Genomic DNA, 259,876 nt, shown 5'->3' with positions numbered 1-259,876 from the left:
AGTTTGCAGAAACATTAATTGCTGAAATTTTACTCTGGTGTCAATAGTCTGATCATTCTTGTAGACTAATGATTCCCTGTTGGTATCGTTTGAACACATTATTCATGCCACATTTTTTCATTTAATGTTCGAAGAATTATGCCCTGGGGAGTATGCCTAATTTAAGGGACCAAAAAGGTACTATTATGTAGTTATGATGCTCCTGCAAAAAGTATAACCATATATTATTATCACTAATGTTTAAATTTCAGGGATTCTTGCTCTCAGGGTTGTGAATCATATTATGTTCTATGTCTGCAAACTGGCCAGAGAAAACAACAGGGGCCAATCATTTATTTTTAGGCTGCAATTTCGCAACACTGATGATTCAAACACCATGAAAACAGCAGCAGCCGACAGTATTAAGACAACTGTTTGATTTGTGCCCCCGCGTTTGTTGATCTTTCCACTTGAGCGTGTGTGAAAAAGCAAACACGGCGGCCACACTTTTATCACATGTAAATATTGCACATCGTAAAATAGTCGAGATGTTTGACGGCTGAAGCCGTGACATAAGAAGCAGATTTGATTCTCTGTGTGCACAGGAGGAGGGGCTCATGCACTAACACCATTTCCACACGCTCAGGAATGTGATTCCCAGGTACAGGTAAGCACTGCTCTCTTTCCAAGTCCACCGGCGAGCCTCCTGAGTTTCACCTATTAGCATAGCCTATATAGGATATCCTGGCCTACAGCAGGCAATATGGTAATCTACCCATGACTCATTCTAAAGGAGATTATCACAAATCCCCAACGGAGGCAGAAGAAACTCCTCATAATACCTATCCGTCACCATTGCTGCATGCTCAGACCTGGAGGGCAGGGCTCTCTCCATTTCCTCCTGAATCTGGCTCCAATATAAAAATGATCCTTTTTACCTCTTCAGTCTTAAAGCTGGAGCTTGAATATGTATTTACTGAAACAGATATGAATGAGTCAAGAATCACCATGCATTTTATAATCCTGAGCTCACATACAGAGGCAGGCAGGTATGTGTTTTCCGAGAGTCTGGTGAAATTACAGCTCATGCTGTGCAGTCAGTGAGCCATTATTTTTGTTATTCAGTGAACTCTGGCTTTTTACTCATCAAACTGGATCAGGTCCGCCCTGCAGCCGGCACAGGGACAGATGGGAATAGTTCAATGCTGTAGGGGAGATGGGGGCCAGTTGCCGGTTGGTTATTACAGAGGAGCCACATTAGAGGGTGCTGTGCAGTATTGTTTGTGCCAAACATACCATCTGGTATGCAGGGGTCATTTCTTTGATAAACAGCAAATCAGTGAGGTGAAGGTCTTTTTATTATTAAGACAGCAAGGCTTTCATGATTCTCTTTGAAGGTAAACAAGGTGCATGCCGGTAGTTTTACTGATTCTGAGGTTGGATTGTGTGTGCGCGCACACACACACACACACACACACACACACGCACACACACACACAGAGGCACAGAACATGATGCTGTGATTACTGTTTTACTTCTAAAAGCTGGATTTTCAAAGCAATTCATTTATTCACTGGTGTAAAGTAATGAGATGATAATGGAATTTTAAAATGAAATGTGATAATTGAATCATTCAGCAGAAATCTGTTTAAAATCTGTACTCAAGTATTGATGCACAGGGGATGCGCAGGTGTAAAAAGCCCATCTCAGTAGGTGAAGTTGCATGCAAACGTGTGTATTAGGAAGAGAGAGACGCAGATTTGGTATGACTGTGTATTGGAATCAATGGCGTTCTTTGGATTGGATTGTTACAGACAAAAAGGGGGATCAAATAAATTGAATTGCAACAAGCCCCACTCTACTTCTCCACTCTGTCAGTGTATCTGGTGATGAATAAATGTTTAAACAGATTTCTTCTTTCTGGTTAAACAGAGATGTCCATTTTCTTTAAACTTGGAGTTTATTTTGTTAAATGCAGAGACTGAGTATATGACCTGACCTGAGCTCAAAACCAGTGAAGCCACTAACCTTGATTGCCTACATGCCATTAAGTTTAACATTAAAATGATGAACAAAGCACTAAAATTTCTCAGTTACAGTACCAACGATGAAGAGCGGACACCCGGGTGTCTGCCTGTTTTGTCACATTAGTGCCAGATGAAGTTATAGTCATATCTCACTCCTCTTCTGCCCTTTTCTGTATTGCTTACACAGCTGTGACGTTTATCGAGCTCTGATGTTGCTCCAACTCTCGATAGTCCATTAATCCTGCTGACAAGTGATGGTATTTTAGCAGCTTTGGCCGTTCCTGATCGATGCTAAATTCATCCAAGCTTCCCCGTCGGCCATAACATGATTAACCACACTTAAGTCCAATTCATAAACATTCTGCAAATTCTCTTCAGGGCACCCACAGGCCCACTAATTTCAGTGGTGATCAATTTGGCTCCCACCTCTTTCAGTTTTGCCCTGCAGCTCAGCTACCTGTTAAGATTACACTTAACCCAGCTTCTTCACATTTCAGCACATCACTGCGTGCTAATGAGATTTCCTCTGGAGTGCGGTGGAGTCAAACTCATGATCGGAGAGATAACAGGAGAAGCCTACAGAGAGTAACTTTGTGAATCCCTGCATGACCCGGTGCAAGCATCCAAAAGAGAGACACCCTGAGAAGTGAGAAATGGCCAGCGAACACATCATGAGCTTGACTTTATTTTTTAGCGGAACAAACTATTTGCAGCAAGAACGCGTCTTATTCAAGTAAGTCTCATGCAAGCCTTTCATCGTGATATGTACTGTTTTGCCATCAGTTGCATTTATGCTTGCTTAAGTTGTATCATCAAATGCCATTTTTATGAAATGTGAGTTATCAGTCAGTAGTCTCTCAGTCTGCTGCCAGTCCCTCAGCTTTCATTTGCACAGCACCACATTTTTACATCATAAAAAGCGACGCAGCAGAGACGTGATAATGAATATTGTCGTTCCTTAGAAATGGGCTGGCATTTGCATCCAGACACATTAGTCATTGTTACATAAACCAGAGCCTAGCTGTCATTTTAGCAGCTTTTTACTCTGTGATGCATCCGAGAGAGGAATATTAACTAGTATAGAGATTTATGTAAAACTATACCTGGCATTCATTTGCAAATTCCGTACCAGAGTGAAACCAGATAAAAAGGTAAGACTTTGGAAAATATCCTCTGTTGTGTGCCCTGAGTGCTGTGAAACCATTCAGCTCGTTCATGATGGATTGTTGGCCTCATGTGAACACAGATGTTGGACACACATGGCCACAAGATGGCGCCTGAAACTCACAGCTGCGGCTTGATGCAAATTGTTTATGAAGAGGTGGTGCTGATGGAGTCAAATTAAAGATACTGTATTTGACTTTCACTCTGTTGGGACATTAGAGGACCTGCAGCATGGCTGCCTGTTTATCATGTGTGGGTTTATTAACCCACTGAGTGTGTTAATGTTGCACATGGTGGTGCTGATAACTCTTATTTGACAAAAAAAAGATGATGAAAATACTAATAAGGAAAGTAGTTATGGATCAAATTAGGTGATTTTTTCAGGAGATTTTTATGAACTCACTTTTTCTCTTTCTTTTTCATTATGTTGATATGCATTTTTTTACTCAAATTATTATGAAATCAAGTGAGTTTTTATGCTTTTTCTCACTATAAATATGGCCATAATGAAGCTGTTTACTTCCATGACTTGTTGCTGCTCCAGCCTGTCTAATTACCTCACATTTCTTTCAATCTGATTATTTTCTTCTTACTTTTTGGCAAGCACGGGACAACAGATCACTCCTATTTTCAGAGAGCGGTGCTTAAGGCAGAGGGTAGATTCAAGTCCATCATCATCTCCTCATTTCCTGCAGCTATTTAGGACTGTGCCTCTCCAAAATAGGCACCCGATGACCGCAGCTGGAGCTATCTGGGGACCTGCTTTCAAACTAATTTGAGGATATTAGGATGTCTCCGAATGTTTTGTTTTGACATTTCTATACCTTCCGTCGACCGACGTGTGTGCAAAGCGTGTGCTGTCTGACTTAATGCCATTTTAGAAGTCATCTTAGATGTTTTTGGGTTTCCATAACTATATATTGTACATCTTGAGTGCTTTATAATTTCTATGCTGCACATTGTTATTTTGGAAATGTACTCAAAACCCAAAGTAAGGTTTAACTGACAGACAGGTCACACACACACACACACACACACAAACACACACAGAGTGAGCCCAGGCCTAGGACATCCCGCCCAAAGGTTATATTCTATCCGAAATGTTGGGTGTGTAGTAAAATACATGCTCCACACTGTCTGGCTCTCCTAATGAAGGGGTATATGACTGGTAGTCCTGTGTTTGTACCATGTATCATGCGCCGCTCTATCGCTGGATACAAGGTCAGATCATATCTCATCCTATATCTGCCAACAGTGCAATTCTGATTATCAACAGAATGTGAAGATATAGCAGTTTTGATGTTATTTTAAAGTCGTCTGAGTGTTTACGTGATATTTTTGCAGAGGCATCTACCGAAGTTAGCATGCTAACCAGCTAGCCCCAGCCCCAGCCCCCCCGTTTCATATTTCCACTTTTAACTCAAGGGGTGAGAGTTTAATAGAATAGCTAAGGCCTTCCTCTTGCTCCTCTCCTGTCCCGAGCTATACCGCCATGTCCTGATTTCTTCGGTAGTGTATTCCCTGTCATTGCCCGGCAATGCTGTTGCCACTCCACTGCCCTGCAGGATCCTTCCCATCCCATGCCTGAAACCCACTGCCTTCTGGCAGTCCACTAGTGTTGCAAACAGCACCAACAGCACTGCTCCGAGCTCCCAGTCCGGGCAGAGTCCTTCTCTGGTCGTCAAATTGCTTTTCTGTTCAAACTACACAGCTTTGTGTGTTGTTATCGGGTGTTGTTGCGGTCATTGTGGTTTGCACACGTCATGATCAGTGACATGGGATTGCACAGTACGTGTTCACAGTTGTTGGATAAAGTGATGTGGGAATGACATTGCCCAATAAGTTGTTTGTACGGTCAATTGCAGCAAAATACAAGGAAGAACATAGGAAGAAAATGGGTGAAGGAGAAGGATGCGTGGACAGCAAGGATGTTTTTTCAAGGATATTTTTGCGCTTAAAACTGCCTGCTCGTATTGTGGTACAGCAAGACGACAGCGTTGGAAACACTGAACAGCTTGTTTGTATGTTTTCTGAACTTTTGGCAATGACTTGCCTGCACCATACAAATACAGGCATGATAAGGCTTTAGCAGGCTGTGGAACCGACTCAGTGAGCTCTCGACTAAATGCCAACGACCCTTCAACGATTTCCAATTAGCAGACGCCCCCCATAGTCTTTCTGACGTAACTCACTGTGTGTACGTGTGGTACTGGAGTCATGGGTCGTGTCTTTGACGAGTTCGCACATGGCGATTGTTGCACACAGGAGCGAGCACCGATTCGCCTCTCGTCTGGGGCTTTTATAGGCGAAGCGTCTGCGATTGGAAAATCTGGGCAAAAATCCCGTGGTTTGAGCTTCGTTTGATAGGACTTTGAACTACACAAATATCTCAGATAACTAGCTGTTAAAGTTAGCAGTTACTCTGGCGATATGCTGCCCCCCTCCGTTTGGAGTATGAATTTGACAGGTGGCCACATATAGCACCTTTAAAATAAAGAAAAACCTCTTTATAGCTCTCAAGGCATGAAAATACAATTTACTGCCCTTTTGGAGACTTTTTCTGCTGTCATTATTTGTGATTTCATATACAGAACATGATGTAGTTGTATCACAAAAGCACCTCTCTCGTGTTGATCTGAGTCAGACGCAGCTGTGCGAGGCCAGACTTGTCAGCCTGCGAGCTTTCAGCACCCACAGTGTTAATGTATAATGTCAACGCAGTAGGGAGCCTTGTTAAAAAGCAATTAAGCCAAAATGATTTAAACAGTGTGCGGTTTGGCCATTGGCGAGGCTCGAGGTACACACTGTGTTGTTGTCTTAAAATGAGAATTTCACTGTCTGCTCACACTGAAAACCGCTATTTGTGTGAGTGTAGCTCTAACCACACTTTCCCACACCCGCCAAACCATACCAAACCACAGACTTCAGATGAGTATGCGCACCACACACACACACACACACTTACACAAGGAGAGAGAGAGAGAGAGAGAGACACACACACACAGAGAATTCACGATTCATGAAGAGTAATTGAGGGGTTTGACTAGTTTTTGGTGCATTAAAACAGTAGCTGTTTTAAATAACAGGGGCTGAGAAATACTTGCATTGATGTCTGTGAGGCTGGTAAAGATGGCTGATTACTCAAAGAGGACGTGGCATTCAGTAACTCTTATTATATTCCTCTTTATTCGTTGGAGTTTGTCTGAATCACACCTTTTAAGCTGTTCCTGACTGTAATGCATTCCTAATCTGTGGCTTTGTCTCGCAGCAGCTTCAATTCTTGAGTGATTTTAGACACAAGCCTCTCTGCAAACACTGTTATACTTGGACTTATTTTTGACGATCAAAACATTAACGCTGGCAGCTGCGAGTTGTAAACAAGCAACCTGGAGCTATTAAGTTGTTTGCCTTGTTTCCAGAGCAACAGCTCATCCCATATTCCATGTGATAATTTGCCATTATGTGTGTGTCTCCCAGTAAGTCTGCTAGAATTACGTAAGCAGTATCAATTTTAGTTCCAGTGGCCCTTGTCTTAGACAAAGATTAGTGCTAGGCCATAGTCAGACACTTTTTAGCTGTTGGCAGATTGTTAGCTTACACTCTTGTGTGCAAATGTGCTCATCACAGCCAGACTGCTTGGATGTGGTTTGGAACATCTGTGTGGTCCACACTCCAGAAGAAGACAGACAGGGGGAGAGACGTAGAGTGAGGAGCGGGGAGAGGGGGAGGGAGGGGAGGGGAGGGAAGGGGAGGGGAGGGGCGGTGGGACCCCAGGGCTGCTCAGAAAGAAGCCCTCAGTTTTTCCATCACTGCTGTCGCCCCTGCAGCTGTGGCGGTGTTGCGTCTGAGCAGAGCCAGGGGACAGTGCGAGGCAGACGCAAATTGTGTGTGTGTGTGTGTTTGTGTGTGTGTGTGTGTGTGTGTGTGCGTGAGAGAGAAACATGCAGGAGAGAAAGCAAGACGGGGACAAAGCGACTGTGTGGGGAGCCGTCAGTCTGGTCGATGACTGATGGAGCTGAAGGTTAGTTCTGGCAATCCACGGAGCTGCTGGCGGGGGCAGGGAGAGGGGCGCTGAGTGGTCCAAACCTGTGGTCAGCTCCCCCACCACCACCAGCAGCAGCAGCAGCAGCAGCAGCACAGCCCAGCTCCCCGCCTGTATGCGTGTGGTGTTTATTTACGAGCCTGTTTAACCACGGCGCGGGCCCTGTGGTGGACTGACACAAGATGACAGCAGCCTAAATGTCTTGCCCTTTAAATCCAGCCTAATGGTCGCTTAGTGCTGTGGAGACAGGCACTGGGATAGGCGCCTGGGGTCTTTTCATAGGGGCCCTCTGAGTAACACATCAGCTAACACATCCATGGGCCACCATCCAGAGCCTTATTACTACCTGCTTCTGTGCCTGTGGCGCCACTGATTTATCCATGGCTGTATGTGGAGGGACGATACGAGCATGGGAATAGACACTATCCACCTATTAAAGTCGCTCTAACAATGATTTTAGATGTGAATGTCTTTTTAATATCTGTGTCTGTGGCGTCTGGGAGAGTTTGAATAGCCACTGGGAGGCTGCTTATATGTCGAGTTTAAAAAGCAGCAATTTAACATCATGCGTGGGACGTCTGCGCTCCACTCGAGCTGAATTCTTAATTCCAAATCCGCAATTTAATTTCTGGAGCAGAAAAGGTGCGGTCTGCTTTCTGTTTTTTCGTTGTTTTTCATATTTCATTGCTGTCCAGACGACAGCACAAAGAGTTAATCCCTTGTGTTTTTGCCTGAAGTAACTCTGTAGTAAGTTAATAGCAGCTGTGAGTGTTATTGGGCAAATTATATGCAATATGAGCGCAAACATACACTTCACATAAAAACGACCTGCGTAAACACACCATTCATAAGTGCATACCATTCTGTGTGGGCTTGCCAGCCAATGCAATTAGACGCTTTCTGAGAGGAAGGAAAGATTATCATCCAAAACTGTGTGCCTTGCTCAATTCGTGTGAAAAAAAGAGATGTTTATTGTGAGTCAGATTCTGCCTGTCAATAATCCACAACAAATCTCAGCTAAAGTCATTCTGATCACACCTCTGGGATCTATGAGAGGAAACAGGCAAGGGGAAAAAAGTTGGCCACAAATCCCATGGGAATCCATCTCTGCAGAGGAGCCTTCTCCTGAATCACCTGTTGGCCTCGCTCGCTGTTGTTGCCCCAACCTCAACTTGTTGCTCAATGCAGTGCATGCACACACACACACACACACACACACACACGCGCGCGCGCGCACACGCACACAAAGGCTTTGAGCTTCAATCTGCATGCTTCGGTCCTGTGCAAACACAGATCAGACCATACTCATTGGGCCGTGTCTCTGGCACTCATCAGGCTGTTTGTACTGCAATTTCCTCCCCGCTCTTATCCATGTTTTGTCCACTGTCATTCCAGCGGGATTATGGGATGCTTTCATCATGCAGAGAACATCAACTGAGGCAGTGGGGGAAATGCAAAGGAGGCATGTTGTTTTTCTCCTCTCATCACACATAGTGTTATCATCACATGCCATAATGAACGCTGCAGTCTGCTGTTATCCTTGGAGTTAATTATTATTTTGTAGCTGCTCTCCTGTCCATCTTAACAAATATATAATTTAAAGCAAATGGTATTCATTCGTCCTCGTCCGACCACTGGCAAATGCTTTATACAATGGACATATCACACGAATCCAAGGGCAACTTGTGTCTTTCAAATCAAAAACTATTGTAGCATGAGTAAGTGATACTGTGCTAATGTTTTCGCGAGGCAAAGTTTGATATTTGCTGTACCATTTACATGCATTTTAGTCGCATTTACTTCAACATATTGAACCTTATTCGTGAAAAGTTCATACATACAAAAATGACATTTGCTTTCAAACAAATTTCTACTTTTGAGGGATTAGATTGTAACTCAAAAGTTGCAGAGAAGACTACAAGCCCACAAACTGTGTAGATACCTCTGACCTTACCCAGCAGTGGTAATCTCTAGATAAAGCAGCAAACTGGAGGATCCTGCTCTCTGTGCATCCACGAGGAGACAGGACCGCCTCTTTTTGGAGTTCTCTGTCCTGATTGGATAAGATGGGCAGGGATACCAGAACATGTATTTTCTCTTCTACTGCACGAGTGGAGGGAGGAGAGAACATGGGTTGCTGCCCAAACACTCTATAACACTGCTTAATGTTTGAATAAAGAGATATTTAACACGTATTTTAATACAAAAAATGTGTAATGCACAGCAGCTTTAACACTGGATAGTTTAACCAGCAGACATTTAGTTTAACAACTACAGCCCTGAGTGTAGCCAACAAGCCAACTTGTATATTACAGGCGCCACCATGTGGTATTTAGAGGATGATGCACTAAAGGACTACATTGAGTGTCATAAATAAGACTCTTTTTTAAATTTCTTTCATTTAGTTTATTTCAAATGCTGAGGGCTGATGCCAGTGGCACCCACAACAGTTTCAGCAGAGCTACTGGAGTAGATTCCTGGGTATCCGTATATCAGTATTTAATCGTCACCCTGCAGCCAATCAGAGTCTAGTTTTCCAGACTATGGTATAAAGGGAATATAATGATCAACTGAACTAAGTTGAATTAATGATCAAAACTCAAGTAGATAATTGTTCCAATTTAAAACCAGCTGACTTGCATATCAAGTCACCTTGCGGGCAGCTCAGTTTAGAACTGATACTGATCACCTCTGAGGCTGAAATGGTTCTGAGACTAAACTACATTGCAGAGCTTTTTGGCCCTGAAGCACTTCTTTAATAGCCACTCCATAGTCTGAATTAAAACAAGAAACAATCTCTTTGCGCTGCAAGTCTTTGAAATTAGGTGCCTTGGGGCATTTAAAAGCCTTTGTGTGTCACTGTTACACTCATCTTCTTTGTGCAACCACCTATAAACCTTCATTTTATGGTGCACATTTGTTTTTACTGTCAGTATAACGTAGATGCAGTACACACGCATTCTTAAAGGAGTTTTTGTGCACGCATATGTACATTTAACTTGTGCGCCTCTATGTGTAATCCTTCTCCTTAACTACACCAGTGATGTCAATACCCATCTGCAAGTTCTTAGAATAAGTCATCAGGGTAGATTAAGGCATCGTCTAGACACAATCTGTGGTAAGTTTAGTGTTTTCTCTTCATATTAGTTAAGGCTTTGGTGAGGTTAAGATTATCCTAAGTCATTGCTTCGAGGCTTCGGCCACTCGTGGCTCTAATCTGTGGGGGGACAGTTTAGTTGATTTAGTCTTTGATGAGCTGCCCTCCGTCTCCAATACTGATGAGCTGTTAGTCGTCACCACTGCCCTTTCTTGCTGCTGTGGTCTAGTCCTGCCGCCTCCCTTCTATCCAAGAGCCTCATTCAGCCCAAGACAAACAGACACAGTCATTACAATTAAGCAGTGCTATTAAAGGGACAGGCTACTGGCAGATTAAGAGGAGGAGAAATGAAGCGGTTCTTTGTGTTACTGCGAGCAGTCAGCTCATTAAAAGTTGAGTTAGTGAGGATTTGTTTGTTGTCCACGAGTCTAAATATACTTATTAGCGTGCACAAAGTCACGCTCATGGAAAAACAGCTTGGCGACTGGCGTTTTTATACGTTAAAATCGCGCTTTTGCTTTCGCCGCTTTGTTTTCTGAAGAGCCAAATGAAAACAGGCTAGAGGAGACACCGAGGGCTCAGACTCCGCTCTTAAGCGGCCTTGAGACTTGAAGGATTAAGATTATGGGGGAGGTTCTTTTAAATGACTGATAGCACAAAGTGAGAGAGGGAGCAAGGCAGGGCAGGGCAGGAGTCTGTGTGGCGGACCAGCAGCAGCTTTACTCTTCAATCAGTGAGATGAAAATTGCCACTCCTGTCAAAGTAGAGGTGTTTACTGAAAGGAGGACAAGGGAGAAAAAAGAAATAAAGAGAGACCTCTTGAGAGGGAGAGTTATGCAACCTGTACGGTCCAGAGTTCCCATGGAGCAGGGCTGCTAAATTTGGCCAATCAGGGCTGGAGTTGGTACCTCTAAAAGTCTGCGAGCAGAAATAGCAGAGATGTTGAGAGGTAGGACTGGATATGATCCTGCCATGATGTATATTGACACAAAACCAAATTGCACATCTCTGAATGCGGCTGCAAAATGACAGTTTTCCGGGAATGAAAGTTGGGCATTAGAGTGTTGGACAGCTGCGACACTCACTCTAGATCTCATAGAGAAAGATATCAGGGAAAGTAAACAGAAATGTAGCATCTGAAACTCCAAAAAGCAAGGTTCAAGGCTGAGAGAGGCTGTCCACATGTAAAATGTCACTCATGACTTCAGCTCTTAATCATTTACAGGGGTTTGGGCATAAGTGATTCCCATTAGGAGTGGCCTAAATCTAAGGCTGGTGCGGTTGGGTAGCATGGTGGTCTCATGGTGATTTATGATACAGTAGGGCCTTGTGGCCATGCTAGCCGCAGTGTATTTTGTGTCTGTCTAGATTTCATTGATCGGTGATGTGATGGAGAGCTGCAGTCGGGGCTCTTTGTCAGGGCGGGATGTCACTGTCAGGGCAATGTAGCGGTGATGAGAATTACTCAAGTTTTATGCCCTCTGTGGTCTTAGTGATTTGTTGTTTGTGAAATGTATTTTTAAAAAGTGAGCTTCTTTTAAATGCGAGCTCTCTCACAGACTAAGGAGCACCGTGGCCCTCCATAATTCAGAGCAATTTGATGTCACCAAGAAAGGCTGCCAGATTAAATGCTCATCCATTTAGCTTTTTTAGGGAAAGCGGATCATATTTTGGTAGAGTGCATTTTGACATCTTCATAAATCAGCCTAATCATAGGGTTGTGGTACACCCCTGCCTTGTTTGTGTCTGTGTTAATGCCATGCACATGTGACCAATGACACGCTTGCATAGATGAGTGAGCGCCAGCACGCTCTCTCAGCTGTAGGGGTGGTTGGATGTGTGCTAACATTACGTACATGTTGCGGGAGGGAACGTGCCAGACGTTGTTTGGATGTCTGGCAAAAAGTAGACCACGACATCTTTGAATTGGACCCCTGGAATTTCACCTCTTAATTTTAAATGTTTGTGCTTAAAGTTTAGCCTCAACATACCTTTGATTGCCTGACATACTGGCTTACCTCTTTGATATTCATGATCTATTATATAGATTTCTCCCTGCAGAGTATATGAGTTTATCCTAGTCGCAAACACTCTAGGAACACCTTTATTGCAACGATATATTTCTCCTGGAAAAGACTTGCTTCAGGCTGCATGCAGCTGGGCACCATATGCCTCATATCCTTTGTAAGTTCCATGAACCGTTCATAGACAAGATACTGCTCCCATCTTTGTCTCGCTTCACTGGCTCCTCGTCTATTTGTTTCTCTTTCTCTTATCCGAAGATTTATATCTCTCACTGTATTTGCAGGCAGCACACGTTATCAGCCATTGACTCATTTAAGTCCAAGTTCTCTTTAAATACATCCATGCCGTCTAAAGTGGAGGCAGGCCTCACTCTGACAGCAGCTGACGAACGCTGGAATGCTTTTGGTTTTATCACGCTGTCGTCACGATGCAGCCACAGCACACCCAAGCCTGCAACGCTCCAGAGAGATGCAATGTCATCTTAAAGTCAAAGGTTTGCACTACGTACGAGTCAGGCTTCAAATCAACACTATCCCCCTGATGCTTTGACGGCTTAAAGTGGCACCATGTTGTTTTGGAGGAGATATTCTATTCATAATACTTACAATATTATTAAGGTAAAAGATCAGGAATAATAATCCGAAATTATTATTTTTTCCATACTTGAATAAACAAGCTGCTCTCAGAGGAAGGTAAGAGCCCCGAAAAAGGTTTAATGTTAGAAAGGTGTCAGGGTCCGCCACATACAAACAAGTGAAAACAGTATGAGTGTGTGATGTCAGTTTGTTTATTCGGTTTATTCAGTCATAAAAACAAAGAGACTCGTAAAAAGTCGGTCAATAAATTGATTAAAACGTCTTCAACAAAACAAATTAGTGCACTCTTAAAATCACACACAAGCAACTCCTGCGAGAAACCAGGACGTCACTTTTCATATTTAGACGTAGAAATCCTGCCGGAGAGTTTAATGGATGTGTCTTTGTGTTGATATAAATAGCTCTTTGTTTAGCTCTCATTAAACTGCTGAATATGTGCTGCTTGCTGTATTTTTCATGTGTGATCAAATCAGAATATTTCTGCTTATCTTATCGGGCTTATTAGCGAGCAGTTTGTCGTACAAAGTGCTCCTCGGCATCCCCTGCCCCATTAATTTAAATGTTCCAGCGTGCTTGTTACATACCTCAGGGTTTTCCATAAGTCTTTCAGTTAAAGTATCCATTTACTTATTTTATGATTATTTCTGTGCTGTATTTTATAAGGAATGTTACTATAATCAGTAATTCTCATTGACCACATGATAAAAACAACATATTAAATCCAATGGTACATTGTGGTCACCATTAGCCCCAGTCAGTAAAACATGTCTAACGTTTCTTTCATACCCAGAGCGCTGGTGACACAGGCGACAACAGTATGTCTGGCTGTCTGTCAAAGTTTCCAGCAGTCTACGGTGAGCACAGATCTGGTTGTGATTACTATAACGGAGACAGTAAATCATGACGCAGCATGAGATTAATTTGTGGTGGGGAGGGAAAAAAAGACCTGCCCTTTCTTTATGGAGTCGCAGTTAACTACAAAAGACACTCGAAATAACGTCTAATGGCAGAAAATCGTAGAAGAGGAGCAGCCAAGAAAATGGGGAGAAATCTGCTTTTTGTGATGTGCTCATGGAATAATGTACAAATTAGTAACAAATTAAGAGAATGCCGGCATTGAGTGTTTTCGTAAAGACGCCATGAACCGCGAGAACAACTTCAAAGCTCCTTGGCAGACATCCTGCAAGCCTCTGAACTCTACTGGATGAACACTCTAGATGAATACACTGGTAACACATACCACTATATTAGGGTACACAAATGAACCATCCACTAGTTGCTAATGAGCATGGATATAATAGCATACTGGCTCTTTATTAGTCATCATTAATCACTTATTTTGCCCTATTCTGCATGAACTACCAGGCCATTAACGAAGGGTTTTGTTAGCATCTTAATTGCTGCTGATTGATTGTGGATAAGGAAGGAAGTTGAACATTACTTATGGCTGTGGGGGGGCTGTGGCTCTGGGGTAGAGCCAGCGTCGAAGTGACCTTGGGCAAGATACTGAACCCCAAACTGCTCCTCATGTGCTGGTCGGCACCTTGCATGGCAGCCACCGCCAACAGTGTATGAAGGTATGTGTGAATTACTGTAAGTCGCTTTGGACAAAAAACATCTGCTAAATGCCCTGAATGTGATGTAATGTAACTGATCCATTAATAACACTTTATGAATCTGGTCTACTTTTCTGTGGCAACACACCAAACTACAAGTTGTAAAAGTGTCTTTCTAACTCAAAATTGAGGTCCTTATAACGTATTCACCAGTAGAACCTGTGTTGTTGTGTCAAAGTACAAGTGAATGAGTTAGTAAGTAATTCAGGCATTGTCCACTCACCCCCAGGCTGATGGAAAGTCCGGTGAAGTTTTGCATTCCTCAAAATATTTCTGAAGTTTCAAACCAAAGAACGTTGCAGAATTTATTGAACAGCTGGAGTAGATGGGGAGAACAACTGAAAAAAAAAAAAAAAAACATAAATTGGCTCCAAAGAGCGTATCCAGTAAAATCCAAGTCTCAAAAAGATTTACACCCCTAACATTTACACCCCTAACGTTTACACCGACACGTGGTGTGCGCTAACACTTTTAGCTTAGCAGCTACGTTGAAGACTTCAGCTTCAGAAAAGGATGTCAAATAACTTCTTTTCAAATCAATCTGGGATCTCTGAGCTTCCAGTGACTTGGAATATGGCGGACGAGGGCCATTTATTGTTTTTGCTTCTGTTGTTTGTTTAGTCTTAAAACAAGTCCCCATCTACTCAAGTTATTTAGGAGAATGCTGCAACGCTGTTTTGCTGTGAAACTCCAGTTTCACCGAAAGTTTTGTGGACTCAAACTTCGGTCACATGAAGTGTCCATTGGGGTGAGAACATCATTTTCATGTTTGGTTGAACCAATCATTCAACTGAGTTAGCTGGACGCTGTTAAAACATGTAGTTTTGTATTTTGTTACATAAAAATAAGCAAGTTCTATCGTACAAAGGTAACGCTCGCCCAGGGTTTTAATGAGATGCTGATCCCTGACAGCAGACTAGACAGTGAAAAAAGGGTAGCTCCCCTACTGTAATGCAGTTATCTTGAATCAAATTACATTTCAGCCCTCAGAGTACCTTATGAACTCCATATAAAGATACTAATTTATTTATAACTTTTTCACTTACCATCAATAGGCAGTAATTAGTAAGTTATTATAATGGGAAAACTCTTAGTTATTGGCCTTGTAGTTTTAAAATATGGTCATGCAGAATAAATTATGAATAAGTGCCAATATGCCTCTAATGTGCATGCTAATAAGCAACCAGTCAATGGTCCATATTTGTACCCTAATATAAAGTGATATTCTCTGATGTTTTGAAGGTGGCAGTGAAGAGCACTGTCTAAACCTGGACCAATAGGTGTGCCTTAAGGGGCACAATGTCCAGGCTATGGTGGCTGCGGAAATAAAATAAGAAAATAAGAAATTGAATAAGAAAAAAAATAAGAAGGTAATAGAGGTCTAACAAAGACCCTTGTGCAGCCATTTGGAAGCATTTGTATTTGTTGTTTCTCCACTCGTTTATGCAGGTTTTTCCTCTTCCTGTGTGTGTGTGTGTGGGTGTGTGTGTGTGTGTGGGTGTCACTGCAAAAAGCCCTGAATCACTGCTTGACTCAATCCTCTTAATCGCATTACAACCGACGGGAAAAATGTGTTTGTTAGCTCACCTGTGTGGATGTTGTGTGTTTAAAACAAGAGTCCTTCTGTCTCAGAGGCAGATCCAACAGCATTCAAGTCAGAATTTTTCCACTCTGGTTGGAGGCCTAGTGAGTCAGCATCAATAAAAGTTTTTAAGGGCCATCATGCCCTCTGTGAGCCAAGATCAAGCGCTACACAGCAGGCAGATAAAGTGGGATTGCCTCGCATGTCATCTTTCTAGGACAGCCTGAATGGCTTATTAGGACACTCAATCCCTGTGTGTCCTAAATCCCTTTTTTTGACCCAAAAAAAACTCAAAATGTTCGACATGTGGGGCTCAAAAGTGCATCCCCACTGAGGCTGGAGGGGTACGGGATAACTAATAGGCATTGTAAGCCTCCTTAATTTTTCAAGTCTCCCGTACAACACAAACAATATTTAGAGAAGTTTTCAGTCTGCCCCTTAATCTTTGGCTGTTGAGATGTTTTTTGTCTCCTCTGCTCTGCTTTTCAGTTTTAACTCCTTTGAATCTACCTCTCCGGGTCAAATGATTCCCTGGCTTCACAAGCAGTTCTGTGGTGGCTCCACTAATGGCGCTGTAATTTTGCATCCCTTTGAAGTTCTCCCCGACCGTTGTGTTACCTGAAGTCTGCGCTTCTCTGAGGTTTTGGGATGGGGCAGGCTAGCTACCCTCTGCAGCCTAATTAAATGTAATTGCTCCATTTTGTAGTGGTGCCCGTGTGGAGAGGGGAAGCCTTGTAATAAGGGAGATTGCGTGAAGGGTCCGAGGATCACAGACGCCAAAGAGGAGCCACGAGGAGACGATCGGAGACGCTTCCCCCTTCTGTCGCCTCCTCTGTCCTGAGCAGACCTAGTCATTACCCCCTCCACTCTTCTCACTCTGGCTCTGTCTCTCCTCTCCCTTGCTCCTTCATCCCCTCAGTCATCATCACTCTCTCATGCATGTGCACAGCATGAGTGTTTTTGCACAATATTCTGCCCATGCTTCGTGTGCACTTAACTTGTTTTTCACCCTGATCTTAAAGTGTTCTTATCCGGACATGAAACAGGGATTCATGCCCCTGCTGGATAAAAGGTGGATCCAGGAAGTGTCTGGTTTGATCTACACAGCATTCCCTCAGGTGGCGTCACAGTCGCGGGTGCACAAGCTGGAATTCTTGGAATCCTTCAGGCACCTCTGGGACTCCGTGACTGAGTCAGACACCAAACATGGGCTGTTTAGCCCCTTGACACTGACTGGTAGAGCGACAGGAGACACATTCTTTCGGGGAAAGAGGAGCGGAGAAAAAAAGGAAATTACAGAGCAGGAGAGAGACAACATGACACACAGAGAGAGGGAGCGCCAGCTTGACCATGACCCTTCGGGATGACAGGCTGACAGGGGATGTGTGATGATGTGTGGGCTGCGGGTACAAAGGTGACTTAGATCGAGGGATAAGCATCATTCCCCCTCTCTGTTGTCTCTTTTTTGGGGGTGAGGAGGTGCCAGAAAACCTTCCAATTGGGATGATGACATTCCTTCCTTCTGCCTCCGCTCCACATACTTTTCCTGCGTCAGGGTGTCCGGTGATTTGCCTCCTTCGTCTTCCTCCTCCTCCTCCTCCACCACCCGTCTTCTCCGCCCTGTGGTGCCAGTGGGTCTGCCACACTGCCGTTAAGGCTAATGCGACACAGGCTCCGGATCACATTTCAGCCTCACATGAGCGCCCCCTCATCCTACACCCACCCCACCCTCCCCTCCCACCCCCATTTCCTCTCTTCCAAGCTGACCAGGCCTGGCCCAGGAAGTATACATTTGATGCAGATCAATAAAAGCACAGGATCCCAAAGCCATCATTTGGTGTTTTATGATCCAGGAAAGTGTCCGCTAAATGATTTCTCTGCTTGTTAAAATAGCTTTGTGAAGCTGGAAATGGGTGGCAGTAGCCAAGCTTCTGCTCAGATGGAGAAGTGTGTGTGTCCATGTCTGTGTGTGCGTGTCTGCTTTCCTGACAGCGAGAGTAGGGGTCTCTCGAGGAGAAATGATAAAAGTTGTGGGGGGAAACATCAAAAAGTGTGGTGTGGAACGAGTGTGGTGAGATCGCACACAGTGCCGGGCCTGCTGTCTCTCTTATGACCTCCCTGTCATGTGGCTTCCATGAGAACCAAACATCCAGCCACAGTTGTTTCCATACAAAACCAAGCTGCTTTGGGGATCCATCCGAATGCTCTTTTTCTTTTTTTTCTTTTCTTTCCTTACTACCACAAAGCTAATCGTTCGGCTGTTTTTTTTTTTGCATGGCTGCTTTTTTTCATCTCATCACGTGTGAAAACTTGAGCATCACGTAAACATCGCGACCGCCGGTGTCATTTCTCGGACGCGATCCAAATTGTAAGTGCTATGTGGTCCGTCCCTCTGTCACATTTTTCTCATACCTATTCTGGTAAACACAGTTGAGAGATACCAAAAAAAAAAAAAAAAAAAAATGCGCCTCTGAGTGTTGTGTACGTGTGCTACTGCTCCATAAATCTGCCAGCCTCATCACGCTCCCGTTCTAAACTGGGGGCACAACCAATTAACAAAGCCTACACAGTAATTCGCTGTCTGCGTGTTGAATAACTCCTCACTCCCAGTTCCCATTAGTGGCTTATGACTGCAGAGGTTCATAATTATACCATGAATTGTATATGTGCTTGATTCATAATTATACCATCTATATAATTATAGATTCATGCTTCCTCTGCAACCTGTTTTGACACATATCTCTTGAACTCTTGTGATCAAAGCTATCGGTGTGTAAATGTTATTGAGTCGGGGATTGCTGCAGATCATGTGGCAAATGTTCCTGTTGTCTCCAAACATTGGCTAAAAACTGTTTTGGTGGAAAAAAAAACCGATTGAATCCCTTTTTTTCACAGGTTGAGCATCCGTCCCTGCGATCGAGCCGAATGGAAAGAGGATGATTTATTCTATATTCTCTGCAAACGCGCATGTTATGAAGCGCTATGAAGCAGTCCCGAAACGCGAAACTGCATATTTCCTAACCACGTGTCTACTCTCTGATTAGTGCCTTTTTCACCCCACAGTCATAGTAAAGTAGGGGCCTTGGTGTTGGTGCTGGAATAAATGTCATTGTTTGAAGTGTAAAGTGTAAAATCAGCATCAGATGGCATTCATTTATGAGCTTATCAAATCCAGATGGATCTATTTTTTACTCAGCCTGATTCAAATATCCATCTCTTTGAGTCTGCCTGCAATTAAACCATTCAGTGAGCGTTCAACAGCCTGAGAAAAATCTGCTCTTTTATGAATCGGTGGGACACAAACAGGGTGAGCTGTTAACACCAGGAGAGACCACCCCTGATTTTGACTGTAAATTATATTATACGTCCATCAGGGCTCAGAGTCCTACTTCAAAGCAAAGGAGACAATACAATTGTGACGGCTTTTTTGCCCTGTGTGAGAAAATCAGGAGTGTTTTGAGAGCTGTAGCGCTAATCTCTCCTTTGGATACACAACAGTGACGGCATTCCTCTTGAGGTACAGCGTATGAAACACAGCAAATCAGGTGAGAAATGGGGAAGGAGCCAGAGGACCAATAAAAAGCACATCATGGGAAACTCCAGATGTTCCACGCGATCAAGAAAACCAAGAAGAATCCCTGTCAGACGTGGCCCTCGGGCAACACGGGGTTGTAATTTCAACTCCATTAAGATGTATTAGTGTTCATTTGTTTAAAGACAAGGAGCTGTTGTGTTGTGAGAAGAAGGCCCATTGTGTTGAGAGCGGGGCGTGGACAGCGGCAATTAGATTTATCTGCAAATGTTGGCAAATATAAATGTCAATTCTTAATGAATGGAAAATATTTGTGTGCGCCTGATTAAAAAAAAAAAAAAAAAAGAACGCTATGACTAAAACCCACAGATACAATTAATAAAAAATGTTGTGTGTGTTTTGCGGCTGAGGAGAAGAAAGGCAAAGAGAGGTGTAAACAATTTGATAATAAAGTGTTACCAAATGACAGAATGGGGATACAAATACAAATCGTGTTCTAACCACATAATGAGCTGGTATAAACATGTTCCTTTCAGATGACACAGCTAATCCCCAGGACAGCAAATCTGTTGTGTATCTTTCTCATGAAGTTCAAAAGGTAAGACTTCTGATCGGGTGACAGGTAGCTCAAGGGGTTGAAACCTGCATTAAAGTCTCTCTTTTATTTCCTTTCACTTTCAAATATTTACTATCCCCAAAGTGGTAAATAATAGAAGCTTAACCAGAAAAGGAGCAATATTTGCAAACCAATTGCCAGAATAAATGTTGGACACTTCTGTTAATCTTTTGCATGTTGCAATTCTGCAGCAGTTTATATTGAATTTTGGACTTTATGCTGCGCAAACATTGTGCTTAAGGTCTGGTCAGGGTTTATGAAAAGAACATTGTCCTATCAAAAATATCAAAAATAGTCATAGGTTTTTGCCCTTCCACTATCTTGACCACAGGTCTCTCACCCAGCAGCTGTCACATTACTTCTCCTGGCCATGAAAGTCACGGACTGGGCCAATGTTTGGTAATAAGGCAGAGGCTGTGCTTAAGGTCTGGTTGGGTTTCGGCAAACAAAAACAAACACTTGGTTAGAGTTGGTCTCACTAGTTCTGTTGCCACAAACATGGCTAGAAATGTTCCCATTGTCTCAAACAGTGGTGTCTTGGCAGGCAGGGGGTGGCTCATCGAACTTTCCCTCCGGGATTCATGTCCGTGTTGTGACGAAGCACTAAGAGTGCCGAAAACAAGTAAGTTAGAGCAGTGGTACCCAACCTTTTTTTGCACCACGGACCGGTTTCATGTATGACAAAATTTGACGGAACGCGCGTGTGTGATTCCGCGATAATAAAATGATAGCAGTTGTCCACTCACCGTCCCCGCAGCTGCAGTTCAGCCACTTTAACGGCCAACTTCAATACAGTTGTCCATCTCCCTCTCCTTCCGTCTCATCTTTGGGCCGTTTCCTTTTTTCTTTTGCAAAGTAGCTCTCCGAAGACGTTTGTTTTCCACTAATCTCAGCTAGCTTGATTTTTTAGGGTATACCGGTCCGTGACTGAAACAGGTACGTGTCAAGTGCGCCAAGAGGAAGAGACGGATGTTGTTAAAAGAGAATCCATTTTTCAAAATAAAACAATTTTCTGCGGATGATCGTCAATATAACGGAAATAAAATATCAGATAACGTATTTATTCTGTCTCTGCAGCCCGGTACCAAATGACCCACGGACCGGTACCGGTCCACGGCCCGGTGGTTGGGGACCGCTGAGTAAGAGCACAAGCCTGAATGTAGTTGTTTATAACCCAAAGTATGACGCTTGTCTAAACCTAACCAAGTATTTTTATGCCTGAACCTAACCAAACCGCAACCATTAGACAACATTAAAAACTCTCCATGATTCATAATATTGCATAGTATGTGAATTGTTAGCCAGCCAGCTTCATTTTCAGGGTCTAACCAGATGTTGTAACATGTTGTTATTCACATGATTATTGAGCTTTTATCTTGAAAGTGTAGTCAGACTGGATTGACGCTGGAGGTAGGTCATCATAGTTTGAAGTTTTAGGGCACTGACTAAGTTGGGAGAGGGAAATACAGATTACAAACGATGCCAAACCTTTATCCTGGCAACTGAGCCAATGTGTGGCAATACGGCAGAGGACGCTTGCAATTAAGTATTTTCTTCTTATTCTTTGATCAGATCGAAAAAGAATAAAAGATATGAAAAAAGGGACTATTTGGGAGTATTTGGACGTATCCAGCTCCCCACAGGAACATCTGAGCACTGCTTAAGCTTCATAGGGGTCAAAAGGGCAACATCTAAACAAAAGACAACAAAATAAAATATCCATTGGCCTCTCTCATTAGAGTGCAGCGCACTGTGGGGACTTCCTGGGTTAATAACTGGGATGGGGTCCGCGTGACTTTGTGTCTCAGCAGCAGGAGAGGAACACAGCCCTTTAATACAGCAGCTTCAATTACACCACATCAGGAAACCCATGTCCTCCTACGTCCCATTAACAAAAATAATACTCAGAAATGGTGCAGTGTGTATGTGCGTGTGTGTGTGTGTGCAAGAATCCTTTGGTGAGTTATATTTGGTTCCTTGACTCTTAAATGTGGCTCCTCTTCTCATTGGACTGCTCCAGATTTCAGATATTTGTCAGTATTGTCAGCTCTGGCAAAGCTCTGGAAAGACTGCTACGTTTACAGCTTGAAAAGTGCACCAACATCTGTTAAATTGCTGCCATTGATAATCATCACAACTACCGGCAAATTGCTGCATCTTATCGTGGGCAATTAACAAAATACGGAACTTCTAAAACAACCTCCGGCTGTCTTCTCTCTTCCTGAAATGCTCTCTCTCTCTCTCTCTCTCTTAGCCGCTCAGACATATGTGGCCTCATGTCAGGGGATGCCTCTTGTAGTGAATGCCCATTGAAGGAGGCTATTTTGCCAAATGCCAAAGCCATTGAGTTGCTTCATATCCTGTCAGATAAGCAGCCACAAAGAGCTCTCTTTTTTTTCCCTTCTTCCCAGCTCCCTAACATCTTAACATCCTCCTCTCTTCCTCCCCGTTCCCCTCCTACTCCTCTTGTTAGTTGATAAAGAGCGTTGTAATGTCAGGAAGGACACACATTCCTCACGATGTGCGCACAGATCTCTGAGGAGCAGGGGTGAGCTTCCTCGCAATGTGTGCCACAGATCAGAGGGAAGAAAAAAAAGAGCGGAAGAGATGAGAGCAGCAGTGATACACAACATTTGAGGGGAAACGAGGGAGTGAATTGAAACATGCATGTGGTGGAGAGACACTTGGAACACAAGCATGAGAACGGCAATAATAATAATTCTACACTTTATGGCACCTGCCAGGTAAGCTCTCAAAGCAGCTCAGAGTGCTTAAGACTAAAAAGAAAACAACTTCACCAGCTTTATCATAAATGATCCACTAATTAATTGTTTTTTTTGTTTTTTTTTAATGAATCAGCTATTCTCCTCTGTGGAAAAACATCGGCTCTGAGAGCCAACCTTGGCACTGTCTCACAGCTCCTGCACAGCATCCAACGTGCACCAAGTTAAAAAATGTTTTTGTAATTGCGCCACGGGAGTCAACAGAAGGAAGTTTTACTGTGTCAATCAGTTTGATGGTAAATTACACGCACAACACAAGAGAAAAAGCCTCTGTGTGAGCCTCCAGTGAGCCGGTGTTTGAAAACCTCCCCTGTGGCAACATTTGGACGTCGGGCAAGTGGAATGCTCAATAAAAAGCAGGCTTGGTACTCGGCCCTGAACCATTAGTAGTGAGTCGAGGCACTCGACGTGGTACACAGGCGTTAATTGCCTCGCTCCTTCATAACTTTTCTTGGAATCCTTTTTTTAACACTTTTTGTAAACAAGGTTATTTGGAAGGGATTGTAAACACCTGTGTGCTGGGAAATATTCTATGCGATCAGGACGCTCGGAGAGCGCAGATAAGTGAGTTGGTTCACAGACCGGTGATCTGTGTTATCTCACAGACGTTTGTGATTCTTGTTGTCCAATCAAAGAGCTTTCAGCCCTTTATTCTCTCTAATCTTTAAGCCATGCTTTGGTTCTTTACTCATCTTCTATTCCCAAACTTGATACTTATCTGAGAAACTGTCTCCAGATGCTCCCTTAAAGCCACTGACTCCATCCATTTAAGCCAGAGAACAAGAAGTAACTGCCCAATAACCATGTCAAAGGGCAATATAATTATGTGGTACACTATTTGTATAAACACTGTTGAGATCATGATAATATCATGTTATTAGATATTAAAGAGTAACTCCACCAATATTACACAATAAAGTGATTTCACAGGTCCCTGGGAGTGCTACTAGTGTCACTCTGTTTCTATGTTTCATACTGGTCAGTGTAGGCCCCAGGCTGTGAACAGCAAAACTAATCAAACAAATGAGTGATCAAAATCGATACAACAGAACCAGATATATAGCTTTCTTCCTTCTTTTCAAAACTTTTTTTTTTTTTTTTTTTTTTTACAAATGCAGTAGCACTCCCCAAGACCTGTAAGCACACTTTCACTTATAAAACTGGGGGAATTACCCTGTAATATTCCAATTTCAAGTGGATTTAAATTCATCAAGCCATTTTCTTTCTTTCCATTCCTGCACAAGTAAATCTCAGCTCTTGCTCATTAGATTTACAACCCGTAACATTTTACGGTCCATAACGGCCTCCAGTTTACTTTCATTTTAATTGCGCATTTTCAATTTGTCAACATGAACTATTTCAATTCAGTCGCTCCCCGCTGACTCTGCAGAAAAGTCTGCTTTATGTAGCACCAGCGAAAAACAGTGTTACATATGAAGCCTTCCCAGTTTGGCTCCTATCAAAATGGCTGAGATGCTTGTGGCTTTGTGATTAAGCTGCTGAAAAACCACACAGCCCAGGGAGAGTAAACCCAACATTTAAACCAAAACCCAGATACAGACAGCCTGGGCAACAACAGTGGCATATTAGTACTTACCCCAAGACAAAATGTCCGTCATTTGTGTGTAACCCACATTCAGGCAATTTGGCTTCTCAGCACATGGAATTAAGTCTGGGAGACTTGAGGGGGATTGGGGTAGTATAATGCAGCCATTTGACAGCCCTGAATTGTCTGGAGGAATTAAGATGACTTGTTGTAAAAGTGGCTCATGAGATTTTCAGTTTCACTTCATAATTGTCACGACTTTTTTCACACTGTGCATTTTTCATCTAGCTTTCTGTCTCACCTCTGGATCACCTGGCAGATGGACACCAAAGCGTGCAACAATTGGATGTCTACAGCATCAAGTCCCTGTGAATCCCTTACTGACCAGTGGGACATTTACTAGAGGAGAAAATAGCCCATCTGTCCAGCAAATGCTTCCATATGGACACAAAGAGTTGGGGTACATTCTTGTGGAAATGAAAGCAGCTCCTTTAATCTAAGAGACATAATCAATAAATGATAAGGCCTGTAGCCACAGGGTAAAGCAGTAGTTTGAAGATAACTTAAGACAAGATTATGTGACAACATGGGGGTGACAGGGGGTGATGTTGAATTAAAACATTATGCATGGCGGACTGGAGTAAGTTCCTTGGTAATTACGGGTTCCTATCAGCTCTTTAGATCACTTCCTGCAAGCTTAGCTCAGTCCTATTCAAGTGATCATTGTTTTATCTGGAAGGAATGCTAATGAGAGTTGCAGAGAAGCCAACCCTTGCCGACATCACCAAAATACACTTTGTGGCCAGTTTAAATGAGACAATAGATGCCTTTACTACAACTATTATGCAAAGGAGACATTGGAGCACCGATTCGGAATGCAATCTCTGTCTAGCAAATATTTACTAACGGCCAAAGAAAGGAAGGGGAAAAAAAAGCCTAGGAGACAACTAGCGTGGTTAATGACCGAGTATAGAAGGGCTGAAATGTACATTTCAGTAACAGGGGGTTAGACTGAGGCTTCTGAGCGCAATTCAAGGCCCTCGGGAATGTGCTGAGTTGAACATTTGATGTGCAAGATAACCAAAGAAAGTGGGCATTTTCGATCAACGTGTCAGACCAAATTTCAGTACAGATTCAAAAATAACACCAAGAATGGAGAGAGGTTTTAGGCTTGGCTTTGACTTCATGGAACTATATATAGATTTAAAGACCACAATTATATTTGAGCACCATGAGAATTTGTTCATCTCTGGAGCTGTTTCTAATGATATGGAGTGACCCACACGGGTGCTACTGCTCTTAAAGTCTAAAAATAGAGATGCTTATTTGCAATCCCACATTTGGGCCATGCACACTGAGAACGGCAAACTGTGACACCAGGCGAGGAGCTTAATTTTCCTTCTTTTATGATTATTGCCGAGAATTCAGTCTAAGAGGCAGCCAAAGCAGCCTTTGAAATAATGAATATGGAAATATGTTCTTTGACTTCAGCGTTACTGGTGAGGAGCAGCAGCGACACTGCAGGTTGAGAGTTCCTGGCATTCACGTTATGATTACATCTTGAATCACTCAAACATTTGAATTTGCCCTTCGATCCAAACCATACCCACCTATCCTTTTCTACTTCTCTCTAATGTGAGACCTGCGGCTTCAGGATGATGTCAAATGCAACAGCGGTTCCCTCGGTGTGTAGTTTGTGGTTTGTACCAGCAGGGGTGTTTGAGAATGGATCCTTTCAATGTCTACAGTTTATCAAATTAGGGGAAAAGATGTCATGCACGATAAACTTAAGTCTTTGTCAGTGGGCGCTCGAGTGTGTGCGATTCATGATTCATACCTTTCTCTGAATGTCAGCTGTGAGAGTGACAGTAATATGATGTTTCCCACCCACAATGGAGGAAGAGTCTCTAACCTCAACACTGGTGTTTGCTGAGACCATAGGGTGTTCCCAATCATTTCCCTTCCCACAACATAGACAATGAGCAAGGTTCGGCCCAGTGAGTGGAAGAACCGGGCAGTAGGTGAGGAGAAAAAAAAGCAGATTTCAGGCAGTAATTTGTAGAATTTTTGGAAATCGAGACTTTTTAACTTGTCGACTGGGGGCAGGTTTAAATGCTGGTAGTAAGGAGGAGCTGTGGAAAGAAGTGAACTTGACCACCAACTACATTTGCATTCACTGGGTGTTTCCTTTTGTCAGCTCATTTAGGGCTCCTCAGATGTTGGTGCGAACAAATCAACATTTAGATAGCGTACTAATGTGCCGCTGAGACGACCCTCTGAAGGTAACTACCTTTGATATGACCCCCTGGCTCTCACACTGTCCCCAGCTTAGCCCCACCAACAGGGGGCAAAGACAATCCAATCCATTTGCCCCCCAGAGAGATCAAAGCCCCGGCCTCCTCCTTTTCATTCTATTACCAAAGACTCCACCTTTGCAAATTCCCTACACAAATAAAAATGTGCCATTTTCAGCCATTTTCTTTGGTGGGGTTAAAGGCAGTGCTTTTGAAAGGACAGAAAACAAGTAGGGACATTAAAGAGTTTGGGGGCATGAAAAAGAAAAAAAAAAAAGGCTGATTAAGGCCTGATGACTGTTAATGAGACAATGGTTGAACCACTAGGGCCATTACTGTGCCATTGTCTGATGGGATGCTTCCCTGTTGAGTAAAGGTATGCCATTACACAACAGCCAGGGCTTTTGATGCCCCTCTTAAGCACAGGGATAATCACCCAGGTCTCAGACAGACAGACTCATCTCCTGTTGAGGATGTTTTATGAAATGAACAGAGGGCTCAGAGACACCTATTTCCTGCCCCTCGTAAAAAGTAGTCTGCTATGAGCGTGCTGGATTAAGCATGGTAACCAGAGTTGCCTACTGATGGCATGCGCTCTTACTTGGGTTTGTCAGTCACTGCCTAAACCCCTCAGCACAAAAAAAGTTTTTCAGAGTATTAAGTTTCTGTGGTCACCTCTGTTCAATCAGCTGTGCTAATTGACTGTGACTCCATAAGCCTGCCGTCTTTCGCTCTTATATAACTGTTTATAACTTTATTTTCTACTGAATAACGATCCAGTCAGTGTTAGTTTTCCACCAACTCTCTTACTCTGCAATATATGTTTTCTGACTTCTTCGAGAACTTCATGAATAATGAGTAAATTATATGTGTGAAGCAGCTTTGCGCAATGTGGTTGTGGCTGAGGCAGACTTAACACAGCAGCCAGGAGCTGAGCCAGCTCTGGCCCTGGCCCTCGTCCTAGTCCCAGCCCTAGGATGCCAGCAGCAAACTTCTGGACCAACCATAATGAAGAGTAGGCATTTTTATACCCAGCTGTAACTCTGCCCCCACCTCCTGGTGCATCTGTTCACTCTCTTCTCATCTGGCACAGCGGGTAGACATTGCATATTGGGATATTATTTGTATAAATAATGGGTAGATTGTTTGTTTGCGCTGAATTGGTCACAGCTGTGTAAGCACTGGGATGTGCTGCACATGGAGAGACCGAGGTAATCCACCTGAAGGATACAGGTGGCGGAGGATGAACTGAAGTGCCGACATGTCCCTCCAGTCATGGCTTTGCCGAAAAAGCCAGGAGCCAAAGGAAAACAAACCACCAGAGCATATCAAAACACAGGGTATTGTGGTCAGGTATCTCTTTACTGGGCTTTCATGCGGTGTTACTGTAACAGGCAGCTTATGCAACATCACATAACCACTTGTTTCTGTTCCAGCCCAACAGATTCACCCACCTTGGACCTTTACAGCTGAAGTCCTAGCAGCCGGGTTTCCTTCATGTGGTAAACTGGGACACAAACATGGTATGACATCATCAGAGAGGGACTTGAGACCACAGAGGAGGTGTCAGCAGCAGATGGAAGGAACACCAGGATGGATCAAACCAGTCATTCATGAGCATCCCCTGGTGAGCGAACCCAGTGTAACGCCTCTGTGCCTGGGATGGCAGTGAGAGACAGGCTGGGCCTCATGGTTGCCACATGGAAAGTCCGACCCAGTGTTTGAAAATGTGGAAATATTTCACAAGCATCATGTTGGTATTTCAATAGTTCAACATTATAGGGAGAGGGCTTTTTTCAAATCTTTGGAAAGAGGTGCATTACCGTAAATGTGCCTCTTTGTGAGCCAACGTAGGCTACAGACAGAAGCTGGTTAGCTTAGCTTTGCACAATAAAGGAAAAAAAGGAGAAACAAACAAACAAATTCACCACCAAATGTCTGCAAAACACTAAATAACAAGTTTTGCCATGTTTGTTGAGAAACAAGTGTGTTGTCATCTTGTTTTTCCTAGGATGAAATCGTCCAACACATAACCCTGCATATATTAACACAACTGGCCAACCGGCCAGTCATTACTAAGGGAGCTTTAGAGATGACAGAAGGATTTTGTCACCCAAAAAAAGAACCCGGCTAGCTCATTTCAGTCCCCATGCTCAGCTATGCTAGCATGCTGCTAGCCATATGTAGCATTAAGCCTCCAGCTAATTTGCCACAACAAAACTAAATACACTTTTTAAGCAATTTCACATTCTCCAAAATATGCTATAACATTCTTTAGTACACAACTGGAGCCATGACATGTTTACAGCTTAGCTATGCATCAGAATTGAAGGCAGATCTGACTCTCTGCAAAGTAAAAAATACCAACACATTCCGATGAATTTTAGTTACATTTTTTTCTTATGTTTTCTCTTTGGGTGCCAAAAAGTTCAGACATGACAGGTGACAGATATTAATCTTTAATAAGTGACTTTTAAAGCAGAGGAGGATTTTAAAAGGATTGTTATACCCTCAAACAGAACCTGGCTGTTTGAGGGTATGCTGACATGCTGCTAGCTGTATATTGCATTTATTGGCCCAACTTAACTTTTTGAGCAATGTCAATTCCCCAAAATGTCAAATTGCTTAAGGTACAGACCAAGGACATGTTAAGCCTAGCTAAGCATCAAATTGAAGGCAGGGTGTAATGCTGGTTCTCTCCAAAGTGAAAAATATGTGACTACCAACACACGCTAACCAATTAAAAATGTTGTAATGATAGATTGCAGATAATTGTTCCTCAGAAAGCTTTACAGACGATAGTGGGATTTTGTTACCCTCAAACTGAACCAAGTTAGCTCTTTTCACTGCACACAAGTGCTGGGCAAATAGATATTTATAACAGTCATCTTTATTTAGAGCCACATTAGCTCTGTGTCCGGCCTTCACGCTAAGCTAGGTCAAGCTTAGCTAAACACATTCCTCCTCCGGCTCCATAACACGGTCATGAGTGATCTGGGAAAGGAAGCTAATGCTTTGAGATGGGCTCATATCAACACAAGGATGACCAGAGATGGGCAAAGAGATGTGAAATCCAATATGCAAATAATTTGGGGGCTGGTTTCAAGAACATTTGTGACCTGGAATGCAATTAAATTCTTTTCATTTTACGTCATCACCCTGCTGTGTGAACACTCTTGTTTCCCCTGTAGTGTTGACATCACCCAGAAAATCAAATAAGTGCAGCAAACCTGTTCTCCACCTGTTTTTACACACTCAACGCATTGTGCCGAATGAGTTGTCCTTTGTTTAATTATCATTTCACAAGGACAGAGAGATTTCCCCTTATTGCTCAACTAGGCAGATTGTCATCCCACAAAGATGAATAGTGAGCATTGTGTCTCCGCTGTATGGAGCGATCAGTGCCAGCACCCAAAAGTTTGACACCTCCCTGTGAAATTGTGTTTACATAAGAATTTGGTTTTGATCCGAATGCTCATTCCAGAAGTATGCCATCTCTTTCATCTGGCAAAATAACATGCATTGCCTCTGTGTACACTGCCTCGTTTCTTCGCCCTTTCATCTCTGATGGTTCACTCATGGGTTTGTTAACTCAGGGATGTCTGTCAAGGGTGTTTTGGCAGCGATGTTAGAATAACAATGGCACATATGCCAGGTACTCAGGCAGAGAAAAGCTTTATTGTAACTCTTAGATTGTGAAGGGAGATAACAGATTCTGAGACAGCGTTATAAACAAATGAGCTCTGGGTTCTATTGTCCATTAAGTGTTATCATAACACGCTGCACTTAATGAATTTCAATCCAACTAGATCAGATTCTGGTTTGTTTTTCTGTTTGTTAAGTGTATTTTTGCATGTGAAATAGACAGAAAATGCCCAGTTGACCAAAGGCCAGTTGAACACACGTGTGCTAATCAGTATTTTTATTAGTAAGTGTTGCTATACGTACATGTTTCCAGTTCATAAGTGTACAGTAGCATGAAAATGCATGTCAGTGGAAATGCTGATTCATTCTTGTGGTATGACAACATCAAATGTTGTTGGTTCGGATGCCATTGTGTGGGCGAGTACGCTTCTCCAGTCCTCTCACACCCCAAGATTATGCCCTATAAGGGTGTGTGAGTGTGTGTGTGTGTGTGTGTGTGTGTGGACATGTGTGGACATGCGGACATGTGTTTGTATATGTGTAGTTACGGCGAGGTGGCGTGCAGGGACATGACTGTGTGTGTCTGTTGTTGTGGGTGCTGCTGCTGTTGTTGCTGTTGTTTCTCTGTAGTCCACTAAATGTTCCGTAGCCGACACACATACACACACACACACACACTCACCCTGGCCTTCCTGGAGTTAGGGCACATGCCTGTGGCCTGCGTTGGTCTGTGGTTGGAGTAATGATGACAAGCTCACACACATACACACGCACAAATTCCAGGACCCCCACAAACATGACTTGGCTGAGCCTGCATGGTATATTGCGCTGCTGACAATGCTCTCATTACTCTTAATTACAGTGAAGAATGGACACTAAATTGTTTAAATGGAGTGTGTCTCTCTGTATGTCTGCCTGCCTCCTCGTCAATGCATCTATCCTCAACAGCGGTGGAAGTATTCAGATTCTTTACTGAAGCAAAGGTAGAAGTACCATTAGTGTTGTAAAAAGTACACTATTAAGCAAACTGACTACCTCAGAATTACCATTTAAAGTAGAAAAATTAAATGTTAGTTGTACAATTTGCCGACTTGGTTATTTTGAGGTCACTGGTATCCTCAATGTTTTTTTTTTTTTTGAATGAGGTCACGTTGTCAGATTTTATACTGCACCAAAAGGTCATAATTCAAGTAAAAATTGAGATACTGAGTAAAGACATAACTTTTATAGTCATCCCCTCGATTAGTACACGAGTAAACGTCCTGAAGCAGCTCATATCAAATGTACTCAAACATCAAATGTAATTTCCTGGCAAAAAATGTGTGAATACCATTGTTTGACCAGTTATATGACTTATACTCAGCTTTTATTCTGATTAACAGGTTTTTGTCTTCTGATTTATAAGAAAATACATTATTGGTTAACCAGCAAAGTAACTTTTGGTGACGTAAAAGTCCACCTTTGGCCTCCAAACTGTAGTAGTAAAAGGACCTCAAAATTGGTCTTAAGTCCCTTACTGAGTAGACACTCTTGGTTGCATTCCATTACTGAATACCTCAAAGAAGTGAAAGTCCTGCATTCAAAATGTCAGTTAGTTCAGTGATAATCAGTTAAGTATGACCAAAATATCTGATTAAGTATTATACTGTTATTATAAATATCATACTCATTCTGGGTGGCCACCTTTAATGGTCTCCTAAACTTTAAATTAAGATTACACTGTACTAGATCTCAAGACTATTTTGGTCCCTAAGGATCATATTGTCAATACTGAACTTGGGAAAACAGCTCGAGAATATAAGACACCATAAAAATGGAACAGAAACTCTCAAAACCAGAAGTCTTATTTAAGCCATATTGAGCAATGTGAATGTTTAATGTTTGATACATTTTAATCACTTTAACTCTCATTTAATTGATAATGAGTGATACACATGTAGGTGTTTTAGTTGAAAAGAAGTTACCTCTATTGCTTTTTTTTAAGTGTTTTAAATGTTCCATAACATTCATATGCATTGTTTTTGTATATGTTATTATCTGGGCTACATTGTGAAAGAGTGGTTGCTCTCAATTACCTTCCCTGTTTAAAGGACGGTGTGATGTATGCAGGCAGAATGGCACCTGGCAGTTTTATATTTTCATAGTCTATGCTGTGCTTTTATGACTGATGCATCACTGTGTAACTGAACTTGTTAGCGTCGTAGTTTTGTAGGTAGGGAAGGCTTATCTGTAGAAAGATCGTTAGTCGTCGAGTCTCATTCCCAGGTCGCCAAACACCAACGCTTTGGGTCGGTATTCAGCCCAAAATTCAATCCTAAAGCTTACAGAATTGCCTTCCCTAATGAAATTTTTTTCTGTCTTTATATAGCTTTTTCAAAATCTTTAACTATAAGGTAACTAAAAAAAGAATCACAGTGTAATAAAGCGCAGTGTTCCCCTCCTAAATGTAGTGAAGTTAAGGTATTGAGTAGCATAAAATAGATATGCTCCAGAGTATAACTACCACAGAATTATATACAAGTATAACACTTGACTAAATTACCTTCTGAACTGATCTTCCGTGTCAAACCTTGCGAGTAAACCTCGCCTTGTCTTCCCGCAAATTAACGTCTCTGGACGTGAACAGATGAGGAGGTTATCTGGCTCGGTCAGACATCAAGAGTGTCTTGCACTCCTTTTGATCTGACGCCAGAATCAAGCAGAAAGTACACTAATTTCCTCGCCATCTTTTAATCTAAACAGGTGTAATTACAGGAACCCAGGTGTATTTGGGTGGATTCATACCCTACACATTAGAGCACAACACCATTGCACAACAGCAAGGAAACGGGGTGTTTGCTAATGCTATTGGAGAGAATTGTGATTCTTTTTTTTTTTTTTTAATTGCATCACACACACACACACACACTCTGAGTGCTGCGGTGCACCTCATTTCATGAATCCTTGTGCAGATTGAGTAAGATGAAGTAATTAGAGGCTTTAGTTTGGATAGCTAGCTATCTGCTCTGTTGCACATGAAGGCAGGGAAGTTGTAATTAGAAACTAGCCAGCAACACCAAAGGGTTAGGTGGCTAACAGTCGGCCAGGACACACACACTTTGTTATTACCTCTTTGCAGTTATCATTTGATATAGCAGCATCCTGTCCTGTTTTCATGTTCGTTTGATGACATAGTGCCGAAGGACCATCCTCTGGCAGGATGTGGCCTGTCGAGGCTCCAGTAATGACTCATTAAAGTTGTATGTTTGCTGTAAGTATGCTTTCTCTGAGTGTGTGTATGTATGTGTGTGCGTGTGTGTGTGTGTGTGTGTGCCTGTGCTTATTTTTTGTGTGTGTAATGAGTTTGAGAGGCTTATCTGGGCCAAACATTTAAACCATCCACTCAGTCTCAGCCACTGATTTGTGAGAACGAGGCTACGAGTTGATTGTTCAAATGACTCTTGCTTTCCAGAAGAGGATGGCTGACACTTATCCAGAAATGTTTCCCACCCATAACAACTGTTAAGTGAATATTTTTGGCTAAATGATTTAGACCTGCCGAACTGCTGCTGGTCATGAAAAAAACCTCACTGAAATCATTTGGCAGAAGACATTTCTCCTGGGTTTCTTTACACAGTGGGTCAGAATTACCAAAAATGCAGCAGAAAGAAGGAGTGAGTTATCACATGACTTTAATAAAACAAATATATTCAGATTTTCTATATATAACATTTTCTTATAAAACTATATATATATATGTGTGTGTACATATATGTATATATGTATATATATATATATATATATATATATATATGAAAAACACATTTACAATGCATGCAGCACCATGTCTTTATAATACTGGTGTTGACAGAATTCAATAGCTCAATTAAGTGCCACCTCCAGGATAATATTTACAATACAGTAATTTACTGCAATAACCGAGGCTTGAAGTTCCATAAAAAGAGAAACAAAACAGCTCTGCCATTACCGACGACATGAATCGATCTTCCCAAGACGTCTGAAATGTCACTTCCTTACTTCCGACTCCTCATCTGCTGATGGGGAATGGGATCAGTCCATCTTGCACTGTTGCATCCCTCTGGGCGGATCACTTTTCCAGGAATCATGTCGATCCTTCCGGGTGCTGTTTGTGTCAGCATCTTTGGCAGGAAAGAATGACTTGGGTGTTGGGTGTCTGATGTGTATGTGTCAGCATCTCAGGTGTATGCAAGGCTGGTGTTTGTCAGTGTATGTGACTGGTTTGTTGGTTTGCTGGGTGTGTGTCTTGTGTTAATAGTGTGTGAGGGTGTATATCTGTCTCTGTGTGTGCGTCCACGCATTTGTGTCAGCGTCTCTGACAGGTGTGTAGGTTCCGGGCTGCTGTCCTGCTGACACTGTGGTCCCGCTCTCCTTTCTCTGGTCGGCAGGCCATGCCTTCGCCACAGTCGCAGCGCTGGAACAGCTCCAAGCCATGTGTGCCTTTCCTGCGGTGGCGCGTACACACCTGGCCCTCCGTCAGCACGGGCTTACAGATGCGAGACCAGAAGTGTCTGGCGCAGCAAAGACCCTCAGAGCAGTCTGCAGATCTCAGGCACGTGTCCCCTTCCTGGCCTGTAGATAGAGGCGAGAGAGGGGTGAGAATGTGGCACATGACACAGACTCATCTGAACGAATCTTGAACCTAATCAAGACTGATGACTCTCCACAGGACACTCACCTTTTGCAGCAGTAGTCTGATGGCTGTTGGGAGGCTTCTTGGCAGGATGCTCACTGGTGTTGTTGTGTTTATGCACACCAGGGAGGATAGATGCATCTGTACTATCTATGTCATTGGCCTGGCACACACCTGGAAATGTGAAAAGAAAGAAATCATTTAGGGTTTTGTTGTCACCAAAGCAGGTATCAAATGCATCTCTTACACATTCTGGAGGTGATGATTAAGTGTTCAGACGTGCAAGACAGAACGGCAAGGAGTTATCAAAACATGATCCAAGAGCTGGTGAATCATAAATGCTCACCATTGCTGCAGCGGTTCCCTGCACAACACATGGAGTCCCGTGCACACCGCTTCCGGCTCTTACGGCAGGGCATGCAGGCGCCTCGGGCATCGTTGCAGAACTCATCAGCTATACAGTCTTCATCTTCCGTGCACACACCTGACTGCTATAGTTTGAAAACAAAAGAAGCGTGTCACACAAGTATCGAGATACAAAATGTCAAACTTACTTGGGCGCAACTTCTTCCATGGCGCACGGAGCGACTTTTACGCACGGGATTTACCTGCAAGGTATCCACGGGTATTTTGTGTCCCATTCCTCCGGAGGGAGAGGTGCGCGGACTCGGACTGACAGTGTCGGAGCCTTTGCTCCCCGAAGCACCGGGCAAGTTCTTGATGGCGTTGGAGTTCATGAGGACGGTCCCCGCGTAAACGTCCCCGAGGTATCTTAACAGCGTGAGATACACAGCCAAGAAGCGACGCACTGACGGAATCTGCATGATTCTCCTGTTTTATCTGCTGCGCTGCAAACACACGGAGAGAAAAAAGAAAAAATCCCTGCAGAAAATGACTGAAATGAAGTCCAATAGCGGGCCTTGAATCCTGAAATCCCCAAAAGTTTTCCAGAGAAGTTTCGGCACGATGCTCTCGAAGCTTCTTGCCTCGCAGTCCCGGGATGATCTCTTTATACATGTGGACCTGTTTGTCTTCCCGCCCCTCGCCGTGCACAACAAAGGCGGAGGGGTGGAATTTCAAAGAGAGCCCCACTGTACGGAAATGGCCATCTATTCTCCGCGCGCAGGATTGCGTTTCACAATGTTTGTGTAATGATAATGACCCGCGAGGTCTGAAAGCGCATCGCTCAAGTGACGCACCAGGGAAATAATGTTTATCCTCAGCGCTTAATGAATGACGTTTATACAAAACACGTTGTCTTTTTTTCATGAAAAACATAGAGCCGGTGCTTTATTTACATTCCTCTGATGCAGCCCGGTTATGTCAAGGTCTGCAAGCTGCGCGCTTTGTTTCAACAATTTGAGGGAAAACTCTTATAATAAAGAAATGAGATGACAAAACAAGCATTTTCCCATTAAACAGACACGGATATCCTTCCCACAAATACTGAATCTGACTGTTTCTCATTTGTTCATAGACTTTATTTAAATGAATATCAGAGTGTCACAAAACACTGCCGCACGTTTCCTCTGGTGAACGATTCACTTTATAACCTCACTAGTGTCACTAGTGCTCCTCACAGTGTAGGGTTTCGTGCGCCCCGTTGAAAGCTGCTTGGTTATTCCAGCTCCTCTTGACATTCGAGGAGCCCAGCTGCCCTTTGGCTGTGTGTGTGAAGACGTGATTGAAGTCACTTGCGTCGATTAACCACTTCATTTGATCCTTCTGATTGCAAAGGGGGTGCAATTATCCTCCAAAGTGTGCTTGATTACACCAGCGGCGGACATCAATGTGTGGGATATGCGGGACCATTAAGGGGTGTGAAAAGTTTACAGAATTAATGGACTTCCGTGGCGAGGCCTTTCAGGGCTGACTGGCACTTTGAGATTAAAGGCGGCTCTGATCTGCGCGCTGCTCTCTGACCTCTCTGGGCTTCTCCAAACAAAAGTGTCCCGAAACCCCTCCGACGGACTTTTCTCGTCATGTTCTGTTTCTGAATGTCCGCTCCGCTGACAGAAGCTCGCAGGTGCACAAGATGTAAACGAGCGCGTGTGTTCAGACGTTCTGGCACTTGGACGTCATCTGCTGGTCACGCCGCCGGTGGGAGCGTGTGTGTGTGTGTGTGTGAGAGAGAGAGAGAGACGCGCCGCGGACACCTGACGAACACACCGCGGCACTTGTGCGCGTTTCAATTGCAGCGTATCTTTTGAAGTGCAGCTTTTATCTCCACTTTAGTAAATGTCAGTGCTGCTGAGGTGAGCGCCTTTGATGCACTTTGATCCCCTTTGATCTCGCTGAAGTGTCACCCTGTTGTTACGGCTGAGGCCGGTCCCCCTGTCCCCCCAAACAGATCTGTTGTGCGAATAACACCGAGACCAGAGAAGCTGAATCATCTGCACTTAAAACTAAGTGGCTGACACTAACTCTCAGGCCTGATTATTAGATCTCAGGCAACCTTAAAAAACAGTTCACATCAGACTTGGGCCAGCTGGCTCGTGAGAGAGATTCAGTCTTACCTGCAGCTCCCTCCTGTGGCAGCAAAGTGTAAAGAAATAAAAATATCTCTTCACCTCAAGTCACGCTGAACTGTTTTTGCAAATAACTAAGAGACAAACACCACTCAAAAGTATTGTTTTTACTCTATAATTTTAAAAATCGTACATGTGGCACTCTGCAAAATCAATGTACAGCAGAAGAAACAACATAACACAAGGCAAACATTGGGTAACATCGCAGAAGGCAAGATCAATATATGACTCAAAGAACAGTGGTTCGTAAAGTGATGGCATACATAAGGCTCTGTGATGAACATAACCTGCCTTTAATACAGCAAAATACTTATGGTATGCCTACGGGAGTAAGATTTCTTCTAAGTCTTAGCTCTCCATCAATGATTTATGTGATATAAATGTAAGCGCGTCAGCCTGTTTGGCTTCCTGGGAAAAATTAGATTTTAAATGATGATCAGTGCTATCATACCATCAAAGATTGTCAACAAGAGTATTGTTTTTATGTTTGTGAAACGCTCAAAACTGCAAATCATTCGCGCCATCTCCAAATGCTCAGACTTCCAGCGACAGATGGTCCCACTGAGCACTGATTTATTGGCCAGTTATGGTGGACTTCACGAGACCATAACAGATATGTGGAGAAAAGCATGTCATTGCAGTCGTATCAGGGATGATAGATTGTATCTTAAATGTTCCTGCGAGATAAATCAAAGGGGGAAAACAGGAAATTCATTTCACATACAGCTTTGTCAGCCACCAAATGACTAGAAATTCTCTTTCCACAGTGATTAATGTGTTTTATTAGATATAACAAAGGATGAGAAGCAGCCATCTAAGAGGACACATACGTTTTTTGAGGTGTATATGTGTTCATGCAGCATTGAAAAGGACTTGTTATGTTGATGTTAATTTTGTATGCCATTCATTTAAGGCACTTACATTTCTTCTGATTTTATGCTCTGACTTTTGGACATGAGAGAGTGATGAGCCGGGTGAAAGATCGTGGTGCTAAGTTGTGAGTTTCTCGAAATGGAATCTCGTTTTTTTTTTAACGTTCACCGTGAGGAGACATTTAAAAGTTCAATGATAAGATTATGTTAGAGGTCCAATTTGTAAGAATTCACGTCTCATCAAATTCTGATGCTTCAGGGTGGCGGTCGACCTGACCCGACTTCGTCAAATATCGATGCTTTGAAACCCCAAGCGTCAATATTGGACGAGTTGTGAAAATCAAAGCATCATAATTTGACGGGTTTGGAATGAGACTCAAAAGTCAACATTCTTACGAACTGTATCTTAAAGTCAAGACAGTTTTGAGCTCTGTGAACATGGTACATGTTGCCTCCAAATAAGAGGATTGGATGATCTTAACATGGTTAAACCCGTTTAAAAACCACAAGAATACCACATTGTAACATGTGCTAAGTGTGCTAACACTTAGCACATTGTAACATGTTACAAATGATACCAAACAAATTTTCACTCAAGTTTACAAATTGACACAATGTTCCAATTATCTAAAGAAGGAAGTCAAGTACGTTACAAAGAAATCAAGCACAAAAAAATCACTATACAAAAACAATAACCAGTACTGTCATCTCACCGACGCTTATCATAATTTATCAATAACAGCACCAAAGACATTGAAACCATGTTCACAGTTGTGTCAGAAGAGCTATACAGGAGCGAACAGAGGACGAGGCATTTGGGCGATTTGAAAATGAAGAGTATGTAGGTAGAGAAGCATTCATATGCGTGATTAAAAGCATTTTAAAGAACAAAAAACGAGTGTGACTTCATTTTACTGAAGACTAAAATGAGCTTTAACTGCGGATTTTCTCAGTTAATGGTCTTAAGTGCATAATGACACATTGCTTCATGGAAATACTAGCTGACATTTCATGTGTGTCGGTGTGTGATCCGTAAGAGTTTAAGCAGGGCACTTACTGTAAAAGAGTCACGTCTCTTTCCACTGAATGCACAGTGTTTGTGCTTTTCAAGGTCACCGTGTATAAAGTGTACTAAGTATTTGAATTAGCCCAGTTGTGTTCGTTAGTGAGCGTGTGACTTGTAAATTCAAATACTCATGTACTGTACATGCTGTATGCCATATGAACGTTGAACGAGAAGAAAAATCAGTGACATTCAGGTTAGTCTTGAGCACTTGATACCAGTTTAACTTGCAAACTGTAGTATGGAGATCTCTGGAGAGTATCAGAGATTGCAGCAAGCAGCCGCATGTCAAAACTCGGGGAGCAACTGCGGTGACATCTCTCAAAGTCCATCAAATATTGCAGAGAAACAAACAAGGATAATCAATCATCAGCCTCCTCTCTTTGAGTGGTCCATCACCACATTTCTCTTATTTACCCTATCAAACATTCATCTACCCACCAAACATCTCTCCCTGTTACATGGGCAAACCTGGCTCCATTATCAGCCTCTGTTTGTGTGTGTATATGTGTGTATCCCTGCACTTTCTTTCCCTTGCCTTTAGAGCCAAGTGTAAGACAACACTGACGAAGTGCTACAGCAGTCCCATTATAAATGCTTGATCCAGAGCCACAGTGAAATAAAGGCATATCGGTGACCCAGAGGGTTTGCCATCTATCCGTTTATCTTCTTTTCCATATGCTCGCTTTCCTTTTTTTTTTTAGCAGGTTTTTTTTGTTTTGTTTTGTTTTGTTTTTTTTACAACACAGCCATGTCCTCCTGATGGCCTCTAAGCCAGCAAAAGAAGAGTTTCTTTTGGTTTTAAGGGGGAGAGGAGGACTTCAAAAATCAACGTCCCAGCCGGAGTTGTCATCGGGAGGCGGGTCCTCATTGTCTTCTGGGAAGCTGTCGAAGTTACTTGTGTCGACTGCTGATGTGACCTGGTAGAGAGATGGAAAAATTGTTCACAGTGAATGGGTTTTGAGCATGAGATTGACACAAAATAAAATAAGAGTGTAAGGAGTAGAGCTTTCAGCAGGGTGCACTTACATTAGGGATAATAGGAGGCGTCAATGTTCCCTTCTTCAAGCCCTCCCAGTTAAAGCCCTCAAACCATCTAATAGAGAAAACAGCATCAGTTGGTCAATGCAAAATGACATTTTACAGTGGAAAAATGAACAAATAAGCATTATATTAATTCAAGACATGCTTACTTGTGCTTTTGGATGTCTTTGACACCATTTTTCAAGTTTCCCAGTCGTTCAGAAGGATTATCCCTGCAATTGACACACAAACACACACACAAAAAAAAAACCCCATGATGAATCAGCATTCAGACCGCCTCAATGTGCTTAAACATCTGACAGCACCAACACTCACCTGCATAGCTTTTTGATTAGATTGGCAGCATTTTTGGTAATTTTCTTTGGAAATTCGATCATGTCGATGCCTCTCAGGATGATGTTGTAGGTTTTCATTGGATCAGGCCCAGAAAATGGAGGGCTGCATGATAGAGGCAAAGATATTAGCGTGGAAGAACTAAAACAAGTGACCTATTAAACTGCATAAAAACAGACTAAGAGAACAATCTTTGTTGTGTATGGTAGCATATATTCCATGAAAACTTAAAGGGGAATTTCAGTATTTTTAAACCTGGGCCACATATTTACATGATTGGGTGTATAAATGATTAATTCTAAAAAAAAGTTTTGTAGTCATTGTTGCAGATTGCTTCAGCTGGTAGTCGCGACACAGCTGCAATGGCGGCAACATAATCCCTTTGAGGAAACTCTGACCGTCAAAGTTATGTCCATTAAAAGTCTTGTTATAATGTTACGGTTAAATAATAAGATATATTTTGTTATCAGAATACACAAGTCTTGTTCATGGAGAAGTCCAAGTTAAATTGTCAGCCAAGACATTGGAAATGCATTCCTGCCGGCAGTTCCTCGAGGTAAACTCCAAAGTCCCTCTCTCTTTCACCATCATCTTCTTGAAATAAGTCACAACTCGCAAGATTTCCACATGCTTCCCATTGAACAAGACTTGTGTTTTTGGCAACAAATCTTGTTATTCAACAAAAATGTCTCTCCCTGAAGGAATCTTTTCTGTAATACTTTCAGACTCTTAGAATAACAACCTCAGCCTTTCAGTTGCAAAAACAAGCACTTTTAGTGGACATAACATTGACAGTCAGAGTTGCCCTTAAGGATAACGTTGCAGCCGTTGCAGCCGTTGCAGCCATTACAGCCGAGGCAGTCTGCTGGTCTAATTCCAAAACTTTTGACAAGTATAACTCATTGACACACCCACACATGTAAATTTAACGCCCTCATTTAAAAATACCGCAATTCACCTTTAGGATATTAGTTCTATGGACATGCCCAGGCTTGTGTGTACCTGCCAGTTAAGAGCTCAAACATAAGGATTCCTAGAGACCAGTAGTCAGCTGAGATGTCGTGACCCTTGTTCAGAATGATCTCTGGTGCTACATACTCCGGCGTCCCACAGAAGGTCCACGTCTTCTTGCCAAACCCGATCTTCTTGGCAAAGCCAAAGTCAACCTAAAGAAATACCAATATTTTTTTCTTCAGTCAGATAAAATTAGAATTGTGATTAATCTTTATTGGGGGTACATATCAATTGTTATAGTGAAATCATCTAAATATTTTCAATATCACAGCTCTTCGCTTGATGCTTTGGCTTAGTGGATAGAGAGAGCTGAGCAGCTAGTTGTTGCTCTGCCAAGAGCTATAAACTGGTTTGTTTTTGAGGAAGGAAGGGAACAGCAGCACCCCAAGACACACAGAACCTGACTTAACCTCAATCGTACTTTTTATATGATTAAATAATACTTGAAAGTACAGATGACATGGGGCATATGTTCACATTTAATTTGATTTCATCATTGTAACACCCCAGAAAGAAGAGATTTGACATTTTTCCAGTATGTCTAATCTTCAGCAAAGACACAGATACTGTTTTTGAGTTTTTTTGGGTGGTAAGCCCTTCCTGGTATCTTACCAGTTTGGCATAGCCCCTGTGGTCCAGTATAAGGTTCTCTGGTTTGAGGTCTCTATAGATGATTCCTTTGGAATGCAAGTAGGCGAAGGCTTCCACCACACAAGCTGTGTAGAACCTGGTGGTTGAGTCCTCAAATGAGCCCCTGGAAACACAGCAGGACGCAGATCTGTGAACTGTGAACTGTGCAGTATCTAACTGTATTCATCTGGCAGAAACCAACCACCAGGTTTGCTCTGCGTAGGCTTCCAATGAAAAATGTGCCTGAAGTGTTAAATAAAGAAAACAAACTCTTTCCCAACAATCATCTCAGAAAAACACCAGATTTGAAGGGCTGTTATACATAATATAACAACAAAGTTGACATTGTACTACACTTCACTATATTCACATGATATAAACTTGTAACTGATGTCAAATAGCTTAACGTGAACCACATATTTTATCGTGAGAAATCAGAAAACCCTGACAGAAACATAATTGGAAATCTTGCAAAATGTACTTACTCTTAAGCGAATACAGTTCAGTTTCTAACCTGGTGAAATAAAACTTACCTGTCTCGAAGAATGGTCCACAGCTCTCCTCCTAAACAAGCTTCCATCAACATGTAGAGGTACTTGCTGTCCTTGAATGTTCTATAGAGTCTGAAAACACAATAGTGGATTTTATCTCAAACAGCTTTTAATAAATGCAAATATATCTGATGAAAATCTGGCTGGAGAAGTGCAAAGTGCAAAAGCACTTAATTATTAATACAAACACAGCAGTTGCGGCAAGCAACTGTAGATGATCTATTTCTAAACAGAGTGGGCTGTATAGTCAGAAACACAGTCATAGTCTTGTTGAGATTTCTGTTGATACTACTAAAAAGTTAGGACACTGTATAAAATGTAAATTCAAAGAGAACGCAATGATACAATCCAAAGACAAGATAATCAAATGCACAATATGTCATTTCTAATTCTCAATTCCCTCAAAGAAAACAATAAATACAAAAGAAGTAGCATAACAATGTTGCAAACTGGTGTGGGATCATGGGTCTTTATTGGTCAACCATCACCTCTGCTGATGAATATCTGACATGAGTTCTTCATAGGTGAGGTAATGTATTCATTTAATTCACATTGCGTCTAGTCAGATTCACCGACTTCCTTTTCTAATTTTCTGACGCATAAGAAACGCAACATTAGCGTGAATAAAACGACAGATCTCTTGAACATTTTTGGAAACATTTAGGGTAACCTAATCACACAACTCAACGAAATATATAAGATGTGGTAGGGTGTCATCATTTTTGAACAGTTTAATGTGGAAATGTTACATGTTATACGTTTAATATTCAAACTGATAAATGTTATGACTGTGATGTCTGCAACACACAAAGTAAGAAGAACCACAGCATTCAAAGGTTCTTTTGGAATCGGGGTTGTACCTACCACATCCGAATGATTGAGAGAAAAGTTTATTTGTGGCTTGAGGCAACAACATCTACAGCATTTGAGAGGGTGTGTGGACCTCCACATATTTAGACATTATAGAATTAATTATCTGACATGACAAAAAAAGGCATACACAGTATTTGTACTGCGTTTCAGTGAAGCTCTTTAGAAGATGTACCTAACAATGAAGTCAGAGTGGGCCTCCTGCATGATGAGTTTCTCTGAACGAATGTGCTCCTGCTGTCTTGTGTCCACAATGTGCCTCTTCTTCAGTATTTTCATGGCGAAGGTTTTGTTCTCATCGCTCTTGAGCTGAACCTGCAATGCAGAGGAATCAAGGTCAGCCTGCGCAATAACCTGCACTCTCCGGGAACCAATTGTAAAGATGTCAAAAAGAAATCATTCGTGTTACTGTCACAGTAGAGTTCTCCCTTACCAACTCGACACGCCCGAAGCCACCGACACCCAGAGTGTCGATGATGTTGAAGTCAGCCAGGTTGAGATTGAAGAAAAATGCGTTCTCTGCTTCATACCTGTGGTGCCGGGAAAAAGGGGGAAAAAAAGACAGAATGGGAACAGGATTAGAGATGAGATGAAGGATGAAAGACGAGATAATCCACTTCCAACAACCTGAGACAAAATTTCCGTCTCTCCTTCAGCTCATTTGTTTGCAAATCTTAGAGGATTTGACTCATAGTAATCTATTGAGGATGTTATTGAGGATGTGGAGTGTATAAATGTGAACCTGTGAACAGGATGTGTTTGAGTTTCGTCCTCTGGTAAACCACTTTGACCTCTCTTTGAATGCAGACTGTTCTGTCCCCGTTCTTGATGGGAAAGAACAAAGACGGGACATCCGACACATGAGCTGCTGGCTGCTCAGCTGGCTCTGAAGACATGCTTTGGCTCTGCCACCGAACACCCTGAAATGCCATTGCAGACCAGCACACACTGGCGGCTGAGATTGTTTCCACGTGTCCATGCCTTATCCCCAGATGGCCCGTGTCTTCTCTGGATATTGTTTGATCCAGACAGAGTTTCATCAGCTCAGTCTTTGGATCACTGGGCTTAGGACAGACCTGAGACTGAGGCAGCCCTATCTGGGTCACTAAGAACAGACCACCACCTCAACGTCAGGCCTTTTCTCGCACAAAAATAGTACTGCTGTGTGCCAATAACAGACATTTAACAATATTTCTTTTAGGATAGATGACGTGTTTACATAAGTCATGAATCTCCTTTCATGGAGCAGCAGGGATTAAGTGTATTTACCTAGAGTTCTAGGTTCAAATACAATAAATAAAAAGAAAGAGACTCTTATTTTTACTTCATCTTAAGCTTGGTGCCATTTGACATGTGGAAATCCATCAGATTGAGACAGCTCAGCTACACTGCAATAAAACAATAAAACCTTTTCCGTGAGCTGCATACCAGTGGGCACAGTGTTGGCACATGTTGGCACGTTACTGAGTACAGTGTTTCTCAGAAACACATGAGGTTACCAGGACAGTTAATGTTTATGTTGATGTTCCTGTGTATAGTCACTGCTATTTGCATAGAAGATTCACAGGTGATCCTCTGATCTGAGTCTCCCCGCCCTTCTTCTGGATGCCGGCCCAGGGAACACACCAAATCCCAAAATGCTCTCCGCTTAACAAAAGGACGGGGACTTGTAACCGAGAGCACATGAATTACTGTGGGAGGATTAATGATAATGTCAGGGTGACCCACACGTGCATTGACTTACAACCCCCACTCCAAAAAAGTTGGGACATTCTAACACGCATGACTAAAACAGAGTGTGATAAGTTGCTAATCCTTTCTGACACACAGTATACACACTTGGAAACAATACAAAGACAATATATTTAATATTTTTTTCTCACTGTCAATTATTTCTGAAAATATGCGCTTATACTGAATTTGATGCCAGCAACAAAAAACACCTTTTTGGAACATTCCACCAGTAAACAAGTTAATTGGTAACATGTGACTGTATCATGATTGGGTATAATGGCAAGGTTCACCACTTTGTGAAAGAGGGGATTGTATAAAGAATATAAGTACATGTCAGGAACACTTTAAAAACTTTTGTCAGTAAACACAATTCTTTGCAAATGACGGACTGAATGTTGCCAATATATGTTCCCTGAAAACCGTGTTAACTTTACACTTCTATAGGTTCGATTTTCAATCGTATCATAATGTTCTGGTTAGGTTTAGGCCCAAAAGTCACTTGGTTAGGGTTGGAACAAGATTATGTTTTGGCTTGGCTGTTTTTGTCACCACATAACACAACTGGAAATTGTCCCAAGATCTCCTACTCAATATTCAATTGTGTCACACTTACAAATTCTGTAACAAGGTGTTCCCTTGCCGAAATATCCAGTGGTTTCTCACTGACAATTGTGGAAATTCATGTCACTTATTGCTCCCGTAGCAGTGCTGTAGTACTTCAGTCTTGTCTAGGTCTCACAAGGTGTTGAATAATTATTTGCAACAAATCTTTCTTAGTGTCCATGGGGAGACAAGAGTCACCGAGAAAACCTGATTTGTTGAGGTTTTATGTGAACATAGATCTTTCAGATCAATTTAATGCCTATGATTTGCATGTTACACATTTTATTGTAAAGCACTGTGGGATTTGTAATGGTCTTAGTCTTGAATTGATCTTGTCTTGACTTGGTCTCAACACCTCAATGTCTTGGTCTTGTCTCAGTCTCAATACACACAATACTGACTTGTTCTTGGTTTCAGTTTTGTTGACTACAACACTGGAACATAGACTATGACATATCCAAATGTGAATCTATCACTGGTTTGAAGAAGTGTTAACTGTCAACATTTTCTTTTTTCATTTATTTTTTGTTTAGGCTCTACAGTAAGGAGTCCAAAGTTTTTTGGAATATAGGTGGTCTGAGTGCACACACACATGGAAACCTGCACACTGAGTTGTGCACATGAGTTGTTATGGTCCTGTTAATGAAGGAGTTCTGAAAATGAATCTAGGGATGGAGAAGATGATTTTACACCATGCAGGTCTAAAAGTTTCATAGTAATAGTACAATTTTGCCAGCAGATGGCAGCATTGCACCATTAGAAGTCTAAGGAGTCTAAGAAGTCTAGAATGTAAGGCGTGAGACTCTTACTGATAGAAAAACTCTCAGACTTTCAAGGCTGAGCCAAGAAACTAACTTATTGTATTGAGGACACAATGGAAGAATAAACCATGATATTCTACTCTGTGCATATTATGAATTCTTCCTCAAGCCATGAAACCAGCTGGTGGAGCTCTTCAAGGAATTGTAATCAAAAGATTTGTTTCAGATATAAACACTTCCTGTCGCTCTATGCCTGAACCAAGGACACATAGGCTCTCTGGCAGTGGATAAATAGTGGATACAGAGGACAACACTTGTGTATGTCAATGGCACCAGATGGAATATGATACTGGCGAGCAACCCCACTGGGACTCAAACCATACATTTACCTTAAATAGAAGCCCTAACCACGATATTGAATGAAAACTAACACAGAGCTCAGCTGCATTCGACGCTGTAATGTAACACTCATTAGTTTCCCAGTACAGTGTACTTTGAGGCCCCTTATATGATGCTGAGACGACATGTTACTTCTTCCTGTCCAATCCATTACTATCGCTCCAAGACAAAGTGTTCCAATGCGGGTCAAGCAGCCCCCCAGTGGGTGATAATCTGTATCACTGAACGGATGAGATCATAAAAAATGATGCAATCCCCATGTGTCTGTGTTTGTGAGAGTGTAAATGTGAGTGTGTGTGTGTGTGTGTGTGTGTGTGTGTGTGCCATTATCGTAATTTCCTCTGCTCTGCTTCCCCTGGTCGAGCCTGACTCGAGGGAGAGGACAGCATCTCTGACCCTAAAGCTGACTCTCATTAAATTGCACTTTCATTTATCAGTAATTCCTGCTGATTGATCTCCGACACCTGCTCAACAGACAGGGGACATGCTGAGTCATACTGGGCCATATATTCACATCATTCTTCCATCATAGAGCGTTTACTTGCAGGATGAACAGCAGCAAGTGGAAAGTCATACTTAACACAACGCATCTCAAGTTTAATAAATGTAGATTGAGACATTTTTAATACAATTTGAATGAAAAATCTATTTTCCCTGAAATCTACATCGTACATGGGCATTAACAGGGACTTCATGCTGCATTCAAGTGCAGAAATCGTTATAAACTCGGAGATCTATACGCAGCTGGTCATGAAGGTTGTTGAAAATTCGAAAGTTTTCTTATTCTGTTATTTCCCTCCAGACATTTTAATGACACAATGAGTGAGAAATGATTTCTTAGGGTTTTTTATGCCTTTACATGAGAGTGAACTGTACAGATCAGGTCCCTGATGTGAGAGAAAGCGCCCCACTCAGCACCAAATGTGGGCAGATTTTCTGTTTGGCAAATAAGTCTCAGAAGGCTAATTTCTGTACCAAAATAGTCATATATTAAATCCTAAGCAGAGAGTCTCTACCCTGTCATAATGTCAGTTACGGGTGTGGTGCTTCTGTCTTATGTCTGTGTTTGACACACACACACAAAGACAGGGTCTTCATGGTGCACTCAAATGTACCTCATAAACTCTACATCACTTTGCAAGTTATTGTACGTGGGCGGCAACAGGAACTTCATGGTGCATTCAAGAGCAGAACTCTCTATTTGAAACGGGAACGTTTCTATTGTTTTCTTATATTTCTTTGTTGAAATACGTAGGCCTACATCTGTCATTACTTTTGGCTCTTTAACTACAGTGTTTTTATAATTAGATGCTAAAATAGCAAAAGCGATATCTCATTAAATTTTTACATAGGCAGATAAAAAAAAAAAAAAAACACCTTCAACTTGTTTAGTTAACCCTCATAGCCATATTGAACAATATTAATGCACAAGACAGATTTTCCGCTTATCGTGCAGGGCTGGTTGAAGGTCTCCAAAAACAGAACTGCATTTAAGACACCTAAGTATGCTCCTGTTGACAGATTCTCACTTCCCATTCCACAAGAAAAAAAAAAAATATTCTAATCTAGTTGTATGCATGCATAACACGCATATTCACTCTACTTTGCGTAGTGTGAAGCTCCTCCTGTAAAGAAACAAGAAACAGCTTGGTAAAATAAAAATAAAAAGGTACACATATAGCTCACAGCAGGGAGCAAGTTTTTGAAGAAGAGACCTGTCAGCCTCACACAGAGCAGCTGTAGTGTGCTGTACAGTTACAGTAGCGCTGTTAGCAGCTCATCCGCTGTGACCAATTAGAGATAGTTTCCATCACCGTGGGATTCCGACTCAGGCTATCCTCACTAAGAAACAAATGTGCTCTGCTGGGCAGGGAGCACCGGCAACAGACAACACACACACACACACACACACACACACAGCATGCTATCTTAATCAGGGTGAAAAGGGCTTTGATGTGACAGATTTCAGGGCCCAGAGGGAGAGTGGCTTTATTTAAAGTTCTGTTGAGAAGAGGGTTAGTGATGACGTGACAAATTATGGCCATGCAAGAGTTTGATTTCTTGCTCATTTGCATTAAAATAGTTGCCTGGGGATGGGAAGAATGGGGCTGTGAATGAATACTGCAGGTCTCTTTCTATCACACACACATCTGCTGGCAGAGCAATCATCACTGGTGGTGAGCTCTTAGAGGCAGCTAGCCAGGTCGGAATGCCAGAGGCAAGCCATCGCGCTCCCACCATAACACCCATCTTCCAGTACAGTAACTGGTGTTATGTTCTGCTCTCTGCTGACACCGACTTGCCAAAGATGACTGGCGCTCGTGGCAGTCAGCCAAAGCATCAGGCAGAAGTCTAGTCCACTTTGTCTCCCCCTGTCTCTTCTTGTTCCATCCATCCATCCACATGGCTCTTTAACTTTAAGAGGCATTAAACTGGCCCTCTTTTTCTCTCTTTCTCTCTCTCTCTCTCTCTTTCTCTATAATCTGTCATTACCAGCGTCTTGTTTCTCCTCACCTTGACTCACAACATAGCACTGAATGAGCAAGGTATCAGATTACGTCAGTGCGCGGCTGCCTGAACCCCAAGATGCCCAACTCGGTGCCGTAAGTCTTCTATAGTGCTATTCTCTTGTTTCCATAGCGACGAAAACGAGTACATATTAATTCCTCCGGAAATAGAGGCGGAGGTCATAGCCTCTGCCTTCTGGCCGGCCACACGGGTATTGTCTTGTGATGTAACAGACCTGAAGTTAAGGCACAATGCATTAACAGCTGGGCAAGAGCATTTACATTTCTTAATGAAATGTCACAGCTGGTGGGCAGTCACGGTATGGTTTAAGGTCAAGGAGACGGAAAAATGTATTTGCAGAATTAATTGATGCATTCTAATAAATAAATGCATACTAATACACTTTAAATGTCTTACTTGGCTTTGGCATCAGCATCCTCGTGGCCTTTACTGGACACGTCCTCCAGACCTCCAATCAGGTGCTTGAATGAACTGCGAAACAAAGAGAAATGTTAAAACGGCACGTGAGTAAACTTTTCTGAGGCTTACCTTGTTTATGATTTCTGTAAGCAAAGTCGTACAGATGAGAGAATAGTTAGAGGAGATAAAAAGCCGTCTGTACTGTACACTGCAGGTGATCCGCAGAAGAAGCTGGTACAATATATGGCCAGAATGCCATAAAAAATGCTGCCAGTTACTATTAAATATTCATCAGTATGCTTTTAGAGCAAAAAAAACCAAAACACTGAAAACAGACGAGGAGACGGGGGCTGAGTGGGAATGTTCGAGACAAAGGTGAAGGCTGCGCATAAATCTTCTGAAGAATGAATTATAGAATCCAAAGCACACCGTGAATACACTCAGTGCACAAAGATATAATCAAAAACCTAAAATCCAAATGAAAATGTTTTCTGCTCTTTTAGTACTTAATAGTATGAGTATGTTAATAGTATGTTATTAGTGTGAGTATGGAGGTGATTAAAGATTATGATGAGATGTTAACTGGATAATAACAAGCTACATAATACATCTTCTTATTTATTTTGCATCATCATTTGCTTTTTGTACTGTTTTGTTGTTATGTGTGGTGTCCTTGAGTGCTTTGAAAGGTTTTTCCAAAGGATTTTAAATAAAATGCATCATTATCATTATTGTTATTGTTATTATTATTAGTATTAGTATTATTATTATTATCAACTCGCTGAAATAGAATCCTCACAACACTCGTGGGGAGGTCTGGCACATGAGAAATATAACGATGCTTCGGCTCATTTCTCTGTGAAGTATGGCTGCAAACAACAGCAAACATCCTGGAAGAACAGCTAAGCGACAGTTTTCATACAAAGCTCATCAAGCTGTCAGCTGGAAGAGGTAATAATCCATCTGCGGTTCTCTCCTGTTGAGACTGTAATGCCTGTGAGCTGGGTCTCTTTCCAAGCGGAGCTTTTCTTTAAATGTTTGGCTGCCTACAGTGTCTATTGTACTGAGTCGGTGACTCCCTGCTGCTTGTTTTTATTCCCTGTCTCTTTCCCACTGTCTCTATGTGCTCCTTTTCTCCTCCTTTCCAGCTCTGTGTGGTTCTGTTTAAATGCATCACACAGTTATGGACACACAAAATAACAAGTGTAACAAGTGAATATCAGCAACCTGGAATCTGCACTAGAACTGGTCTGACACACGATGAGTTAGTTCCGTGGGCTGTGACAGCATTAGCTGTATGACGAGCAGAGTGAAAGGCAGTGGTAATCACCTGTGATGAACCACTCACTCACTATCCCCTCTACTAGCTCTGACGTTGGCCCATTTGTGCCTTGCAATAGCTAGGCCCCGGGTAAGCTGATACTAGCGTCTACCATCCTCCTCCCCACGCCCTTATCCATCTGTCTTTCTATTCTTACCACATGACTTCATGCCATAGACGAAGATGGAATCAATTCCTTCTGTACAATCTTACCGGAAAAAACGTGATAATGAAGCGTAGTAATGAAATGTCAACCATGTTCTTGCAATGAAAGCAAAGCAGCACATATTTGAGACAATGCTGGTTTAAAGAGAAAAATGGAGCTGAAAGATGTATGGTTTTGCTCTTAATCTCAGCGCAAAAAACTGCCATTCCTGCACAAATCTGGCATGTGGTAAAGCATGCACCGAGTATATGGAGGTTAAGTCCTAATGGGGGGGTCCTGGGGTCTCGATCCTCCATCTCCCCTTATCTTCTCTGAATCCCCAAGCTATTCTACCCAAATAAAGGCTAAAAATCGACCAAACAATAATCTTCAGGAAAAAATGTGTGCCGTGTTCATCAAGTTCAGCAGTGGATTCATATGGATGTATGAGTTAAGGAAGCAGTTTAGCCCAGAAATTCTTCTTTGCTCATTATGGTGTGACGAGGACAGTTTTCCTTGGCTGCCCATGACAGACATTCATTCATTCATTGAGTGGATTTCATGTTTAATTCTAAAGAGGGAAAGAGGATAATTATGTTGTGTGGGAATTATTTTCGTTGATACTCACTCTCTATCGATGACTAGGCAGGTGACCGCCTCTGCTGCAATGACATTGGCCGTCCTGATGTCCTCCCTGGATAAAAATATCACACAACACAATCAGGAACGACAGCAGAACGAGCACATTTGATCCAATAATCCAATAATCACAAAGTATTATTCATTTAAAACGCTTCATGGGAGCTGTGATGATGGAAACAGTCATAACCTGCACACCAGTTATGTCTTATTCAACTCCATTCACTCCATAAACGGCACTGACGCACAGTGAAATCATCATCCTCAACGGGCACCACACATCACCGCATGAGTGGCATTACTCTTTATTATATCTGACATCACGTTCATCTTCCTCCGACGATGGTGCCTCTTCAGAGGAGTCGCCCCAGTCGCACGAATCCTCAGAGTCTGTATCCCAGGAATCCATCCTTCACTGTGAATAATTTTTTTTGTGCACAGAGTCCCACAGCGATAAGCTCCAGCTCTGAACCAGCAGGCTGCCCAGGGCAACCCCTCAACAAAAGACACTCCTGAAGTACTTGGATATAAATCTCCAAACCAGATGTCGTGTAATCCACTTTGACACAGACTTAAAATATTACAAAAAGACAGAAAAGTCTTCTGGGGTTGTCCCATAAGAAGATTATTTCATGTCCAATATTTTAAAAAAAAGGAAAAAGGATCTGATAATCTGGATGGATGTCATACCCTGATGTGTAGCAAATAAAAAGCGAAACCGGCCTTTGTTCTAGTGAGTCGATTCAATTCAGCTCAAGTGCAAACAGTAACTGACAATCACCCTCTGTGTCTGATCTGAACTCACACATACGGCAACCTATTTCAATGAGCTGAGGTGATAATTCCCCCCTCATGCTATGTCAACTCCCTCTGCCTTCCCTCTTCCAGACACACAAATGCAACCCTCCCTCCTCATGCGCACACACACACACACACACACACACACACACACACACTGTGCTCCACTCTTTTCTGCTGACCCGTTTAATAAAGGTCACAGCTGGTGGGGGAACAACAAAGTTTGAAAGGTGAGGACTGGAGAGGAGAGGAGAGCAGAGGAGAGGAAGGCGGCGTTTATCACGAGCATGGGATTTATCAACAGATGACTATTGGGGCCCTCTAGCTAGCATAGCACATACAGCATTTCATTCACCTCTGATAAACTGCTTTGACCTGCATCCATGCTCTTCACACAATACTCTGGCTAACACTGCTCCACCTGTTCCTCTGCTCAGCCACAAAAGCATCCAGTACCATTTACATAAGCACATTGATATTAATATATCGTAGTTTAGCATTAGTAACAAGGTTAACGGATGAAAGAACAAACCAATGAACACACCAACTGTTACACCTTGTTAATTCCAATTCCCTGATGGTACAATAAAGGAGAAAAAGAAGACGTTTTCTGGATTTGTGTGATTCATAAAATCAAGCATAAGAGACCCTCACAATATCGGTTTAATGTGATCATTATTCAGATATTCAGAAGATGAATAGGGAGACAAGTTGCACTGTCGAAGGATGCAGTGCCAGCTGTGAATTTGCCACAATCCACCAGCTGCAGAGTCACATTTCAAAAGCTTTCCCTCCGACTTCTATCAATTTACCTGCCTCTGTTGAGATCTTCAAGTCATGCATACAAGGAATCAAATTGTAGATATTCACTCAAAATGTCGAGTCGTCATTAGTCAGTAATTCAAGAATGCAAAAGACTTAACCTAGCAATCTCAATGAACTCATTCTAGGTTACTTTGGTGCCACCTGTAGCTACTGGTGGTAATATCGAGTGCAGTTTAATGCTACAGGTCGTAGAATTCTGGGGGCAGCAAATCAAACTTTTGTTGTTTTAATAAAGGAGGAAAAACTGTCTTTTTCCATCATTCTATGAGCAATTGTGATCTGGCAAGGCACAATGAAAGGAGTTGGCTATGTCTCTAAGAAAGTTGGAGGTGTGCAGCCTGTAGCCTGCAGCTCTTCAATTAAAAAGCTACGCTCGCACTACAAGATTTCAGCACCGAATCTTCCAATCGCCAACAATTTTTTTGGAGCTCAACGACTACAAAGTCCCAAAGATCAGTGGCCGATCGGAATGTGTGAACTGTTCAAAGATGCTATCCAGGAGCTAGCATACTGCTGCAGACGTGTTGTTTATGGCGTCACAAAATGAGTCACAAATCAGCCCACAAAAAACTTGGACTGCCTGGACCGTGTTTTTCCCGTTTCATGTTTGGCGACATGACTCCCGATTATAGGGCAAAAACTGGTATAGTGTGTGTGTGACCAAGGTGTCGCAGCTCACTGTGGCTGCTCCTCCTCGTTCATCATGCAGTCGTATTTTTGATTAAGAAAACGGTCACTGCTGATCTCACCGACTACTTCATAACCACTTTATCATTTATTCATTAGCTTGTTAAGTTTTGGGTTTTTGTGTGTGTGTAGCATAGAGATCTACAACTGGAGTTTCATTACACCATCGTGTGTTCAGTGTGTACAGTGACAATTAACTTAATCAGGAATCATGAATAATAACACTAATGTCTCATCAGCGTGCCTTAAATACGATGCCGCAGAAGTTGGAAATGTTCGGTTTGACTCCACATGAGACATAAAACAGTATTTTTGTCTAGGAATGTCACATTGACACCTAACATGCTTTACTGCAAACATAAAGAATACGCTGCAATAAATCAATCAACAAGCCATGATCTCAATCCCATTTTGTTACCTAATTTGCTAATATAGTGCTTTCACAGAAATTAAAATTAAAAATAATAATGACGATTGCCCCAACCTTTATTCTAATGTTATTCTAATTTAAGTAGATTTTTAGACAAGCGAATCAGGCAGACACACACATCATTGATAATGAGCTTAAACTACAATGACAACCACAATCTGTTACATGAGTCGACTTGTCTAACAAGAGAAGGCATACAGTGTCATTTACTAACCATGGTGATACACAAAAAAACAACACAACAGTTTGGGCTTTAATGAAATAGTGTTTACATAAGTATGAATCATCCTTGAGAGACCTGAAGGGTTTCATATTAGAAAGCGGCTTGTTACACCTGTCCCCTGCTGCTCGGCTCTAGCTGAGGAAAACAACTTAGGGTGTCACTGTGTTGATGCATATGTGAAACACCATTGCTAATATCTGTCAGAATGATTCATGTGCACACCGCTGAGCCCAAGTCATCCACGAAGCCAAAGATGGTTCTGCACTTGTTAATTGCAGCGCAACAAGAAATGCATTGGAAAATAGACACACACACACACATATGCTCAAGCACAGACGCACTAAAAGCAGCTGCATGCTGTGTCTGGAATGTCCTTTGAATTTATGCAGGAGGGAGCCTGTGGTGTTGATTTCCACTAGATAGTTGAAATGAACCTGGTAATTGGACAGTGATCTGCTGTCCTGGGAAGGGGGTTAAGAAAATAACGTACCAGCTTGGCAGCTGAGAGCGGGTCAACAGCCATGGACTGCAGTGAGGGGAGTAAAGCCAAAGCCGGGATCAGGACTGGGGCAAGAACAAGAGGTGGTCATGGAATACACAGCCCATCATTTTTGTGGCTGATGTACATCTACACCAATGTGTTCTTGATTTACAATGATTACAAACCCTTAAAAACTTTTGCAAAGGCTGCTGATCTCATTTTGCTTCAAAAATAAGTATTCAGGTGGGTCTGGACAGCTGTAAATGTTGAAGCTTCAACTAGAAATTGTCCATTTTCCACATAACTGCAGGGTACAGCCACTTTCCAGAGCATACCATACATTTTTGCATTTCTGAATACCCTCATCCTCTCTCGTCAGCCACACACTTCGTTAAAAATGCTTCCTTACAGTAAATGCGCTTTAAAGTTACTGTTTTTTGGAAAGCATAATTTTAATGTCAGGTATGTTGTTAGAATAACCAGACATGGACAGTATGAATATTATAACGTGAAAGGTATACGCTCAGGTCTCAGATGTCTCAGCTTTCCACAAACACATTAGCAAACACACTGGGAAGCAGTTTTACTCATGTAAAGAGTTTATTTTAGTGGCCTGCCCAAAAATAAGCTTTCTTTGATAGTTATAGTTTTCATTTCTCACTATCAATTTTCTGCTTGGACATGCAGTTAACAGATGAATGGTACCAACTGAGCTCTAGCTGCAGTGATTCATACTGTTTTCTTTGACAAAGTGCTTCTTAAAAATTCTCTAAAAAGCTTCAAATCTTTCAGGGGGTCATGCTGTGATGGTATCAACTGGGTGCAGTATCTGTAAAATAAGTAATGTCTTCAGTGTGAAAACCTACGGTATGATTCAGAGGAATGTAAAACATACAGAGGATACAGACAAGCACATACAACAGCAGGTTGACATATATAGATTGGAGTTAATGCTTTTACTCATGGGTATGAGCTATTACAAGACTGAGGGTGTGGCTGTGAGTGAAAGAAGAGGCGTTATTCTACAAAGCATGGATGCTGTATTGGTTCAGTGTCAATGCTTAGCATGCTTAGGGGGGAAAACGGGTCACTCTGCAAAAATGTTTAATCTAGCTCAACTTTTGCAGCAGTGCAGTGCAGCAACATCCAGCAGCACTATGTTTCTTAAACACACAGTTTGTATCGTCCTCCACAAGGGTTCTCTCACTCAAAACAATGAAGACAAAAGATTTGGCTGATGACATCATAATGTAGCATAGAATCATGGGAGGTGCTATTTCCATTGTTAGACAACCACCGTTACTGATGGAACTCTATGCAACGTGACTCGGCAAGAGGTAATGTTTTACAGTTTTATGTTACGTTTAGTCACGTTTGACATTTACCAACATTTGACGTTTACCATGTTCATCTTCTTAGCTTAGCATGTTGTGTTAGCATGCTAATTAGCACAAAACACAAAGTTCAGCTGAGGCTAATGTGACTGTAACTGTTGCAAGCATTCACTCTCTAACCCAAGTATTATACAAATTAGACCTTGTAGGGCAGTATATGAAGAGTGTAGAGATTACCAATGTGATAAAACATTATCCTGAGGAGGAAATGAATGTGTGTATCCAATGTCATTGCAATCCAACCTAAATCTGTGGTGAAATTTCACGTAAAACCACAAATATAGTCTACCTCTAGTGCCAGGGAAAACTCAGGAGGACGTTGAACCATCAATGTCCGCCCATATGTTAATGGCCCTCTATCCAAAAGGGACAGGCTTGGGCTTTTGTGTTACATCTCCAGTTTTGTAAACCTCTGCCACAAATAAGTAAAAATGACTCTGCAGTGGTCATACCTGTTGAACATTAGAAGTGGATTTCCTAGACTAACACACCGACCTTAACACAGCCTCTCACAGTTATTTACCAGGCGGCTATTTTTGAACTGAGAGTCGTCAGTCTGACACTGTCGCCAATCACATTTCTGTCAGTGACATCTTACTTTTTTCACACAATCTCTCATCTTCTACTCGTGAAACACCCCCCCCCCGCATACACCCACACAAAGTCAGCTTAGGAGCAGAGTTCAGGGCGCACATTGTCTGTGCTATTGATGGAACTGCACCTCAACTGAGAGTTCACACTTCACTGTGACAGGAAGAATGTGACAGGAGATAGTCTATTCAAACCGGAAGACTATACCTGGAAGATGCACCTATTGGGACGATATATATATACTGCATCTATATATACTATAGCATTCATTAAGGGCTTCACAACCCTTTGGAGAAAACATGTAACGCAATATTTCTTCAATAGATACACACATCACACACCAGCACTTGCGCAAGCTTGAACAGAACCATTATGGCTGGCAGGAAAACAGAAAACAGACTTTGATTTTATAAATATGTCTTTTGCACTGATCAAAGGCAATGTCCTCAGAAAAACTGAGTAGCCTCTGAGTAGGGGCTATTGAGTTTCATGAGCACGGACACACACAGTTAACTTCTAATTAGAAAAGATGGCCCCACTGAAGAGCCCTCTGATCAAAAGACTGCCTCGAAGATACCCAGCATCTCAATCATTTAAATTTGCGTGCCATGCTTGACCATCAAAGGTGTAGTTGAATAGGCTTGGACACGGCGAGACAAAAGGCGATCGTGACAACATATGATAATAACAGCGAGCAGATGCCGCTTTGTTCTGGTGGGATATAGAAAAGATAGGGTCTTCTTGATTAATCAAGGCAGGAGATGCTCTTGAAAGCGCTTTGAAGAGCATCTCACAACAGCGCACTACTTCTGGGCAACACTACAGACACATGGATGAGAATATATGGATGCATTATATGTGGGGACAATTAAGTCACTGAATTCCCTGAAAAATGAAAAACACTCCAACACCAAAGTAGCACAGCTGCTCAATCCATTATAAATTAGAATTTTGCACCCTGCTCTCATTCTTGAAACAGCACGTTTCTTCGTCTCATTATTGTATAAGGATCACATTTCTATTTGGAATAGTCTCTCCTCTATTTCTATGTGGAGATCCAACTTCCTTCATATTTCATATCCTATAGTCATTATCTTAACATATGGGGAAAGCCCAGCCATCTGTGTTATTCCAGCTGTTGCCTGCACATCACATCGAGAATCTAGTGTTCCTTTTGAGTATTACAAAACAATCATTTACAGTGTTTTGACAACACATACGACAGCATCCATTTTCCACAGAACACTGCTTTGATTCAACAAGACTCTCTTTGCATTATAAAGTGCTAACGATATGCTCTTAAGGAGCGTCTGTTAGAGATTGCTTTCATAGTCAATGTCCACAAGATGGCGACGTCTCCACTTTTTTCATGTTAACAGTGCGGGCAATGTACATGCATGCACTCAAACACATGTGCATGAGTGCTTTTTTGATGTCTAACTGACTAGATTCTATCCCTGCCCTCCGTCTGCTTAAATACTACATTATCCATGAGGGTATAGTACAGTCATGACAGTCAGAACAAACAGCAGGGTAGAAACATCACTTGCCAGAAGCCATATAAAATATTTGTATTACACCAAAGTGTTTCTTTCATCATAGTTGAGCGCTTAGATGGCAATGAAGGTTAGCAGTGGCAGCAGTGGTTAGTACAGTATAATCACCCTGTTTACTTTGAACTTGCGTCAGTACATCTTCACAGCTATAACACATGTTCCAGAGACAGACTTACAATGTTTACACATCTGTTAATGATGGAAACTGTACAAGCTTGGCTTATATCTACTAATTACATGTTTTATATGTATATAACAGCAACAGGGCTGTACCAAATGTCATATTATTTAAATTTGAAGTTTATATTAAGGTTTTTGAATTAAGCTCTGAATTTCTGTCAGCATATTTTATAGTGCCTGCCCGATACATCGGCTAGCTGATATCATCAGCCAATATTGGCCCATCACATATATACTGGCAGCAGCCCTTATCTGCTGATATGAAACATCATTTTTGTGGGGGTAACAATGCAGAGAAAGATGCTTGGGGTAATTTATAAAGATCAAATTCCCAGTGAAGTTTGTTGTTATACTAAACCATTTATTGCTTTTAATTCCTGGATCACAACGGTCCAAAAAATTAAGCTTAGCGAAAGGTCAGTCAGTAATATTATGTTTTTACACTTGCCATCTAAGTCATGAATGCAGTCCCCTGCTTTTTCCTAACTTCCTCCTGCTCATTCTCCTCTCCATCCAATTATAACGTGTGACATCATCCGCTGGCGATTCATTAGTATCTGTCAAATTTAAAAGTGCCTTTTCCTCTCTGCTATGTCATTTCAGCATTGCAAAGACATCATAAGCCACCTCCTCCCCTTCACCACCTCAACCATGGATCCCTGGCCATCCCCAGTCAACCGTCCAATCATTGAAATTGTTCCACATCAAAATTCATTCCTCATTACCACCACCAGTGTCTAAGTCTCCTTTAAACTGAAAACACCTAATCCCATGGTGACCTACCAAAGTCTATTCCTTCGGTTCACAATGAAATGTATCTTCCTCATATCATCTCACTTGTTTTGTTTCTATCAAATGTCTCTTCTGATTAACATCAAGTGATTCATCTGATTAAAAGAGGGGCCTTTTGTTTAGTATATCTCGAAGGTTTCATAAACTTAACTACATCTACGTTTTTGTTTTTTGAAGGCTAAATGATCACAATCATGGATTGAAGCAGAATATTTAGTTACATTTTGTTTTAATCAATTTTGACACTTGGACATCATAAAGATCTGGAGGTATTAGAATTGTTCAGATCACACAAGTTGGAAACAATCCTACGCTATATTAATGAGTTTTCACCCTCCTTCGTAAACATATAACATTTTCTTCTTTTGATTCAGGCAAAGAGCTTGCCACAGTAATTGTATGTGCTCTCATTTCTGCAAAAGGGTCGAGATAAAATGGCTGCATCTCCACATATTCACAGTGTTTATGTTGTATCAGCTAGGAATACAATTCTATCATCAAAGCTTTAAATGCTAACACACCAATGTTTTCACATTTTTTCAGTTTCAGACTGTGTCCTTCTGACAGAGTTTTTGTGTCACATCTCGGAGATGGAGATGATTTGTCAGAAGAAGTAGTTATGTCATGCCTTTCAAGGAGAGTGAGTGGTGAGAAAAATTGGTGCAGAGAAAAGTTGGGCCTGATAAAGAGCAAATTAGAAGGGATAGATGCCTGGCAAGCGTAAGAAGAAAGACAATAAAGAGAGGTCACAAGTGAAAATTAGTAGGAGGGTGAAGGAGATAGATGCAGCAGGAGGAAACTAGATTTAAAGTGGAAGAGGCAGTGTTATCAGGGACAATCTTACCCTTGAAGTGCTTTCTCTCCAAACCAGTCTCCCTTCCCAAGGCTGCGCAGGTAGACAGGCTCTCCATTGGGCAGGTCTTCCCTGGTAACATTAACCTGGGCAAAGAACAGAAAGACAGGGAGAGGAGGGTTGATCAGAGGAATAGTGTGACAGCGAGGAAGGTGGAACAAGAGTGAAGAAATAAGGGCTCACAGTGCAAAGACATGTGGGGAGTACGAGTGGAATAACATTTCATTTACACATCATTCCAAAAAGAAACTGACAAGCTAATCATCACCCAAGATGGCAGGTTAATCACAGTATTACAAAACAGGGGAGAAGTGCCTGCGTGACAGCCATCTGTGATCTGGGAGGTGCAGTGCTGACCACTTCATTAGCTAGATGACATGTGAGTGATGGCACTGTGCTGTGCTGGTAGACTTAACAAATCAAAATGAGTTGATGTTTGAGGAAGTGAATGGAGACGGCCGTTTCGCCTAATGAAGGATCTTGTCTCCATCCATTAGCTGGTTCGGCACAGGTGAAGCAGCGTATCCTGCACACGGCAACACACCGGAATGCTTTCTCCAACTGAGTGACAGCGGAATTACTCAGTGATCTAATGCGATCACGTGGGAGCAGAAGCAAAAGCAAAAAGAAACAGAGGGGCTTGTAGGGGATAAAAAGTGCGGACCAAAGGGCAGATTGTGTGTTTGCAGTGACCTCTCGACAAAGTGCACTGTATGCGGTCTAGATAGGGACAAAGTGAGCGATGTGGAAACAACCAATGAGAAAGCAGTGATAAGGTCAGCAGTTTATGTGCATGCGCATGTGCCTGTGTTCATGTCTGTGTGCATGAGTTTTGAAGGTTTGTGATGTAGGTGTGCCAACCTCGTGAGGTTGGTCGCATCTGTTTGGGGTCAGAGGAGAGTAAAAAAAAAAGACAGGAAACATAATGTATCTTAATCTGTGACAGTGACTGCTACATCCCAAACATATGAATCTGTCTCTCTCACTGAGACTTGAGGGGGTAGTTTTTGTTATTATACGGTTTCCCACTTCAAATACCTTCAGCTTGAATCAGAGTTATTTCAATTAGAGCTACAATAATTCATTGATTATTTGTAAACTATCAGGTTAATCATCAGTTTTTCTGACAATCCATTAATAGTTTTAAGTCATTTTGGAAAGACAATAAGTAAGGGATGTACGTTAAGGTTTTTTTCAGCCAATATTAATAACCAAAGTCCATATAGTAAAAGACCCAACGAAAAAAAGCTACACAAAGTACAACCCATGAATGACACCAAGAATCAGGAAGCGAAAACTGGAAACACACAACAGGAAGATAGGACAGGGCAATACAACAACACTAGGATGAAACAGAACAGACAAACCGTCAGAGACAGAGGAAAAGACAAGGACTTAAACAAGGGTAAAGGAGTGATTACCTGATAAAACACATGTGAGGAGCAAAACGGTTAAGAGAACAGACAAAGGGAGGAAATGACAAGCAAAACATCAAACATTAGGACAGAATATTGTTTCGTTTCTGTGCTCTTCTTTGACAATAAACTGAATTTCTTTTGGATATGACCAAGATGTTGGAGGTTCTGATCTTGGGCTTTGATTTTTTTTAGACCAACATATAAATAATGGATTAAAATAATAATAAAAATAATAATAATTGCGGAATTATTTTAAATCTTAACTTTTATGGATTTAAGAGCCTGCTTCAACTGAGAATTATGTTCTTATGTGCAGGTCAAATCAACTGTCTTTATATATCTCAGGATCGCAGCTCACTGTTGTTCCTCAAGAGACTTAAACACCTGGAAAAAACGGAATCTTGAGTTAGTGAAGCAGCTGCCTGGGCTGTGACCCCTACAGCAATTTCCGTAGTGAGAAGTACGCCGACCTCAACAAACACACCTGCTTCCATCAGCAGACAGTCCATTTTCTGTTGATGCTTCTTGGTGGTATCGTCAACTCGTCTCAATCATTGGTTAAAACAAAACATGAGTAACATGAACAAGTGAAGTTTAGAGAAGAAATGGAAGAACAGGTGGGAGGTATAGCAGTTGGCAGTGGGAATGGGAAAAGGATGAAGAAGATGATGAGGACAGGCAGTGGGCATCTACACATCAAAACATGTTAACAATAGGAGCGTATGAAAGCCCTCCAACAGGGCTCAAACCAGACGAGACTGCATGTCATACGTGCTCCGTGCGAAAGTCTGTGTTGATGCTAAAAAAGGTGAAATAAAATGCCTCCATTCACTTTTCTGGATGCTCCCAATGCTGCCGCAAAGGATGATGAAAGAGGCGGCGCTTCTGTCTCTCCTTTCCCCTTAGCCCCAGATGATGAATGACAGCCAACCTCCAGACAAAAATACTACCACTTTGCTACAAAGATAGTTGTCTTTTTCCGCGTATGTACCCCAATGCCCTACGTTCATGACTATTTTGGGTGGTAGGCCAGAGGCACTGTGCTCACCTTTCCTTTACTGATGATGAAGAAGGTGTCTCCTCTGGCCCCCTGTCTGATGATGTACTCTCCATCTTCATAATGTGTCTGTCAGAAGAGAAGCAAAGAGGAAAGAAGACAGGAAAAGTGTTATTCAGGAACATATCATTCTTTTCTCTCCTTTCTCACATCAGGTCGTAAGGCTGTATTTCAGTGTGCTAAATCCCAATTAGATGTTTTTCTCTTGATAATACCACAGACTGGCAAGCTGCAGGGTGTTTCTCCGCCTTCCACACACCACTTGTTCAGATATGCCCTGCGACCTTGAATATGTGTGAGCAGGTAAGGAAAATTTGTGAATAAATTAATGTAGCTGCATCAAATCTGAAGGCATGCCACACTCCTTACTACAGGTTATCCATCAATTCATTTTCTAGCTATGCCCAGTTATCCTGTTCAGTGGTGACATTGAGGTCGTCAGTGTAACACAAAGCCAGCCTCAGATACAAAAGAAAATACTAAGCCTAACACATACAAGGCATGAATGTCTTAGGCTTAGTATTTTCTTTTGTATCTTTTGTTGAAAACGACCTTCAACACTAGACAAAGAATGTCTTTGATTGAAGGACACTGTCGGTATATGTGTAAGATGTGACATACCTTTATATGATTTTAAAAAAAACTGTTTTACCACAGCACAAGCAGCACAAGTCTGGATATGATAAGGACAATGAACTAGAATCACCTTTGGTTTGTCATATTACTAGTAGTGGTGGGATTTTCCATGTCCTGGTAAAACACACATGATGCTGCACCTCAGCCCACAAGTCTAAACAGAAGACAGAGCTCCGTATTTCCTGTTGGGTCCTTAAGATTCCACACTGCATTCCCCAGGTTTTTATTCCGACACCATTTCACAGACGAAAGATACCTTACGTCTTCCTTCAGACTGAGCAGCGAGCGAGTGACTGTCTGCTGTGTGTCACTCAAAAGCAGAGCTTTTTGTTTATAGTAGGTTGCAGTTGATGATGTTTATTTCAGGTTTATTCATTCATCCAATGGAGTCCCTTTTTCTAAAGCATGTTCTCAAGTAGAACCAAACAGGAGAAACTAGCTTAATCTATCTAATCAAAAATCAATCACAGACTTAAATGATCTATCATAGCAGAGGACGAGACATAGGACAGCATGATGGATTATTTGACCCAACACCTCTGCCCACAGAGAAAACGTTTATAAAAAAAACCTTGGACACAGATTGGTTGTTTAAGGGGGTAATGGCAAAGTAAAACATAAAACAGTTATTTTAGTACTACTTTAAAGTTTGCCACTTGCCTTGTCCATGAAGCTGATAGATATAAATTCAATTAACTTGCCATCTTTCTCAGCCAACAGTGCAAACAAAGTTATCAGAGTACATTTACAAGCACGTCTAGAACATTTAATTTTCACCAGTTTAACATTATTAGTGTATTCTGTTAGCTCACTCACATGTCATCCTTACACCAAGCCAAATGATTATCTACTTTAACTGAATTCCTGGCAACACACTGTTTCTTAAATATCCTGGGTTAAAGAGGATTTGTTTGAGGGAATGTGAAGGCCACTAAACATGCACCAAATACTATCACACAGGCATGTTTTACATCCTGACAAAGTATTTAAGGTTAGTTATACCAGAGCTGGTCCTCACCAACCTGAAATTCCTACATTTGTGCCCCATTTAACACTGTCAGTGACAGACCCTGTTTTACTGTGGGTTGCATGGCCAACTGGCTCCTTCTGTCAATGTGCTTTCCCGTGACTTCTCTTTTCTGTGATGGAGTTTTTGTGTCAGCCCATAGATTTTCTTTGTCTAGTGCTGCTGTCCTTCAGCATTCATGCTGGCTCTGGCTGCTAAACTGAACTACCTCTCTTCAGTTACATTGTTTCCTTGCTGACCCTTTTCAATGTTAGGTCTTTGACTCTCATCGACCTACAGAAAAGCTCCACACAGGGGTGATGTTTTGAGTTAGACATTGGTGCATTGCATACTGCAAATAATCCACTTCTCATTGATTATGCATTAATAATGCTTTATGATATTGGCCACTCTACTAGCTAGGGATGGGAATTTCGAGCAAAAATGCTGTTTGTCATACTGTCAAATCAGTACTAGTCACACAGGCTCTCAAAAACAACATAACACAATGATCCAAGACTCACCAAGCAGTTACATTACTCCACAAAATATGTACTTTAGGCAAATCTGGATGTGGAGAAATGTGACCAAGACAAACTCAAATATTTTGCTAACCAACCTCCAGCAAAGCAAATTCTAATTCAGCTAACAATAATGCTAGTAACAATAACTATGGCCTTGTTAACACCAATAATGTTTGTAAGAATGTTGCTGCTGGTACATGTAAAATCTTATTATTAAGGTGAGTTTGTGTTAGGTTGAAAACTACCAGTAACATAATCATAGAATATACAGCATTAAGTCAACTTGCATTCCATTCGCCTTACACTAATGTTAGCCATAAGCTAATATAGTAAAAAAAAATGTTAGCTAAAATTAGTCGCTAGCAAACAGATGATATTTATTTTGTCTTTCTGTTTAGACAGAGCAGCAAATATTGAATTTGATGCTGACAATATTAGGCAGAGACATTTGTTATGCTTACAAAGGTCTATCAAGCAATGTAAATTGAAGGCGAGGTTCAGCATTATCAGTGCTGTATAAATCACCCAAATTCATACTTGCATAAAAGTAACAATATTGAGTTAAAATATAACCTTTCACTAAAAGTGAAAGTCAGTCATACAAATAGCACTCAGTGAAAATTTTAAGTATCAAAGGTAGTTTTCTAGCAAAAAATAAATGTAAGTATGAGAAGAAAAAGTAAGAGTTATTGTATTGTAGTTATTTTATACATATTGACATATATGCATATATTGTTTGTCATGGGTCAATCAGTTATTGGCCTGGCCAATTATCAGATCTGATATTCAGCCTTTTCTGATCATTGGAATCATTGTACTTTTAATCTGATTTCAGATGTTATTGTAAATATGCACTCATTTGCCCCTGCATGTAATTTGAATGTTATGACCTATTTGACTTTTATAGCACAAACTCCTCCCCAACCAAGGGGACAGTAGAAATGACTAGACTACAATGACTGAAAATCCACACAAATACTGGTTATTTTAGGTGATAGCAGCATTCAGTGTGGAGTCTTTGTCTGGAAAGTAGGTTCACTAATTGTTGGTTTAAAGTGCATCAGTGTGCATACTCTTATTTGTAACAATGGTCATCAAATTGCATGGGTGCTTGTTTGGCAATTTGTTCACTTTCACATTAAAGAACTAATGTATGATATTGATTATACCAAATCTTTCATTTGCTGTTATTGCAAGCAACACAACCCAAAACTCCTACTAAAAAACAGCATGGTCAATCTATTCTTTAGGGCAAGTTTTACAATTAGAACAGTCTGCAACAAGTTTGCATAATCAATGGCCTGCTTTATCTTTTCTTTAAAGCAAAGGGATCTGGCACTAATTTCTCTTAGCTACAAAAATGCTAACACATACAAAGGTAGGGAAAAACTGTGTTGGAGTGCAATTCAACATATTGAAAGCCTCAATGTTTTTGCGGCACATATCAAAAGTGTAAATGAGAACATGTTTGCATAACTAAATTATGCTGGAGAAAACATCAAACGAAGTGATGTGCAGATGGCTGGAAAATGTGATACTGACGAATCTCAAAAAGCACACTACCACCAGCAGCAGCGTGACATTGTGCTAACCAGTATTAAAAAGAACCAAAGATGTAACATGTTTAGTCCATTTAGAACAAATTGCATGTCACAACTGCTCACTGCCCATTTGCAAAACATACTGTGGTGTTTCAGGTTTTGTGTATATATTTATGCCTTTTAGACAGCCATTGGATTACATTTGTTTACATATGCAGACTAAAGAACCTTGCCTGAGTTTGGTAATCTATCACAGTAAAGATTGGCTCAAAGTATCATTAATGTAAGGAGGTAAACTGCATAACAACATTACAACAATGGAACTTACCAAAAATATTTGGTTTGCTTTGCTGGATTACCCAACTCAATCAAATAGTTGCAGTAATTTGCATTTGTCAATATCTAAGTCTGAATCATGCAAAGAAAAAATGTTAGAAAACAAATTTACAAAAATTAAAAGACTAAGTTTCTAAGGCGAGAAAGTACTGAAAGTAGGTCATTATGCTGATATTTGACTCAAAATGGATTCCATCATTCAACATTAGCTAATAGAAATAAAAAACGTGCTTCAGCTGTTTAGATAGTTTGAGCACATATCCAAAAAAAAAAAATAAATAAAGCTCCATTATCATTATTCATCATCTAGAATATTCCTTAATTTCCCTTCTGGCTCCCCTCTCTCACTGCGTTAAAAGAACGTTCATGTATGGTGGTGTTTGTGGAGCAGGGCTTTGTGCTGCAGATGCTGCAGGCTGTGAAACAAGGCAGTTACCTCCTCAAGGACATCTGCGAGCTTGCTCAGAATATCTTCTTGCAGCCCATGGAATGTGGGGACGCTGCAAGGAAAGAAAAGTGGCTTTCAGATAGTAAAATAGACAGATTCATACATGTTAAATATATTACTGATGAAGTGTTTTTGATAAAAGCAGATGTAAAATGCATTGTAGCTGTCACCTTAGTATTGACTTTGAATCAGTTGACCAGAATCAACGCAGACCTTTAATCTCCAGTTAACAACAAAAAGCAGGCAACATAACACATAAAAGTCAAAACTTTACTAAGGGAGTTAGTATAATACTACGCTTGTATTACAATATGTGTACATAAATATTTCAGCATAAATCGGGCAGTGTGTCCAGATACAAAGCTGGCATCAGATCATATGGTTGAATACACCAGCATGAGGCTTTCATGTTTGTTCCGTTCGCTTCCCGGCAGCACCAATGAATGCTATCTGCCTGTTATCAAGCTTACTAAATTAAACTGGCCCAATGTTTATCAAGGAGGAGAGAAAATAACCCGTATTGGTGAACAAAGGACTTATCTCCCCATATCATCTCTCCCTCTGTTTCTCCATCTCCTTCTACCCCCTCATTTTCCATGCTTTATTACAGTAATCTGAACCATCTAGTCTCGGCCCCCAACCCAGGCCCAGCCACTGTACTGGTCCTTGTGTTGTTGCTTCCTCAACAGAGACTCAGGCTAATCAGCTCAGCAGTGAACGGATGGCCTCACTCTACACGAAACACATGGAGTTTCAGTCCCTCAAGCTGCTGAGCTGTTTTTTACACAGCCTCTGTTGTTGTAAATCTCCGAACCAACGCTTAATTCTGTTACAGCAAATGTATTAATTCCACAAAGCCATTGGAGATGTGAAAATGTGCTAATGTGGTATTTTTGACCATTTCAACTTTCTAACACGACAAAACTTGATTTTGAGTAAAATGAAAGATGATCTTTAACAATTTCTGTGGTGATCTTGCAAACGGATAGAGAAATGTGCACTTGTCTGGTCTAAGGGGGCAGAGTTTTGAGTAATACCCCATTAGTATAGTACAATTCACAGCATCAATTGACAAACACCGCCTTGGTTCACAAATGCGTATTTGTGAACCAAGGCGGTGTTTGTCAATTCATTAACACCACCCTTGCTGTCACTCTTCCTGGAGTTGGACTGATTTAGAATAATACTAGAGAGAGGGAGGTTTTCATCTGTGTTCCTCCTCCACAACTTGCGAGAGCAAATATATATTTTCACAGCAGTTAAAGAGTGGGTAGAAGGCTCCTTGGGACCAGCAACTACAGCTCTTTTATTAGAATTACTTGAGGAAACAAAGCATCAATATCATTACCTACAGACTGTGTGTTTAGTTTCTAAAGTGGGAATCACATTTATAGCAACATTTGTTAATCCACAGAGTGAGCCCAAACCAAGCAACACATACATCTATTAAATATTTACTTCTGTTGGTACGCTATGCAAGAGCAGCTGCAAGAGCTGCCATACAGTACATGCTTGCACTCAGTGAAGAGACGTTTCTTGTTTCCAAAATAGCTTCAGCCTTAGACATGAAAGTAAGACTAATAGGGTTTTTTTTTTATATCTGGTTGGAAGACATACTGTACAGGATGTCTCAAAGTCTTTCTTTGTGCTGAGTACTGTAGACAGAGCAACAGTTGAAATGGTTTTATTGTGGCTAACCTGACTATTGTGCCATCCAGGGAGATTGTCCACACTTAAAAAAGTATTTGTCATTATGGTCTATGGTTTATGTTTCCCTAACGTGCCATTACATGCATGATTGTTCACTTTCAGTTGCAAAGGCAAAAGTGGAATGATGTTGTTGTACTGCTGCACATGTCTTAGGTGCCAGTCGACCCCATTACACGATCCTGTTGAATGGTCAAATAGCTGCAGAAACCCCCGACAAAATCACATTCCCACCCACCACTTATAGTGATTAGCCGGCTGTGCAGAGGTGATAAAGGAGTCAGGTTTTGAACTTCTCTCGTTTTTATTGGTTACACAACTATTTGATGTGAATACCTGAGTGTTTTACTCGGGATTCCTTCAAGAAGACATTGTCTGAAAATGTGCACCCTTCTGCCCTTATGGGGCGGTATAGTTGGCTGGGTGCTAGAGTGCAGCTTAGGGTGCTTTCTTGTGTCCGAACCTGACCAACCCCAAGAGAGTAGTAACCGAGCCCAACCCCAACTTGACATTCTGTTTTTTTTAGGTCACACATGACTCAGTTAGGCATCGCATTGTTCTATTCATAGAGATATAAATTAAATAAAAATGTATATACTTCATATCTATGACATGACTAAAACCCGACCCAACCTGGACATCATTTCTAAATGTTCCCTTCCAACATAGCCTGGAAGACATATCAAATATCGCAATATTTTGGTCCAGATACCTCGATGCTGATGCGGTGACATAGAGTTCTCAACGGGCCTGAAAATTACGACCCGACCCGACCCGGCCCGGCCCGCGGGTTTTTAAGCCCGAACCCGACGCAGCCCGACACACCAGCATGAATTGTCTGCCCGAACCCGGCCCGAACCCGACCCCCCCCCGCGCGACTGCATTGTTTTCCTCATACACTACGCAGCCAGACTTACTCTTCACCACACATGAACAGCGATGATTCACAACAAACAATATATAATTTACAACCTGCAAGAAATGTGTTTTATGAAATGTGTTTCATAAAAAAGGAAGCCGAGGCCCAGCCCGGCCCGACCCGACCTGGCATATTTGTGTGTTTTTTCGGCCCGAACCCGGCCCGAACCTGCGGGTCCGGTCGGGTTTGTCGGGCTGGGCCGACCCGTTGAGAACTCTACTGCAACAACATTGTAGGGATGACTATTGGATTGCATTCTGTTTTCTCCTGAACAGTATACATTGATTAACCATGTTGTGATCTTTCCCTAGCCTTGACCAAGTAGTTTAACTTCACAAACATAACTATACCTTGACGTAAAAGGGTGCACATCAGGACACCTGCATGGGAGTCTATTTTAGAGTTTAGGTATGATTATTTGCTGGAAATATCTCCTGAAGAGTCGGTTTCCTATGTGTCTATACAGCAACCTGAAATCTGTCAAACAGTGTCGGAAGTTTTGTTAAATCAGAATGAACCTAGACACAGCACGAAATATACGTTATGATACGGTTAATGAGGAAGTGAGACGACATCGTAGAAACCTCTAGAATCATTCCTGAAATGATGTGAACATGGAGTAGGCACATGTAATAGTGGTGAGATGTTATATCATTTTCATAATTGGCTTGATTTGGACCAAAGTGGGCAAACAAAAAACAGGAAAGTCGAATAGAGATAGGGAGTGACAGAGATAGTGTGAATGCATCTCATGCATCTTGATTACGACACAGTGCTCTACCTCTGTCTTTTCATGGGTCTTTCTTTTATCCTGTACTGCATGCAGGCTCAAAAAAGACTGCAGTCTGCAAGCCTTTTAAATGATAATAGGCTTTTCTATAGAAGTGGTTAGGGCATGGGGCTCTGTGATACAGATATGGCCATAAAAGAAAGATGACACAGGTTATTCTCCAGTAGGATGAATGACACCTTCAGTGACACACTAGACATTAAGTCTGTGATAAATAATCTGCTGGAAAGATTATGGAATCTTGTGAAAAAGCTCACACATTTTCCCCTGAAATTCATTCTGTTAATCAATTCATTGCATTTCAGATCAAAGCCCCATTGGGGCCATTTGTCGGTCATTGTGGAACAAATTACCCCGGATCCTCACCTTTTCAGAAACTCCATGTACTCTGTGTGCTTGATGAGACCTGTCCTCATCATGATTGTCTGAAAACATTGCCGGTCGATGGCCCACAGCTTCACATTTGTTAGAGCTGGAAAGAAGGAGACACATAAGCCATGTCAGCTAATATCCTCACGCAATCTGAATAATATAACATCACAATTACGCAAAAAACATGCCCTGCAACAGCTTTATACTTTATGCATGCACAATATGAATATAGTAAATATCATATGCACTTTAAAGTATTTGATATTGAACTTGAAATGTGAGAAGAATAACAGGGGAGTCATGGCATGTGTTTTTTGTGAGTACATTTGAATTTAAAAACTATTAAAGGATAAGCTAAGTAAAAAACTAAAATTCAGTCTTCATCTACTAACCCTCATGCAGATGGAAAGTTGCGGGGAGTTTTGTAGTACACAAAACATTTCAGGAGCTTCCCAGCAAAACTGCATTGTAGCATTCTCCAAAACAACTAAAGTAGATGGCGACTTGACTTGTTAATGCAGCTCTTACAGCGTAATCAAGTCCCTGGAAGCCCTTAGATTCCAAACTGATTAGAAGATATGTTATTTACACCCTCAAAGCATAGTCGAGCTTGTTCACTCAGCTCAACACTTTTAGCTTAGCAGCTACAGAGAAGATTTTGGCTTTAAAAAGGGTGTAAATTACATCACATTTTTAATCAATTTACGATCCTAGGCCTTCTGGAGAAGGGGAAGACTTAGGAGAATGCTGACAGGCAGTGAAGCTCCAGAAATGTTTTTTGGACTATGAAACACCCAACTTTCCATCAGCATGAGCGGTGAGTAGATACTGAGCAAATTTCCATTTTTGGGTGAACTTCATAATCACTTCTCAGAGAAGGGGTAGAGAAATCTGCTAACCTCCAGGTTTATTTGCTCTTTTAGTGGCAATAATTCCATGTTTTCTTTTGCTGCTGGCATTCTGGACAAATACTATCTACTCAGCAGCTGCAGTTAAATGGTATTTTTGAATACCTTGCATGGATGGCTTGCCTTAAGTCATGCTACAAGATGTTAATTGGTTTATGGTCAGGAAACTGACTTGACTATGCCAATGTTTTTTTTTTAAATAAAGCCCCTGAGTCACTGATTGCTCTTTGTGTTGAGGGAATTATCAAACTGTGTGACAAGTGATGTTGCGTTTCAAATCACAAACAGCTACCCTGATGTTATTCTGCACAACTTCCTGGGACAATTTGGAATTAATTGTTGCTTCAATGATTGCAATCTGCGCTGGCCCCCAGGCACCAACTCCAAACTATTATCTTCTCTACACATGGAGTAGATGGAGGTTAAAGTGTCGGCATGCAGAATTTTCTTTAAATACTATTTAAATATAGCATTCTTGCAATCTTCATACCCAGCCTTTAAAGAGGAGAAAATCAAGCTAAATCTTTCTCATTTTTATGCCTGTCTGTGAATTGATGTTGGCCTGGCTCTTTCCAAATTCCTCCTCTTGCCATTGTGAGTGTTTGGAGCCTCAGCAGCTCTCTCTCTCTGGGGCCTTGCACAGTCACTTTTGATGAGAATAAGTTTTCACCTCCACAGATGTCCGTTGTGAAAAGCAGACTCTGTTAGATACAGGATATGTGGGTTTCAATCACAGCAATGGACCTCTCACCCACACCTGGATGTTATTAAATTCCCCCATTCGACCCCAATTCATAGAAGAAATGGGGTTGTTGGGTCAAAATCCCATTTTACATCTAACTGAGCCACTATGTGGAATGCAGTGCTTCATGTTGGCAACAGTTCAGCATAATTATTTCAAAGCGGCATCTCACAATTGCCAGTATCATTATCTTCTGCTGTTATTTCTACTTTCTTTCGTGGAGTCGTGCTGTAGACTATGATGAGACTGTGAGTCTCACTAAGAAAGATGATAGAGAGAATCAGCAGTCTGACCCCAAAATAAATCTGGAGACCCCCAGGGAGCCTTGTGGCCACAGGGACATGTAAAAAAAAAAAAGTCATCAGATAACAGTCAGCCTACTTAATGATTTGTCTCAGTGCGAATGTCTGTCACAATCATTATGTAACTTCAGGAGGATGACTGCTGGGCTTCTTTTTATCAGGAACTCCCTAATAGTATCTAATCATCTACACGAGTACAGTAGTTTCAGTTATTAGAGACCAGCTGCTCAAGGTACCGTGTAGACATTTTTGGAATGACTTAGAGGTAGAAATGATGGCTCATTTGACAGGCATTGTTCGGATTTATATGTCCGTAACAAATAGATAATAAATATTCCATATCTAATTTGATAATTGGCTTCATTAGCACATAAATCAACATAACACACATAAATGCACATGCAAAAAAATATATATACTCCTGGTATTTATGTACACACACCAGTGAGTGAATGCACTCTTACAGACAGCACAACTCTTTTACTCGAGACCAGCAGATTGGCGGCACTTGAAAATAGTGCCAAACCACAAGAGAAATGGCCTCATTACACACACTGACACTGTCTTCAGTTAGAGTTAGAGTTAGACTTTCTTGGAGTAGGAGGCCCCCAAACACACAGCATGACATACAAATGTACAGACATGGATGTGTGGATACACTGATATCCAAAACATCCTGTTCCAGCATACACAGATGTCAGATTCACACGAGTCTAAGAGATAAACACACATGTGCTGCTGTGTGCACATACACATAAACCTTAGTTAAAATAAATAATTAGAGAATCATCTGACACAGTAGTAAACATACAAAATGATATATTAGGTTTGCAGCAGTGTGAGATTTTGACGGTACAATCACCATCGCAGGAAATGTCAAAGTTTCAAAGTATCAAGGTCACAACTGTTTATAATATTATCAGTTAAAATGACCCTTCCAGTCCACATATATACAAGCATTTTTGGAGACAGGGTTCAAACAAAAAAAAAAAGGAAAATCCCTGTCGAGCTGAGCTTTTAAGAACCATTTCAGAAGTAATCTGTCCATACCAGATGGGGACTCAAGTTTATGACTTGAACTCTCACCGCGCTGAACTCGCACACTCAGTGCTCTCCCGTTTGTCATAAGCTTTGCCTACAGGAACTAAACTAAGAATCGGTAAATGCAACGTTTTCTGAATGAATATGAAGGATGCTGGATCGACCACATCAAACTTTATCAGGCACCTGACAACACACCTGGTTAGGTCAGTTACTTGGAAATGTGATAGTTACTGTAACCTCAGCGCCTGTTACACACGTTTAGTACAGAGTGCTTCTAAAGCTGGAACTGATGGCAAGAGAAAAATCTTAGAGAAGAGCATGGTTATGATGGGTTTCATTCCAAAAGACAGACAGTTTTCCAGGAATAAAAGCCAGCTGAGGTCTACTGTTAACAACACAGGGAACTGAATCCACAAAAATGTCCTGTTCTGTAAGAAAAGGACTTTAGATAAGAGCCAATAACTCCTATGATATTTCATCACTAGTTTCATACTCATGCATGGAAACATTTTTGTCGCACAAAGAAATGTTTTCACAAAAGGTAGATTTTTTTGAACAAAACTGCTAATGTTTTAATACCGCCAGTTTATGGAATTGTAGTATATATTTCAGATAAGTTGCATTGCAGTAGTGTGTTTAAAGTGATCATATACCAAACAACTAATCAGTGCTGATAATACAGTATGCTAATAGATAAAGGAGTGATGATAAGACAGTGCACGCTTTGAATTCCTTGGATATAACTATTAAGTATTTTAATCAGGCCAGATGGCATGCAGCAGATGATTGAACGCTCATTACAACCACATGAGACTCGAGACTTGCAAAAAAAGATTTGTGAGCATCTCTGGTCTGTACCAACACCTGGTTGGTTGCTTAGTTACAGTAAATACTACTGTATGAGTGAGGCAGGGGAATGTGACTGCGCTTTAAAGAATCCACTTGTAAAACGTTTTTTTTCTAAATAAAACGTCAAACAATATAACATCCATTACGTCACCGTACAAATTCAAGTTCCCATTTTGCTAGAAACACTGACGAATGTGTGTCATTGTTTCCAAAAATCTCAGTTCATCAAATCCAAAATCTCAGTTCTTGCCCCTCCAGATGTAAACGCTTCAAACTGAGTGTCTGAATATCTTTAAGCTGGAGGGAGTTTTCCAAAAGATCCATTTTCAGTGATGTAAAAAGCTGCTCATATGTATACATAAGGTTAAAAATAAGTTTCTTTAGAGGGATGAATAAGTGCTTCATAATAATTCTTAGAAGATTATGTGCTGACAGACAGGACACTGGACATATACGTGAAATATCGAGATTAAAATGAAAATGAAATACTGCAGCTAAAAATGTACGATCCACAGAGTCAAGCACAGTGAATTGCCAAGCACGCATGTTCCGCAGTATGTTGTTTCTCCTCCTCGTTTTTAAAGAAAGAATTACACTCATATCTGGGTCGGGTTACGTCTTATCTCATCAAAAATGGTTGTTTCCATAGTGGGGTTAAGACACACCTGCCTGTAACCTGAACAAACCTGGTATGTGGAGATGGATCTAGAGATAAATGATTAGCCTTCTAAATATGACCCAAAGCAACAAAAGTGGGAGGTTAGACGTCATTGCCCTCAATGCAGTGAGCAATGTAGTGTTTACTGGGAGTGCCTGGAAGGGGCAGTGTGGGCCGCTGGGAAATAAGATATGTAGGGAGCCTGCAGGACACCACAGCAGGAAAGCATATTATACAGAGGCTCGACTAAATTGCGATGAAACTCAGGGAGCTAGTTATCGTGTAGTGAGGGCGCAGATGAATGTCTTAATGCACGTGGGCTGTAGACCATTAGCTCCGCAGCTTTATGGATACTCATCACGACTGCTGGGTAGATGCAGGGATGTTGTCTGTAAAAGGTTTTGAGGGAGTGGTTAATGTGTTGTCCAGTGGGATGATAACTGGTCACGCAGTGGAGGACTGCTAATTCAACATGAAACCCACAAGTGTATTCTGTTGACAGGATAAAACAGGAACACCTGTGAAATTGAATGAAAGCACTACCTGGGGGCCAGTTGCTCCAGATTGCGTTTTATTGTCATTTTGCAACAAGCTGCCTACTTTACATAACATCATCTGCTGTACATGTCAAGTGCATCAGATTAGATCAGCGATTCTTCTAGTCTCGGCCTGTGAACACGAATTAAATGCATTAATATAGTGGTGAGAAGTTTCAAATGCATGTATTCCTTCACTTTTAAAAATGTAGAAGGAAAAAATTGGGCGCAGAACATCAGACACGGCCAATGCTGCAGAGTATCGGGGTTCTTGATGTGCACTGATTGACACTTGTAGCACATATGCAAATAGGGGTAATTAAGTTACAGAGCCAGGATAAAATTGCTGCTTTTTCCAAAAATTGGCTCTTGTGTATGCCGCGAAAATGCCCTCTTCATGTGAACCAGTCCATCGTTGTGTGGGCTTGCTTGGAAAATACTGGCTGCAGATGTTTTGGCGCTTGTAAATGTGAAATGTGCCAATGTTTATTGCACTTTATTGTTCATTACTTCGCAATTATCATGTTCCTTTATATTCGACAAAGGCCGGTTTGCATGTAGTGTGTGCTAATTTGTGTTGTTCCTTAATTTAACATCAGGATTATGTCAATATCACTGCTGATCAATGTTTAACACCTACTGCATTTACGGTCCATGCTTTCAGGTTATCCATCCCGTTCTTTGAACACAATATCTATGTAATGGCTCAAGTAAACTGCCTCAAATTTTGCACATACGCCCACTAGGACTCAGGAATGAACTCATTAGAATATGGTGGTCAAAGGTCAGTATGATGTCCTGTTTGTGCTGTCCTCGTGAAGGCAGTCTGAGGAACACCTGGAGGGAATTTCATTACATCTGGCCCTGCATTTCCATCTCTGTGATTTGACGTTGCCATTGTGTCGCACTGCTATGGATGCAAAAGACTCTTTGAATCCAATATGAGCAGCCATAGCACCAGACGAAGACGCATGTGTAGAAATCCAATTGGAATCGTACCTCCAAATATGATTCAGAGATGTTTTGCAAAAAAAGCATTTCATGTGTTTGGTTTTTTTTTGCTGTCCAGATAGATAGATCCTCTGTGCTATCAGGCAGACTCTTTAAAACGTTATCAGCCAGGATGTCCCAGAAGCACAGTTGGTAGAGCATCGTCCCATGTACAGAGAGAGACAGACAGAGTCCGACCTGTGGCCCTTTGTTAAACATCACCCCCTCTCTCTCATCCCATTTCCTGTCATCTCTCAAGTCCTCCTGTTCATAAAGCCATGAAAAAGGGCCGAAAAATAACATATTTTATTTACTTTACAAACTTTATCGGCCAAACATGTTGACGCCTGTTTTTCTTACATGACCTTCAGCACTAATAGACACAGTGCAAACAACAGTACACCATGAGATCACTGGTTTTTGTTGATTTTGAGCTCGAGGTGATTGTGATCAATCCATGTGATGAAGCGCTTTATCAGTCCTCTGTGCTCCTCTGTAAAAATAGTCTCTAAGTGAAGACAGCGTGTTTCTCACTGGAAATTACTCACTTGAATCAAACGTATCAAGCCACAACTTTGTGTGGACACCACAGATAAGGATGTAAGCTGCAACTTGACTTGCAGTTGGAGGCATACAACTACAAGAAGGTAATTCTAGTTACTCTTTGCCCCTGAAAGCTCCTCTAAATGAATTGTAATCCCTCCTCCGAGTAAAGGATGGCTATCATAACCATTTGCTCGTGCTCCTGTCTTTCCTACTCATTGATGCAGTGATCATGGTCCCTCATCCATTGTTTTCTCCCATTTGTTTGCAACGATAGATCAATAGTGTTGATTGTGAACTCAGCAATAAGTGGAAAACTAGCTCTGCTGGTCCCAAGAAGGAGGAAGAAGGTTTAAGCCTGCGAAAAACACGGAGAGATGACATGCACATGGTTGTTGCCAACAAGATTGAGTACAGGACGAGGCCTGTTAGCAGTGGAAGGAGTCACTCATTCATTTGATTCAGTCATATATCATTGTAACTGAATTGCAGCCTCAGGCATTATGCAAATGTTCCGTGTGTGTTTGTTCTTGTAATCTAATTTCTGCTCATTAAATTATATAAGAATGGATGCGATTTCTTCCCTGCACTCTGGTCATGACAGTCTTTATCCAGAGAGCATGGGGTTTGGACGAATCAAAACCTTGTGCCTCACTGTGACCATGACCTTGATTTCTGTTTTGAGTGCCATAAGTTTTAATGGGGTTTTAAAACGACTCCAAATGGTGTGCATCCAGCCCGTGGTGATTCATCTGAAGTATAACGCACAAATGCTCCAATGAGGTCACATGACAGTGGAACTTAAATAAAGATTAGGCCAGGGCCGCAAGCAGTGAGGTGTGCAGGAAAACATGTACACCCCTATGAGAAGGAATATATCTATAAGTAAAAAAGTATAATTCACGGCTCTATATATGTAACATAAACAGACAGAAAAGCTTACGCTCTCACTTGACATTTTTTTTGTTGAGTAGACTGTGCAAAGTAAACAAACTTATTATATTAGTTTACTTTGTGATATCTTTCCTAACAAACGTTTTGAGCTGGGTGATAAAGTTGAAAAGTCCTTAAAGCATAAATACACTTTGCACTGTACAGCAGTGTTATATGTTACTGTGTGGACTACACCTCCCTCCACTTTCCACGGACAGACGTATAAATACCAAAGTGCTCAGAAACGCTTCCGTGGCACTTCGTGCTAAAATGGGTGTCTCCAAGAACACATTTTCCTGTGATGACACACACAGTCTCACAAGGCGAAAACATAACCAGCCGACACCGTTGCAGCTGGTAAATATTGTTGAATTCTTGTCCAACAACATGGCCAGCTGCCTAGACATGGCTGGCTGGTCACAGGCATGGCAGCCTCAGGTTGCCTGGAATAAGAGAGTGCCACGAGAATGAGTCCTAAAACCCAGAAATAAGTTGCCATTTTTCAATGTCCTGAGCGAGTTTTGTGGTTAACACAAACTTGGAAGAATTGTTCTATGATATAAAATATATGAGCGAACACCCGACTTTTGGAATTAAAGCATGTATATGTGTTTAAGGCTACATGAGAGCACAAACGTTGCTGGGAACAATAAAGGTCATTATGGCAGACTATAGATTGCTCACCTTACACTCAAGTGTGTACAGTATATTATAGCGTAGGAGGAATCTAAGTGTTGGGGACATTGAAGTGGCGTTCATTTACAGCGTTTATCATTATTATTATTATTATTATTATTATTATTAACATTTAAACTACCACAGTTGTAAAAGTGGTGTTCAAATATCAAGATTATCTTGTTGAACAAAACGTGTCAGTACCATGAACTTTACAACGGAGCTTATTTTCTGCAATATCCAATTTAAAAAAAGCCATACACATTTTGTCGAGAGAACCAGGGCCATGCTGACTTCTGGGTTAGCCTACAAATATATTCCCTCCCTGCAGCGCTGAACGAGCATTGATTTGATTGCAGACAAGAGGCAGTGCAAATTCAAATAAGAGAATCACACTCAAAATCTGAATGCAGATGTAGCTTAGAGACAGTAACCTATCCTACCCTTGATGGTGTTGCACTCAAGAGGTTTCACAACAGCTTTGCTTAACCATGCTGTCCAGTAATTAGTGAGAACAACCCCCATAAAAATATTCACTCTAGACCACTGTTGTGATGCTGAAGTTTTAGAGCATTTCAATTGGGTTTTCAGCATCATCCCCTAAAACTTTTACTGCTGAAAAATCTGTAACTTGCCTGCTTCTTCAACTGAATTTCTCTCTAAATTTCCCTTTTTCCTTCCCTGAAATGTGTGAGAAAATGAGAAAATAAACTATTCACTTCTCACTGACTCTGGGGCACACACACACACAGTCACATACACACTTAAAACCACACAGCCACATGAACTCGACTCCTTCGAGGCCTCCTACATGTCTTGTTTTGGAAAAGCGTTAAGAGAGCGATGCAGTCAGTGCTGCACGGTGGTAGAGTGTAATCTGCTTTCCCTCTAAGTCATTAATAACATCAGCCAAGTCTGATTACATCTGGATGAGCTCTTCAGAGCGTGAGAAACCAAGACAGGTCATTTACATCCGACAGTGTGACAGAAAAGGAAAACATTAGAGGAATTCCCTTCACAATTTTGGATCTAATCATTATTATTGTTGAGGCTTAAAGGAAGAGAAGACAGCGTTTCTAAAATTCTAATTCTGAAGAACGACAAGCGTTGATTCACATGATTTATTGTGAGCTGGAGCATTGCATGTCTGTAGTTAGGGTTGTAGCATGTGCTCTTATGACAGCCGTCATATTTCAGTGAATCCCAACAGAGAAAACTAGCTGGCTTCATCAGATGCACTCTCCAGCTGCCAGTCCTGCCAATGCTCGCCTCATGTGGGAGACCATAGACTTGAAGCAGCAGCTGCTTGAGAAATATTGAGCTGAACAACCAGCGATCCACCCACCATTCTCTCCTGCGCTTTGTTGTGTAGAGAACAGAGGATAACCCAACTTTCATATTAGAAAATCACAGAGATTCAATCGATGTTGTATTGGGTGTTTCTATTCAGGCAGAAAAGAGTTTGATTTCAAAACCATCTAAGTCCAACAATGACCATGCTTGATAAATGAAAAACACACTGAGACATGTGGGAGTCATCATACTTAAATGCACGAGTCTAACCCTGAGCACGGAAAGGATACTTAGTTGAAAACTTCCTGTCTGAGGCTGATTGACTAAAAGTGCTCTTTTAGCTCACTGTGTCTTAGAGTTCCAAGATATAAAGAACAGTCACCCTTCATCTCTAACATCAACAAACCTCACTCCTTACCCTAATCCATCAATTCTAGCTGATCTCGTTTGAAAGTTTATCATAAACACACACACACATGAGTGTCTGGTCAGTTTAGATAGGTGGTCATTATCCTGAAAGGAGAGTTGTTCATCTGTTAGCTCTGAGTTTGCCCGTCTGTTAATGTTATTCATAACTTAAGCAAAGCAGTCAATATTGGACCTCATCATACTCGATACCCAACAGCATCAACTGAAGTCATTCAAGGTGTAGATTCTGTAGATGGGATGTGCTGTCTTTTCATAATGGGTGACCACATGGCCACAACATAGATTATTTGCATTTTTCCATTACCTGAAGCTGTTTTAAAAAACTGTTGTGACATGAGAGGGTACACAGTGTAGGAGGAAATATGTTATCAGGAAGTCTGTGCTTGCTAGGGCTGCATGATACTGTAAAAATAATGACATTGCATTTCTTTTCTCTGATATGAAATAATAAAGACATTTTCATCAGATGACTTGAAAAGCTCCGCTTTGCCTTTGAGCATGCGTATTCCTGTTATCAGCAGCACCTCATCCTGGTGCTGGTTAAACAGAGAAAATGATGTCATAGTATTATAAAAAGTTAAAGCTTTTAAGTTAAGTTCAGTGGTACATAACACATGAAGGTGTTTGGAGTTCATCTGCAGACAATTCAAGATGAGATCATGCCTTTTGGTGGATGTCAGTTATTGAGCCATGACGATGTACACAAAATGTAGCCTGCAACAGGCAAGTTAAGCCTAAAATATTGTATATTGTGCAGCCCTAATTTAAACGAATCCACTGCGGCAGTGGGGTGTGGTTAAGGCGCCGGCTGCTGGAGGGAGAGGGGGGAGTGGCTCAGCCGGTGATCAGACAGCTGGGCAGAATCAGGTAATCAGCTATATAAGCATGTTGGTAACCTGGTTCTTGTCTCTTGCAGTAGGCTGGGTCCTGTGAGAGGACCGGAGCGGAGACGGCAGCAGAGGCAGCGCAAGCACCCAACCACCCAACCACCCAACCCTCAGCCACAGAGTGACGGCTGTTCATTTGTGTTTGGTTTTGTTTTCCTTTGTGCCACCTTTCTCTGTTTGTGCCCGGATAAATGCACAATTAACCCAAAAGAGACGCCGGCCTTCCTTTCTTCCTTCCTCCAGTCCTTTCTCCAGAACGAGCGTGAGCGGTGAGGCTCACATCCACCTTTGCAGATGAATATATACAGAAAAATATGACATTTGGAGAGTGCTCTACAGCACTATTAATACATTTTAGAATACAATGGGGTAAGAGGAATCCAATTTGATGAGTCATAATTAATTAGCACTGACATGCATCAGGTTTAAGGCCAAGAAGAAAAATTGCATTTCTCTTTGAGGAGGAGTTCATAATTGGTACGATAAAGAGAGAAATGAAGGAATGAAAGAGCGATGCGTTACATCAAAGAAAAACAGAGCAAACTCTGATGAAACGTTATTCTTTTTAAAAAGCCTTTTGTTAATCCCTTGAACAGGCTCTTGTCTTCAGTTCAAACATTTTTCATTAAAAAGCATGTCTCTTCTGTTCTCTATAGGTTTCATCTCTGTCAGTGATGTAAATACTGCCACCTGAGTGGGTGACATCAGTGATACAAACAACTGCTACTATATAGGGTATAACAAGGAAAACATCTCACTCGGCTACTTCCTGCAGCATGACAAATTACCTTTTTAGCATAAATAGCTTTTGCATTGGTTTGTGGGATAAATCTTAATTGTTTGTTCTTGTCATTATAGACAATGAACCAGAAACTATTTGCCCCAGAGGAAATCAGTTTGAGTAACCTGATAAATTTCAAATGGTCCAGCTGTAGAAAGTCAAATGGAGGAAATTAAGTGTGTTTGCAATTAATCAGCCAGTAGGTTATATTTAGGCTGTGTTCCAGGCTGTATCATGGGGACACATTTCTCTTTATAGCTGGTACTGTGGACTAATCTGTCAAATTATTGATTTGCCAGGCAGTCAAACATCCTGAGAACAATGTAAAAGTATGCATTGCACATTCTCAGCCAGATCTATTCATAATATCTCAATATAATATCCTCCTGAATGAGTCAACCATAGTGTCTATGCTAAAATGCCTATAAAGAAGAAATAACTTGTTGTGTCATGGTGGCATTTCTGTCAGCCAAAAACATTTAACTGATCGTTTCAGTTCTAGTTTGCCAGATTGCAATTAGAATATATGTTTCTGTGTGTGAGGGACTCATTACCTGCCTGCATGTGTGTGCACATTCATCATTGTGTATATCTGCATGTCATCTTTTGAAGAAACTGCAATTATTCTGGAACGAGGCCTCTTCACTATGCAGGGGTCTTACATTCAGCTCTGTGCCCATGAAATCCATGGAGAAACTGTTCATTATATATGAAGAAATATGCAGAATGTGTGTATACCCATGCACACATCAATCAAACCAATGACTGTTCAGGGAAAAATATTATATTATCTCATCTATATATCAAAACGTATGTGGAGGTGAGTGTGGTGGAGGTGCGGCTGCGAGAGAGAGAGAGGTGGAGAGGGCTCAGGAGAGCAGCACCAGGTGAGTGATTGGCAGAGCTGGCACCCGTTTAGTAATCACTGTCTTCCTTTATATGCAGTGGTGTGCTGGAACTCAGATGGGAGATGCAGGGGAGATGCAGATGGAGAAGAACAGACGCACGAGACGCGTGCGGTCCCCTGAGGCACATTATTGTGTTAAGTAATTTGAGTTTGTCAGGAAACCAGAACTGTGCGTGGGGCCTGTTGATTTACACATGGTAGCACTAGGAAGGCTACAACTTGGTAACAACCACAGTACATATCTGTGCTGGGCTATCTCCAACCTGCTGATCACCACATCAAATACAGGAAAACGCAGCGTCTTTTCAAATCAATTTAGGATCACAACAGACAAGCTATATGGCTCCATTTGTATAATTTTCTTCCAGTTCTTTTAACACGCTTTAAAACAAGTGCCCATCTACCTCAGTTGTTTATGAGACTGTTGAAGCGCTGTTTAGCTGTGAAGCTCCAGAAATGTTTTGTGGACTACAAAACTTCCCCTGACTTTTAATATGCACGGACGCTCACCTTCCGATTCTCACCTATGGTCACGAGCAGTGGGTGGTGACAGAAAGAATGAGATTGTGAATATAAGAAGTCAAGATGAGTTTGCTCAATAGGGTGTCTGCACTCAGCCTTTGAGATAGAGCGAGGAGCTCAGACTTCCAAGGGCGGCTTAAAGTAGGGCTGCTGCTCCTATGCATCGATATGAGCAGGCTGAGGTGGTTCAGCCATGGATGGATGGATGGATGGATGGATGGATGGATGGATAGGGGGTGAGTAGATGATGACTACATTTTCATTTCATCAGTATTTGGGGGCAAAGCTGCTATTTATACATATTTATTCGTAGGCAACAGGACTTGTTTCAGTTTCTTGAACATGTTTCAGAGGTGTCTTCAGCTCTAACTAACTGTAGGAAAGTTGTATGCTTTTAAACTGTTTGGGAATGTCCTGACATAATCGTTAAGTACATGTGTGAGCTCTGAGTTTTACAGTCATTAGGTCCACTTTTGGGCTGTTGATCTGACCGGCCTTCATGTGGGTTGCTAAGGCTAGGTGAGCCCAGATGTGAATGGGGAGGGAAGTCAGTACAGTGCATTGCAGGTGGGTGATAAGTAATGTCGTTGGGCACCTTCTTTGTTCAAAGACGGTCATTCCAGTCAACATAGATGGATTCCTTTACTCTTTCAAACCATCTGTCTTCTCTGGCCAAGATGTTTACATGTTGTCCTCAAAGAAAGGATCTTTCTCCTTCACATGTAAGTGGACAGCAGAGTCTTGACCTGAGGAGTTGGCCCTCCTGTGTTGTGCCATTTGTTTATGGAGACGTTGTTTTGTCTCCCAATGTAAAAAAAAAACGGGCAGTCCTGGCTGCACTGAACAGCATAAACTACATTACTGCTTATGCCTGGGTGTTTCATTCTAACCCTAACTCTATGGACAAGTTTCTGCCTCCAGTGTGTTGGTAGGTTTAAAGTAAACCAGGACATGATGTTTATTAAAGCTCCTCCTGAGTTTCTCAGATGTTCCTGCGACATAAGGAATTACGATGATGTTACGTTTTCCCGTCTCCTCCTCTCTGTCTGCTCTGGCTCTTTTAGCGATTTTGACAAAGGTCCAGTTTGGGTAGCCGCATGTTTCAAGTGCTCCCCTGATGTGCTTCTGTTCCTTCTCATTGCCCTCTGACTTGGTGGGCACAGTCTCAGTCCGATGGTTTAGGGTTCTAATGACCCCCAGCTTGGGCTCCAGTGTGTGATGTGAGTTGCATGTGTGTCTGTAGAAACCTTCACTGTACTGGAAGTAGGTGGTCATCAGACAGAGGTCAAGTAAGGCGTGAAGGTGCTCTGGGGTGAAGTTGGTTCTGCTGGACAAAGTGCTTTAATGTAGCAGGCGTTTCTTCACCATCTTAACAGCTTCTTGAGTGGGAATGCATGTAAATTGTGATAAGAAACCATTGTTACATCTGGGTCCAGTGTTATTTCTCTCATCTTGTTGGCGAAATCCTATTAGTTTTTGATGTGGTGTTGAGTGTTGCCAACCAAAAGGAGCTATGATACTGGCTAAGTGCTTGGATATGTTATGACTAACTGAGTTAATGCTGCTGTTGATGGGTCTGAGTGGTACAGTCTGTAATATAATGGCCTGTCAATGGCTTTGACCTTATCCAGTTTTTGCAGATATTGTATATCTTCTACGAGCTTCTTTTGTAGCTACTGGTAGGATCTCGCCTAAGAGTCTCATAGGTGTTAGTGTTACTAAGCAGATCAGTGACTTTGGTGTGGTGGCCCACTGTGTTCAGCACTACTGTGCATCTACCTTTGTCTGCTGGCAAGGTGGTGATGTTCCAGTCTTTTTTGAGTGATACCAGGGCCTTCCTTTTGTCAGTGGTGAGGTTGGAGGGGGTGCTTTTGCATTAGCAAGAGCGGCTGATAACTATACGTTATAATATATTTCTCTTAGGTGACCTCCCCCGAGGATCCCCCCATAATTTGACCATGCCTAGAGTGCTTTTAATGCTTGTGCAGCCATTTAAAACAATAGTTGGGCTTCAAAACGTGAGTTTCGGACACTTTCTGTGTGTTCGGCCCTATTACCTATGTTGACTTATAATTGTTTCAAATGCAACATTATATAAGCAGCTTTGTCTGATTGCCTAGTACTAGATTACTAGTACTTGGTCACTCATACCTGATCAGCTCACCTATGATTTGCAATTTTTGTTACCAGTTTGTTTCAGAAATCATGCTGATTATTTTTTAAATTATTAAATAATTTCACATTGATTATTAATACATTTAATTTGATCAATTACTGTTTTCATCGTTGCCAGTCTATACATCCCCCGTCTTCATCATTTATTGCAGGTGTGTTGTGCTTGCACCTTCACATATAATGAGGGCACAAGAATTATATGAATTAATATATAAAATGTATAAATGATAGGAAATATAGTTTATGCACTATCATTCACGTCTCCTGGGGCATGAAATTAAGCCTGGTTTGGGAGGGTGAAGGCCACAAGATATAAATTCCATTGCTTATCAGTCAGTTACATTAATGGTATTTCTATGGTTCAAACATCAAGGTCTCTTCACTGCCTTAGCAGAATTGGCAAGAAAACATTCATTTGGAGGCTGTGATGATAGCAGGTGGGAAAGGATAGATTTTCGGGCAAGATTGCGAGCAGAACCTTGTATTTACATTTCACAAATTAAAATTGATCTATTTACTTTTTATAAAGCACCATCTTCTTACCAGCCTTTCGGCATCAATCTCAGAACCCATCAGGTTTGACTGTGAGAATGTTTCGGGGCTTGCAGTGTCACCAGCGTATATCCGGGCCAAGTCCTGCTCATCCACGTGCCGACTATTTTTTTACAGTCCAATTAGAAGTTTTAGATGTGTGAAAGGACTTGGAGTTGAGAGACTCTCTCATTTTATCTGCAAATTAATGCGAATACATTTTTAAAAAGCTAATAAAAGGCTAAGTCGTTCCAAGATTGCATTTCGGCCGATGCGTTCCTCCTCTTGCGCCTTCTAAACATTTGGCTAGTTTGCGTCTCTGTACTCTCTTTGGTCCAATGTGACAAAACGTGTGATGAAAGACCTGACATTTTCCAAGCCATGTTCTCTTACTGATACCAGCACATTTTGCTCCCAAAACAGTTTTTTTTAAATAAAGACAAGCAATATTACTGCCCCCTGGGTAATGCAAACACAGAAAGCTCTTCTCAGTTTCCTCACATTTTCTCCTCGCATTCCCCCGGAGTAAAGTCCATGTTCATATTATTAGTCTGTCTATGTCACATGAGACTATTTGCATACATCCTGTCAGTGAATGACAGCTATTTAAAGCAACACCCGCAGGGCTGTTTTTTTACTGACTGGCTGACTGTATATTGTTGCGGTCTGAGGTTGCCTCTCTCTGGGGTGCTTTAACCTTTTCAAGCTTCCTAGAGCCCCAGAAGAGCCTCCTGCTCCGGGCTCACACCTGCGCTCATAACTGAGTATCAGGACAACAACAGCAACAGGGGGCCTCAGTTCAAACACACACAAACACACACACACTAAGGCACATCACAACTCAGATGCCTTCATCCAACTAAAATAAGCCACACTGTCAAGTCATAAGCACAGACATCAGACAGAAATGCACACAGTGAGCAGCACAGAGCAGTGACTCGAACAGCTGGGTGAGGACATCCCTGCCACCATAACCATTTTACCACCACATTTCTTGCCGCACTCTGGTAACCATGGCAGCCATGGAAACGGAGAAGATTTTCCCCACTCTGTCCTATCGGAATTGTATCTACCAAATCTACCTTTTTTTTTGTTTCCTCTCTGTCCCTGCATTTCTGCATTTTCACGGCAGTGTAATACTATGTAGTTTACAATAACACAGCAATAATACATCAAATAAAAGGCCAATTTCTGAGCTTTGTTTTGTTAGTAATTAATTCAATCATTGGTAATTCCTGCTGCTGCTGTTATTCCTTCTGTTTTTCTAAGTGCCTGTTGGAAGTGGAATTGGAATGTTGGAGCTGCATACACAAACTGTACAGTCCATTCCCCATATCTTTGCTTTTTTGCATTTGCATGTTTATAGTTTGATGCATTTGTGTGGCCACCTCGTCAGTCTGGCATTGTCCTGCCCTTGGTTGCACCTCTCATTATGTTGAGTAACCTAAGGTTGGAAAAGACACAGTGGATGGTGCCTCTGTGTTCCTTGTTAAGAGAGCACTTCACACTCACACTGATTCTAAAAGCCCTTATCTCTGCACTCTATTCACAACATGAATATAATGTGTTGGTTCTCCTTAGAGCTGCAGTAGATTTAAATCTCCAAGGTCCATTTACAGTACTCAAAGAGAACAATGTGTGCTTCCCAGATCCAAATACTTGATTGTGGAAATACGTGCCACCAGATATTAAGACAACCTGCTGGTACAACATTTAGAATTCCATACATTTTTATACATATCTTTATGAATGACTGTGACAAAGCCCTATCGTTGTCAGACATCAGTCAAAGGGGACATGCATAGCTTCATGTTGCCTGAGCAAAAACTACATCTGATGGCCAACTAGCTTGTACATCCCGCGCATGCGTGAGAGAAAATACCTCTCTGCTGATACACAAACGGTTGTCGAGATAGAGCTATGTTTGACACCACTCTTGCAATGAGGCAGAGGTGAAAAATAAGGAGATACAGCACGAGAGGAAATCATGGATATTACAGTGACTAGCTCACAGGGCTTTCCATTCAGTGTTATCTCAGCCCCATGACGATTCTACATGCTCGATCAGCCAAAAACCTGCCAACAAGGGCTGACTAGTGCCATTTGTGTGGGACACACAGCTACAGAAGCTCACAGATGGCCCCAACATTGGTGGTGTGTCAGGGCCCGAATGGCTTCTAAATTTAAAGGAATATTCCACTGGTGTTCAACCTTATTTCCAAGATTCATAGTTCAAGTTTGCAGAATGTAGGGGCACAAATCGAACAAAGTATTCATTATTATGTTTTCATGCATACCCCCTGAAACTAAGAATTGTTGGTTTCAGTACCTCAGGACGAGCCTTTTATATCTACACAAGGAGTGGGAGCTCTTCCAGGGAGCTCGCCATGTTTCTACAGTAACCTAGAATGGACAAACCAAACACTGTTCTAGATCATTTGTGTTTATCACGATTTAATAGGCCACAGTACGGGAGGGTGAGGTGAAGATTGTTCAGCTGGCTGCAATGGTAAGGCACAAGCAAAATACAGATATCTGCAAACATTAAATTAGATAAAATTACAACAATATAAATGAATTAACCTGATACAATGCTCTAAGTATACTATGGTTCTTCAAAAAATTAGATTTATTTTGAGGCAGGCTTATGGCTGGAATAACATGTTAAGGTGCAGAAATACTTTTTTATTTTATTTCTATGTGTGAGCTGGCACCGCCACAACACAAGATGTATTTACAGAACAAGGATGCACTCCATGTGTAAGAGACCATATACCTCAAAGAAAGGCTGTATTTTTCTGCTATAAAACTGTCCAGCAGACTGAAGAGAATTGAGCAGCGTGAATCCAGCACACACATGTAATACATGCTCCAAGAGAGGAGCTAACCGCTACTTAGGTATCTGCAACTAAAGCTTATGCTTATATTAAATCATCAGTAAGATGATGCTGTTTGCTTTGATGCTAAATGTGGCTAATGCTAACGGCTGTTAGTAATTAGATTTAATAGAGGACAAGCGCTAATGCTCACTCCAGCATATTTCCTATGGTACATTCAGCTGAATTTATAGGAAATGTCTTATTTGGAGTGCAAATTGAAAGTATTCACTCTGGTTTTCAAAAAGCACAGAAGTAATGGCTTTTGTTACGAGAGTGCTTTCAAATCCCGCGCTCACTTGATTTTAATCACACTGAAAACTGATTGTATGAAATGCTGTTGTTTTTCTCTTCTCGCAAAGCAAATAGCTGGTGCTTGGTATTCTGCACAAGGTCGAACATTAGAGGAATGCCCAGGAGTTAGAGGGGGCCAAGACAAGGCACTGATGTTAGAGGACTTGTGCTGCTCGGTCAAAGAGAGGCTGCTGGAGGGGATCTCAAAAGGTCATTATCAAGCCATGTGTGGAAAATGTTTAAATGTAGGAGGAAGTCTGCAAGGTAGACTGCATTTCTTTGGGACCCATGAATAACAATCAGGAAAATAATTATGGAGGAGACAAGAGACGTTTGCACACTAAAAGTGGAACCGAGAGTAAGAGAGGAGGAGACTTGGAGAGCACACTAACAATCTCACAAGCAACTTGTTTTATCATCTATCATATACAACAAGCTCTGCCTTCTGCATTGGTCATAATTTTTCACTTGGTGCCTGGTTCTCCAAGGAGTCCAACCTGTAACTTATCTCATTCTGCCAAAACAAGAGTCACTCGCTGCGGACGGGGTGATCCCTGAGACTGAGCAGACGCAGTGTACTACACACACACTTGCGCATTCACACAAGCTCAAATGGACATTTTCCTCCCTCAGACAGATTAGAGAGACAAGTGTTTGCACACTCCAAGCGGAAGGAAGGGTTTTCATACAGCCGAGCTATCACTCTGTTCACAAAGGCCATCCTCAGAAGTCTCCAGAACAATGCCACTGCTGTGGCTTAATTTTCTTTCTGTGATACGATGATATGAAGTGCTGTTTTTAGTCATTTCTGTGTGTTTGTGTGTGTGTGTGTGTGTGTGTGTGTGTGTGTGTGTGTGTGTGTGTGTGTGTATGTTCGTGTGTGTGAATACTGATGCCCTCTGCTAGCTGTCATGTACTGAACATGAAGCTGCACCTGTCAAAGCTAGTGTGCATACATCACAGAGCATATAGTTATGCAGGTTTGGTTTGAGGGTGAATTCAACTCCATGCTGTGGAAAAATTTCAGGCACAAAGACGAGTTAACCTTCAACTCCTGGCTGTAAGGCTGGCTATGTATTTATGAGTCAATGGTGCATGGTGCCCTCAGCCTGCTGCTCGACATGCATCCTCATGGAAATAGAGCTCTTAATCTTAAAGGAAAGATTCAGCCATGGCTCGGATCGCTGCCATCCATAGGAAATGAAAATCTTCCATCATATCAATTAAGGCTTGTGTTTTCATTTTGCTATCGAGGTCACATTATCTTGGAGAGGATGAATGCCAAATAATGGGAATCATTAACGGAGAGGAAATGTCAATTTGAGATGAATATCTGGTGCACAGCTCATGTATCCATACAGACTGGCTGGCATCAATATGCAGCTTATACATTCATGCATTAGATATTCACCTCCAGTCATCAGTCGTGCTCTTTTAAGTTTATTTTAAAACTTCATTTAAAACTATCAATTCTATGAAAGTGGGTTTTGTGTCAACATTGTTTGTGTAAAAGACAAAGTGATGCTGGAATTGTTTAGGCCAGGTCTCCTTCTCAGCATGTTTGATTAGATTTGATTTGACTGTTTGAATATTTGCTACTACCACTTGGAGTGGCAGAAGCTGGATATCTTAACCATTTAATCATCTATCTATATAATGGGCATTAACTTAATTCAAGTCATTAACCTTTTTAATGTAATGTTTTTTGTGTTGGTGGATATGTGTCTCAAATGTAACCTTGATACGAAAAGGACTTGGGCAATGAAATGAAAAACTGCGATGGACGATGATATCATTGTTGGAGTGGGGTTACTTTGTATTTCTGAACTTAGTGATAATGTGATAACCCTTGAGAGTTGCTGTAAGGCAGGATTTGCTTGTTAGCACACCACCAACTATAGTGACCGCTGAAAGGAGTCATATCAACTCTTACATACCTACCTGTTAAGGCAATGACATACATCCTGTATGTCGAGTTTAAAAGGGTGATAGTCAGCCCCACATAACCAGCGCTGCCGCTCCCACCACGCGCATCATGCGCTGTGCGTAGGGCACCAAGTGCTGAGGGGGCACCAAGAATAGCCTAATAAAAAATCATCACAGTCATAACAATTATACTGCTGATATTATTTCACTATACACAAACACAACCTCAACTTCCCAAGCTCCCTGTGGGTGCCCCTCCCCATCACAGTGGTCTGTTGGATTGCACCTGACGAAGTTTGACAGCAGGCTGTCAACTTTTTTGGAAATGGCCCAGAAAACACAGCAGGAGTCAGGAGCAGAGAAAAGAAAGAAGAAGCTGCGAGATGATGCCTGTGCTGGTGATGGTTAGCCCAGCATACACCTCGAACTAGCAGACGTAATTGCTAATGTTAGCAAACTCAAATAACGTTATGTGATAACCTAGGTGCAAGCTAAATTGAGATTTTACTGTTAAACATTATCTTTGCATTTTGCAAGTAACTGACACCAGCTAGCTGTTACTTTACTTTAGTAACTGACTACATTTTATCAACCGTAGAACCTCCGTATCCCTACACATTAGCACAACTGGGCAACAGGTGATCTGTGAGCGGCGAAATACAGTGCGATTCCCAGTTGCTGGACAAGAGGTTTACTTTCGATAAAAACAAAACTTTACAGACCGTAGAACCTCTGTATCCCTACGCATTAGCGCAACTGTGTAGGGATACGGAGGTTCTACGGTTGAGAAAATGTAGTGCCAAAAGAAAGGCCGGTCTGACGGTGATGTAAAGCGGTGTGAATTTTCTCTATATAACGTACACTTGAACTGTTATAGATTTTTTTAGGTGAGCCTTGTTTTAGGTGGTTAAATTTCGCTTTTTCTCTGGACCCCGTTCACTGCAGCACAAAGCTGAGCGTCTGGGCTGGAGCGGCTCTCTCCTCTGCTTCTCCAAACTGAGGCTGCGCTGATCGGTGATTACGGTAGGGAACAGCTCGACTATAGATATGTACTTTATATGACCCCACTTCAAAAAACACGAACTATCCCTTTAAGTGCTACTCTCTGCAATAATTCCTGTGACAGATTGCTCAAAACTGCTTCATATTGTTTAATACAAATAATAGTTATTAAGTATTAATCATACTACAATCCACAAATCAAGCTTTTCAACTAAGCAAAATCCAGCCTGATCATCTCCTCTTCGACTTGTTTGGTGGCCAAAACCCCACGTTTGCTATGCAGCAGCTTTAAACCCCCCGCCTGCTGGGCAATTTAATGCTTGTTTTTCCGATTAACCTGCAGATCCACGCTCCTTTGAACACCTGAAACCTAACTCTCCAAAATGCAAGAGGGCATGGCATGCCAGTGTAGAAAATGGCCAACCCCTGTTGGACAGAAATCGTCATGAAAATAAATGCTTGTCACTTCTCCGAGTGTGTGAGCGAGTGAGTGACAGGAAGTGAGAAATGTGCGTGTGCTTGTAAATGCCTGTCTGCCTGTTGCTGGAAAATACCCAGCGGTATACTTGATGGCTAGATATAAATGGGATTTCCTGTCAAAGGCATGCTATGCCCTGCTTCCTATAAGGCCCAGTACTTTCCGAAATAAGTTGTGGTATCATTTTTTGAAAAGTGTTACAAGACAGTCATATGTGCCTTAGATAGTATCAATAGTGAGAGCACAGCTGAGTTTCTGCAATGACGTCTGAGGCTGCTGCTTTTTCCAGCACTATCACAAAGATGGAGCACACAGACAATCAGTCTCACTGATTATGTTAGCAGTGACTGGCAGTGACATCACTCTCTCAGAGAGGAGTGCTCTCAAACAACTTTAGGATTCCCGATGCTCGTTTACAGCCACAAAGACGGCATAATATGATTTGTGTATGTTTCGGCTAATTGTCCTGTGTTTAGTTGCTAAGAATAAAATGGCTCAAAATTGCACTTTTTCAATTTTTTTTCAAAGGTATTTTTGTCTATTGTAGAATATTCCATAAGGACCACAAACAGATTTCCTCGAGATTGGTCCCATTTCCAGTTTCAACCGCTATCCCTCATTTTCCCCCTCATTTTCTCAATTCCCCCATGCCCCTCAGAACAGACTTAGACAGGAGAAGTGGTTAAAATCTCCTCCTATGAAATGGGAAAACCCTTAAAGACCCTAACACATCATTAGATGCTGTTGATGTTGTTTATGTAAACAGACGCAACTGGACATTTCCAATATCCTGCCTTCAGCTGTGGTCATTTCTCTTGTGTTACTGTGGAAATTCTGGTGTTATCACAAAACCAATTGCCATTTATCTGATGGAGAAAAACAGCGACAGTCGCAGCTCTTCACTACTTCACGCTGTCAATCAAATAAAATTTGAAAAATTAAAAAACACTGCTTCATCACCTGACCAATAGCAGTATAGGCTAACATAAGCAACACATGCTCTTCCCCTGCTAGTCTGCACTGACAGTAGAGGAGTGCCAAGTGCAGAATCTTCACTGCTGAACTTTAGTTAAATTTTGGCATCATATACCATCAAAGAGGGGAACTATTGAAATAGGTCAAAATGCAGGACTTTAATACGCAAATCAGCAATAACAATGTAAAGCTTTGCAGCTAACTTGTAATGAAGAAAAGGGCCATTTATACACTGAAATGAAAGTACAGTTTGAAGTGTGCCTCTGATAAATCTCTGTTCCACTGACATTTCATCCTACCCCTCTATCCCAAAAAGAATCAGAACACCCTACCCCAAAGTGTGAATCTGCAAAACACTGTCCAAAATTATGAGCAAGTTTACTGAGATTGGGCCCTAATGTCTGTTTGTTGGTTAGTTATGATGAACATATGGATCTACGTAGTAGTACAGCAGTCGTAATAGTGTTTTTTTCATGTAGCGCTAAAATTGTCAATGAATTAAAATGAATCACAACCATAACCCTGAATCAACAGACACTGAATCTGAAGTCAATATGCAAATATATCATAATTGATTAAATAATTCCAAGAAAGTACCAATTTCCAATGTCTCCAATGAGGTCTGTTCCATCTCTCTGTTTTTATATCGTTGTAATATAATGTCTGACTAGAAAATTGTAACAGCTATTTTTCATCATTTCCTGACAATTTATATATCACAAGTAAGTGACATTGATTATTTAAATAGTTAGTTGCAGCTGCACAATCAAGTAACCCTTTTAACGTGATTTAGAGGTTTGCATACTACATGCGTGGACTCCATAGCCTCGTAAGCATTTTCAAAAAACAAGCAGAGCCACCAGTCAGTGATGTTTGAAATGATTTCCTTCCTGCTGTTGTCATGTGGCAGCGCTGTCAATTGCTGCACAGCTTCGTGTCACACAATGCTGAATTGAATCCTGTTATGCTGCCCAAGTCTTCATAAACCAGTGACATTTTGATGCTAGAAAATAATATTTTGTAGTAGAAGGCCACTCTCCCTCTCTCTCCTCTGTCGGCAGACAAAAAAATAGCAATTTTGTCTTGCTTTCCCTGAGGTGGCTGCCTCATTTTGTCGTCCCTGCCGTTGGGCATTTATCACCTATCTCTTTTGTCTCTCACTCCTACTCTTTTCTTCTTCTTCTTCTTATCTTCAGCTAACATCTTCCTCATTGTTGTCATATGAAAATGATGTGATATGTATTTCAGGTCTCTTAGGTTTTTTTCTCCAAGGCTGTTTTTCTACTTCCATCTTATTTGCCAAGACTGGCAGGGCCAAACCCCAAATGTGATCATAACTCTAGTCTTAAGTTTCTGTATTCTGAAACCTAACACAACATATTGATTTCTTGAGCTCGTTGAGAGCGCTACACAGCCTGGGAGTAAGTGCTACTTGAAATGGTCAAGTTGGGGCAGACATACTGTACAGGATCAATTTCTCTTGGGAGACTGCAAGCAAGAGCTCACACATGAAACCACCTAAAGGCTGAAAAAGGAGGGCGATCAATGGAAACGAATATCCTTACCAGCCCATTCGAGGAATTTGCAATCATGGGAAAGAGAGATTAATACAAATTCAACCAATTCTCTCATTTTTTTGAGAGAGGTTCATTGTGTCTCATCCCTGCAATACATAAACTACATTAAATTGTGTTACTGGATAGATGCTTGCACATTCTGACAGTGAAAGCACTTCGGGATAAAACGGTCCAATACAAAGCTAACAAATGTAGTGTTTCACTGAGCCTCTTGTTTGTATATTATTATAATTTAACAGACTACAGCAGTGATTAAGCATATTTTAGACATTTTACTTCAAATCACAGTCACTGTTCAGTCCATTACTGTAGCCATTATCCCCATTTTTCTGTCTTTCCAGGCAATTCCCTATTCATACCAGTCTGGTTTGACAAACAACTTGCAGAGAATTGAAAATAAAGTGTGTGAAAGGCCCAAGATTCCTCTTAGTGAACACAACGTCAGCTTTCATTGTTGTCAGAGTCATGTTACCCCTTTGTTCTAAGACGGCTGTAAGTGTAGGTTGATCGGGAAAGCCAGCAAACGTAATGCTCGCTGTGATGAATCACCAAAATAAAGCCAGTTTTAAGCATTTGATTTTCATAATGTTCAGAAATGAATAAAAACCAGTTGATGCCTGGAGGTAAAGACACAATTAACAATCTAAATCACTTTTTTTAAGTAAATGCATTTTTAAGTAAACTGGATTGAATATGGTACATCACTGTTGCATAAAGCAGTAAGGTTCGAGATCATTTTCCTCACACTGAAACTGAAGTCTCTCTCAAAATTCCAGTCAATTTTGAACATTAGAGCCTGTTTAATTGCGAAAGTAACACAACATGTCGAGCACTGCATGAGGGCTGCAACTAGCAATTACTTTCATTGCTGATAAATTGAGATTTTAGCTCATAAAATGCCAAAAAACTGAGTAAAAACAAGCTAATAACATTTTCCCAGATCCCAACGTGACGTCTTAAATTGCCTCTTTTCTCTGACCAAAAGTCTGAGAGCAGAGGCCCTTCATTACTATCATAAATGACAGAAAGCAGCAGCACATTAAATCTAAAAAGCAAATGTTTGAAATTTCTGCTTTGATAATGACCAAAATTTATTTTCTTTTGGTCAATGTACCAATTAATAGTCGCAACTCTACACTACACTGACTACAGCTCTTGAAACACAGAAATGCTGGAAATGTAATCATTCTGGCAACTCCCTCAAGACTTTGTGGTTTGAATTCTGAATTGGTCTGACTGTCTTCAAATCGTTGCACTTAATGGCTCTTAATTGTCTCCGTGAGCTTTCTCAGTGGGTGACAAACTCGATTAATCCTTCCATTATCACAGTAAGCAATAATGTCATTAAAATGTGAGTTACCTTTACAGTTAAAGGATGGAGGGTTCAACATCGACATTATTCCAACATGTAATTACTGATGAATGTGACTAGAATGCCATCCAATCCACTAAAACATAATGTTTGAAAGGGTTCCACATACAGACACACAGATTAAATTCAATTGGCAGATTGGTATCTGAACCCCCATCCACGCATGTAGTTGGATGATTTCCAGCCACTGCCATCACCAGAATCTAATGTTATAGCTGAATTCCTCTGCACATCCTTGTGTAGAGGCATTCATTAAACCAAGACATCCACCCTCAGAGACAGTGCCAGTGACCCTGTTAAGCTGTAAACACACTTCTGCCAGTGTAGACAATTACATCACTTGTTCCATGCAGAGTTTTTATTAAGCGCCAAAGCAATGACGTACACTTGAATAGATCGTGACACGAAGTACAGGCAGTCGGGCCGGTGGCAGACGATGAATACACAAAAGAAGAAGACAGACACTCTGTCGCCTGTGGGAAGGGGAATATCTTATCCCATAGGAGTTGGCCTGTCTCCCTGTGGGCACCTGTTGCCATAGCAACCTGCACTGGGAGTTCAGTTTGGTCTGGTCAGTGGTAGGGGATCATGGGATGTGAAAGGGGCCAGTGAGAGGGCGTGCCACCATCATCAACCCTCTTTCCTCCATACTTCAAATCAGGCCTCCTTGCTCTTGTGTGTGGGGCCCAAGGGACCCTCTGCCCTTCATGCATTCATTCATAACTGGAACACATATAGATCTTCATCGGGAACGGCAAAAAAATCTACCAGCTCACAGTGAGTGGAACTATTTACCTGGTCAACAGTGATTACACCGAATTGTATGTTCTTTGGTGTCAAGTGGAGCGCTCACTCAGACACTGGCCTACATTAATTTATTGTAATTTGAACTGCATTGATGTGCTAAAAAAAAACACTCTCACCCACCAGACCTTATCTCATCTCACCTTTTGCATATTTATTATTCCACCAGAAGACAGATCCCAAGCTATTTCCTATTTCCTTCCTCACATAAACACAGATTTTTCATCCTGACACACTCTCTTCTAACACACTAGGTCTCAAATGTGCATGGTACACCATCTGTCCTGTCCTTTCTCAGCTTCCTATTCTTACTCCATTAGGCTGCCTATTCAAATCGCCAGTCTGATAGACCACCTACTCACCCACTGTGCATCCTTCATAGCCGGAGCTTTTTGACACATGAAGGAGTCGAGGCAGCGGACCCTGACACTCATCTCACCGGTGGTCTCGCAAGACACTTAACTGGAGTGTTGTGAAAACACGGAGCGGTGATGTGTAGTGTTTCATCATGACCGCTCATACAGTGGCGATGTGATCCCTCTCTCTGTGTCGACGTAGCCCGGATATCTTACAGGCAGAAAGACCCCTAATCCTCCACAGCAAGGGAGCAGATTTGAGAGTGTGTGTGTGTGTGTGTGTGTGTGTGTGCATTCAACACAGAGCACTTGTGGATGTTTTTCCAGGTGTCTGTGGAGACTCACTCTTGACAGTGGCAGTCCTGGTGCAGTTGTAGAGAATAGCCAACTCTCCAAACACCTTCCCTGGCCCCATGGTGCAGAGCTTCAGGCTCTCCTTCGTCACTTCCACCTTGCCGTCTGTAACGTGCACAGAAATACAGGTACACCATTAAGCATAATGTTATTCACATCGCACATTTACTTTCCTGCCTGATTAACCAAGTGTGCGAGTCCTTTGCCGCATTGAACATGTGCAGCAAACAAAGTTTCAGTGAAGAAATGAAGTGGATGATAGGCGTCTGAGTGCTTTTGCTTCATTTTTGGGGGTACCCAGCCAAGAGTGCTCTTGACTCACTGAGCTGGGAAAAAAATAAGATTATTTTGCAATTTGAAGTTTCCAAGGGCTGCTGACGAGGCATGTACATGGCCTGTCAAATGCTGCAGCAGAAACGTGAGAAGAATCTACCTAAAGCGTAGCACTCTCCATACAGATGCAGTATAGTATACCTGAAAATGAAAACTGTAAAAGCAACACACTGTATGAGAGAATATGTGTTTGTCATCGGGAATGATGGAATGGATCCCAAAGTCATCGTCCAGATCTTTTTCTAAAGTCCAAACATACATTTGCATTGAAAAAGTATTGCGTACCACCTCTGGCAGTAACTAAGGAGTAGCTCATTGTTTTTGACCCCATGAACCTGGTATATTCCAAAATGAAATGTATCTTTACTTGTTTTTTAATGTAACCTTAATTTAACCAGGAAGTCACCAGGACTTGAAACCTCATATAAAAATGCTACTTTTTTCCGATAGGCACTGCCAACAAAACCCCAGGCTAAAAAGGCACTGATGCTGAAATAATACATATGCAGAGATAAGCCGGTGAACCTAGGACTGCTTGTTACGGGTACCTGTATGTAGCAGAGTAGCTGACACCCACAGCTCCCAAACCTCATCAATGTGTAGTACGACGTCTGAGAAAAACGTTTACCACAGTTCTGCCGAAAGTGATATTCTACCCAAGTAAAGGAATCTAAATTCCTTTCCAGCTCACTTACAGTGCATTTATTTGGTCTTCTCTGAAAAGTCAGTTCCCGACTGGCCAACTTGGTGGATTAAAGTATATTGCATTTTCGAAGGTTAAAAACTTTTAATAACTTCACTATTGCATATCAAATTGTTGCTCACATATTGTTTATAATGTGGCAGTAGCTGTTAACAATTGCTGTCTACGTAGAGTGACCAAGATCAGTTCGAAAGATGTATAACCATTATCCCCGATGGCAAGACGGGTTAAGCAACATTTTAGTGGCTTTAGGGGATCTACTGGTGAAGCAACAAATCCGGATTAAATCACTTCCATAAAAAAAACTTCAACCTTCAAACACACATCCACATGTTCTTTAAACACACTGAAAGCACATCTTCTTTGTAGCATCCACTTTGTGTCCGTATCATGGCGTCAAAGCTCATGAACACATCACGTTGGAACAGCATACATTTTTCCCCTTTATGTTGATCAATCCAAATTCCTTCATGTTTGTTTCACGTGTATAGTACAAACATTACTTTATGCTTTGCCTTCAACCCGTAAAGGCATAAAAGAAACACAGCTGAACGTGTCTGAACAACACCTCTGTACGTTTGCTTAAACGCACAGCTCTGAGAAGCAACTTTATGGTTATCAAATCTAGGTTTTTCTTCTTTACCAGTATAAGAGGCTCTTTGGAGGGATGGCTACCACCACTGTGTTTAGACAAAACTTATCAAGCATGTATGTTTTCCTGGAAACTTTCAGCAGGGTGGTACCTCTGATTCACAGAGACCCAAAAAAACTGCAAAAAAAAAAAATACAATTTAAAGTCAGCTCCAGGCTACTGATGGAATATGGAAAGATGATAAGAGCAGGCGAGCCATCCACAGAGGAAACAGTGTGACACGTTATCGTGTTGGAGAGGGCAGTGAACCCCTCTGACAAAATGCCTCTGACAAACGGACCATGTTCAGGGGCTAATTCTTTTCTCCACTTTTACACCAGGGTGAACAATACGTTATCCATTAACACCCAGCATGAAATTGTACTTGCAGAGAAAACCTTCGACTCTTAAAGTGTGTCACCATCATCGACTTGCAGACTTTCCTTTCCACTGCGCCTGTTAAACAGCCTTTCTTTTTTGTCTGAGCTAACAATCTTCCCTTTCCTCCACTCAAATGAAGAAAAAACTAAGACGTCATTAAATAGTTGCCTTCTGCATCTTGGATCATTATCAGTATTCGTGAGAGCGTTCTCAGAACGAAAAAAAAAAACTCAATATAAAATCACATGATAAATATTTCTGATATTTCTTTCAACTTAGTAACACGGGTACATTATCGACAGACTGCTCACTTTCAACTCTATTCAAGCAAATAAATATGCTTTGGAAATGTGATTCTCAAAGTACAAAGTGAAACCACAAAACATGTTGTTTTTTATATTCCTATATTTCTCTCAGGAAAGAGGGAACCCCCGATGCTTGTTTGTAAAATGTTTCTTGGACTGAGTATGGCTGAATTAACATTTAAAGCGTCAGTCTGGCCTTGCAGTGTCTAAAAAGACTATAATTAGTGAGCTCAATTTGAGTCTGAAGAACAGCCATTGAGAATCGACTGATCCCAAAAAATATGTGTCAGACTAATCCATGAACTGTGAGGGGTTTTCAAACGATCTTTCAAATCTCCTGAGACCTTGTTATTAGCTATAAAGCTCGCCTGTCACGGGTAGAAAATGACTGATGGATAGTTTAGACGAGATATTGCTGATGCTTTTGCAACAGCCAAATACCAAGGACAACCCGGTGTGTTTGTCGCCTTTATCTAATCCGGAGCTGCATCAGTAGTGCACCCTATTTGAAGAGCCTATTGAGCCTTGCTTCATCACCTCACTGTTGCTGGGAAGCTTTGATCCATCATCAAAGAAGCAGACTGCAAGGAAAGAAAGCCTCCTCAGCGATGTTTGGACAGAAATTGAAGCACTATATGTCTTATTTCTATTCCAAAGGACACATGAGACAGAATTTAATTAAGTGCAAATGCTATGTCTGTGGTTTAGTTATTGCAGTGTCACGTGGATGGGTTCGTGTATGGGCAGGGACCTGAAGGACAACCTTTACACCTGACTATGGACAGAGCTCATTATTTTCCGCCGTTAGCAACGTAATTCATTCCTGACACGGGTGAGTAGTCTGAGCTCTGTGCTTGTTTGGGACAACTTGCTCACTACAGGCTGTGAGGGAATTGCAAGGGAATTAAGTAATCCAATTATGCAGTCAATTGAATTCCACGACTGGCCTTCAATACTTGTTATTCAGAAGTTCACATGAATCCATTTACACATGCCCACACCTGTCCATTTCTCTTTTCTTTCTCTAAGTAAGACCTAACTTTATCACAGCAGCTCCGAATTCGTTAGAAATTCACCTCTCATATGCGAGGGCTATTCAAATCGTATTCAAATAACATCTTGTCTTGTCTAAGGGCAAATTAGAAACCTGATGAGAGGAAGAACAGAAAAATTCAAATTGCATAAAATACAGCATGCATGATGTGAACTGCGTTTTCACTGTAGACGGATCACAGCATGTCATTTGAATGCACATGGTGGCACGCTCATTACAGGCCAAGCATTGTTTTCCTGTAGGCCATGGGGTTCATTTATGATTCCAGCAGGATGGGAGTCGATGAGTTCACATTCAGTGTGAATGAGCAGGAAGGGAATTGTAGTAACAACAGGTTGGTATTCATATATACAGTAAATATGCAGTTCTGATATGATGTATCACTATTTTCTTCATTTTGAAAAAAATCATTCAGTTGTCCCTTTTCAGTTCTGTTTACCCCTTATTGTCTACTCAAAATCATTGCAAGGACTGTCTAAAGTCAGTCTATATAATAACGTCATCATATTGTGTGTGAAAAACGTTATGCAACATCCTTTATGTTTTTTGCACTAATTTAACAACAAGTTACAACCATTTGAAAAGGTTTTGCTCTACAGCAGACAGAAAACTTGAACACCAACGTTCTCGAAGTCAAAGCAGCAGTACCAACCACAGAGTCGACAACAGCACCAAACACTGCCCTGTCAAATTTAACACAAATAAATCAATCAGTTACCAACAAAGGCTACTTCTTTGACTTCTAAAAGTGACATTCTTATTTATCCGAGCCTTCTCGTAAATTTAACATTGAAGGCAAAATATCAAACAAAAATATCAATTTCCGTCCTTGTGTCAGTTTGTCGCTGCACCACTGTACCAGCCTCTCTGCTTCTGTGTTATAAATGCGGCTTATATCCCGACGGCTATTGGAACATACTGTTTTAACTTATTTAATCAATTTACATTTAATACACAAAAGAAGACTACACGAATAAAGTAAACACTAACCAATAAAGGCTACTCAGTCCACAGACACTTACAAAATCACTCAGTTTTCTGAGTTGTGAAGTTAGAAGAAACTTTCTAAACTGGTCTATGACAGAGTCAGTCACTGCTGGTGAAGGAGTCCCAGCCCCTGCAGGTCACTATCACAGCACTGGACAGCTCCGTCAGCGATAGACTGATACACCCCAAGTGTGTGAAGGAGAGGTATCACAGGTCCAAGTGTGTGAAGGAGAGGTATCACAGGTCCAGGTGTGTGAAGGAGAGGTATCACAGGTCCAAGTGTGTGAAGGAGAGGTATCACAGGTCCAGGTGTGTGAAGGGGAGGTGTCACAGATTCTGATTATTGATTCTGATTCTTATTTATTTGGGCCTTCATGTAAAATGTGATACAATAAGTTCTTTTTTTATTCCTTATTCATTGTGTCCTTTTTTCCCCAGTGATGTATGTGGGTATTAGTATACAGAGCAGGGAAGACAGATCAGATCACAAGCTGTCACAAACAGATGTTTTACAGAGAAGAGCAACATACAGTTTAGAACCCAGATCTGCCTTAACGCAGACTCCAGTCAGCCATATGTTTACTCTCACTTTCGCTCTGTTTCTTTTTCTTTGCTGCAAATCTGCATCACATCTTTTTTTTATCAATTGAAGTTTTTTACAAAGCCTCCTTTGCGGGGGTGCCGCAGCCCCTCCAGCACCTCTACCTTACCATAAATTGGATGGGACAGGAATGAAAATCCACTCCCGTGTCACTCTCCCCACATAGCAGGGCATCTGGACAGACCTCGGAGCAGACTTGCCTCTGGCTCAAGATCAGATGTGATTCTGGCTGCAGTCCTAATTAGAAACCAGTCTATCTGGCTGGAGCAACACACATTGTTGCTGAAGACTTCACACGCAAAAAGAAATGCAATTTTTTTTTTTTTCCAGACGATAAATGTTCTCCAACAAACCCTCTAACCAGAGTGAATTCTGATACAATTAGAAAATATTTTTAATTAAGCCATCTGTATTTTAGACAAACCCTGATGGCAACGATTAACACGACTAGATTAATGATAGAGAAGTTTTTGTCATGAGTCTACTAAGCAGCCTGTAATACAAGGCTCTCTTTAACCCCCAGCATTCATATGTGGAGACAGGACATCTGTTAACCTCCACATGGAGACTTTCACACTGAGGCCATTAAACTGAGCCTATAAATAAAGCTGTGTTTCAGGGGTCAAGAGCAGGAAGCAGTTTTAATTCATCTTTGATTAGCTTTTTTTTGTTTTTAAGCAGCACAAACGGACATCAAGAAACAGGATGTGGGGGAGTTGAAACCCCCTTGAGGATGATATACAACCACCATCCCACCCTGAGAGGCCTTGTACTTCCGCCACTGCTCATGGGCCAATCCCATACCCATCTGTCAGAGCAATGGAGGAACACTGATATTAGATCAAGCAGAACATTGTTTCATGCCGCTGCCTCCCTTTTTCTTAGCGCTGAAAGTTTTAGGTTTTACAGCGCCCAAACTGGCACTTCTGACTTCAGGTCAGCAAATGATTGTCGTGACTATTGTCCTTGTCTGTGATTACAACTGTCTCATCCTGTCTGACAGTTTGAATGCTGTGTGGAGGAAAAGCCATGAGAGAAAAACATGACTGAGCATGGGATCTTTTCAACTGGGAGTGAAATGGGTTCACAACAATCCAGAGTTTAGAATTTACCATCTGCTCTTTACTTGCTAACAAAAAGAGGCAGTTTGAATGATCCTGTAACTAGCACTTCATTCAAAAGTTCCGCTTTGGTAGGCTTGAAATGACAGCCTTTGATCGCTCCGAGCAGTAATTTCTGTTTTCACCTTGTTTTTCAAAGAGCACAGTGTGACTGAGAAAAATGCAACACATGAATCAACACAGCGAGCGGAAAATGAAAAAATGAAATGAATAGATCTTAAGGTGAACGCGGCGCTCTACACATTCATTGAAAAGGTATTCAAATTGCAAGATGTTTGAGGTCAATCTATTGCAGCGGTGATGCCACAACAGATTGACAGAGACATTTGCCAAATGTTGTGTGGAAGGGGCAGGCAGAGCAAGGCGACAGTTGCTCAATGCATGATAAACACCCAGAGTCACATCCGACTCATTGATGGAACGAGAGCTCACAGTTACTTTTTAACTGTTGGGACTAAAAATTGGATTTATCCTCACTCCCGTTTAGGAACCTGACTGCAGCAGCGATCGGCAAAGGGGACCTCCGTTATCGGGTGTTTATGATCTGTGATGTTGACTGTCTGACTAGAGCTGGAGAGGAAATGTTCATTTGCTCCACAAACGTAACATTGCAGAGAGGAGAGGGGAGAAGAAGAGAGAGAACCTGAGTCTCAGGTGAGGGCTGAATCGTTGTGCGCCAACGTTAGCTTGCGTCTAATGCACAGAGAAGTGATCTGGCTGATAAACAACTGCATGAGTAACCAAATAATCATGGCATTGTTTGTGGCGAACACACCATTAAACAGCCGCCGCTGATGATGATGAAAATCTATCTGATGTAGACCCTTTACTTTGTCGTGAACACAAATGTTCACGACAGAGTGATGTTTTAAATTTTTAGTCATCTCTCGCTAAAACAAATAAGACTAAACTCGACAGACGTGTACTTAATGCTTTTATAATCAATTAAAAGAAACTCCTCCACCTTTTATTAAAGCAGAATAAGTATCACACATGCTAATAAATTACTTATAATCTAACCATTGATGGGCTTGTTATGCTATTATCAACCCTCACATTATCAACATTTGCTAATAAGCATCTGGTAAGGACATAACAGGGCCTTATCACAAGGACTTATATAAAGCTTTACCAGTTCCTCTTGATGACAGAACTGTGACAACGTTATGAGGACGATTCGTTCTGGAACAGCTCAAACACAAGTCATGCATTATTTTTTCTCTCCAGTTACAATCAGAACAACATGAATGCCGGAGTTTAAGAAAATAAGGATGTGGGTTGAAGCCAACAGCAAGGACGAAGAGAAAGTCAGAGAGGAAGAGAGGAAGAGAGGAAGATCTCTGCTGTGTTATTAAGCAGGGAGGAAGGCTCGGAAAGGCGATGAGAGGTGTATTAAGTTCAGAGCAAACAAACGGTAGAAGTGACAAACGCTGAGTGTTGTTGTTGTTGTCTGTATCACTGCAGGCTGGAAGAATACAAGCAGCGGGATAATAAGCAGGGTCCACAATGGAGCCCACAATAGAGTCTAATTGAAATATGTGTTGGTTTTGACTCGTGAAATGCAAATATGACAACATTTCAGACAGTCGGTAGTTACTCTCTGCACCTGCCACCCGGTGATGTTGGTGTTCTGTATCTTGAACGGACAGCAGCAGGGTGAAACCGCTGTCACGGCTTACAGCTACACCCAGCCCTCCTAACACCATCCTGCACCATGAGCTATAGGCTGCTATCCACCTCCTTTAATCACGTCATCATGTTAAAAGCTAAATAGAGCATGTTGTAGCCTCACATATAGAGGATGGTTAGCAGTGTAACACAATTAAGTGAGCAATTTTAGCTCACTAATAACAACGTTTATCGGCCCTGACCACTTAATCAACCTTTTAAGTAGTGTTACTCTAACGTATTGATATAAATGGGGTGGACAAAATAATAGAAACCCTGTCAGTCAGCAGTACCACAAACTGCAGCCTCCAAAATGAACATAAAGTTGAACTCACACCTCTCGAAACCAGTTTCAACAAAAACGGAACATTCAAATCTTCATGAAGGCAGGATTTATTGCAGGACTGTTTTTGTAATCTGCATTAGGTAGTGTATACCCATTAACAAAAACATTTTTAAGCAACATCAGCTTCAATGTCATATTGTCCAGGGACAATTAGTACAGAGATCCTTCTCAGTGGTTCACGCAATCTGACTTCCAGAGTCAGCAACAGAAACAAAGAAAGAGAACACATTACTCCAGTTTTAATGACCTTATACACTGGCTGTCTTTTTGTTTTATGACTGTTTTTAAGATTATAACTATACATTTTAAAGCTCTTCATGGTCTGGCCACAGATTTTACCATACATTGGAACTGCCGTCCCCTTACCAACCAGCATACAGCTCAAGATCCTCAGACTTGGACTTGCTGCAACTAGCTGTTGTTTCACAGCAAGAAGGTCGTGGGTTCAAACCCCACTGGGGAAGGCCCTTTCTGTGTGGAAGTCGCATGTTCTCCCTGTGCTTGCATAGGATTGCTCTGGGTACTCCTATTTCCCTACCATAAAAACAGGTAGGCTAAATGTTTTAGTAAATTCAAGTGCCCTTGACCAAACAAGTGTTGGTCCCTGGGTGCCATATTTTGGCAACCCACTGCTCCCTCAGGAGGCTGAATGCAGTGACCAAAGGGAGTATGATTGTATGTGATTAAATAAAGATTCTTCTTCTGTTCCCAGCTCATGTTTGATGACTCAAAGTGTTTGCTGTCTGGGTTCCTCAGCTGTGTAACAACCTGCCTGTGTGTAACTCCAGCTGGCTACATCAGTATCTTCTTTAAAATCTAGTTCAAATTCTATTCATTCATATTTATCAAAAGGCCTTCCAATAAATGTCTACATTTTTAGGTTTATCCTTTGAGTTACACTGTACTCCAGACTTGCAGTGCTCTTTTTTACCGTAGCCATTGTTTTCATGGTTTTAATTTAATTCATTTCTGTAAGATTTCTTGTGCTAGTTTGTTTATACATACATTACTGTGTATTTGTTATGGTTTGAGTTTTCGGTTTTGTCATTTCCTGTTTTATTTTGAAGTTATGCCCTCATGTGTTGCTGGGCGTAAAGTGGCACACAGCAGCGACGCAAGTGTCGTTGCAAGTTGCAGACGGACACAGCTGACTTTTTCATGCCTAGTTCCCACGTAGTGCAAATATCAGATGTACTTGCACCCACCTGTGCATCCCTGGGCGTGTTGGTCTTAAAGTGAGGTGTGGTCAGGTGCACTGATGGTAGATCTTGAGACAGCAGAGAGTGACAGCACCATGGACCAGCAAAAAGCTGGTCTAAAGTGGAGTGCGCAGTCTGTTTCCTGCTATATAATGGATGCATTACATATGCCCACACCGGCAAGTTTATACTGTTCATACACTGTGTATTTATGATTAGAGAGCCTGCTTTCAGTTATTTTAAACAAAGTCCATGAACACAGTCATGTTACTGTAACAAATGTCGTGGCACATAGCAAAACTAAAAGTTGTAGTTATAAACTCTCCAAAGGAAACACGTCAGGAGTCAGGCGTTTTAAATAGACAATCAAGTTTATCAGCTGTCCCTTTTTTCGCAGATGTGCATGTTTATGTAGAGACACACATACTGTTTGTGCTGCAGGAGGATCGCTGCAGCTGATGTCATTAACATTTACCCCATGAGGCACGTATCTCTCACCTCTCATCCCACTGTGATTGATCAGGAGGAGGATGGCGCACTTGTATTTCCTGAATGTGCTGATGTTATTATCCCTTTTGTATCTTGCATGTTAGATTTTTGTATTATATAGTGTTTTAGCTTGGACTTTGGATTTTGAATCAGCTCATTATTAAAGCTCACTTTTTGATCCTACTTACCCGCCTTTTCATGTCTTGTGTTGTCTATAACAGCATTTTATTGTTGTAAACCGCTTTGTAAAGCTGGTTTTGATAAGTGCTATACAAATAAACCTTCTAATTTCTATATCAAATGTGTTCTCTATTCTCCAAAGGTACCATTCTCCATACTGCAGTTCTCTATACAGCTATATGATGACATGACAGCAGCAGCCTGTGAGCAGAAAGACAGTTTGATGTTTGCGCTGAGACCTCCAGCCTTCTTGTTCCCAACGTCATGTTTGCGTCATCTCCCCCAAACAATATGCTTGTTAACTGTTATCAACTTTCCTGTAAACTAACATGTGGAGCAGTCTTCATCTCCCTCTGTGATTTCAGGAGTCTTACCAACTGAAGGTGGACGCTGGGAGTTTACTTTCTCTGGGGTCTTTTCCACAAACACCAGAGCCAACACTCCTTTTAAATAGACAAGAGCGAGCAATGTTGCACGTCTGCAGTGCTCTGCCGGCTGGTTGTGAGTGAAAACCAGCTGACAGCAAACGGCCTTCTTAAACATGTGCCATTTTTTATTGCTGGACCAACAAAAAAGGTTAAAAAAAAAAATAAAGGCTGAGAGAAGGCAAGCGAAGTGGCGCTGAGAAATGTAAGAAGTCAGCGATGAAAAGAGGATAAGAGCTGAAAAGGGACAGCGGGGGAGAGAGACGAGGAAGGCCACCTGATGCTGTAGGTGACTGCATCATTTGAGATGAGAGCCCTTCAGATGTTTCTCAGTTGCACCGACGCACCCTCAGAGAGGGCATCCTGCCATCTGCATGGTGTGATATTACACGGCAGTTTTGTACTTCATCCGACTTAAGGATACTAAATAATGTGCTGTGAATGGGATACGATGGGCAGCTGGTTTCCTCCCTTTTACATCATTTCGCCTTGGAGACAAGAATCCGGCAAGAACATGCTGTAGTACCATATGTCCGCTTTTAGAGCCTCTCAGCTGCACACTGAAGGTTACTTTCATTCGGCGGGGGTAACAGGACGTGTGAGGTGAGACACAGCGGTTAAACTCCCTGTCTGGCGGCTCTCCTGTCCGTGTTTTCATTAAAACAATATAATAGGCCTGCTTCCATCCCTGCTACTCTCCCGGTCATCAAACAAAGATTACGGCCCCTGCGCTGACAACGTGATTGATAGCCTGAGCGGGGGGCAGTGACAATGATCATTTTGTATTCACAGACCAAATCACTGCATCGTAATTAGCAGTTAGCGTCCGTGTCATGTGCACGTACTGTAGCTTTTCTTTCATACAGACCAGACTTAATTAGACAGCTTCAAAATCAGAATACAGATTAATATGGCATCTGAAGTGCTACAGTAATGGGCCTGTCTTATTTACACAGCCTGCTCTCATTTCAATAGCCAGCTGTTTCACAACAAGCATGAGACGGCATCTACAAGGAGATTTAGATCAGAGACACGTACACAACAATACTGCAGTAATGTTAGTGGCTCTGTGAGGCTGTACGCACCACTATGAGAGAAATGTTAATATGCTGATAATGTTTTTGGAGGTATGTGGATATTTAATTGGCCCGAATGGATCAAATTATTATAGTGAAACAAGTCATTTCACGGGGGTTGTGATCACCATTACAACTGATTTCCTGGTTTTAGGACTACAAACTACACCACTCTATAAGTCATCAGATATGCTGTTTTACCCGGCCTGGTGTCGCTGCAGAATTTCACTATCCATGTCTTTTCAGTTGCTGATCAATCTGAAGCAGTGACATAATAACGATTTTTCAGATTCCCGATGTTTTATACAGCTTGCCATCTGGAACACAGCAGTACAATGGTGTGATGTCAGAGGAAACTGGCCGCTGTGTAAATGTGGTCAATAGCTGCTCAGACATTTCAGTATCAACCAAAGTGGTGCACCATAGATTCATGTTCTGTTGTGTTCTGCTCTAAAAAACCTTGTATATCTGACTCTACTTTGCAGCAAGCATACAACATAGCATAGTTTATACCTACCTAAAAGGTAAAAGCTATTTATTCGGCTGGTTTGTCTTTGCTTTCTTTCCTCATCCTCCGTTCCTCATATGTCACACACACACACACACACACACACACACACAAGCGCGCGTGCGCGCACACACACCTCTTTCATTGTCTTTCCACATGAGAAACTCTCAGAAGCAAGGTTAACCACAAAGGGGACAAAGGCTCAGGGATCACTCACAAATGAATGATTAATTTCTGCTCAGAGGTGTATTCATCTGCCTCTGTGGAGGGAAAATGAGGATCAATTCTTGTTCCAGGGTTCATGGGGAAAAAACAAAGCCTCTCTCGCGCTAATCAAAGAAGAGACAGTGAACGGGAGGAGGGGAACAGGAAAGAAAAGACAGCTGATATTAAGAAAAAGGAGCAGAACAAAATGGACTGATGGGTGGAGAGCAGAGGAAAAAAGAAGTGATGAGCAAGTGGAGAAAAGAAGGTGACAAAAGGACAGACTGAGTCTGTAAAACTTGAAGTGGAGTGAACGTGCATGCCTCTGGTCTTGCATTTGAGCATTCTGCATTGATAACTTGTAGATGTGCGTCTGAAGAGAGAGAAATTGACAAAGGGAGCACGTTAAAGGCAACAAGGGCAAATGAGAGAAAACATTTGCAAGAAAGAGTGTTTTTTAAAACCTGCATCTTTTAGATTATCAGTCTGCAATACAAGTGTACACACTATTTGCACATAAATGACTGGAGTAAAATTCATCTTGATAGAATCATCTTAGATGATATTTCTATGTTAGCAAATGAGAGGTGGCTGTTTACCCAACGTACTGAGAATCAATAAGCCACCTGAAATGTGTCTAGAAAATTCCTGCTTCTTTGCCCCCCATTCTTCTCTTTCTCTTTTCACTGCTGTTCATGAATAACATTTCTGGTATAGCACTGATCTATAAGACAGGGCTCCACAGTGCGAGCATTTCATTCACATTTGAGACTAAGAATAGATGTGTGTGAACTGTAAAATGGAATTAGGAGCTTGTGTGCAAACCAAAAATTTGGTACAGGCAGCCACTCTCCAGGCTGACAGCCTCCTGTCGTTTGTGGGTAACAGAACTGAACTGAATACTTCTGTCTGAGCTTATAACATACAGCTGATGGAGCTAACAGCTTTACAGCAGAGATAAGAAAAACAGCAGAACAGACAGTTTCTGATTAGAGGAAATCAAATGTTTAACAGTGAACTGACAACTGACAGCACAACACAAGTTTACAGTCAGATTTTATATAGTATAAACATAATTATTGAATATGGTTTGAAACCGAAATTTGTTTTCAAAAGTATTGAAATAAATTCAATAGGTTTGTTTGTAAATATCTCATCCTATTACTTTATCACAGAAAAAAGCTCTGAATTAAAAATCAAATCACCACATGCCAGAAAGATTAAATATATGTGTGTATATATATATATACATATATATATATAAATATATATATAAATATATATATATATATATATATATATATACATATATATATATATATTAGGGGTGTGCCAAAATATCGATACTATGATATATCGCGATATTTCATCTTGAGGTAAAAATTTATTTATTTTTTTTTTTGGCCCACCATCACCACCACCCCTCTTCAGAGGACAGCTTTATCAATGTTTTGTCATTCCTGTGAAATGGATTCAGTGCAGTCAATAAATTCTGAATTTCTTCAGTGACACAGATATCGTGATGTATCGTGGATGAAATTTCTTGCAATATATCGATTATCGCAGAATCGCTGTATCGTGATAGTATCGTATCGCGAGTTTCCTAGTGATACCCAGCCCTAATATATATATATATATATATATATATCCAGATTTGTCATGCCTGCTGCATCAACAATGCTACCAGTAACGTGAATAAAAAGAGTTGTTACACACACATATACATACACCTACTGTAGGTGTATACACTCTGAAAGGTGTAAGTGAAATAATATGTTGATATATCCCTCTGTGACATTTGAGGTAGCACACATATTTAATTCAATAGCTTGCAGCTTGGTCAATGTAGTGTCTCTGCTTCTTCATTATTATAGAGAAGGAAGATCTCAGGGTGACCACATTTAACACCTGATCATGACTTACTTTTGATGTGTGTATGTGTGTGAAGTAACTGGAGAGTGTTTAAATGTCAATCCAATTACAGACCCCTCACCTTTTCCCCAGATGACACCTTAATAAACCTCCTCCAGGAACCTCGGTAGAATTATCACGAGAGCCGATGGCCTTGAAGTGAGCCAGCTATATGCGACACAATCTCGAGGTAGTAATTGTATTGCATGTCATGTTACATAAGAGAGAACACAAAGACACATATAGAGCCGAGGTTACATTCGATTTCAGTCCCTGTATTTGAAATTGAGTTCCCTGAGATGCCTTTTCTGTTGCAGTGCTGAGTCTGAGCCTCAGCGGGAGGTGAGGGTTCATTATTAACGTAAAAATGGCGGCAGTACAGTGTTGTCAAGATACAATAAGCAACATTTGTTGTCTCGAATGTTGGCTACATGCTGTATTCTCTGGGGCCAATCAAACCAAAATCTGTGAGCCTCAACATGTTACTTTGCTGTGCCACATTAGTTAAGTTGCCAGGCAACAATGCAGTGCAGTGGGTTTGTGCACTCACGTTTCTATAACCTGATGCATTTTCTGTTTTCATATCAGCTTATTAATATGCAAACATATCAATATAATGACAAAGATCAGCTTTAATTTATTAACAACGGTTGCTGTGATAGTTCCAGTAGGAGCAGCAATAATAGGAGCAGTAGTTAAGACTAATTTGTTTTATGCATCGTGACTTTTTACACCTCTCACACTGAGTCACACTCAGGTGCCCCAGTTGATTACATCTCTGTGCTCTGCTCAAAATGAGAGAGGAGCCCATCTCCTGCCTCATTGGTCAGTGAGCACAGAGGGACTCCAGCCTAAAGCACAGCAGAGACATGAGTCCTTTAAACCGTAACTGTTGTCAAAATTCCAGATAGAGACATTCATTCAAATTGGGTCTTATAGATTCTTTAGGAAACTGGCTCGATACTCAGTCAGCCAGTAGACTAGTTGGTTTCTTTTGGACCAGTAGTACTGAGTAATGAGTATTGATTAATCTGAGATTATCAAGAATTTCACGATTAATCGATTCATTTACTGTAGTTTATAAAATGTCAAAGAAATCGGGAAAAATACCCATCAAAATTTCATAGAACTACACGTCATCAAATTGCTCGTTCTGTCATCATAAATGTCAAATAAAAGCAGAAAATTATTAGGTTGAAGAAGCTGGTACCAGCAAATGTTTCGACACCTTTGTTTGAAAGATGATTGAAATGGTCAATCGATAATCAAAAAATCAATTCAGATCAAGAGATTTCAGCATAGAGGGTTTCAACTGGCTTGTGCAATCTACTCACTGATTCTGTTTTTTATGCGGTTAGTTTCTTAAACAAGCAGCCAGCAGCAGTGGTGATTCAGCAGATTGTGAGCTCCGAAAATTGTTTTTAATTTTCTTTTTTACTCTTTCGACAGTGATTTGTTGTGGTTTCTTTCTTGTGACAAATGTACCTATTGTAAGTCGCCTTGGACAAAAGCATCTGCTAAATGCCCTAAATGTAAATGTTGATGTAAATGGTAAACACACCTATCTATTTGGCTCGCAGATGCGTCTCTGGGCAAAGCAGACACAGTGGATGTGCTGGAGAGCGCAGGCTGGGCTCTCTACACACACCGCTCCAGACACTCAGCCCGTCCACTCCTCGAGTACAGGAACACCCGAAGAGTGGCTCCAAGGATGAACATTACCCGAGAAGAGCAGGCCAGTCAGGAGGGAGTGCGACAGCCAAAGTGGTGTGTTTACCAGGGAAACTACAGGTGTTAGCACTGCTGCTGGCTACTTGTTATACACATGCAAGAAAAGCTAAAAATAAGCTACATACAACTCAGCTTCTATGCCTGATTCAAACTGTTAACTCATCAGCCTACACATTCCTCAACCTAACGTGAGGACAGATCCACTATCGACCATGAGCTAATCATTGCTTCTACAGCTGTCAGCATATGAGATTTTCAATGCACAATTATCGCGGCATAAAGAGTTCACAATAACGATATCATCACAATATCAAACAAACTCATTGTTAACTTCAGTGTTTTGTTCCTATTTTGACAAATGAATTACAGTCACAAGACGAGTGAAACAGGGGAGAGGGACTTTAATCAAGGCTGTTGAAAACTGAAATATCATATTTAAATGACATTACTAATATTGGCTGGAGCCCAGTTAATGAAGGCAATTGGGGTTGAAGAGCTGTTAGACACCACGGGCTCCCTAATAAGTATAAACACAAATAAAATAGTGAAATCTGAAGCACTGTGGAGATCAGTTTTCAGGTCAGGTTTTAATAAGTCCACCTGTCAGGTAGAGAACAAGCTGAGAGAGAGGTGATAAGCTGCTAGTAGACGCTAAAGGGGATTATCACAGGATAAATCATGCCATGAAATTATATGCAAACAGACACCTGTGCCTCCGTTTCCCAGTATTGTTTTATATTTAATTAGACATATACACAAACAAAACAGCATCCGAGGCTTCCACACACAAATATCTTGAGTGTCATATCAAAAGAGTCAAGAAAACATCAGATGCTCTGCTTAAGAGAGAAATGTTGAGCCACTATAGGCAAAAATTGTTCTTCATTGTTATTCTGTCTCAGTAAAGGAAAATAAATGAAGGAGCCTCCAAACAGCACATTGTTGCTTTCTGTCATTCATACATTAAAGGATGCTATTTAAACCTCACTTCAGACATCTAGTCCTCTTGGAGAAATCTCTCAGAATATTATATTTGCCTTACCAAACAGCAGGTCAGATAAATAATTGGGACTCAAACCAATTTGTATTGAGAAAACACCAAATCCTTCGCGTACTCTTGAATCCCCTGAACACCTCCATGTGGATGAAATGGTCCACAGTGCAAAATGGTTGCATTTAAGAGTGTAACCTGTCAAAGAAACTGTCAATGTAGTGTGAGCGCTGGGGGCTTGGTGCTCACTCACACTGTAACATCACCGCTCTTTCACCTCACTTTTCAGTCTGCACAGCCTGTGCATTAAGCAAAACTAATAACATATACAGGGAGGCCAGAAGGGTAGTTCTCCCTAAAAGACAACAAATGGAGGACAGTATAAATAATTCAGAGTCAGCCTCACGTATGCCCGCATCCTCCTGGCGGGGTATATTTTTTTCTTTTAATGCACCTGTTTCTCATACAGGACAGCAGGTGCGAGACAAAGCAGGAATATTAAGTAAATATTCAAATATAAACAGAAAGTTATCAACAGGGAACCTAGACAGGAGATCCTCCAAATCCATCCTGTTATTGCAATAAAGTTGTCAAACAGTAGAAGCCTGTTTGCTTAAGCTTTCTCATCCAACAGCAGATACAGAAATACAGCCCAGATGTTTACTCTTACATTAGCAACACCAAACAATTATACCTCACAGTCGCAAGGGCAATATTTAAACAGAACCAGAGGAGAAATACATTGTCAAACAATCAATTAATCAATCAACACATAATTACTTAAGCATTTGAGCAATGTAACCCAAATGCCCGGATTCTCTAGTACTCAGTCTTCTATTTATGTAAATTGAATGTTATTTATGATGTTTTAATTTTCAGCAGAGGCTTTAATGATGATCACACAGAACTCCAAACCATAGGTATGTTAACTCTGTTTCTCTTTGTTTTGTTTTTTACATACAATCAGGAGCCATCCTCTCATTTTCAACAGGGGAGGGTGGCAGGTGATTATGAACTGGGAAGAATCTCTCTTCGTATCTCTTCTGTGTGTATCTGCTCGCTCAAATCATTGGAATAAATTGGTCTGTGAGCTTCCTGGATCACTCATGCTTTAAAGGTTAGACAAGCTGCATGTGTTCACATAGAAACGTTCTCTCAAAATGTAATAATTCTCAATAATGTGTTAGTTATAGGTCTGGATCCAGATAGGACAGTGTCCGGGTTCATTCCCAGAAAGAGGCAACGTAGTCTCTGGGTTTTGGCCTACTGGTGGGAGAAAACATTCAACTTAAATACCTCTGCTTAGGCAGTGGGAAACTGTGATGGAAAGGTTTAACTTTATTATTATTTATTTTTCGTACATTTTGTAGATTGAACTGTATTATTGAACTACGGACAACTTACTTGCAGCCCTAAAGATAAACATTTTTGAGCTTACTTTCAGATTTGATAGGTTAGTCACTTCCCAAGATTCATGTCCAGTCTTTAAACATGAGCTTATTCTGGTTGACAACACAAACGTTTTAAGATTCCGAAGCTGACAGGCACAATAATCACCTTATCTAATAAAAAATCCGACTAAACTGATGGTATGTTCCACATAGATTTGTATTTTGGTCTAGGCCCAGGATCAAGTGTGTTAATGCCATCCAAACCAATTCTCTATTCTCTGTTCACATCTATCATCAAAGCTGAGGATTAGGCTCTGTTACACCTTTAACAGGCTTACTCATGAGTGTCACCAACACAGGCAACACAGCACTCCTGCGATGTTCCTAGAGGACAGTTAGCACCAAAGCCACATAGCTGTATTAGCAGACATTGCTTCATAAGGTTAAGATGAAGAATGACTATGCAAGAAATCATGAGGGTTTCGCTGGCAAGGAAGTAACTGATTGTAATTGGATGTGATTAAACTACTCCTCACTCATCTCCATGGAAACGTGAGCTTTTTGGCTCAGTTGCAAAATACTTTGAGGAGGGCCGGTGTCAGTTACAGCCCAGTGGATGCGACGATAATACAGCAAACATTCATTAAGGCGGCGACGGCCAAGCAGGCAGCCTCATCAGAGCAGCACGCCAGTGCCAGGATCCATTCTGTTTTGTGAGATTTTTAATTATCAGGTGCATCTGCATCAGCTGCTTACTACATTTAAGTTGTTTCTTAACAGTAATATCAACCTAATCTCTCTGTAGGAGAGAATAAGTAAGGACTATTATCATATTTTGTGTACTATTGTGGTTTAATTATGCCTCATATGGTTACAATATCCATGATAAACACTGCCAGCCCCATGGCAAAACGTTAATGATTAGCCTGCCAAGCCTCAATAAAAATGGCTGTATTGCCCGAGCAGTGAACATTTCATTTGCTTAGAAAATGATGTACAGTGTGTGTTTGATGCGGCAGGGCACAGCCAGACGTACTGGCAGTGTGGATTAAAAAGACACAGTCTGTGATGGGCTCTCACAGACCTTGGCACAAAGTCGTCACCCCTCAGGCTAACGCTTTTAACATTTGTTTTTTATGCAAAACGTGTCAAGGCCATGGACGGTTAGGGTAAAAAGGGACAAGGGACACACAGGGACACGAGAGAGAAGCTAAGGAAAGGGAGGCGAACAGAAAGTGAAGCCAAAGATGTTCACTGGAGATAAATATGTAAAGCCTTCACTCATTTGAAAATGTGAAATAATAAACCACACATTTGATAATAGTGGCATATGACCACTGTTGAATTAAAGCCACATTTCCAATTACGCTACAGCTCTTTTCCTCTATCACTGCCAGAAAGGAAATCACAGAGCCCCTCAACAATTATTTCTCTTACAGATTCCTATCATTCGATCCTCTCTTTCTGTTACGCTCAAGAGGAACCTATTCATCATGTCAGTGACACTTGCTCAATTGTGACCTCACATGACGAGTCACCTCTGCTATCCAACCCACTTCTCACAGCCTTCTTCACAGGGAGGGATTCAGATCAACATAATACCTACAAAATGAATAGGCCATCAGTCAACATCTGCTTGTTCATGTCCGGGCTTTCTGTGAAACCTGCACCTGTTTCTTTTTACAGAACAGAAAACAACGAAGTTATAACTAAGGACGTGGTTTATAATTTCTTTCCTTGGCTATCAGTGAAATAAAAATACAATCTCTCATTTTGTTACAGCCTCCAATACAGCCACAAATTCCAAAAGTCACTGTTGTACAGGCCACAGTTGTAATTTGCATTTAATTTGCATAATGCCAGTTACATGTTAGACTTTTTACATATCTGTCTGCTCGCTGCAGTCTACAGATAAGGGCAACAAATGACATCATTCTTGCAACAGGGATGTAAAGGATGGTGGACAAGGTGCACAGATCCTGTGCTTAAGTGAAGGTATCCAACAATACTCAATACAAGTAAAGGTCCTGCTTTTAAAACCTACTTAACTGGCATTGGATAGCGTTTTTGCTTTGACTTATCATTCTGAAGTAAATACTGATTGGCTGTGTAATGGTTAAAGAAAAATGACACCTGTAAGGTTTTCCCTATGCTGTTCAGTCTGCCACCTGGCTGGATTTTTCAAAGAATATGAGGGTTGAATTATGCCACAAAGAAAGTAAGTGTAAGTGCCCATTGTGCAACCAAAATAGGGAGAAGCATTGTTTTGCCCGGTCACTATCCCACAGGTAACGTTGGGAGAACTGGAAGAACTGTGGAAACGCTATACTGCTTAAGAAAAAAAAACCTTGCAGATGAAGGAGAAGAGGGAACGCGGAGGCCAGACATTCACTCTGTTTCTCCTTGCCACCGCAACTTGAGACAGTTCAAAACTGGCATTCTTTAGAATAGAATAGAATAGAATAGAATAGAATAGAATAGATGTTTATTGACATCATTTCAAAAACAATGAAACATAGATGGCAGCTTTTAGTTTGACAAATAAATATCTAATATAAACAAGTAGTTAAAAAATAGTAAAAAATAGTAATTAAAGCAGCAAGCAGTTATGAACGGGCCCTCGCTCGATTGTGTCGCCGTTGGAGGGCGCCGTTTCTTGCATGTCATGTTATACTGAATGATGTGGAGAAACGTGTCATGTAAATGAGTTGATGTTTGTGTGACTTCCTGTGTCCAGTGGGTGGCGCTATGTATATAACAGTATTGATGCGTAGACGTATTCAGGGCCAAACTCTCTACATGTGTGAACAATTTGGTGTAGATGGGAAATTGTATGTTTAAGTTATAAGGACTTCCTGCTTTATGGCGGAGCATCGAAATGTACCGCACCACCACGCCCTCCAGGTATGACGGAGGCAAAAGCTTTTGATAACTTTTCATCTTCAAGTTCTCATGATGATACTGACTGAATGTGAAGTCTGTGGTGTTAAATGTGTAGGAGGAGTTCGTTAAAGCACAAGGCATGGAAATGGGTCAAAAGGGTGTCGAAAATCAAACTGGCCGACTTCCTGGTGGACTGAGGGTTTTTTGATGTGCATGTAGTAGGCAGCAGGGGGCACTTTAGAGTCCCCTGGCCACACCCAAGTGTGTTTTTTAAGGCACTAAGATATGGGATTGTAGGACAAATTGGGTTTCCCTATGTTTTTGGGGTTTTTTTTGCTTCGGTTAGTAGCCAGACGGCTAGCGGTAGCCATGTTGCTGATGCTGTCCCAGCAACAAAGGTTCATACCGTGATTACACAGTTAAATGTTAGAAGGGCGAAATTGGGAGCAAAATGTAACTAAAAGTGCAGAACAATGGGGACTTTTATTACACTAACTAGCTTTTTAGTGTTGCACCGCATGAACACACACGGGTACTGGGACTGAATGCAAGCGTCTACAGCCATCCTAGCAGCTCTGTCAGATGCTACGTATTTGTTTATTATCATGAAATGCAACATGCAGCTGTGGCTAATGGGAATGTCACGATTTTAGTTTGTATTTGGTCATGAGGCTAGGACAGGATTCATGATGTTTTTCCTCCATGTCATACTTGGTGCAGGCTGTGAGCACGAACATGATGCTAATGTTTTCTCTCCCACCACTCATTCAATTGAAGCAACTTGGAGGTGGAGGTTAAAGTTGCTCACTAAGCTATGCCTGAGTTGATCTGAATGCACCATTATGTTCACTAAGTTTATTAATTAGCTTTTGGCCTTAATTGTTTGCATCCAGAATATGAACAAGCTTCAAATTGTGCTGTCTTGTAATTACATTTTGTTATAGTGTAAAGGATGTCAGACTGATGGACCTTTGGACAGCTCTTTCCGCGCAACAGAACTACATCAGCTTGCTTTAAAAAAATAAAACCCAATGTAGGTAGATAAGTTATAGCATTAAATATTTGTTTGAATATTGTTTAAATTGTTTCTTTCCCTAAAATGTGATTATTCAAAGCTTCTAGGACAGTTGTCTGGCAGTCTGGTGCACCATGGCTCTTCATAACTTTCTGAGTAAACTGTCAAATACTTTTATTGATCCAAACAAACAACTAAACTAAACATTTATTCATATTATACTTTATATAAGTTTGCCTTCTCTAAGACGGCGGTATTCATTTCAATCATAGTAAAATGATGGTAAAAGACCATAGCTATTGTAGTGATCAATATGACTGAGTCATCTCCCTAACACGATAACCTTTAAAGTCACACTAAAGACCGGATGAAGACATAAAGCATCCATAATACTTCTCTGGGCATCCAAATAGAGATGCTGCCTCTCTGGACTCCTTTCAGAAGTGAAATATCTGGCCTTCCCTCTGCCTGAAGAGTATATTCTCATAGAGTTATGGATTTGTGGTAGAAATAAACAAAACACAAAAAAGTATTGCTTTGTTTAGTAAAATTGCACAGATCTATTGTTAACAATGTTTAGCCAAATGGGGCCTCCAGGAAATGTCTTGCCCACCCCATAATCAAATAGCGGAAATGAAACAACAGGAGGATTAATCAATATCAGCGGTCATCTTCCCAGAAAAATATTAACCTTTAAATGCCACCAACAAAATATATACCAACAAATGATTCCAGCTTTTTTCATCACACTTTCTTTGTTCTCTTTCTCTCTCACTTTGTTCTGCCATGTGTTTGATTTTGAGGATTTATACATTCAATATTTCTATATTTCAATCTATGTTTTCTTTCTCTGAATGTCAAAGTTCACCTCTACATAATGCTCAACTATAATGTGCAGGCATTGACTGAGTCTATTTTCCCTGAGGTCAGATCCATTGTCAGGGACAATAGATCTCCGAACATTTTATGGCATTGTCCCTTGTCACAAATCATGGAGCAAGAATGCCCTTTCCACAAATCCCATCAGCTCCAGGGAGATAGGACGTTGTGCTGCTGTTCCTATCATCAGAGCTCCCGCACTCTGTATCATCTATGCTCTTGTAAAAAAAATCTAAAAAAAAATCAAACAAAAAGGAATCCAAAAACCACACGCTGAAACAATTCAGCTAAAACATAAAGGGCACAGCAGGCCCACAGCATCACTCAAAATAAAATCAATGGGATGTGGGTGAATCATACTGCATCACACAGCTGTAGTTTTGAGTTTAAGCTCATAGCCCTTCAGAAACTCATCAATAATGCTCTTTCATTTAGTTTCCTTCATTGTCACGACAGTCCTCTTGAATGTCTCCAGACACTCTAGTTTGTTTCCTTTGCTGAAGTGTTTGGTATGTGTTCTTGTGCATGGAAAATATCTTGAAGTTACAGCACCAACAGAAACTCCACCCTCCCACAGGAAACAAAGCTCCCGAAATGCCTCGTCAGTAGCCCCACCTGTAATTCTGTGACTTTGTGACATCACACTACGTCACAGAGTCATACATTAGCATAATTTATGCCTCATGGCTAGCAAGAGTTGATTAAGCAAAGCTGTTCTGTTGTTGTTAGTGGTGCTGGCTCAGGCATGTGTGAGCTGACCAATTAGAGGAGAGTGAGTATTTGAGAGGGTGGACCTTAAAGAGACAGGAGCTAAAACAGAGCGCTTCAGACGAAGGGAGTTGCAGCACTGGACAGTATGAGAAAACTGATGTGTGTTTTTGTTTAGCCTTGAAGCAAGTAAACCTATTCTAGTATTACCCCAAATTAAATTTTCAACCTGAAAATGAGCCTTATAAGTCTCCTTTAGAGCAAAAGACCTATCTATTGCCAGTTTAATATACTATATTAACACATACTGTATTTTATGTTCTTTAATGTAATGAAATGCTTCTTCTTTATGGGTTATCTACTGTTTCTACTGTGTGCTTTTACCTTCCATGACATAGACCAGTGAGCCCACATCGCCCTCCTTAATGATACAGCTGTCCTTTCCATACTCCACAGGGTACATGCAGTCCACGATCTCTTGGATCTGAGACAGCTCCAAGTTCTTCATGAAGTCATTGTCCAAGATGGCCTCCTTGATCAGATCCTTAGACCTGGAGACAAGGTAAAACAAATATGGTGTGACATATAATGCCTGGCAGAGATAAAAACATAGTCCCTGCTGACTAGTTCAACAGGTTGGCATGTTGCTAATTTCAAAGCCATCAAGGTCTCACTCAAACTGCACAGTAGCTGTTCAAAAACATATCTCCATTTCAAAGATGTCAAGGTGAAGGTCCCTGCAAATGCACAAACAAGTCAATAGATTGCAAAAATCCATGCCTAATGGAAGCAGATTCTTTCCTCTCACAGGTGCTTTCCTGAAAGCAAAATTGGCCTTCAGACTGCAGGATCATTAGGGCATTGCTCGGGTAAGTATTTTTTGCAATGCCAATGCAAGGGAAGGAGAAATCATGATTAACTGGAGAGCTAATGTGCCATTGTCAAGGCGCAGCTCTGTGTGCAGGTGAAAGAGCACTTTGTCAGGCGGGCGGAATAGAAAAGCAAGGGCAAATGAAAGCAGGCAACATTATGAAAGGTAAAATTATCATTTTAATCAGTGGCGGACAATCATCCATTAGAAAGTGTCCATGTGTTCACAGCAACAGGTGAATGAAGGCCAGACGCAGTGAGGGTTGAAAAATGTCAAAGCGAGAGTCAGTCCGAATCTATTTGGACACAGGAGAAGTGTCAAGAGATGGGAGAGAAATCTGCCCGGACTCTATGTCAAGTGAGTCGAGATCACTCATACACTGAACGCATGTCATCAGCAGATTTAGAGCCGCCCCGCTGAGTGCTGCGTGGTTTGTCTTGACAGAGTGTCAGCTGGATGAATGAGGTTAATTATATGTATCAAGGTTAATCCCACAAGGAGTCCCCTCCTACTGAGTAATAGTGGAGTTTTTATACACTAACTCATATAAAAAAAAAAAAAACATCTCCATCCCCTGATAGTAGCTACTGGTGAACTGCCTCTTTCTTTTTTTAGTGCGCAGTGCCCTTTTCAGAAACTGATCACCTGAGGAGCTTATGGCTAAAAGAGCAAATAGCCTGGAGGGCATATATGTTGCAGGGTTCCCACCACACACAGGCCTCTCTGCCCTGCTCTCCGCCTGCAGCAGCATCCTACACAATCGGCACAAACACAACCACACAAACAAAACTTCCATGTCTGCCCTGATACGATATCAGCCGTGCCCAGGGTTTTTTGAATTCATTTTCTGAGTTCTATGGGCATATGTGGGTATTAAAACTTTTAAGGACACTTGCATGCTTCTGTATTAAATTCAAAGACAATGTTCTGTTATATTTTGTAGTTATATTCTCATGTGTCTTGCTGTCACTTTCCACTTCCTGTCTTGGTCTTTTTCCTTCCATTTCTGTACACATCTGTTACTTATTCCTGCATTCCTATGCCTGTCCCCCAGTTCTCATGCGCCCTCAGTGCTTCTGGTTCGTTCTCTTTAGGTTTTTCTCAGACTTTCCTTTGCCTGCCTTTTGTTGCTCGCTCTTTTGATCTGGGATTTTGGACCTGTAGATTTATCATTAATTCTCACCTTTACTTCTTTGACCTGCCTGCCTTGCCTGTGTCCACATTTGGGTCTTCACTGCTTTGCTCATCTTTACACTACGGATCATTCAAGTGCATCATTGTTTCACCATTAGCTGAAACTGTTCTGGTGTGGGTCTCAGATAGCATGCTGAAATATCACTGACACTATGGACTTCATCATGTTTGTGTTTAGCATTCAACAGCGTGATGAATTCTCAATCAGGGTTTCGAGGATTGTGGATCCCGAAACAGCTCTGCTGTTACTGGCAGCAGTGATGTTTTTTGGATCAAAGTGATGAACTAAATGACTACAGACCAGCATTAGCTAACTGTCAGTCTATTGGATAACAAAAAAACTAATTGCTTACTAAAGTACAAACAAGTAGGACATTGTAACTTCCTGCTTGATTCCTCAGGTACTTTTCACATAATATTTCTGGATTGACTTATCAATCTCGCGACTATAGTTAGACCATTACCATGATTTTTTTTTTTTTTTGCGAACAAAACAGCAATTAAATAAAGCAAAACCGAAATGTTCTCCTAATCCTAACCAAGTGATATTTGTACCTGAGCTTAAGCACAGCACAAGCACAGCATTGCGATAAGTGATGAATACCAAACATAAACATAAGCATTACTTTTGAACTTATATGTAGTTTTGCAGAACCATATTTAGCCAACATCATTCTGGCAATGGGGCTGCTTCATGTTGCCGCGTCAATTTTGAATTTCTCCTCTGTTAGACATTTTACAGATATGAGAAACATGAAAGGGTTACAAAGTTTCTGAATTTGAACTGATTTATACCTCCCGCAGCACAGAGAAGCTGCTTCTCCAACAGAGCAACCCTGGCAATCTTAAGGTGCCTCACTAGATATGTTATATTCTGCCCATGAGAGACAGAACAAGCTACTCCTGGGGATAAAAAAGAAATGACTGAGGTGCTGAACCTATTTTTAAATTCCCACCCCTCAATCTATATTAAGATGTGCACTGTGCTTCCCAAACCCCCTTCCCTTTCTTCAGCAGACACCGCTCAAGGAGGAGGTTCAGATTTAATGTCGACAGCTCTCCCTAGGTATTTGGGAGTAAACTTTAATGAAGGTGTGAAGTGATGTCGTTTTTTTTTGTTTTTTTTACTGTAATGATTCTAACTGAGTTAGTGATGCTTTGAAGTAGTCTTAATTGTATTCAGAGACAGCAGGGTTCTGTGTTTTTAATTGAGTAAACTAACAGGAACAAATTGTGATTAGTTTCCACAGTGGAAATCTGCCTCCTTGACCCTGTTTCTGTTATATTTACACCCAGGAGATTTCAGGATCACCCCGACTCGAGCCTCATTGAGTGAGCAATACGCTCCAACCAGACCCTTACAAAAACATCTGCCGGCCTCTTCTTTGTGAGGATGATATATTTGCCTTCATCCTCTAGTGAAGTCTGGGGCTGAGCAAGGTCAGCCTTCCTTAAAAGGAGAAAATATGCTCTTTTAGGAGGAAAAGAGAAGAGGGGTAGGAGAGAAGTGGGAGAGGCCAACAGAAATAGGAAGCAGAAAGAGGGAGAGCTTATGTATAATGAACGCTCTATGGGCCTTGTAAAGAAGACCAAGTGGGTGGGAATGAAAGAAAAATATAAACATTTGGCCAAATCCAACAGCCAGTCCTGCTACGCTTCAGTAACCCAAACAAAATGAAAATGTAATGGAGCTATTTTTCATCTCAGCAGGGCACTTGCATTTTTTTTTTTTTTGCATTTTTTTTTTAAGAAATACTCTCTATGCTCAGTTGAGAAATAACTAGAATTGGAAAAGTCCCAAAAAACTACAAAATAACTCGGGGTACATCAAGAGAAAAACAAGAAGTTTTGCGAGCGGCTGAAGCACACATGTCCAAACAAATTGGAGAACTGCGCCTGACCTCGAGTCATTTGCATTCAGCAGTCTGTCTGCTTTCAGTCATAATTCTTTGCTTATTAGAGGAGAGATATTGTGCACAATTATCATCCTATGTCAGACCAAGTGTGTGCTCAGCAGGAGGTTTAAGCTGTTGTTGAGAGGCTTTTATGGGAGTTCAGACAGCCTCTTGGTTAGTTTTCAGTGCCATCGTGTAATTTCCTTTCAGATTCCCTGCGAGGATTATCATCAGGAATCATGCAATCATTCAAAACCGCTGCCACTCATTACTTTCACTGCCGTGTCTCAGATGACCCTTTCACCACTGACAGATGATTAAAGCCAGGGCATCAAATCATTCACGGGGTTTTAGAAAACGAAAAACATCAACATGCAGGACAAATGAATCCTGCTGCGATCTTGTTTTGTCTTGTTTTGTTCTCTAAAGCCCTCTTTGGGAATTCTCTTAATGGAAACAGGAACATGGAGTTGAAAGCTTTTGGATGAAAACTCTCGTGTCAACCTCACACACCAATCCAAACGCGTCAGGGGGTCTCGTGTTTATACAGACACGCGAGAAAAGCTTTCGGGGGTTTTTTCTAACACACTTCCAGCTGACCGATACAACAGGGACTAAGGGTCTTTTCTGCTCGGATGAATAATCCCTTTTTATTTCTGGATCGTTGTTGATGAAATCCGCTGAGCTTTGTTTGTGTCGACAATTCTAATCTTGCTGCAAAGGTCTGAGAATAGAGACATTTCAGGTGATGCTACAATGGATTTAAAGTCAGTAATTTGCCAATGATTTAAATTTGAACACTCCAATCTGCTGTTGCCGAGTGACTTGAGTATACAGTGTGAACTTTACAAGTGTACTCATTTTACTAAATGTTGCTTTTGGCGAGTATTCTTCCTGTCCGCCGAGGGGGAAGATAAGCGTCCCGATTCGGACTAACACAACCTTAAAGTTCAAACTCAACAGGCGGCTGCTTCATTTCACAACACAGGGCTATTTTGGTGCCAGTTTGAGGAGCAGACCGAGTCGAGCAGGAAAGGTGGAAGTGTGTTTGCTCGAGTTTGAAAAGAAGACAGACAGAGAGAGAGGCAGGCGATCTCAAGACAGATGATAAGGTAAACATGCACAGAGAGCCTGTCACACAGGCACATCTTGTATAAAATACACACTGGTACATTATGCAGAGCTGCTCGAGGGCCTATTATTCCCTGTCACTGGACGGCATTTAATCTCTCTCTCTCTCATGTTGGGCTATAATCAGGATTATTGATATTCAGCCTTTTATCAGTGGGCTGCTGATAATCTCATTGATGGCTGTCACTGATGACAGTCTCCTGATAATATTTCTCTCTCTCATCTTCATAATTGACGGCATCCTACTATCACATTATCTTAATCTCAGCGTGTGTGTGTGTGTGTGTGTGTGTGTGTGTGTGTGTGTGTGTGTGTGTGTGTGTGCGTTAGAGAATACCCCCTCATCTATATGTCCATATGTGCTACAGGTGCCGTACCTGCTGGGCCGTACGTCAAATTACGCACAGGCATCAGAAAGGGTGACAATGGGTGAATGAGCCCGCACCGGAGCGCAGCGGCCAACGTAAATTATGACAAAAAATCGTGAATAAACTGCGTTTTGCATTCTAACACCTACTGTGGGCTTTTGGGGTAGAAAGGTAGAGTGACATGGCTCAGATCCTGGATGTCGAAGGCGGTGGGTTCGGCCGATATCGCCTGCCTCTTGGTCCGCTGCTGCTCGTGCAGCTCGCTCTGCTTGTGGACCTGCTGGGTTGCCGGTTTGATAACGGAGCGATATTTGTCCAGCTCGTTCTGTAGTCTCTGGATGAGCTCGTCCTTCTGGTCGAGCTCCAGCTCCAGCTCGTCGATGAGCGCGTCCCTCTGGCGCAGCTCCTCGATCTTCTCCTGGAGCGCGTACTGGAGGTCGCGCAAGGTGCCCATTTCCAATCGACTTCCCAATAAGTTTACCGAAGGGAGCGCAGTTGAGTCTTTATCCTCTCTCCTCTACCACGCTGCGCGTAAACTTTATCCGGCATGAACGGCTTCAGAGGATGCAGCCCCTGTCTCTCCGGAGGGGAGGATTCCTCACTCCTCTTCCTCCTCTCTGGATCCAGCGGATGTTCTGGATTTAAGCGAAGGTATGCTCGGTGAAAGCCAAGGTGAAAGCGTCTCAACCAAAATCACGCAAAGTTTCACCTCTCTCTCTCTCTCTCTCTCTCTCTCTCTCTCTCTCGCTCTCTCTCCCCCTCGGCTGTGTGACAGCGGATGGTCTTCCTCCCCGAGTGCGTCAGGCTGCGACCCGGAGAGAGCGCGCATGGCGAGAAGGGCGCCTACAGGAATCTGTGGCACGGTGCAGTCTGACTGCCACTCCAGAGGGAGCCGCGCTTGTCTCACATGAATAATGGACTCAGTGAGAGAGCCACTGCTCGGGGAACCATGTCATCATACCTCCGCAACTCGCCCTGAGGCTGCTGAGTTACAAATAGACGAGCAGAGGAGCCTTAATGGACGCCGATGGTGATGGAAACTTAATGAACCCCAATGTAAAAATAAACAAGATCTACTGAGAGAGGAGGCTCTCTTGCCTTTTTAAATTAAAAATATGAACCCATGTTGGTACGCTCAATACTTCGATTAAAGGTACAGTATGTAGTTTTGGGGAAGACAACATTTTCATCAGAGGTGAAAGATCTTTTGTGCCTACACAAAATAAATAAACAAATGATCTGTTTTCCGGACAAACTGACCTTAAAGGACAACATAATGTCATACTCATTTACTTTGTAAAGTATGATATTATCATACTGGGCAGACCCTGCATATTTCAGTGTTCTGTCGACCCCTATTTTCCTCTGAGAAGAGCTTGTTTAATCAGTTATGCAAAAGATACATATTTGCCAAATTAATAATGTAAATACTGACATTCTGACTTCTGAATTCATTCTCTTAAAACCACACAGCGCCCCTTTAAACTTTGGTCGGCAAATAATGTGTCAAAAAACGGAGAGCAATAATTCAGTCCCTGCCCAGTCATCCACTGTTGTGCCAGATTCCGAAGGGAAGCAAGTAAAGGTGCTGGAGGCAGAAGGAAAAAATAAGACAAAATCATCATACAGACCGTGGAACCAAAGCTGCTGAGGCTCACAGGTCTCCACAGCAGCTCCGCCACATTCCTCATCTAATCTCGTGGACTCTGCTGGTGTCTGTCCATATTATCCCAGTGAGTCATCTGAAGCTCGGCGAGCGGCATTTGGCCTCATGCGCTTTGGACAAATTCAGGAGGATAAACTGCCAAGGACAATCTGATAGGGTGAGGAGCTACTGAGGCTACAGCAGCAATTACTGGGCTGAGAGGATGGGGAGTCAGAGGGCCGACAGCAACCACAAAAGGCAGATTACCTTAGCTGTAAAGATAGGTGTGTTTGGTGTGAGTGCATAAAAAAAGCATATTTTTGCTGACAGGAAGCATGTAAACAAGCCTGGACAGAGACAGCTGGTCCAATAGAAGATCACAGCTGCCCTCTTGTGGCGGGTGAGTGCATCGACACAGGAGAACAACAACAAGGTGGCAAAAATGCCCAGCTCTTAATAATCCAGAAGTGTTGTAGGATGTGTGGTTGCCAGTACTGACATGTACAGTGGTCATGTGTGCAATAAGAGAAAACAAATGCACATCAGTGGCCTTAGCAAACCAATGCAAAACCTGTGTTCAGACGTCACAGAGGTTTAAAAAGGTGTCAATTTCAGTTTGTTCTGAGAATTTAGCAGATAAAGCGACCATGGGAACTGACACTTAACAGACACTGCAGTTACGTGTCTGATAAAACGATTGAAAATAAGCAGTTTTACATGTATTTTATAACTGCAAACACTCTTCTAATAAAGCCAAAGCGTCTCCTTTGTCCCCCAGTTCATTAACTGTATTTTCTTTTATCTCCGTCAAGAGGAGTGCGCAGGGCATACAGCTAGAGTAGCAGCAAACTCTCCATCAGATCCTTTATATAGGACATAGCAGAATATGATGGTTAGAGGCGGGGGGTTCAGGCTCTTCCCCCCCACCGGTCCAGTGTTGCATCCTCACATCCACCCATCATCAAAAGGCCCACCCACTGTCCTTCAAAGCACCTCTGCGCTTTAAATTTCACCTCTCTAACCATCCAGCTCAGCCCTTTTCCTATGCAGATCGATAGAAACAGGATCCGTTGCTCCATGCTGAGGTAATCCGATGAGCCGGGCAGGCCGGCGGCTGGTGCCACGTCCTGACTCTGATGGGGGTCACACGTTCTCCGACCCCTCGGCAGCCCAGCGGTGCAGGTGGAGGCCCTCCTCTTCCTCCAGACACAAACAGATTCACTTCTCTCTCGCTTCACATGTAACTTGTCCATTTAAGGGTTTTGTCTCATCAGCTGACACTCAATTTGACCATTTTCTGAATGAATCCTGTACCTACAGCGAGGCTGACAACAGACGATCAGTGATCATTTCTCTTGAATGTTTTTTTTCTCATTATTTATCAATGAACGTGGCTCATTCATGACCACCATACTCCATTGAAGTCATTTCGCCTCAGGACTCCTTGTGTGGACTTTTTACGGGCACTGAACAGCGGTTAACGAGTGCACATGTGGACCCTCCCTGTCTGCAGCTCACTAAAGCAAGTGAAGAGTGGAAACTGTCTAGCCATCTTAACACAATTAACCCCAATTGTCTCTTGAATAAATTGAGTCAGCAATTGTGTTTGTGTGCCATGACAGGTCATCCATCCTGATGGGACTGTGATAACAGAGACTGAGAAATGAAAATACGAAGACGGAGAGTGTTCAACCTTTTCCTGGGAGTAATTACAGCAACATTCAGCTGAAAAGACCAAAACTAAGTGAGCTGATTCAGGTAGAGGCATCTTAATAAACGCTCAAAGATCATCAAGACTTGATAAAAAAAATAAATGAACAAATGAACATGAGCTATTGGGACAAGAGGCTCTCTTGCTTTTAAAAAAAAAAGTATGAAAGTATGAACTCATTACGGTACACTCAGTGCTTGGATTAAAGGTGCATTATTCGACTTGGGGAAAGAAGTTCAAATCAGAGGAGAAAGAGAAAAGAGAGATATCTGTTTTCATGACAAACTGACCTTAAAGGACAACACAGTTTCAGACTGTTTTACTTTGTTTACATGTGGCGGACCCTGCCACCTTTCTAGCTTCAAACAGGGTTGTGGGACCTTATTTTCCTCTGAGAACAGCTTGTTTATTCACTTATGGGGGGGAACGAATGTATAACCTCATAACTATTGTAAATATTAAATTCAGACTTGGAATTTCTTCTCCAAAAATGACACAGTGCCACAGAAATCATCTGTGTTCAAGTGTAGCCACTGAAACAAATGAAACCCTCAAAAATCCAGAGAAAACATACTGTGAAGCTAAAAACGGGCACCTGGAGGTGATGAAGGAAGCATATGGTCAAACAAAGTGTTTTCTAATGGAGTATTAAATATCCTCAGACATGCACTTCGGGTCCTCAGCGTCCAGCTACTAAAAGCCAATAATGCATCGCACTTCCTCCTGCCTGTGTCCCGGGGGACTGCCATGATGGATCTGATCAATTAGGAGCTCTTTCTGAAGCTCGTCTCGGAGCTGCGTCATTGGCCCCAAGAATGAAAGTGCTGGTCCATTCATGGCAAAACGTCTCCATCTCCCATTTAGAGAGGAAAGGTGGGAAAAAAAAAAAACACAAGCTTTGTGGAGACAGGACACTGCAGTGCACTGTAGTGTGTGTGTGTGTGTGTGTGTGTGTGTGTGTTAGTGTGTTAGTGTGTTTGAGTGTAAATGCATGGTTTAAATCACAGCTGTGCTGAAATGACCAGCTTTGACTCTGGGTGGGAAAGAAACGGTATTTTTTTAAGTCGGGCCACACAATGAAGTATCCGGCTGAAAGAGTCTTACCAGTCGGACTTGGCATATTTCCGAAACGCCTGCCTGGACAGGTCCTGGTGCGTCTGCGGCTCCGCGGAGATGCCCTGCGCCCGGCGGGTCCTCGGTCCGATAAGTTCCGCGCTGGGCAGAACGGACTGACATTTGTGTAATTTCCTCTTCAGTTCTTGAATCTCGTCCTCCCTGTCCGCCAGACGCCTCTCCAAGTCCCGTATCCTCTCCTCTTTCAGCAGCAGGATCTTGGCAAAGTCGTCCTCCAGCTCACTCATGTTGAAAAATCTGCGTTCAACTTTTCTCCGCGATCACGGACGCAGGCGGTGTTAACTCCCAGCCAGCCACTCGCTCGGGTCGTGAAAAACACACAAATATCCCTCTCCCCCCCCCCCACCCCCACCCCCTCTAAAGTACGCGCAGGGTGATGATGATGATGCTCCGAGGGTCCCCTCCACAGCCCACTTGTTAGTTTGAGCAGAAGCGAGCAGGGAGCGGTGTGGAGCGGCGGGCAGCGGACGGTGGAGAGAGCAGCGCCACGCTACAGTCCGCCGAGCCTCCGGGGAGCTGCTGATGATCCTTCATTGAGAAACCAATTACAGCAGCTCTTCCCCTCCAAGGACGCAGGCAGGCCGTCAGACTGGCCACTGAAGAGTCAGGAGAGACAACTCCTGCGCTCCACACTGCGAGCACCGCCGAGGAGGCTCAGGGCTGCTGCCGGCAAATATTTATATTCTATCCGTCTGCACAGTCCCCATCACCTCCACGACCCAGCTATTGTAAGAACACCAAACTATGAATCAATATGACCGTGGAGCCTGTTTCAAGAGCCCAAACAAGATTGGATTTAATTCCTATAATAATCACATTGGGAGAAAAAGGTCTTCATCCCCTTAAAAAAATTTATGTAAAATACATATATCCTCATAATCACACTGAGGTGCAGCCGAGGAAGCACCATTAGCCTGACAGGTGATCACTTTCAATTGATGAGGGCTTACATGTATGACATGTGAAGGTTGTGGTAGTTTTATATTACATGTGCAATGTGTAATAAATGTAGTTGAAAACATACACAAAATTACTGAAATTATCAACAGAATGTGAAGAAATAACAGTGTTCATGTTATTGTGTCCATGTAAGCCTAGAGACCATTTTCATGGAAAACACAGGTAAAGTTAGAACCTTTATGATGGCTGCTCTCCATGTAGGTGAGCTGGGTCCAGACCTGTGTTATCGTGCATGCTGGCTCACTGGCAGGACCGACAGGGACATTTAATAGAGTGGTGCCATTGTTAATGTTATCAGTCACACCTGTGCCTTCCTTGCTTTGACATGTCAAACTGTCCGCTGTGATAAAGGTCCATTTAAGGCTATAACCACTGAAGCTAGCGTGCTAACCAGCTAGCCCCATCCCGGTCCAAAGCTCCTGTGCTAGCAGTGTAGCCTCGACACTAACACTCCCCTGGTGCACAGAGTCTCAATGACTCTTTCTATTAGGAATTTTGGATCCATGGAGATCCATTTAGATGCATTTGTAAAATTTCTCATAAGCTGAAAAAAAAGGCTATTTAAAAATCGGTGATGTCATCACAACGTTAAGTCTCTCTATGGTACTGGTCTATGGCAGAATCTGCGCATATTCAATGTGCCACATAAACAGGAAGTAAACTTTGAAGCCAGAAGAGTCATATAGCCCATGCACCAAGGACTTTAATTATCCCTGGACACAGCCATGGAGACGGTGCCCATGTCACACATGAGGCCAAAATAGCTTGATAAAAAAACCTTGTTTCTTCTCGTAGAGCGTGCACACTGACTTCTGTCAACCAAGTCAGCTAACTTCCAGTGTAGCAGCTGGCTAAGTGGGCTTACTTGAATGGGGTTTTAAAAAAAAGAATCGTACATTATGTGACGCTCCAAAAAATTTATTTAGACACAAATTTAACAGACGCATCTTTCACCATGTTAGCTTATGGGAAAAAGTATTTTTGGCCCTTGTGCATCACCTGAAGATGTAATTACATGGTTTAGCTACTATGAAAACTAGCTTCAAAGCTTGGCGCTTGTTCTCATTGGTTTGATTAGGAGCCATCTTGTATGAAGTTCATCTAGCTCTAAATCTATGGTTTCTGTCAACAGTTGTAGTCTATGCTAGGCAACGTTAGCCTCAATGGATAGAATATTTTGTGTTGACTGGCAGCTCTGCCAGCTGCTCCAGGATGCCTCTCCGTAAGCTGCATGGCTTACTGAGCTAACTAGCAAACGGCAGCTATAGTTAGCAGCAGTTAGCAGTTATTTTTATTTTTTTATCCATTGTTTTTTCTGATGTCCCTCTGTAAAGTGTCCTTGAGTGTCCTGAAAGGCGCTTTATAAATAAAATGTATTATTATTATTACTCTGGTGATATGCAGCACCCTATGAATTTGAGAGGTGGCCAGTTAATTTACATTTCACCTTTTATGTAAAGCATAGCAGAATTTAAAAAACAAAAAAACAACTTTGGTAACAAAAAACAACATGATAATCAGAGTATGACTCATCATCATCACTTTGAATATTAAATTGCTTGTAAAATAAATCGTTTGATAAACAAAGTTAATCAAATCAAATTAGAATTCTAGATTTTACTCACAAGCAAGAAAAAATGCAATTTTTGAACGCTTCCAACATAAAGTTAAGTTAATTGCCCAACACGTTCAGAGTGTGTTATCTTACTGATCGGGCTAATCGGTAATTGTACACTCTGGCATCAACAGTGCTGCTCATCATTTAAACCTCAGCAAGCTGTGCGGTCGGTCTGAGGAGAGTTCAGTCATACATCGTCTCCTCTCTCTGTAATATTTATGTTCAAACCCAGCCCGTCATTTCTATGCACCATATTTCATTCTACTGCCTAAATCTGTTTTCTACTCAATGAATTCATTGAGGGGGGAAAAAAGCGAGCTCATGGCGCTAGGGGGATGTTTCATTAAGATTCAGAGTTAAAAATAGAGTGAACAGATCTTCCCTTTGCTGGTTTAGTTCAACATATTTTCACCCTTGTCTACTGCTTGCCATCTTATTTCTCTAATTGCCTCTTATTGGGTTAGAGATGAATACGTGGTGCTGAAAAGCATAGCTATAAAGGTGTTTTTGCAGAGTTTTAACACACATTTTTTTCTTCCTTTTACCTTAAGGAGAATATTACCGTGATAACTGGTTGTAGGACTTGTGATAACCTAATTAACGCTCATCTGGCTTCGGTTGTCAACTGGAGATTGCATCATGAAATACATATGATCCAGCGGCATATGTGTGTTTCTCTGTGAGTGTGTTTCACAGTTTCACAGTGAGCGGCACGGTGAATGCAATCACCATGTAACGATGAGGTAAGGACTGGGTCGTGCTGTTATCAACGTGGAAAACAGCGATGGATTAATTATGCATGCAGCAGAGACTGTGCCCATTATGACAGTGGTAAATTAAGTGTCACCTTCTGTGGCCCCAGAGGAGGATATGGTTGCACTGAAAAAGCACCACTGACATCATGTTCAAGTGAAGGGCATTCATGCATTTGGACAAAAAGATGCACAAAATCATCAATTAGTTTGGCATTAGAAGTGTCGGTGTGTATCTCTCCCAGGCTCCAGTGTCGGCAGTTTACGTTTTTGTCGAACCCAACCCATCCTCGCCAGAAAAAAACGACCAGCCAAGCATTGTTGGATATGTCTGATTCAGTGCCGTTCACATGTACTTAAATGCCACCTGCCTCCCCAACAGGACCGCAAGGCCGAATTTCAAGAAAGAAACAAAATATCTTGTGTTTTTTACCCCTATTATGTCCACTTGTGTCATTTTCGGCGAGTGTTTTGCTGGCATTTACAGTGCTGCTTTCTGACAGATTGTACTTCTTTGCTCTGCTGCCTGTGTATTTCACAGTGGGAGCGGAGTCCACACACACACACACACACAGAAGAGCAGAGACAGGGACATTACTGGAGTTGACGACAGGATGTGTTGTGATCTGTTGCACCTGTTTTATTTAGGAAAGGTAAAGCATTGTATGCGAGGGTTATATGTTGCACATTTATTTTGATGATAAGGATTTGTTGTCTGAACCAGGAATAAACTTTTTCCTTCTGCCTACATGCCAAACAGACTCTGTTTTTACCTTTCACAATACGAGTCCATTAAAACAGCATACAACATGTTATTATTATTATTCTTATTGTAAAGTTTAGAAGTTATGTTAATTTATCTTTAATTCCTTTTTGAGTTAATTTATTTTTTAATATGTGTTAATGTTTACACAGGTAACTATTTATCTATTCATGTTTATAGTTATAATTGACATATTTTCATGTTTAATTCGTTTCAGTAGCACAGATAAGACAGCTACAGTAATTTGCTGAATGTACCTTTTGGGTTAGCGTATACTCATCTCAGTCCTTCTAGCTTCTGATTGATTAGTTTACTCACATGTGAGTCAGAACAAGGAAGTGCTGTTGTTCTTGTGAAGCTGAAGTGCAGGAAAAAGTGCCGTTTCAGGAAATGATCCGTCTCCATCCTGCTCTTCTTTATCCTTAAGAGTGCTCAAACCACCATACCAAACCCTCATGTTACATTATATAAACTTTTTTTTTTATTTTCTATTTAAAAAATGTTACAAAAATGTCTGTGCATGATGGTAAATGTAGTTCTTAAAGCTTTCCTGGAATTTAAGTGTCAGAGCATTCAGACTTGAAGATCAGTATCAGCTGAGAAAACTGCAACTGGTACGTCTTTACCATAGAGCGAAAAGTCTGCATAGGAAGCAGGATGGGAATGGACGGCTGGGTCGAACAAGCACATTAATTTGACCCAGAAGGCCGCTGTTGGTCCCTGCTGAAAAAAACAGCATAGACCCGCATGATTTATGCGGGTCTATGCTGGTTAGTGCTGGTTTGGTGCTGGTTTAGCTGGTGGACCAGCATAATGAAGCTGGTCCACCAGCAAGGTCCCATTAATTATGCTGGCCTACTAGCATAGTCTTGCTGGTGATGTTGCTGATGAAGCTGGTCACCAGCATCCAATCACCAGCATGGAAACTTCACACCTGTGCCTGAATCCTGTTCAATCAGCATCTTGATCTGCCACACCTGTCAGGTGGATGGCTTATCTTACTGGATTTTAACAAAGGTGTGCTCAACATCTGAAAGAAGTAATTATTTTGTGTACATACAAAAGAAAAATTTTATAAAATTGTTTACTTCAACTTGTGAGAGAAACAGGAGCAACAAACAAAGTGTTGCATTTATATTTCTGTAGATTTAGTGCAGTATTCACAGTTTGTTTCAGCTGCCCTCAAATGACCCCAAAATCTTGCAGGTTTGAAGCTTGTGTTCAATAAACTTGGTGTACTGTGACAACCTCACTAAATCTGTGTCTTGTATTGGACGTTCACAGCCAACTTCACTCCTCCTCATACTCTGCAATATGAAATAAGTTATAGACACATCCCATGCTGGTGACCAGCATCCCAGCACCAAAACACAACATATGCTGGTATATGCTGGTTTTTCCAATAGGGGTGTTCAGTGTGAAAGCAAAAGTTATTTTAACTTTCTAATTTAGCTAAGTTACTTCGCATACATCATGTATCTGAAGTTGTGTATGTAACATAGGTACGTCAGGATGTTGTCCTAAACTTAACATAGTAGTTTTCTTTCCAAAACCTGACAAACTGTAAGCATCTGGCAACGGTCCAATACACCAGTCACTGGTATGCTGCAATGTTGTCTTGGGAATAGACTGGCAATCAACCTGTTCAGTAGATTAGGTTTGACAATGTGTTGTGCAAACCACTGATATGTCCGCATTTGTACGTGTCATAGGCTACAACAATACTTTGTATGACCAGCCTTTGAAATGGGGAAGCGGAGGGGATAGTGGTGGAGTTAGAGGTGGGGAGGATGGCAGAACCAGACAACGTTTGCAGGTGTGACACCACTAGATATTTTTAATGAGACCTTGCGACGTCTCCAGCTGTGTCTCTGATGACCAAAAAAGAGATTTGAAGCTAAGCCATGATTTGTTGGTTTGCAGAAAACGTACATTTCCAACCTTTATTCTGGTGATTGGGTAGACCTATACACACTTATAACGTCATTGCTATACAGCATCGTCGGCCTGAAAGGTGTATCTGTGTTGCCCCCACGCACAACTATCCCCATGTTTACATAGACTGAGTAATGCTGCACTACCAGTTTCAGCTTGTGTTGTCTGAGCTCTACATGGGTCATCTCCCTTGGATGTTATGGGTGAGGTAATGGACAAGTTAACCTCGCGGCACCCAAGAGGTAGATGCTGTGAGCGTGGCTGCTCATGGGTGCCATTGACTTCATGATTGCTGAGTCCGTCTGTGCCGTAATAAAGGTTTCATGTGCTGTCTTTGCAGTGTTTCAAAAGCGTCTCCGGGCAGGAGAGAAGCCGGTGCCCTCTATTTCGCCTCAGGGACAGATCAGCTTACGGAAGAGAAGAGGGCAGACATTAGTCACTGTTTTCCTGTAATATACTCACACACACACACACACATACACACACACATATAGAGAAGAAATAGAGAGAGGTATCTAGGGTATACCCAGACATATGCTTGCACATCATTATCACCCACGCACACGCTTGCATATAAAGATTTATGTAACCATTCACAAAGCTATAATCCCAGCAGACACACAAACACAGTCATGCCAGAAACCATGAAAAACCTTAGAGGGGATTAAAGTAAGTGCACTGGTAGGAGAGGTATGTTGCTGTGTCTCTGGAGAAGCTTTCCCCCTTGAGCCGTTGTTGTCTTTCATACAACATCTGACAGTGCTCTCCGTGTCTGTGCTGCCGTCCCAGTGAGGCACCACCAGCTGGCCGCCTGCCATCCCCGGAGAGGTGAGATGAGCGTCGGGAGGTGGAAGGTGGAAGCAAAAGAGAAAGAGAGAGAGAGAGACATCAACAGGACAGGAGAGAGGCTTCAGCCCAGGGCAATCTATTTCTGAGCCTCTCTGGTCCCATAAAAAAAACTGCAGCAAATCCTGCACTTTAGCATCAATATCAATACGCCGACTTCACATCGCATCGATGCAGTCTCACATCGTAACGTGATATCATATCCAGAGCTGTAGACTGATCACTCAGCTCACACTGGAGATGGATAGAAGCAGAGCTCAGGAAATTGACTTAGCAAACATACTTCCTACATCGCTACTGTCAAAATTTATGGTGAAGATTTTTTTCTACTTTGTCGCACCAATGCTAGGGCTGCAGCAACGATTGTTTTCATTATTCATAACCCTGTCAGTGAGTCTGTCCATGAGGATTCTCCAACAAAGGCGACTGGACCTGTGGTAGATTCTGTTCTAATCAAAAGGGATCCATCCCTCAGCTCTAAGAAGCATTTTAGCATCTTTTAACATATTGTTTTGGTTTTACGGTTTTAACCTCCCTGTTTAGGTTCCCTCTCACTGCAGTCATTAGTGTTGTTTCCAGATACAGCTGGCAGCTTTTTACGTTAAAAAAACAGCATAAAAAATAGCTTCCAGCTATCAGTGAATCTCTCATCTGACTCACTGGATGTATTGTGCTGTTGGTATAAAGTCTGTTACCGGGTGTCGTTTTCAGGTAGATTCCCCCCTTCTTTAAGCTATCTGTGCTATCACCTCCACACATGCCAAACAAGCTCCCCCAAATGCCATGTTGCATGCAGGAGCACCATCACTGCATCCTGGCCTCAGTGTCACCCAAGACAAATGTGATTGGTTAAAACAAACCCAAACATGCCAGAGGCAGGGGAGGTTCTAGGGGGGGCCAACAGGGGCCAGTGCCCCCGTAACTCTGAGTCTGGACCCCCCTGTGGCACCCCCCACAGGGAATCTGCGTCAATAATACAATGACAGATTTCTTGCACTGATTTTGTACTGAAGGGAAAGGTGGAAATAAAGTGTCTCAGCGGTTTACTACCCAATCAAAATTGTTGAAATTGTAAACATTGTTTGAAGTCCCATTTATCCCTTGTCTGCATGAGGGATTTGTCTTTTTGTCCTGGGTTGTATGTGCCCCCTAACAAAAAAGCCAGCCCCAACCTGTCCCCCCTATTAAAACTGGTCTAGAACCGCCACTGGCCAGAGGATTTTTCACCTCTACCAGAATGAGATTTGGCACAGCTAGGCATTTCTTCAGCGCTGACTGGGTTGTGTGGAGGTAGTTTGGGCTATGTGAGACTAATTCATCATTGATTCATAAAATCTATAATATATATATATATATATATAATATATAGTGAAAAATGGCCATCGCAATTTTCCAGGGCTTAACCAAGCAATTCGAAATTGATTGTTTTGTCTGAAATCCAATTATGTTCCATTCAGAAATAATAAAAACAAAAGAAAAGAAAAAGAAAACTCATATCTTCACATTCGAGAAGCTGGAACCTGTGATGGTTTGTCATTTATAGTTTAAACGCTATGTTCACCCAAGATGGCTGAATGTATGGAGCCATTTTTTTCTGTTGCTTTTTTGAGAATGCTTCAGCTATGTTTTGCTGTAAAGCTCCAGAAATGTTTCGTGGACTTTGAAACTTCACATGACTTTCCATCGACATGGGGTCGAGTAGAAAATGACTGAATCTATATTTTGGGTATATATTTTAGTTTTCTATCAATTAACTTTTTTTTCTTGTCTGCGTTAGACCCAATCCAAATAGGAAGGTGTAATTACAAAAAAAAACAAAAAAAAAACTGTACTGTGATCCAAACATGACATGACAGTAGGTGTGAGAACAGATCCTGGGTCTGGTGTTACAGAGGAGAAATGTGTCTGTGAGGTGAACAGGAGGTCAGGGGTCACTGGCTGGAATGCTGCATTCCTGTCATCTTCCAGGTGTGCTGGGTGACGAACATTGTTAATGACTTCAGTCACATAAATGACCGGCCACAAGATTCTGAAACACAGAAAAGGAAAATTGAGAAGACAAAATTCCCAGTTTGACAACACGTGATGACAGAGTTATATACAGAGAAGAGATACTGAAGTTGCTAGCTCTAGCACGAGCCTCCAAACTGACAAAATAACTTAGTTTTGCAGGATTTCTCTCTATTTGATTGTTTTCTGGATTTGTATTGGTTTTATTATGCTGTATTGATGTTGTCCACCATTCACTGATTTGACTCAGAATGGCATCTGTTTTCAACAAAATCACAATTCATTCAGAGACAGGGGTGAAAAAAGACCTGGGATGCCCTTTGCTGATGTAAAGTGAAGTGGCCTGCAATCTTGGCCTAGGGACCCTGTCATGAGCTCTGATCCCTCTGCCCGTCGCTCCACCGAATCTACTCAACATCGTTCCTGTTTCATGTTATTTCGTGGAGAAAATGGAGGCTGTGCCGCTCTGCGCCCGCTCGCTCGAAACAGGATTATTATCTGCTCCTCCATTAATTCGTAGGTGTAATCGAGGTGTCTCTTTTCACGCTTGTCCCACGCCGTCTGACACTCTGACACTCAAGGAGCAGTAAGGAGCGGCTGTGATGTTGTCATTGCAGAAACATTCAAAAATTGTTAACCCGATAAGTATGGTACCCAGTCCACACACAAAACTGCTCCTAATTTGTGGGATAAAGATAAGAGATCAGAGCCTCTTTACCTTGCTCTCAAGTTTTGTTAAATCTGGTGCCACATCTGTTAAAAAAAAAACAAAAAAACAAAACAACCTGAAGTATTGAAATCCCAACACTCATCACCTGATTGATACCCACCTAGAGCAATAGACACAGCCCCTAGCTTTAATGAAAAAGAGACGCGTTACATAAGCTGTGGAGAAACCCTCTCATCTCTCCGGCTGTAAGACAACAAACGGCCATCTTCCCTCCCCAGCTGCTGCACTAAAGCAACAAACTAATATCACGGTGGAGGTGGGATGTAATTGATGGTTCTGTGTAAAAATGAAATGACCCCGTTGATGTCTGGAGCTCACCTCGAGCCTCTCGGCCTCACACGTACATGAACACCGTCTCGCTCGCTCACTCTCTCCATCCCTCCCAGCATTTGTGTTAGCGTGAGCACAAAAGGTCATCCCCCTGCCACACATTTGCGCTGAATAAACTGCCCGAGAGGATGGGTTGCTTTGACTTTTTCTTGGATGTGCTACAAAGCGTGGTTAGTGCTATCCAGAGAAGCCTCTTTTTCTTGCGTAATAAGCTGTAAACACACCTGAGTGATGAGTCACACCATTTCAGAGCCGGGGCCTGCTAGCATGCCTTTATCGGGCTGTTAACAAGGAATGCGTTTAATGGAAGCTGGTTTGAGAGAGCACGTTCCTCCCCCGGTGTAAAGCACACCATATGGAGGCCGTGTGCCAGGTTCTGTCCTGTGAAGGTCAGGGGATAACATAGTGTTCACAGAGCTTTCACATAGTAGATTCTACCCGTGGAAGTTTTCTTGGTCCTCTCTCAAGTGTTTGACAGAGCACACTTTGATACCTGGTTGAAAAATGATTGTACGTCCTGACCGATCCTCTCTCACACTCAGCTCAAGCTTGAAGTATGTTTGGCCCAAAAGAAAAGCACTGCATTAAAAAAAGAAAAAGAAAGAGGAAAAAAAAACGTATTTTTAGGCTGCTTCGTTTCGGGAAGTTTGCAGCAGAAGAACCCCTCTCTGCTGCGGCATGTTTGCAGAAACTGTTTATATTCTTATAGTTTAGTTTAGTTTGGTTTAAGATGGGTTTCTGAAAGGGATCCTGCAACTTCGCAACAACAAACGTCTAATGAGTTTGAAATAACTTGTGTTTTACTCACCACCCAAGTAAAAATCCAAGTTTATCTTGTGTATGAAGGCACTTTAAACGCAAACAGGTTTTTGCACCAAAGTGCTTCACAAAGACAGACATGTGATCAGCGCAATCGCCAGAATAATTGTGAGCCAAGTAAGTTTCTGTGCAAAAAGGAAACATTAAAATTGGGTTGGATTTTCTATTTCTCTTTTGTGTTAAAGCTGTATTTATACCTAGGCACAATAACCACTTGGTTAGGGTTAGGATAGCATCATGGTTTGGTTTGAAATACCTGTTTTGGTCGCTACAAAGTCAACTGGAAATGGTTTTGACGCCTCTTGCCCATTTGGCAGCCTTATTGAATGCAATAAGCCAGCACCTTCCCGACAGGTGCGACAGGGGGCTAATAAGCACACATAAGCACAGTGTGAATGAATGCGGTATGCTAGATTGGCTACAGATGTAAACCTTGGACATATCAGTGGTTTGCAGAAACATTCATTGCTAACATTATATCCTGGGGACTTGTCTGCATTTGTGAATACATACAGGCATAGGGATACATATGTGCATAGTACGGCATGATTCAAATAGAAGCAGGTTTTACCAGGCAAGCATAAAGAAATGGAAGTGCAAAGCAAATGTAAAAGAAATACAGAAAGAAACAAACAATATAAACCACAAATGTAATGAAATGAAGCCAGATTAAGTACAGTTAAAAGCCAGAATAAAGTGGTTGTTGAGGTGCATCTTGTCAGTATCATGTTGTTTCAACGTATATTTGTTTAAGTTATTCTGTCAGTTTGTTTTTAGAGGCATTCTTTTCAGCAGTTTTCAATGAAACTAACCAGGTAAATACAGGGTGATACTGATGATAATGCTGATTATCATTTAACAGAGCTAAATCTATGCACATTGACCGCGGACAAATGGTGTCCAACCCAAACCGCCAACCCAACGCGTCAGTATTTGATGAGACTCAACAATCAACTTTTTTTGGTTCCTTGCACAAAAGGTGGATGTAGATTGAAGTGTCCAGGAAACACTCGACCTAATCGCACATCACTTGTTCGAGTCTCATTAAAAACAGTTCGTTGTGAGGATAAGATTTCTGTTGTTAATTCCCCAAAGGTAATGAGAAGGTCCTCTTACAAAAGAGACCCTTGTAAAGCTTTTACAAGGCACCTTTGGTTAATCTATTCCGCTTCGGCTGAATGAGTCTTATGAGAGGGGGGGAGATGTTTCATGTAGCTCAAATGATTGTTTGTTGTAATTTAGGTTTATTAAGGAGACAAGAGAGGAAAAAGATACAGGCAGCTGGGGAAAGACAAATGTTCTGTTTTCCCTCTCGACAGAATGAATGGCAGCCAGAGTAAACATTAAAATGTAAAACTTACAATAGAAGTAAAACAATTAGAATAACAGACAGATAACATGAATATGGAACAATCATGAGCTCAAACCAAAAACAGGACAGCAGAATGGTAAGAGCAGATGTTAAAACCAACTGAAACATTGAATAATGTTAATAAATAGGGTTTTACCACTTTTTAAAACCTTTTAATCAGCTGGTTTGAGATACTTCAAAGGGAATTCATTACGACACGTTCAACAGCTGTGTTCAAAAAGGACTGCCAAAATAAACACCGATGCTAAACGGTCAAAGTTACCACTCTGATTAATAACGATGACGCCAGCATCCGTGCAGTTAGGAGCAAAACAAATGGAGCTTATGAAAACAAGAAGAAGAGGACGCGTGCTGAGAACCTGACCAATGGCGGCGTCTGAACTGGACCTGTCACACCTCTTCAGTGAGACAAAGGGTTGTGTCTGCTCCTATAGCTCCTCGCTGCCCCGGACATGTTCCTCAATCACTTCAAAGCTCTCTGAGTGTTTTCTCAGAATATGTATTAATCCAGCCCTGACCTGAGCTTTAAAAGCAACATCTCCACTTAATACAAGAGGTCAGCATCATTAGTACTGTTACTGTTAATAGCTCCCTGCATTATGTGTTCATTTGCATGTAAAGACGATAAAGGTATACATGAGGGAGGAGAGATACCCAGTGACACTCAATGATAACCATCATTAATAAATGGTACACTCGCAGTTAATAAACTTTAGTTTATTGTTATTACACTGTAGATAAACTATAAAATGCTCTGTTAAGCATTTATTAAGCAATGTTAAGGTTTACAAACTCTAACCCCATAAACAGCAACCATATATGTAGCTGCCAAATATATGTAGAGGAGGGAAAATAGCATTATTTGCCTCTGATTTGTAGAGCAACATCAAGTGTGAAGAATTAAAAATGATTACGTGAGTGCAGCATTGGAGTAACTGCACTGAAATTCCTCCTCTGACTATCTAGAAGACAGTAGCAGTTGTGAGCTAGAGAAGCCTGAACGTACAGCTACTGGACCCCGTGAATTCTTCAGGCACATGCCTGTCTCTGCAGGGTTCCCAGTAAAGTAAGCAAGCTTTGCACAACCTATAGAGGAACAAGTCACGGCGAAAGATTGGTTGGAGAGTCTTGAGCGAGCCCCGAGAACAGAGCCACAGCACGCCTTCACTTCAACAGGCTTGTAAAAGTCTGCAAAGCTAAAGATAGACACAGGCAGTTCGAGGGACAGCAATAAATCAGTAGGAGACCCCCAGGGCCTTACGAGAAAGGGTCCTCAGATGATCCTCAGCCTGTCACTCAAGTAAGCCCTCTCATGATGTCTAATGTGACCTCAAGACTGGGGCGTGTACCGTCTTTGATTTGTAGCTGAATACTGTGAAGCCCTTTAAGTTGTTTTAATGTTCTAAGCAAATTACTTAAAGATAAAGATATAGATAAAGAGCTCTTTAAAGGGACAGTTCTCCCCAAAATCACACACTGATTTTCATTTGGCATTCTGCTCTGAGAGCACCAAACCAATATCAAAGAACCTTGCCTCAAGTCGCCTGCGTCTCATCCAAAAAGCTGCACTTGAACACACCACAGCCAGCATGCTCAAAGAGAGGAAATGACTCTCCACACCACCAGGTGACAGTAGTCTGTGTTAGTCGTTCAAAAAAAGGATTGTTCTGGACTGCGGATATAAAAACCGTTGTTATGATGAAGATGCATTTCTTTGACAGCAACTTCTAATCAAAGATATGTCTGATTAAAAGTTGCAAACGGCACTGGCGAAGAGTCAGAGGCACAACCCAAGGAGGAACTGCACTAAATAGGTGACATAGTGGATACCAAAGGGACAGGCTCAAGGGGCTCTCCCTTTCTTTTATGCTGTTTCTCTTCTCACGCACATTTGCTCAGCTGAACACAGACAGGCTAAGCAGCTGACTCCACTTGCTCAAATGTCCCAAAAAGTCGCCGACAAGGGCAGACTAGTGCCAACACTGCAGGACACAGAGCAACAACTTGAGCGCCGGACGCTGAACAACAGCCCCAACACTGACCGACGGTCAAGCTGTTATGTTAGCTAGCTTAGTAAACTGGACTCTCATTGATGAGTAAATGCATGCTTCCTTCTGCATGCCGATATGGTTTCCTAGTGTAGTTTGGTCAAAAAGAAAGCAGTTCCTACATAAAACTTCTCACAACAACATGGATTATGTGGAGAAACAGAGTCATGATTTCTATAGAGAGGCACTGCACTACAGGCAGAGTGCAATCTATATGCATTTCAGATTTTGAGATCTTTTGATATAGTAATTTCACCAGGAGAGCCATGATCTGTCTGCATGGTTGATCCCGCCTACTTTGCACCCAAAGGGCCTCCACATTCCTGTCTCAGCTGGACATGCAGCAGGCCACCACCTGCAGCATGTCAACACACTACACAGGGTTAACGACCCCCGCCGTCACTATAAAACTATTTACAGTCACCCTAACTGGAAGGTGCTGTAAAAATAGTGTTTGAAAGCACCCATTTGAGCTGTTAGTGAACACTGTCGGGTGATAAATGGAAGGATCGAACCATGAGAGGCAAAGAGAGGAGTAATGGAAAATGTAAACAAGAAAAAATTAGGAGGAAAAAAACAACAACACAAAGAGAAGAAATTAGACTGTGTTCAGGATCAAGAGCTGCAGCGGATACAGATAGCACAGTAAACGCTCAAAACAAAAGGCTGACGTCTCTGACTGGCATTTGCCCATAGCAGTGCGCGCTAACAGTTGGGGGAGGAGAGACATGTTTTCTTGTCTCAGCTGTCACTCCGGAGCTCATGGTGGGAGAACATGAGAAACAATGCCCACACTCTGCCTCTCAGCCACATCCACGTGCTGAGATGCCCCATCCACCACCACACTGGAACATCTTTTGTTTTCCTCCTTCGCTTCTTTGTCTCGTTCAGATTGATGTTGAGTCAGCGCGGCCCGAATAACTTTGAGTGTTTTCCCAAGTCGTTCTCGGGAAGAAAAAAGAAAAAAGCATCGTTAATTTTCTCTGGCAGCCGAATGCGCTCCGATCTGCTTTGATGTCTGAATCCAGAAACCGTCCTTCAGCAAGAAGGAGCTGCTGGCTCACTGTGGATCACACAAATGTACTTAATGTATTTGCATCACAAAGACAAGAGTGATTTTTACTGAGAGAGAATGAGACAGTATCTCTATTGCTAATTTGCGCTGCGTGGCAGTTGCCTAGTAGCCAGCGACGCCCTCTTCGCTTTCAGTCCACATCACATGGCACCAGAGGAGCCCAACCGAAATAACTGGACCAGCCTCCAGAGGCAACCGCTCACCAGTGTGATATATACGAGCTGAGTGGCCATCTCTTCTCGTGGATCATTGCAGAGCATTAGTGTGAGGGATATTCACCGAAACATTCCTCATAGAAATTTGGATTAATCTTTGCCCTTTTACGTAACACAGACTCTTGTTTTCCACACGAGAGCATCAATGTTCGAAGAAAAGAAAAAAAAAAAAAACTGGTAGATGACTCAGCCCGAAGGAGCGCCTGAAGATGTCTGCTCCACGCTCGGGCCCGGCTGCCGGGAAACACACACCAAGTCTTCATGTTGCATGCGTGATCACTCCTCATGTGCGTGTGCTGCAGTAAATCAGCCATGCAGGTCTCCATTATGGAAACCCTTTGACCTTGTGCATGCTCATGAAGACAAACAGCATCACTCAGTGGGCACGCTCCCCCTGCAGTATAGATTTTCAACTGCAGAGTTTCTCTTACGTCCTGTCAAACACACATTTCATATTTAGAACACAGTCTTCCACTTTTTAAATAGAGGAGCAAAAGGTAAGCGCATGATTACTTAACAAAGGGGACTTTAGAGGATCCCTGCATAAATCAGCTTTTATAGGATCCAATAAAGATGAGACGGCGACTGAAGCTGCTCTACTTTTGAGTGTTTTAGAAGCCCTGAATCGAGCAGCTACAGAGCATCGGAACAAAGTGTTGTCTTCGACCTCAGAGATTCTAAATAACTGTTATCTTGAAGATTGTTTGATGGGTTGAGATCTCTGCAGAGGAGCGTTCTCTGAAGCAGGCAGCGCTCCAGTATTTTGCTCAGGGACACTTCATGCAGGGGTTTTTTTTTGCAGCCCAGCTCTCTATATATGGTCATCATTTTCTCCCCGTTAATGCTGTAATTTACGGAACTAATATGACACCGCTCACAGAGTTAAATAAGACTAAGGAGTAAGGAGTCAGTAATTAACGCTGACATTTCCCTGTTTCCCCATCGGCTGACCAGAACTTTGTTCATGTGTCATAGCATCCAAATGCCACGCCAAAGCTAAAAAGTCATTATGACATCTCGGATTAAAGGCAGCTCTGCGTCTGTGTCTTTCTGAGGCTGTTTGAAAATGATTCACATGTAACTGTCAGACAGACAGACAAAGCATGAGAATACGGCAATTTCTAAGAATCATCATCAGCGCTGCTCACAAACCCATTGAGAGTCATCAAAGGCTTGCTCTCATATTCGCTGCCATATTTCAAAATCTGTCAGATTTGCTTATGGGCCTTTCAAAGCCTGATCAGGTCTGGATTCTGAGTCAGTGTACGCTGATTGGAAAAGGAATATTTTCTGGATTCAGAAACATTAACTTTTCATTATGGGCTCTGACAGGAAGGTTTGATGAGGCTGTGATGCACATGCATAGGTGTTACCCTCACCTGTCGTCTCTCCCAACCTGAGGCCCTACATTAAGGGTGTTTTCACACTTGGTCCCTTTCAGCCCTTCAAACGAACTCAGACTGATGACTCAGCATTTTTTTGCGCATATGTGAACACAACAACCGTACCCAGACCCCTTTGAAACTAACCGTAGTACGGTTCGCTAAAAGTCAGTGGTACGGTTCGCCTAATCTGCGCATTGTGAACACAAAGCTCACCGGGTTCTCTTCGCCTTTTTCACTGTATTGTACTGGGACTGAGGCCCCATCAAAGCTGAACATGACCAGAAAGAGAACCCGGTCCTCTTTGTAATAAACTCACAATGTGAACACAAAAAGAACTGAGTTCTTTTTCTGTTGGTCCACTTTTTGGTCCACTTACAGAGGACTGAGTTCGGTTCGCTTTAAGGGGACTATATGTGAAAACACCCTATAAAGAGACATGGTCCTCTGCCTGTGTCTGTTCTAGTAACGAAACAGAGGGATTCACCGGCCAACTTTGCATTTTCCCTCAGCTCTACACAGCATTTTAGCTCATTGTTTTGGTTTTACGCAATTGATTTCAGCAATAACGTATAAACTTTATTAGGCGATAACATGATGATAATAGGCTTGTTGCACTGCCCTCATGTGGTCCAAAGGTTTAAAGGAATGACTTGACATCTCTTTGTCTTCTCTGCCCTCCAGCTTTTTTTTATTTGCTGCACTGATGTACAGATCTACTCCAGGACCCTATGACATCACCGTTGGATGCCCACTGTGATTTCACCCATCAGTTTGTGGACTAGAATCTCCTAGTTGGATCTGACAGAAAACCTGCAGCCACTTTGGTATTGACTATTTTACTCTAAACGGGATCATAATTACAACATGAACATCATGCTGTGTTGAAGAGCACTTGACGATAGCAATTGAGGCCAAATACTTCATAAGGAGCTCTTTACTGGGGTTGTAAATCAAGTGAAAAGTAGATTCATTTGCTCATCAGCTTACATACAATTCGACATCAAATTTAAACCAGTGCAGTCACGCCCTGCTAACCGCTCAGTGAAGAATGCAGGTTTAAGGCACTTCCAGATTGGCTTCACTTTCTGAAGAATCTGACAGGAATCAGTCTGCCATCTGCTCAACCTAACGTGCAGGCAATGTGGTCTATTTCCAAAACCCCTCAAAGAAAAGAAACTACCCCGCAGCCAGACATCAGAGTGTTTGTTCAAGGATGATGATGCATTAAAAATCACCCTCCCAGGTACAGTGGCAGGATGACCAACGACATCTTGTTCCGTCTGCTGTGCCAGCAATAGTGGCAAAGGACGGTGGACAGATGGCACAGAAACTGTTTCCATCAGTCATGAGAGTGTCCCCTCAGTTGGTGCGAGTTGACTTTTGACTTTGTTATATCACACAGTATGTCGTTTTCCTGAAGTAATCCCTGAGCAAGTAACGCTCAGACAGGGATACAGTCTAAAGCTTCTTTCATTTCAGAAGGTAGTCTGAGCTGCACTTGACCTCCTGCCTCAAACCTTCTTAGAGCGCCACGGGGCCCGGGGCTGACCTCCCCCGCTGAAAATCACCACCTTGTCAGATTGGCTGTTATGACTGCAAGTTACTGAGTCACCTCTCCAGTGGTACATGGACTGAAACTGCAGCGCAGTGTTGGTCCGACTGACAGAGCGTGGCGAGATGAGCAAGCTCTGAAGCAAGGATAAACTCCAGTGGTTAGCAGGGTGACATGATCACCTCCTCAAGCTCTGGTCATTTCATCGCCTCTTGAGATTTGTAGAGCCCTGATGGTGGAGTGGGCGGCGTTAGATCTCACCAGCCCTGATAGTGTGATGAAAATAACTGTCATCATTACAACCGTCACCGTGCTCAGCAGCAGCAGCCACGTTTGTACTCAGCCTGGAGTGCTTCGATCATATCAAGCCTCTTGAGAGGGAACTTGAAATGAAAAGAGACCTCCAAACTGTGCAGTGTTGTTTCTCTATAGACCTTGATTTTTTTTTTAAAAGATAAAAAAACCTCCTCTTGATGATTTTGAAAGCTGCTATTTTAGCATTTTTGCTGTCTTTCAAATCCCTGCTTGCAGCAAATGGGACCACAGAGAATATCAAGCTGCTGTACACTGAAAAGTGGCTATAAACAAGATTTTTATGTTTATTCTTACTGTATGTGATTGACCATTTGAAACAGGTCACCCGCCGTCATGATTTTACAGGTATTTTTCACCTGAATTGGCAGCTTCACCTGACTTTCAGCTCATTGTTCAGCTGTCCTTGCCACAGATTTACAGTACTGGTTCACTCTCGCAACTCTCATAGCATCATTTTCAGCCGCAGCATGTAGCTGTTCCTTGGTGTGAAAACTCTAAAATCTCACCGTAGATTACCTGCTCAGTATCAAACAGCAGACAGACACAGCCAAAGGGCCAATTTGCAAGAAATTCTCAGAATTGTAAGTTAAATGATTTTCATTTTTAAAATGAACTTATATAATCAGAGGGTAAAGAAACAACAGGGTCAGTGTTATGTCAGAGACATTGATGTCTTGAGCTGTAGTCTGAGGTTAGCATGCTAACCAACCAGCCACGACCAGTAGCTTCAGCTGGGAAATGTAAAAGCGACTATTTGTTACTTAATAAAGTAACAAAATAAACTCACAAAATGTCAAGAAAGGAAATATTGTTATACATGTATAATTTAATTTCATTACTAAACAGAAAAATACAACTGTACACCATCTGAATCCAAGTTTCTCCCTTTTACCAAACTAAGAAGAGCTTAACTCACTGAAAAAAACACACTTCATTCAAACGCCACATAAGAGAAACAAAACTCACTGAAGCAGTCTTGGTTTGTCTCTCTACAATCAACTCTGGTTTGGTTGAAATAAATCCTCAATTCACTACATACTACATCACTAACATGAGAAAATATTCCAACTCTAGACACCATTTTCCCCTGCAGTTGGTGTCTGACTCTTTCTCGCTCCTTTGCCACTTCATGCCTCCGCTGTCTTCTTGAACTGGAATCATAGTCTTGGTCAGAGCGGCTGTAAATCGCCTCTGTCCCCTGTCTTTGTATCTCTGAGGCTGTGTCCAGTCCCTGTCTGGTGTTTTTACTGGGAGGCCAGTTGATGAGCCCTGATTCCTGTGGTCTGAGGTTGCTGATTGGGCCACTAAGCCCCACGGCTAACTGAGCTAGCTTACTTGCTAATGGCAGCTTGTTGCTACAGCCAAAGATAACAGCTACAGCAGAGAGGGGCAAGTCCAGTATAGTGAGCAGTGGAGCTACCTTAGAATCCTTGCCATTTCTTACAAATAACACATTTAACTGGTAGCTAACTGGTTAACAAAGTGAAACAGTTAGAGAGCCAGATATTTCCCCCAGGAGTTTGCAGACCACAAACAGAGCAAAAAGACAGCAATGGATTACTAATTGCCAGGTAGTCAGAAACACAACACTGAGTGTATTCTAATTCATATGTGCTGCAGAAAGCTGGAATTCTATGTTCAAACTGATAACTGATATAAAAATAAATGGACTTTATATGTGTGTAAACGTGTCTGTATTTCCATTTAGGATCACCAGTACAAGCACAGGACAGGCTGAAGTATACAGTCCAGAACATGACTGTGTACACCATGGCAGTTTTATTACCCAGATCCGTCTTTCTCATACCACCCACTTTCCAAGCCATCCATTAATAGACGAAACTCGATTTGCACTCCGACAACATTATCTTCACGGACTAAGTATGGTATTATGGATAAAGACCACAGCACTGCTGAGAATAGAAGAGAATTTGTTTGCGAACCGATGAATCAGACTTGTTTCTCTTGGCTTTACAGGCTTGAGGGAGAGTCAGCTGCTTAATAGCAGAAGACCGTGCATTGTGTTGTAAAAATTAAGTTATTATGTATTTTCACAGATGGAGTAAAACATTTCTTCCGTGGGAGAATAATTGACAGACAACAGAGCAAAAAGAGTGACCAGATTGGAAAACAGGCTGCATAGGCACGTAGTAACACATTAGTCACGTTGTAAAATCATTAACACAGTATGACTTGAATTATATCTTACGACTATAACTACCTGAGTCAGAAGAAAGTGCAGAACACAAAGTATTCTACCACCTCAACCTCTCAAATCCAATGACAGGTGGCGGTTATTAAGAACACCGTCTGTTTTCTGTCCACAGTACAGTCTGCACACCTGCATAATTAAAATATTTTCAGCCACATTAAGCTGAGAACTATCTTGAGACCATCACTCTGGCCTATTTAATGAAGTCAGCTGAAACGGGAAGATGTTTAAAGCACAGACTCACCCCCACCTCTCCCTCCTCCCTCTCCTTACTGTGTACAGTAGTAGCGTGTGGGAGTTCGTCTTGGCTGGCTGTCCGACGCTCTCCAGAGTGCCAGAGAATTCTCCAGCTGGCCGAGGAACCAAGTCGAGGTAAATATATGCCCCTTTTCATCCAAGGGAGGATGAGGGCCTTCTTTCTCCTTCAGCAGGCAACTGCAGGAAATGCCAGAGGTGACTCAAACCCCTCAGCAACAATTTATCAGCAGCTGGGGTCATGATCTAATTAGTTTTATTTGGATCTCCCGGATCTCTAGAGGCTGCCATGGTAAGACCAGACAATAATCAGTGCCGGATCACTCCTCTAATAATTTGCAAGCAACTTTTCTGACAAAGTTTGAACTGTTCTGGAAGTTTCACACAAGAGATGTTCTGTGTTTGTTCTTGGATTTATCAGGGAGCTGCAACCAACAATTCTTCTCATTGGCAGTTATTTTCTTCATTGATCAATTAGTTGTTTGGTCAATAAAATGTTAGATAATTGTGAAAAATGTTCAGCAGGAAGTTCACTAAAACGATGCCAGCTGCTTTATCGCGTTTTCAAAATAGTTGCCGATTAATGTTACAACTGACAACTAATTTGATTGATCGTTGCAGTTTTCACAGCAGTAATTATATCAATAAAAGTATCATAATGATAATAATAATGATAACTGTGATAATACGAACAATCTCCTTGAGGCAAGTAACAAATATGGTAACAGCACAGCAGCAGAGACTTCATGTTCTCTGCAATTAGGTGGAAGATAAAATGTGCATACATCAGCATCAGCAATCGGCAAAAATGAGTCGGAAAATATCTGCAAAAATCCATATGGTGCATCCCTCGTCTGTATTCTCTCCAGTGGTTGAGAATCTGTTGGAGAAAAGGTGGTGCCCCACGCATCACTGAACCAAACAACACTTGAATCAAAATGTAATGAGAGACTGTGATGAAGATATGCTGAGTTTTTGAATGTGAAATGAGTAATAAATCACACCCAGCAATGCCTTTCTCTACGCTTCAACATAGTGATGAATATTCAATGTGACGGGCAGAGTTCAGCCACTTTTAGTCATTACTATGATGTATGTGTCAGAGAGCAGAACTGTGAATAAGTCCCCGTGTGTGTAGGCAGTGTGTGTTTATTTGAAAAGCTTATGCTTGGCTGACTGTTAACACCCGAGTGGATCTAAAGAGACCAAAGTTTGACTTGTTTGCATTAAAACTAAATACATGCTGGAAGGAAAACACTCTTTAGAGGAAGAGGCCACCGCTCACTTTAACTCACTGTGTCCATCTGCTGGCTGTTAGTGGGTCTGCCATGATGTCATCTTTAGGCACAAAGACAATGAAAAATGAAAGGGACTCGCAGTAAATCAAGTACATTATTGTAAAATGTTTTATTCAAAAGCATCCCAAGTGGAATGCTTTATCATATCTTACAAACGTCTGGTATACGCACAAAAAAAAGGGACAAAGAAGAAGAAGTTTACAGAGAAACAGACAACTTTCATTTCTTAAAGACAAAAAATATACGAAAACAAGAACTTGATTGGCAAACTAGAAGATGAACATTAACTACAATGAAAGCCCTCGAGCGTCATTAGAGAGCCACATCTGGACCATTTCCTCGAACATAATCTCGAATCAAAATATGGCCGCATGTGAGGAACCTGCTGTGCTCTTAAAGAGCGACTAACCACTCTCTGTAGGGGTGAAATGATTGGAACAGGAAGGAGGTAAAGCCTGTGCTGTAATTTGCCCCACACATGTAGACTCTTCATCATTGAAAATAATGTCACATCCTCACTTCCTCCTTGGTTTAAAGAATTAGTCACATCATCAATACTATTAATTATCTGGATGTCTTATAATCTAAAGCTTAGTGCAGTTTGCCTTCAAAGGTAATCCGTTTTATTTGAAAATTCACATGATGAGTTAATCTTTTGCTATAGATGAACTTGTGCAATACGTTTGTCTTTTTTACAGTTCAGTCATAGTTATACAAAGAAAAAGCAATTAAAAATAACAAAACAAGTCGACATCTATATGATTAAGATCATCAATAAGGACGCATTTTTCACATTCATGGAAATCAAAGTCCTGTTTGCACACGTATGTCCAGATATATCAGGAGCTCTGTGCATCATGCTTCAGCTCGTTCCCCACACACATGTGCCATGTTGAGCTACCGAGGTGGTGGCGTAGCCGATACACTGACCTTTAATCGTAAGGTAGCAGCTGGATTTAGCACAAGACAAACTAAACAAAGGAAGATTCATCACAGACATGCTCAGAAACTTTGCCTGAAGCCTCGTTTTCGCAACTCATGTCATATTTTACTCTAGATCTCGTCAAAACAAAAGGTTAGGAGACGGGACAGCCACGAGGAAAATTCCAATTTCAAAATCGGACCCGATGCGGGGAGCAAAATAGAGGGGCTCGTTATCTCCTGAGCAAACAGATGCAACAATGATGCAAAAGAGCGTGAGGTCCAGAATAACTTGACTCTGCACCTCGGAGAAATTTCTTATCCAGTCTCCAATCAGGCAGTGATGTTTAGCAGATATTGTTGAAAAGAAAAAGCTAGCTGATGACTGAGCATCAATGACCGGGCTTTGGACATGGCTGGTGTTGGTTAAAGACTGATTGGTAAAAAAAATTAAATGTTACGGACATAAAAACACAATTAACAGTCATTTTCTTCCTGTTAGAACAGCATTATCCAATGAAACACAAACTGACATCATAACGCATCAATAAATAAAAAGGGACATATCACTCACTGCACTTAATTTTGAGGAAACCAATTTTCTGGTAAGGCTGGCGTAGTTGCTTTTACATTCATGGGAACGAGACTGTTAACTAAGTACCACCTCGTACTGTGGTGAGGTCACAGCCGCGGCAGGGGGACACAAGACACATAGTACTTGAACTGTTTTACAATCAAGCTAAGAAAGGCACTGGAATAATGTTAAACCACATTAGTTTCTTATGCTCTCAGTTATCCATCTTGAAAAAGGTAAAAATCTAAAAATCTTTTCTTGGACATCATTTGTTTTTGAAAAATAAAGTTTGTCATACTTAAAAAAAAGTATTTTTTGCACCTTTGACTCATTTTAGCAAGGACTGTTTACAAAAAGTAATCTATTAAAAAAAAAGAAGAAGAAGAAGAAGGAAAAAGCTTATGGCAATTTGGTCATCAAATACGCCTTTGATTGACACCATTTGCACTAATAAGCTTGTAGGAACATGAAGACGTTAACTATGGTTTGTGCAGAGGGGGGGAAAAAAAAGTTATTGAGTCCTTATGGCCAAAAACAAGTTGAGATTTAGAAGTTTGTCGAAATGGTTCAAGACCTGCTACAAAAGGAGAAACTGTCACGTCACATGTCACTGTCACATGAAGAGGAAAAGACACAAAACAAATATAAATTAGTGCTCTGTGTTGACAACTATAACGGAGGAGAAAGAGGACGAGAGAGAACAAAAATATTATATGTTTACACACAGAGAAAAAAAAAAATACTAGGTGGGTCACAGTGCTACCCATTTGGACAGGGATGTGTCTGTTACTAGAGGTGAAAGGACAGCGCGCTACACTGAACAGTGCCGTCTTCCAAGGGAAAAAACAGCACTTTTGGAAGTCAAAGTCCTTTGCCGCTTCCACACAATAAGGGTCACTGATTGTCCAGTTTGCTGTACTTCACACCTCGGTTCCACGGCAACGCCCGCAACGACGACGGCACCTGATAGTTGCGAGGGACCATGCCGTTGACGTTCTCCTCAAAGTATAGGAAAAGTCTGTACCACCACACCCGTGAGAACGGATTACTCTGTGACGTCTCTTTCAGTGACTGAAACGGAACAGAGAAGAGATACTAGTTAGTGGGATTGTTAAATATCTGATGCACATTTAATTGACAGTTATTGCTACGAAACAATTCCATACAAATTATTCAGGGTCTACTTCCACGAGGACCCCTTTAAGTGCAGGAGTGGACAGGTGGAAATCAGATACAACGTTGTACTTGGTAGATCATTTACAGGTCAAATAACAAGATGGAAATGTATTCATTCTGGTAATCCAGCAAATGAAATATCTGAAAGCTAAAGATACTTCATCACGCTGCAGTTCCACAGGTTTTTACAGAAGATACATTTAAACATATGCGCTTATTTTCTTTATTGCCACGAGTTACAGAAGATTCGTGGCCTTTTTTTTGCCTACAAGCTCACTTACTTGACACGTCATACAAAAGCAAGAGGTCAGGTCATCCAGATGTGCCAAACTATTTCCAGTCATTAACTAAGCTAAGCTAATCAGTTGAATCATCTTCAGTTGCCAGCTGCAGCTTCTTATTAAAGCGTACAGATACCAAGCCCCCAGGAAGAGCACCACACTGTGAAGCCAGCTTTCGTGGTGACCTAAACCGTTTCATTTCAACGTCACATGATACACTGGAGCCCAAAAAAGACTTTCAAGTATGAGATAGTCACAGTATATTTTTATCGTGCCGTTTATACGAGTAGCATTTCATTTTTTTTACTGCCGACTACAAGCACAGAATTTTAAAACATGATAATTCCAGAAAAGCTGAAATACATGTTGCTTATTTACAGCACTGACAAAAAAACTTGTGGAGATGGTTCAACAATCGATATCATCTGCAACTGGGTGAGAACGCAGGAAGACATGTGCCACGTTTTCCCACCTAGACCATCCTCTGTGTTCACAGTCTTTGTCAGCGATTCTCCAACTTATCCAGCCTTGACCTCATTGAGTAATCAGGTTGGACCCCCGGCCCTGACCCCTATAGCACTTGGACTTTTAATTCACTTTTTACATTCTGACAAAAAGAAGGTTAAAAAAAAAAGGGGGGGGGGGGGTTTAAAATAAAAAGACATTTCAGGCAAATATCCCCGGTACAGGCAAATCCTATTCCCCAGTCTAAAGATTTGAATTCTATCTCATTTTCTATAAAACATCTGGTTAGCGCTGGACATCAACGCAAAATCAATGCTCTGTGCAACATAAGTAGACAAAACTCACCTGCTGGTTGGCCATGGTGTGGTACCACCAAAAGAGGCGTGTAGTGATAAAGTATGCAACCAGCACATCCACAGTGTAGTGGTCATGTGCCAGAAGGATGCAGAAAATCCCCACAGCACTCAAGGTCCAGCAAAACCAGTGGTACCACCAGAACCGCTTGGGGGAATCTGCCAATCAGAGACAGCGATGACAGATTAAACCCAACGGCATCAACTCTAAATAAGCAGTTAACACTCTTTAAATGGGTCAATAGGCGTCCACTGCTCTGTTTTCACCACTAGATGTCACTGCTATATCAATCAGGTCTGTCAGCATGAACCTGGTGGAAAATAATGTCAAAACCATGTGAAGTCACAGACGGAAAGAACTGTTGACTCAAACAGTTAAAAGTTCTTTAACTTACGACCTATATGGTTGTCGATGAACCGAGTGGGTGTGCCAGATAATGGAAATGAGGAACGGGGGGGTTATGTAACAGAACAATGTCTTCACATGGCTAAACTGACACTCATTTCCTTTGTGTCTTAATTTCCTGACACTATTTAGAGAAGCGTTGAGAAAGCCAGCAGTACCACACTTTAAATACCTAAACCAAAACTAATACAATTAGAGAACAACCATGGTTAAACATCCCAATCACCATTTCTGATTTGGATCCCTCTCGTGACACCTGACCTGCATTTGACTAAAAACAAACCACGTAAACTGAGCGTCATTTGTGGTGTAGAGGTAAAACCTTCCTGTATGTTCTTGCTTATACTGTCGTATAAACACAGTGGAACTTACACTCCTTGATGAAGAGGTACGTTAGCGTTAGCATGACAGTGTGGCCACTGTACAGATAGTCTCCACACATGGTGTGAGAACCTGTGATCGATAGGCCCCCACCGGCAATCATCTTCATTACTCTCCTCATCTGCGCCTCCCAGTTCCCGAGAAGCTGAAATAAGAAATAAAAAAAATAATAAAAAAAACAGACATTGATGAGATCATCTTTAGATTATTAAATGAAAGTATCAAATCTGACCATGGAGGATAAACAAATATATGATGTGTGTGGAAGAGAGAAGGACAAAGGCAGCACAATTTGAGTTAATCCAGACAGCTGTGTTCATTTCTTCACGGCAGAGATGAGGACAGCTGCTATCAAGTTTTCCATCGAGTCTGCATTCGACTCATCTCTTAAATCATTTTTCCACCTTTTTTAGCACTACTTAACTGTGGAATGCTGCAGGAGTAAACTACGTTTTATAAATAAAATCCTCATCTGTCGAATAACCATTAACTCATAAAATGCATGCAGATTATCCCCTAATATTTCATTTAGATTAGCAGTATTGTTGAATTAAAAACAAACTGAAAATCCAAATCCTCATGTGAATGAATGAATTGTTAGCCTGAACAACCTGTATTATTAATCCTGTTTGCTTCCAAAGGGTTGCAGCAGAGCATTACAAGAAAGAGATTGACCGATATGTTTTTGATTATTTTTTTTTTCAGGCCAATACTCATAACTATTATTAGTACTCAATGACACCCACAGCCAGTATTTAAAGCAGATATACTGTGCACACCAGTGATGGTATGCAATACAACAATTTACTCATTACTGTACATTGATACATTTGCAGGATTCACAGTTTCTCTCATTTTTAGTCCAGTACATTTATGTGGTAACTTTGGTTACTAGTTACTTTGCTAATTCAGATTATCAACACTTCAGTATCCCTTTTACAGTCCACTGATTGCTACCTACTTATCCAGTTAATCATAGTATATTATTAGATGTAAAAAAGTGGACACAAACAAGGTTTCCCTTTTGCAGTCCAGTTTTAGCTTAGAAAGAAATGGGAGTAGCCATGAACAATATCTATTTGAGACAGTCATTTATTGAATAGTACTTTATTTTTTTCTTGTAAGAACATACTTAAACTTGGGCTGATGCCAACATAACACTTGGATGACTATAACCGATACTTAATATTGATGGGTAACTGGTGCCTACGACTTGCCTATGTAACGATATCAGATTAATTAAATGAATACATGGTGGATACTAGTGGAGATGTATCTCTGTTGTTAGCTGTTCTGTAGTTACCTACTTATTACCAGTGATAATTACTGAATAATACATCATAATTTATGGGATAAAGACTAAGGAATTAGGAAGCATTAGTAATACTTTATTATTATTTAGCATCAAAGCCAAAGTAACACATTTTTAAATAAATGTATTTTATCGGATATCTGACACAGAACAAAATAACATCAACAAAACACAGCCGCAGAGAGTCGGCAAAAAGCTGAATACCAAAAGCGGTAATCAGCCAGGCCTATAATTGAGGCCACACAGACTGCATTTATTTTATTATCCATTTTCACCGGAATTGTCTTAATTTTTCTTTGAGCAAAACACCATTAACTCAACAGGAAATGCTGTGCACTGGCTTTTAATAAATGAATATGAAGCTGCTCTCCTGATAGAACAATTGCAGCATTATCTAATAGGAACGACAAAAAAAGTGAAGCCAACACACACGCACACACAAAAAAAAATTGGACACACATCTCACAATCAGTGGTCAGTGTAGAGCACTCATAGGCTTTCAGCTTGCAAAAGAGATGTTTTGTTTTTTTTTCCTGAAGTTGCCCATTCAGCAGCACGATGATACCGAAAGCAGGTGAGTAAGAAAAAGACCTGGCATGCCTATGATGACGAGAAATTAAAGCGTCTGTGTATTGTACCTTTGGAGAGCATTTGAAGTGCATCCCGGGAACAGGCAGAGTGGTGATGTACATGGTAATGCACCGGTACAGATAAAGTGTGCCCACAATGAAAAAGAAGCGCCTGCCTATAATTGACCTGTAAAGGAAGGACAAAAATGAATGAAATGATAATGTTCCTGCAGTTCAACTAAAAAGATTGGAGTGATTAAACTAGACTGTACCTGTATTTGAGCAGAGTCCACTGTATGAGCCAAAGTCCCACCAGCAGCATGCCATTAATCTCACAGATGGAGAAGGCCCACTCCACCCTGTTAAACATGTCGAAGAACTTGTCAGGCAGTGGTGGGGTATGCTCTTTTGGCGGTACCCTCTCATGGACCACTGAAATGACGACAGTGGTGGTGACAAAGCAAATCACTGCGTAGACAAACGCTATGCCCGTCTTCCCCCACTCAGCAGGGAAGGAGGAGCGTGTCATTTCCATTGTAGGGATGGGGATGTGGACCATCTCTTTTCTGAAGTCCTTCAATGTGCCATTCCTCTGAGGCTTGCTAGTTCCATTAGGTAGACCACCAGCGTGCCCGTTGGCATGGCCGTTTTTGTGAGCCTCAATATGAGTCTCTATCTGAAGCGTCTCCAGTCTCTCCAACATCTGCTGCCCACCATCAGAAGACACCAGCGAGAGGGGAGGCATCTTGAAATCAGCCTCGGTGAGCCTGAGCAGAGAGGGGCCATCCGTTTGACGGAGGGCATCTATGTACTCCGGCATCCCCTCTTTGCTCAGCCAATCAGAGACGTCCTCTGCTGACCATCCTGCCACCTTCTTCATCTTGGCTGCGGCGATGTAGAGGATAAAAAGGGTCCTCAGACTAGACGGGAAGGTTAACAAGAGGCTCGGCTGTCTATGGGGCAGTGCTCTGTCCTCTCCAGTTTTGGCACATGGTGTTTTTTTGCACCCAGAGGGAGCCCAGCCTCCTCTTGAATGGACGGGGAGCAGGAAGTAAGCAGCAAGGTCAGTCAGGGTTCGGGCTGATAGATAGCATATGAACCACAGTGGCGTCCTTGGACTTTCTTCACCTCATAAGGTCTTCCCCACACACTGGACCCCTGTTAGAGTGAAAATAAAAGGATGTGAGTCAGAATGCAGCGACCATTATCACATAACTCCACCAGGTGTGGTCATTGGCCAGATGCCTGGTCAGACCTGGAAACAAGTAAGGGTGGGAATCTCAGCACACCTAATGATCCAGAGGCTATGATGGTCTGACCAACCACTGAAAGTGTTTTACAACACAAGTCTTCACAAGCATTTATCCATTCACACACACATTCATTGACATACACTTGTAGCTGAGGCTACCATGCAAAGTACCACTTGCTCATCTGGAGGAATAACCACTCATAAACAATCACACAGCGATGGAAGCACAACCAGGAACAATTTGGGGTTCAGTATCTTGCCCAAATCATGTAGAATGCAGGATGCCCCCCCCTCTGGTCGGTGGACGACTGCTCAACCTCATGAGCCACAGCCCAGTATGGAGGCTCTATTGTAATTTATGGTGATGGACTGACTGATTGTGTATGCTGTCAATAATAGTTCTTGTAAAGAAGATTGGAGCCTAGACGAGGCTAGAACAATGTAAGTAAATAAAACACAGTTGTAAATCAGAATCAGCCCAGAAAGTTCGAATTGTGCATCCCTAGTGATTTACATTTAACACGTGTCTTCAACCGATTCTCAATTCAACCGATTCTCGATTCAAAAATTGATACAATGCATAGTGTGTTAAGGCAAATTATGGCATCAGAACAATACAGTTTGTATAAGATAATTAGATTTTTAAATAAACTGATTCCAATGATGTAATCACACAAAGGCAAACTTAAGACAAAAGGTAACACTTATTCATGCTAAACAAATAAAAACTTACTCACTGCACAAGAACTAACTTGCATAAATAAAACTGCCTAAATAAAAGCTTAGGCCAGCTGCCCCTTTCTTCCAGGAGTAAGTCTCAACTCTCAGTGACTACAAGAATAATACAAAAAAAAAAAAAAAACTTTTGCTCATAAATAAAATCATTTTGTGCACTTCTGTTTGACATTGTGCCTGCAGTGCATGGCTGCCCTTGTTTGCATAGTTAATAGCCGCTTTTCTACTGGGCAGCAAGCCGCCAATCTGACCATCCTTTTTGCGGCTCGGTCCGCGGATTTAGACAGAAGCCGGTAAATTTGGGGGCTGTCCTGGTCCGCCAATTTGCCACCTCGGAGGGTAGACTTTTATCCAACTCCATTGCGATCTAAATCCGAGACGTCGATATACAGGAAATTGCGTGAGATGGGTGGAGGTGTGGATGACCTGCACTGTTGTGCACCCCACAGCCGGGGAGTTTTAAAACCAGGAAACAGCTGATCACAGCAGTCAGTCCATCACTTCATCCGCGGACGTCAAGATGAGCAACTGGACAGCCGCTGAGATCCAGGAGATGCTAGCGCCTCCTCGGTCTCTGAAGCTGTCTTCGCTGTTCGCTTGTTGTTGTAGCGGCAAGCTAGGAACAGTCACTACTTTCAAATTAAAAGCCCCCCGCTAAGAACCCAGTTCTAAACTTCAATGGGGTGCAATGTAAAGCTCTTATTTTGAAGATAAATTCGTTGTCTTTCTTTCCCCAAGCTTGCTGCAACGCTGTGTACGGAAGCCCGTGGGGGCGCACAGAGAGACGGGGGAACGTTAATAAAAATTGGATTTTTGAAGTTTATGAATCGATTCAGAATTGTGGATGATTAGAATCACGATTCTTATGTGAGTCGATTTTTTCCCCCACCCCTCACCATCCAATTGTTCAGCAGTAAGGAACGTAAGGCCTGGCAGTCTTTGCAATATTGATCAAGGTGATATGATTGACTTTCCTGCATCGAGACACAATCTTTCAATAGAGAATCCTGATAAATCCAAAAGGCAAATCGATTTTTTCCCCTCAGTCCCGACTGAATAATAGATAAAAATCACCCATGAAACTAATCAAGCTCCATATCGCAGATATGAAACATTAAATATTTCATTTGCATCGTCATAAAGCTTTTACAAGAATAACAGCAACAGTGTAAGGACCAACTGATTGACATGTTTTCCCTCCTTTATCCTCACAGCAGAGAATGCTTTTCATTCATCAGCAGCATTATTTAGAGTTGATTAGCTCTTTTATACATACATAGATACACACACACACACACACACACACACAGACACAGAATAGGTTTCTAGTTTAAAACCACTATTATCAGTCTATTATTAGACAACGGTGTGTAAACAGATCCGAGGTGAACTGACGGCAAGAGAAAGTGATGTGTGGGAGGAGAAGGAAACATGTACAGCGAGGCAGCGATTAATCATTAGGTTGATAAGCAGAATAGACACGACTTAACAAACATAAATCCTGATTTCTACAGTTTAATGGATTACAGGGTCAATTGATCATGGAATTTAGGTTACTCGACCTATTCATCACTCAAGCCAAAGAACAAAAAAAAAAAATCTATGAAACTGTGTAGAACATAGTAGCAGATAACAATCCCTGTTCTTTCACATGGCGCCCTCACACAGTGTTTCTAATCCAGGGCTAGGCTTCAGCATTAAAAAGGAGGTGAACTCACATATCTGCTTCATATCATGCTTTTGTTTACACACCACGATGTCAGTGGTAGACACAGGGTGGCCCTGCTCAAATACCGAGGAGTGCGGGGGGGGGGAGACAAACTGCGATACGGAAATCATAAATCAGAGTGAAGGTCAGCACTGAGCACTGAGAGAGCCCCACCCCAGTAAACAGGCAAGCAGCCAGCAGTCAGGCCCCAGCTCAGCTAAGGGCCAATAGCAGCTAAATACACTGGCAGGCTGGCTGGTTGGCAGGACAACAAACTGCGCATCAGTAGCTCACCTCCACTCAGCTGAGCTCAAATGGTTATTCCAGAAAAAGGCTTACAGCCCACTTATTTGGCCAGAAAAACAGGGCCAAATAAGTGGGCTATAAGCTGGGACAACGCCTGGCATCACACGTACTCCCGCTGAGGTCTGGAGAACAGTTTGACCTGATAACTCCACAACTGTACACACAAACAACAGAGTGTGAGTGAAAAGAAACATATGCTAGCAAACAGCACAACAAGAGAGTCCCCAGTGCGGCATCTTAGCCACGTGATGACCTAGCTGTGTACCTTAGCAAAGAGTGCAACTGTGAACAGCATTCAGCGGAAATCAAGAGAAATACAGGCGTATTGAGCGGTTGCATCAACATGCTGCTAGCAGTGTGGAGTTCAAACAGATGAGAGATTAGCTGTCACTGAGTCAGCTGTGCGCAACCTTTGGCCTATGAATCAGTTTACAGCATGTTCGGTGAAGAAATAATCTGACTAAACTGAAGTGGGAAAAACAAACTAATCCGCACACTAATAAACTGACCTGTATTTGCTCAGTCTCAGAAATCCCACAGACCTTGGATATAAGGATTTTTGGGACTTGCTATAGCTATAACCATTTTGTAAGTGAGACAATGGAAAAAGTACAATGCTTCTGTGCCACTGTTCTCTATATACATACTACAAAATACCGCACATTTTTAGCATTCACCCATATTTTCTAACCTTTTGCCACAGTTATGTGTGGAGTGGAGAATAAAAAAAAAATCTAATAGTCTCTCTTAATCTACATTGAAAAACACGACATTAAATTTGAGTCTGTCACACATGTGTGGCCGCTTCATATCTCACGTTAATGTACAGCAGTTACCAAAGTGTGTGTCAATTTTGTTTACTTTAGATTATCAGGAGTCAATCACACACAGTTGTGCTTGCATTTAACTCTATAGCTGATAGAGTAAAAATAGAGACAACATGCTTTCAGCAGAGTAACATTAGCAGTTAATCAGTCCGCAGTCTAAGACATAATCATTTCATCCAAACGATAACCAAAAAGTTAATTGGTTTATGCAAAATGGCGACGTACTCCCCTGCGTAGTCAGTGGAGGTTTTGCAGCAGTCTGGAACTATCAAAGCCAAGCTCAGCCGATAACGGTGGCTTGTAAAAGTTTAACATTTCAAATAAAAACTAAAACCATAAGCCCCAGTGCATAGGAAAGGCCCTTTGATCATGATCACATGACTAAATACAAACAGTTACGTTGCAATCACTTAAAGCACTACAATCAAAACCAAGATGAGAAGGGATGGACGTGAAACAAATACCAGAATTCATCCCCTGCCACCACTGCTACAAAACAGGAAACACTGCCAGATGCAAATTCCCAGTGACGCTTACATTTTCAGTGCGCTGATGTCATTTAAAACACATCACACAACACATAGTATCTTGTCAAACTGCCTCTGTTGTTTGTCACAATATATGAGGCATGATTTGAGGGATCAGTGTAAAAAAAAAAATTGTGTGTTCATCAGCTGATCAATATCAGAATGTTTTTTTACAGTATTGACATATATATGGTCTTTATTTAACACCAGGGCTAAATGTATCAAGGATGTGTATGCACAGAAATGCCTTTTAACACACATTAACTGGTAGCTATAATGGAAGAAGGTGGGGTGAGAATTTACATACCTCCAAACACACATTTTACCAGAGAAAGCTACGGGTGAAACGATGAGGTGGACATGAAATATCAGCTGAGGGAAGGTCGTTTGCCAATTTCACTGCTTGTATTATTTTTCAGTCTACACATCCTTCCTTGATCCTGGATTACAAAGCACTTTGTAAAGTCTATTTTAATATGAGGTCTACATGTTAATCATCCTTCTGACTTACAATAAAGATGACAGGCAGATACAGGTACAGAGATGATGATTTCCAGGTACATGTGTAGGTGCAGTGCTGTAAAAAGATACAGCCTGGTGAAGTAGTCGTGAACAATGCCACCTGTTCTGGTGATGTTTAACAGTCAGTTAAACTGTGTTGTGCTTCATACTTCCCATTTTTCAAGGTGAAGCAGACACGAGTATCAATATGCAATATGTGTTCTAGGGTGTTTTCAACGTCCATTAATGGATATTGTGGGAGTGGAAACTAAGCTTGTGCATTTGGACACCAAAAGTATTTACAGTATGTACGCACTGAATTAGTTTCGACTGGCTGTAACCTGACCCTGCCATAACATATTTCAGAAAAGTACATATTTCATCCTCTGATGAGCAAGTGGAAGGGCTTTGATAAAAATGTTTCTGACGCAAGTAAAACAGATAAAAATCTGATCATGAGTGGCTTCTGAACAATACTGATTGTGGGCAGAGAACTACAGAAACAGGAAAGTCTGGAAAGGCCTCAACCTTATGATATTGTGAATTCTGGTACAAGATAAAAGATCACGTCGAAGCTGCTCCCTAAACAAAGGAGTTTGACGATGAAAGCGTTTTGATACCTGTCAGAACTTTGGTAAATATGACAACACGAGAGGAAGCCAACACAGATATGATAGCATTGTTAATGGCAGCCTTGTTGGAAGCCTTTATTTTCAGCATGAGTGCATGCTTACAGAGCAGTGACTTCTATTGTTGTATGTTTACTTATTGTTGGCCAGCTCCCACTTACAACACTGACGTCATTCCTTTGAGGATGTTTAAAGTGTTGGGGAAAGTGGCCCTTTTGGTTTTTTTTTTAAACCTCACCATGTGTGAGTGCATAATCTTAACGAACTGAACTTTGAATCTTAACACTGCTCATAAACCAGCAAGTCCACCGGAGTCCACAATTACGGCCGTGATAAAACCGGAGCGGGTGATCCCTGAAGATCAGTAAACTGGAGGAAACTGACTTCATGCAGAGAGTACACACTGTGCCGTACGCAACAAAAAAGTCCTGCCTCCTCGTGTATGTGTGTGTGTGTGTGTGTGTTACAGCTCACATGGGCCAACCTCGGAATCTACAAGGAACTCCACTGGTTTCATTTCTTTACTTCCACGTCTATATTGTCATCATGGAAATGTTCATTGGAGTTCAGGACCCTCAGTGTGTTAAATGACAATTTCATGCCCATCTTGTGTTTCACATTGAACATCTTGCTTGTTATGCAACATCAACTTCATTTTCCAGCCGAGGCCAGACAGTCAACAATCAGCACAAGCGGCAGACTCTCGATAATATCGATGCAGAAACTTCCACTTTCAATTAAAATCTTCAAATTTGGTTTCATTAGTATTAGATCACTGTCCACTTAAGCCTTACTGATCAATGGTTTGATTTTTGAGCATAAGATGGACATGACTGGCTTATGTGAAACACGGCTGAAAACTCGCCTACGCCCATGTTGCTCAAGCCTCTAAACAGGGTGGAGGTGCTGCCCTAATCTACAAATTTATTTTCAGTTCAACCACCAAACAGGATGTTAAATTGACTTCATTAGAAGCTCTCATCTTAAAACCATCCTCATCAAGTAGTAACCTGGTGGTAATGTACAGACCTCCAGGGCCTTACTCCCAATTCTTAGAAGAATTTGGTGAATTTATTGCAGAGCTTGTTACTCGTTCAGCTAAGATTCTAATTATAAGGGATTTTAATCCACTTAAATAATGCCTTCTTGACATTTCTAGCCTCATTCAGCTTGTTCATGAATCTAGTCATTCCAGTAGTAACACTCGGGACTCACTCCTCTCTCATGGGTTAGATGTTGCAGCCCTGAATGTCGCTCGTCTCTTCTGCTGTGTCGGACCACTTTCCTATTACATTTGAAGCGTCATTAGCCTGTCCTTGTACTGGTGCTGGTGACACAAATGTTTTTACTGCTTGTCGTATCAGCCTGACTGTTGTATCAACAGTCTGGAGTCTTGGCTCCTTTTGCGACAGTGACAGAACCTGTGGGAAAGGTCACTAATGATGTTAACTCAGTACTTATTTTCCTCCTTGATTCTGTGGCACCTGGCTCTACCAAGACAAGAGGACCAAAGAGATCAACTCCCTGGTTTACCAATAAAACCCTAGATTCTTATGCCTTACTATGGACTCAAACTCTAGCTAGTGCTTCTGTTACTGGATCTCAGTGCTGCAGCTGATGTAGATCATGGCATACTGTCAGACTGACTTGAAAGTCAATGTAGCATTTCTGGCCTGGCTCTTGCTTGGCTAAAGACTTACCTATTGATAAGAACACAATGTGCTTCTTATAATAATACTACTTCAGTATTTACTGATGTGAGGTATGTAGTTCCCCAGGGCTCTGTTCTTGGCACTTTGCTCTTATCTTTAGTTCTTTAGTTATGGAAAACATTTTTACTGCTATGCCAACAATACTCAGCTAGATGAAAGTGAAAATCACAAAATCAGAGACCTGCTTGTAGTGTGGTGAAGAAACGGATGTCAGTAAACTTCCTGCTACTGAATGTTGGTCATTGGTACCGCTTGACAGAGACACTACTTCGATCAGGCAACAGTAACTCTTGACAACTTTGTTACTTCTCATAGTCCAACTGTCGAGAATTTTGGTGAGGATTCTACCCTCTCTTTCAATCAGCACATCGAAGAAATTACAGATACCGCTACTTACCACCTGTGCAACATTTCTGAAATTAGGCCCCTCTTATCCACAACTGACGCCGAGATCCTGATTCATGCCTTTGTTTCGTCTAGGCTGGATTTTTCCAATGCCTTATTTTTGGGTCTATCGCATGAGAGCACTAAAAGTTCAGAATATTCACAATGCTGCAGCTAGAATCTTAACATGTACAAGAAAACTGTATCATATTACACCAATCCTAGCCTCACTGCACTGGCTCCCATTTAATGTCAGATCAGACTTAAAGGTGCTGATGATGATATATTTATTTATTTATTTATTTATTTATGTTGTTTATTTCGGGCATGTCAATTCATAAACATCACATTTCATCATTGTTCAAATAATACAATACACATGGCCGAAAGGGAAAAGCGGGAGAAGCCAAAGCTTATCAAGTCCCGCCCCCATTACCCACAGGAGAAAATCTTCATCCTGATCTTTTCTTGTCATTTGCATTTTACATTTTCTTTTCTTTTCTTTTTTTTTTTTTTTTTCAACTTCTTTTGTTATGACCTTTGACAAAACATATTACAGCAGTAGCATACAGAGCTGAATTCGAGCTCTAGACAGTACATACAGATTACATGTGTGTCTACTGTTGTGTGCCGATTTACAGGGCTAGTTGAGTTCTTCACAGCTCAGAAGAACTTGTGATAACTCACAGTAGTGTCACAGTGTTCGTACCTAAGTTATCTCACATTGTTGATACACATTATAACAACATCCTGCTATGTACAACTGGCATTGGCCTTGGACCATACAATTTTCTCAGGTTCAACTTATTGTTTGGGTACAGAATGGTATTTGTTATGCTCACATGCCGTCTCAGCACAGTGTCTGTTGATTCGTGCCTCTGACCTTTATCAACCCTCCTGTATTGATCTGTACTGATCAACGATTGAATGTACATACTTTTTACAAGATTATATCCATCCAGGAAAAAATCTGTGCCTTTGTCTTCATTAATCCATGTTTCCGACACTGCAATGATGGTGAAAGGGGTTTTGAAGTGATTTAGGTATTCCTTGATGTGGCCGAAGTTGGTATATAGACTCCTGCTTTTAAAGTGAATTAGAGACAGTTTCCCGTCCATCTCAGCGCTGTCTCTGTATTGAACTTCAGTATAATACTTGCAATTCCCAGTCATGTTGAAACAGAAGTGATTATCCGGGTCAATTCCTTCGTTCTGGTCAGATAAGGTATGATTCACATGTTGATTTGTAATGAACTCCACACTTCCTAGCTCAGCAATCCTTTCAGATATTCCCATCATACTTTCAGTCCGTGTAAGAACCGTTGAACTTTGCTGTGCTGTAGTTATGGAGTGTTCGTGAGCCATACCTTAGTTATTGTATTTCTCCAACTCATCAAACTGTACACAGCCTTGCCTCATCCTACATATCTGATCTCATTATACCAAATATTCCACCTCTTGCACAGCAGAGAAACAAATGCATGTGGTTGATTTCTGGCCCCTCCCACTCACAACAACTCACGATGACCATCTGTGTGTCGAGAATTTGCGCTCTCGTGCTAGCGTCAACCTTCCCGAAAGTAGCCAACAGACCAGCCCCACTGCTTCTACTAGTCAAACTTCAGTTCAACAGCCAACAATCGCCGCCAATTTTTCAGCCATTACTCCATATGAGAAGAAACCAAAGAAGCTAATGACGGTCATGGATGCTATGGACACTCTGCCAAACATCAGTCCCTCAGCTGTAAGCAGAGTGGAGGGCCAAGGTGGAATGTGGTCTGGTCGCACGTCCGAGCCACATCAGGTCTTACAGAACAGCAGGCTAATGAAGCTTAACTCAACAACTACCTGCAAGTACAAGAATGTGCAGTATTCACAGGATACAGTAGCATAATCATCCTCAACATTTGACTTTTTATTTTATTTTCTTTAATCAATGTTCAGTTCAGTATACTACCTCTAAAATGTTTGAGACACATTAGAAACAAGCAATTTGTTGTACATATTTATAATTTTATTTGTTCAGTTTAACATAAACCCATTTGGTTGGTTGGTTCTTTTGAATGTTTGTCATCTATTCAATCTGACAATAAATAATTGTATTCTATAAACCATAATTTACATTCTGGTTTGTTTTGGGTTCTGTCCTAAGGAGAACACTCTTAAAACTGTAATTCAACATTGGTATTAAATATATATTGTGATAATTATCGACATCGTTCATTATAAAAAAAACATATCGTGAAAACACTTTTGGCAAATATCGCCCAGCCCTACAACATGGTTGATTGAGCACAGAAAGTCTGATGTGTGCCTCTTATTTCAAAACCTAGACGCTAAATCAAGCAGAAACACCACCACAAAAGAAAAATGACGTTTTATTCTAACCAAGTAAAACTGACTACAGCACTGAGAGAGCAAGTCAGCCAAATCAGCTGTGATCTCAGCAGCATGACCACACCACAACTGCACTTTTTCCCTCATGCAGTAAATAAAGTTCCCCCCAGAAAGTTTGCTGGTGCTGAGAGAAGGGGAACAGGGGAGGGTGGGTGGTTTAGCTCAAGGCAGTACACGTGACATCACCAGACAAATATCCCACCCAGGAGCGACAGCATGTCAAGCTGACACAAACATAAACACGCCATCCGGAGCCCATCTTTAGGCAGCCGAGAGTGGTACAGAGTGACTCATTCAAACTTGCTTTAACAGCCTTTTAGAGAACTACAACAATTCAAGGTGCTGCCGATACACAAAACTGTACATCCTACACGTCTGATCATTATACCATATATTCCACCTCTTGCATTACAGTTGTAGTTTCTTTCTTGCCTGCACAATCAGGAATCAGTATCTATCCACTGTCTTTTCTTCCACTCTATCTCTATTCCTGCATTTGTTTCCTGCCTTTAGCTTCATTATGTTTTGCTTTCTTTTGTGTGAGAGTTGGAGTCTACTGGTTGAGAGCCATTTTCGACAGACTGGCAGATAGTACAGATATGCAAATACCGACAAATGAGGACAGATATACAGTGACACACAAGAAAAGACACACTCACATGCACGTCTACCTGTCTTACATCACAGTCGGCCTTACCAGTTTTATCATGTCAGCTGGAATATGTAGCTGATATCTGACCAATGCAGTATGTCTCTTTGGTAACAGTGAGAATCACTCAGGTCCAGAAGCGGACATGAGAAGGACTTTTCACAAGAACAGCATGCTTGTGCTTGAGCTGGTTGCCGAACCAAGTCTCAAACCATTTCAGTGTTTCCAACAAGCGAACTTTCATAAATGAAGGGTGGTGTGATCACCATGACAACTTGGCTCAATTGTAGGCAACTATATAGCAAAGAGCAGGACAGACGTACTTTGAGGCATACCTGCTAACATAAGGCTGGGACAAAAAGGAAGATCTTCAGGGGTATTGGCAAAAACCCTACGCCACAGCTAAATATAATAAATCCAAGGATACAAAAGCAAAAGAACTTTAAATAAATCCAAATTACACAGCTGACAGTTAAACAAAATGGGATTAAATAGGGGTGGGAATCTCTTGGCACCTCACGATTCGATTCAGAGGTCAACGATTCGATTCTAAACCGATTCTCGATGCATCTTGATGCAGCAATTTTTTTATTTATTATTTCCATGCATGATTTAAAAAATATAATAATCAAATCTGAGTGTGCTAATCACTTCCTACTTTTTTCTCACTGTGCGACTACTTGGTACTTTCAAAGCAAAGTATTTATAATAATCCATACCTAATATACTTCCAATATATTTAATTATTAAAACAAATGAAAGAAATGTGGCAAGTCAACTGGAAGGTTACATTTGCAAGCTACATTTCCAGCTTTGCAAAGAACCAAAAGGAAAAGAAAAGTGTTCCTGTAGCAGCATACATGTAGTACATTAATACAGCTGCAGCTGGTCGACGGTCCATACAGGTGTTTGTATCACAGGTTGATCTGGACGTCTCACACTTTGCCACAGCTGACTGACCTCACGCTGAGTTCGGGCTGGATTTCAACATACTGTGAGGGCTGTTTGACAGTGTACAGTTTTCACATCGACTTGGATTCAGCTTAATAACGATGTATGCGGCTGGGAACGGTGGCTTTAAGTAACCAATTGAACGCAGTGCAGAATGACAAAAATACCCAATAGTTAGTTACAGGTGTCACAAGTTAACCTGGACGCTGCGCACTCAACGCCACAGCCAACAGCCAACAGTCAACAGCCAACAGCCAACAGCCAACAGCCAACAGCCAACAGTCAACAGCTAACAGCTAACAGAGGTCTCCACGCTGCTCTCGAGCAGCTCGGCGTGAACAAATGCCTCAGACTGTTCCACCCATGAGTTGTTTGCGAGTACAGACATTCAGGAAACATCCCATGTTTTTTGTTGTGTGCACGTCGTAGAGTGTCGGCGCGCTGCACTTCCGCGCTTCCGAGTTCCGCCTCTTGCGTTCCGTCAACATTACGTTGTCAGTTAACGTGTAGAAAATTGTTTGTTGACATTTGTGAATCGATTCAGAATCATCCACGTCCAAATCGCGATTCATCTAAGAATCGATTATTTTTCCCACCCCTAGGATTAAACAAAGTACCTAAAAAATTATCAAAAGTAAACATATGAAATCTGGAAGTTTATTTCTTCTTCTTGAGATCTATGATTCATTTTCACATGTAGACTGAGCAGAGCTGAAACTTGAGTGACTCATGTTGAACTGAGTCATTCGCACGTGCTCACCTCTGGCTGCCTCTGGGTTGAGCTGAAAGGCCCCATAACACATATCCCACACAGAAACTGAGAAATACTCATTTGATTTGTATTACTATGAAATCCGGAGAGATAACCAACCAGAAGCTCAGCAGAAGGGCAAGTTACAAAAGTCTTTAAAATGATACAGGGATCCTTTAAATCAATCTCAAAATGAATTGGAAAGTTTCAGATATTAAGCAAATTGAGAATCAAGCAGGAGAGGGGGGACAGTTTCACTTCAGCTCTGATGTGCCTCCAAAACCGCAGCAGAGGCGAGCCGGCGGTCTGATGGCGTTCACAGTCTGACAGCTTAACAGATCCTTCACTAATCAAATGAAAGAGAAATGGCCCACAAAGCAACATTACAGGACCAAACAACAGTAATGTGGTAACTGGTAATGTAATCTTCAGCAACTTATGAGGCAAAAAATACAGCAGTTACACGTGGAGAAGCTTCTGTCGCACTCTGTCCCACTGCAATTCACCACATTTCTGCCCGAAAAACAGCGTCTGTCCCCCACAAAAAACTTTAACTCACCATGTGTTTGTCTCCTTCCATTACTGGGTTGTAGCAGTTACTGTCTTGACTACTACTTGAAAAAATTTACTGCAATGGTCAGCCCTCCTGACCAAGACTTCTGTGTACTTCTCAAAACAACATACTCCCTCGATTATGCAAGTATGTTATTTAGAGCAAAACATAACTTTTTCACTTTCTTGATGTATGACGAGTCAGGATCTCAATCACAATACATTATAACAGCATCCATATGATTATAAACAGTCAGAGGTTACAGGTTTAGATTAACAGGTGGACATCAGGGGAAAAATGCAAAAAAAAAAACACATAGATGTTAACGGCATGATGTGTGCCGGCGTGCTGTATGAGTCGACACACTGGTGCGGCTTTATGCCAGAGCTGCTCGTTTATGTGTGAACAATGTGTGCTTAAATGCTGTTGTAACTTATTAAATATTGGACTGTGAAGGTTGATGGCAACTCTCATATAATATCAAACATGGTTGCTAAAAAACAACCAGGAAACTAGCAACTGAGAGAAAAATTATATGTAAATAATTTGATTTTTCAAGCAAAAACGTCAAACATCTGCCTCCAGCTCCTCAAATGTCATAATTTTCTGCTTTTCTCTGTCATACATGAAAGAAAATCAAGGATTAGTCGACTATCAATCACAAATAATAAACAGTTTTATTAGTACACCAGTTTGGACACCTGTCTCAGTACAGAATCTCAGAAATGAAAACTGAAACCAAACTTCATTCACAAGGCCAACAGACCACTCCTGCACCAGATTTCATTGATACGTCTCAAAACTGAAAGCTCATGTTGCATTTAACCTGGATATCGGCATGAGACACATTCCCACAAAATGGTAATATCTTGATTCAAATCATGATTGTATAACCAGAAAACAATGAGAGTCATGTTAGTCAAAGATGAAACTCCCCTCACAATGGGGGAAGCTTTCGTTGCCTTCTCCCAGCCTTGTGCCCTCAGGGCATTGTCCTTGTCTTTATAAATGATTTTGAAAGAGTAGTGTCCCTTTACCATTCTAATTCTATCTTGTGAGACTAACAGGACAATGGGTGAACACCACGCTCTCACCTGTATCCTTTTACACCTCATATACAAACCTCACAGGTAGACATTGCAGGGCCAATATTTACACAACTGCGCCAGTGATAGTTTAAATGAAAGGTCGTGTGGTTAAAGTTTAACTATGCATGTCCCTGTGGTAGATTACACAGTAATACAGTCCCATTGTTAAAATGAGTTAATGTACTCCCACCAAGCCTTATGACATATGGTTCTGTGGTTCCTCCTGATATTTCTCACAAACTTTTATGTTCATAATGAGTAAAGACCTTGCAGGGAAATCCCTTACACACCTTCTGTAACTTTGTCAAACCACTGGGTAAGCTTAGATGCTCTGCAACCAGCAGTACATCTGTCTATCTTTGTTGAACTGTTTTGGAGGGGCAGATGAAAGCTGAACAATGAAAGCAATCATATCACACCAATTCAGGCTGAGTAGTACATACAGTTGTTCAAAGAAAAAAAAAGTTCTTCTTTATCTATTTTTTCAAACAGACTTCTTAAGCCCAGGTATCAGAATCGGTATTAGGACGGGGAAAACTGTATCGGTTTACCGTATTTTACTAACAATGGAGATCATTTCAGTTTCATGAGAAGTCAGGATTTTGAGATTTCTGCCACCCGATGTAACATTAGTCTCTCTTAGGCTACATTGAACATGGTGACGTTATTTAAAGTCTGTCACACATTTTTAGCCGCTGCTGCATATCTCAAATTAATGTACAGCAATTACAAACGTCGGTGTAAATGACGATGACTGACTTGTCCTCCATGAAAAGTGGTGACACTAGGTGAAGGCTGCACAAACATCTGCTACTATCGGAGCCAAGTTCACCCAATAACATTAGTTTGTAAGAGGTCCAACAGCATCAATGTCTATTAGAAATGCCAAAGCAGTCTTGGCCTTACAATGGATAAGTTATTGGAGACATCTTACTCTACCACACAACCTGCTCATGGCAAGAAAAATGTACAAAACTGAGACAATTAACACTGTGGTCTGATGGTAGCTTTGTTCCAGTACAGTTATTGTACAGTACAACCACAGGCAGCGAGGTCTCATATACTTATCTGTTCGGGAATATTCAATCTGCTTGCCGTACCAGCTGACAACAGACTCTACAAAACGTGCATTATGTAACATCCTCCCACTGCCTTGAAATATTGCACTTCTGATTTTATCAGATGACTTGACTACAGTTGTAGTGGGAGAATTACATTTCTATTCTAAAAACAAATACCATTTACCACTGAAGTCTCATTGAACTGAGGTCATAACTCCATGACTAGCAGTGTTGGTTTTCATTGCATGATCTGCATGATCATTCAAAGAGTGTTGCTGTTGTTTCAGTGCTACAGACTAGCCTTTTTCAAAAATGTTTTTTGCTCTGTTAGCTGTTAGCTATGACCTCCATTTGCCAAACACAATGCAGAATTTTTTGTATACTAGCTCTCATTTGTTGAACACAATGTATCAGTCAGGGGGGGGAAATAAGTGTGCGCTTCCCGTTGTTAGTGAGTTTACGGCATTCTTTCGTATTTTTACCTGTCATATTCTTCTTAGGTTTCATGCCGAGTAAAAGCTTGGCTTTACTTTCCATTTGCTAAGCTATAGCCAAGTTATTCATGCATACATAGAAAAATTCCTTTCACCCTTGAGGCACCCCTGGAAAGATCTGTTTGTCACAAACACAGTTTCTATCGCCCAGAGAGACAACGGCTGACTGAATAGCCTTAATCCAGAGTTCACAAATGTCTAGTGTCATGAACATCTCTGCTTATCTAAAACTGATGCATTCATGTTCACTCTGACAAATTAGTTTGTCTGTGTTCATCTGTCTAGGTTCTTCACATTCAAAACCAATATGCAAATTTGTCAGTACAAAATATGGTTGTGATGAAAACACAAATACAACAAAGCCTCTCATGCCAAATAAACCAACTTCAGAATGTGTTTCATCATGCACACCTAGCTTCATGGAACAATCAGTTATCTCCAGACAGACTTTTAATTAACAGATTAAGATGTAAAAATGAGATGGACCATAAACATGGATGACTCTTGCAGAAATCTCTGAGGAGCTGAGTTGAATGGCAAAACAATCACCATACTGTTAGCTGCTATCTGCTAATGTGGAAACCACCAGTGGCTTTATGAGTCACTTATCAAGATGTCAGGCCCTTACAGCCACCGGGGACTGCCTCACCTCTCTGTTCACCTGCATGTGGTGCAGGCACATCAGAAATTATATCTAGGATGGCACACAGGGGACATGTTGTCAACAGGGAGTAATTACTGTGCAGCACAACATTTAGCCCATCTTTTTATATATCAGCTATCTAAACTGCAAAGGTCTGTGTCAACAAGACTGACAGATTAACAGACCTGTAATGACTCGGGGTGGAATCTCTTGGCACCTCACGATTCGATTCGATTCGATTCCGATTCAGAGGTCAACGATTCGATTCTAAATCGATTCTCGATGCAGCAAGTTTTTTATGTACATTTCCATGCACGATTTAAAATAAAGAGATAAATAAAATCTGAGTTTGCTAATCACTTCCTACTTTTTTCTCACTGTGCGAGTACTTGGTACTTTCAAAGCAAAGTATTTGTAATGATCCATACTTAATTTACTTCCAATATATTCAATTAATAAAACAAATGAAAGAAATGTGGCAAGTCAACTGGAAGGTTACATTTGCTAGCAAACATCCAGCTTTGCAAAGAACCAAAAGGAAAAGAAAAGTGTTCCTGTAGCAGCATACATGTAGTACATTAATACAGCTGCAGCTGGTCGACGGTCCATACAGGTGTTTGTATCACAGGTTGATCTGGATGTCTCACACTTTGCCACAGCTGACTGACCTCACGCTGAGTTCGGGCTGGATTTCAATATACTGTGTGGCTGTTTGACAGTGTACAGTTTTCACATCGACTTGGATTCAGCTTAATAACGATGTATGCGGCTGGGAACGATGGCTTTAAGTAACCATTTGAACGCACGGCGGAATGACAGAAATACCCAATAGTTAGTTACAGGTGTCGCAAGTTAACCTGGACGCTACGCACTCAACGCCACAGCTAACAGCCAACAGTCAACAGCTAACAGCTAACAGCTATCAGCCAACAGCTAACAGCTATCAGCCAACAGCTAACAGCTAACAGCTAACAGCCAACAGCGGTCTCCACGCTGCTCTCCAGCCGCTTGGCGTGAACAAATGCCTCAGACGTTCCACTCATGAGTTGTTAGTGAGTACAATCATTCACGACACATCCCATGTTTTTTGTTGTGTGCACGCTGTCAACTGTCCGGGCGCTGCACTTCCGCACTTCAGAGTTCCTCCTCTTGCGTTCCATCAACATTATGTTGTCAATTAACATGTAGAAAATCGATTTTTGACATTTGTTAATCGATTCAGAATCATCCACATCCGAATCGTAATTAATCTAAGACTCGATTATTTTTCCTACCCCTAGTAATGACTTTGCGTGTCTCGGTACAAAGCCGCATTTTCCTTTTTTTATTTGCATGGCTGAAAGTAGAAATGTGTGCTTAATCTTTTTTAAGCTGTTCCCTTATTCTAACCATGTTTGACTGTTAAACCACTGATTCACTGTTGTTTCTGACACCATGCGGTTTAGGGTTCTTTCACAAGTCATTACTCACAACACGCAGGTATTTCCTGTACTTTAACTCAAAGTGAATGTGAACCACCCAATTTAAAACGCCCTTACATAACCCGATGCCTTGATTCTTGCCTGTGTTGTATTTCAAAAGATATAACTTGCTTTCTTAGTTTCTCTGACGTGTGCAATCTTCCGTGAAGATGCCATTTATTGTACCCCTTTGATGACCGTGTTCAGTGACCTGAAACATCACAGCAGTATAAGAAAACCAACAGTCTTCTCAATCACATAACTGCAATGATCTAAAGATAACTTTTCAAGTTCCTCAGAGAGGAACTCACAAGGTGGAATCAATGTTTCCTGCCACTTTTAGTTGCAATCATCTTATTCAAACAATGTACATACTGCTCATTTCTTTTACAATAAAAAGTAAACCAGGCATAAAAAGTTGTGCGCAAATGGAGCCAAGGCAATATCCATAACATTTCATAGTGTAGATTATCTTGTACAGTCGTGTTTATGGTAGACATTTGCTTGAAGGCTGACACTCTGTAATCTTCAGTTTTTCCAAGTGGATTTACATACACACTTTCTTGCATGAACATTCAGTAAATCAATCCAAGCACTTCCCAAATGACTGTCATTACAAGAGGGAAAAAAAAGGTACAAAGATTCTTCTAAAGCACATTGGATTGGGCGGGGTTTCAAGTTTTCACGATAGCACAGAAACCCTCTCATACAGAACTTCTTTTGACCCTGCTTCACAATGTTGTGCCTCTTTCACTTTCATACTTTGTACACACATAATTTGGTTAAAATCCATGCATGGATATCCTTCAAGGACAGTTAAGGACACAAAATGACAAAGGTGGCCGGCAAGTTCAGCATCTACCCCTCAATATAGCATCATGTTGCATTTAAAATAGGTCGAAATATGCAAGAATTAGGACAGGAGCAAGCAAGACCTATTTGAAATATGGTCACATTGGTGTACCATTAATTGCATGTACACCAAACACCCTGAGAAACTTGAAGCAGGAATGCAGGAGGGAGTCACTCAAAACAAGCCAGGACAGGGGGATACCTGGCTTAGGTGTAAGTAGGTTAGACAATAGCCCAAAACAGAAACCAGGCTGGCCTTCACAGGGCAATTACCATTCCTTACAAATATCCCTAACCATAACCCATGTCCAAATGCATCTGTCACCACACCCGTCATATACCTGCATCATGTAGGGTCATATGGATCCTTACAACCACATCAACCACACTAATTAAACGCTCCGTAGCTCCTTCATTTATTCATCGAAGCCCCGTCAAATCAGACGACATTAGATTGCCCTGAATATTAAAATGTAATCTCACATTTTGACTCAATTTCTTTTCTGAAAAACACAAAATAGGCTAGATGACCCTGCTACAAACCTAGATTGCTGAAGAGCTGTTGTCCGCCACAGGAAACTGGGACATCATGTGAGTGAGTGAGTGAGTGAGTGGCAGTTAATCTTCATGGGTTTCTCATTATGGCAAAAAGAAGACTGTAGCCATTACTTATTGTTTTTTTCTGCAGGAAAACCTATGACAGGAACCATCTGATCAAAAGCCGTGCTTTGAGTACTGAGACTCAAACACAGTGGAGAGGAGCATATACATATATATACATATATATATATATATATATATATATATATATATATATATATATATATATATATATAACATATATTATATAGATATATATATATATATCATATATATATATATATATATATATATATATATACTATATATACACATATATATATATATATATACATATAGATATATACACATATATATATATACACATATATATATATATATATATATTATAATACACATATATATATATAGATATATATATATATATATATATATATATATATATATAAATATATATATATTATATATATATAATATATATATATACATACATACATACATACATACATACAGACATACATACATACATACATACATACATACATACATACATACATACATACATACATACATACATACATACATACATATATATATATATATATATATATATATATATATATATATAAACACACATTACGAAATGCGTAATGTGCTTTATCAGATATAAAAATATCGGCAGGTAAAGCTGGACAAAACTTCACTGGACTTTCCATGGGCATGAGGACAATATAGATAATAACTGAATTTTGATTTTTGGGCAAACTTATCCTTTCATGATGATGCCAACTATAATGTTAACTAACTCAACTAATGTTTTCATCTAATGCCAGGCCCAGATTTTTAAGCACTTCTATAAACACCCAAAATATGCACAGTTGCCACTCTCAGTATGTCAGTTGACAACAACACAATAGAGCCCATAGAGTCACTGGATTTGGCCCCAGCAACCCCCGCTCCACCTTGAAAAAGGTGGTATAAAGCGGTAACATCACCCGCGACCCGCATGGAGAAAGCGGAAGAAAACAAAACAAAATGAAACAACACAAAAAGCAAAATAAAAAGCGCCAGTGTGTACACTCATTTCCTTCCTGACGTCTCTCTCTCCATCTGTTCTCATCTGCTGCTGTCTCTCTCCTCGTCTGTCTCCGTCATCCTCTCCTCTTGATATCTGTCTTTCCCAATTCCCTGGTGCTCTGTTTCCTCTCACTCTCCAATGGAGATCACACACTTGCACAAGCTGACACTAAAATGGGTTACAGATAAGTGCAAACATCAATAACAGCTATGCTAATAGGAGTTTGTTACAGAAAGTTACATGTGATATAAGCTCTGACTAACTGATCAGTCATATCCAGTGAAGCTGTGTGGTTTTCATTCATAAATAACACCTCGCACTGATGGTGTAAAGAAATCCGGAGCCTCTCCGGAGAAGTGGAGCGTGTACTCCACTCAGAGTTAAGAGAAAATGCACAGTTTTTCATTTCTTAATTAAAGCAGTAATCTTTATGTAAAGATAACTTTATAAGAGAATAGAGTTTTCTCTAAAGACAAGAGTGACATGAAAGAGGAAGGAGAGAAGAGGAAGTTGATGTTTTACGTTACTATTGGTCAATATGACTACTTCTCAGCCTGAATCATGGCTGTGCCTACAGAAAAGTCATTGTTTCCAGTTGATGATAGTCTGACATGCTTTGCTTTGGCAATGGGGCATGCCCTGCAACTGGACTGGATGCAGTGTGCCAACAATAAACCCCATTGACTCACTTTAACGTCTTTGCCCCCTTGACAGTCACTGCAGTCACACTGTTTGGGTCTGTGAAAATCTGCTTTCTCACCAGTTCCGCTGCACAGATATCTCCCTGTTTATTTCATCACTGTGTCTGTTGGCTCATCTGTCTCTGTGGTGAGTTTTTTGCACAGCATGTCCTGGTAACAGGGCAGATGTGTCTCCATCTTTCCACAACGACACAACTGTGCAAACACATATGTGATCACATGTGCCCCCTCCTTCCCAAAAGGTGAAGGAGCGTAAAGACTTCATGGAAAACCGGGCTATATCAGGCCACCCGTTCCGCCCTCTTGTGAAGCGAATACACGAGGCAAAACAGACTTCAAATGTCACCATGCCAAGGGAGCTAAACAGATAAACAAATGTTTGACTACCATTTGAGCTCTCGGCTAATGTTTACACAGAGAGTGAGAGAGAGGGATCCGCTGAGAATATAATCGGCGATTTACTGCTGCTGTAACGTTAGTAGGCACACCTGTGAAATAGCGTTACATCCACACAATGGCTGACACAGGTGGTTTAACGTGCTAAAAACACAGCTTTAATTCACTGTGAGGCCTCGGCAGCACTCTATAGCGTGGTTTAAGAGCTTATGGTCTGACCACCTAAAAATAGATGAGCAAGCTGGCGTCTTCAGTATTTTAGCTAGCTAGCTCCGTAGCTAAAAGCCAGCCACATACACTGGGGTCGTGCATTCGTAGCGCGGTTTTGGGTAACGGTTAGCTAACGTTAAATGTTTGTGGTTAACGTTAACGCGTCTGGAAAATATGTCTATGTGTTGCTAACATGCATATTTACCAACTGGATATTCTGCTCCGGTTTAAATTCACACAACACTAAATAAGGTTAGCTTTCCTTCCAATCATGTTGGACGGGATTAACGATACGGAGATAATGTTTTGTCGTCAGCTGATAAAAATTTTCAACACAAGGCCAGTGAGCAGCTTTTGTTAGCTAACGTTAACGTTACCTTTGCTAACAAATAAGACCACAATAAGAAAAAAAAAAGTCTGTCAACCAGTATAACCTTAACGACGTGTGTTAATAAAACACAACGGTGTTCAACTGTGTTTGTATTACTGCATTACACGTTAACTTATGGTAACAGTTACATTTCCCGACTTGGAGCCACAGTATTAACAAACCAATCCATCAGGACTCTGCGGCTAACTTAGCTACGTCTGCCATTGTCCAAATAGCAGTAGACGTGTATGTTGTGTAATTACCTTTGCTGTCGAAATGTTGGAGGACTTCTCTACAAATCGTAGTGGCTTTCACCGCAATGTGGAACGGATTCCTCTGTGCCCGTCCGGTGTTTTCATGGGTAGGCGGTTTGTGACTAGCGAAGCGGGGAGTTTCCTTCCTATCGTCACTCGTGCTTTCTTCAAGTGCCATCCAAAATATTCCACCCAAGAACGATACAAAACGGAATAACATGCGATGGGTGGCATAAACTCAATACATTTTCAATTACAACAACGCCGATATGATCGTAAACATCCCATAGTATATTTATGTGTTTCATATAGCAAAACATTCGCGATAATAAAGATTGTCAAGAAATCCAAGCAGAGGAGGGGCACCTGAATGCAGCACGGTGACAACTACGCAAAATATGCAGCGTTGGAAGCGCTCGAGCCACTCCCACTTTTCTGAAGCCATCTATTGGCGAGAGTTGAGCACACCAAACAGTTTAAAATTGACAAACTAAACTATGATTCGAAAAAATAACTCAAATGGTACACTGAAGGGCGGCGGGTGGATTGCTGACAGCCCAGCTACAGTCTCAATTTTCAGATTATTTTGCTCATTACATCTTCAGATCAGAAACCTCACATGAAGGTATTTTGACTGTGAGGGCTTTAAGAAAGTTCAGGAGGACAAATAGGGAGGGAACAGTGTATTTTCATTGGTTGCGCAGTGATGCTGTTCAAAATATCACATAACCTTCAATGACTCATTACAGTATGCTTCAGATCATTCATTTGGATAACACACATGATCAAATCATGGCACAGTCCCATTGTTGGTAAGTGATTATATTGAATAGCAAAGGGCATTGGTGGATCCTGAGCAAAGACACATGCACTAATCCGGATTTTCTTTCACGCTGCTCCTGAAGAGATATGATATCTGAGTTGGCATATCTTGAACAGCCACTGAGTACATTTTCTTCTGTTTAGTGTGACAGAGCATTCACTTTACATCTTTATCAGTCTCAATTGACATGCAACTCCTTCAGGGATCAACAATTGATCCGTGTTATTCATCTTTATTAATATGTATCTGTTTTATTTGAAAGAAACTCTTTCTTTCTTTTGCAAAGCATGATCGCCTGGCGGCCCTACAGAGACATTTCTAGGTTCTGACAAGTCGTAAAAATCTTTACAACCGAGCACAGGAAATGACCTTTACTATAAATCCCACTATTGCAAGCACAAAGGGTTTGTGATTGACTCCAGTAAAATAGACCAGATGATTCCTGTACTTAAATTAAAGATACTAGAGTTGTAATTAATGAATCATAATAACTAGTATCAGGTGGGATACTGGTTCATTAATCAGCAATTACTGAAAAAATGGGAGCAGGAATTAAGAAAGAATATACAAACCTTTTTTTAGTTAGTCAGATTTTAAGGGATAAGGATATCATGTATCACTTCACATTCAAAAAACACACTCCTTTGGCATAATCCAAGTCTTTGGAAGCCCCGAGATCCCAAATTGATTTCGGAAAAAGATTACTTTCTGCATGTTGGCCAGCTTGTGCTCCCACATCAAACGGGATGATGGGCTGAACATTGACCAGATGGACTCTGTTCACCAGCTAGGAAGGTGCGAGGAAAACAAAACAAGGTATGTTATAATCAAGTTCACTCGGGGAACACATCTGAACACACCCAGGTATACTATACTATACTATATACTGTCCCAAAACAGGTTGGGTAGTTTAATAAAATATTTATGATATAGATGGGACATTATCTTTAAAGCTCTCTTCTACATCTTGTCTAGTTCAACTGGTTGGGCTTTCAAGATCAAAATGTTCTTTTCTCGTATTCCACTTAACGGTAGGGGCTGAAGAAGGAACACTAAGAGAAAATTCAATATTTATATTTTGTAAAGGCAAAAAAGCAAATTATAGCTTTTGCAAGAAACATTCAAAATTAGAGGATGAGAAATTCCGGGTAAACCAACCAAACATTTTTCACCATAGCTCTACTAGATCAGCAGGCTTGGCTATTTTGTTTTGTAACTCTCCTGGCAAACTGATAATGTCTAGAATAATGGACAATGTTAAATTTGTGTCCTGGAAATTGATGAACAATTCTATTTTCTGATACATATTTATGGATTTAACAACTCAACTCAAACAGACAATTGACCTTAGATGTCTCCAATGTCATTAAAACCCCTAAACTTACTTATCTAGCTGCTTACATCATTATAGGATTTAAAAGAAATCCTCCAAAATCTGTACGATCTGGTCTCAACCTGTTAGATCCATGGCGTCAGATATCGGGAAATATTCTTGGTTCAAACCACACGATACAACCAAATCCAAAATAGACTTCATTCAAGTTAATTTCCTTCCCAATGTAAAATGATATTTCTTACTGTTGTACCTCTCACAGATCGTTCTGTTATTAACCCCTCCTTTACACCCCCTGGTGGTTGTTCCAGTAAATAAGGATTCTGGAAATTAAACTGTTTTCATGAACACATAAAAGCCATTTTATCTGATGAGACAATTCTGTTACTTCTAAATGGGAAATCATAAATTTCAAATTTGGAGACTACTTAATTCAACTTTGAGAGACTCTGCTAAAGTAACAAATTACCAGAGATGAACACCATTACAGAGATAAACAGCTGCTGCAATAAGACATCAGTGACTGACGATGATAAACAAAACCAGAAATTCTGCAAACTTAATTTTATGAAATCCATCCAAAGAAAGATAAAGGGGCATACATAAGATCAAGGGGAAAATGGATAGAGGAGGGAAAGAGGAGTACATCATATTTTAATCAATTATAGAAATGAAGACAGGGAAGAAACTCAATCAAAGTCTTATTAATTCAACCCCCAAGTTAGTATCGATCCAGTCCTGATTGCTGAGGAAATAAGCAATTCCCTCCAACCGGTTTATTATAAAACACGGAGTTAAACAAGACTGTCCCATTTCGTCATTTCTCTTTATAATAGCCTCTAAAACATTGGCTACGTTTATTAAAAAGCAAGTGCTTAGGAAGCCAATAATAGTCAGCCAGTTAGCAAATGATCGACCTTTTAATGCTTTAATCGCTTCTCTTATCTCTGTTAACTTATCTCTGTTAACTATATCACAAATGTATGCATCATTTGCACCCTTTTGCACGTGCCTGTTCCTTTGCACCATTGTTAAAAACTTTGAGCCGTAATGTTGGATAAATAAAAAAATAAATAAAACAAGAAAAACAAAATATTGAACAAGGGGGTCGACGGCTGGAAACAGAGACAGCTCGCCTTTATAAAAAACTGCCTTGCGCATTCATAGATTTGGGTTTTTGTTATGTTGTTCCTACCTGTGAAAAGGTGAGACTGTTCAGGTCAGATTCATTGCTCATTGGACATTGTTTGATGAAATGTGTGCAGTGTATCTGAGTAGCCGACACTGAATCATTTAAATGTCATATAACGAGGAAGCAGAAATAATGATGACTATTAGTAACATATGACAGATGAGTCTGATGCAAAGTGTTTTATGTTTTATGTTCTATGAGGTGATCGATGAACGACATACTTGACTACCTTTATCATTTATGTACAGATAATGTAAATCCCTTGTGCTGTGACATTAAGTCCCATGAATTGTGTGTTAATAAGCATTGTAATGCATGGCAGTGTTGTGAGCAGATTAAACATGAGCTGTATCTTTGCAAACTCTTATATGTCAATGATCTGAAGCCAGTAGTTGATTTTTAGAGTCCTGGAGAAGTAAAAAAAAATATCCAGTAAATACCAAGAAAAAGCTACAAGGAAAGTCTGAAATGATACATTTGCAGAGGAGAAATGCTTTTGTTTGAAGCCCGCAGATTAAACATCTTGGCAGTTTCACAAACAGACAAACAGCCTCACCTCACATCATAACCACCTCTGTGCATTTCCAGTAAGGTTCATAAATGTCAAATCTAATTCAATTAAACAAATGTGGTGTTGGTACAGGTTCTGTAAATACAGCCTGATGTACTGATGTTTAACTTTCTTCACCATCCACTTGTTTTAATGTGACAGCTGTTTTTGCGTCTACACTATATAAAACAATTGTGTTACATAGGTTGAATGTAAAGGCTCACATAGTCTTTCTTTCATGTTGCGCCAATGGGTATAAATTAGGTAGATGTATATTTATTACAATTTGAAATACATCACTTTTATGTATAACAATATTATTATAAACACTTAAAAACACATATTTATGTAGCAGTTCCCATTATCGCACATAGTTATTTCATTTATTAATATTGACAACTTTGCAATAAATTAGTTTTTTTACATTGAATGTAAAAAAGATTTAAAGGAGCACTATGTAGTTTTGGTGAAGAAAATTTTATCTGGAGAAGAAACATTGACAGATTTTTTTTAATACCTAAACAAAGAAACATGCTGGTGATGTCACTGTCACTCTTTGGTTTTTTATTCACGTGCTAGGCAAAAATGTTCACCATGTCTTTGTCTCCTAAGGATCATGTCATGCACCCACTTCCTCCTTGCTCTCATGTCAGTGAAAATAAAAAAGTAAATGAATAACAAACAAATACAGTAGAACACCACAGAGGGGCAGTGTCGGTCATAAAGCAGCGGTTGTCAAGATATTGCTGTCACAGAGACATGACACACCTGCAGCCTTTTTTCCCGCGACACACAAACGCTTCATCCAAGCGCTCTCGAGTGCACAGCCAGTGCGGAAGGAAAAAACGCTATGTGGACACGTGGCCCTTACTTTGTTTACATTTGCTGGACCCTGCCACCTTTCTGGCCTTTCTTATGAGAACAGCTTGTTTATTCAATTATGGAAAAGATCAATATTTCTAAGTTTGTAATATTACCTCATTGGAAATATCAAAATTCTGAGTATTAATTTCAAAAACTACATAGTGCCCCTCTAAAGTCAAGTTATGAATGAGTTTTTTCAGTGTATTTATTTGTAACATTTATATTTAAAAAATTCATTCATTCATTTACATTCACACAAGAGTTAGCGTATTGATAAAGTGCTGAAGAAGCTGTCAGTGGATGTCATCAGCTACATATTGATGTGTGCTTAACAAAAGGATAATAATAATAAATTGTTAAGATTGAAATGGTTTATTTAACAAATTAAATTTTCTTGTGCACGAGAAAAACAATTCAATGAGAAATTCATTATAGATTTTTTTGTATTGCTCTGTGAAGACTGCACATGACTCATGTTGTAAACCTGCGGACCTGCATGGAAACTCACCATTAGAAAACCATCCATCAGAAACCTGCTAGCGTCTCCAACCATCGCTGTGGGCTACAAAGTGTTTTTAATCCTAATAATTAAAAAAACAACAACATATAAATATACCTGTTAACCTAAATACTACGTGCTTCAGTTTGTTTGTAACTCTCTTGATTAGTTTGAGACCTTCACACTGTAAGTCTGACACCGAAATTCATCATACTCTTCATAAAAGTCTGGACTAATGGAAACACTTTGGGGGTATTTATGCGACAGGCTGCCTTATTCTTGCTTAAACATATAGACATGGACCATCAGGTTTGGTTAGTCCTGGGTTGGGAAATTCACACTGATGATCAGCCCTGAAAAATGTCAGTCTGTGCCGACTTAACATCAGCCTGTTGGGTTCCATGCAAATTCACCCAAAATCCAGGAACTTTCCCAGTTTATGTCATGGATTTTCATTTTCAGCAAAAAAAGAAAAGAAAAAGAAAGATCATGCAGCATCAGCATTTTTTGATTCCTTGCATGTGCATTCTCAGCCTCACCTATGGCTTGGAGTTGAAATTTGTCCCTAGCAAAAACTTGCCAACATTCATTTATTCATTCAAAGAGCTGTTGCTGATGGTTACAGTAATTCAATTAATAACAGGAAGTCATTGTATATATTGAAGTCATTGTATTGTATATAGATATATAGATATATAGATATATAGATATATATCTATATATATATATATATATATCTATATATATATATATATATATATATATATATATATATATATATATATATATATATATACATATATATATATATATATATATATATATATATATGTATAACCAGAGCCACTAGTTTTCTCTTTCTTGCAACCACTTTTTGCTTCTGTGTAGTATGTATGTTGTTCTATCACATCTTCTAGTTATTTGGTCCTGTAGTGTCACAGATCTTACTAAATAAGCCTCAGAGCTGAAAAAGCCACTTCTGGGGCTATTCTGACTGTTGATTTCCTTGAAACTCTAGTATGTGAAAGTGTTGATACTATTTGCATAAATATTTATAAATTCAATTCATTGTTTATGAACTACCTATTTTTTCACACTTTTCTCTGACTGTAATGTTTCATTCAGTGGTTTAATTTCATCTGTAGATATATTTACTGTGTTGATTTCCAGATTTTCTATCTGTCTGATGCCTACTGAGCCTGTTCTTCTTGCGTTGTGGAAAAGTGCAAGTTACATCTTGTAATGGTTTGGTTTGTTGCATATAGGTGATGTCATCGTGTTCAGTGTGTCTAGACAAAATATACATTTTAGTTCCTTAGCTCAATACACATATATTATTTCACAACTTCAAGCAGACGCTGTCAAAGGAGCCATGTCATCCACCATGCACAGCTTGGTGGATGACATAAAAGTCCCACTGTGTTCAATTCACTTTTTTTCTCCTCTCTAAGTTTAAGCACAGAATTAAGTTATTTGTCAAAAAATTACAAAACATTTTCAGAAAAGATCATAAAAATACCACAACACCCTGGAGTGGGGCATCATAAAAATGCACAGATGGAGCACCTTTTTGTGCAACTTATGCAGCAAGGGTTTTCTAACTTCAAGCTTCAAATATCACCTCCTTAAAATGTCCATTTATTAACTGATTCATAATCAATTCATAATAATTCTGGGAAAAATCTACAGTCAAAACAGCCCAAAAAGTGTTTTTGTTTTCTTTCTTTTTTAGCTGCTAAATTTAGCAATATCTGTGGCACTCAATATCAACACAAATAACTGCAGATGTGACAGAGTTATATACTACACAGAACCAAAATTGGCTTCAAGAAAGAGAAAACTAGTGGAGATACACATTTTTTTAAATGACAGACTGTTCATTTTGTTAAAAAAAAATAAGTGACTGTTGCCAAGTTTTCTTAGGGTGTCTTAGATGTTCCTGACAAATTTCAACCAGGTCCACTGAAAAATAAGCAATTGATGAGGTTTAGAATACACACACAAGGAATCACTAAAATGCTGACATTTAACTCAGGGGGCCAAACTCCAAGGATTCATAACTTAACAAGTATTTGGAGTACAGCTATAGGATTTTCATAGTCCTGTGAAATACACAGAAGTTTCAACATGATTTCTTTTTTTTCTTTTTTTCTTTTTTTTTTAAATGAAAATCCATGACATGAAGTGGGAGAGCCCAGTCGAGTCGGCACAGAATGACCCTATTGGGAACAATCTGAGCAGACAGTGATTATCCACCCATTCAGCTGTCACTCTGCCACACCATTACTCACAGCCGTGGCTGTACTATTAATACATCACATGTACCTGTTAAACCATCTCAGTCATCATTGTGAGACATCAGGAAGATGATCAATGAGTCATCTACATCGCTCATACTGAAACAAACTTTCAAAGTGCCTCACAGTTCAGGATGAAATAAAAAGACTTAATGAATAACAATAGCTCTAATGTAAAAAAAAAATGATAAAATTCATCACTCATGAATAACTGAAACAAAGTTTTTAAATACATTATTGAGAAACATTATACAAAATGCACAATAGACTGCAAACTGAACAACACAGTCAGTGGAACTGCCAAACAACCTACAAAAAATGTTTAACTATAAGGTTAGGTCTATATTTTATGTCCGCCTTAGCATATCATCTAGAACAATCTCTGCTGAAACCATGCGCACGCCTGTTTTTCTGAAGTATGCTAAGGTATGCACATTTTCTATTATAAATAGCAATTTTTGTGTTGGAAATTATGTATTTGCATTCATACACCTGGTGCCTCACGAGAGCCGTAACCTTATAGTGTGTGCATGTGTTGTTCTTTTTGCAATTTATAAATGCCATTTATTTATAAATGTAATCTTAAAGTACTTATGAGTGATGAATTGGGCAGTGCTTCCATACTTGCCATCATTAGCCAGTGAGAAGAGAGAGATTTTCTTGCGTATTGCAAACGGCCTCCTCTCAACACCCATTATAACCCCAACCCACAGATTAATGGATTAATTGACCTGAAAATCATTATGTGTGTTCCTAGTCCGAAAAAAACATTTCCAGAGATTTCCAGCAAAATGACTTTGCAGCATTCTCTTGAACAACTGTAGACTTGTTTTAGAACATTTTTAAAAAACTGACAAGCGGTCAAGCTTGTGCAGCCATTTCAGATGGGGTGTGCCTTTAGGCACGCTTTTAGAATAGCAGCTACAGTGAAGACTGTAAAAATTGTGGTATCTCCGGTCTACTGGAGACATGGATCACACCAGACAAGCTTTATGGAGTCATTTTAAGTTGCGTTTTCTTCACATTTTCAAAACCCCTTTTTATTTGTTGTTGTTTGCCATGAGGCTCCAAAACATTTCTGTGGACTACAAACTTCACCTGACCATCTGTCGGCATGGGGGTGAGGAGATTATGACTTTATTTCCATTTTCTGAGTGAACTATCCATTTTTACAGAATAAATACAAGGATGTGAAAGTAGAACGACTTTTCATTAGTCTTAAATTAATACATTTGTTACGCCTATTTCAACATGAGCTCCATAAATTAATCACTGATCCTTAGGGTTAGGGTTACGCTTTATAATGAAAACTGAGATGGTTTACAGGTACATGTGAATTAGTGGTACAGAAGCTATAAATAGGTGTGGCTTTATGAAGCTGATGAAAACAATACATACATACATACATACATACATACACAATCCAACTATGCGTGGTTTAACATGTGGGTTTGTTAAAAACCCTTTCAATCAGCATGTTCTCAAGCTATTCACTTGGTAAGGGCAATATCATTGCTAATAACAACGATGGATAAAACTGCAACCCAAGTTGAGTGAAATAGGTATTTCCCTTGAAACAATAAGGGACCTTGGAATTATTTTAGTATTATGTATTCAGTCTGGAAGTAAAGCCGGACTTGCAAGATCACATGATCATGTGATGTCTGGCACGTCAGGTTATGATTCTTAGGGTTGTTCCGTTAACAATACAGATATAAAAAATGTCTGTGATACCGCCTCAAAATCTCGAATCCTGATTGGAGAATACACACGTATTATTCTGATACCACAGAACTGTATTTATTGGAAATGGGGCCCTGACACTTCACAGCAAAGTCGCACACACCTGTAGACAACTTGATAGATTTTTTACAGCACAAGGCATCCATGAATAGCAAGCAACCTGTGTAACCATAAATACGTCCTTTACGAAAACCCATATAGGGTTAGCACAAAGCCGACTGAAATAATAGTAATAATATATATTGTGAAACACACTGGTAACGAAACACTACTCTTCATCCGTTGATTCAGTAATCGGTATCAGTAAATGTTATTGGAACATCTCTAATCACTCTGTTTTATAAATCTTAATCATTGTGGAAACAGGCAGGAGCTTCATTTCCACTCCAACAAGTATCAGTAACTGGATGTAGAAACACACCTAGATATGTTTACAGTGTTTAAGCTCCACCACTCATTAGACTTGTCAACTGGAAGGCAAAAAAGACAGAAGACAGTACAGTTTAACTGACTCTGTTTCATCGGTGAGGTTCTCCGACAGCTTCAGAACAGCTGACATCGCCTGTGACGTTACGGAGGGCAGCGGCTATTCAGAGCACCAATACCACTAATTCATTACATGTACCCGCACTCCATCAGTGTTGTAACATTTCAGTCATAATTATCAAACGTCAGAAGGATGATCAATGATCAATCTTTTGAGCTCATGCTGATAAAATGAAAGTGCTTTATGATTCTGGATTCAATGAAATTTCCTAAATGATGTATTATTTAAATTAGCAATAAAGAAGTTTTTTTGCTTTGACTTATTACAAAGTAAGTATTAATGGCACAGTTGAATGGCTGTAGAATAATGACACAATCAGCATTTAGATTAGTTCACTAGACTTCACTTTCACTGTGCAGTTTTGTCTACCATGAAATCTCCCCAGAAAATGAAGGCTGCCTGGTGATCCAGTCAGGCTGGCAGCCTAGTACCAGTTCCATCTGCCTTTACATCTCCATTTTAGATTAATGAATGAATAAACTCTGTGTTGTTACATTTAGGGAAACATAGATTACCTGGTTGTCTCAGCGACAGCAGCACCGTCAAAGAAACCGACTGAAAGCCCTCGCGGGGGGTAACATTTAACAGAACTAAGTGTGACTGCAAAATTATGACACGATCGGTGAAGATGGCAAACAATCTAAACACAGTGTTTCACTCTAGGTTACATCTCTAACTTTATATTTCATCATTTCACCTGCAGCCATCTCTTAAAACCCATGTGTATGCCTGGTCTAAAGTATGCTGAGGTACGCACATTCTCACCGCACATTCTTCTGTTATAAATACCAGTTTATGTTTGGGAAAAGGCGTACCTACGCTTTTTTTTGTGCATTTATACATCTGGCCCCTGGCTTGTACTGCACCACAATCTTCCTTTAAAATAGCACTTAAGCCCTGTGTCATTGTACATTTATAAACAATCTTCTTCTGTTAGGTTTCTTACTGCCCAGGTTCAAATCCATCTCGAAAATGACCTGTGAGTGGATGGATAGTGTGCACTGGTAAAAGTCACTTATTTACCATTTTAAGTCTTCTCAATGCAGTAACTTCAAACTGATTTCTTCCAGTTGTACCTAAATCTCACACAAACATTCTGCTTGTTTTCTCGCTTAAGCGACACACTGACAAAATAAATCCAAGATGCCACTTTTCATGGCTGCACCATTTGATCAAAGGGAAAAACAATACTAGACGTCTTCATTTAATACACATTTTCATGTTAAAGGGATATGGGTTTGACATATATAATCATTTTGGAACCTTGGGTCATAACTAAATTGTAAATGAAATGTAAACATATGCAGATGATTAAGGTCCACAGAGTCAATGAGGCGAGGGAGATGCTTGATGATGAGTACAAAACAAGAGCAGTCCCACTGTCTCCACACCGCAGCTTCACTGCTGCCTGCTGTGTTGGGTGAGACTGGGATGGAACACTATTGAACAAGTTACTACTAATGGTTTGTTAGTAAAGGCCTCAGTTTGCTTCAAACGAAGTGCTTATCGAACCGCCTGGCAGCATCTGAAAACACCTTTCTCACAGCAGAATCGGCTGCTTTCAACTACTTTTATAGCTTGCAGACATTGTATAAACTATTTCGTTTAAAGCATACTGAGGCCTTAAAGGATAATTTCACCCAAAAATGAAAATTCATTGTTGATCTTCTCATCTCCATGCTGATGGAAAGTCAGGTGAAATAGACTCCATACAGCTCTTCTGTTGTAATAAAAGTCCCCAAATACATTTTATTTTTCTTAAAAAGATGTTATTTACACCCTCAACACATGGTTGAGCTCAAGCACCCACTTCAGACAGAGTGCATGCTAACGCTTTTGAGCTTGGCAGCAACAGTAAAGTTCCAGCTCAAAATACAGTGTAAATAAAATATTTTCAAATTAACTTGGGATCGTGGGAGCTTCTGAAGACATGGATGACCCCAGATGAGCTGTATGGAGTCATTTTATGTTTTTTTCCATAGTTGTTGTTCCATGTTTATGTCCCCATCTTCTACTTCAGTTATTTAGGAGAATGCCGCAACACTGTTTCCGCTGTGAAGCTCCAGAAATGTTTTGTGGTCTACAAAACTTCACCCAACTTTCCATCTGAACGAGGGTGAGGAGATAATGACCGATTTTTAGATTCTGTTTGAATTGCTCCTCAATGGGCCCACAATTACCTCCACCCTATATGCCTGCTGTTTTGGACCTGCCATGTTACCAGATGTACAGTGCTATGGTAAGCTCAGGTCATCATTAAACACTTTCTATCAGTTTAGCCCTTGAAATAGCTTTGTCTAGGTGGAGCTTTTTAGATAAATGGGTCAATAATGTGTCTCCCTAGAAGGTCATCATGTACACACACCATCTTCATACTCTTCAATAGCAGGCAGAGCCGTCTCCAACATTCCCTGGTCCATTTGTACAACATTTTCCCTTTGTTAGTTCAAGTTAGGTATCTAACACTGTTTAGATAACTTGCAGTTTTCGGTCAAACATTTCGTTTGATAATCGTATTTGATGGTTCCCCTCGTCCCTTCTGAAGATGTAAGCCGTCCCATTTGGTCCACAGACAGTGACGATGTCTACGCTGCGTTTTTGTATTTGAGATGGAGTTAAACCTCCACATTTATCACAGCCTTCTCCATCTTAGAAGGGCCACTTGATGTCAAACCATACAACTGGTGGTTCTGGAAAAATACAGCAACTATGATTCCACAGAGCATCCTCTGGCCTGACCTGGGTCCAAATCCACCAGACCCTCCATCCTACGTGATGTACTCCTCATCATCACTAGGTTCTGATTTGATGTGGTCCGGGTGGAGTAGAGGAAAGTGTGGTGCTGTAGTCCTGGTACACACATACCACTCCTTAATGTTAGATAACTGAGGTAAGGCTGGGTTGACTGAGCGCTGGCTCCTCCGCGGGGTCCTGCCACTCTGCTGCTTCTGGGCCAGCTGACTCTTCAGGCCTGACAGAGAGAGATCCAGAGGCATCGTCATCGGAGACGAACTCCGCAGCAGCAGCTTATGGTCCACTTCGCTTGCTGAGCTGATATCCAACCCGTGACTGGACAAATGAGGAAAATTAGCAATTTTGTTGGCAGGTGATGGAGAGTGGCGGTTTATTTTAAGGTCTAGGGGCTCAATGAGAGCCTGATGAGGTTGTTGGAGTTGATGAGCAATGGAGTCGTACGCATCCTGGGGTTCAGAGGTAGGTGACGACTTGACGTGAACCTTCATGTGTTTGCGTAGGGAGCTTGGGTGGGTGTAGGATTTGGTGCAGCCCATGGCCTTGCAGTCGTAGGGCTTGGAGGCTGTGTGGACCTGTGAATGCTTCTTCCGGTCGCTGCTGTTGGCAAAGCGTCGCTCGCAGAACTCACACTGGAATGGCTTCTCGCCTGCAACACAAAAATCAAATTCACCATCATCACAGTCCATAATGAGGCCCAACAATTGATACAGTTGGCGGGACACTACACCAAATTTTCTTTCCACCAATATTTACACATACACATCTAATTTGACCTATGGCGTTTTGAATGTAATGGGCCACAAGGAACCCTTACATATTGTATGTGTTGCTGTATTCAGGTAAAAGAGCTCTGGAAGAAGATAGAAATAAGTCTCGAAGATTCTTTAGAGATTTTGTTTGTAAATGCTCCTTTTGTACCAATGGATTTTTATTTTACTCATATAATTCAGACCTTAATCGAAGGGCGAAGTGGTCAGAGGTGAATATACTGACAGCAAAGTTACTTTTTGTCTTAAACTGGTAGTAAACCTGACTGAAAAAAGAGCACACACTTGAATGGGAAATGATGTGTGGTTCTTGTAATACAAGAAGAACAAGATAAAGTTCAAATATAGGGTGCTTTCATAGATCCAATCTGACGCTTTAAGCTAAAATGTGAAGTAGTAGTAGTAGTCGTAGTAGTAGCAGCATTGGCTTTCTCTATGAATTAAGAAACGGGCCAACTGACAGAAACTTTACAAAATATAAACGTTCCTACTGACATGTATTATGATAGAAAATGTTAAGACTGTTATGCGGGAGCTTGTCGACAATGATGAGACATGCCACTGTAACAACTGTCAAAATGTATTGTCACTTTTTAAAACACAAGGGTTTTTTCTGAAAATAGGTTTTGGAAAGAATTGCTACTAACTAGCAGTCAGCTAATGTTACACACACTAACAGCTCATTCTTCTCAGCTTATTTGTACAGCATTATTTCGGTTAGTTCACCCATCAGTCCAGACATCTCTACGGCCGATATCTCCATCTGGATGAATAAATAGCACTACAGGTAAGGAAAGAGATACATGTTGATTTTGGGGGTGAACTGTCTTCAACTTGATTGGGGTACATATTTGTCTCATCTTCTTATTTACAGACAGGTCAGTGTGGAAAATATTCAATATTCGTTTTCACAGGAAAAACTATTATAGGACGGTGGTCAGTACCAAACAATAGGGCTGGTACTGAACTCAGTACTATTAAGGTTTCCAACCAAATTAGAGAGAAAGACAGATGTCATCCCCTGGTTGTGTGTTAAGTATCTTACCCACATGCTGTTTAGTTTACTAAAACAGCATATATAAGTATGTCCAAACTTACAAAGCCATCGGTTCACATAGGTACCCAACCCTACCAAACAAACATGTTTCTTCCATCTGGAAAACAAGATTTGTAGGCCAGGACATTTCTGCAGCACCACAGTATTTCATTATATTGCTGTTTCTCACACATTTTATTTATATATATTTATAATATTTATGTTTAAAAAAATTCTGTGTGATTAAAAGGTATAAAAACGTGATTTTGGTACAATTCAGATTAACAGGTTAGCCCTGAATTCAAGTGAGTACGTTATTTGTATTTAGATTTGTACATCAATTAAATGTTGTTGATAGGGTTAGGGTTGTTGATTACTGGTAAGCTGCTCTTACTGTTGACTCAATTTAGAGTCGGTGGGCTGATATTGTTGCCATCTATTGGCCCATCACAGGTATATTGGTATATTGTCTGATATGTGCTGGTATGAGAACAATTTTTTTCACGGGTCATAATGCAGAGGAAGATGATCGGGGTTATTTACAATGCTTGATTTCCCAATGACGTTTACTTACTTTTAGTGTTCGGATGTTGTTTTGGATACGTTTATTGTTAAACTGTAACATTTTGTGCCTTCATTATGCATATATCATCAATCAAAATTGCTAATTATATGTGCTGTGTGGCTGTTATGACCTTACAATACGCTTTAAGATATATACCATGATATCATAAAATCTTCTTAAAAGCACTTCACAGATGAAAAAAAATATTGCAATGTTTTTGATTAAATCGACTATACTTCGATATCGGCATTGCAACAATAGAGATGTAGGGATGGCTAATTGTACTTTCACAAAATACTAATGGAATGGGATTTATGATAAATAATCATCAGTAATGTAGATATAAAGTGGGTAATGAAGAGTGTTAGAACATCACTTAACTGTAATGCAGCCGTGAAAATCAGGAAAAATAACAACACCTACACCATATCACGATATAACAATATTCAAAATCTAAGACGATGTAACCTATATATTGTATAAATTGCCCCGCCCTGTTTATGTAAATATAATATGGCTAATACCGTATATCCATATTGCAATATTGATAACCCAAACTGTGGATTAGTCTCTACTTATAATCCATCTGTAAAGCATTAGCGCATTATATATTGATATCATAATATCAACATCATTAAGCCATTATTTATGCATACAAACCATAAGAGTGTCTAAGTAGAACACAGCGCTGGGTAGAATAGCCCCGCAAAGTATGCCTACGTGATTGTCTGATTTTGGTTAACTGGGAAAAACAACAGAATTCCTGCAAAATCTATTTTTAGGCAGAATTCAAATTAAAGCCATGTGCATGTCTCTGCCCACCAATTCCTGTATGTAGGCTACATCTAACCATTTGGATTCCGTGCTCATCCTTTTCCCCTTCCCACAATACAGCTGCTTCCTGTCACCTTGCATGACTCCTGAGCTGCAGCCTCAACCCCGTGATTCCTCAAGGAAACAAGGGAGCAGCGAAGGGCGGATGTGAATCGGTACTGAACTGAACCTATGTAAACATGGAGGGGATTCCTAGCAGACTGGGATCAATCTCTATTAACACCTTTATTCCCCGTGTCCGTCAGGAGGCGGCTGTCTTGACGGATGACGCGGATGTAAAGATTATAAAAGACACAAGTAGCACGGCGCTCCGCGTGCGCTCACAGTAACATGAAACCCTACCAGTGTGCGTGCGCGTGTGGATCTTGAGGTTCTCGGAGCGTGCGAACATCTTGCCGCAGTTGGGAAATGCGCATGAAAAAGGCTTCTCCCCGGTGTGCACGCGGATGTGGTTGATGAGTTTGTATTTGGCTTTGAACGCCTTCCCGCCGCGCATACACTCGTCCCACATGCAGACATGACTGAGGCTCTCCAGCCCCGCTGCAACATGCTCGGTGGTGACGTGGTCCACCAGCTCGTGCATAGAGCTGAAAGTTTGGTCGCAGACGGATGTCGCCGTCCGCCCAAGCCTCTGTCTCGAAGAAGTTCGGTCAATCCATTTGCAGACGAGCTCGGTTTTGACGGTGGGGCCTTTGGAGAAATCCAGCAGGCCGTCCATTCCAGCGCCGGCACCGCTGTCGGTACAAACGGGGATACTAGTGGCTCTCGAGTGGGGCGGTGAGACGATGCTCGAAGCCCCAGAGTTGTTGTTCCCCAGCGGAGAGACGAGGCCATTGTGCCTGGCCACTACAGCCGCCCGCTTCATGCTCAGCACGGCGGGCTGCCCCGCTCCTGTCGCTGACTTCAGTCCTCTCTTCCACGTAAAATGACTTCAGTCCAGGTGGCAAAGAGATCGACGCTGTCCTGCTTCCTTCCTGTGTGTTTTGGTGAAAGGGAGAGCGCATGCGGCAGTGTCTTTACCCCCCGCTGCTCGCTGCTAGATCCCGAGAGTCGGAGCCTCCATGCTTTTATTTACTGTGTGAATGGAGGTGAACACAGGCGAAGGAATACAGCGGGCCGCGACACAACACTGTGTGGCGGCCTCCTTGTCTCCTTTCCTTCTCCCCTCCTTTCTTCATCCCTTTTCCCATTTGAACAGACCTAGAAAGTTAGTTATGGTTAAATCAAATCCACCTTCAGTGATAAGGCTACACACACACATTATTCATGTTGACAATCTAGTTTGTCAGGCAAGCAATTCATGGGAATTTGGGTTGTTATATCAAATTATGAAAACTAAATGTAAAGGCTAGCAACCTATTTGCGAGACAGGAATTGAAATGTCACATGTTTTCAGAATCACTGGGTATAGCAGTATATTGTTATTATATTGTTATCATGGAAAGGCACAATATATCGTCTTACATTTTTAAAATCATTATATTGTGATATGACATAAATCATATCACGATATATAGGGCTGCATAACAGTAAAGACTTTTTTTTTGACTTACCAGGCTGTTCTACTTGTTCTAATCCTTGTCTTTACACACTTGGTAGTCATATCAACATTACTGATGATCATTTACCAAAAATGTCATTTTGTTATTATTTTGTCAAGGTCATGTATATAGTCATCCCTATAATACTGCCACAATGTGGACAGTGACGTATGCCTATTTGGTGAAAAATATTTGGACACAAAGACGTTTAGACGACTGGTTGTCATTTTATCAAACGGCAAAATTATTTTTTGGAGTAAACTCTGCTCTTTGCACTAAACCACAGAGTAGTGTCCGACAGATAGGGATTTTTTGGCCCGATAACGATAGCCGATATTAGACGGGGTGCAATCACCGATAGCCGATATGCAACGGATATAGTGAGTTTTTGAGCTGGAACGAAAACAGGCCTTGGATCGTGCATAGATTTTGCACCGATATGATTATGCAATAGTACAGTCACAGTGACAGTAGTACAGACAGATGCTTTCTTAAACCAATGTCTTTATTCAAGACTTTTAACATTTAACAGACTTTTTTTAGATGACATTTAACATTTGAACTTGTTCAGTCAAGCTGAGAAAAAGTGCAGATTGGCACAAAAACAAAATAAATAATGTAGAAGAGCTTTCAATAAATAAATACAAATAAATAAACAGATCGGCTGACTGGTCAGGTGGTCGGGAGGTTTCGTGGTGTTGAGTGGGGGAGGGACTTCACTGAAAGGTGAGCTGAGCCAAAGTCTCTGGCTGAGCTCAGCGCGCCCCACCGGACAAAATAAATCAGTACACCGGCACGTGCTTTTGTCATTGTCACACTTTTTTTTCTATCGGCGCAACATTTCACCAATAAGATAGAATCCCCGATGGAAATTGGGCTGTTCTATCGGGCCCCTATATATCGGGGGCCGATAATCGGTCGGTCACTACCACAGAGGATGAAAGTAGGCAAAAATACTATAATACATTTGTTAATACTACGTGTTCTACAACTAGTAGTAGTACTTCTACTAAGACTCCTAATCATAGTTGCCAAATAATCTACAGAGCAGCTGCTTTGAATTGTGATGTTCTGCACAGATGTATGTAGTTTTTTTAGTACAACACAGTCTGTCAGTTTATGTTTCAATATGTCTCACTGGTAGTCATAAATCAAATCTTATCTGAATAGTGTGTCGACAGGAGAAGCAGAAAATCTAATAGCCTTTATGTTCACGTGCTGACCTCTGATATGTAACACCTCTCCTACCAACTAAGTCAGCCAGCGGACGTCCAGCTTTATCCTGTGGAAGACAATGTCCTGAAATACTGATTTTTAGAAAAAAAAAAAACAACACAACTGCATTGATCACCCATGTGCATCTTTCCACTCCTTTTGTACCTATGAGCTAGCACAACCTGCTTCACTGACCGTACGTGTGTTCCTTCAGCTGTATACATTTGAAGCCTACCAAAAAAGGATAGTGATAAAGGCCCTTGCAACACTGAAAGGGTTTTAAGATGGCCCCTTTTTTTTTGGCAAACTGTTGAAACCTGATGAAGTTCTAGTACCAACACAAAGGAAAGAGCAGAAAACAGCTTTCCAGCCAACCTGATAAATAACACCAAAACCCTGAAAAGCCAAAGTTTAAAACACATATTAGAAGAATATTTCCATGGTGATGAACGACCTCATCCATTCACATCTTTCTCATGTGTTCCACTTCTCCCACCATCTTTTTATATTAGAAAAAGTTTTTTACAGTAAATCTTTCAAACACTGTTACATTTTAATGGTTTATTTAAAGCCTGCGATACACAACCTGCTTCACTGACTCACTTTAGAAACCTGGTACTGACGGCTGAAAATAAAAATCAGTGCGAGTTTGCCGGTTCTCACATGAATGCTTTTACTAGAGGAAAGAAAAACCTGTTCATTCCTGACTTGTTGCAGAACGTCATGTCAAAGGCTCAGAATCTACAGGAGCTTCCATCTGTTGCTGTTTTTTTCTAACAGTTGTTCACACAAAGTTCTGTGTAAATGTGTTGATAAGCTTTGTGTTGCTGTAACACAAAATGCATTCAATTAAATCCACATCTTTCAAATTTCACAAATTGTCAATTCACTCACACTCGATCACAACCAAATCTCTATTTTCAAGCCCATTTTCACATGTGGTACACTAACATCTGATGCAGAAAAAATGCATTTCACTCCAGGATGACCTCTAGACTCGTGTCAGGTGGGGAAGGGGTCAAAAGAGCCAAACACAATTCAACAAGTAAAGACCTGTCACTGCCTTTGTTGTGATGGCACAATAATGATTCATATTGTAATGCTACATTGTTTTTAGGTCACATTCTGATATAGGGATTTCTTGTGATGGAACAAAAAAACATCTCGTGAAATAATTCTGACGAATTTTGAAAAGGTGAGCTCAGTACAGAGATATTCTGGTAACCAACTGTAAAAAAACTCGAACAAGAAAGAAGAGGAAGGTTGCTGTGTTCCAGAGGCCTGCTCACAAAACACGTTCTATCAATACTACAACTCCTTAGTGTGCAGTACTTGGGGAAATTACTAGAGAGAGCCAGAGTCCTGCCCAACATCTGAGCTAGCATGTGTTCCAGTAGCCTGTGGTTTAGATTGTATTGCAGCAATGCTTTTAAAAAATCATGTCCATTATGTAAGCTAAGTGGATACCTAACTACTTTGTGCTGGCAGCACTGGTTAGCCTGCAATGCACAATGTGTATTTCTATTGCTGGGGCCTTGCTATCAAAACAAAAGAGAAGACCTTTCCCAAGTGTTGTGTGGGGAAGACCGGGCATAGATGTGTGCAGAATCAGACACATCAGATTCTAACTTTTGGGATTAAAATGTGGATTTATCAGCCAGACCACAGGTCATTTGTTGGGTGTTTATGTTCTGTAATGTTGATTGCTGGAGGGAAAATGAATTTTACTTAACAAATGTAATGTTACAGAGAGGAAAGAGGAAAAAAGAAGAGAGTGAACTGAATTCTCTGAATGCAAATAAACACAACTGATCCAATGGTCAAACTCACCTCACTGGTAGTGAACAACCAGCACAGGAAAAACTTTCTTTGACATGATCCGGGCACAAATGTTCGCAGACAAAGTGATGTTTTAAAGTTTTATTCACATCCAGTTAAGTCTTGTTTGCCATTCCGGAATTAGGAAAAAGCAATTAAATGAAACACTTTGTTGGCTTGAATAAACCATGTAAAGATCTAGTTGTTTTAGAAGTCTTATGAAGAATTGTTACATATTATGTATCTTAAACCAAAAAAGTCCTAAGGCTTGGGACTGACCTGAAACCTACAAGGAATGGACAAACCACACATAAAGTGCAATACCCACTGGCTATAGACAAATTAGGGAGCCGATTACCACTTCTCTGGGGAAGCGAATGTGATGCAACTGCTGCTTTTCTGGAGTGAACATAAGTTGACGCTAGGAAACAAGCATCAAGCATCAAGATGCTCCTAATGTGTGTTGCTCTTAAAATAAAACACAGGCTAGCAGTAAAGTGGGACTGGACTTTGGCTTTCTATTGGATCAGAATGCAAACAATTTTTGCTCTGCATTATGGAAAATGTCAAAATGTGAGTGTTTGATTTCAGGGGCTGGCTCCTTCAAGGCATGCAGCCTTTATAAAATCTGTCTCATTCACAGAACTGCAGGATAATTAACTTAACCTGCGCCTCTTTCTCATTCGTCAGCAGAAGATTGAAGAGGCTTGTAAAGAGTTGTGATTAATTTCGTTCGGACAGGTACTGTATGTGTAAAATTACAACCCAGTGTGTACATGCTCACACAAAAACATTTAGGCACAGAAACAAAGAAAACTGTCATCTGTCGGGGGTGAAGGTTCAGGTTGTAATGTTCACTTCAGTTGGCTGAGTGCTCCAGAGGCTGATGGAAGAAAGCAACCTCCAGTCAAGCCAGCCATGCTATATATAGTCTGTTGTGTTGGGATCATTCAGTCCACTTTGACCACACTGTAGATCTTGGTAACAAACCAGAAGCAGGCGAAGAAGCCGATTGTACCTGAGGACAGACAAAATACATCTTTACTAAGAGCTACATTAAATAAAGCTTTTCCATAGCACAACGTAAGTGTAAGTTAATGTACAGTCGTGGTCAGAAGTTCACAAACACTTGGAAAGAACATGTATTGTATATCATGGCAGTCGTGAGTTCCAATGATTTCTACTCATTCTTTTCTGTGACAGAATGAAAAATCAGAGTAGAAAGCATTGGAACTCAAGACTGCCATGATATACATGTTCTTTTCAAGTGGATGTCAACTTTTGACCGTGACTGTATATAATAACATGCATACAAGGTTGAGAGGCAGTGGCTCATCACTAATGACTCAACATCAGTGTTTCATATATTTTTAGCTCTGTAACTCTCAATCCCCTGCAATTTCAAGACACATCTTGCACTATATGAAAATATACATACACCTACATATATCTTAAGAAGTCCCAATTAGGTAAGAAATGTATTGTAAACAGCGTTTCACAAAGTTTATGATGTTTTTTTTAAAGGACTTGAAGACTTTTTCCACAGGTGTCAAATAAGTGGCCCTTATTTGTTGCAATTTACTGTATTCGTAAATTTGACGCGCTTATATTCTTTAATACATTTGGTGAAGATTGTGAAATCAGTTGAAACAGCGCATTTAAACAGGTGCTGGGAGGTAAAATGCACTTCGGACAACGAAGTGGGCATGGTGCACTCAAGTCATGAAAACAGACAGGGTCTTACAGTGATGCTGTGACAAACTGACACTTTTTTACAAGGCTAGAAACGTCTTAATGTGTTGACACTTGACGATAGAATAAGAGTGATCATTGGGAAATTACGGCTCAAATGTAAAGTATGATCAAATGTATAACTCATGAATAATTATTTAAAATTAAGTTTATAAAAAGGTGCTCTCAAGAAGTACCTCCATCCTGACAACGAGATTTCTACCTTATAAACTGAGATCTTCAACTGTTAACCTCCAGAATTTTGCAGTCCAGTTTATCTGTAATGATTGAAAGGAAAATACATCAGCCCTCCTTTTTTAAAAAATTGAAGTACTTACCAGTGAATAAGAAAAAGATAAGAGCCATGATCATGGTATATCCAAAGTACAGGATAGTGCTGGCCAGTCCAGTGATTTGCAGCTTTGAGAAGAAGTAATGAATGGCATAGACCAAGAAATAGACGGCAGTGAAGCCGCTGGTCAAGAAGGAGCGCCACTGCCAGTGGTAGTCCTGTGAAGAGAACAAACACAGCCGGACAGGAGACTTAAAGGAGGCCCTGACAGAGGAAGGGTCTGTCATACACAACATGGTTTACAGAGCCTCCAATCAATAAGCAGTTGAGTGTGATTATTGCTCAGTTTATTGCTATTTAGATTACTTTCAAAATTCTGCAACAACTCTTTAAATGAATATATGTGGTAAATGATCCTGAGGATTTCTCGAATGTGCAGGACAAATTTCAACCCAATACATTGAAAAGTTTGCAGACAGTGAGGCTTAGTAAACATATAAGAGGATCACAAAATGATTAAATGTAGCTCAGAGGGCCAAACTTACAAAATTCGCAAGTAAAAAAGTATTTTGAGTACAACTTCAGCGTTTTGCAAGGTCCAGTGAATTCATTTGGAGTTTTACCATGACTTTTCAGGAAAATACATCAGCTGAACAGGGAGGCCCTAGATGAGTTGGTATCAAACTACTCTATTGTTAAAAACCTTAATACAAAAAACTGGCCAGTATTCATACCATCCCTGAAACAAAAAAGATCACATTTTAGCACTGGTCACAGTGTTACCTCAGCACATAAGTGGAAGTAGCAGAGCAGGATGGTGGCCTCAGAGCAGGTGATGACCAGGATGATGAAGACGAGGAAAAGGAAGCCAAACATGTAGTACATCTGATGGGACCTAGAGGTCAGAAAGAGACATGTCTGAGTCCTTAAACTAACTATGGCATGCGCTTCCGCCCTTCTTCAAAAGACAGACCCCCACAACCCAGTCCCAATACCCCTTCACCACCCTTTGTGTTTGAAATGTGTGAAATTGAATTAATTACAGTTTAACTGTGAATGTTTAGTCTGGTTCACTTTGCATTTGTACTAGAACCACATGAAGTGGCAAAAGCTGAACATTCCTAAATGTATCCATTACTTTTAGCCAATTACTGTATTGCAATTATTCATACAATTTTATTTTTTGCAAATTGGCGGAGCAACTCTACAATCTCTCCACTTACTCCCTGGCAACAGCAGAAGTAACCCCTGAGGTGTAAGTAACTCTGGCTGACAACAGATGAACTACAGTAAATACAACAGTATTCAAGTATAGAACTGGATGGAAATGTATGTAATGGTCCCTTCACCACCATATTCGGTACATATTTGGTAATACTGATAATGATGGGAAGCAAAACAGTAATTTAGGGTTTTCATATTTTGAAAGTGGAAGCTGACTGAAAAGTCAGCTAAGTCTGTTAATGTGCACCTTTACAACAACAAAACAATTCTGGGATGAAGATTCCATTTAATCAATTTGAGTAAACACTAATGGCAAAACAGTTCTAGACAAATAGAGAGCAACATAAAATGTATGTCTAACTATAATAAGTATGTTTGGCTATGATCCTAAAACCCTGTACAGATGATATGCAATGTTTCTGCTCGAGACACTTCAAAGCTCATTTATGCTCTATGTAAGATATGCATTTAGATATGGATTAAGCCTCCTGTCTGTACTCATTAATTTCAGTCGTATTTCTGCACTTTTCCTCAAAGCAGGTACAGACCAACAGAGCTGTACCTCAGGTCATCATGGGGGCACAGCAGTATGTGGGCAGTGCTGGTTATGTTGTCTGAAATGGATAAATATACAGTATTTTCATACGTAAAGGGAGCATAAATGAGCTTTTATTTATGAGCAGAATTAGACAAAAATGTTAGACTTCTACAAATTTCCTGACTGAACTTCACACAGCTGAATACGAGTAGACCGATTCACCAACGAAACATGCTTAAATCTAGTAGCAAAAACTGATCTTGCAAGGTGTATTCTGACTTGCTGCGAATAGTAACAGTCAAACCTTTGTTTTCATTCTCACCAGATGGAGTTTAGTATAAAGAAGAGCTGAATGAAAATACATCCAAAAGGCAGAATTCCTCCCATGATGATACCAGGGAACGGCTTTGTGTAGAACGACTGCTCTGGGATTTGACGAGGAATCTGATTGGTTCGTACAGGGTGCTCAATACCCTTAAACAATCACACACATTCACATCAGGGAGGGAGGGAGGGAGGGAGGGAGAGAGACACACACAGAGAGAAAGAGAGAGCGCCAGAGAGAGAACATTTAGCATAATCTCTTTTTTAGGTCAACCTTGTTGGTTTTCCTAAAGGTGCATGTATTGAGATTTTGACATCATTTCAGTTTAAAACATTTAACAAATGAACTAACCCCATCAATAGAGAGTGAATAATTAACAGATCTGGCATTATGTACTATATTGCAGAGAAAATCACTGCATGGGCATAGTGAGTCAATCTGTCCCTTCTTGTAATAATACCGCCAGGTCTGAGGGGCGACAGTGAGTTACTTTAGCGTCTACTGTGCCAGAGGAGATGATGAAGAAGTCGAGCTGGCCTGGCGGGAACTGAACTACCCAGTAGTAGGTCCATGGGGAACCACCGCAGAGAAGTTAACAGCCTCAGTAAGTTATACAGAAAACACAGATGCAGAAGCTTCAGAAAAACCTTAGTATTACATCTGTCAGGCGTTCTCACACTGGAGACAGCCGAAGGCGTGTTAAAAGATGGAACTCACAACGTTTCTTTATAACGGTAAGTAACATCTAACATGTATTTACTGAAACATATCTTTAGTTCAACTAATGACAACATAAACTGTTACAGTTAGTATAATGTGGCCGTACAGCAGTATTATTTTAAGCGGCTGTATTCTTGCTTTGCTGTCAGTTATTAGTTGCCTTCATTTGTAACAGCTGACTGTAAATCGTGATTGAACGGACCCAGTAGTAGACAGACTATCTCGTGTTATTGTAAGGACTTGGTATTACGGTTACGAGACTTATGTAACCTTGCTAAATGGAAGTGACAGTGACAAGTTAGTCTAGTCTAAAGTGGCTGAAGATCTCATTTAGTTGTACTTAGTTGTACACGTGCCCTGTGAAGCATGTGGCTGTCTGATAAACACATTTTTCTCTGTAGTCAAGGTTTGCACCGTAAAACAATATACAATTATTAGTTTTGTACACAACTGTTCCTTACTTTCCTCCAGAAAGAGGGCAGATGGCACTGTTATGGATGTAATATGCGCACTGACATCACCAGAGTGAAATAATGAATAAATCTTGTCTGTAATATTAAAGTTAAAGACCTTACTAATCATATCTTACATGTACACAAGGCTTAAAAAACATTAAAAACACTCCATAGTTCCCACTGTATATACACCAATCAGGAATAACATTATGACCACTGAAAGGTGAAGTGAATAACACTGATGATCTCTTCATCATGGCACCTGTTAGTGGGTGGGATACATTAGGCAGCAAGTGAACATGTTGTCCTCAAAGTTGATGTGTTAGAAGCAGGAAAAATGGGCAAGTGTAAGGATTTGAGCGAGTTTGACAAGGGGCCAAACTGTAATGGCTGGACGACTGGGTCAGAGCACCTCCAGCTCTGCAACTGCAGCTCTTGTGGGGTGTTCCTGGTCTGCAGTGTTCAGCATCTTTTATTGAGCTGTGGATCAGTGGGTAGAGCGGGTCGTCTAGTGATCGGAAGGTCACCGGTTCAAATCCCGGCTCCCCCTAGCTGCATGTCGAAGTGTCCTTGAGCAAGATACTGAACCCCAAATGAGCAGTTGGCGCCTTGCATGGCAGCCTCCGTCGTCAGTGTATGAATGTGTGTGTGAATGGGTGAATGCAGCATGTATTGTAATGTGCTTTGAGCTGTCGTTGACTGGAAAAGCGCTATAAAAATGCAGACCATTTACCATACTTGGTTCTTTTGTTAGTAGAGTGCCTACAATACTTACTGATAACATTGGCCTGAAAACATACTCTCTCTGCAAACCACCACTGGCATGGAAACCAACGTTATGAGATGTATTAGTATGAATGGATGTGAAGTATGTGGGTTGATATTTACTTACTGCTTTCTTGAAGCCAAAGTATGCTCCTATGAAGGTAAGTGGCACTGAGATACAGAACCAAAGTGCTAAAATGGCAACCAGGGTCCCGAATGGCATGGCTGCTGAAGACCCTTCACCCCACAGGATCAAGTTCATCACAAAGAAATCTGCAAACACCACCCTGAGCACAGACAGTGACGATGATAGATGATGAACTGACAGAGTGAGATCCAGTTCCAGTGGTTGTGTCTTTGGGTTTGCACTTGTGTTCATTATTATATTCTGTGTTTGAGTGAGGAGAGACAGTCTTACCCAGGACAAAGTAAGGCTGTCAGCAGAACATTGGTCTTCCATTTCTCTCCTCCAAAAGCTGAAGATGAATCAAACAGGAAGAAGAAAAGGATTTTTAAAGATTAAATCAAACTGGGAAGCTATCGTGCTATTAAAATTGTTCTCATTTACAGTTTACATTTAACTGCATGGTTGTCTACAGATCATCTAAAGGCTGCAGTATTTTTAATGAGTTTGATTTTGAGCATGAATGTGCTGAGCAAATGTAATTATTGTGACCACTGCTGCAAATAAAAGATATTAACAACTTTGTTTTGTTTTTTTCCCCACCTAGCTAAACGACAAACTGATGAGTTTAGAAGACACCCTTGGTTTCCTTCAGAACAAAAAATATGGAGTATTCGTATGTTATTATTTGATTAATTGTCAGAAGACTGTACTGAATACTTACATTTGTAGAGGCGAGCAGCCACATATCCAGCAGGAGTACCCAGAAGAACCCAGAGAACAACAGCACATGTCATCAAAGCCCCACGGTTAGCCGGAGAGAGGAACCCAAGACAGGCAAAGACTGGAAAGAGGGGAGATTAATTTATTACATTTTAAACATTTAAAGCGCAAAACGCACCACCACCCAAAATAAAGCCTCAAAAAGGCCCAAAAAATTAAGGGAACACTTTAATCACACATCAGATCTTAATGAATCAATTATTAAAATTGAAAATCATTATTGATGTACTTAATAATAATGTTGAGAATCAAATGACGTAAAAAAAAATCCAAAATCATCAACCCACTGAGGGCTGGATTCAAAATCACACCTGAAATCTTGGTGCATTTTATCACGGCAACTCATAATGTGACTCAATAGTGTGTATGACCCCCACGTGCCAGTATGCCCCCCGCCCCCCCGACAACGTCTGGGCATGCTCCTGATGAGTCCGATGGTGTCCTGGGGATCTCCTTTCCTGGAATTATGTCAGGGGAATGAGAGGGCCAGCCAATGGCATCAAAGCCATCGTCATCCAGGAAATGCCTCCACACTCTGGCCACACGAGGCCAGGCGTTGTCCTGCACCAGGAGGAACCATGGAGGTCTGTACAACCCTCCAAGAATATGCCTCCCCAGACCATCAATGACCCAACACCAAATCGGTCATGACGATAAAGGTAACCTAACGTTCACCACGGTGTCTCCAGACTCTTTCACGCAATGTCACATGTGCTCGGTGTGAACTTGCTCTCATTCGTGAAAAGAATGAAGCGTCAATGGCGGACCTGCCAATTCTGGTGATCTCTCACAAATGACAATCGAGCTGCATGGTGCTGGGCTGTGAGCACAGGTCCCCCATAAGAGGATGTCAGACCCTTTCATAGAGTCTGTTTCTGACAGTTTGGTCAGAATCATGCACACCAGTAGCCTGCTGGAGGTCGTTTTGTAGGTCTCTGGCAGTGCTCCTCCTGCTACCAGTATGACACGTATACTAGCAGAACACTTGAGAAGAATCCGCCAGGAAGGATAAGGAGGGAGCAATTGTCTGTAGCTAGCACATGCAAAGTCAATTTCCTTTTCAGGGGTTGTCTTGCTTTTGCTCCTGTTGTCCCTTTTTTGAGCAGTGTTTTATTACTAATTTTCTTTTCTGTTCTTTGGTGACGAGTTTTAGTGATTCGATGATCATTATGAAAGGATGTTATATTGCTATAAGATTAAATAGCAAAAATTTCTTTCAAAGATGGTTGGTAATCATTTCCTTCACCGAGTTGTTTTTTTTTTTTTTTATCAGAAATGTAGGTGTTAATCTTAAATGTTACTGTTAATGCTACAATGTTACTGTTCGTATTTGTTGTTGCCTTTCTTTAAATGTTTTTTGTTGTTTTCTAAAGGGAATTCTGTAATATTGGGTCTTACATTTTATCATTGTATTTTGTCCAATGTTATTACACTTTTCCTCGTCAACACTTAATATACAACATTTTCAAAGAGGATCCCATTAATTCAGTTGTACTGAGTGAACACGTTTCAGATTAATTTGTCATTGCTCTCTGGTGAACACGCTTTGTAGTGTAAACATTGTTACCATAGCATAACAAAGACAATCATGAAGATAACATTAACATACAAAGGGTGACGAAGGTCATAATGAAGATCTGGGTTCCGGAGCCGAGGAAAACTGAAAGCAGCATTCCCTTCCTGGGAGGTCGAAAAACATCTCCATGGACCAGCTTCCACCCAAACTCTTCCTGGGCATCCTCCTGGAGAACAAAACAGATACATATACGATTAACACCTGACAAAGCTGTGACATGTTACAGTAGTGCAATGACTGTATGGTGTATTGTATGGTGGTAAATATAGTTCAAGTGAAGTGAATTATACATTACTGTAACTAAAAACTTTTCTAATCAGAGCTCAATCTCACCTCTTCAGTGTTCCTAGGAGCCACAGAGACAGCTACTCACCACAGAGTCCATCTGGTTGTATCTGGCGATGTCTTTATGCAGAGTCCGCAGCATGATCATGGCTACCATTCCAGACAAGAACAACACAATCACCAATGAGTTCATTATGCTGGGGAGAGACAACAGCAAAACGAAATTAATTATCATTGCACAAGTAATCTGGGTCAGTACTGAAACATTAAAATACTGATGCAACATTAATTAATGTGTGTTATTGGCTAAAACGGGCAGGCTGATAAACACCAAGGATAAGCACTGGTATGAGTAAATCATTATGACTCTATGAGACACACATAGTTAATGTTCAACATAAAAGGCATTTTAATAACCAAAAATTGATGAAAGCCGTTTAAAGGCTGCCCAAAACGATATATTGTCACCGAAAACTGCCCCTCACACAGGACAGATTCCTGTGGGATGGTGGAACAGCTGGACAGAAAAAACACAAGCCTAGAAAATGGAGGGATGACAGGAGGAACCAACTGACGCTCACTTCATACACAAGTGTAGTTTAAAATCCAGTCAAGTTATCGCTGGCGTGACATACAAACTGTTCAACTGAGAGTATGTTTAAAAGGCCCAGCAAAGAAGGTGCCCATTGCTGACTTAAATACTGTTATAAGTCTGTCCCTGTTGATCCTTGACTTTAAATCTGATTACCATTTGAATTTGTTATTGAACCTTGAACACCATTACCAGAGTATTCATGAACATAGGCTCCATCATCAAAACCACAAAAAGTTCTTGTAGCAAACATCTGTTTTTATATAGAAATGAGGCACAAAGTCAATGTCATGTGTCTGTATGTCAGTATGTGTTTGAGTCTTACCTGAACCACTGGATGTTTGTGTGAGGCATTGACTCCAGGATGTAGTCCCATCTGGATGCCCAGCGAATATTCTTGTCCTCCTACATACAAAAACACACCCAGTTATTTCTTTATGCGGCTACATACCTCAGACACATGGTTCAAGATCCAACATTAAATCCAAGATTTTTGCGCTAGTAGGGGGTTAGTAATGTTCTTTCAATGACATATTAATCATACATTAAGGTAATTTGAAATTATAGCTTCCAAATATGAGCTAAAACAGAAACACTTCTAGTATCTAAAGGAGAAAAGTTACCTGAAAAGAGTAATAAGTAGATATTCCCCTCCCATCCCCCAACCCAATGACCCTATTCATCCTGCCCTAGGGTGAAATAATGCAGCTACATTCCTGTATCTTGTTAAAGCAATGTATTAAATTCAGTTTTAATCGCTGGGCAGGGCTAGGTAATTGGTATGAAATTAATTTCACATATTTACCTTAATATCAGTGTGTAGTTAAAATGATCTGTTTTAACTGCAATCGGGATATCCTAACACAGACAAGGCCACATCATATGATCCATCCATTCTTTTTTTAACAGAGCAGTGACATTGCAGGTTCACGTTCCCCGCTATTATTTGCTTCCACAGACTGCCTGTGCTTGTGGTGTGGAATGCCACTAATGTACTTCTATTTTACTGGGCCACACTGAGGTAAGTTCCTCACATGCGGCAGTTTCGTATATTAACCACAGAAAGCTCTGTGCAAAGAACCTGTCATTTATGATGAATTATTCTACAGTTTCTACTGCACTTGAAAACAGTTCACACAGTCCCGTTAAATTAGGTTGTTACAAATTCTATCTGGAGTCCTCTGCCGTTGTCTACATTCAAAATCATGAAGTATCTGGGCCAACACCTATGTGCGTCATCTATTCAATGAGTCTGAGCGCTGGATTTATATTTAAAATAAAAATCTATCTTTAGAACTACTTCTTCCGAGATTGTCACCAAATATTTTTGCATGTATAACAGTAAAATCTAACCACATTTTAAATGTTCCTTTCATTTGCTTTTATGGTACTATAGTGGTTTAACTGCAAATGGTTATCATAAGGACCAAATCATGCACTATATACATTTTCACAAACAGTATCATGATGGGGGATTGTCTTATGACTTATATTGAGGTGCTGGGGGGGACAACTGCATCTGCAGGATACAGCATGAAGGAGTGATGGGCATGTCTTACACATTGCCAGTCCTACCCATTTTGAGGTATTCTTTGAATAAGGTTAGAGGCAATTTAGCCAAACATCTGGGATCAGTTGATCAGCTGATCTTTAAAGCACCTGTCTCTAAAATGGCCAGCTGTTGTGTATGATAATGTATTCTGTCTGATCCCACTCCATATTGAAGTAAACCACTGGTGTGTTTTTCTGAGGAGCATCGTGATACTAAATAAAGATGTAGAACAAAGATCATATGATGTTGAGCATGTGGCTAGAGCAGATAACAACAAGGCTCAGTAGTTTTAGAGGCAGTGTCTCTCTAAAGCCGCCTTTAGCTTTAGTCTATCTTCATTTTGTAGCCCAGCATTAAATACACCAAGATGATAACATTGTACTTAACCACAAAGTTGACAGAGTATGTGTATGGAATCTTGAATGGTCCTGTGTGTTTGTTTTTCAGGAACTTTGGCCCTCCAGAGCAATCAGGGCTATCATCATTAAGGTTTTCATAGCTGGGTGGAAAAAGAGAAAGAGACATAAGAAACAAATTCTATTAGTCTACTACTACTAGTTGACTGCTGGTTCAAAGTACCCCATCAATATTAAATTTACATATGGAGATCTGTTCATAACGCATGCAAAACCTACAAGAACGGCAATTTCAAATTTTTCCACTAAACAGTGGATCGGATGGTTTCCATACCACCACAGGAACTTCTACAGTTGGCCCAAATGCAAACATATCCCACACACTAAGCTAAAATGCTACCATCCATATTTTGACGAGACAGCTCCGTAACGGCTAAAACTCTTGCATTACCTTTTAGGTTCAATCTTGGCAGCAACCAATCGTGCTCCGAGTTGTTCATGCTCAACGATGTGGTAATGGATGGTGATGTCCACGTGGTTAAAGATGTAAAAAGCATCCTTTTCATTAAAGTTAGACTGGAAAAAAACAAAGATACAAAGGTTCAAAGCATAGACAAGGTGATGATGTGTTTTTACAGTTACAGCTGTAGGATATGAAACATTCGGGTTGTCATATTACACTTACTGGTTTTATAATACAAGTAGATATTTGTACTGTGTTGACCTCAAGTTTGGTCGACATTAAAATATTTTGACTGCATATGCTCCCAAGAAGGATTATTTATTTACTTAATTATTTATGAAGAACCAATAAACCTTTACATGTGATAGAACTACAATTAGGGGGGATACTAATTTTGAAAACGAGATTTTTCATTTGGGTCAAAAATGACTTATGGTTAGCAATTTGATTACTGTAAACATTCTGCATTAACTATTTAAAACAATACTTTTGCAAAGTATCCTTAGGGTGTCTTAGATGTTCAGGACAAATTTCAACCCAATACACTTACAAAGAATTACAAACATGATGACATTTAGCTCTGAAGGCCAAATTTAAAAATTCTAAACCAAAAAAGTACTTTTTACATACTGGTAAATATTTTCAAGAAAGAAGACATGACATGGAAGGGCCTGGGTGACATGGTATGAAATTACGCAATGCTGTTATAGAGGCCTTTGTTTATGTCCATGTCTGTACCACTCACGTTGACCACGCAGGCATCCTTGGCTCGGCCTCCCTCTGTGACGTAACAGCCAATAGGAAAACCAGGATTACAGAATTTCTGCCCATCTTCAACATCATAGCACCAGGTGACCGGCATGTTATCTACAATCCTAAACAGACACACACACAGACGCTTATGCTCACACAAACTGTCAACCTCTGAAAGCTGCCACTTCATTTCAGGTCAGGGTATTAATGTTGTTGACTTGTGACTCTTAGGACTAATCTTTTCTTAGTGTACCTTTAATTTTCACTGCACAGGCATAATTTAGTTTTCATTAGACATCAATGCACTCAGCAACTTCTCCTGATGCTCATGATATCACAATCTATTTGGCACTAGCATTTACTTAGTATCTTATTTAGAACATTTTCATGTGTGTCTGTGTCATTATAATTTGCTTTACTTAATGATATGCGTGTGTCAATGTTTCATACATACCAGTGATGCTGGTAGTTGAGTAACATGCCTTTCTTTAGGAAGTCGAGTTTGGCTTTGTCTGCTGGGCTGTTGATGTCGTAGCTTTTGGTACACACCTTCTGACACACTGCAGGTTTCTTAAACTCAAACTGACAAAAAGGACACAGTTAGTTTTAGTTAGTGTGTGATTTGGCACTGTCACAATTGCTGTCAAGGATATTAACAACGAATCATAATTCAATGGCCATTTGTTCAATAAAACAATTTAAATGTGATATTTTCCCAAATTAAGCAATGATTGAGTCAAATCGAAAACCTCTGTGAAACACAAAATACAATACAACAACACAGACTAACTATTAGTCTCTGTCTGGGTCAGACAGGAGTTAAGACGCTTGATTGATTGACACTTCTCAGACACTCTACTTGGCTCTGATTGGTTGTGTGGATCCGGGAGTGGTGGATTCTAGCAAATCAAATTACGGCCACTGGGTGGAGCCACAGACAGTGGATTTTTACACTGCTGACCTGAATCTTATTCTACTGTCATATCATAAGGACAATTTTAGTAAATATAACAAAAAAATAGTTACAGACTACAACTTTAAGTCATCATGACATCAGTTTTGTGCCTTACCCCTTGTCAAGTCAACCTTTTTCCTGATGAAAAACTGAAAGTGCTTAAACATTGCTTGGTCAGTCTGATACATATACTGCATGTAGCTTTAATCTGATGTCTAAATACTGAATCTCCTTTTCTGCACCACGCCCCGAATATAGGACTGCATCCGTTATCAGGTACCCTCTATATTCATTTTGTTTACATATGAAAGGGGTTGCCAATGAAACACCTTTGTGTGTTTTAATTGACGTGCATTACCTTATATGGTGAGGGTTCAATCCTCTCTCCAAAGAGAACCTGACCTAGATTCTCTGAGGGACGTTTCATTGTGTTTTCAGAGCAGAAGTCAAACCTGCACAATAAGAAGGTGATTGTGAGTATTTTGTGACACAACACGTTAATGTACAAAAACATCTTTATTGCCCGTTACATAATGCATTCAGTAACTTAGTATCTGGGCATCTTATAGATTCATTCGAGACCTTTAGTAAACAGTAACTTCGGAGATACAGAATATTCTGTGTTGACAGACTAATATTTGTGACATGTAACCAATCAGATACGGGGGGACAGTGAGTAGCCCTTTTCACACTGAGAAGCTACATTTTCACCACAGCAGCAGTTCGCCAATTCTCTGCCGTTGGTCATTCACACAATGCGAACAGCGCCGGCTTTAAGACGAGACGCTGGGTAATTCACACGAAAGCCGGCGCTGCGGAGCCTAAAGAGGTGTGATGGCACACGTCATGATGGTGACGTCTGTGTTTTTTCAAGGGGTTTCCCCTGGTGTCCCCCTGTTAATCTAAACATGTACCCTACTGTTTAGAATCATACAGATGCAGTTATAATGTGCAGTGATTGAGATCCTGACCCACCAAACATCCTCAAACGTGACAAAGTTACGATTTTCACTCTAAATTACATAATTAAATAATCCCATCAGTAAACTGGACGCTGTCTGACTCTGTCACTCGTGGGAAGGGCGGCTGTTTTCTGGGTGAAAGTTCATGAAGTCTCGGTCAGGAGGGCTGACCATCGCGGTGATTTCCTCTCAACACAAACGCTCAGTGAGTTAAAGGGATATTCCGGTGTAAGTTTAATCAATCTTCTAACACACCGTGACACCGAGTAGGATCCCCCCTCAAGAGATAAAGTTTGCGGACCGCTAGCTTACGTAGTTTTAGCATCCTCAGAAACGACCGCAGGACAACAATACATTGCAGTAAATGGGTCCAAATATAAAACCGCCATCAAAAAGCCACAAATAATGCTCAGAACAGCACCAAACTTCAGCAACATTAAAAACAGGGTCCCAGCACATATTTCGAGGCATCAAACATTTGATATAGTTGCCGTATTTGTCGGAAAAGATTAACAAAACTCACCACCCGAGAAGCCTTCCTTGTTGTGGGGAAGCCCTGTGAGTCGATTGCAGTAGAGTTCCGCAGCTCACTGATGATCATTACTGCAGGACTCTACTGCACTCTGTAATCGACCCAATCTAATGTTGCTGAAGTTTGGTGCTGTTCTGAGCATTATTTGTGGCTTTTTGATGGCGGTTTATACTTGGACCCATTAACTGCAATGTATTGTTGTCGTGCGGTCGGTGCTGAGGATGCTAAAACTACATTAGCTAGTGGTCTGCAAACTTTATCTCTCGAGGGGGGATCCTACTTGGTGTCACGGTGTGTTAGAAGATTGATTAAACTTACACCGGAATATCCCTTTAACTCACCAAGTGTTTGTGTTGAAAAGAAATCACCGCAATGGTCAGCCCTCCTGACCGAGACTTCATGAGACTTCATGAAAAATGTTCTTGAATCCATATGCCATTTTCAGGAAAGCAAAAACAAATAATTGTTAAATTATCTGTTAAACAAATTAAGAGTTATGCACCCCTTTTGGATATAAAATGTCATAATGTAATTTTTTTCAAAATACTTTGACATTTGTTTAAAATTCTGTCACGATTATTATATAAATTGTTCAGCAATGGCGTAAAATGTGTTTTGTAAGTTCACGGTGACCTTTGTCCTTTGAGTCCGAGTGGACATTTGTGCCAAATTTGAAAAAATTCCCTAAAAGTGTTCCTGAGATATAAAAACATTTCTGAATAGGACAAAAATAAGACACCAAGAAGCAGGTGGTGCAGCCTGAAGTAATGACACAAAGGGATTTAATGAAAAAGGAAATAACATATTGGTTAGTGCTACTTACACAGTATATTCATAAGGCAGCACAGACTCCACTGAATCCAGCCTGTTCACAAATAGCTCGATGGTCGACTAAAGAAAAGAAAGAGACACACGTTAGGAAGACGGCGGGAATGCTCATGTCAGGGTTTGGTTGTCATGCTGTAAAATCATGATTCGTTGCTGGCTCATATTCGTTTTCCACCTTATTGTGAGGATTTGTTATGACATTCTCAAACAAAAAAGCAGTTTGTCTTTTAAACTGTTCTAAATGAATACACCCAATTTAATTTCTTATCAAAAAGAAAATTGCATAATTAAAGACATGGAGATTAATATTTTTTATATGTCACAGCCGCTCTGTCAGCTCACTGGTTTTCTTGAGGTGTTTTATATTGCAACAAAACAAAACCTCTCATCGCAAGAGCAGAGTAAACATGAACCATGGAAAATAAAAGAATGGGGGTGAAGGATGGCTCGTGACATACAGTGACAGAATGGCCTTCAGACACATGGGCAAACGTGTCTGTACTTATCCTTGGTGAAGTTTAGGGAGGGAGCTGGCTATGATTGGATCATTTGGAGGCTGTTTGTTTTATCATTATATTTTTTTTCATAATTGTCAACAGACAAAAATCCTAATGGAACATAAATCTAAAAGAAAAAAGCAAAAAAAATGGCAGTAACATATTACATAAATAAAGGTGGGATATGAATTATAACTATAGCTGTGCTGTGACTTTGCAGTGCGTTATTCATGTTTAGGTGAAACAAGTGACTGCACACCAATTTTATTCCTAACTGAAACTGTTCAAGTCGGAACAGGCAACCCTCCTGACCGGATCACCAGTTGGCCCACATTTTAACCAGGAGATTTTCTGACTGATGGCAAGGTTTAAAAAAAACTCATCTAAATGCTGATGGCCTCCCTCCTACTAGGAGTACTGTCCTTGTCTTTCTCTTTTGGTCTTGAATATCCTCCATCTGTACACAATCTGTCTGTCTGTGGATTGATGGAGTCCAAACTCTTTAGAGATGGTTTTGTAACCATTTCCAGTCTGATGAGCATCAACAACTCTTTTTCTGAGGTCCTCAGAAATCTCCTTTGTTCCCGCCATGATACACTTTCACAAAAATGTGTTGTGAAGATCAGATCCCTGTTCTTTAAATAGAACTGATTGCCATCCCACTGACTGAAGACACCACAGACTCTATTTCACCTTTAATTTTAACTGCCACTCTTAGATGTTCACATACTTTTGCCACTCAAAAAATATGTAATATTGGATAATTTTCCACAGTTCTATGGCCAGATTGCTTTTTTGTGCACTGTGGATGAATAAAAAGCCTACTTACTTATATATGATGGAACATAATCTAATATGTATATGGTTTTAACTATCTAGCAGTAATTTTGTTACTTTGGTTGTCAACCACTCCTGAATGGATGTAGAAGAAACACGACAATTATCTAGTCTGGTCAGAGAACGTTTAATATGACCAATGATTTTTTTGTGAGTACCGACAGAAAGCCAGAGGCCAGTGACACTTTCATGATAAATGGCAGGGCTGAGCCTATCTGTCACTGATGGGGACAAAATGCACAAAATAACGTCAAACAGCTCAGTTTAAGAGCATGTGACATCCAACAGAACAATCATTTTCAATAAGCACCTTGTAGTATGTGTACAAATGTTTCAAAGTAGCAACCACAACTATAAAATAAACTGGGGACCGTAGACAAGGTGATGGCCTTTACAGTTTCTTTGAGTTGTTTGCGAACTCTCAGTAAATATATTCTACAACTGACATTATTCAATCAGTGATTAGTATCTGCCCTACACACAGTCTGACTCAGTTTGACATTCAAACTAGCGTTTAACAGCCAGGAGTCACTTAAACAAGCCGGGAATAACTGTTATTAGCTGGATGTCCAGACTAACGAAGTCACTTTGAGCTGTTTAGCTACACAGCTAGTAAGTTAAGAAGTTAGCATAGAATCCGTTAGCTCTGTTTGTTTATTTTGGCTAACGTTAGCTAACACATATAGGAGCCGTTTCTAAAGAATGGGCTCAGCTAGCTTCTGCATTTGACTACATCTAGTCTGTTTATTCACTGGGTGTACTCCGCGTTAGTTGTTCAGTTATTTTGGTCGAACATCTGGTAGCTACACAGCTGTTCTGTGCCATGTAATGTTTACCTTGCAGTCTGGAACTTGGTCATTTCCAGGCTCACAGAAGCTGACGGGTGCAAGACCTGGAAGGTAGAAGCCGGCCGCTCGAGCCAGCAACGCAGCTCCAAGCAGCCACAGCAGCATCTTCTCAGCGGCCAGTCCCCTCTCAAGACTTAGAAAATAATCTAAATCCTGTTTGCAGTTCACGCTGCATCTGACATCCACACTGGACAGCCACCAGCATCCGGTTCTGCAATAGGCAGACACGTCACACGCCGGAAGTCCTGCATCGTGAAGCTGAGCATTCTGGGTTGGTGGCAAGCCCTCTTCTTCTTTGGGTGCATCCACGGACCTCTAACCAGGGTTCACCCACATTCGTTCCCCGTAAATAGTATTCACGTTTCCCTCACTTGCGTCTTTACCTTGCGTCTCAGTCCCTCCCACCCTGGCCCCCAGTAGCAGTGCCAGGCTCTGAAGTCTGGTTTTCTACTGGATAAACTGTAATAACATGTTAACGTGATGCACTGGTGTCCAGAAAGTCTTCTCCAACATGGTGAAAGAAGCATCCGTCATTTTTTTTTTTTGGGGGGGGGGGGGGGTGCGACACAACCGCAAAATGATTAGTTTCACTGTCAGAATTCAAGCCATTTGGTCCAATAAAATTCGGATTGCCTAGAAGAGGGCATACAATTAAACTATTTTATCCCCATTTAAGTTAGCCAGGCGCCAAACCAGTCAGTTATATGGGACTATAACTTTAGGACTACACTTGGAAAAAAGATAGTGGTTAACTTGATTTACGGATGGGTGAAAAATAAAGATATGATTTCTTATGCAGTTATCCTCATTAATAGGTGCACCTACAGTTGGGGTCACGAGCCTTGCTCAAGGGCACCTCAGTGGTGGTAATGGTGGCAGGGCAAGCTCTGGTGGTCCAGGGATTAGGCTACTACTGCCCCCAACATGAGTTTAGCAATTTATGTGTGGCATGTGTGTGGCTGAGATAAAAAGAAATGACATTCGGTAAACTGGAGACCTCTCTTGTATGATCTGCTGTGACTTCAATAGTGGAATGGAACCGATGACGTCATAGAAGTGAGTTTGGTGATGCAAGCGATCCATACCATGTTCATTGTTGTACATTTCTTGGTCTGGTGTGATCACGTCATAAGATGGTCTCTAGTTGTTTTGTGAAAGAGTTGTAAGATTTGAAAGGGTTCTAAACCAATCCTGAATCTGCCCTCTTGTTGTTGAGCCCCCCAAAGATGTCATGGTCCTAAATCAATGAGACATTGAGGGAGGGGGGGTCCTTATTTTAAAAAAAAACCTGCTGAAGCCATCCAAAGCAGTTTCAATATCATATGTTGCATTCATTTATATGGGTCTTTCATAAACACAAACAGACATTACCTCATTGCAGGTATGTGTGTGTGTGTGTCATCATGGCAAGATGTGGTCCTGGACAACTACTGTAGTGGGAACCAGTCACAGAAGCTTATCAGTGATATTCTTTGTGTCTCTGAACCTGTTTTGTAAATGTGATAGAACCATAACTTTGCAAGATGCAGGCATGAAGCTTCACAGGTCAAATGAAGGCAGGGTTTGAAGATGGGTGTGGGCTGACCCGTGGTTAATGAGTACTTATGTAAAGATGTAATGACTAGCGAATAGTTGTGGGTCAACATCTTAATGAGCATCGTGGCCAATGTATTCGCATCGCCAGATGGGCTCTAGTTTCATTCTCACAGTGTAACATAATTCACCATTACCTCTTCACCTGAACACTTTATGATGTAATAAATTGTATCAGTGTAATCCTTGGCCATCAGAACATATAGGACACGATAGAGTTGGGCATCAGCAGTGGTGAAAATGACATGCAGAGCAGATGTGTTTTAACATCTCACGCAGGAAAGACAAACCCGAGACTGTTTTGGTGAGTTATGTATTTATGTGTGTTTGACAATGAGTTAACGAGGCAGGTAAGCCCATCTTAGTTTAGAAAAAGAGGGAAACTTGGATTCAGATGGTGTACAGTTTTATTTTTCTGTTTAGCAAGAAAAAAAAATGGATGTAAGGATATTTTCTTTCTTGACATTTTATGAGTTTATTTTTGTTGACTTATTAGACTACAGTAAGCAGAGAACTTGCCACTCGTATACATCTCCCATCTCACTGCTATCGTTTACAAAGTGGTATTATTAAACAGAATGGGCTGGGGCTAGCTGGTTATCATGCCAACTTCGGGAGACATCTCTGCAACACAGTACATAGACGTCTTTAACAAAGTCTGGCTAACCAAAAGTCTGGCTATATCATACGTACTGCCCCTTTAAAGGAGCAACCAGTCACTGGATGTGGCCAGCGCATAGGCACTTTCAGGTTACTAGACACACTTTTAATGGTTTTAAAAGTATTGAAATTGAAATTAGACTTTAAAGTGTCAGCTAAAGGCAATCAGTAGGAACCACATCAGCAAACTTGTCTTCTTGTATTCTGATCCACAGCTCTCTCATTCACCTGTCTCAGTCATCATCCCTCAACTTGGGAGCAGTTGTGGCCTAGAACTGAAAAAAACCTACAAGTGCATAATTGAATTTGGTTACCTCTGACTAGGTGAATATAACTTAAAATAGTCCTTTAAATCTTACCAGTTTTGCCAAACCTCGCTTCATAATGCATAGTCAAACAACTTACTTTTTAAAAAGTTAAAAAAATGTTTAATTGACAGCATGGCACGTTTCAAATCAATCAGCATACTGATACAGTAACTTCAGATGGTTCAACCCACAATTAGCTTGAGGTTTCAGCCACACAGTGAATTAAGTATTGCTTGTGTGTGACCCTTAACCTCTGAACATTAACAAGTGCAGCCCAATTTGACCGCTGACTTCGCCTTCCAGGGGCGTGGACAGACATACGGCTTCCATCAGGTCCACCCACAGTGGGAATTGCCATTCCACTCTCAACTGTCTGTAGTGTCTGCTTAGGAGTTCTCTCAGGAAGCCTTCCATGTGCTGTCCCCAAGACATCTTTGCAGTGTGCTTCACAAATCATTGTATTCTTTTACAACCAAACATGATCAGTCAGTCAGTCAGTATCTGTCCTGATCTTGGCTGTGGATGTCCCTGGTCCATTTTATCATAGTCTCTGGAGATCGGTAGAGGAATATCAGTTTGGAGTAAAGTTCCTCCTCCAGCTCCAGCTCACCTGTTTCTCGCACCTGAAACACACAGACATGCTAGTTTGTAGAACTGGATCACACAGACAGGATTTTCCAGGGGTCATTCCATGCCGTCGAGGGCCTCCCAGTTCATGTCATGGATTTTCATGAAAAGAATTAATACTGAAACTTAAAATCCCACAGCTGTACTCCAAATACTTTTGAGAGGAACTTTAGTTCCCTGCTAATATTTACTACAATTTGAGGGTCTGTTAACAAATCTAGGGAGTTGGGGGTCATTCAGAAGTGGTGTAGAATTCCGATTTATAGATATTAGTTGGATCGGAAGTGTAGCTACCATCAGATGATTTGATTTTGGTAATTAGTCTAGCATTGTCTTTAATATTGTCTGGACTGTCATTGCTGTTTCTCCACTATGTGTGTCATCAGCCAGTCATGCTCTGAATAGAAGCATGGTCGGAGGTGGTTACAGGGTGGTAATGATGCATTCACACAGTGTAGGAGATGGTTATCAACTAAAAAGAAATCCATTTCGAGAGAAAGTGTGATTTACCTGTGAAAAGAATGAAAAAGCTCTACCACGGGGGATTTTGTAAACTCCAGGGATCCAAAATTCCTAATTGAGATGCATAGTTCATCACTACATCTGCTGATTTGTATGATGTGATTTGCATGGGGGATGTTCTGTCTAGACTCACATCCTGAACTAAATTACAATCCCCTACTATGATTATACGGTGGTTGTCGGTGTTAAATAAAAAATAAAGGAAAAAGAAAACAACATAGACTCGTGACCACAATTAGGGCTACACCCAAAATAAGGACTAAATCTGAGCTGTCAAACTCAAAGTTTACAGCTAAATCTAACTTCTGAGGTCTCTTCCCCCACATTAACAGTAATTTACCCCTTTTGGTCACAAAGAAAGAATCAAGTGAACATTAGATCGAGAAATATATCTCAAACTGAGTGTGCAAATATATCAATAAAGTTAACAAAGGCAATTAAATCCTTGGGTAATGCACATAGACATCAGTGGTCCTATAGAGAAATTAATATCACTGAAACGCTTAGCATGGAATAGTTGTGGGAGCGAGACTCAACGCGTGCCCACTCCTTCTCACCCAAACCAGGAGTCCTTGTGCTACATTTGAAAAAAGATCCCTCAATACATTCTTAAAATATTGTCCTAACAAGTTTTGAAGTTACCTTGATTTTTGACCTCCAAAGTGTAATCAGTTTATCCTTGAGTCAAAGTTTACATTTGTGCCAAATTTGAAGGCATTTTTCAGACACTGCTTTCCCAGATAACAACTCATTTGAATGCTTGGTCCTTCTCATTGCACCCCCCTGCCACTCATTGAATGAGTGGCAGGGGCTGGTTTTCTTGATTTAAAGAACACTTTTGATTTGGTGAATCAAGTTATCGAAGCTAAATATTTCATCTCGTTATTAAATGGATAAAATCATATCTAACAGATAGAAAACAATGTGTTCGCATGGGTTATAATATCTAATACATTTATAAAATCATGTAGGTGTACTTTAAGGTTAATCTATAAGATCTATAAGCTTCAGTGGTCAATATGTGAAGTTGTTTGGTTAACCGAAAATGAGTTCAGAGGGCCAAACTTAAAAAAAAGAATAACTTTAAAAAAAAGAAGATGGAGCACAGTTAGTTAGGTAGTTAGGTAGTTTCAACATGAAATTATTTTTTGGAGAAAATCCATGACATGACAAGTTGTGGATTTTGGGTGAGTTGGCATGGAATGACCCAGAAGACTCACAACAACATAGCAACAACCCGGTGTTGTTTGACACATTATTCAAAGGAGACATATTATGCTCATCTTTAGGTTCATGTTTTCTGTTTGGGTTGCTAATACAATATGTTTTAATACTTTAATGGTCAAAAAACACATCTCATACTGTCCAGTGCTGCAGTACAGTAAATACACAAGTACAGGAAACGCATGCACTGTGTGTGTGTGTGTGTGTGTGTGTGTGTGTGTGTGTGTGTGTGTGTGTGTGTGCACGCTTGCTCTCACTAACCAGGAAGATGTCTGTGCAGAGCTTCAGGATGCGGTCCACACAAGGCAGCTCCTCAAACATGATGGAGTGGGAGATCTCACTGAAGAAGCCGCGCACAAACTTCCCAATGACTAAGACCACAGACACATACAGACCCATGATGCTGGAAGGGGAGAATGTAACAGAGAAGACACAAAATATAGAAAAATAAATAAATACATTCAAAATAGAACACAAAATATAGTTTATATTTATATAATAATTTAATGAATATCTATATTTACAACCCATGCAGTTAGTGAGGGCATGTTTCTTACCCATATCCAGCCAGAAAGCCCAGGCTGGGTGGACTGACTTTGTCATTGAATATGACCATGGACAGAACCCCACATGACGAGGGGTCACAGCCTGCGATGGCGATGTCCCACCACTCCTGGTTCCCACTGCCGTTAAGTGACCTCTCACTCTTCAGGGACAGGGTTATATTCAGGAAACCATCATCATCGCCTGGAAAACAACCAATCAGCTGGGTTAAAACAGACACCTCGACATGTGGATAACAAACACTGGTATCCAGTTTGACACCATGTCAACTTTTATTGATTATATAATGGTATTTTAATATTAATGAGTGGCTTAATATTTCCTAAAAATGTCACACTGACTTGATCCTAGTAGAGCTGAATTACTTAGTAAAGAAAGCAGCCATTAACTCATTGGAGTTGTCCTTTTTAATGACAATCTAGTCTGATCCAGGAAAATATGTTGCCTGTTTCAATATTTTTCACGTTAGGAAAAAATCTTGTATTGTACAAATCTGACAATTTCTGTCTGTGAACTCTGACCTTTTTGGAGCTGACTGACCGGTTTGGCTTCAGCTCCATTGGGGGCACGGATGTAGTTTGGGAACATATTGGGAACAAGTCTGGTAAAGAGAAAAGACGCTATGTAAGACAGACCTGTAAGTATTAAGTAAACACAAAGCACATCTATTTGCATAAACATCCTTCCAGAGAATACACCTACACAGGCTCAGTGCGATTTCCCACCAGTAGCGAGGCCAGATCTGCTCTGACTGGATTTCCAGGTTGCAGGTCTATAGAGTGTTTGTCAAAGGTGTGTTCCACTGTCCCACCTCTATTCAGGTCTCTGTCAGGGACAGAAATATTCAGACACAATCAGCTTTGAGAAGAGACATATCATGTCATATCATGTATACCCAGTAATATCACTGACATAGCAGAATATCTGTGTTACAGAGAGAGAAAATAAAGGCTACCAAAATTAATAGCTATCCATACAGTCTTGTATTTTCTCAAATAGATGTAATATCGTTGTTTTTTCACTGTTTATCGTGGTTTTCAAATGTTTTATCACGTTAAAAAACTGTGCATTCTTTACTCAGCCAGAGCGCCAAGGTATGATCTCATACCTCAGAAACACTGACTGAAGAATTAACCTTATATATGTATTTTGTATTGGGGGAAATTGCAGCACCCAGAGGACACCTGCACTAGCACAGTGACAACGTGTGAACTCCACACAGAAAGGACAGCCCAGCCAGGATTTAACCTTCTTGCCGTGTGTAGGCTAACAGCTTTGCAGATTTGGGGAGACATATATAACATCCCTGATTTCACATCCCTAGTAAAAATGAGAAATTGTGACAAGGACTGGCCTTCCCCTCTGGGCTGCATTCTGTTTCCTTGCATGAAAACAAAAAAAATCCAGTAAAAGGGTGCTGACAACATTTCAGAACCCATGTATAGACAGTATAATTCATGACATTGTCATTTGTCACAGCCAGCTGTCGTCTTCTGCATGCTCATGTTAGTTTACAGTTACAATTAATTTGATTATAATTGTGCATAATGGATACAAGTATAATACCATTCTGTAGTAAGAAGAGCAAGGGTTTTACCTCTGGAAATTCCAGGCCAAACGTAGTGTTAGGTCAGCCTGACCCAGTAATTCTTTAATGACTTCCTTTCTGCTGGGCGGGCTGATCCTCCATACTGATCCTGAGCTACCTTCAATCTGGGCCTTCACAATGTCCTCGTAATTGTAGAGTGTGATGAACTGCATGGCTACCTAGATGCACATACAAGCAACATTTTGCATAAAAAAACAAGTATACAGAGAGGCAGCAACTCAAGTAAGACACATACAGATCATGAGAAAATTCTATAAATCTCTGTGTTTCTTTGAATGTACAGTAGTTATAGCAAAATGAACAGCTACATCAGACAAACAATTTTTTTTACAACAGGAACACCCATATTAACTTAACCTAGAGACAATGGTAGAGCCTGAGTATTCAATAACGTTGCCCATGGGCATGTGAAGGAGGAGAGTATGTTAAAAAAATAATTTAGCATCAATTATCTATAAGTGATATGTGATTCAGACCAATGTTTTTGAGGATCAGGTTGTGTCTGTTCGGGTTAGTTTTTTGTTTAACAGGCGACAACGATATAGGAAGTAAAGAGTCAGCAAGAAGCACCTGCCTCACTCACTAAAGAAAGGGTCACAGTTTTAAAGGTGATGATATAGGCACCAGCATAGCGGTGATAAAAAGAAACCATGTCAGCGGATAAGTGAGGGGGTGTATATTGAGGAGGGGACAAAGCACTGTGCCTCATAGTGTCCCTGCTGAAAGGAAGTGACACTTAGACTCCTTCTCTTGCCATACGACTTCTGAACGATCAACAAGGCAATGATTGTGAGAATGCAGAGATATATAGTAACATATGGAAGAACAATTTAATGTGGACTGTATATGCAAAAAACTTTAATGTATATCTCTTCTCCACAGCAAATCAGATTTAGGTGCATGTTGAGTGAAAACTCTGTCATCTCCTTAGGGCTGTTTTCCAGCATATCTACATTTTTCTACAAAATTGTACAAACACCCTGAGAAAATAGGCGAACGCTTCAATTTAAGTGTGCAGTCATGTACCACAGGAATTAAGATGGGAGAATAACAGCTTTTAAGCTATTTGTAGAGGCAATGTGTTGCTTTGAGCTGCTCATGTCACTTGTCTTAATGCCTGATGTGAAATAAAAGCATAGCCACTGAACATTTATGATCAGATGTGAAAAGCTGCAACTGGTGTAACCACGCTGGATGTGATGCTCTGAAGCCAAAACGTGTACATATGAGGTGCACTGAGAATGAGAGAGGAGAGATACAATCGGGCCACTTTTTGACCCCGCAACATTACGGGAGTGGGATGAGGGAGAGATATAAAGGACGAAGCAAATAAGTGAGTGTAAAGAAGCGAAAAGAAGAGGTCAGGTGATTGCACCGAGGGATGGTCTTGGAAGGAAACAAAGGGAGGAGGGTGAGGAGGAAAGGAAGGAAGTAAGGAGGGAGGGAGGGGGGTGCTGGTGCTCTGCAGTTGTGAGGAGTTTTACTGACAGCTCATTTGAACAGATATGAGTTTCTATGCCTGCAGCAGCAAACTAGTGATTGTGTGGACAAGTAACCATCTTTCTCTTCCCTTCTGAGCAACTTACATGGTAGCTTCCATATTATGATGCATAGTGTAGGCAATGAAATTAAAAATCCTGTGGTGTATCATTTATTACAGTCTTTTAAATCCATAACTTCAAAAACATGCAAGTGTACGTAGTTTTGCATTTTGCTCTTTGAATAGGCTGTTTTTCTACCCGAGCACTTGTTTTTGACTATTCATATGCACAAAGTTAGTTTAAATATGGAAATAAAGAACTATAACGACTTTTTTGCCCCATGTACTCTCAGCAAGGGTGTTTTAAGACCATAAAATAGATTTTTTTTTTTTGGGCATTGTCATTGGTATTGTGATTAAAATTTAAATTTGACCATGTAAGACAATACAATGGAGACCCATGTTTTTAGGGGCATTTGCAGGTCATCTGCAGGCTCATTTTTGCATTGACAAATTTGGTGAGAAGAAGAAATAAATAATTCAGCATGTTCAAACTCCTATAGATTAGAGAGGACTGCTTATAACCTTTCAAAAGAGCCGAAAACCATACCTGTGTTCCAAATGGTTCAGCAACAGCTTTGAATTGACTTTGGGCTGGACTGTGATAGACCTTTTAGAATAATTTTATGTACATTTCCATAACTAAGAACTGGTTAAACGCACTTGAGGATTGCACATGGAGCCTGCCAGAACTCACAGGACGAGCCAGACAGCAGGTAAGACAGCAAAGAAGCTGTACAGACAGACAGACAGACAGACAGACAGACAGACAGACAGACAGACAGACAGACAGAAATGAAAGTGCAATCAGTACGCACTGCATTGTCTCCAAACTTTTTGGTGAGTTTGTCATATTCAGTCTCTGTGAAGGCCTTGATGGACTGCTGCTGCACACTCATGGTGAACAGGGGCTAAACACACACAGGGGAAAAAAAAACACTAATGTTATTCACATTTTATATAAAGTGTCTGAGGCAGCAGTATTTATTGAGCTGATATTTATTTTCATTATTGATGTAACTGTAGAGTATTTATACAATTAATCCATTTATTTTGCCTATCAAATGTGAAGAATTCTAGCTCCTGGCTCCCAGTTTGTAACATTGGCTTTGTATAGTCTCCAATCCATATGTAACAACCCTGGTTAGGTCATCCAGCTGTTTTACTGTGTTACTGTGTACTCTCTTAATGGAAGTTTCACTTTGGATCATCGTAAGACCAAGCAGAACCATAGATGTATTAAGCAGCCATATCTAAGATAACACCTGTATACTGACAGTTTGCGAATGAATTTTATACACTGCAGAAACATTATAACTAAATAATCAAAAAAACCTTTCATCCATAAAGCTATTTTGGAAGTTTTGATATCAAATTATATTAGCTGCATTTTAGCTCCTCTGCTGCTGAGTAACTTGTGCAAGCTTATTTCATTTTCAAGAGAAGTGCTGGTTACCTCGTATCCTCCCAGCTTGACGGTCACTGTGACGTCGATGGGGTGGTTGACCACGCCCACCACTGATCTGACCAATGAAATGAAGAGAAGGGGAAACCAGATGATGCAGATCAAGAAGAAGATTATGAGTCCACCCATGCCGTATTTCACTATCTTCTTCTTCTTCTGCCCTTTAGGCTGTGGGTATTTCTGAGGACAGAAAATGTGTATTTTTAGAGATAATAAATATGTTTAAAGAGCTCACCTGTAATGCTACACAGAATCTGAGTGATACATCCACCATGATAAGGTGTCCCTCTGAACCTGGAGGAGACTCACAAGGCCAATCAGTCCCAGGTGAGGGGCCCGACTAAGAGTTTATTCATACAATAAATCAGGTCGCGCTCAAACATTTGGAGTTTATTGTTCTATCATGTTTTTAACAATACTAAAAGTTTAAAACACTGTCAGTTGTCCCAAGAGCCTCTAATGACTCAGCAGTATGATATCTGAAATGATCAAATGAAATAGGACAGCTCAAAACATGCTTGTGTTTAAAGTATAGTCACACTGGCCCTCTAATTAATGAAAATGCTCCCTCGCAGTCACAAGGAAGAATGTGATGTAGACATTATTCCTTTTACTTTTACTTTACTATTTATTTGTGAGTGATCTGTTCTTTTTTATGTGGGTGAAATATGTGTGTATGTGTGTCTATGTATAAGCTACTGGATGTTCAAAATTTCCCTCGGGATAAATAAAGTATCTATCTATCTATCTATCTATCTATCTATCTATCTATCTATCTAATTATTTCATATTCTTTTTTATTACAGACTATAAATAGAGGGCAATGCTGCAGTTTAAAGTCTGTAGTTTGCATTGTCAGGGGCAACGTTCCAAAGCAACGCATCAAACAAAACAGTTTGTTTGTTCTCCTATTTTGGTATTTTTAGTCCTTTCCTAACATTTTTTTTTTTTTTACAAATAACTTTATTTTGCGTAAAAAGTTTAAAAAGATTTAACGCTTTAAAGGGATATTCCGGTGTAAGTTCAATCCATGGTCTAACACACCGTGAAACTGTGTTAGACTCCCTCTCGAGAGATCGAGTTAGTAGACTGCTAGCTTACGTAGTTTTAGCATCCTCAGAAACGACCGAACGACAACAATACATTGCAGTTAATGGGTCCAAATATAAAACCGCCATCAAAAAGCCACAAATAATGCTCAGAACAGCACCAAACTTCAGCAACATTAGAAACAGGGTCCCAGCACATATGTCGAGGCATCAAACATTTGATATAGTTGCCGTATTTGTCGGAACAGATAAACGAAACTCACTACCCGAGAAGCCTTCCTTGTTGTGGGGAAGCCCTGTGAGTCCATTACCGAGTGCAGCAGATGTCCCGCAGTAATGATCATCATTGAGCTGCGGAACTCTACTGCACTCGGTTATTGTTAGTGTTTTTCCCCAAGTACTGGTCTGCTGTAACATCACAGCCCTCACACACTCCATACCTTCTCTGTCTCACGGCTGCATTTGATGATGAAGATGTTGGCATAAATGTCCTCCACACACATCCAGTTTGATAGAGACAGTGTGGTGTCAGTCCAGACCCAGTCCATCACTGCCCGCAGCTCCACCAGGAACGGCACCAGGCGGAACCTACACACACACACACACACACACACACACACACACACGTAAACACACACACACGCTCAGCATCTACATCATGCTGTCAATATATTACATGATGAATCTTGAAATGGAAATTAAAAAATCTAACTTTTCCTCTATAAGTCAACACATATGCCTTATTCCACTGCATGGTTGCGGTACGGCTCGGCTCGGCTTGATTTGAACTAAGAGTGTCACTGATGACTGGTGTTGACGATAGCTGGAATACTGAATAAATGAAATTCTGATGACGTGTTAATAACTGACATATGATAATATTGTGCAAAGAATCCAATGCTTCTTTAAATGTTTCTTTCTGTTCTCATTTTGTCATAGTAGGTGGAGGTAATGCACCTTAATACTGGTTGCCAGCTGCCATTCAATAGAAAAAGAAGGAAAAAGCTTCTAATTATAGTCTCAGACTACTGCTGTGTCAAATCATGTCCAATCAACATACATTTATCGTTACATAAACTCTTTCAACCTCCCGCAATCGTATAAAGAGTGTGTATAAATCGTATGAAGTTAAGGTGAATTTGAATGATAGCCTTTTTTAAATGAAAATTTCTCTCTATATATATCTGTCGCGATAATATTAACTTAACCTGTCACGTCTCATCCTATGCACTTGTGACCAGGTTAGTCATGTGACTATTTACTTTTCAATTCACATGCTTCTTTTACTTTTACAGTTCTTCTTAAATTGCTCTTCCGAATCCAAGGTTGCTGGGTTGGATGGGATCTGGTTAAAGAGATGGTGGTCGGAGGTTCACTGGTATTGTGCGTGCATGTTGTGTGATAGCCATTCCAGTGTAATGAGGACACTTGGTTAAGACCACAGGTAAAATTGGGGAAATGTTACATAGTCCTTACTTACATGCTTATTTCTCATGGGCTTTGACTTTGTTTTGCCCTGTAGCAGCCTGGTTGTTGGAGTGGGGTTGTCTGTGAGATTCAGCTCATCTGGTATCGCTGCCAGACTGTATAAACGGGTGGAGCTCTCCGTTCCTACAGCTGGCATCCAACCTACATCTTTTTCTTTTGGTTGTCTTATCGTTTGTGTCAACAATCCTTTAACAAACCATTCTTGTTTTATATAAAATCTCTTACTTTCTTCTTGTCACGTACCCTGAGCCAGTTTGTGAGTCATGTTTTATGACGTTTATGACTTTCTTGTTTCAGTGTCATTCTAAAATGTGTGTTAAGATGGATGCCTCATCTTCTACAGCAAATCAAATCTACCCATTGGTACAAATAAAATAACTTGACCCCGAACTTAATCAAGAACACCATCCCCCTGTGTCACACTGAAGATGATGTCATGGCAGTTTCACGCAGCAACACTATATCAGTCGGCTAATAATGATCTCTGCAGAAAAAAAATTATCCAAAAAAAGGTACCTGTTACCATAAGTGAGCCGAGTCATACCATGCAGTGCAAACAAGGCAGAGGCTCCAAGCAAGTGCACCTCATCTGTCATTATACATACTAGTTTGTTGATCTCATCGTTTTAGCAGGACTAAAAGAATCATATATAACTCCAATGCAACCGAACACGTTTTTTGGGACTTCAGAACTCCCAAATGTTCCAAATGATCATTCGACTAAACTGCACAGAGAGCTGCAGATGTGATCTGTGTCTTTACCCTTGGAAGAGAAACAGGTTGAGGTGGTTGTATTTCTTTGTGAGGAAGTTGCCGAGGATGCGGGTGGGGTATCCACAGCGGATCTGATAAGCTGACAGGCCAAAGTAAATACACTTGACAAAGTACCAGAGCTGAGCCACAAAGTTCTGATTGAACTTCCTAAACACAGAAGGAGAGAAAAGAAGATTAAAGCCAAATCCCAAAGAACAACACACAATAGTTTACCATGAATACTATAATTTAATAAATGTGATTTAGTTTGGCTTTACCTTTCAGTGACAGCTGGCAGGATGAAGAACATCCACAGATGGATCCCGAACACCAGTATCACCTGTAGGAAAGGAAAGTCAGAGCGAGGATATGAAGGGTGACAGGAAAGTGATCAAATACTTTGAATGCAGAGAAGCACGTTAGTAGAGATGTTCTAAAAATGAAGAGCAAATATCATCCTAACAAATACTGCAGGCCAATCTGGGTCTTTCAAAAAAAAAGTCCAACCATATTGTCTGTGTGAAAGTTACGTTGGCGGAATGGGAGGACAGTTTTGTTTTGCTCTGATCCCTCAGTGGAGGTACTCAGTGAGCGGCAAGACATGATTCCACGCCTCTCGGGGAGAAGGGTGGAACAGGGGTGTGACGTTCTGATGGCGTTCACAGTCAGACGACTGAACAGAACTTTCACTGGAAATTGCTCAAAATAAAAAAATGAAATATCCCACGCTTGAACCCACAAAGCAAAGTTACAAGATCTAACTACAGTTATGTTGCAGCAAGTATTAACTTTGACAACTTTTATGAGGAAATAATGCCAAATTTCGTCAGAGGCTGATGTGGTGTAGGCTGCATGGTTACATCACGCGTTGCTGTGGAGGTCAACAGAGGCTAGAGGTAAACAAACCAGGAGACAATTATTACTTTCAATAAAGCGGCTTGTAATTGCTCTTGCATGTCAGCAGGCATTGTTGCATGTTGTCAGGTGACGATGAAGAAATGCAATGATCATAATGCAAGGGGCGATAAGATGTCGACAACGACATGGAAACAGCTGATCAGTCATATGAACCAGAATCCAAGTTCCTTTCTTAGTCCCGCAAACGGGGAAATTTGTGTGTCACAGTTCAGTTAAAATAAACCATAATAGTTAATAATAATATTAAATTGTAAAAATAAACCACATGATAAAAAGGTAAGAAATAGCAATAATCTCCTATATACATTATATGTACAAATATAAACAGTATAATCAGTGTAATGAGTTATGAGTTGAATGTTCGAGTTTACTCTGCAAATCTGTTTCCACTTGAGGTAGATTTGTCTTTTGCAAATGAAACTGATGAAAAAATGCTTTATGGAAATACCGCTACTGACCTTTTTTTTCCCCCTGTCAGTATTGTGTTGGTATACTTTTATAAAACTATATAAAACAGGTCAGCCCACCCCACTGAGTCTCCAGAAAACAGCATCCCTCTCCAGTGAGAGCCAGACAGGGTCTGCTATTTACTGATGGTGCTTATGTGATGTAACTTCAAGCAAAACACGTATCTTTGTCACTTTGCACGACGCCTGGTGGGTCAGAATCCTGATCACAACACAATATCACAGCATCCACATGGTTATAAACAGTTTGCTGGCACAATTCTTAGACTTCCAGGTGGAAACGAGGTGGAATCAAAAATCACAGACCTCAACATTATGATGTGTACCGTCACAACTCTTTTCGTTCTGTAATGCCAGCATGCTGAATAAAATGATACGCTGGTGCGGGGCTGCTTGGCTCGTGTGACAATGCAAAGACAGTGTAATGGCAACACTTTGTTGTGGGGCTATGGATGTTACCTGTTGCAATAGTTCACTGTTTGGGCATGAAGAGAACATTTATGGAAATCAATTTGCTAAGATAGCTGTATCAAGGACATGTTTGTGATTTTTTAAATTTGTGATGGTAAACAGCTGACAGAGAGCCACAGTCCTCCACCTCTTGACTTCAAAGAGGAAAACATGCAACCAGACAAAGAGAATCACGAATGCTCAGAGACTGAATATGCGAACTGCACCTGAAAGATGAGCTTTCCTAAGACAGCCTTGCGTAGATACAAAGCTCTGTCGATGATCATGGTGCTGAACTGGATGAGCAGCATTACCAGGAAGGCTTCAGGAACCTGGTCCTCTGACAGGGTGGAGGCGATGTCAGCGGCTGCACTGTGTTTCTGAAGCAGAGAGACGCAAGTCACGAGGGATTTACTCCATTAACTGGTCTAGCAAACTACAGCAAGTTGGTTGAGTGGGTCTACGGATCTCTCACCCCAAAAGCCCAAAACCCAAAGACAATGACAATGAAGTCGATGACATCAGTGAGGAACATGAGTGCATAGACATCGGTGGCAGCCCGGTACTCAGCGTGGAGAATACTCCTGAAGAACCCCTGAGCTGGCCTGTAAACACTCTGGATACTGCAGAGCAAAACAAGATGGCACACATTAAAGCCCTGCATTCATGGAAAACAAATCACATTTCAGTCGGACAGTGTTTTTTTAAGTATTCAAACTACATTATTTGTTTTAATCTAAAACTATTTTCGAAATACATTATTGATGATTTAGTCTTCAACAAGTTTAATATATTGACAAATGTTCTTAGAGGGTGACTGTGGTGACTGTTTAAACTAAATCATATAATAATGCAAACACACTGCTGTTAACATTTTTTGTGTTATAAATTATAATATTTGTGTTACTGCTCTTTCTTGCTGTACAGTAGTTGAACGCTTAAGTGGCCCTGCTATGCGATGACAATTCAAGCGGTGACCCCAAGCTAATTTTAGTTTCAGACCCCTATATACCCTCCTCTATACTGTACTCACCCAGAGATGAAGACATGTGCTATCTTGTTTCCAACAGCCATCAATCTTTGACTTGCTTCCTCTCTCTTCTTGCCTTTCTGCTTCTTCTTCTTCTCCTCCTCCGGTTCCTCAGAGGGATCTGCAGGCTCAGCTGTTGACTCCTCTGGACAGTCAGAACCACAACCAAGGAGGGGTGAGCAGAATAAAGTAGAAAGATATTGTACGATATCTTTTTGAAAATGTTTTCTCTTTGTAACACGCGCTATATCAGTGTATTTTGGTCTGACACATCAGCAAGGAGATGACCAACACAAACAGAAAATACCAAATAACATGAATGGGAAAAAGTCGAGTCGACCTCAATTAACAGCATGAATTTACCTTAGATGTGAAAATTCCTGCAGCCTACAATAACATGTACGTACGGAGCCCGAGAGGTGACATGGATGTGTTTTTTCATGATTTATTTGTATTCTGCGTGACCATTTTAATCAAATGCGCACCTCTAAATTTGTTCAGTTGTGAGAGTAGAAAGCCAAAACAGTCACAGTCGGTTAAATATAGGCCGGGTATCATGATCGAGACCACATCTTTTTTAACTTAGGTATGAATCACAAAGGAATACTTAGCCTTGTATGCTTTCATTTTAAGCAGGAGACATCTTATCAGATATAATAACATAAAATAATAGTGTAATGCCAGTCTCAAGAGGCCCTAAGATTCCAAAAGATGTCATTTACACACTTTTTGGAGCCGAAATCTTCACGGTAGCTGCTAAGCTAAAATAGTTAGCGTGCACCACATCTGAATGAGGTGTATAAGCTCAACTTTTCATGTCTTTTTTAAACAGTTTGGGGACTTGGGGTTTCCAGAGACATGGATTACACCAAATGAGATGTATGGAGCCATTTTGTGCTTTTTTATGATTTGAAACAAGCTCCAAGCTACTTGCTGCAATGCTATATGCTGAGAATATCCAGAAATGTTTTGTGGACATGGGAGTGAGTAGATAAGGACTGAATTTAAATTTTTGTATGATTTGTTTCTTTAGTCACTGTAGATAGTTTGACCATCATAGTAGATAAAAAAAAGAGCAAGTGGGGAAGCTCGCACAATACCAGACCCATGGATGTGGGACACGTTAATGGAATGCAGCCAGAGTTAATGTTACGAGTCACACCTCTGCTGTCATAGTCTACACGAAGTGAAGCCACAAACCTTTGTTGCGCTTTAGTTTGGGCTTTTTAGGTTTCCTCCGGAAGCGGATGCTGCTAGATTTTTTTGGGACCTCCTCTGTGACCTGCTCACTGTCTCCCTCCGTCTTATCTTCTTTTGAGCTACTGGGAGGATTTAGTGTGTGTGTCAGCCCAGATGGAGTTTCCACCTGTCCATCTTCGAACCCGCTGGGTGCTGGTTCCGCTGGAGGAGGCTGTGGAGCGACAGCAGCAGCAGAGCTGGTATTTGGGTCATGCTACAATGACAAAAACACTGGATTCAAAAACTATTAAAGTAGTCTTTAACATACTGATACGATTACATTAGGTAATTTCTTTGTTCAACGGCCAAGAACACTCTCTTCAAAACAGATACTGATAGATCAGTAATCAATAACAGCTAACATCACATATTTACACAAACCTTTTCCAGCTGGTCCAGTTCATCTATTTCTAGGTTTTCCACAATGGATGTTGAGCTGACTCTGCCCTCTTCCTCCTTCTCCTTCCTTCTTCCATCTTCATCTCCCTCATCCTTACAACTCTCTGATGAGGGGCTCTGCGCCTCTAGGGGGCCCTCATGGTCCCACAGGCCATAACGCTGTACACACACACACACACACACACACACACACACACACACACACACACACACACACACATTGTCGATATTGTTATTCCACGCCAAGTCACCCAGAATTGCGAATTCCGAAGTTCATGTCATGTATTTTCTCAAAACTTCAGGTTAAAACTTCCATCAAATTCATGGGACCTTGTTGTAGTCATTTTCTTTTTTAGTTGTGAATTTCTGAAGTGTGGCCCTCATCTTTGTGCACATGTGTATGTGCAGTCTCACCAACTGCTTATTTTTCACTGGATCTGGTTGAGCTTTCTCCTCAACATCTAAGAAACCTTAATGACACTTGGCAACATGTATTCATGTTATCCAGAGGAAAATAAGTAAAAACGAAGTCTTAGCATTCCTCAGAAGCACTGAGGGGCATGTGAGGAAAAACTATTTATAATAATTCATTTTCTAAGTCTGATCTCTGTATTCTCCCCTGTGCTTACGGCCTGGGAACTGGTGAAAAGGCGCTCGCGTTTTCTTCCTGGGGTGTTTTATTTCTCTTGACACAAGATCCGACCAGTCAATAGTGCAGTGAACAAGAAAGGGGCTTTGCAAAGTTGTAACAGAGACAGTGGTTAGCTTCGCCACAGCAGTGTAATTAGGTTACATCAACGACACTTTGAACAGATTATCAAAACAGCAAAATAAAGTGTCTTAATGACAGGAAAAATGATAGATGGCAGAAAAATTACTTAGACATTCAATAACATAGGTGTGTGTGTCAGGTTCATCTCTCTATAAAAGCACGGAATCTCTGTCTGTCTGTGTGTGTGTGTGTGTGTGTGTGTGTGTGTGTATGTGTCTGTTGGTCAAATATCTCTGGGGATAAGGATCACACTGACCCGAGACTTTCAACATGGCTGCTGCGTGGTTCAGTGGTGTGCATCTAAGCATTTGTTTGGACTGCAATGATACCGTGAATAAATTATTTCATAAATGCTTTACAAATTCCGCCGAGCATTGTCCACCAGAGCCACCACAGTCACGTGCGCACCAGAGCCAATCACTGCACACAGTGGCCACGTGCGCACCAGAGCCAATCACTGCAGAGCTCAAGCCCACGACATACCTGAAGAAACAAGCGGATTTATACCTGCAGCGGTGCGAGCTGGACCGGGATTTTGCCGGTGGTTCGGTCCGTTCTGTTCTGTTCTGTTCTGTGCATCTAAACTGACTGTTGTGGATTAATGAGATTAAACGAGTCCGGACCGAGTCTGTTCGGGTCTGAGGAGATCTGGAGACGCGCGGACAACAAAGTGGAATCGGAATCTGTGGATGTTCGTGTGTAGCTAGCCGCTAGCTAGCAGCTAGCAGCTAGCCGCTAGCCGCTAGCCGCTAGCTAAACGGCCCACCTCCCGAGGCGACGGACCGGAAGCATCGGCACGTCCAAAACCGGACCTAGGGTAAATAATGTCCGCCACGCTTTTTCGTGAACATTGCCGTCACGTTTGCTTTGTGTCTGGTGCAGGAAGAAACTGTAAAAACGGGCTTTTGTCACGAAAGTGTCCAAGCAGCAAGTTTGGTTGTTGAGGAACAGGAAGTTGTGGGAGGGACCTAGGACAGCGATATTGAGAGTTGCGAGATTTGTGACATTTAGCGTGTTTGGAGTGTGTAGTTAGTGTGTTATGTAGTGTTTGGTGTAGTGTGTTTAGTGTGTAGTGGAGTCGGTTTTTTGTTTAATGAGTCAGAATGAGGAGAAGCTGAATGTGTAGCAGGCAGTCCAGCTCTTCATTCAAGTGGAAGGAGCTCAGGCAGACCTGAACATTGCCTGCATTTAAATGTAAATAGTTACATATAACTTCGTACATTTTTTAAATGTATGCACAAATTTAGCAAACAACAATTTATATTTGCATTATAAGTAAAAAAAAATAAAAAAAAACGGTTTGTTAAACATGTTTGTGGTTTTCACAGTAAAAAAATCTAACTTTTTCTACTCGGATTTTATGGTTTTTTTGTGATTTTAGGTCCATTTTGTTAATACAGTATGTCAAAATGAAAAAAGAACTGTACAGTCACACATGTGAGGTTGTGCTGAAAATAATGACACCAAGTAAATAGCTTTTAAGATGAAATATAATGGCAAAATCAAAATAGTCAAAAACCGCCAATTATACCCTGGAATATCGGATTTCACAACAAACCTAAATATCCCTGACATCCCACCTTCAAACACAGCCTCATTTGGCCATCCATGAAAAAGCTCCTTAACCTCCCACTTTTTTATAGGAATACACTTTTCTTACGGGCACTGCACTAGTTAGTCTAATGGAGAAAGGACAGCTCATCAATCCTTATTTCTTCATTTTTTCCTATATAATGACATTGATCAACATAACATGAATGTTTTCTTGACTGGCCATCAGATTTTGGACTCCTTATAGCTAAAAATCCATGAGGACAGTGGTTTGCATCTGAAGTCATTGCATTTTGTCATCCAGACTATAATGGTCTGGCAGCAACTGTAACAGTTGACTGTAAAAAAGTCAAGGGTATATTTAGCTAAATTATAACCTTGCTGCTTTCACGCTGTACCATCAGATTAACATGGCCTTGCTTACTGATTTGTCAAGTGTAACCACCACTGTAACCACTGTAAATACTGACTCACCATGAGCAGGGATCTGTGAAAGAACAGAACCAGCAGCTGGAGAAGATCATATCGGATGTAGTTGTCAGTCTTCTCCAGGCCAAGGATACGGGGTGGGAAGAAAGGTTTGTCTTCGTTTAGAGTCATCTCATAAACACTGTTCCAGGGGAAGAATCCAAACTGGAAAAGGTATTTCACCACCACCATCACCTGAAGGAGCAGAGCAGTACAGCAGTATCACCAGTCGGCCCAGGGAAGAGCACAGAAAAGGCAACTGTCAGTAACATCTGTGATCTTTTGTGATGATGTAATTCAGTAATTAATGACAGTGGTGAGATCTCCAACTCTTATAACCAGTAAGTGATGCATCACATACACACACTCAGGGGCTTCCATATTTTCACGTTAGAAAAGTTCCTAAAGTTTCTAATCTGTGTCTCTCAGTGTTCGTACCTCTGTGTAGACTATAGCCGTCATCCAAAACCTCTTGGTCGGTCTCGGAACAGACAACATAGCCCACAGGAACACCAGAATGGGCAGGAGCAATGATATCACAGAGGCACTGACCACGTTGTTCAACACGATGATGAAATAGCAGACTAGCTCCGAGTTAGCAGCCAGCAGATTGTACAAGGCAAAAAGCAGCTTCAGCAGACGGTTCTGGTTGGTGTAAAAGTCTCGGCTCTGTTCCAGCTCCTCGATGAAGAAGTGCCTGCACACAGAGAAGGGAGCGTCACAACAATCAATTTGTGCTCATTTTTCATTGGATTCATGACCAGCCTTTTATTTAAACTTTAACTCAAACTTTATTTGAACGAACCCATGACCTAGGGTCTCATTTATATAAAGGTGGTGTACATAAATTGTAATAAAGTACAGTTTTTTTTTTTTTTTTTTAACACAGTCTTGACTCCACTCTGTGGAACCAAGGTGGTCAGAAGAAGCCAGTAACGCCGTCTGTTGTTAGGCTTCTTCAGTCAGGTGGGTGCACAGTATGTACCTGTCTCCCAGCAGCTCGCTGGCTGTTCTGGAGTGTCTGTGATGTTGTTTGGATGGGACTGATATAAGCTCCATGCTGCTGCTGGATTGGGGTTCTGGACTCAGGAGGTTCTCAATGCTGCTGAGCCTGGGCCTGGGGGTAGACCGGCCTGTCACAGCCCCGCTATTCACCTCCAGGCAGCTGAGACAGCAATAAAAAACACACAAAAATGAAAAAGTGAAGATGAAAAGGGTATTCAGGGTATTTCATGGCAATTACATCAGCTAGAAATACAAGCCAAATGTTCACCTAAATGGAACCACATTCACAGTGTGATGTGTTCTAGGAGGGGTGCCTCTCCATCAAATGTAGTTGGTTAATAGAATACACACTTGACAACATCTTTTTTTATCATGCTAACCTGTATTTGGTTGAGTTTTCTATTTCAGTTTCATCCATAAAGGTCTCCAGTGTGGGACTCTCACTGCCCTGAGATAGCTGGTCGTCTGCGGAGTCTGCTGTTGTAGGATGCTGCCAATTAGAGGGATAGACAGTAGTTAGAGGTTGTGTGTAATTACATGTGTATGTGAGCGTTCGTAAGGCCAGTTTTTGATTTATTTTTTATTTTAGGTATGAACATCAAGAAAATGCTCACAAGCTTTAATGTCACAATGCACCTTATTTTGCAATTCTGCAATCAAGGCAGCAGACTACTTAAAGCCAGTACTTAATAGATGATATCGTGAACCCAATCATTTCCAAAAATTAGGAATATTTGGAATAATATACCCAAGAAAAAGAACACTGTAATTTACAGGGAAAAAACTATACAGGAGATATATCCAATTTAGAGACCGGCTCTCCAATCTACTATATGCTCTCAGATCAAGCCATCAGCCTTAAAGCTGCATGGGAAAGGGATTTAAAGGTTAAGTCTGAAGAAGATGGGTGGAATAAATTACTGAAGGAGATGTTAAATCCAATGAGAGATACCAGGTCTAAACTTTCATTTCAAAATACTCAATAGACTCCACTTGACACCTGTGAAAAATTAAAAGGGCAGGAAGGAATAAGAACTACTGCTGGCGACGCCACACAGAACAAGGCGTCTAGTGCATATGTGCTTTAACACCCCTAGATTAGCCACCTATTGGCAGAGGGTCATGGAAAAGATCAGCAACAGCTTGGGTACTGATGTTCGTCTTACCCCTGCTTTGTGCCCTTTGAATGGCTTAAAGGGGAATGAAGGAATTGGTACGGTGAAGGCTCAGTAGCTTAAGGTTTAAGGGTGGGTTTAGGATCAGGGGTTGGGAGACAAAAGTTTCTTTTCAGATTAAGTATTCATAGGCATATCTTGTGTTGTTGTTAATACACTTGACCAGACACGGTTCAGCCATATACTAGATTTAGACCTGGTCATGTTCTCTTAGTGTTTATTGCTGCAGCCTCCTGTGTGAACCCTCCTGGCTCTTTAAGCCACCCTCCTGAAAAAATCCCAGTTTGATCTGATTGATCCACTCCCACATGCCTGAGCAGGCCCAGCATGTTTCCTCATTAGCTCTGCTGTTGTTTTTACAACCACGGCTTTGCTGGGGGCGCGGCTGTGGCGTCACTGCCCCTCAGTGACTGTATAGTTGTGACATCAGAACCTTACAGAATATGTTACGCCACGTTTTATGACGCAGACTCTCAATATGGACTGTGTAGATTTCACAGTGGATTTAGCGTTTTTGTATTCACAGTATTCATATAGCACCTAGTCATAATAATAAAATCTGCCAAGGCCCAACAGTCCCTGTTAATTCAATTAAGCCTCATCCAGTATCATATGAAACACATTTAAATCTGCTAGGTCTGTTTTTTTATTTTAATAAATTGTATCTCATAGATACCTGTACTTAAATAGGCCTATTTTTGCATGATCTCCTGATAAAATAACAGACATTTTGAAAATGCCCTATCTCACATTGTTAAAGAAAGTAAGAAAAAATTCCTGCATCTTAAGTTAATGGTGTCTATTCTGGGCCGATACCAATCTGCCAGTCAAGTTTCACGGAAATCGATTCAGTAGTTTCTGTGCAATCACAATGACAAACCAACCAACAAGAAAAAAAAACAAATGCGCACAGGTGAAAACATGACCTTGGGCAAGGTAAAAAAAAAAATAATAATCATAATTCAGGATCTTACACAAAAGTGTCTGTTTTAGTGTTTACCTGCTCTATCTTGTGCATGATGAAATAACGTTCATTGCACAGGACAGTAGATGTCTCTCTGTACTGTTTAGTCAGGAGGTTGAGCCACTGAGTCAGTCCATCCACCATGGCCAGAATTATGGCCCATAAGAAGCGCAGGATGTCCAAGATCCTCTGAACCATCTCACCATGACCTGCAGCACACAGGAGGAGAGAAGGGGACGAGCAGAGAAGAAGAGGAGGTACAGTAAAGGATTTAATAATAGTTCTGAGAAATCTTAATCCACTGCATCCGAATCAGAATCAGAATTCCTTTATTTGTCCCGCAAACAGGGAAACGGATTGTGGATGCAGATAGAGATTTAGATGCAGCCATGGTAAAATGTGGAGGAAGAGAGGACTCTGAATGTGAACCAACCTGACTCCTCTTCCTCCGGCTCCTCCACCTCCTCCTGAATGACAGGGTCCTCAAACACATCGTTGTCCGCACAACCTACACAGACACACACATATATACACACACACACACAAACAGCATATTTAGATTATTATGTCTGTTTGTAATCTGCCATTTACCGTTCACCTTTGGTTTAGATGACCCAACGAGATCAGAAAAACCTGAAACCGTTTTGTCTTTTCTTTGCTTTAATTTCACACATTTTTGTTTGTCTGTGTGACAGGTCACAGGTATAAATACATTTGGATGCTTCAACAATATTCATAGTAATCATTAATGTAGGCTTCAACTACAAACAAAAACTTCAATCAACTTCTAGTTACAGGTTACATAAAAATATAAACTGAGGCTATCATCATCACTGAGATATCATTTTCAGAGGAACGACTGAGGGAGACTGCAGTCTGGAGGGTCATGCTCTCTTTCAGGCTGCAGTGCTGAAGAGCGAACCAACCTGACCAAAACAGCCATGATGGGATACATCATAAGGTTTTTTTTTTTTTAAATTTGTAAATCTAAAGATGTGTCAGCTAATAAGTTTTTTGCTTGGAATCATAATCAGTCAGTCAACAGCCGGAGCTGCTGGGTACAGACGCTGTTTACCAGGCGAAGGTGAGAGTTGGTAGGACAGACAGGGGTGACAGCCAATACTCTGATTATTCATTATTTTTTCCTCAAATGAATTGCCAAAGACAATATCTGCTACCACATTACTGTTGTTTGGTGAGGAATAATTCATTTTTTTTATTTTGAGCGAAATCCAGCTAAGGAACCGTTTTGTTGTCAGTCTGTTGATGCCATTAGACTGTCACAACCCTGGTCTGCACTGCCACCCCTTACACACAGTCTCCAATTCACCAACATTACGACTGTGTTACTACCTCTGCTGGCAGAGCGGAAACTTTCCCCCCATTCCACCTCCGTAACTTTTATATAGATGGCGCAGTGGAATGAACGGCATAAGATTCCCACCTTGAAGGCAGAGTGAAAGGGGCTTTAGACTCTCTGCTCTGGCATCCCTGATAGTGAAAAGGGAAATAAGGATGTTTAACCTATCACAGAGTAAGGCTCCTGTTGGGACTCCATTCTTTCTTCTCTCTCTTTCTCTTTGTTCTCAGTCCTCCTCAGCTGTCTCTGGCGTCTCTGACGTTCTCGCAAAGCTGCTTTCACACTGGTCACCCACGCCTGGTATGCCAACTGAGAGGAGAAAAACAAAAAGCAACTTCACAATGAAAATATGTAACTAAGAGTCTAAACACTGCATATTATAGCAAAGCATTTCAACAGGACAACCACAACTATATGCAGTATGCAATATCAATCAATTGTTTACAATCAGATAATGTGGACATGTGACCCATTTTCTTTGGTGACCAAAATATCTATTAGGGCTGTCAATATAACGCCTTCATTTGGTTTAGATTATTACAGGAAAAATAATGTGTTAAAAAAATGTACACAGATCATACATGTCTGTTGACCAGCAGCTTTGTAAACATGATGGAGGTAGACGACTCAAGCCAGCCAGAGTTTCTTACTGTTAACATTCAAACCAAGAATAGGATGTGGTTAAATGTCTGTGAAGGTGCTCGCCTCAGTGCACCTCCCCACAAATGTAACTGCCAGCCACAGCGACGCGGACCACAAGGAATGTCACTGCCCGGCAGCCCAGGCACACCGGCGCACATGTATGAAGGCTCACTACGGCGCACACAGGCTTTCCGTAGAGCCCATGTGCAACCATAAATCAGCCTTTATAATGAGACCAGTAGCCAAATCTCGTGAATGACATATAGGGTCTCAGACTGTAATGTAGTCCAATACATTTGAGCAACAACTTCCTTTTTTTTTTATTCAAGCAAAAATGAGGTTATTTGTCAAAAATGATAAAACATTATAGTAAAACAAGCATATGCAATTAATTTTGATTAATTAATCACAAACCCATGAATTAATTACATGAATCACTTGACAGCCCTAATATCTACACAAGAAAAGGGCTCAGTTGTGGGTCAGACCTGACATGCAGTCTGTTTCTGAGGCTTCTGTTCTTCAGACTGTAGCTCCTCTTCATCCTCACTGTCTGATTCAAAGAGGTAGTACTCTCCTGAGTGGAGCACTGTGAGCAGACGAGAACATGTCCTTTACAGCATTTGTTTTCACCTGGCGGTGGATTATTGGTGCAGTAATCCCAGATAATACAGAGTGTTAGTCATACCTGTAGCATGGTCCAACCACGGCCGGTGCCACTCTTTCTTCCGCGACCTCTTTCTGTCTTTCTGGGTCTCTGTAAGGAAGTGAAGTGGTTGTAGTTTTAGTTTCACTAATAGTGGAACTGAAATGAAACTGGGACCCAAGTGTGGTGCTACAGTAGGCCATGGTGTTATTCAACTTAAATGGGTTCATCTTTAAGAAAACATGAACGTCCTCAGCAGAATGTGTGGGACATTGCATATAAGATTGGCATAAACAATGTAAAGCAAGGGGTGCTTAGTTATCTTAGAAGCATTCTGTTATATTTTCCAAAGAATCAAATAATCAGCCACATAAAAGAATAGGATCCAGTATCCGTGGCTAGCACAGGCCGCTAATATCCCAGTCCGATCATTTCATTCAGCCCGTATGAAAAGAACGGAAAAGCTAAGCAGGTAAACTGCTAAAAAATGCAGCGATACTAACATTCCAGCTTGACAGCGGTGAGAAATAACAATAGGCATTGTGTTGTTTTCGTTCATTATGATGATGTTAGGTGTTTTCTTACATGAGAGTGAGACATGAGCTAGCTGGAAACGCTTACAGATAACAACCAAGGGCTGTCTTACCAAGTCTTACCTACCCCAGCTTTAATAAGGTGATAATAACATTACTAAATAACGTAACATGCTTTGCTAAAAAAAAAGAAAACAATGTGCCAGGAGTCTGTCAGCTTAATTCTTTTGGCAACAGTGCCTCTGTACCCTGGAGATTTAAACCAGTGCCTCAACATGGGCAGGGCTTGCAGGGGAATGCAAGACAAGCCTATTCACTCCTTCATGCTGCCTCCTGTTGCTGCAGTTGTCCCCTCCAGCACCTCATCACCAACACACACACAAAAACACATAATACACACACATTCACACGTCATAGATACATGCACCAACATACTGTTAGCTAGCATATAAGCGAGGGTTTGTCACCAAAAAACACAGAAGTTGCTGCAACTTCCAAGTAAAAAAACAAACTACTTTGTAGTCATGACAGGCTGGAAATTGTACACTCACAAATGTTCAAATGCCAAATGACAAAAGGCTGCTTCTACACCTACTGACAGCAACACATTCAACTGCAATAGCCAGGTTTCAACCTGTAGAGGTCAGTCACTCTGCATATTTCTAACACATGTAGAGTTCAAATACTTTGCACTAAATGTCAAGATACGGACCTGAATTCATTTCACTTTTCTTTTAAAAGACAGGATGAAAGAGAACTATTAAAATATGACAATGGTTCTTTTATAAGCTCCTCTTGGTTGAGTGTAAAATATTCTGTAAAAAAAAGTCACTATTGCATTAAAAGCACAATATTCCCTATGAGACTCTCGGGGTCCTCCTGAGGGGTAAACCAACTGCAGCTAAAAACAAGCTGACATCAGGCCACCAGGCCTGGAGAGACACGGGAAGGCAACACGTGTTAACTTTCCACTCAACAGTCAAACGGTAATCCTACCAGAAGTCTGACTCTCACTGGCATCTCCACTTGTTTTGTGTCCATCTCTGTACTTCTGCTGCTTGGAGCGAATTCTCTGCATTCTGAAAGAAGAGTACAGAGTAAAGGATGGATCGGAGACAGAAGAATAGAACTTTAATTCTCCATAACTTTTAGACAGTTTATTATATTTGCTGTGGGTTGATGTGTATGTATTCTATATCTCCCCATAGTCGTGGTCAAAAGTTTACATACACTTGTAAAGAACATGTACATCATGTTAGTCTTGTGTTTCAATGATTTCTACAGTTCTCATTTTTCTGTGATGGAATGAGTGGACTACTTTGTCACAAAAAACGTTCATGAAGTTTGGTTCAGTGACTGTGATATCTGGTTGAATGCCATTTGGACATTTTTTCCTCAACAAGGTGCTTTTGATAGCCATCCAAAAGCTTCTGGTAGCGCTCTGGTTACATGTTTAACCACTCCTCTCGACAGAATCTGTGAAGTTCACCTACATTTGTCGGCTTCCTGGCACACACCACATGTTATTAATGGAGCTCAAGTCAGGACTTTGGGAAGATGACGAAGATAATCCTCCGTCTTCATAGTTCCATTTACTTTCTTTAGAGCAGCAGATCCACTGGCAGCAAAACAGCCGCACAGCTTAATACTAAAACCACCATGCTGGATAGAAGGTATGGTGTTCTTGGAGTTAAAGGCCTCACCTTCTGTCCTCCAAACATGCATACTGCTGCTCATTGTGGCCAGACAACTACATTTTTGTTTCATGTGACCACAGAGTTTTCCTCTAGAGGGTTTTTTCTTTGTCCATGTGATCAGCAGCAAACGTCTGTCGAGCTTTAAGGCTTCTTTCTTGAACAGCAGGCTCTCAGCTAATGTTGATGTAAAACACACTTGACTGTGGACACTGACGCCTGTCTTCCAGCAGCTTCTAATTCATTGCAGACTTGCTTTTCGGTGGATTTTAGTCGAGTCTTGACCAGTTTTCTCTCAGCAGCAGGTGATAGTGATTGATAGTGATTTTGTGTGATTAACTGTGCCATGCACTTTATACTTAGAACCGGTTGTTTGTAAAGTTGATCTTGGGACCTTAAACTGCTTTGAAATGGCTCCAAGTGACTTTCCTGACTTGTTCAAATCAGTAATGTGCTATTTCAGATCAATAATGAGCTAGTTAGACTTTCCCATTGTAGTGTTTGTGTCTGAGTTTAATGGTCATATAAAACATACCGTATTAAAATGGGCCGAGAAAAGCCACCAGCAGTTATCAATCAGAATCACTCAGAGGAAGCTAGGAGGCCATGCTACGAAGCTAACCTGACTGAAACAACTTATTATGATCATCAAAATTGATCGTTGAGGTTGCTGTATGTATATTTAAACCAGTTAACAGTCGTTTAGCCTCTGTGAGCAGATGCCAAGTCCTGCTGGAAAAGGAAATCATCATCTCCATATGGAGTGCATAAACAAACATACTTGTCAGGACGTCATTTCGATATAATAAATCCTTTTGTTGATTATGTAATGATGTCATACTTTCCAGATACTGGAGTTTTGATTTTCATGAGCTGTAAGATGTAATCATCAAAATGAAAACAAAAAAAGGCTTGAAATATTTCACTTTGAGAGTAATGAATCTAGAATATATGAAATTTCCATTTACTGAATTGAGTCAATTTCTTTTAGATGTACCTGTACATGTTCTTTATAAGTCTAACTTTCGACCAAGACTGTATTAGTTTGGGAGGTAGGCACAAATTGTAAAAATGATAATGCTACTCACAAAAGTAAACTTTATCAGTTGCACTTTTGTATCGTGAGCACTTACGATCTCTTGAGCTGGGACAGAGATTTCCTCTCAGCTTGCTGGTGGAACTTGATGTTCTTCACGATACTGGCTCTGAAGAGCTCAAACCCCCTGAAAGTAAGGCCAATAGTCAGTGCATCATCAGCAAGTCACTGTCTAAGCTAATGATTACTTCTGATTTTGCTCCAGTTTTTCACAAGTTGATATAACATATAATAATTTTTATGCATGCAAAGTAAATATTTCTCACAAATTTGCAAAAATCTGTCTTTTATTTTTTTTTTTTATAGTTCATCCACTTGACAGGTGTGACAGTGAGAAAGTGTTCTATTACCCATACTACCACAATTTAGTCTGCCAGAAAAGATTTTGTTTGTCCCAATATGAAGTATGTAAGTCACACCTGTCAGGTATGGATTACGTTGGCAAAGGGGAAGTGCTAGCAAACACGGATTTTACAAATATAAGATCAAATTCAGATTTTTTTTGAACATCTATTATTTCTTGTCTTAATCTCTTTCTTCCTTTGTAAAAACAAAGAAAGAAAATGCGTTTGTATCTTAATATGAATATTTGCTATCAATTAGGTGACTTTCTAGAGATGTGTTTACACTTTGAAATTTAAGGCTCTTTTCTGTTGATCAGTGTCAACAATGCCACTAAACACACTACTTCTGTTTCAACGTTGCAAAAAATAAAACATTTAAACGTCGAACAATTGTTAATACTCTCTATAGGCGCTGTACGAACAGTCACTTCATCATGATAAATTGACTGTTCACTCATACCTATGTACAGAAGTTGACAGGGAACCTTTGAGCTAAGAAACATTTGCTACATATACTGTCCCTAAAGTTCAAGAATAAACTTGAATATGCAACAAAACCATTATATATTCCTCCTAAAAGGTTTGTACGGAGCCCTGGAGGTGACATGAACAGGTTTTTTTTTTTATCTCTCGAGTGCACTGGCGCGTGCGAGATAGTAAGTCGCACTCACAAGATAAAAAAAAAAAACCCATCCATGTCACCTCCAGGGCTCCGTAGGGTTTTGGCTTGTGTCACATTAAAAAAAAAGTTCCCTCTTTAGTTTGATTTGAGGTATTTAGAGATATTCATTTACTCACAGAGATGTGTCTTTTCTTTCCTAGCCCTTCAAAAATCTAGTAACCCTGAGCATTCAAACCAATGCCTCAATTGCTTCATTCGGTCAGTGACCTTTTCATTGTGTGTTACCTTGAGGCCTGTTTGGCAGAAGCCTGCAGTTCTGCTACCACATGCAGGAAGTAGAAACTGAGGAAGACTCTCCTCTGCAGCAACAGGAAGAGGAAACAGATACTGTCCCAGATGATCCCGGCCTCTTCTACCGGAAGGCTGCATTTCTTGTCACTCACTGCTTTTGCTGTTGATCATATACCAACATTAAAAAGAAGAAAAAAAACTGCTTCTGTAAGATGTTACTTTTGATAAAACAGACAATCAGCACTTGAATGCACATTCACAACTACAGTTAAAAGAAAAAAGCAGTCTTATATTGACATTTTGGTGATTGATATATTGTTAAATCACTTGTCCTACAGAAACTGAACTGAATAAAACACAATGCAGTGACAAATATAATGTCCTTAATTGATATACTATTCCTATAGGTGGGTAGTATCAAGTTACATTTACTCTATTACATGTACTTGAGTAACTTTTTGGGGTAAATTGTACTTTTTGGAGAAGTTTTAATGCAGCATACTTTTTGTCTTACTTGAGTAGACATTTTGAGAAAAATCTTTACTGTAACCCTGTTACATTCGGAAACAACGGTGCTACTTTATTCGTTGTTCTATGTGTTCATGCACATTCTGTTAAGAGGCAGGTGGTCAGCTGAATTCCAGGTCTGTTGGTGCTCTGTTATCAATCCTATCACAGCCACACCTCCACAGGACTCTGTTCAAACAGCAGGAGTGAGAGTAGGAGGCGCTAACTGCTGATATTTACAGATGAATTAACAGTGAGAGCACAGCAGGCTGCAGTTGTATGAGGTCAGTAGAACCTGTTGCTGGCAGAGAGCTGCAAGTGTGTGTGTTGTTTGATAACATATACGCAGTACATGATGAACATTCAATAGACAGAAAATGGAGACTTCATTGTGCACACGTTTGTGGACATGACTGTTGTGAGCATAGGTAGTCTTCTTCAGGTGTAGGTAAAGAAGTTTACACAACTGTATTTAATAAACAGCAAGTAAACATTACAGGCATAGCACTATGTCCTAATTCACCTTAACCTCTTAGTAAACGCCCCCATTTTAAAGTTCTTTTTCCAAAAGGACATACCGAAATTAAAAGCATGACAGCTTCCACATAGTTTGAGACTCAGGGAACACGGGTTTTGGTTTCCGTCCAATTCAAATGTCAATAAACTGACTAAGATATAAGGGTTCAGGTATGTCTATGGACACAGCAGACACAATTAGGCCATAGCCACAGGTCTCAGCTTGCTACACTCAAAATTTGAAGTCAAAAGACTAAAAAATTTATTTTTCACAATTTTATTTCTGAAGGCATGTCTGTGCGTTTTGCTTGGGTCCTTTCCAAGAGTGCCTACTGAGATTCAAAGGCTTATAACTTGAGAACCCCTTTACCTAGATGCATAATCTTGGTCTCAAATGAAAGCTAAGACCCTGGGGTTTCTTGCTTGTTCAACACTTAAAGTGACATGGATATTCCCATTCTATTGACTCTTGGCGAACTATGAAAAAAAAAATTGTGGCATGACGTTGTAGCTGTAGAAAAAGGGAACACTCCAAAGGTATGTAGGCATTCTTGCTTCTTGCGGTAGAGGGCTCTTTCTAATGTTGTGTCATGGTGAGTTTAGAAGGCTATTACATGGTCTGGAAATGACTTTTTTCCTTTGTGTTTGGGCTTAAAATAATCACGACAGCTTTCCAACAGTGAGTATATACTGTTACGATCTGATGCTTAAAACTATTAGCAAAAAAACTATTAGTTTTTTAAGGGTGTTCGTTTAGTGAAGGGTGTTCCTTTGTTGGAACGGTGTTCCTTAAGGGGTTAACCACTTCTTTAGTCTTACTGTCTTCATGTGATCGGACAGACGTGGACATGGAGGGCTCACACCTGACTGTGACAGAACTGAGACAACATGAAGACCATCTGTGCTTTCCAGTTAGTACTTCTGTACTTTTCCTCAATTAGTTATGTTGATGACTTCTTACACTTCTAGTTCTACGTCTTCAAGTAACTGTCTATGAAAAGTAACAGTACTTTTACTTGAGCATGTTTTTTGGCTACTCTACCCAGCTCTGGGTATTATCATTGAAGGACTTACGGTCATAGTATCCTTTGACTGTGCAAACCAGACTGAAGAGCTGAATCACCCAACAGAAGCCTTGCTGCATCTCAAACACAAACACACATGCCAAGATCTGAAACACAAACACAGAAATACACAATTCAGTGTTTTTTAGGTGAGGTCAGACAGAGACAACAATCATTTAGAATGTGAGCTCTGACAATCACTTGTTCCAATCATCATAACACTACTCAGCTGAGACCCAACACTTTGTGCTTGTTGTTGTGCTTGCATGATGAAAACAGGATTTTAAATGTCTTTCCATTCTAATCTAAAATGTGCTGATGACTGATGGTACTGTGGAAATATATTTCCATGACTACCAAGAGGAAAAGAGGAAGCATGAAGCCCCTAAAATCTACAAACAAGCATCAAATGATGAGATTTCAACTTACTGATAACATATTTTTAGAAATAATGACTGCCACGTTATAGATGATGAGACAGTCCCACAGGGCGAGGCGGGTCCTGGATGGTTTGACCAATAGCTGGGTCCCAAACAGCAGGAAAAAGAAGCAGGCCAGCAGGTAGCCCAGTCCGAACACAGAAATCCTGGTGGCCCCCGTGATGAAGACCACTGACAGCACGAACCAGAAGAGGTATCGAAACACCAGGACTTTAGCCATGTCCAGGTAACTCCTGGAGGAGGACAGGAAAACACATGCGCATTGTGATGGAAATTCTGTAAAACTGGTGGCCTTTGTGGTTATGCAAATAACCAGTCTATGTATAATAACCAATAATCAGTCTATGTGATGCTTACTGAGAGACACATGTATTCAGAGGGGTTTGTTTCCTTCAGTCTTATCAGAGGCAGATGCAAATTACAAACGATGACAAAAGTAGAGCAGAGAAACAGAAGGTTCAGCTGTGGATGAAACAGACACACACCAGACAGACAGACAGTAATAGAGACATGGATTTACCTGCAGTTGACGTAGTTGGGTGCCGGGTTGAACAGTCGACCTTCCATTGGATGGGGGTCGTCTGTGTTCTCTCCTGCCAGGACCATCCACTCCTCCGTGTGCTCACACTCAAACACTTTCCACTGCTGGGACGCACACAGCAGCAGCACAAAGTCCGCTGCGGGCACACACAACAACACAACACAGCATTTATCAATACCAACCTCGTTATCATGGAACACATAAACCAAGCAGTGATGAAGATGCAGAGTGATCCATTTTCTAAATCTGATCTAAACTGATTGAAGAACTGGTGGTAAAAACGCTTTGCCAGGATAATCCATCATTCCTTCTATTTTGTTTCATGTGTGAAACTGAGTACAGAATATCAACACGGTTATCATTCACATTTCAACTGATACTGGTTTTGATACCAGTACCCGGAATAAGATACCAGCTCCCAACGGAACCCTTTTTTTTGGTAATTTAATGTCTCTGTACCAACAGAAAAAGGAATTTCAGTTCTAACCAGTTGAATCATTCACTTCTAGAGACAATATGTCATGAGTCATATTTCCGGTAACAATGCAGATCACATGTCAGTCAGTCTTTCTGAGGTTTCTTTGAGTAGAATTTTGCTGTATTGCATGTTATTCAGTAAAATCAAATACTTGATGAAGTGGACTGCTACATTTAGCTGTTCCTGCACATCAACCTGGTGGTGTAAGAATAAATATAATAGAAAACACAAAGATTTATATGTGCTGCCCTCTCCTGTCACCCAACGTCCACCCCAAACACACTCAAAGAAAGAAATGAAGGAATTTAGAAAGATTATCCTGGCAAAAATGCATTTTTCCACCAGTTCTCAGGTCGTAAACAATTGAACGATTTAGAGCAAAAAATTCATCATAAGAAAAGGAGCTTGTGTATAAAGTAGAACCAATTGAGTGCAGTTTTCTTTTGCTGAAACAGGAAACAGGAAATTAGAAATGATCTTTCTGTAGTTCCCTTTTTTTTGAGATGTATTGTCCTATAGCATGGAGTATTTTGATATGCTCCATACTATGTATATCGTGACAAGGTGAATTTCTGCCAAACTTATTTATTTTGTCAATACAGTTTAATAGACGGACTGTGATGCACACACAGACACACACAGACATGAGACACGTGCACACAAACTAACCTATGAGGTTTTTGGAGTTGGGAATGGTGTAGAAGTCGGGCAGATGGATCCATTTGATGAGCGCTGAGTTCATCAACACTGGAGTGTTCCACCTCCACGGGTACTCTACAGAACAAAAGAAACAAAATGGGGCACACATTTTTTTTTTTTTTTACACAACTTCTAATTTATACAGTAGTTTAGCTTCAGCATAGTTCTACATGCTGCCATGTGGGGCATCATCTAAAGTTCGCCTTACACCATATTGATCTTATATAAGATTATTTAATTTTTACCACTTTCACACTGGCCATAAAGCTCACTTCGACTCCTAACATCTGGATCTTCTGTGCAATGTCAATATATGTTATTAGGATTTACTCCCGAGTCAATGAACCCTGCAGTAGTCGAAGGTATTTATCACCTCCAGCTCGGCCTGGTTGTCGTGTGAACACAATACCCAAGTGAACACACTAACTTACTCTTCTTTTCAGAGGTGATGCTATGTTGTGTGTTGAAGTTAAGGAAGTTGGCTTGTGGGTGTCTTTTCTGCCTCTATCAAGCAGCACTTGAGAGTGAAGAGAAATATACTGAAACATAACCGCTTATTTGTGGCTTCAGCTGCCTGATCGGTTCTGCCCAATG

General features: G+C 41.0%; 6 protein-coding genes and 1 long non-coding RNA gene across 10 annotated transcripts in view; 1 reads left to right on the top strand and 6 right to left on the bottom strand.

Annotated features, from left to right (window-relative positions):
* Window positions 1-34,332: 34,332 nt before the first annotated feature.
* Window positions 34,333-36,223, bottom strand: dkk1b (dickkopf WNT signaling pathway inhibitor 1b). The gene is made up of 4 exons (XM_030441176.1): window positions 35,804-36,223; window positions 35,542-35,686; window positions 35,241-35,369; window positions 34,333-35,134 (listed from the first exon to the last, which is right to left on the bottom strand). Exons 1-4 carry the CDS (start codon window positions 36,017-36,019, stop codon window positions 34,869-34,871), a joined length of 756 nt encoding a protein of 251 aa, XP_030297036.1. The 5' UTR covers window positions 36,020-36,223; the 3' UTR covers window positions 34,333-34,868.
* Window positions 36,224-37,815: 1,592 nt separating this feature from the next.
* LOC115597095 (cGMP-dependent protein kinase 1) lies at window positions 37,816-133,905 on the bottom strand. 3 transcript variants are annotated; one of them, XM_030442757.1, is made up of 18 exons: window positions 133,553-133,905; window positions 124,018-124,184; window positions 99,905-100,018; window positions 72,189-72,294; window positions 68,395-68,458; window positions 63,907-63,984; window positions 61,432-61,526; window positions 52,620-52,685; window positions 50,523-50,597; window positions 44,534-44,630; window positions 44,276-44,415; window positions 43,213-43,302; window positions 42,662-42,803; window positions 42,038-42,201; window positions 41,018-41,140; window positions 40,852-40,914; window positions 40,688-40,754; window positions 37,816-40,578 (listed from the first exon to the last, which is right to left on the bottom strand). In XM_030442757.1, exons 1-18 carry the CDS (start codon window positions 133,807-133,809, stop codon window positions 40,480-40,482), a joined length of 2,007 nt encoding a protein of 668 aa, XP_030298617.1. In that variant the 5' UTR covers window positions 133,810-133,905; the 3' UTR covers window positions 37,816-40,479. The 3 variants fall into 3 exon arrangements, with proteins under 3 accessions (XP_030298617.1, XP_030298618.1, XP_030298616.1); XM_030442758.1 differs by lacking the exon at window positions 133,553-133,905 and adding an exon at window positions 130,724-130,742; XM_030442756.1 differs by lacking the exon at window positions 133,553-133,905 and adding an exon at window positions 129,242-129,921.
* On the top strand, window positions 129,634-130,217 carry LOC115597096 (uncharacterized). Its single transcript, XR_003987013.1, has 2 exons — window positions 129,634-129,743; window positions 129,868-130,217. It is a non-coding gene; the product is annotated as an uncharacterized LOC115597096 (long non-coding RNA).
* Window positions 133,906-156,157: 22,252 nt separating the features above from the next.
* LOC115596858 (phosphatidylcholine:ceramide cholinephosphotransferase 1) lies at window positions 156,158-185,918 on the bottom strand. The gene is made up of 6 exons (XM_030442285.1): window positions 185,608-185,918; window positions 162,783-163,668; window positions 162,580-162,697; window positions 160,621-160,774; window positions 159,835-160,001; window positions 156,158-158,638 (listed from the first exon to the last, which is right to left on the bottom strand). Exons 2-6 carry the CDS (start codon window positions 163,388-163,390, stop codon window positions 158,462-158,464), a joined length of 1,224 nt encoding a protein of 407 aa, XP_030298145.1. The 5' UTR covers window positions 163,391-163,668; window positions 185,608-185,918; the 3' UTR covers window positions 156,158-158,461.
* A 7,446-nt stretch (window positions 185,919-193,364) lies between these two features.
* Window positions 193,365-202,534, bottom strand: LOC115596481 (zinc finger protein ZIC 5-like). The gene is made up of 2 exons (XM_030441633.1): window positions 201,745-202,534; window positions 193,365-198,846 (listed from the first exon to the last, which is right to left on the bottom strand). Exons 1-2 carry the CDS (start codon window positions 202,265-202,267, stop codon window positions 198,215-198,217), a joined length of 1,155 nt encoding a protein of 384 aa, XP_030297493.1. The 5' UTR covers window positions 202,268-202,534; the 3' UTR covers window positions 193,365-198,214.
* A 3,529-nt stretch (window positions 202,535-206,063) lies between these two features.
* tm9sf2 (transmembrane 9 superfamily member 2) lies at window positions 206,064-224,277 on the bottom strand. The gene is made up of 17 exons (XM_030441632.1): window positions 223,958-224,277; window positions 221,783-221,850; window positions 219,824-219,917; window positions 218,965-219,092; window positions 218,503-218,632; window positions 217,746-217,870; window positions 217,326-217,437; window positions 215,712-215,791; window positions 214,883-214,991; window positions 214,543-214,675; window positions 212,875-212,994; window positions 212,445-212,502; window positions 212,154-212,313; window positions 210,084-210,235; window positions 208,783-208,894; window positions 208,046-208,217; window positions 206,064-206,994 (listed from the first exon to the last, which is right to left on the bottom strand). Exons 1-17 carry the CDS (start codon window positions 224,072-224,074, stop codon window positions 206,927-206,929), a joined length of 1,938 nt encoding a protein of 645 aa, XP_030297492.1. The 5' UTR covers window positions 224,075-224,277; the 3' UTR covers window positions 206,064-206,926.
* A 1,674-nt stretch (window positions 224,278-225,951) lies between these two features.
* Window positions 225,952-259,876, bottom strand: part of piezo1 (piezo type mechanosensitive ion channel component 1 (Er blood group)) — a 99,673-nt gene continuing 65,748 nt past the window's right edge. Inside the window, exons 23-54 of one of the 2 annotated variants that reach the window (XM_030441523.1) lie at window positions 259,253-259,357; window positions 258,085-258,241; window positions 257,554-257,797; window positions 257,135-257,231; window positions 255,032-255,197; window positions 253,818-253,907; window positions 251,987-252,069; window positions 250,500-250,568; window positions 250,300-250,400; window positions 249,334-249,478; window positions 248,243-248,317; window positions 247,846-248,018; window positions 246,051-246,160; window positions 245,651-245,830; window positions 245,104-245,362; window positions 244,672-244,860; window positions 241,857-242,033; window positions 241,437-241,647; window positions 240,240-240,381; window positions 239,682-239,829; window positions 239,434-239,586; window positions 237,650-237,711; window positions 237,381-237,539; window positions 235,571-235,718; window positions 234,073-234,261; window positions 233,435-233,527; window positions 231,065-231,234; window positions 230,170-230,292; window positions 229,989-230,068; window positions 229,461-229,650; window positions 229,165-229,306; window positions 225,952-227,153 (exon numbers count right to left, since the gene is read on the bottom strand). In XM_030441523.1, the coding sequence (XP_030297383.1) occupies window positions 227,025-227,153; window positions 229,165-229,306; window positions 229,461-229,650; window positions 229,989-230,068; window positions 230,170-230,292; window positions 231,065-231,234; window positions 233,435-233,527; window positions 234,073-234,261; window positions 235,571-235,718; window positions 237,381-237,539; window positions 237,650-237,711; window positions 239,434-239,586; window positions 239,682-239,829; window positions 240,240-240,381; window positions 241,437-241,647; window positions 241,857-242,033; window positions 244,672-244,860; window positions 245,104-245,362; window positions 245,651-245,830; window positions 246,051-246,160; window positions 247,846-248,018; window positions 248,243-248,317; window positions 249,334-249,478; window positions 250,300-250,400; window positions 250,500-250,568; window positions 251,987-252,069; window positions 253,818-253,907; window positions 255,032-255,197; window positions 257,135-257,231; window positions 257,554-257,797; window positions 258,085-258,241; window positions 259,253-259,357 (4,559 nt within the window). In that variant the 3' untranslated portion in view covers window positions 225,952-227,024. Of the gene's footprint in view, window positions 227,154-229,164; window positions 229,307-229,460; window positions 229,651-229,988; window positions 230,069-230,169; window positions 230,293-231,064; window positions 231,235-233,434; window positions 233,528-234,072; window positions 234,262-235,570; window positions 235,719-237,380; window positions 237,540-237,649; window positions 237,712-239,433; window positions 239,587-239,681; window positions 239,830-240,239; window positions 240,382-241,436; window positions 241,690-241,856; window positions 242,034-244,671; window positions 244,861-245,103; window positions 245,363-245,650; window positions 245,831-246,050; window positions 246,161-247,845; window positions 248,019-248,242; window positions 248,318-249,333; window positions 249,479-250,299; window positions 250,401-250,499; window positions 250,569-251,986; window positions 252,070-253,817; window positions 253,908-255,031; window positions 255,198-257,134; window positions 257,232-257,553; window positions 257,798-258,084; window positions 258,242-259,252; window positions 259,358-259,876 lie in introns of both variants that reach the window. The other variant, XM_030441522.1, reaches the window with a different exon arrangement.

The sequence above is a fragment of the Sparus aurata genome, chromosome 15 (assembly GCF_900880675.1).
Source record: "Sparus aurata chromosome 15, fSpaAur1.1, whole genome shotgun sequence".
NCBI classification, from domain to species: domain Eukaryota; kingdom Metazoa; phylum Chordata; class Actinopteri; order Spariformes; family Sparidae; genus Sparus; species Sparus aurata.
Note: the sequence above shows the minus strand (reverse complement) of the source record. Positions and strands in the feature narration are given on the sequence as shown.

Excerpts from the sequence above, each read along its gene's own strand:
- dkk1b (XM_030441176.1), bottom strand. The coding sequence starts at position 36,019 with ATGCAGATTCCGTCAGTGCGTCGCTTCTTGGCTGTGTATCTCACGCTG. Across the intron at positions 35,370-35,541 it reads AGGGAACCGCTGCAGCAATG|GTGTGTGCCAGGCCAATGAC; the intron begins GTGAGCATTTAT and ends TCACATTTCCAG. Across the intron at positions 35,135-35,240 it reads TCAGACTACTGCTGCAAAAG|GCCAGGAAGGGGACACGTGC; the intron begins GTGAGTGTCCTG and ends CTCTATCTACAG.
- LOC115597095 (XM_030442756.1), bottom strand. The coding sequence starts at position 129,546 with ATGGGCACCTTGCGCGACCTCCAGTACGCGCTCCAGGAGAAGATCGAG. Across the intron at positions 63,985-68,394 it reads TCGCAGATGTCCTTGAGGAG|ACACATTATGAAGATGGAGA; the intron begins GTAACTGCCTTG and ends CTCTTCTGACAG. Across the intron at positions 43,303-44,275 it reads CACTCTGACTTCATTGTTAG|ACTCTATAGAACATTCAAGG; the intron begins GTACATCTTCTA and ends TTGTGTTTTCAG.
- LOC115596858 (XM_030442285.1), bottom strand. The coding sequence starts at position 163,390 with ATGAAGAAGGTGGCAGGATGGTCAGCAGAGGACGTCTCTGATTGGCTG. Across the intron at positions 162,698-162,782 it reads TGGACTCTGCTCAAATACAG|GTCAATTATAGGCAGGCGCT; the intron begins GTACAGTCTAGT and ends CTTCCTTTACAG. Across the intron at positions 158,639-159,834 it reads ACACCATGGCCAACCAGCAG|TCACTGAAAGAGACGTCACA; the intron begins GTGAGTTTTGTC and ends GTTCCGTTTCAG.
- LOC115596481 (XM_030441633.1), bottom strand. The coding sequence starts at position 202,267 with ATGAAGCGGGCGGCTGTAGTGGCCAGGCACAATGGCCTCGTCTCTCCG. Across the intron at positions 198,847-201,744 it reads CCACACGCGCACGCACACTG|GCGAGAAGCCATTCCAGTGT; the intron begins GTAGGGTTTCAT and ends TTTGTGTTGCAG.
- tm9sf2 (XM_030441632.1), bottom strand. The coding sequence starts at position 224,074 with ATGCTGCTGTGGCTGCTTGGAGCTGCGTTGCTGGCTCGAGCGGCCGGC. Across the intron at positions 217,438-217,745 it reads GCCAAGATTGAACCTAAAAG|CTATGAAAACCTTAATGATG; the intron begins GTAATGCAAGAG and ends TTTTCCACCCAG. Across the intron at positions 210,236-212,153 it reads ACTTTGGCTTCAAGAAAGCA|GGTATTGAGCACCCTGTACG; the intron begins GTAAGTAAATAT and ends TGATTGTTTAAG.